Here is a 288,358-nt window from a genome sequence, read left to right on the forward strand (position 1 = left end):
CTTGGCTTGCGGACTTGCCCAGCTCCCGGCTCTGGGCATGGGGGAGAGAGGGAGAAATGCCCTTCTGGGGTCTTCCCCCCACTCCCCCTCCTCTCCTTCCTTTGAGCTGAGGAGACCCCAGCTGGGGGTCTGTTGCCATGAGGTTAGAGGGATTCCCCCATGACCACTCCGCCCCTGGCTGGAGGCTGAGGAGAGTGCTTGGCTGGGGGAATTGCCAGGCTCCAGGCTCTCTGCAGTGGCCTGCAGGCTGCGAGGCTTGCTCTAATGCCCCCTGGCTACTGGTATGGGCCAATGCAGGGGTCTGGCTGCCTTTCTGGCTTGAAAAGTGAATGTCAGTTCACTTGCTTATCAGTCCAATCTACTCAGTTTTAAGAAACCTGCAAAGACTGAATCAACTCAGCCTCGGGCTTTTTGACTATCTGTACTTAGCCTCTGAGTTCAGCTGGACTGCATAACCACTATCAAGTTTGGCCCTTTCAAGCACGTTGTCAATTCTGGATCTTGTTTGTACTAGTTGGCATAAATGGAAACAAAGTTGGCTTTTACTTGTTACTCAGAAATATGTGGATGTGTTGGACAAAAAAGCCAGGATCCTCTTAACGTGGAGTTTCCACTCCATTTTAGAGAGGTTTACAACTCAGTTCTTTCTGATTGTAGGAGCATCAGTAACCATCTAGATAGAGCTCTGTTTGAAATGTTGTCTGAAGAATCTGAAATCCCAGTAATCTGATTTGGCAAAACAAGAAGCTGATTTGAAACTGTTGTTCTTAATCATAAGCTACATCAGTCATACTAGTATTTGTCATGGCACAGTTGGTAGCATTTCCCTCTCCATGCCAGAAAGAGAGATAACCAAGACATAGGCTTCTGTATCTCCTTGAGAGAGCAGTACAATATAAATCTTAAGACATATTATAGTGTGTCATAGGTGCCATCCTTCAAATGAGATGTTTAACTGAGGCTCTTTTGCCTACTGTGGATGTTTAGGTGCACCTTAAAGGACACATTGCACATTTGAAACAGAAATAACTGAAGAATCGATGTTTAGTTAACACTGAAGAATCAGATCTATCAAATGAGAATAGACTATATTTTTATTAAAGGCGTTACAACCATTTGTAACAATTGAGTCTCCTTAGGCTTCTGAAAATATCTAGTGTTTATTAAGTGTTGAGACTTAATATATTGCTAGCCTCCTGTAATCGTTTTATTATGGTCATTCTCATGCATATATCATGATGACATTTTCTTTCAGGGCACATCTACATGAGACGCTGGCTGCACGATACCCGAAAAATACTGCACAGTAGTGCATCACAGCACGGGCCATGCTAATATGCTACTATGCAGTATTATTAGGCTACTATGCAGTAGCATCACCTAAAAAACATCCTGGACTCCCAAACAGAAGTTTGCACTCCAAACATTCCACTACTGCACAGTACCTCCGGTTACTGCACATCACAGAATCATACAGTCATAGAATAGAAGAACTGGAAGGGACCTGGAAGATCATCAAGTCCAGTCCCCTGCCATGGGCAGGAGGTAATTGGGCTCAAATGAGCTCAATGAGGTGCTTATCCAGGATACTCTTGAACACCTCTAGGGATGGTGACTACACCACCTCTGCTGGGAGTGTGTTCCAGATTCTAGATACCCTTATGGAAAATAAGTTTTTCCTCATGTCCAGCCTAAATTTCTCCTCAACTAACTTGTGCCCATTGGTCCTTGTCCTCCCAAGGGGTGCCTTTCTGAAGAGTTGCTCCCCTAGATCTTGGTATTCAACTCTGACATATTTATAGAAGGCTATCAAGTCACCTCTCAGTCATCTCTTACTCAGACTGAACAAACCCTGTTCCCAGAGTCTCTCCTCATAGGGCCCTATCACTGGCTAGCACTACGGAAGAAAGTAACTTGGGGGTCATCATTGACACAAGATGAACATGAACCTGCAATGCGATGCTGCGGCTAGTAAAGCGACCAGAACACTGGCTTGCATTCATAGATGCTTCTCAAGCAAATCCCGGGACGTCATTCTCCCCTTGTACTCAGCCTTGGTGAGGGTGCAGCTGGATTACTGCGTCCAGGTTTGGGCTCCACAATTCAAAAAGGATGTGGAGAAGCTTGAGAGAGTGCACAGGAGAGCCACACTCATGATCAGAGGTCAGGAAAACAGACCTTACGACAACAGGCTGAGAGCTATGGGGCTCTTTAGCCTGGAAAAGAGCAGGCTCAGGGGTGATCTGATGGCCACCTATAAGTTTATCAGGGGTGACCACCAGTATCTGGGGGAACGTTTGTTCACCAGAGCGCCCCAAGGGATGATGAGGTCAAATGGTTATAAACTCCTGCAAGACCGTTTCAGGCTGGACATAAGGAAGAATTTCTTTACTGATAAGAAAAGCCTGCCATCAGAGGAGGTTCAAGCACCTACATTGAACACCGTCAAGAAAAAATTAGATGCTTATCTTGCTGGGATCCTATGACCCCAGCTGACTTCCTGCCCTTTGGGCGGGGGGCTGGACTCGATGATCTTCCGAGGTCCCTTCCAGCCTTAACGTCTATAAATCTATGAAATCTATAAAATCATATGGGTAGCCCTTCTCTGTACCCTATTGAGCTTATCCACATCCTTCTTGAAGTGTGGTGCCCAGAACTGGACACAGTACTCCAGCTGTGGCATTGCCAATGCTGAATAGAGAGGGAGAAGCACCTTTCTTGATCTACTGGCAACTCATCGGCTGATCCATGCCAGAATTCTATTTGCCCTCTTGGTGACTTCATCGCACTGTTGGCTCATGTTCATCTTAGGGTCGATTGTCACCCCCAGGTCCCTTTCAGATGCAAATACAAGTACAAAATAAATGTGCAGTAAGGACTGTGCAGTAGTGTCTCATGTAGAGATGCCAACAGTGTCCTAATATACATTTGTTCTCTCAGTAAAATATCTGCTTTTACTAAGACATTTCTCAGAGAAGATTCTACATGGTTACTGCTGCTGCTACAAATATCCGAATTAACTTTGTAATAATGTAATTAGGAAACATGCCATGCAAGAAACTCAGGTGCTTTGTGCGTATCATGTTTAAGCAACCTACTGTACTTGAAAAACTACTAGCTTTCTAATGTCACTGTCTGATACATATTTGTTACAGAAAGCTTTTGCTCATAGTTCTTATCTGCAAGGGAATGATGTAAAGTTTTTGGATATGATCTTAAGTGAACCATAGAACAGAAACCAGATAATTGGAGGACATACCCCTGATTTTTGTTAAAAACAGTCTTTTAATTTAGATTTTCTACTGTCTTTCTCTTTGATTTTTCATGGTAGTATTAAAATGGAACTGTGCTGTCAGAAAGCCAGTTTCTAAACTGCACCAACTAACTAGGACTTTCTTTTTCATTAGGGCTAGGTACAGATTTTACACAAAAACCAGTGTAAGTGATCAGAAACCAGTCTAAACCTGTAACAGAACAGAAGCTTAGTGCACATAGGCCTGTTTAAAAATGGCAGAACCTGGTCTAAGACCTGGATGGATGTAGTATCAGATTTAATTAGTTTAGGTTAAATTGGTCTATCTATCTTCTGTGCCAGGTCCCTTCTGGATTCAAGTTAGGCCAAAGTCCCCTGGCATCCCAGGTTGCTTTGTGGGCCTGCACTACCCCTCCCTCTTGCAAGGTGGGCAGGCTAGCCTTGGTGCACGCTCATCCGCTCCGGCTGAGTGCCAGGGCAAGCCAGCCCCACCCCTCTCCTAAGGCTGTCACAGCTGAAGCAGCAAAGCATCTGCTACTCAGCTCTGCATCCTGCCTGCACCTGCCAGGCAGCCGGGTAGAGTGGGGGACAGAGGCTCCTGCTCCAGCCCCCTTCCCCTGCTCCTTGGCCCATCTGGCCCTCATGACTTCTCACTCCCCAACAGCTGCCAGGGGAAGGGGGATGTGGAGGCCCTTACCCTCTGCTTGCTTCCTTAAGTCTGGGGGGGCAGGGGGCAGGGCCACGCCTGTTGGGCAGAGGCCTCCACTCCCTCTTGGTCCCCCACCACTGCCCAGGCCAGCTGACAGCTGTGCCTAGCTCAGCCCCAGCTCCTGTCTGCCCTTGTGAGCCAAGCTGGGCAGTGCTAAGGGGGTGGGGGACTGGAGGCCCCTGCTGCATGGGCCCAGCCCCAGCCCTGCCAGGCCAAGCAAGCACATTTGGGGGCAAGGGGCACACAGTAGGGGCCTCTGCTCACCCCCTACCACTGCACAGCTTGGCTGACAGGGGCAGGCAGGAGCCAGGTTTGAGAACCATGCAGCACCAGGTGGGGGTGGGGAAGTGGAAATGCCCAGCACCAGCTCCCCCAGACCTGAGCAAGCACAGCTAGAGGGGGTCCTCTGTTGTCCCCCTTCCCTCCCCCCACTGCTGCTCTGCACAGCTCTCAGCCTGTCAGCCAAGCCAGCAGCACTGGGGTAGGGGGAGGAGTGGAGGACCCCCACTGCACCCCCCACAAGCTGTGCTTGGTGGGGGCTGGGACAGAGGCCTCTACTCTCCCAAACACTGTGTGGCTCTCAGCCTTGGCTCCTACCTGCATCTATCAGCTGAGTCATGATAGGTGCAGGAGGGGGACGGTGAAACGGAAGCTCCCACTGTGTGGGCCCAGCTCCCCAGCCCCAAGCAAGTACATCTGGAGGGAGCCACTCCCCGTGCTGATGTTGACAGCTGGCTGGGGGGGGGGGGGAGGGGTTAGGCGTGGAGAGAGAGGCCAAACTAGGAGATTTGTGGGTGCACCTTCACCTTCTGGCCTCAGGCAGTGCAGGCATCTGTATACCCCACTGCCCAAACTGAAGGGCAAACACGTGTTCCCTTCATTCCCAATACAGTCTCCCTTCATTCCCAATACAGTGCAGCTTAGAAAAACCCATGAAGGTTTAACTGATTCTGCCTCAGGCTTTTTGAATGTCTGCACCTAGCCTAAATGTTAATTTCATGTTCATCTGAAGTCTCAGCCCCAGCTGTGTTATCACTCTACACATATGTGTATAATACAATATGTGCAAGTAGTTAGTATTCATATTCTGAATCATCTTTAAACTTGTATAGTTGTGTCACTTGCTAGGTCTTCAGAAGTGATCTGGTTATCAAACATACAACTCAAATCCTCTCATATTGCTGTTAGAGCAGGAAGCAGCATGACTAATGGAACCTGATATGAGACTGTATAGTGAAATCAGTACTCTCCACTTGGGATAGTTAAACTGTGGGAGTTTTTACATACAGTCTAGAGAAAATTCCTTAATATTTATTTTTCTTCTTTTTCTTTTTTTTTTTTATGCTGGAATCTTTGTCTAGGATTTATTCATATACAGCATGTACTTTTCCCAAACTGATGTGAAAAAAATAGGCAAATATCTGTTAGCAGAGAAAGAATTGTTTCCCCTTAAAAATCCCTTCTCTGTTTTGGCAAGAAGGTAGTAATAGGGAAATGACTTCTAGCTAGCAGACCATGAAAAGTTTTTCTCTCTAGTTTCCTTAAAGGCCTACTGTTGAATACCTTGGGGCAGATCTCCCACTGGTATAAATTGTTACAACCCCTTTGAAGTCAAGCTTGCTTAATTTTCAACCAGCAGATGTGTAACAAATAATAAGAATGTACAATGAAGACATCAACCTAGGCTCTGTTTTGTGTGCACCTGCAAATGTCACCTTACAACTGAAAAATATGCTGTTTATATTTTATATATATAAAATTGGCCTGGACAGAAACAAATTTTAGGCTTTAAGATATTTCAGTAATAACAGTCTAATATATAATCTATTAATAAATTTAGAAATAATTAAAATAGATTTTATTGCCAGCAGTACTATTTAGAGGCTGTTGTGAAAATAAATCTAAAATCTAAAAGAGATATAATATTTCATTATAGTTCCTGCAAGGTGTGAGGACCAAGACATTCTTATTTATTAAATAAAATGTATGCAGAGCAGACAGAGCCCAGATATAGATCCATTCTATTGGACTGAAATTAAGCCAATTCTCAAAGATGTAAATTTTGACCCAAAAAAGGAAATTCATAAAGAAGAAAGTTAGTGGGAACAGCTCCTTTACATATGTGACACATTCTTATCAATCAAACTTGAGTTAGAGGACTACTACCTACAGTATGCTCAAATTACTCAAGAATAACATGTCATCTGCGCTCCTCAGAAAACCTGTCACTACACTGAAAAATGTGGATGGTATAGCACTGACAGTCGGACGAAAGAAAAGCTTTTTAGAGAGAAACTGAAACCCTGCTGCAATATGTTGTATGCATGGTGGTGTAAGCTATCCCACTGGCAGTCTGATGCAGAAAAGTGAATGCCAGAAATGCATCCCAGATTTCTAAGTCTGTGTTATGTGGCATATGGTAATGGCTCTATATTAGAAGGAATGAAGTTAAGTATAACAAAATGCAAAAGTTAGGAAGGTTAGAATCTGTTTGCAAATGGAATCAGGCTGCATTTGAACTCTCAGTAAAGACAATAATGTTAGGTCTCAGGGCTAGGATTTCCATCTCTATGGTTGGGACTCCATACTACTGCCAGGTGGTTTCCACTCCCTAATCCAACTTCATATGAGCTGTGTTCTTGTCTAACCTAACAAGTAGAGTGTGTTCGTGAGTCATTATTGAACCTTTTCTTCATGTTGGTATGAGGACGTGGAGATGTTGCCTAGCAAATAAATTTAAAGCTGAAATTTTAATCACTTGTATCCTAAGTTCTTTTTGGGGAAATACATTCTGTCCATCTTGTTGCTTTCTCAGATTAACCCAATAGTTTTCACTGGGTGCCTACAGATGTTTAGGGGCCATGCTCTAACTCATGGTGCTTTACAGAAAGCAGCATGGTTTAGAACCCCCTCCTCTCCCCTGACCCGACAGTTGTTTGTCTGGTGGGTTGGTGGGCCTCAAGCCTGCCTGAATCGGCCCTGGCCAGCTGGTGGAGGCACTCTATCAGGAGACTGCCGACCTGCCCCTCTCCCCAGCCTGGCCCCTCTCCCCTTTTGGGTGAAAAATGTAACTTGTGTAAGCGCCCTCTTTGTGTCATGTTTGTATTTTAGAATAGTGGAGGAAATAATGCCTATATGTTGCTTAATTTTGCAAAGCATTTAAGCAATGTTGGGAATAAAAGAATCTTTATAAATATAAACATGGTATTAATAAATAGGCTTTTAAGTACTATATTGGGGTCAAGATAATCTAAAAACTCTTATGGTGCCTTATTTTCTGTCCCTTTTCTTCTGTATTAGGGCATCAATTTAGGCAGAAATTTGCAAGTGGCTGAGTTGCAAACAGAACAAATCAAACAGCAAGAAAGCTGGCCTTTCTTTTTCTCCCCTATCAGCTTCTAGCATGCAAGTTTTATACACTGTGGTTAATAAATATCACATGAGATACATCTGTAAATCTTGCAACATTTCCCACCATGATGTCTTAGTAATGAGAGACCATTAATCCAATAGAACGTACCAGTTGAAACAATGCAATAATACATTCATCATCATCCTTTCTTCTTCGACAGGAAATTCCACAATGTACAAAAACTCTCCATTTTTGCAGTCCTGTATATTCAAAGTTTAGAATTATTAATCTGGTCTATTTTAAGTTCTCTCATTGCTGGCTTCAAATACATTATTTTCTTGAACAAGTTCAATGATAAGAAAATCACATCCTTCTTTCTAATGAGTCCTCCACTTTAACACTTCCATTCAACTCCAGAAACTCTGGTCCCAAAGGTAGCAGATTTATTACAGCCAGAGACATAACAGCTTCCTGAAAGACTTCCAATCTGCAATTAGCTTTTCACTGGAACAATCAAACTTTTCTAACATACTTTGACAGCCTGAGTTATTTGAAGGAGGTCCTTCAGGGGGAGAGTTAGGAAGTCTTGGAACATCATAAAAGAGGAAGACTGCTTCAAAACAACCTTACCTTTTCTATCATTAAACTTTGACTTCCCACTGGAAAAATATTAAACATAAAAACTGAATTCTCATCACATTTAAAAAGAGAATGCAGCAAATTGATGTCAGATATGAAACTGAGAGAGTTTAACATCATCATGTGTGCCCCCCTCTAGATATATATGAGTCTTCCTTCCTTTTGTAGAATACCATCATTGGATTGGCTGAATCAGTTTATTTCTTAGGGTGCCTATACATGAGCAGCAAGGCTGCTCAGATGCACTGTAATTGCAGTGCATCAGAGCAGACTAGATTAATCAAATCTGCTGGAGCATGGTAATTACCATGCTCCAGCACCCTCCAGGATCTCATGTGTCAGCATCCCTGCATTTCAAAATGGCGGTGCAGGGCTTTATCTAAAGCTCATTCAAGTTTTAAAGTATCCCTGTCGCCATGTTGAAGTGTGGGGCAATGATACACGAGATGCTCCAGGTGCTTTAATTACAGCCCCTCCCCCCACTCCCAGAGCACATGTATAAATTCCCTTATATTCCAATCCTTTGGTGCAATGTCTTCTACCCATTTCCATTTCTACATTTGGGACTGCTGCTTCATCAAGAACAAATAAGATGAAAAGGGATATATGCAAAGGGGTGATTTAATAGTACAGATACCAGCAAATTTAAGATTTCTATTCCATTTTCATTAGTTAAATCAGTGGTGCCCAACCTTAAGGGCCTGTGGGCTGGATGAGTGGATTGTGGTTTGTCCATGGGCCAGACCCTGGGTTGGCATGTGAAGTTGGTCAGTGGGCCAGATCCTAAATGGCTGGACCCACCTGTGCACTGTCCCAATCTGGCTGTGTGCTGCTCCTGTCTCATGCTGGCCTGATCTAGTCACACACTGAACTGATTCAACTGCATGCTGCCCCCGTTCTATATGTTGAAATCTGGCAACGTGCTGGCTCAATCTGGCATGCAGTGCTTTTTCATGTGGCACACAGGGCTGTCCACAGGTTTGGAAATTTGGCAGCAGGGAAGTGGCAATTAATTCTGCTACTGCTTCCATGCCAACAAATTTCCAGACTTTTGGGGAATGCTTTTGGGGAACACTAAGGAGTTTCTGTGGGCATCATTGGCAATACCTCTCCAGGCTCTCAAGATGATGATGGTAGGTTACACATATTTCACATCCATAGAGGAGAGTAGGGATGATGACTGTAGACATGGATCATGTTGTCTTTCTATAGATCATAATAAATAAAGACATACCATAAGCAATTTCCTGAAGGAGGCACTTGAACACCAGATCCTGTGGTGGATGTCCTCCTCAGTGTTCATTCTCAATGTGTGCAAGGAAGGCACAGTTATTGGTGTATTGAAGGTCAAGGCAATTGGTCAGTTGGTTTTTAATCATATGCTTAATTTTAAGTGTGTGCTTACTTTTTTTTCTTTTTTGAATAAGGACATGGTTCTGACTTAGGCACATGGTTAAATGTTTTCTTTAATCAGGATCCTAGTTCCTAAAAAATATAGGCTGAATCCTGAAGTTGTAACTAGTTTTTATGCAGTCCCTACACAGGCAAAATTTCCATTTAAGTGAATGAAACTTTGTCTGTATAAACGTTTATATGTTTGACTTAGGTGACTGGTAGGGGAGGCATGGGGGCAGGAGGGGCATGTGCCCTCACCCTTGACAGGGCCATCCCCACAGCTGATGCCGCCAGTGGTTTCTGTGGGTGCTCACGAGCCCTGTCCCTGCCGCCACCACTGGCTTCTATGGGTGCTTGCCAGCACCGTCCCCACCACTGCCACTGGTTTCTGCGGGTCCCCCCCCAGACTCAAGAAGCACCAGTCATCCATGCTTAGGGCTTCAAATTTTGCAGCTGATTTGATGCCTGAAGGCATTAAAGTTAAGGATGAATTCCTGGCTCCATCTAAATTAATGGAAGTTGGCTTTAGTAGGGTCAGGATTTCACCTTTGGAGTTTCTGTGAAAGGAAAGGAAAGATGAGTGTTATAATTATAGAGGTTGAAGGAGTTTATATTTAGGAAGACAAATATTCTGCTACTGCAAGAAGTTCTTCTCAGCTACAGTGGCATCAATGTAGGTAGGTATATTATCGACTCCATTATGCAGTTACTAATTATGTAGAGTATTTTCTCCCCCCCAAAAAGTAACATGATGATACATGTATTAATCTGCCTTTAAGAGTATAAAAACTCAAAAGCTTGGGACAGTAAATGAATGCTTGCATAGATCCATATCCAGCCTTGTCAGCCAAGGTTATTGCCCATTAACTGGTTCAACAATGATAGGTGAGAAATATGCAAGGAAAACCAAGGATGCTTCTTGGTTGGCAGTACTCAGGTAAGTCATTGGCTATGTAGTTAGTGAAAGTATGGAGCTTAATCCACCTATGAAACTGGATGAGGTCATCAAGAAACAACTGTTAATGTAAGTAGTTGTACAAAAAATGGAGGAACTTGAGCCAGAAAAATGCATATTATAGTGATAACATTAACATTGTAGAACCACAGTCATGACAGTTATACAGGTATTGCAGTAGTCTTGTTCAAGGAAGATAGAAATAAAGCTAGTACACTTATTGTCCTGTTTCAGTGAAGTCATAGACGAAGGAATTAAGAAAGGATAGCACAGAAGAAACAATCTGGGTCAGGATCAGTTTGGGGAGGATCCTAAATCACTTTGGATATGCACAGCTATGCTTATAAATTTATAAATTTAGTAGAGAGAGGGAATATTATCAAGAACTGTGTCAGTGTGGGATACTTTACTTCCTAGATATGGACTGGAGAACAAATAATCATAGGGTTCAGTTATTCCTGGATGTGCTAGCCAATAAAATTCTCCACCAAGTAGTGATTAAATCAGTAAAAGGAGACATTACTTTACTCTTGATTTTGATAAGTAATCAGGACATTACTGAGATAGTTGTAGAAGAGCTCATTGTAGCAAATTACCATACTTTGGCTTGAATGATCATGAGCAGGGATCCTGGTTTTCTCTAATAAAAAATTGTAAATTATCTGATTAGAACTGAAAATTCTCTGATTAAAGTCCCAAAATCTTTGATCACTGACCACTCTGTATACCCCATGGAATTATGAGCAGAAAAATTCAAAATTATGTGTAGGAAAACTAAAAAATATGCTAAATTAATTTTGGAGGATTTTTACAAATTAAATATAACACTTTTTCAACCTTCTTTAGAAATATATACAGGTACTCTGTATGGTTAGGGGATGGGTATAGGGGGATTTGTGATGGTGTGGGTGTGTGTGGGAGATTTGTGGGAGGCGTTGTGAAGGGTTGTGGAGGGTGTAGGGTTTGTGGGTGGGTGGGGGAGTGTAGGTATGGGAGTATATGGGGTTTGCGGGCAATTGTTGGGTTTGTGGTGCAGCAGCAGGCAGCAGACCCTCAAGGGGCTTGTGGCCATGGCAGGCAGAGCCACCGGTAGCATGTGCTTCTGGCTGAGTCCCAGGGTCTGTATGTGCTGGCACAGAGTTGGCTCAGTCCACTGGAATGCACCTTCAAACCATAGCAGGTTGGATCTTTGCCAGCATGTGTGGATTGCGGCACTGCAGGCGGGAGCTGTGCACCATTGGTCCAGGTGGGCTCCATGACTCCATGGGCAGCTTTCCACTGGAGTGCTGGAAGCCTGCCACAGCCTTCCAGCTCTCCCCAGGAGAGGCTCCAAGCTCTCCCAGCCCCCTGCAAGCCCCACTTACCTCAAAGGCTCCAGGAGGGAAAGTGATCCTGAGCCAAGCCCTGGCTAACTGAGAGTCTCAAGCCCTGTCCCTTTCCCCTCTCCCTTCCCCTTGGGACAGGGCTTAGGGTTTGCCACCCTTTTTGGAAGAACTTCTTGTAGGCTGGAACTCTGCCAGCCTGAAGATCGCTCTTTGCAAAAGTGGAAAATCCACTGGTATCTCCGTTAAAATGAAAACTCCACTTTTTTCTCTGTTAAAAGGGGAAATTTATGGGTTTTTTCTGTTTTTCCATGGGAAACAGAAAACCTTTATCCCTGATCAAGTATTACTTCTGTTTAATTCTGAGCAGAAGAATGAACATAAACAGATTTCTTTCTAATGCTTTTCTGTCAAAGAGGCAGATTGAGAAATAAAGGAACCTAGTCTGTAAAGTCAGCTGAACTGAAAAGCTTTGGAGTTGACTGTGGAAAAGGCTTGGAATCTCTTTCAATTAAAGATGCAAAGCTAGCTGGAATTTGTGTTAAAAGCAATGGGCGTAAAACTTGTGGGGAAAGCCTCCAGACTTTAAATGAATACGCATTTCAAAAAGAATATTAGATATAATCAGAGAGGCTACAAGAAATGAGAGAATGGATTGATCACAAAAAAGAGGTCTTGTAGAGATGAAGAAAGAATGGCCAGAAGTCAACCTTAGTTCATCTTTGCAAAGGAAATTAAAACAAAAAGAAAAGGGATTTTTACTACATAATACAAAGGAGAGGCAGTGGGTTCCTCACAGCAAGTGAAAAAAAAGAAAGACTCCATTACAGGGTGAAAAACCTGGTGCACAAAATAGTAAGTCCTACAGCAGGGTTTATAGTAAATCTATCAGGTCAGTATTGATATTGACCAAGGATCCTGATCTTCTCTGTTTAAAAATTGCAGATACTCTGCTAAAAAATTGCAAATTCTCTGATTAAAGCCCCCCAAATCCATGTTTTTCTGGGATTAATATATAACATCACTATATATATATATATATATATATATATATAGGTATCAGTTAAATACAATATTTTATTGATATATTTACAAATTTAAAGCAGTTTGGAAGCTTACCAGTGCCTCAATCACTATAATAAAATAAATTCTAAATACCTATACATTTTGGCATTTGATTTGGGGTTTTTTATCATGAAAAATAAGAGCTCCCCCTGCCTGCTTTGCTCACCAGGATGTGGATCCAGCTGTGGCTGTCGTCCCCATCCCCCAACTGTTTTGTGGTGCTGAGCAGCCCTGGTATGCCAGTCCCCTGCCTATGACATTGCCCCTCACTCCCCACCCACAGCCCCGCTAACCCTGCTGATGCCTCTCACTCCTCACCCACAGCCCCCCCCCCGCACCTCTGCTGTTACTCTTCACTCCCCAACCACGGCCTCCTCAGCCCTGCTGGTGTCCCTCTCTTCAAAACCACAGCCCCCCAGCCCTGCCAGTGCCCTTCACTCCACATCCACAGTCCCCTACCTGCCTGCAGCAGCGGCTGAGCCCCAGCTGCTGCCCACAGGAAGCAAAGGCAGTTGCAGCAGAGCGGAGTGTTGAACCCAGCTCCCCCTCCTCCATGGATGGCATAGCTAGAGCACAGCTCAATGTGGGGAGGGGAGTGCAGGCTGCCCACTGTGGACACAGGCTCCCTGCCCTGCTGCTCTCCCCCTGGGCAGCCAGCATCTGCCCCATGCACAAATCTAGGGGACACATGCCCCCCCAGGAGCCCTTATTGCGGTGGGCAGCCAGCCTTCTGCCTCCCTTCCCCCCCGCCACCTGCTGGGCCACCCGCACTCCTGTCCCACTGCCAGCCCAGGCCCTACAGCCCCCACATTCCAGCCCCAGGCCCCATGCACCAATCAACCCAGCTAGGCAGCAGCCCCAGCCCTGCCCAACTCCCTCCCTCACTCACTATGGAAGCCTCAAGTCCCCCCACCAAAACTTACCTGTGGGGAGTTGATCTCATGCTGCCTGGCTGTCAAATGCATGTATATGTGTGCATATGCACATGGCACCCCCCTGCCTGATTGCCCTCTTCCTGTTCCCCACAGTCCCTTGCAAGCTGGAACTCTGCCAGCATGCAAGGGGGAACCCACCATTTCCTGCATGTTTCTCCTTTAAAGGAGACAATCTGTGTTTTTATCCTTAAAATGAAAAAATCCGGGTTTTACCACCTTTTTCCATGGTGAATGGAAAACCTGGATCCCTGGTATTGACTAAATGGAGGATAGCAAGTGTAGTACATGTATTTAAGAAAGGAGGAGGGAGGAATGATCTGAACATTGACAGGCCTGTTAATGTAGCACTGGTAACACACATATCTTTAGAAAGAATTTTGAATGAAGATATGGAAGAAAATGAAAAATTAGATAATATGCATATTGGGTTTACCAGAGAGAGAGTGTCAGAATAACCTCAAATTATTTATCTTTGATAAGAGAACTAATTTTTCTAGGCATAGTCTTCAGTAAAGCACTTGATATGGTTCCCTGTGGAAAATTATTAGTGAAATTGAAATAAATGGGGATTAATACAAGAACTCCAATGCTGGAAAGGAACTGGCTAAGGGAAAGTCAGCAAATGATTGTGCTGAAAGTAAAACTGTCACTGGAAGGAGCTGATGAGTGAGGTTTCCCAAGGACCAGTTTTCCTTAATGATCATTAATGTTTTCATTAATGATCTTGGCACAAAAAGTAGAAGTATAGTAATGGAACATGCTAATGGCCAAAAGTTGGGAGGCAGTTTTCTATAAAGAATAGGACTAGGATATCAGAAAGGAAGAAATAGATAATCTTCACGACTGACACAGTAGAAATGGTGAAAAAATAATATGCTTATTTTAAATTGAGACCTGATTCCACTTAGAGCTCAGCAAGTTTCATTGTAACGCTTGTGGTCGCCATCGCAGGTCATTAAAAACACTTGTAGTTGCCATCTTGGATTGTTGAATAGTTTCAGTTTACTTAATGCTCATTCCACTTAACGCTCGTTTTTTCAGGAACCAATTAGGGGTGCTAAACAGGGGTTGCCTGTACTACAAAATGCAAGATTGTGCATATAGTGACTAATAATATGACCTTCTGGTATGAAGTGGGAGTTGATCAATTTGAAATGATGGAGGAAGAGAAAGACATAGAGATACATTAATTATTCACAGGTATGATGTATCTGTGAAAAAGGCAATGTAATTATAGGGTGTATCCGGAGACATATATCCAATAGAGAGGAAAATGTTCATGTCATTGTACACCACTGGTAAAACCTACTCTGTAATGCTGTATACAGTTCTAGTCACTCATGTTCAAGGACGATGCAAAGTAAGGTTTCTAGGATGATTAGGAGTGTGGAGAGCTCATCTCTTATCATGGAGATTAACAGAGGTTGATTTAGGAACATAGGAATGGAAGAGGCCTCCCAGTTTTGTTTAGCATAGCAAACCAAAGCTGAGCGGGGCTCTGAATGACTTCTCTAAATACCTCATGGAGATAAAAATAATGCAGAGAAAAGATTTATAAGCTAAATTACAAACTTTCTGCCACATCCAGAGTTTGAAGGCTAGGTCTAAGAATCAAAAGAGCATAGCGGGAACAGTAACATGCTCTATCCAGCTACATAGCTAGTGGACTGCATAGATTAGAGCAGGGGGGTCAGACATATTGCCTACAGGCTGGATGCAGCCTGCAGAGGTGGGTCATCTGGCCTGCAGTGCTTCCCTCTAGTCAGATAACTCACCTCCAGATCAGGCCAGCAGGGCTTCTTACAGTGGCTCCCAGAGTCACTGCGCCAGTGCGACCAGGCGATTAATGCTGCGCCACCCCTTACCCATCACTGATTTTCTGGGTTTTGATCACTGGTTAGCATGCAAGTTGGCAATGGGGCAGCTCAGGGTGGTTATGTTAACCCCCACATGCTGTCCACACTGACGTGCCATCTCTGGCAGGCATAATAAGAAACCCTAAAGGCCATATCTAGAAGTAGGTGATCTGGCCTGCTAGAAGCCCTGTGGTCCAGATGTGACCTGTGAGAAGCCTCGTGGTCCAGATTTGGCCTGTTAACTCATTGGAGTTTGACCCCTCTGGGTTAGAGCAACGCTGTAGCTATTCTGATTTACCCTTGGGTTGGGATAAAAAAATAGATCTAGTATCAGAAAACTCTAACCAGTTTCTTATCAGGAATTCTGTTCTCCTATGAGTCTCTTCAGTTTCACTGGCTGGAATACTGGCCAAATTCTCGTGTGTTCTTATTTTTTTTTTCACTTTTGTCATATATCATTCTTCATTATTAAGCACTGTCTGCATTCTACTACAGAGATGTCTATATTTTAATGACCAGCTAAATGATTGCTAATACAAACTGAATAAAGCACACTGGACTGAATTGCAGCTATGTAAATTGATATTTCTTATTGCTTTTAGTAAATTAAAAAATATATAAAACCATGAATTCAATGATGGTCAAACAAAATGCTGCAGTTTCAAAAAGTACATGAAAATAAAGTAGCACAGAACAAGCTGCATTCTTTTAACCTTTGGCCAGTACGCCTGACCACTTATTTTTAAAGAGGTAGAATATTAATAATGAGAATTGGATCTGTATTAGGATTTGTGGAATAGAATAAGGATTGAATATTGCCTTCAAAGTAAATCAAACACAGCTGGAGTGTTTACCAACCTATCTTTTCAAGAAATCTTTAAAATAAGGTACCTATCTACAGGAAGATCTTTTTATTTTCCTTTCTACTAAATTGTCTTGAAGCTTTGACTTCAGATAAAGGGACTATAATGAAATAAAGGAAACATTGTTTAGTTGTCAAAATGAATTTGACATGTGACATGTGTGGGAAGAAAGAAACTGAATGAGATTGGATACTGGCTCTCTGAAATTTACGTAAGTAATGTGATGACTGTGCACTATCTAAGAGGAAAGCTAGCCATTTGTGCTTGGCAGAATCAACTATTTTCTTGTGTTCTTGATTTTAAATAAATAAAAAGGGGTGTGATTAAAGGCAATTAGATATAGAAAATAATGCAAAAATGTCCTGTGATTTTTCTATTTATTTGAGGGGTTTTACAAAAAAATACATGGCTCTGTATGTGCCTCTCACACTTGAATTCCACAAATACTAATTTTTTTACAAGGATGGTCATGGAAACAGTGCATTTGAAGCATAGATAGCAAATTGAACAAAAAAACCCCTAGTTTTTGAATTTGTAAAGGGCAAATTAAGTTTGCTAAGCAGATACAACTACTGTCATCCAGCTAGGAGTGTGAGTCCAATCAGAATACCTGCAGTTGCTAATATTTCATGTTTTGGGACTAAGGATGATGAAAGACTTTTCTTTTAATTTCTGCTTAATGTCCCACACAAAACTGGATTGCCCAATGTGTGTACAGGGCCAGCATAACACATAGGCAAACTAGGCACATGCCTAGGGCCCTGAGCTGTGGGTACGGGGGAGGGAGGTGGTCCTTCCCTCCACAGCAGCAATGTGAATGGCCCCATCCGCCTCCCTTCCCTTCCCTTTGCCTCCCTTCTGCCAGCCTTGCTGCAGCTGCAGCTGCTTCCTAGGGGTGGCCCCAAGCCCCACTCTCTGCAGGCAGCAGTGCTGGGGATAGGGAGGGGAGTCTCTACTGGCTCAGGGCCCACAAGTTTGTCTGCCTAGGGCCCACTAAAGGGCCAGCCCACATCCAGCCCTGTGTGTGTAGACAGGAGTATATTTCTCCCTGCATTTTGTGTACTGTGTATGCACATAGAAGTAAGCTGAAAAAATGATGAATGAGTATATTTTAAAATAAAGACCTGGGTTTAAGATATTTGATTGTCTTGTAACAGCTAAGCAGTGTAAGGAACTGTGGTTCCATCAACTTCATAAGGGACATCCAGAATCCTAAAACCAAACTTGGGCAGCTACCTAAAAGAGTTGATGTTCAAATATCTATTTTTAATGTCTGTTTGTATTTAAAAAAATCCTAGAACATTTGATAATGATAAATCAATAGGAAGCTGTAAAATATCCTGTTTTTTGATTAAAGCTATGACTTTCCCTGGACTTTTTAAAATAGAAGTTTATAATTTTCTTTTAAATTTTTACAGGCTTTTTCCAAAAGGTGTCATGCAAATTCATTTAATATACCTAAATTGTCTATGTCCATATTATGTTAATGATAATAGCAGTTGCACCACAGCTTTCTTTTTAATAAAAGCTTCGCAAACCACCTTTGTGGGGATTAAACTGAAAGGTTAGAGAGTTAACATGGGAAATCTGAATTTAGCGCTAAAGACTAACTGCAGATGCCTCCTCTCTTATTTACTTATTCCTGTTCAATGTACTGTTTTCAGAAGTTCACATATTTTACTATTTCTGCAAGGGGTACTGCATGCCTGACTCCTATTACTGTTAACAAATTAGTGTTCCTTCAGCATAATGCTAAAAATGTTCCTTAATAGGTTACATCTTTGTCATACATTTTCCTTTTTCAAGTGCTACTATAGCTCTTGTTAGAAAATAGGAAATGCTCTATTAAAGGGTAAGGCCTTTTTTTCTTCAATTAAGTTGACCAGTATATCTGAGTGTGCAAAATAAATAGTTTTAATGCACTGTGCTACATAAACAAAGTGGGCCCAGTTTTTGTTCTCCCCCTTTGCAAAAAGCCTGAAAGCAGCCCTAACAAGGTAGCTTGGGATTTCCTTTGGCACAGAAGAATCGCTGTTTGGGTGAAAATAATTTCATAAATTGCTCTCCTTTTTTTGCTCCATGCTCTCATTCATAGCAGGTATGTCACAGGTTATTATTGAAACCATGGTAGGTAGTACCTTCCTCCTGAGAATATAATATTTATTCTGTTTGGTAAAGAAAAACTTAACTTTTAACAACTGTAGAGCAGACAAACTTAACAACAAGAGGCAATCAGTATTTTCTGGTTATGGGGGTGTGGATAGTTCAAGTGATAGGTAATATACTACTAGCTAGAATTTGCCAGGGTTGATATTGACTGAAAGTTGTTACCATCTAACAGCTGTTTGATAGTCAAGGTAAACCAAGCTGGTGTCAGAGTCTATTCCTCTTTGACAAGTGTCCTGAATTTCAGAAACTACTACAGTGATCGTCACTAGCTTCCATGTTTTTTTGGCAGTTGTTGCAGCAAAATTAAAAAATGAATGAAGTACAGATACTTAATGCCACTCTCATACCACAGCTGAAGTGGTGTCTCTTTCAACAATTAAAAGGATTAATATTGAATTATAAAGCCTTATGCTACATCAGAACTTCCCACTCTTCCTCCATGCTCTGAAATGACAACTGAGCTGACTTAACAGTCCTTAATGTAAAGATGTATCTATATAGTGTATACTGTGCTTATGCAGAGAGAGGGAGCTACCTCAAAACGAAGTAGTTTGGATCCTGGAAACAATATGGTCGGCTGGACTGAGCTGAAAGGCTAATTAGCCCAGGCAGCATCCTACATTACACTTATTTTCATATTGCTAGTCTCTAGGAGCAGATGATGAATCCTCCCATCTTTCCATGCCAGCTCAGTTTCTCTGGCTGGAGCAATGAGGGTGGAGCTAAAGCTTGGCTTCTCTCAAACCACTTCATGAGCTGGAAGAGTGGGGAAATCGATGTGCGGTTCCTGTGCTCCCCCACTGTGCATCCATGTGAAGTGAAAAGAGGGTATACTAGTGAGTGGACACTTCCTCTCATGCTTCTATGTGACTTAGTAAGAAATGTGGGGAACAGATTAAAGCAACAAAAAATGGCAGAACACTTGTACTAAAACTTAGGTGCTCCTAGACTTCCAAACTCATCTTAAAAATTCAAAATTCAGGAAACAGAGGTCCTCTGTTTGCAAGCTGTTACATATTCGGGGCCACATGTTTTCAGACTATGGAAACTGATTCAGAACAGAGTATGTTTTCAGTGAATGGTGTCTGTGCACTGGGAGTGTGTAACAGGGAGCCAGGGGCTCCTGTTACCTTGAAGGATGCTGCAGCAGGGTCACCTGGCTGTGTGGGGGCCGGCAGCTAGGAAGCAGACTAACAGCCAGAAAGCAAACAGACCCATAACAACAGGACAGGGGCTATCCCTGGGAGGGTGACTACTCCTTACCATACTCCTTTGCAAGAGTTGGTAAGGAGCTGTTTTGCATTTAGCACTAAGTAAAAAGGTAGAAGGTCAGATTCTGACTTCTACACCCATATAAAGCTTAAGTAACTCCTTATACTTTGATGGAATGACTCCAGATGTACAGTAACACAACTGAGCCAAGACTCTGGCCCTTAGAAATATGTTGAGGGAAGCTTGAGAGCTCCTTGGGTAAAAGTGGGGGTGCAGTCTGTTGGGGAACAAGGAAGATTTTTATTTTTACTCTTTAAGTGGTAGATCTTTCTCAGCTTCAGCTTTTTTATCACCCTGCAATAAAACTTCAATTCATTCATAGAAGCTAATTTCAAACCATTTGCTATTTAAATCACTGAAACACATAGTATTTGGTAGCCTTTGAACATTTCAGAACATTTCCAAAGCCTACATTTGTGAGAGAATCATTATATTTTATTAGCAGGAAGTCACAGGATTTGGCACTATAACAGAAAACTCCCAATTTGCATCCATTAGATTTTAGCGATGAGGCATTGCCCAGTCTTGGTATAGAATCCAATCTGGATACTGTTTTTCCACCAAGACATGCACAATTTAGTGTATGGTATTATTAGAATTTGTTTTGCCTTGGTGAAAGACATTTTAAGTGGTCAGTATTTCGAAACAATTTTTTCTTATGTAACTGGTCGTTATGTGTACAATATGTAAGAAAATCTTATCTATTAATGAGAATGTGAAAGGAAAGGAATCTTTTTTTCTGATCAGTGCTAACCGAACTCTAGGAATAAGGAGGAAAAAAAGATGTGCAGAAAGGTTCAAAATACAGAACTGCATTGTTTGCAAAAAGCCTGCTGTTTCCTTTATGTCTAACTGATCTGTGCCAGAAGCCCTCTTGAATTTCTACAAGAATAGAGCTTCAGATCATCTGCATTCAGTGCCAGAGTCATGGCCCTGGAACCGATAATTGCCTCTGACAGGATTTAATTACCTTCTCCAGGACCTTTTCTCTGTTTGATTGGAGACCACCCCCTGCCTCCGATCAAATCAGACAGTAATAACACACTGAAGCACAGCAGCCAATCACGAGTCAAGTCTGAACAGTGACCTTGCTGAGTAGAAGCTGATTGGTGGTGTCAGCATTGTCAACTGTGTCAGTGAACCATCAGACAAGAAAGAGAGAGAGAGAGAGAGAGAGAGAGAGAGAGAGAGAGCAGGAGATAAGAGAACAGCATTAATGCTAATGGAGTCTGTCAGCATGTAGGGCTTGAGGTTGCATTTCAAGCATGGCAATGCACAAAAACAAAAATATTATAAAACCAGTGCTAGCTTGAAACGTTCAGAATTGTACCTTTTGCAGGAGGCTAGCTGTGAGAACATATCAAAGCTATAATCCCCTGACAGCTCAGATGAGGTAACAGATACATGCATATGACGTGACAGAATCATTTTCAGGAAATACTCTCCCTGCATCTTCCTCCCCAAATAAATATCTGTTTGAAATGAACTTCGTTTCATTAGATAGCGGTGGAATATTAGTGCTTGGTATGCACCAAGCAGCCTGTGTTTTTTAATATTAACCTGACGCATGCAGTCACTATATTATTTATGGTCATTTTAGTATAGACTCTAAATGTACCTGTGGTTTTAGCAAAGAAGAGAGTATTCCTTTAGGAGCCAGATTTTAGGGTCTTAACATTATTGAGACAAAGCAACAGCAGAATTTTGACTGTGGTAGTTTTTGCCAAATATTTTCTCAGTAGGGCATGGAAAATGTGACAAGCTCTTCTGCCCCTACCCCACTTTCTAAACCAAATGTGCTCAGCCTACTGGCTCTGAAAGTGCTAATGCATTCCAGTTGAATTGGCAGGGCTTGGAGGGGAAATAGAGCTTTAAAATGTTGGTAACAAACAAGAACCAACAGGTTTTCTGTCGGTTTTTTTGCTTTATTAAAGTGAGAGACCTGTCTCTGCTCCCACAATAATCCATGGCAAACGTGGTGAAGTGGGGATGGATCCGAGCTTTTTTAGTCTGTATTGATTACTGCACCTGCTCCACCTAGGAGAAACATGAAAACGTTCTGGTAAATGGAGACAGAGATTCTAATTTCACAATAGCTTCTCCAGGCACCTCTGCATCTTTAGATGAAATACTGTATTTTGGTTTATAGCAGTGCTTCCCAAGGAATCACAGCACCTCTTACAGCAACCGAACACTAGGGGGACTATTCTTCTATGTCTCCACCAAGGGGAAAAGCTCCAGTCCTAACAGGCTGGGGCACTAGCCGGTCTGGTGTAAGAGGTCCCATTCTCAGGGTGTGATTACAAAAACAGAAAGATAAAACTGAATGCCAGAACTGCTGGAGCAGGGATAAGAATGGTAGAAGCAATAATGTGGAAAGGGCTCAGGTATTTTTAAACCTGTATCAGCTAATCCAGTTTAGCATATGGATGTTGCCATTGTAGAGTCACACTTAGCACTGCATCTTCCATGATACTGACACCAGAGATGCCAAGGATGGGTCTTACTTTGTTCCTGAATAATATGATGAAAGACTTGATGGCTTTCTAAATACTGAACAGCAATGTATGCAGGAGCAGGACTTCTGCATTAAAGTCACTAGTCTTCCATATGTCAGCACAGTGCAAATGAAAAGAAGTGGTTTTACTACAGGGAAGCAAAGGATCATATTTTTTTCTGTCCTAACACTGGTTTGACTGGAGGGCAATTCAGATAATGGCTATTTCAGGGTTGTCTGCTGTGCAGCAGTTGCCTGGGATGAAGAAATTCTAGAGAAAGGGGACTGAACACTTTTCACTCCTCTACTAGGGAATATAGTATATAGCAGTAAATATAAGTCAATCAAGAGTATTCACATGAATTTAGGACACCCATTAAAAACACTTTACCAGCCTGTAGCAGATATAATCCAGCTTTTGTTTTTTTCTCTGTACAAGGTACCCAATCATGAAATATACTAAAATGAGCACCTCTCACTCAGAATAAATTATTTTAAGATACAGAAAAAGTGCACTAGGCATCACTGTCTAAAATGCAGATTTTCAAAGTGCACAAAGAGCTACCACATTTTCTTTATAATATTTTGTGATTTTTCCAGCTGTGAGAGAACATAGACCAGAGTAGAAATTGCTTAATGCAAAATGTGGGAGGGATATACAGCATTTTCCTTTTGTGTATCAAAATTCTGCTTTTGCTTTGTCTCAATATTGTTAAGACCCTAAAATCTGGCTGCTAAAGGAATGCTCTCTTCTTTGCTAAAACCACAGGTAGTTTCCTCAGCATAAAACTAGTGTTTCAATGTATCATTGGTGGAGAATCACTATGTGTTTGCTACCCACTTCTGAACTGCCACTTGCCAGCCATATGTCTCAAAAGGAAAATACACAGGCCTACCCTATGTAAGAAATGTGGTATGAGTCAAATTGTTAGCCAGATGCAGTACTTATGTTTGTGTAAAGAATTTAACAGAGAAGTTACATGTAAAAAACACTTAAAAACACTTAAAAAAATAAAAATAAACCAGAAATTGCATCCACTTCCAAAATATGTTATGTATCTACTGCTTTTGGAAAAATATTATTTTTTAAATTTTCATTGGTTAACTTCAATAGTGATAGTCAAATCACCGGTTTATTTTCTATGACCTTTAAGGACAACTACATCCCTTGTATAATTTTCTGGGCTTTGATGGAGCTCTGTCACAGATGAGTGTGGTCCACTCTGTTTGACACTGGTTGTATAACTAGAAAATTCTTTCACTAGTAGAATGTCCTGTGTAGTATTAACTGAATGCTCTAATGGTTAGGTCTACTCTGATATCACTATAATGAAAAGAGAAAAGGAAAAGGAGAAATTCACAGACTGAGTCACATAACTTTTTAAGATACTGATCTGTTTGGCTGGACCACATCCTTCTCCTCCCTTTCTTCCTCCTTTTTAATCTCTTTTCACTTTGCTTACCACCTTTCCTTACTCCCTTACACTTTGCCTGATCAGCAGTCCCCTTGCATGGTTTTCTGTACTTTGCAAGCTGTTGTGAGGATCTGTTGTTTCAATATTTGAAAAGTGCTACAAAAACTTAAGGCAACATCTTTCATTAGACTAACTGTGTACTTGCGATAAAGTTACACGATAGGGCTTTGCGAAGCTTCGGGTGATGATTCGATTCAGAGGAAATTTGGCCCGATTCGGTGGCTGAATCTCTGAATCCGGGTAGAAATATATGAATCTGAGTTGAATCAGGGGACCAGTTTAAAGGTTCAAAGCTCTCCGAATCTTCGGAAAAGATTCAGAAAGCTTTGATGATTCAGGCAGTCCCCGGTGGCTGTAGCAGGGAGCTACAGCTGACTCCAAGCTGGTAAGTATGAGGGGCGGGGGAGTGGGGGATGCTCCCCCAGCCCCCCCCCCAACCTCCATGGCTGCCTCCACCCGCCCCAGATCCCGGTACTTTAACAAAAAGCCCCGATGCTCACCAGGTGCTGCCGGGCAGGGGGGCAATCCCCGCTGCCCCCCACTGCCCCACACTGCATGGGTGCAAAAGAAACACTTTTAAAAGGTTAAATCAGAAATGAAACATTTAAACAAAACTGATCTAATTTTCCCCCCAAATTATCACTCCGAAAATTTCACAGATTTGATTTGATTATCCCAATTCAGGATGGGAAAAGAAATTGAGATCATGAAATTTTACAAGATGGGAAGACTCATTTCCTAGTCAGCTCTAATTTTGATTCTACATTAAACAAAACTGGTAGTCTGCAAGTTTTAGTTGCGAACCAAAGCAATCGTGGTCGTTTTGAAGGAATATGACTGAAACAATAAGATGCACCACCAGGATTACCAACCCAAGAATTTTTTTTTACTGACAATCTGGAAACTTGATAGTGGCAACCATACTTTTTACTGACAAATATAAATGTAACTCTTTGGCTAGACACTTAATGGCAATAAGAAGGGATCAAATTTAGGGCTTTAACACTGACTTCCTAAATCCGGCTCGAGCCCCTACCCAGACTAAAGTCCTGCTTGACTTCAATAATGGATTTATACCATGCTGCCCCCTCCCTAGGGGTTCCCTATTCACTCCTACACCCTAATGCCCCTGACTGCACCGCACACCATGCTGGCCCCAGCCTATCCCCCAACCTCACCCCTGCTCGCACTACTCCTGCGCTGAAGCATGAACTCCCATTTGTCACCTCTCCCCCATCTCAGCCCTGCAGCTATGTCCTGGCTATGCTTCCCTGACTATGCTGTCCCCTCCTTGTCTCACCCTGTGCCTCAGACTACCCAGGGCCATGCAGCCCTGCTCACCTTCACAGTGAGAAGCAGCTGAAGACAGATGATAACCAAAGAGATTCAGCAACAGCACAGGACTGCAGTAGGAGAAAGGGGTTATGGAGCTCTTCTGAATCACAAAGCCCTTATGGAGAGCTCCCTTCAGGGTGTTGAGCTGCACTTCCACTCAGACACAAGGTGGTGCTGTTCTGCTCTGTCTGTCCATCAGTACCTTGCATTCAGCCTCATTCCTCTCAGTCCTACAACGGATCTTCAATCCAGCTCATGGTTTCTTAGTTTTTTTACAGACATCTCATTTTTTATGGACTTTACAGACAAGGGTTTTTAGCTTTTTTGTGTGGTCTGTCCATAACTTTACAGACAGCTGGCAACCATGTAGCACAGGCCATTTGTAAAGCAAGTCCAAAAGTGAACAATCTAGGCAGAGGAGTTTCACTGAGTACTGTTGAATGGAGGTTTTGTTTTATGTGTATGAATGTAATATAGGGAGAGAAGGTCCCAGGTACAGCACAGAAGAAGACAGAGAAGGCAGAAAATAGCCATGGAGAGCCAAAGCAGCAATCCTGAGGGACAGCTAAGAGAGCTTTTTGGGTAGTTCTGGTTGGAAAAGAGGCTTAGGCTATTGAGCAAGGAATCTTCATCTTGTTTTTTTTTGTTTGGCTGGTTGGTTTTTGCATGCATGCATGCAGGGAAACAGGATGTTGTTGGTACATAGGATCGAATCAAAGAAATACCTGACTTTTCATAATCAGTTTCTTCTAATGGAAATAACTGGAAAAATCACAAATATTTGACCATTGTTTGGATTAACATTGGTAACTGTAGATAATGAAACATACTTTACTTTATTCTGAGCTGTCTTGCCTATTTGGATTGTTTCATTTATTCCAAAACAGCACAAAGCATTTTGTGTAGTAGTAATGTATAAACTGCTGTGGTTGTGTATAGTGTTTAGCTGGCATAGGGTTTCTGCCCAAAGCATTTTATAATTTAGTTAATCTTTATAGCACTCACAGAACTTGAGATATGTGCTGATTATCCAAAAGAAAAATACATTTCCTTTAGAAAGAAAGAATGGAAATTACTTTAATTCTCAGCTATGCAGTACTATAAGCCTCGTATCAGAACAGAATAGTATCAAAATTCATAAAAGTCCATTTGTGATTAAATAGTTAATGGCAACAAACTGGCTTTAAGACTATGAATCTAATGCTGTTCATGATCCTTAGTTCCAAACCCCTGATATAAGCATTACCACTGAGAGCATGACCAGGGGAAATTAATGTAAAAGGAGTTGCTTATAAAATACCAGTGAATGTCTTTGTTTGTGTATGCATTTGGGGAGGGGATTGTTTCTAAAGTGACCCCATCTGCTTAAGTGCACTGCATATTTATTTTAAAACCCTCATAAAAAAGATAAAATCCTGAATGCAAAAAGCCTAAAAATGCATCTAAATTGAGAAACTGCAGCCAATTGATTATTCAGCTGGCAAAATGGAAATTTCAAGTTGCATAGACAGCTAATTGTGGCCTGCCTATGGAATGACAGGTCTATAATTTTTAGTTTTGTGTGCATTCAAAGCCAGTCACCTTGACACTTAGCAGTCCATTATCTGCCGGCCACCGACCATATGATGATATTCAAAGAGTGACAGGTCTTTTCCATTATAGAATGATAAAATGCACCGTGCTTTATTTGGATAAAGCTGTCTTCACAGACAGAACAAACCAGGTGCTTATCTGATCCCTGCATGTGACAGTGACATTGGGGCAACTTTTGCTGAACCTGTTTAACCTATTTTTTGTTCTTTTGGAATAAAGATGAGTGAAATTGGCATCCTTGGCATTGCTTTCTAAGTGAATAGGTAACTGGTTATTTGCTGCTTTGGATTTTTCAGTATTAAACTAGAGAGAATGCAGAAAACACTAGACTCCAGGTCACAACACTAAATGATTTAAAAGTTGATGAGCAATGTCTTGTTTGTTTGTTTATATATATAGATACATAATATAATATATCTATATCTATATACATTTTTGTTTGTCTTTTATGTGTTGTGTGGATACAGAACAAGGTCATAAAATATCCCCCAGGAGACTCATTATCAAACAGTAAAAATCAACAAACCACAACAAATCAACAACAAATCAGGTCAGGACCTAGCATTTAACTCATGCTTAAACAAACAAACAGAGGACCAGATTCACTCTGGGTTTCTGCCAGTCTCGGCTACACACACCAGGCTGTAGTGCCAGTGTAAGTCTGTTAGTGACATGTGGTAACAGTATAAGATGGCTGCAGTTTTCTCCCTATACTGCAGGAGAAGAAAAAGAGTCTGAAGGGTAGACGGGGATGGTGATAGTGGTGTGGCTAGTTTGACTAAGGGATTCTCTGATTTCGGCATATCCTTTAAAAAACCATGGAGGAAAGTAAAGGTGCTCATCCTTAGCAAAGCCCGGGAACAATAGTGGAAGAGGAAATGCTACTTGCCTAATGAATTTCCCAAGAGCTGAATACACCATGAAGCACAGGTTATGTGATTACAGGCATGTGCAAATGGCAAAGTCCCAATTAGGAATGGGCCCGAGCTGAAATTCTACACTGCAAAAAGTTCAGTTCTGTCTCCAGACTTTCTGTCTGCACCCCAAGTTTCAGAAGAGAACCAAATCTAAACCACCAGTTCTAACGCATTTTGATTTGAGAATTTGCTATCTACTTCATTCTGTAGCAAAACTATTTTAGAAATGTTTGGCAACTTTTTACAAGACCCTGGTACAGTTGTGTGAATGTCTTTGTAATACCTCTAACTACAAGGCTGCCTTTTGCTCTCTGGGCCTTATCCAGCAGCCATTGAAATCTGTGGAAAGATTTTCACTGATTTCCATGGACAGTAGCTGAGGTAAGCCCCATCCATACATAGTTCTGAAGGAGTGAAAACTGATCAATTGCACATTTTAGAAATCTCTAAATTCCCTAAAATACCACTGTATGTAATGAAATTCCAGTTTTCAAAACCAATATCCTTTGACTAACAAGTAGAAACAATAGGATTACATACAGGAAAGGAGGCTTTATAGCTTTTTTGGAAAAAAATGATCACATCTTTCATTCTGATACATGATTTTGCACTTTAAACTCCTCCCTCATACAAGACTGAATACATCAGGCCAGGGCTCTCCGACTAGTGGCCTGCAGGCCACATTTGATCTCTGCAGGGTTAACATGGAGCCTGAACGCCACTTCCACCATTGCTTCATCTCTTACAGCAGCCAGGGTGTCTGGGTTACCACTCTCCTGGCTTCAGGTTTCTGCCCTGCTCCTGGAGGCAGGGCAGCACAGTGGGAGCAGGGTTTGGGAGGGGTCTGTCTTGCCTGTGCTCTGCATGCAAGGTGGGGTGGGAGAAGAAGAGCCCTGCTGTACTAGCAGCAAGAGGTCTGCAACCTGCGCAGGGCATGTGGTGCCCTATCACCCAGAACTTAAATAGCCCTGCCTCGGGCCAATGTAATTTGGGGAGAAATTTCACATCCCTGAAACATTTTTCTTGTGATTTTTTTCCCCCCCTCTCTTTAAGATCCATCCAAATAAAATATAACCTAAATGCCCACAAACACACCTTTTAGATCCATATATATATGTGTGTGTATGTGTGTGTGTGTGTGTGTGTGTGTACAGTGCAGAGCACTTAACTCTGAAGAACAGACTAATGGAGAAAGACTGCTCTGAAGTGAACATTCTGAGATTTCATCTAGTCCCTATGTGCTGTAATAACACTAACACACCTTTTACTCCACAGGACAGCTTGTACTTGGGGAATTGTGTTTCATCCAATTTTCTTACAAATAATGAACAAGTTCTGTCAGGTTTATTGGCACTATCTTGTGCACACTTTTTGGTGTAAATTATTTATTCTACTAATTTAACTGCAAACAGTCCTGGACAGTGAGCTTACTGAAGCAATTTCATACATATTGGTTGCAAGTTAATTATTTAGGAATTGAGATATCTCTGGTAATGCCAAATAAGTACAGATCTCATCAGTGAAAGCAATTGAATGCTTCTAGGTTTTCCAAACCTCAGATCATGCAACCATTATATGATGCCCATTAAGTGCTGTGTGTTATCACAAAAGAACACAAATGTGTTTGGAGATAGTCTAGGAGTTAACCCTTTTAGTTCCCATTATTTCCTAGGCAAACACAGGCCTTTGATTCCTATGAGCCAACTAACCAAAGTATGCAAATCTGCAAATTATATCTACTAATCTACAATCTACAAACTGGTGAAAGATGTGAAGTCCGATGCCACTTTACATATATTTTATGACCTGTTTCAGCCTTAAAGGGCTATTTGGGGATAGTGAAATTTGGACAGCTGTAAAGTTACACGCCAAAATCCATATTTAAATAATTTAAATCCAAATATAAATAACCGCAGCCTGATTTTCAAATGCCCCATCTCCAATACAACACCATTTTATGTCAATGTCTAAATATGAATTTGGTTACTTATAGTTTGACAAAAATGTTTTTTGATTGTAGTTGGATTGATAATCAGTATCAGTTTGCTAGAAAAATTGCAAGATATTCCTTTCCTATGTAGCTCATAAAATAACAGCTTTTCTCAGCATGTGTAATTTAGTCTGCAACAGTAAACTTGGATGATTCACTTGAGGCAAGTGTGAGTGTTCAATAGCATGGGCAGGGAAGGAGCAAAGAGAGATGAGGAATGAAAGGAGAGAAAGTTGATGTTTAAAGCAAAGCTGCTTCCTTCCTGTAACCTTTTTTCTGCAGTAAAAATACTGCAGTGCACTGCATTGTACAGTACTTGACTCCTCACAGTGCATTGAAACCAGGCTTTCAAAAGGGCTGTAACACTTCTGGCTTGCAGTATATTTTATGTCTGTATTTCTGCAACTCAAAATTCGATGTATTTTCTAAAGCCATAGTTATAGTCTGTGCTGTAGGATTCAGAGTTTTATTTAGCATCAGACCTAAGTCTGTAGACCACCACTGATGGAAAGCCACCTGGAGAGTGCTAACCACCTTCAGCCATCATTCTGCCCTGGGGTCTAATGCCACTTGTCCACAGCCCCACGGGTGGGTAGGCTCAGGCCAGCCAGGAGATTTGCTGAGTTAGTGCATCTCCTTGGTCACTCCATTAGTGGATTTCTTATGTAGCAGTACTAGAACATGTGTCTGATTTAACTGCAAATGATTATACCTTCTAACTGGGTCTTTATTGGAGTGTCTGGCATCAGCACATGTTTCAGGAGTGTTAATTGTAGCCATGTTGGTCTAAGGACATAGGCAGACAAGGTTCTTCGGCTAAATCTGGTCTCTTTTATTAGACCAACTAAAATAGTTGGAAAAATTCTTCTTTGCAAGCTTTTGGTACAAACACCCTTTTTCAGGCAGAGGGAGTATCTGTTGTTTTGTGCTTTCCTGGTTGGGATAGGAGCCAGTATGCTTCTATCCCATCCAGGAGAGCACAAAGCAAATGCAGAAGAAGGGGGTCTCCCTCTACCTGAAGAAGGGGGTTTCCCTCTGCCTGAAGAAGGGGGTTTGTACCAAAAGCTTGCAAAAAAGAATTTTTCCAACTATTCTAGTTGGTCTTATAAAATATATCAGATTTACCCAAAGAACCTTGTCTGGCATCAGTAATGCTTTCTACCTTTCTCTAAAAATGTATTCATTCTTCAGCACAGCTGCTTAATGGTTGGAGAGGAATGACGTTTGCACCTACTAATACCACAAGAGCAATACACTGAAAGAATATAATGAGGATGTTCTACTCCATCTCTGGGTCTGCTAGTGGATGGTCATTGAGACCTTTATTTCACAGAGCTGCAATAGCTGGTGAACTAGTTTAGTTTAGTTATTCCAGAATTTCAATTTTTGAAGGGTTCATATTCATAAATGTTGGTTCATTAATAAGTTTGGAAGTTCCATTTAGTTAAGAGAAACATCACAAAGTTTTGACTTATCCTGAAAGTAAAAACACCTCTGAACCTGTTCCTCAACCACATCTATTCACGCCATTTGATCCTACCTTTCTTCTTTCTTTTCCTCATTAGCCTTTAGCAACATCCCTTCTCCTTTGGCAAGCTCCATTCTTTGGAACTCTGAAAACCTAAATCTTAAAAGATGTCGACGAAAGACTATAATGTTCTGGAAGAACATCTGAAGAGTCCTAGCTTAAGAAAGCATATCCATATGTATTAAAGAAAATACCTTATTATGTTATAAGCACCTTAAGTCATTAGAATGTGTTTAAGAAAAAAAAAGATAGCAAATTGTTTGGGGTTCCTAGCAGGGATGGATAAGGAAGAGGAAAGCCTCAGCAACTATCTGCAACTTGCTTAAACTATTATAGAAAGTGAACCTTGATGTATATTTATGTCTAGGGCATGTGTGTACATCCTTTTACCATAAGGCCCAGAAACTACTTATGGAAATAGAAAACAGACAAAGTCTTTTAAATTATATTTTGACAAAAAAAATTAGGAGCTGAGAGAAGTGAAATGGAAGATATGGAGCAGCAACAGAAATGTATACCATAGCTTTACCTCTCTTTAGTTGTCTTCTATTAAGCACTGATTAAGCCGGTAAGAAGTATAAAGATTCCCCCCCCCCCAAAAAATTTAAGAACATACATTTTCCTAACCTAGCAGACTCAGATGAAAGAAAAATATGTCTTGAAATTTGACCTGTGGGGACTAGTATGCAATACATATGATTTGATTTATCCTGCAAAGTTTAGAAAAGTATTTAAAAATAAAGCACTTATAATCTAATTATGATTAATTCACATATTATTTATGCTTACCTGGAATGTAAGTTAGAGCATGAAATGTAAGAGAACTCTTTATAACCCAAAATAGTTTATGAATAAATCAATCCACAGCTTGTACACGGGAGAAACTACTTACACCATGTTAGAAAGCGATGAGAAGATAAAACTGCCTTACTGGATCAGACCTATGGTTCATCTCCCCCAGTATCCTGTCTTCTAATCATTGGTTTAGAGAAACCACGACCATTTGTGCTCTCTCTCTCTCTCTCATTACACATTCTATGTATGTGTATATATATATATATACATACGTTGTTTAGTCTACAAGGTAAAAATCTACCCTGCTTCTACATTAGAGATGCCAGAGGAAACACCTCCAACTGTTCTGTTTAATGCATGTTAATACAGGGGTGGGCAAAATGCGGCCTGTGGGCCAAATGCGGGGTCCCTAAATTAAAAAAAATATATATATTTATCTGCCCCTGGCTACCTGTCATGTGGCCCTCGATGGCTTGCCAAAACTCAGTAAGTGGCCCTCCACCCAAAATAAGTGCTCGCCCCTGTATTAATAGATCTATCACCCATCCATGAGTTTATATAATCCCTTTTTGAACCTGGTTATACTACCTGCCTCTGCAACCTCCTGTGGTAATAAGTTCCACAAATTAATTTACATGCTGCATAAAAACGTACTTTCTCTTGTTAGTTTAAAACTTGTCTCCTGCTAATTTTAGTGGGTGCCCCCCTTCCCCAGTTCTAGTATTTTGGGACTTGGGGAATAACAGTTTCCAGTTCGCTTGGTCCATACCCTTCATGTTTTTAAAGCCCTTATCATGTCCCCCCCCTCAGTCTTCTTTCCAAAGTGAAGAACCCTACCCTTTTTAATGTCCCCTGGTATGGTAACTGTTCCATATGCCTCATCATTTTGGTTGCCCTTCTCTGGTCTGTTTGAGTTCTTCTACATCATTTTTTGAGATGTGGAGACTAGAACTGCCCACAGTATTCGAGATGTGGGTGCACCCTGGATTTTTATAGTGGCATGATGATGTTTTCTGTTTTGTTTTCAAATCCCTTCTTGATGATGCCCACCATTTTATCAGTCATTTTTTTTTGTTTTTTGGACACTGCTACACACTGATCTGATGTTTTTAGAGAACTAAAATTCTTATAGTGACTTATGAGGGTTTCCTGAGTTGCAACAGCTAGTTCAGAACCCAGCACTGTATAACTGGGTTTATTTTTCCCTATGTGCATTACCTTGCATGTGTCGACAATGAAGTTTATTTGTCATTCTTTTGCCCATTCACTTAACTTGATGAGATCTTTCTGCAGCTCCTCTCCATCAGCTTGGATTTAACTACTCAGAATATTTGATATATTTTAGGACATTAATATTGTCAGGAATTTTTAATTTTAAAATATTTATTTTACTGACTCAGATATGGGAAACTTGGCTAATCCCGTGCTTAACTAAAGATATGCTTACGTTGCAGACTGCAGTGCAGCATAACAATACCTGAACAAGCAGCAAATGAGCTAGCTCAGGTACAAGAAACAACTTAGCAAGAACTAGTTACCCTAATAAAAAAAAAAACTGGGTTAATTCCTGTACAATCTTTTGTTTCTTCTCTGCAGTTTAAAACATTTTAAAACGTTTACATTTTTAACTTTGCCTAATAACACATGATGGTACTAACGGACTGTAGGGTAGCACAGTTCCAATGCAGTCATGCTGTAGGTTATACCTTAAGCTATGGCACTGTAGCGATACACTGGGTTCATCTAGTTTCTCCTTTGTTAAATCTTGTTGATAGAAGCTTGCCATTGATAAGGCATGAAACAACCTTTTAGTCTAGGGTCTCTCCCTTGCCTGTTAGAAGAGCCCCAAGGTAGCTCCACTATTAGAGTGCTATCTAAACCTCTAATCTTTCTCAAAGATGGTGTGTTTAATTCTGTCTGGGGGGAGAATGATGTAGTGTTGTATGCAACACTACAGTTCTTTAGTTTACTTTGTTTGGTACACAACAAAACTCATGGAAGTCTCAAAAAAAACTTCCACATGCCTAACAAGTTGGAGTTGTTTTGTTTCCATTGAGAACATCCCACTTATGCAATGGGCAAAGATCTGAATAAAGGCTGAAAAAATCTATTTTACTCAGCATTCCAGGATCTAAGAGGCACAGCCCCTTGACTATAATGTAAACCTTAAAGCTAACAAGGGAAAAGGACTGTACTTTGTTCTAAAGTGTATAATGGCCTCCAACATATTATTAAACTGTTTTTCAGTTTCCCTCTTAGTGCTGCTGGTAGCACAAAGCTGAAGCAGTGCTGTAGGAAAACTTAGCCTTATCCTAGTGGTGCTTGAGTTTCAGATCTAAAGCATTCATTCATCTAAATTGTCTCCCTTAACTTTGGTCAGAGAGCTGTTAGTCCAGCCAAATGAAAATGAGGGCACATACCTGATTTGGATAGACCAAACTGCCTGGAGACGTTTGAAATTAAAGGAGTTGACAGATTTGGGGGGTTATGGTTAGAATATAACCTTTAAAAGTCTCTCTTGAGACTAACATTTTGTCTTTCATTGGAACTGAGACCTCTCATTTTCACCCAAGGAAGTGTTATTCTTTGGTATGAAATGTTAAACTGAGATTCCATCTGCCTGTTTCAGAAGTAGGTCAACATTTGATAACTGCATTAGAACTAGCCTTTGCTAGAATCCCTCTTTCTTTTACTAATATGCTTGCCATCCCTCTCAATTTTCTTAAGTGAACATGTTTGAGTCTCTTTTGTTTTCAAATGGTCACCCATGACAAAGCTGTCCCTCCCATCCTTCATCACTTACAACAATAGTTTATAAATGCCAAACTGGTATAACCCCACACAATTCCCACTGAAATCAATGGGAATCTCGCTCACTTGTATAAGGAATAAATTTTGTGCCTTTCTCCATTGTTCTGAGATATACAATTTACAGGCATGTAGAAAGCTCTGAGTAAATGCTTAAAGACTATATTCAGAATATTTAAATATATTTGGTGGTTTTATTCTCAAGCCTCGCATCCAGCTCATTTTCAATGTGGCCCATCACTTCTGGTGTGACATTACTGAAAACCTTCTGATTAAAGCCAGCTCTCTTATGCATACTTTACCTCTGTGACCTATGCGTAGCATGAAACCATTTGAACTCTGTCTAAATTGGATCCCCCTGGTTGTAAGTGTTACTGCATGTCAGTTCTATGTCAGTTGGATGGAAATCTTGCTGCAGAGGATGAAAGTTCATGGCTCAGTATTAATCTACCGGGCAAACTACATCTATTGCTTTCAGTTTTCTTGAAATATATTTTCTGATGACCTCTGACAGGTAAAACACAATGTAGAATTTTCTAATATGCATTTTAGTAGGGATATTTAAAATGTATCATGCATCATACCTATATGCCAAAGAAATGCTATGACAGACAATGCTAAGAATTGGTTTATTAAAAATGAAGGCTGTATTAATAAAATATGCCTAGGATCATTTTTACCTTATTGTTCTGTTCTCCATATAAAAAAAAAAAATATTGCTTTTTCTTAGTAAAGGAGATGCCCTGCCAAGGGCCCAAATGTAGTTCTCTTGATATCATTTGGAGCAGGATTGGACAAAAAAATATGAAGATGATTCACAAAATTACCTGGACCAGTGCAACATCCAAAGAAAGCACAAAGGTGTTTATGCAATGTATCCTTAACATGCAAACGGGAACATATCATCTAGCGTCAACAAATCCTTATAGGGGAATCTGTATAATTAGACCAAATGACACAAGGGGGGCAAACACATAGGCTGTGTCCCAACAAGCAGGAACGTGCGCTTTTCAGTGCTTCAAAGGTTTTTGAGGTGCTGCAAAATGCACACAGCACACATGAATTGGCTCGCTGTGCTGCATATTTGCAGTGCAATAGCAAAATTAGATACCGGGAAATCCTGGTATCTAAAAAAACACAGAGAAAAAAAGCATGAGGCACTCGAAACCAGAGCCTAGCCAGCCAGAGCCTCGGCTCCGCACACCCAGATCACTGCTGCTGCAGCCCCAGGAGGCCCTCAGGACCACAGATAAGACTGTTGGGGGCAGCCCAGGTGCTGGCCGCAGCCTCCCCTACCCTACCCGGGGCAATTTGCCGTGTGCCAGTGGGGCTGCTCCCATAGGGGCCTGATTCTCTTTTAAAATGAGGGTGCATTCTTGTCCTACTCCACTAGGGTAAAAGAAACTTCAACTATTAGTAAATCACATTTATGCCCACTTTACATTAGTGGAAAGGGGCCTTGGATTCTGTGGGCTTGAATTTCATTTACATGATTAAGTGTAGATTTATAAATCTCTAAATAAGTCCTAAATCTATGGTAAAAGTCCTTCTGGCTTCAGTGAAGTAGGACCAGATCCTTTATTCCCTGAAATATGGAAAGTTGATTTGACCCCAAACTGCATTTGACATCAGTGGAGTTTGAAATGAAGGAAGAATTATTTCCTGGATTGAGCCCTTGTTTCTTACGTCAAAATATTTGTAATAAAATACAAATTATATTTTTCATCAGAAGTGTAACAGAGAATCTGGGTGTCCAGGGCAGTGGCAATGCACGGGGTTGATGGCAACATTGGCCTCGTGGTACTGCCGGCATGTCTGTGACATTTACTTTCTCTCCTTGCAAGTCAGCTCCTGGGGCTGCTGCCAAGGTTATGCCACCTTAGGTACACTGCTGTTTTTTATGTACAGAGCATGGATCTAACTCATACCTGGCATAGTAGGGTTAAGTCCCAATGAAGTCCACTAGTAGAAGTGACACTTATGCCATGGCTGAATAGAGCCCTCTGCACTTACAGAACCCTTGACACCATCACCATGTAACTATCCCACAAAGTTTAAGGTGAATGTCTTATTAACTTTATATTGAACTGCTTGTGCACTTTGCCAGGCATACAGTACCTTTATAAGCTAAGTGAGCTCTTTTTCTCACTGTGCTTACAAAGCTTTTCATTTTAAAATCTAACAGCTTTGATAAACCAGATGAAATACTACATTAGTCAAAACAAAAATTTAAAATGAGCTATAATGTGGATATAAATAAGAGCTGGAGTAATTCCTGATGGACAAAAGCATATTTTCCCATGATTCTAAGAGCTAAATCCAGACTGCATTGATGGGCTCGAATGAGTCTGTTTTCGTCTTCAAGTCATAAGAAAAAGTGAAGGTACAAACTCAGTAACAAGTATAGATGGATTCCAGTCCACAACAGCAGTATTCCTTCCTCCAGTCCCCTGAACCTGCAGCCAAATCTTGGCCAATGTAGCTCCTCATCAGTGTAGATTCATTTGTGCAGATCTAATTAAGAGACTGAGGCCTTACTTATGAAGTTAAAGGAGTTGCCAGTTCTTGTGATTTTAGTATGTGTCTCGTGCTAGTTAGGTGGAGTTTTTTTGTTTGTTTGTTTTATAGGTTTTTTTTCTTTTAAATCCTCATTTACTGGAACCATAATTTATATTGCAATCTGAAAGAATGAGGCCTGTAACACCAGAAGACAAATAAGCCCCATTTATTATTTTTAAAAACTCATGATTTGTAGAATAGTCTCATGATTTTGGGGTCTGACTTGTGATTTTTTTTTATGTTAGAGTTTGGCAATAAAGAGCCAGTTAACTTCTATGTTCTAAACTAACAAGCTAAAACAAAAGAAAGTGATACAGAAGATAAGAGAATAGATAAACATTTCAGAGCATCCTCTACTGTTTCTGGCATGTATAGAGGTGGTCCAAACTCTGAATCAAAAATACTAATATGGACATTGGGATGACAGTGGTGACTTTGTCCTTTATTTATTTTGGTTTTAGTTTTGACTTGAGATAGATAAATTGTTTCCTTCCATAACAAATGCCACATATTCTTATAATGCCCAGATGCCTGCATAGTTCTTGAAACAATTACTTGTTATGCTACTTAAAAGAAGAGAAATTAGTTACATAAGTTGGATGAAAATATAGAGAGAATAGTAGGTCTTAATGTTTTTGTAGCATATCCAGCATCTGGCCAAGAATAACATGTGTTTAAGAAAAAGAAGTTTTCAACACAAAGTGTATCTACACCTACATCTACATCTACGTCCTAAATAGAAGGTCTCATCTTTGGAGGCCCACAGCATCTGTAATTTTCAATTAGGTCAGCACTTCTTAGAGGTTAAAATCCATGAGGCAATGCATAGGTGCAATTTGCAGATATAAATAGGATGAAGGTGACTCCTATAGAAGTTGCTGTCTAGCCTGATAATGTGAAACATGGTCCTAGCCAGGCTGGGGCATGAGCAAAGACTTATGTGCAGGTTCCCACAGGTTCTTCTTAATTTGATCTTAAAATTTATGAAGGTTAGCTGCTAGTTCACACTGGGCCCATCTACACATACAATTAACGTGCAAGAATTTTCTCTGCAGAAAATTAAGGCTCATTAAAGCATTCCAGGGTACATATCTACATGTGCACCTGTGTCCTGAGTGCAACAAATTATGGGAGCAAATTATACTCAACAGGGAGCAAATTACACCCAACAAGAACAGCCTAGTCCAGGGATGTTCCTGCTCTGCTCAGCCCCCCCCCAACCCTGTCCCACCCACCCCGCAGCAGCCAGAGGGAGCTCCAGGCTCATCCCGGTACCAACTCCTAGCTGTACAGGCTCTGGGAGCAGTCCCAATCTGCATAGGGTGGCAGGGGAGGGAGCTCTCCCATCTCAGCAGGCAGTTAGTTGCCTGCCACCCCACGCTGATCAGGACTCATCCCAGTCTTCATGGGCCAGGGAGAGCTGTCCTGGCTGCTGGGCAGCTGCCTCCCAGCCATGTGGAGATCGGGATGGGTCTTGATGCCTGGCAGCTGGGACACCTCTCCCAGCCCTGTAGATATCAGGACATGTCCCAATCTCCACATGGTTGGGAAGCAGCGTCCTGCTGAGCTGGAACAGCTCTCCCTGCCATCTGTGGTCCCCTGCTGCCTAGGCTGCCTAGGCTGACTGGGAACAATTTGCTTCCAGTCAGCATCTATACGTGCACTTTGATTTCTAGTACCTGTATCTACAGGTGCTAGAAAACAGTGCATTAAACTAATCTGTTGCACAGTAATTGCTGTGCACGTGTAGACAGTAATGTCTAATTTTCAGTAAAGTAACTTGTGTAGATTAGGGTTTCCAATCCCCCTGGATTGAAAGCAATCCAGGAGTATGTGACTACTGAAAGCAATCCGGGAGCAAGTGCTATGTCATCAAGGTGTGGTGCGAGCAGGGCCGGGGGCAGGGCTGCCTCCCTATCTTGCAAGGAGTATCTTCAGTAATAACTTCTGTCAGAGTTTGCAACCCTAGTGTAGATGCATCCACTGGTTGAGTAATTACCCAGGCCACTGATATGTATATAAGATGTCTTATATACCTCTACTACCTCTAGAGGGAGGCTTTGATTAGAACCTGAATACCAGTTCTTATCCCAACCCTGGGATAGTTCAGGTCTGGATTTGGTTACAAATATTGCAGCTCAACCTCTTTGTAAAGTGGCCCCAACTGGACCCCAAGATCCAAAGTTCATATCAGATTTTGGATCCAAACAATGCTGTTCAGGGCCACTTTTGTTTTCTTTTCTTTCTTTTTTTCTTTGCCACCTCCTTTTTCATTTTCATTAGGGTTTTTTACTCCTTATTTTATTCTTCCCCTCCTATCTTTTTTTCTGTAGGTGAGAGGCTTTCCAGACCACTGTGTTCAGTGACAGACATCTCAATGGACAGTTCATTGTGACTACTGGGGTGTTACAAAGATACACCGTGGTTCTGCTACTCTGTCACTGTCAAAGACTATGGCATGTTTAAGTTTGAAAGCAAAACTGGAATCAACGTGAATCCTAGATAGACTCAAAGGTACTTTGGCTAAATTCTAAATGATTTTGATTTTTATAGACTGCTTTTGCTTTTGAAGGCCTACTTTACAATGAGAGCATGATTTGGAATTCTGAGTAATAATGCTATGAAAGATGGCTTTGGGGTCAACATGACTGAAAAACAAAATGTATTTTAAAAAGCTCCAACAATGCAGAGTTTGAGCTGAACCATGAGCTGAGAAAGAAAATGACTTTTAACACCTGGGTTTTGAGGGCATCTCTAATATAAAGATGACCTCAAAACCCATGGTAATCATGCCTGGATTGCTTTTAGAAAGGCAAATGTATTAACAGGAAATCCTATCAGAATTGCACTTCCTTTTTCTGCTAAGCCTCATATTTTTCCCCTTTCTCAAAAAAAAGATTGTCAAGCTGTTTACCATAGATGGAGGGAAAAAATTTGGGGTGGGGGAGAGGCTGAGCACATGCATGCATGTGCACACATGTGCTCCCCCCCACCAATGGGAAAGTCTGCAGGGAAAAGGGCCATGCAGGGGGAGAGTGGGGCTGGGGCTAGGATTGGGCAGGGATTGGAGAAGAGCCGGGTCCGGGCTTGGGGCCTGCTGCACCCATGTGGCTGCCCCTTCTCCTGTGGCTGGGGTCATTGCCCGACTCTGGCAGCCCCTGTGAATTTGCTGTGCCCCAGCCCTGCATTGGCCCCAGCTGCCTCCCTGCACTGGTTCTACACTGCCTGGGGGGCCTGGAGCTGGGGGCCAGAACAGGGCCAGCCTTGGCTGCACAACTAGGCCAGAGGGGACGGTGCACATGGGACCCCTCTGCCTGCCCCTTCCTTTGTTGTCCCTGGGAGGAACCCGGCCCAGCCTGGTGGCTCCTCCAGAGGTGTGGCACTGGGGAACCAAGGTGGGGGGCACATGGTCCCCCGATCTTTGCACAGGACAAGGGTGGGCTTCAGCTGCGATCTGGACTCAGCCTCTGCTCCCTCCCTCCACACCTCACTGCTGCTGCTTTGAAAGCAGCATGGCACAGCACTGTGTGCCCTGCTGCCTGGCCCACCCAGCAGTGGGATGCACCTGGTGCTACACTACTTTCAAAGCCATGTGCCCTCCCCCCTTTGGCTCTCCAACGCCATGCCTCTGGAGGAGCCACCAGGCTCTGATTGCCCCATGAGCCGGCCCAGCAATTCCCACAATACAGCAGGGAGCGGGGCAGGAGCAAAAGATTCATCCCTGCCCCTATCCCGCTACCTCCTGCACTGTGGGGGTCTCAATCTGCCCTCCCCACCCCACAAGCCCAAGCAGCCATAAATAAAGGAGACAAAGAAACTTACCTGCCTGCTGAACCGGCTGCGATCCGCAGGGTATGCGAGTGTGTGAGCCCCTCCCCACCCCCGCTGCAGCAGCCTGCTGCCAGGAGGCCCTCCAGCCATGCCGGCTACCCTGCATTTGGGGGGGGTTGAGCCCCTTTAGCCCCCACCTTCTGCTGCCTATGCTGTTTACTAACATGAGTTGTACTCAGGCCTATTTACAATTAGCTATATAAAATTGTGTGTTGAAAGTTCTCAACTGTTACTTTAAAAAACAATGGAAGCTGGTTGGAAAATTTGTTTAGCTACTTAGGAATTGCCTTTATTAATATTCTCTGCTACCTATATCCAGCATTGACGTCAAGACCTGTAATTAATGTTTGTACGGTGACTTGAGAATATAATGAAAAGAAATAAATACTAAATATCTTAAATTGCTATTAAAATTATTTTATTTTTCCTTTCTGTACAAATAAAGAAAATGGACAGTTTTAATCAAAATCTTGATATAAATTTTTTAACCTATTTTAGTTCATTTCCCTCCATTTCAGTTTTTCCTGTTTTTTTCTGATTATTGTTCAGCTCTGTGAGTATGCTGGTAAATGGCAGAAGGAATGACATACATAGCTTGCAGTCTATCATCTGCATTCCCTTTGCATTAGGTGTAACACTGGCATGAAAATCAGAGCTCCAGCTCCAATTTTTCCAGCTGTCTCTGTCTCCCTGTGATCTTTTGGTACAAATTTTCTGGCATGTCTTTGAATATACAGGCTCTCCCCGCTTCCTTGATTATACCTAGGCATGTTGCCAACTCAAAACATGTATAATTCTGAATAGAATCATTGATGTTTTTGAACATGGGTAATTTTAGTTACATGATATGCTTAAGGGCTTAAAGCACAGTATATTTTTTTATTTTTTTCAAATTTATATATAGTTTAGGCCTATGTTTATTCCATTCAAATGTAAGAATGAAGCTGTATCAGGATCTCCTCTTCCAAGTCTTGAAGTTGTCTTTATGAAGCCCATTAACAGCTTCATGAATTGCTAACTTTTAGACAATTTGTGTCATTGCGGTTACAGTCTTTCTTTCTTAGCAATACTATTTCTTCAAGTCCTATATGTTCTATTTTAATCTCTTTGTTTTGCCATGGGGGATTTGAGTTATAGCCAGGATTTGTGTTGGCCACTGAAAGTTTTCTTATTAGGCACATGGTTATGTGTAGACAGGCTTCTGCACCAGCGCCAAACATGGCATTCTTTATGAACAGTCTGTGCCAAGGTTAAGGCTGAACAATTTAGAGGAGACATGATGTCATTGTCTACCTAAGTGAATTTTGACAGGAATTTTCTGTTGTATTTTTGGGTATCAATTTAAAAAATAACAGTAATAAAAAGGTCTCTTGCATTTCCTTAATTTTTGAATTTGCTATGTGGTTTCACAGTCTACACCCTGCATTTCTCATTCACTACTAGTATTTCTGTTTCATTATTTTTCAAGCACAGTTTGATGACACTGATTTAGCAGTTTCTCACAGTTCACTGCTTCAGTTTTCATCAAATTATATTTCTAGTTACACTAGACACTTTCATCATCAATTTCCATATGCCTCAAAGACATGTAGGGACCAGTTTGCCAACATTGAACTCAAATGCTAGACAATAACTGTAGTAGAAGAGGGCTTATTTTCCCTAGAATATCAGTGAGAGAGAGAGAGAGATCGTAGAATTTTTCAGTTCTTCCTGTTGGCAGGTGGTTCTGCCTGTATGTGCCCAAAATCAAGATTATAAAGTTTTCTGCTTTCAGAATCCAGGCGAGTTGAAGCTTCAGATCAATCATGTAATTGGCAAAATCCAGAAACACCCAAAGCAAAGAAATATAGGACAATGAAAAATGATTGTGAAAACCTTTTCTCTCCATTATAGCTTAGTAATTTTATGTTATGGCTGTTGTTAAGATCAATAGCAGGATGGAGACCGAACAGAAGATATTTCTTTTAGGAAACTTCATGTGATTTGTATGAAGAGCCCTGATCATAATCCAAGGGCAGAATTTGGTAGAACACATAGAAATGCTACAAAGTGTTGTCTTGTATCCATGAAAATCACACTTAATTTATGCAAAGCACAAAATGAAGTGATGATGCCCACATATCTGAACATAAGAAAGGTTCACCCTGAATAATTGCTGATAAAGTTGTCAGTAATGAGCCTGTTTACTTGTGTAGACAGAATTTAAATCTGCTAGGAAACATCCCTTAAAATAATCTTCAGGATTTTTAGAAAGCAAGAACAAAATTACCCGCAATCCATTATGAAGTTCTTTTAATGGTGCTGAGTGAATCTTTATGACTGTTTTAGCACTTGTTCCCTGTGTGAGGGGCTTCTACTGGTGTCAGGTAAGCACCAATAATGCAATAAGCACTTTCATTAAAAATGGAGATGTTCTTTGCCCTAACCAGGAATAATGGTTCACAGAATCTTTTACTTAGTGCATACAGACTCTTCATCTGAATCTTATTATTCTATGATCTGAAGAGTGAACCTGATTGCTTGTATCTCCTCAAAAGTTATGGAGAGGTGAATATTCCATTCTTTAGGACCCCTGTCCAGTACTGCTTCTGGTTAGAATAAGCTGCATGATGAAGAGAGAAGGGAGCTGTTGTATAGGTCAAATGTTGAGCAGAATAGATGTTCATGGTAATACCTTGCTGCATTATAGTGTGCCTGTTTTCTATCAAAGTTGGAGTTTTAGTTAGCTGGGCAAATGGCTGGGCTATAGCCGAATAACTCTGCCGAAATCTCCGTTATGAATCATCGGCTCTGTTACCCGAATTGTGGCATGACCAACTAGTCATTTGAGACTACTGTGAACAGGGTGTGCCTGTTACCTCCTCAGTGGATAATTGATACACAAGAAAACAAAAAGTCTGGACACCTAAGGCAGTCCTTTCAGCTGGACTTGGACTCAAAGGCAAAAAGATGGAGGGGGATCTGTGACAGCTTACTGACTTAGAGAGGACCTCTAAACAACTTTTCTCCAACTGTGTCTTAGTTCCCTCTTTTTCTGTGCTTCAGTGTCTGGGTGTAAGCTTAAGTTCTCCTGATGATCCATGCAGCAACTACAGTATCTGAAATAATGTTAGCATTTTTATGTAGGTATACAAATTAAGTAACTGTGTACCCCATTTGCCAAGGAATTTTAAATCACTCTGATGTTCTTTGAAATTTTTAGAAGTGCTCAACACAATGTTCAAAAGAATAAAAGAATTAGCTGTAACCATTTCTTATCTAGGTGCCCAGATTACTAAATACACTTCTGAAAATTCCAAATGTGATTCAACTACAGTGTTTTGCATCACTTTTTATTTCTACCGAGAGCAACTGGGAATGTTCCAATCAACTATTTAATTTAATTTAATAGGGGCAAGGCGGCAGACGACCATTATCCAGTGACAATGTTCTGGTCCACTGAATATAAAAAGAATGCCCAGAGGACAACTGGTGATATTTCCTTCAGTAGTCTTACTTGATGCTCTATCAGCATTACAATGATGTGTTCTTCCCTGACTGAGGATTCTGACAGCATATGTAAAAGTCACATCCTTTGGAGAATCATCCCCTTCTCAGAGATCTGGAGCACTTAAATGGAGTGTGTGGAAGATAGATTTTGAGTTTCTTCCTAATGTACAGTATTTGCTATGAGGTCCTGTTTGTGAGGGGGGAAATCAAATGAAACTACATACAAGAAGAAATTACAGAGGAATGAGATTAAAAAATCAAAAGCTTTTGACATTGGCCATAGCATGCATTCATTTTCTGAGTTCAATTAGCTGCCATTTCTTTTTTTTTTCTATTATTTTTCTTAATGTAAAGCAATTCTACAGTGCTCAAGAGAGCTCTCTAGCTGGCCTGCACAGCTTGCAGTTGAAATCCTCTGACTTCTTTACCTTATTCTATATGCACATCCTGTATTCATACTGGGTGGGTCCATATGACATACTGACTGTGCAGTAGCTGAAAAATACTGTGCAGTAGCACATCACAGCATGGGCAGTGCTAATACACTACTGAGCATTATTATTAGGCTACTGCACAATAGCATCATCTAAACGACATTTGCCAGCACTTCTGTGTGATAACCCTGGTTTACTATGCATTTATTTTTAGTACTTGCTAATACAAGTACTAAGTAAGTGTGTAGTAACGACTGCGTAGTAGCGTCTTGTGTAGACATGCCAACTGTTAACTAAAATACCTACCTAATACACATAGTTTTCCAGGCTATGCACGGTAATAGAGAACACTACAGATCTTCAGAGGTTCAACCTGACTTTTCAGATTTGGAACATCAGATTTACTCTCATGTGATGACTGATTCATTATGTTAGTCATTTTTTTACTTGCTCACATATAAATATCTTATTCTAAGTCTTTCATCAAGGAAGTGAGCCTGCTTCATAGTAAAATCCCACTGACCTCTGCTGGAATACAATTGGGCCCTAGATCTCTGGTGGAAATTAGAGTTCTACCTGCATATATTGCTACCAGTTAATGTCCACTGGATGATCAGAGTCCTCAACTATAAAATGTTTTCATTCTGATACTACTCTTTAAAAAAATAATTCAATTCTCTAATCTGAAGATGCAAGAACATTGTAACTAGCAAAGCAAATAGCCACAGAATTCAAAATATATGAAGGATCTTTTCGGTGGTGTACCTAAGCCAGAAGAGTTTCAAACATACTTAGGGCCAGATTCTGCTTTTACTCTTGGAGCAGTACTCTTGAAACTAGTGAGGCTAATCAAAGACTGAGCTTCTACTAAATGTGATTTAGGGTGATGGAATCTGGTTGTATGGTCTCTGGGGCAGGATTTGTATTTTCCTGTAAGTTTCTGCAGTATAACCTTCACATATCAATATCAAAAAATACATTTCTTTCCTTCCACATGGAAGGTGCTTAAAACTTTCTATTTAGAAAAAATGCTTCCTAAGGATAATCTTTAAAGATGCTTTTCCAGTAGTTTCATAGACACTTTGAGGCAAATTTTACAAAGCGACTCATGGAGTCAGGAGAAAAGTCTCACTGATTTTCACTGGAATTTATATTCTTCCTGATTTCCCTGGAGTTTTTAAATTTTTGAAAATTCTACTCCTCTTTCTTGCATTTGGAAGAGATAAGCCAGTGATACTAATACTAGAGATGGTAATTGGAGATCGCATCGAAGGTATGTGCTTAATAAAATAATGAAATGTCTTGAAACTTTTAACATGTTTCCACTCAGTCTATAGCTTTCTATTTCACTATAAATTAATAAATGTGAAAAAAAATGTGTCTAGGGTTTCAAACATGTAGAACTTTTTTCTTGCCTTTAGAATTAGGAAGTATTAAAGTAAACAAAAGCTGTGTGTTGTGGAAGAAACAAGCTTCACTTTGTTGTTTGGTTTTGAAGTTGTCAGAGACTCTTTATTATACCTGCAGCTGCAGGGGAGGACACTGAGCCTCTCACACAGACAGTTAAAGCAAGCTTTTATATGTTTCAATTCAGGTCACATGACGCAAGATATAACAAGTCAAATAGAAAACTGGTTTGAACCAGAAAGCTACAAGAGGGCATAGACTGTGGTTTGACCTATTGACCTCATAGGCCTACTCAGCATTATGGAAAATTTTACAATGCACTTCTTAAACAGAAATTAAGGCCTGGGGTTCTCTTCTTCCACATTCCCCCCTTTTGTACTTATACTACAATCAATGAAATTTTGTAACCGTGTGTTGGGCAACAGACTGCAAATAAGCCAATAGGAGAACAGTCTGACTTATGCATCCTTTGAGGCACAGTGAGACTTGTTCTTAGGTAGAGTATCTTCCAATGCTCCCTTCGGAATAATTGTGAGACTAATCTCAATTGACCCAGCATCACCTTAGTCATATCTGTTGCATCTTTTGCAGGATACACTAAAGTTACAATTATGTAGCAACAAAAGGAGTACTTGTAGAAAGAGAATAAACCCAAAGAACATGATTGCGATATAAAATAATTTGGCCCCAAGTCCGCCAAACCAGTCCCAAAGACTCCATTGATCAGTTTGGTGTAGTTTAGCAGCTTCTTTCTCAATAATTTCGGCCTGGTTCTCAATAGCATTAGAAGCATCTGGTATATAAACACAGCATTCTGATTTTATTAAAGCGCACACACCTCCTTTGCTAGCTAATATATAATCTAAGGCGAGTCTGTTTTGTAGAGTCATTTGTCTCATTTCTTTCATTTCTTTACTTATTTCACGGAAACCAATGGCAGCAGCATTAGCTATTTTCTCTAGGGATGCTGCAACTTTCTTTATTTTGGACATAGCTAAGCCTGCGCCATAGTTAGGGAACATTATATCCCCAAACCTTTGATTTTCTGTGATTTCGTGAACATTGCGAATTCTTCCTTTATGAGATCTAATAGTAAAGGCAGGATATGCTGCAGAGACATAGCATGTTCCTTCCCAACTGAAAGATTTTTATAGGCCTTATCTCCACATACAAAATAGTGACCAGCTAGTACAGTAAATGAAAAGTTACAAACTGGTTTTAACATCCATGCTGAATAATAACCTAAATATCCAGCCAAAATGAGAGAATAACCGGGTATCCAAGAACCGTTAGAGAGCCAAGCACCATTTACCTTAAATTCTGCTTCACACTTACTGACTCCTACTGCAACACGAGATCCATTACAAGTCCAACAAAACTTTCCAGGGGTGGCATACACTAGTCATACATAGTCAGCTCGGTTACAATTTATATCTTGCCAAGTTTCGTTCCCATGAAATGGGGGAATAATAAGGAGCTGGCATTTGGGTTGCATTCGAGGGTACTGGTATCATGGGTATCTCTCCGGTAGAATGGATAGGGACGTGACTACATATCCAACAACTAGAGACATTTAAGTCTATCCTAATTTGGTTAACTAAAGACAAAAACACATTTCCATAGGCCAGGTTTAGAAGTCCAATACAAATAGTCAATAGGAGGGACTCCATGTTCGATTATTAATGGGCTCTTTTCTTGGAGTCTTAATCTTTAATCCTTGGTTTCGTCAGGAGGAATGTTCTTTTTGCAGTGCGATGCGTGGATCCAAGTAGATAGTCCTTGACACTTTACTGCAGTGTTAGTGGTGAGAAGAACTTGGAACGGACCTTTCCAGCGAGGTCCTAAAGCTGATTTCCTTTGGTGGATTTTTACATGAACCCAATTTCCTGGCTGCAAGTAATGGCAGGCTTCTTCACGCTCTCTGGGTAAAGCTTCTTGGACCTATGAATGAAAGGCCTTAACACATTTCATTAATGCTTGACAATATTGTGATACAAGATCATCAGCTAAGTGGATATTAATCTGAGCAGGTGGTAAGGGTGGGGAGGATGGAAGTCGCATAGGTCTCCCCATCAGGACTTCATGTGGGCTGAGTCCAGTCTTCTGATTAGGGGTGAATCTCATGCTCATTAATGCTAATGGTAGAGCATCTGGCCATTTTAAACCAGTTTCAGCATAGATTTTTGATAGTTTATTTTTCAGTATCCCATTTTGTCTCTCTACAGCACCTGCTGACTGTGGGTGATAAGGGCAGTGAAAGTTCTGTTGAATCTGCAGGGCTTTGCACATTTCTTGCATAATTTGCCCAGTAAAGTGAGATCCCCTGTCACTATTAATGGTAAATGGGATTCCAAATCGCGGGATAAGGTCCTTTAAAAGGATTTTAGTGACAGCTTTAGTATCGGCCCTTGCCACAGGATAGGCTTCAATCCAACTTGAAAACATACAAACTATAACAAGTACATATTGATGTTTACAACATTTTGGCATTTGTATAAAGTCAATCTGAATATTTACAAATGGTCCCCAAGGTGGGGGATGTATGGCTTTCTTAGTTTTAACAGGTTTGCCTACATTATGGGCTTGACACACAGGCAAGTCTAGCAGTAGTGCTGAGCGATGGAAGGAAAATTTGGAGCATACCAATCAGGTTGAATAGCTGCGATCATCCCCCCTTTGCTCACATGGGCCACTCCGTGGTACACGCGAGCAAGGTAGGGAAGTACGATCTTGGGCTCAACCAGGCGGCTGTCCGGGGAGCGCCAAAGGTGGTCAGGGTGTAACATGCACCCATGCAGCCTCCAGGTATCTTTTTCAGAATCTGCGGCCTGATCTTGGAGGAGTGCAACATCATGAAGAGTTGCAATAGAAGACTGTTCACAGGTATGAGAAAAGAACAATTGCTCAGCCTGCGGGAGTGAAAGGGCCGCAGCTCTGGCTGCAGTCAGCCAGGGTATTTCCACACGTAACTTCATCCTGGGAAGATTGGTGAGCAGCACATTTAATAATAGCAACAGCAACAGGTAATTGAAGGGCATCTAATAAGGCAGCTACATAAGAACCATTACAAATGGGTGTGCCATTTGAGGTAAGAAACCCACGTTGTTTCCATAATTGCCCATAATCATGGACAACACCAAAGGCATAATGTGAATCTGTATATATATTAACAGTTTTACCTTTAGCAAGGGTACAGGCACAAGTGAGGGCAACAAGTTCAGCAATTTGGGCAGAATAGATAAAAGGTAAAAAATTACTTTTGAGTACCTCGTGCTGGGAACATACAATGTAACCTGCAACAAGAGAGCCTTTAGAGTTTCTTAGGCATGACCCATCAACATACAAGACTAGATCAGCATTTGGAATGGGAATGTCCTTAAGATCAACCCGGGGTAAAGTTAAATGAGTGGTAACAGCGAGGTAGTCATGAGGCTCGCCATCCGAAGGTGCAGGTAACAAGGAAGCAGAATTAAGTACAGGGCACTGAACTAAAGTAATGTGGGCCGCAGAAAGTAGCAGAATTTCATATTTAGTTAAACGAGCATTTGAAAGGTGCTGGGTTTTGGTTTTTAAAAGTAGTGCAGTCACTGAGTGGGGTACAGCAACAGTTAAGGGCAAAGCTAGAACAATATTTTCAGATGATTCTACAAGAATGGCGGCAGCAGCAACTGCCCGAAGGCATGGTGGAAACCCGGTTGCTACAGGATCTAAGGCTGTACTATAGTAGGCGATAGGACGATGTTTATCTCCATGGGATTGAGTAAGTACCCCCCCCCCCAAGCAAAGCCATCTTTTTCATGACAAAAGAGTGTAAAAGGCTCTAAATAATCAGGAAGTCCCAGTTCAGGTGCCTGCGAAAGAGTAACTTTAATGACAAAAAAGGTGTTTTCGGCTTCTGGAGACCACTGCAAGGGTTCAGGGGTGTCCTTTAAGGTAAGATTTTGCAAGGGTTTTACAATTGAGGCATAGACCAAAATCCATTGGTGGCAATATCTGGCCATGCCTAAGAAGGTGTGCATTTGAGAGACAGTTGTGGGCCGAGGGATTTTAAGAATTGTTTCAACTCGTGCAGTTGAAAGGTGACATTCGCTGGCAGAAATATCATGGCCTAAATAATGAATCTTTGGTAAGCAGAGCTGAAGTTTTTCTTTAGAAGCTTTACGGCCTTTTAGAGCAAGACAGGTCAAAAGGTGCAGAGAATCGATTTTACAGGCTTCAAAGGAAGGTGAGGCAAGCAAAAGCTCATCGACATACTGGATAAGGACAGAACAGTTTTTGAACTGAATGTTGTCTAAGTCTTTCTTCAAAATTTGTGAAAAGATAGAAGGGGACTCTGTATACCCTTGTGGAAGTCTAGTCCAAGTATATTGTAAGCCTTTATAAGTAAATACAAACAAAAACTGACTATCTGGATGAATAGGAATTGAAAAAAAAGCAGAGCACAAAGTCTACAACAGTAAAGAAACAAGCTTTCGGTGGAATGCAAGAAAGAATGGTAGCTGGGTTAGGTACTACAGGAAAAATAAGTAAAACAACAGAATTAACGGCTTGCAGGTCTTGCACAAAGCGATAGGTAGTTTTGCCTGGTTTCTTAACTGGCAGAATTGGAGTATTACAAGGACTAGAGTGGGGACCAAGATACCTTGTTGAAGGAGGGAAGAAATGACCGGCATGATTCCTTGCTCAGCCTACTTGCTGAGAGGATACTGGGAAATGCGCGGGAGCTGCTTTTGCGGATCAAGACGAATTTTAACAGGTTCAGCGGTATCTACCCTACTTCATTAGCATGCTGAGACCATAGGACAGGGGGTACCTGTTTAAGTATTTCTTATTTGAAATCAGTGTTTGTTGTAGAAATAGGTGGGATTGCTGGTTCAATCATAGCAGCAAGAACTGCACATTCGTTTTCTGATGGTACTTCAAAGAAAACTCCATCCGCTGTACAATAAATAGTACAACCCAGTTTACAAAGTAGGTCGCGACCTAAAAGATTAACGGGGGTAAAAGGGCTTAAAAGGAAGGCATGGTGGTCAGAGATAGGACCAAGAGTAATGGACAAGGGTTGAGTTACAGGATGAGAAATTACTTGGTTAGAAATGCCGACAGCATTAACAACAGCATCGGAAAGAGGTGGATTGGGAAGATCAAAAAGACACAAAGCAGAACAGCTTGCCCCTGTGTCAACAAGGCAAGTTACCCTTTTCCCCACTATGGTACATTCTACAAAGGGTCCAGACTGATCAACGGGTAAGAGTGGTGAAAGGATGAAGTTACTATCCCTCAGGCGGTCCTAATATTGAGAAAAGAATTTTGGGGAAGAGGCAGGGAAAATAGATGATGTTGTTGATTTGCAGAGTTTCCCATTGAAGGGGTAGAGGTAGGCTTTCTGTTGGTACATTCTCCTTTCCAATGACCGGTTTGACCACAGTAAAAACAGGAGGAATGGTCAATGGAGGAAACATTCATCTGCCAGCACCCACGTCCCCTTCCTCGGCCTCGTGAATTCCCTTTTCCATGACATTGTCCTCTCGGGTGATAGGTTTGAAGTTGCAAAGCCATTAACTTGGCTTCATTATTTTCTTTCTTTCTTTCCTGACACGCTAAACAATGGTTGGCAACCGTAACTAGTTCGTTTAATGGTTTTGTTTGCCAGTCCACACAGATGTTACACAATTGGTCTCCTAATTTAGGCTGTAGGCCTTGGACAAATGCGGCTGCAATTGCTTCCTGAGCGTTTTGGGTAGCTTCATCTATTCCTGAGTGTCTTTCAAAGACTTCTTTGAGTCAGTCTAAATAGTCTACTGGCTACTTTCCTTTATTCTGTTTACAATTATTAATTTTAGCCCAGTCAGTTTTCTTAGGACATACGACAGATATGGCTTCTAGTAAATGGCATCGGGCGGTTGCAAGATCTGTCCCATGACCAGGGCCTCGCTGTGGCCAGTCTGCCTCAGGTGTCAGGACTTCAGAAGGAAGTATGGCATGCAAAAGTTGATTCATATCAGACCATGTAGGGTTGTAACAGTTAATAACGGTTTGGAGCTCGTCTTTAAACTTCTGGGGATTTTCTCTGATGTTAGGAAATTCTTTAACTTGATTTCTCAAATCTCCAGGTGTCCAAGGGGCGTGTACCGCTACCCAACCTTGTGCGCCTGGTAATTGACGCAATGGTACTTGAATAATAGGGCCCTTTTTATGGCATTTGTTATTTAAACCCACAGGGGAATATGAACCTGCAGAAGCGCCCTCCGGACTACAAGGTGGAGTTTCTAATTCAGGTGGAAGGTGTTCGGGGTAAGGTGGTGGTTGGGTCAAACAAGAAGTACTTTCTAAAATATCTTCTATAGACTCGTTCTCAGTCTCAGTCTCATGAGTTAGTTGGGGATATAAAGGGGTTGGAGGTGCTGAGGGATGATTAGCCTGGCCAGGTCTGTATCCATGTTTCAATTGCCTAATTTCAGCTTTTAGTTTTTCTTGGGAGTCCTTTAGACTCCTTACCCGGGATTCTTGTTGCCTCTTACTACCTTCTTCATACCAATCAAAATAGACATCCCATTGAGTTTGAGGGCCCTTGCTACCTCGGGACTCTAGAACTTTTTGGAGGTGGATCAGTTTATCAAGATCAAAAGTTCCTTCTGAAGTGTGGGGGCCGAGGGGGGATCGAGGATCAGGAGTCCTCGGGAACACTAGCTGGGGTTGCGGCTGCGATCCTGTGACGGGTAGATGGGTACTCTCTATCACCAGAGCAGAATTAGGCACAAACGAGACACGTATCAATTGGAAAAACAGAGGTAGCTTTACTTACACTGTAGAGTCGTATACAGCGCAGGCAATCGTAGTTGCAACAATTCTATTCTCTAATTGGTAATCGAGGAGCTCTTGTAGACCGGGTAGCTCAGGTCTAACTCAGGCATGCAACACGTAGGATACGTCGCAAGGCTTCGCCGACGGGGAGTCATTGGCAGGTGATCGAGCTGCCGGAGTTCCACTTCAGGGGGGATCGCGGAGTTCTCCAACTAGGGCGAAAACGCCCCTAACCTTTTATACAGCTAGCGAGCCAATTGCCAGCCACCATGTGGGAATAATTTAACATCAGCCAATCGTATTATGCAAATCTGCATTTCCTCGGTGGGAACTCTATCCACACTGGAACTCTTCACCATGCCGAGACTTCCCCTGCCTTACCGTGTCTTGTGCTAGAAAGTTCCACTGTGTCGAGGCACTGATCCAAATCAGCTCTGGCATGCCCCCTTGCCGAAGACACAGTTGGGACTTGAAGCATGTGCACGCCATTCATGTTATCGCTCCTTTTTAAAGATAACTGACTATGTACAAAAGTATACAACGACAGTAGTTCGTCCTCTACGGATCGAACCAAATAGTAACCAACACACATACACACACACATCAATATATTGGTCACAAAAAGTTCAATCATGAGGAGTTCAATAGGTGTCATAGCGGAGTCACGCGTTAGATGACCTCTGCGTCTCTCTTTCTCTCTCTGGATCCGCTTCTGACACGTATTTCGAACCTCGGGTAAACCTGTATAAAAAAGAATTCTTAGACACTGTTAATCAACTTATATAACACTATCCATTTGGAGAGGTAATCAGATCTCTTCTCTCAGTTCCCCACTCTCCTTCAAGCACGTGACACAGGTGCTTGAACTCAACTCAGCTCCGGATGGCTCTTGCACGCCCCCAAATGCACCGTCACGAATGACGATACACACACGGACACTGTGTTGTCTTGTCCTAACACGATGAGGACGCTCCGTAGTCGCCGTCTAGATCCTTCGGACACTGGAAACCCAACTCACGGGCCAACTGCCATTGACCCTCATCTCCCAGGATCCGCAGCTGTCGTTTCGTGAGTCTGGAGTGGTGCAACAGGAAACCAAACATAATCCTCTCCTCTTTCGTCCTCTGCGGCGGTTGCCACACTCGCCCTGGGTCATTCGAAGTCCCTGTGTCTGACTTCATGAGCGCTTGGACTCGCGGAAGCTGTCGCAAAAGGCTGCAGGCCAGTTGGCCGGCTAACGGGTTGAAGAGGGCTTGAAGGACAGTGGACCAACACACATCGTTCCTCCCTCCATACACCTCAACACAAGCCTCTATGCTGTCAAAAGTTACTGGAACAGTTCCAGGGTTTCACAGGTGGCGATGCGGCCATGGTCTCCGCTGCTGGGTCGGTGTCAATCCCAGTGCGTGCTCCCTGGGGTTTCAGGAACCGTATGAGCTTCCTATCACCACCAGTAGGATCTGCTCTGCACTGATCCTCGCCGGACGACCCTCGTGCCAGACGTGGGGCTTGTGATCCACTTGACCCGCGACGAGTGCTGGGAGAGAAACAGGCCAGTGAGTGTTATACGTTAGCCACTCTATATCGGTGGCGTGTCCTCCACTCCACGAGGCTTGTTGAGTGAAGAAACTAGCCTCTTCTAGATCAAGCAGGTCGGATCCAAACTCCATGACCAGACGTCCCAACCATACAGCCAAGGTCTCATCGGGCCTAATCTTCGACTCTTTATACAGTTCCTGTAGCTCAGTCCAGGTTCTAGTGTGCTGGGTAGTGTGGATTGTCTCCCACACTTGGCTGCTTGCTGCTGCAGAACATGTAGCCACTGTCGAGGCTGCTGCTGCATCTGTGGAGAAGGGCGGATGTCCTCCGCTCACTGCCCCCTCCCTGTGGAAAGGAAGCGGGACTGCCAGAAGTGACATCGTGTCGGTGGGCGGGGTTGCTGGACGGGTTCCTGCCGATTCTCCCGAAGCTCCTTCCTTCTCTTCCTGTTCCAGGCAGCTCGCTCCTTCCTCAGCACCATCTTCAAGTGGCGTCGACTCGGGGCTTCTCTCCTCTGCCGCTTCTCGTGCCGCCGGAACAGCCGCGAGCAGTCGGGCTTCCAGGTCTGCATTCCTCCGCAGCAAAGTTGTCACAGCGCGAAGCAACACATCCAATACTCTCTCTCTCTTATCCCTCGGGGCTACACTCATATGGCCTCTCAACCCGAGCACCAGCGGGGGGCTAAACCAGTCAGCCGTCGTCGGCTCTTCACCCTCCTGTGCGAGCTGCACGCAGCGAGTGAACTCCTGGCTGAGAGCCGGGTTCACATCGCCCGATTCCCATCTGGCGAGGGGTGCAGTGTTCCCTCTCTCCCGGGGCCTGAACTGGACTCTCTCGCTGCCCATCACATACCCGAACGCCTTGGGGTGCAGATGTGCCTCTCATACTTCTGATACCTCTTCTCCTTTTTCCTTCAGTGAAAGGTAACCATTGATAAACCTTTCACCCACTCCGCCCGCCTGGTGATACGCGATGTGGGCGCCTAGTTCCTCAGAGCTGGCCACGTGGCGTCTCCCGCTACGCCAGGGGCAACTTCTCACTAGCTCCTGCTCCATTAGATCTTCCCCAAATACTGACTCCGATCCTGTTGATCCTAATCCCAATCCCGCTGATCCTGTTCGTGACGCCATGTGGGGGCCGAGGGGGGATTGAGGATCAGGAGTCCTCGGGAATGCTAGCTGGGGTTGCAGCTGCGATCCCGTGATGGGTAGATGGGTACTCTCTATCACCGCAACGGAATTAGGCACAAACGAGACACGTATCAATTGGAAAAACAGAGGTAGCTTTACTTACACTGTAGAGTCATATACAGCACAGGCAATCGTAGTTGCAACAATTCTATTCTCTAATCGGTAATCGAGGAGCTCTTGTAGACCGGGTAGCTCGGGTCTAACTCGGGCATGCAACACGGAGGATACATCGCAAGGCTTCGCCGACGGGGAGTTGTTGGCAGGTGATCGAGCTGCCGGAGTTCCACTCCAGGGGGGATCGCGGAGTTCTCCAACTAAGGCAGAAACGCCCCTAACCTTTTATACGGCTAGCGAGCCAATTGCCAGCCGCCACGTGGGAATAATTTAACATCGGCCAATCGTATTATGCAAATCTGCATTTCCTCAGCGGGAACTCTATCCACGCCGGAACTCTTCACCATGCCGAGACTTCCCCTGCCTTACCGTGCCTTGTGCTGGAAAGTTTCACTGTGTCGAGGCACTGATCCAAATCAGTTCTGACACTGAAGGAAATTGTTTTGGAGGGTTATCCCTGGTATACCAATTCCATTTATCTAAAAACTTATACGATTTTTTACCATAATGCGCATACATATTACCTGCTGGGGTTCCTTTTGGCGGGGTTGGGACATCCTTTGACCCAGAGCTCCCCATTTCTCAATTCACAAAGGGCACTCACACAGGGAAGAGGGTAAGGGACTTGATGTGCCAATTCTGAACCGAGGGCAGTGCACAAAGCGGCGTCCTAATAGTTATTTGGTCACATCAACCGCCGGTTACCCAGACAGTTTCTGTGGATGGGGAAGGGATAAACCTGTCCGCTGGGCCATGAGGTTCCAGTTGGGCCCCCTTACTTTCAAGTCTGCCTTTCTAGACAGCCTTGGGACAGCTAGACCCAACCTTGGTCTCAGACCTGGTCAGCGACTTACATTCTTTCACACAAGGGAACTTCTGCGCTGAAGCACGAGGTTCAAGAATATTTCTTTAGTCCCAGCCTTGGTCAGTGACACCGTGGAAAACACTCACACTATTCCCCAGGTTTCTATATTCCTTAGTTTAGACTTTTCCTTTTACTCTTTTAATTGTAAACCAGTTTCATGCAAACCCTTTAGAGTGTCTGACAAGTTCGTATTTCAAAAGTTCGGATGGCGTAAGCTCGAACTGGTTTCCTGACCCGCACAGACAGTCCTCCACTGATAGCCCCTTTAGAGATTTCAAAAGGTCTCTTACCTTGATTTGGCACCTGGGATTTCAGGGGGGAATGGTCCACAAGCCTGTCGGTACTCTCAGCCAGGCGTTGCCATCCGAGTCATGGCACCAAGGATTGTGGAAGAAACAAGCTTCACTTTGTTGTTTGGTTTTGAAGTTGTCAGAGACTCTTTATTATACCTGCAGCTGCAGGGGAGGACACTGAGCCTCTCCCACAGACAGTTAAAGCAAGCTTTTATATGTTTCAATTCAGGTCACATGACGCAAGATATAACAAGTCAAACAGAAAACGGGTTTGAACCAGAAAGCTGCAAGAGGGCATAGACTGTGGTTTGACCTATTGATCTCATAGGCCTACTTAACATTATGGAAAATTTTCCAATGCACTTCTTAAACAGAAATTAAGGCCTGGGGTTCTCTTCTTCCACAGTGTTAGAACCTGAAGAATATTTTGAATTTCAACTAACCAGGAAATCAGTCCTGTGGCATTCACACCAATTATTTTTTTTTAAATTGCAGAACTATCCCTGAGATAGTCTTGTCAACATTTGTATTAATATATGAAATCCCAGTCCAAATAAAAACATTTGCCACAATTTGTCTGCCTTTCTACCCCATTCTTTTTTATCTTGTGTTTTTCTGTTTTATTTTTCAGGGATTTTTACCACCTTGTATCAGTGAAGAAGCCCCAAAACAAAATAAAAACTTGCTTTCCAAAAATTGCTTTAATCAACCTGTGAGGAATTATTCTGATGTAATAGTTTCAGGGATATCCATTTCCTTTAACTTTTTTCAAAGTAGTTATTAACCACAGGTCATTTCAGAACATTTTAATTCACATTCCTCTATTCTTTCTTGCATTCTCATCTTGACTAATGATAACTCAAAAAATCTTGCCACCTGTAGCTGCAAGAGAATTGTCCAACGGACAGAAAAGTATGAGCAAAATGGACAAAAAATAGTTTGTTTATTAAATGACTTAGACTTTGTGGCTCCAGTGGCTTTCCAGTTTCTCTGAAAAGGCTGTGTTTGTCCAGGGATGGTTTGCAAACAGTGATGTAGATCAGCAGTGGACAACATTTTCTAGCAGTGGGCTGGAATGGCCCAATTTGGGTTCAGGGGAGCTGGTGCCAGGAACTGGCTGCTTCTCTCTGCCGCTGCTTCTTCACCCCACCTGGCAGCAGTGCACACATCCAGCTGCAGCACAATTCTCCATGGGCAAAGCCCTCCACCATGAAAGCCCCAACATTGTGGGTAGGGTCAAATGGCTCTGGAGCTCAGATATGCCCCATGGGTTGCTGCCCCAGTTCTAGATGATGATAAATGACTTAGTATTTGTATATCACTTTTCAGCCACACATATCAAAATGGTCTTTAAATTAGGGAAAATGTTAGAGCCAGATATAGAGTCTGCCTTACATTTCCCAGTCCTGTGACATCCAAGCAACCCAGGCTAATTCTTCCAGTGAACAGAAAGTTCAGGTTCCATTTAAGCACTAAGGATATTCAAGGGGCAAGTCCTTTTTAAAGGCAACTTGCATCTGGTGAGGAGGAGGACGTTTTTGATTTGAAACAAGAGGAATCTCTTTTGTGCCTTAGCAAGATGACCCTAAAAAAATTGTAGAAAGGCCTGAAGATAAGTCTTGAAAAAAAACCTGCTGCAGATAAATATTAGTTCAGGCTGTTTAGCTGAATGCTGTTAATTTGTCATACAACTAAACTGTTTCTTTTGTTCTCAGAATTTCTGTCTAATGAGAATCCAGATCAGTGATTCTCAGTGAGGATGCTGTAGCACCCTGGGGTGCTGTGAAATCCCCTTCAGCATGCCATGGGGTACCGCACAATATTATTGCTGCTTGGTGTGCAGACACCTACACGTGATTCACAAGATTTCAGATAGGAATTCACAGTATCAAGAGTATTCTGATCGGTTGTGGTCCTTTTGAGTCCTTTGCTAAAGAACTGACTGCTCTGTTAGTTTCCCCTAGTCAAAAAAAAAGTGAACACTAAGGACTGGCATTTTCCAAGGAGTGCCTTGAATCTAAAAAGGTTGAGAACCACTGATCTAGATCCTTCAGAGATTTGTGGAAGAATATCTGGTTGGTGCGCACATCCTAAGACTGACCGGAGGCGGCATTTGTTTTAAATGTGTTGAAGTAAGCCCTTTGCTTACAAAAAGCTTTCCAGTCCAGTGGAAAAAGTTAGTCCAGTGTTTCCCAACCTTTTCTAGCCCAAGGCACACTTATATTAATAAAAATTTTCTGTGGCACACCTGTTAAGGCATTCCCCATCCTCATACCTATCGTAGCTCTTTGCTTGACAAAATTCTGCGGCATACCTGTTCATTTCGGATGGTGCACTTTTGTGTCATGGCACACCGGTTGGGAAACATCGAGCTAGTCTATAAGGTGCAAAAATCTACCCTGTCTTCTTCCTGACTTCAGCCTAGCACTGCCGACTATATCTCTTGGGCCTTGATAGGCATCATTCCTCAAATTCAGCTAGCCGCCAAGTTTTATCCCCCCGACTCCCTAATTTTCCAGGTTTCCTTGAGCATTTCTTTCTCTCTCCACTTCTTGTGCCCCACTTGAAGGGATTTGGAAATCCTCCCTTGTATCTGTTATCTTAAAGATATGATTTGGACATTTGCATCGTTTCTGATGCGACTGTCCACCGCAATTTCTAATAAAAAGGTATTATCACCTCTGAACCCAGAGTTCTAGATGTTTGCATTGCTTTTTGTCTCAGACCACCACGGGCACGAAATACAGGTTTCCCTCACCAACCATGGTTTGGAGTATCCACGCTTAATACTCTGTATACCATTTTGGCTACCACGGCATGGTTTTGAGTAACCACGGTTTTCCATGGCCATGCATCAGCCCGCCACCTGCCATTTTCCCCGTAAGCCTTTTGTCTTGCCAACCATGGTTTTGCTGACCACGGGAACTTTCAGGAACCTAACCCCAGCGATTGGCGAGGGAAACCCGTACCCCACTGTCCATGGGTGACTGGTGCCTCTCAAGTCTGGGGGGGCTCCAGATGGCCGATGAGGGGCAGTGGGGTCGATTGCTAAGCCTGGACCCACCACTGCCAAAATTGGCAGTGCACTTCGGCCGGTACTTCTGGGTTTGTGGCCGGCGCTTCCAGGGGGGGTGCGGCCCATCTCAGCCGTGTGCACCCCCTACGCCTCGCCAATGCCCCTGTCCACACAATGGCTTTCTTAAGAGGAAAATAAAAACGAAAAGAAACGTCCAAAGGACTGCAAAAAAAAAAAGGGAAAAGAAGAAAAAAGGTTTATTATTATCCTCCGTTTTGTGCTACTCACAGAAGTTCAGTTCTGCTCTAGACCCCCCCCCCACAAAAAAAAAAAAAAAGCTTTGTGCCTCCTGTCTTTCCGAGGTGCAAGAAACCTGCACCCTTCCCTTTGTCAGAAAGTGCCCGGCGTGCCCAGGCCCCCGGCGGGGCGCAAGGCAGGTCCTGTCGGGAAGCCGGGCTCTCCCTCCCGTTTCCTGCCGTGATTCGGGCTCTTTGCCCGCCGGCTCCCGGCTCTGACCTCCGTGGCGCAGAGCGGCTCCTTCTCCCCCAGTCCCCGGGAGGGGAAGGCATTGCAGCAGCCGGGGAAGGGGGGGGGGATCCCCCAGCCCTGCTCGGGGAGGGCAGCGGGAGGAGCCGGCTGCGTGTGCGGAGCTCCCGGCCGCCCTGTTTCCTGGTGCTCTGCTCCCTGACCCCAGTGGCAGCGCCTCTCACTGCACCGCTCCGCGCTGCCCGGCTTCCCTGCTCTCCCTCCCGCATCCAGCCTGCTCTCCTTTTCTTTCTTCCTTTTTTTTTTTCCCACCCCCTCTCCTTTCCACTCCAGCCAGCCGGGAGGGGGGGCGGGGGACACCCGCGGGGTCGAAGGTTTTGCCCTGCCTGCACCGCCCTCCACCTCCCAGCCTTTCTCTCTCGCTTTAAGCACCCCCGCCCCCCCCATGGATCGGCTCCTCTCCCAGCACTGAAGGCATCCCTAGGACACACATCATCACCAGCCCGAAAGAGCAAGGTAAATCCAGCCCGATGACAGAGCGAGGGGGAAGAAATCCAAAGGCACAAAAAAAAAAAAAAAAAAAGAAGAAAAAAGCGTCATAACCAAACACAAAGCCCCGGGTTAGAGGCGCCTTGTCACATCCAAGTGCAAGGGGAGCGGGCAGGGCGCCGCGCAGCAATGCTCGGGATCAGCCCGGCTGCCTCCCCCCGCGCCCGGGTTTTGTTTGCTGTGGGGTTGTGGCGGAGGGGGAGCTGCCCCCCCGCTGCCTCCTGCTTGCCGGGGAGGGGGGGGCGGCAGGGATTTGGCAGGCGAGGAGGCGGCAGGGGATGCATTTTGCTGCCTGTTTACTAGGAGGTCTCGGGCGCTCGGGGTTATGATGTTAGAGCACGACCGGGGGAGGGTAGGCCAGGGAGCATTGTGCTGGCTGGAGACACCGAGGAAGCGGCAGCTCCAGCGGGCGAGACGCAAAGTACAGTCGCAGCCAGCCTGAAATATAGCGTTTGTTACCATTTTCTGCATGGGAAAAGAGGGTGGTTTTTTGTGAGGGGGGTGGGGTTTTTTTTGGGGGGGGGTTGGTGGGTTTTTTCCCTCCCCCCTCGCCGCACACAAGTCGGGAAGGGGCGCTCCAAGAAAAGTAGCGATTGCAAATCGGTTCTTTTTCTGTTCCCAGCCGGAGTTCCCGTCTCTATTTCTCGTGCATTTGCAAGCGTGCTTTGAAATCCCGAGCCCCGAGGCCTCGGCCACTCGGAAATCTTTTGGAAAGGGGAGATTTTTTGGGTGGGGGGGAGCAACTGGGGAATTGACAGCGACAGTCAAAGCGATCGTGGGGGGGTTTCGCCCCCTTGATTAGGCAGCTAGGTTTTCTTCTCATCACCCCCCCCCAAATAATTTCTGTTTTCATTGCAAAGGGGGGAGGGAACAAAACGGAGCTTTATTTCACGGAGCGGGGAGACGAGAGGATGTAAACTTTATGCACGCAATTTTTTTTTCTTTTTTGCAGAAATGCTCCCCCCATGGCAATCATAAACACAAGAGCAGTTGCATCAGGAGCTCTCAGGGCGAGTTTGTGCTTCCCCAGGGTCCCTGGGGTGGTGCGTGTGTGTTGGATCTGGGTGTGTATGTGTGTGTGCATGTGTTTGATTGATGTGTGTGGGGGGCTAGTGTGTGTGTTGGATCTGGGTTTGTGTGTGTGCGTGTTGGATCTGGGAGGTGTGTGACTTGGATCAGGGTGTGGGGGGAGTGTGTATTTGATCCATGTGTGGGGTGTGTGTGTGTGCTGGATCTGGGTGTGTTTTTGTGTGTGTGTTTGATTTGGGAGGTGTTGGATCTGTGTGTATGTGAGTTCAGGGTGTGTGTGTGTGGGGGTGCGTTTGATCTGTGTGTGTTTTTGATGCATGTGTGTGGGTCTAGGTGTGTGTGTGATCAGGGTGTGTATTGGGAGTGTGTGTGTGTTCTGGGGGTATATGTGGGAGTGTGCCTGTGCGTTTGATCTCTGTGTGTGCGTGATCTGGGTGTATGTATGGGGGTGTCTGTGCGTTTGATCTGTGTGTGTGTTTAATCTGAGTGTGTGTGTGTGACTGTGTTGGATCTGGGGATGTGTGTGTACAGGTTTGATCTGGGTTGCAGTGCCAGCAGCTGTAGTAGAAGGGGAAGATCAGATGGGATGAATGACGTGGGGGGAAAGGGGGATGTTATACAAAAGCCAGGATGGTGCGGTGTCAGAGCCATTGGCCACTGATTGTGATCAATCAATCTGAGCCTGGGAAAAGGGGGGGGGGGGGAGGTGGAGGGAGAGAAGAGGCAGAAGGGGAGAGAAAGAGCGAAGCACTCAACCCAGCCTGGACTCAGAGCAGCCAGCACAGGGGGTGCCCAGAGGGAGCCCAAACCAGCAGCCGGGCATGGACTGACTGAGAAAGGAGGTAGTGTGTGCACACTGGTACCACTCAGATGCCTCTGTCGCCTGCTCTGAGTGCCACACAACTAACTGTTTTGGCAACTGGATGATTTAAACTGAGGGATCCACTTGCCATGGCGTTTCAGGCATGAAATGTGGGGAGTCGATAGTGTGTGCTGTGGGGAAGGAGGGGAGAACAAGGTGGTATTTAGGACTTTTTCAGCGTGGGTTGTGACTGGGGGCTCTATGGGGCCAAGCCTTGTGTGCACATCACTGATGTGTTGGTTGTTGGTTGTAGCTGTGTTGGTCTAAGGACATAGGCAGACAAGGTTCTTTGGGTAGATGTGATATCTTTTATTCAACTAACTAAATACTTGAGAAAATAGTTTTTTGCAAGCTTTTAGGCACAAACACCCTTCTTCAGGCATAGGGAGAGTGCTAACTTTTCATGCCTCTGGCTCACCACATTTGGGAAAGCTTCCTTGGGAGTGTGTAGAGAATGGGGAGGATGCCTGGTTTTGGGGGGACGGAGGGGGAAAGAATTGCAAAGGCACACTTACACATCAGACTGGATGCCATCCACCAGACTGGGTGCCAAGGCTGAACTTGGAAGTGCATGAAAAGTATAGCAGGGATTTTAGCTAGTTGTTAAATAATCACCAGTATGCTGTTATAAACTAGAAGAGACCAGATAGGCATCTGATTTCCTCCTAGGTTATTTCTGAGGCCAATGCTTGCGTTTGTATTTACTTAATGTGTTGTTTGCTCTGTCAGTGTGGGTATATAACAGATACGGAATGCCTACTTGAATAAAGATTGGCACTAAACCTCTTTATTTAACCCTTCAATCATAAAAGACTTCCGAATCTACATAAGCCAAGTACCAGTCAAAGGAGGAAGTGTTGATTTTTCCCGTTGAGGATCCAGATGTGTTTATGTTTGAGGGGGATATATTTTTCATACCCTTCCCTGGAAAGTGCCTTTGTGTGTAATTTTATTTCCGTTATATTCCAAATGGAATTTTAAACGCTGCTCAGTCTGAACTACCCCTCCATGCGTTGATCTCTTGACACTGTTCAATTTTGTTATGTTAGATGAAAAACCAAAATGGGCTGTGGGGCAGAATGTATATTACGGTCCATTGCTTTAAAAACGGTCAGTCTTGTTGTATGTTTTATCAGTTTTAAAATTAAGCAGGTCTGTACAGTAGCGTATGTCTTTGTAACATGCTAAATCCTAAACACACCCTGAAAGATGATTATTGTTATTTCCTGAATAACCTCTGACATGTCATTAGCAAAGCACAATATACTAAAATACTTTGCTTAATAGTTTTATGATCCTCTTTTTCGCCTAAAAATTATATGGTTAGAAATGGCTAAGAGTGCAAACACCATGTTGCACTTGACAGCAGTGAAAAAAAATGCAACTGTTCTTTTGTGCTCATCTTTTGTATGTAATCTCAGTGAGTGCTCACTGTTAGAGGGGTGAGAAGAAGAGTAGTGATGAAAAAAAAAGCCTTTTTTCTTGGGCCTCATAAATTTGTTTAAGGAAGTTTTAAAGCACCGTGCATCTGTTTGACAATGTCTTCAAACAACTTCATATTAAAGAAGAGACTAATCAAACACCTGGTAGGTGAGCTGTATTGCTATACAAAACCATTAAAGTGGGAAAATGGAATTGAAGAAGTTGGGAGCCCAGTCACCTATTTGACTTTTTTCAAGTTTTATGTTTGTTAATGTCCTTCTGTTTAAAAGGATGCCTTATTTATAGACAAAAGATTAAATGCTATAGGAGGCCAACTTTTGTTTTTACTTTTAAAATAAACTCAGCTTAAAAGTATTTTATGTCTATCCAGTGTTCTCTTAACATTTGTTTTATGCCAGTGTGCAAAAATTGTATTTTTGTAATAAATAGATTGAAAAAAGAGATACTTAAGAAAGACTTATTTTTATATGTAATTCATTGTAATGAGCAAATCAATTTTTTTTCTGAGTTAACAGCAATATGAAATTTAATGTCCTGACCTTTGCTTATACTAGACTAGTAAAATCACAATGGCTTAGCTTTTCTAAAGAACTAAGCACATTTTTTGTGGTTGCTTTTATGTTCTTGTTTTACACAGTGGATTTTGATTGCAAAAATAAGATTGGACATGTAATTTCCACGTTACTTCCTAATTTATGCAAACGCTGAAATTCTTGCTGTATAAAAATGCGTATTTTTTTTCCTCATAAGCCTTGATGGCTAGCATTCTTTTTAATGACAGTCATTTTTCTAACAGGAAGATGTTTTCATTTGTATTTACTTTTCAGTGCAGTGCAATTATGCAGTTCTACGCTGCACACTCTTCATAGTCTGCATCTCAGAAGAATTACAGTACTTAGAACAGGACTGCAATTTGAAGCAGGTGTTGTGTTTTACTGTTATGCAAAATAACAGTAAAATATAATTGTGAGGGAAATTAAGGAAACAGCTGCAAACTTAGTATGGAAACCACTACATTATGATTAGTAAGCAGTTGTTACACATATCTTACATCACACTAGCAGAGTTGTAAACCTTACCTTGCTGATTTTCTCCTGCCATTTCTACTATACTTGTGAGGGCAGTTTAGTACAAAGAAATACAGTGCCTTACAGACACATACTAAGTCACAAGTGTGTCTTTCTCTCTCGATGGGAACTTTATGGTTTGGTTTCATCTCGGCTGCCTTTTACTGATACAGGAGATGGAGGAGAAAACCCAATTACTCCAGTGAAGGTTGTGAAATTTCTTAACCCAACTAACATATGGAAACCTACATAGGCCTGAGGTTGTAAAATAATAAAATAAATTGCCTATAGCAGGCCATCTGCCATTTTTGTAGACTTTTATGCCAAACTGGAAACAAATCTTGGTATTAAAATATATTTTGAATACAAATAGAAGATTTTAAATGTGTGATGTGACACATAACAAACATACTTCTGTTTAGAAGCTAGGAGGAGTCCAATAATCTCACCACGGGAAAGACATTGTATAGCTTGATGCCTAAGGCTTAGATCAGCTTCTTATCTATTTCATGCTTTCTTTCCCATCCAGTGGAGATTTACTTTTGTAACTTACACAGAAATGCAAAAATCTAATCTTGTGTCTAATAATTAAGAGAACAGATCCTCAGCTGGCATAGACCTCATAATTTCTTTAAAGTCAATGAAGCTGGAATGGTTTCCCACAGCAGAAGATGTCTCATAATTAGCACTTTCATACACCTTTGCATCATGAAAGCACTTTGAACACCTTAACTGAACAATTTCATAAAGTCCTCATGACAGGGGGTAGACTTGTCTCCTCATTTAATAGGCTGGGGGGAAATGAGTATGTGGGAGGTGGGATTTAGATACTGTAGGAGTTCCTGGCTCAGATGCCTGTTCTCACACAATAGAGCATTCCCAAACTGAATGCTAAAACTTTAAGACTGCTTTGAAGTAGGTAAAGAAAAAAATTTGAATTGGAGGTAAAGAAAAGAATTTGACAGACTGCTGTTGCTACAATTACATGACATTGGATGCACCAACAAACCTCCTGGTGCTTTAGTGATTGGCAGATTGTGAAGCTGGAGCTCAGGTATGAGAATGTGGACAGAGGGGCTCATTTTTCTTTTCTCCTATGTGTAGAATTCTCATAATAGAAATTATATAAATGTCTAGAAAGGAATATCTACTAACAGCAGCAGATAAATCCCAAGTGTTGGTTTATGTATAGAAAGCTCAGTTTTGTTGGTGGAATGTAGCACATGAGCATTTCAGTAATGTTGCTCAATTACAAGTTTTTCTTCGCAAATATAAATACTTTGATCCAAAGCGTTCTGAATTTACCCTTTGTTACAACATTGTAAGATACCCTGCCTTGTATTCAACTTCCAGAAGATCTGTCAAAATGTAACTGTAAAACTATAAAACACCACTTCAAAAGGGTTGAGTGCATTTGTGGAAAGCCATTTGGACTTTAGACTAAAGTTAGGCCAGTTATTAATTTTCTTAAGATGTAATTAGTACAAGGTGTTTGAAATAAAGAAGAATAGTAAATATGAAGCATTTAGCTAGGTCTTCCCATACAGATTTTTTTGTATTGGTGTATTCCATAAAACCTTATTTTCAGTACTGAAACTGTGCAAAATGAGGAAACCTTAAAGAAAAGACTCAGGAATAATTAACTTTTAGTGATTGGGTGCCATGGTAATGGGTGCATTGTATGGGTAGATACAGATTTCCAAAGGGCCAAATTGAGGTTTAGCAACAGTTTCATCCTTTTATGGGCCTGGGTCTTTAAGCAGTGTCTCTTTGGTTTTTTTTTCCTTTGTAGAGGTCCACAGTGTTGATGAGGAGATCCTTGGGTTCAGAAGTTGGCTGGAACACGATGCCCTCCCCCATACTTGGCTCTGGAAAGTTGTAAGTTGCTCATGTCTATAAGGAGGAAGGATGGCTCATGGAATTCCTTCACAAGGCAAAGTTACCATAACAGTGGATGAATACAGTTCAAATCCAACCCAAGCATTTACACACTACAACATTAACCAGAGCAGGTTCCAGCCTCCACATGTACACATGTAAGTTTTTTGAATTTTGCTTCTTAAGGTTATTTAAAGTGAGGACTGCTAAGAGAACATTGAGTTTTGGTTGAAAACCTGGAACGATTGTCAAGTAAAGTACTTGACAACGCCTGTGGCATAATGTATTTTGACAAATACTGCATCAGCTCTAAATGCGAATCACTTTGCTCTCTGACGAGTAATGGCAGAACTTTGCAAAGCTCATCAGAGTGTGTGAGGTGCAGGTTCTGAAACCAAATCAAAGCATTCCTGATTTCACTAGAACTCACCCAGGGACAATTTATTTAAAAATGTAAGCCTCCTTCCCCCCCCCCCCCCCCTTTACAATCAGCTGCGAAATAGGCCTAATTGGAACTAATTGTCCCCCCATCACTGAATCCTTTGTCCTTCTTGTTATGAGTGGAACATGTGCCGCATGCTGCATTCCACTCACAACAGGAGGACAAAGGAATCAGGGATAGAAGAACAATTAGTCCCAAGAAATACAAATACTGTGTTAAAATAACGTTCATGGCCTGAACTTAAACCAACAAAAGCATGGGAAATTCAGACCTATGTCTCTTTACTTCACCTTGTTAGTCCTTGGTATTGTATGTCTTGTAAGATCATTCTACAGTGTGGTACCTAGGCACAATGGGGTGCCTTAAGGACTAAGTGGTAGCTTTAACTTTGAATTTCCTTCCTATTGTTTGGTTAAGCCTGATCCTTATCAGTTATTTAAGTTTTTCTTTTTTTCCCTCTTTTTTTGTACTAATAGTCTCAAAAGTATGTTAAACTGTAAAACAAAAGGGACATCTCTTGACCTCACAGGGGCCACTGTTAAACTGAAGTTTGCATGTTATCTGGCTGTTGCATTTGATAGGACTTTTGCATAATAAAAGTGCTAAAGTAGGATGCCGCTTTATAGCATTCTTGTTATGCAAAATTCTGCCAAGAGTTTGACAATGTAACAGTTCTGCACCTTCCTCTGGGATTTTCTATGGTAAAAATATTCATAAACTCGTAATGCATTGGTAGACTTCCTAGGAGGAAGGGTTTTCAGGAGCAGCATTTGTAGAGTAGCAACTTTCCAGACTTGGAAAAGTTGACCTTAATTAAATTAAGTTATTGTGGTTGCAAAGATCATATTACTCTGCTTTCAAGCCAAAACTCTCCTTACTGCTCCACAGCACAGATCTCTTATCAGCAGTGCAGATCTGTTTCACATGCTGCACTCCAGATTGCCTTTCTGACTCTCATCAATAGCAATACAAGTTTTATGTACAGAATAAGCAGTCAAGAGTCATGCTGGTTTAAACGGCCCATTCCAAACCCCATTGAATCCAGCTGGAATTTGCTGTTGACATCAGTAGGAATTGAATCAGGCCGGAAGACTAGAAACGCTATATAACTTATATTTTTTTTAAATTTAGTTGATTCTTGTTCTAGGAGAATGTAGTAACAGTAAGAATGTTTGATCTTGATAGGCTCATTGGTTGTAGCCGTGTTGGTCTAAGGACATAGGCAGGCAAGGTTTTTTGGGTAGATGTGGTATCTTTTATTAGACCAACTAAAATATTTTATTTCTAATAAAAGATATCACATCTACCCAAAGAACCTTACCTGCCTATGATCTTGATAATATTTTTGTGCCTCTATAAACTAAAATAGTTTGGCGCAAGTTTTAAAGGAAAATTTCATTTAAGTTTTATTGAATTAGTGAAAAAATCTAACTGAAAATGAAATAGCAAAGTGATTATTAGCAACACAATGAAAGAAATGAGGTTGTTAGCTGTAGTGGCATTGCTTTTATGTCAACAGTTTAAAAGAAGGGTGTAACTAAATGACTAAGAAGATGGAGTGGTGTGCAAGGGAAATGACTTTTCAACCGAAAATTAAAAGAACTGGATGGGAGTATGGTAAATTACAAGACATACGGAGGGAGAAAGGCTGAGTTTTAGCAGTAGGTCTGGATAACAGATGACAAACTTTAGTGAACTGGTAGAGGAAGAAAAAGCAGGATTTGTGAAAAGTGTAGAAGGGGGGGGCATTTAGAGAAGAGTAAAGAAATGCGTATGACACCGTGGCATCAAGTCTGGTTGATCACAATAAGGGAGTCAGTTCTGGGGCTGGAGGAAAGAGAGAAGGGCTTCCGAGGAGGATGATCATTTGCCCTCTCGGGGTGTTTACAACAGAGCCTGCATAGGTAAATGAGAGAGAAGACATCACCAGACCAAGACCTTGTGTAGAAAATAGGGAAAGGAATGTTAACAAAGACACACTGCTTTTATTACATTGCTGCATGTTCTGTATTGCCACAGAATCAGTATTTATGCAGTACTTTCTTGTTTGTGCTTAATGCCTCTTTCTCCCCCGTCCTCCTTAATGGCAAGTTACAAAGCAGACTGAGTGATAACATGATATTAGTCAGTTAGTGAACAAAACGGTATACTTGAGGTAAGCATTGTGTAGCACAGGTAACTTGTGCTAAGGGCCTAGTATGTTGCTTTGTTTTGTGCAGCATATTGCGGAGGTAGAACACAATTTGAGGACCAAGTTATCAGGGAAGATCCCTAGTTTTTTTTCTCAAAAGAATTTTCATAATGACATGTCCATAAGGCATCTTTGTGGGTTTTTTTGTCTTTGTGAGTGGAGGTAAGGGCTTATGAGTCAGATAAAAAGAGGCTGCTTAATACAGTTTATTCTGGAATGACTGAGCTACATGCATTCTTGTATATGCCACATGCATTCTCACAATGGTATAACATTGTAAATCAGTGGAACTTCAGCATGGAACTGCAGCGGAAATGTTATTAGACTCATGCCTATTGTTTTATGTGAGACCCTCTTTCCCCTTTTCCATTTGATGTCTCTTTCTAGGACAGAGATACATAGTGTAATTAGCACAGAAAAGAGACAATTTCTCTTGTGTTCTAATCCTGGTTCCTACCCTGACATGTTCTGTACAATGAGTGAATCAATTTAACAGGGCCTGTCAGGAAAAAAGTCTTTTATTAAAAGCCCATTTGCTTACTCTAGGTACTAATGGCGGTTTAAATTTTTTTACAAATGTAATGGAGATTTTCCACAATTAGATTATTTTTCTTTTCCCACTTCCCTTCCCTAGACAAGGTGAAACAAGGCCAGTTTTGCTTTTTGCACTGTCTTGATTCTGCTCTGTGAGCATATTGATGGCACGCTTCGTTTGGAGAGACCTTGTGACAAAAAAATCCTGTTTTCATTAATATTAAAAAAATTACAATATTTCTATGGGATTTTGTGAAACCCATCTGTTTTACATTTTCAGGCTCAGTTATCAGATAGCAATCTGCTTATGAGAGAGGAACAAAACTGGCATTTATGCCCTTTTTGCTTAATGATATCTAAAGAAGATATGAGTGTCTTTCCTCAAAAGATTTTTACTCGTTTTTATATTAGAAATCTCAAGAATATGATTTCTTTTTTTTCCTCCTGAGTCTGCTGAAGGTCTCCTGGAGGATTCGAGAAATAGGATAAGATCTTTCACATTTTTTATTGGAGGAATTGAATCTTTAACAATGAGAATTTTTTCCAACTGCTTGCAGACAATTGGTTAAATTGGACTTGAAACAAAAATAATTACAAACAAGAGAGTTATGAACAATCTGAATAGCAATCTCAATTGAGTTTCACTTCTTAGGTAACAATTTCAGCCTAACAGTTCTCCAATTATCCCTAGTCTAAATCAGGAAGAAGAACATGAAAAAAAATCTGTAATACAATAAACAAGAAGGTGGAAAACAACTTTAAAAATAAACAGATTATCAGGACTTTTAAATAAATTGAGTACATGTATCATTTATTCAGAATATGAGCTCTTTGGCACAGACCTTTTTTCTCCTGTATGCTTATGTAGCACCCATCCTAATGGGGTTCTAATTATGACTAAAAGTGTATGGGTAATATTATTGCTATAATAATATAGGGGGAAAGACTTTTTTCTTTTAAGGATTCTTTAGTTTCCTATTTTAGTGTATGCAAAATATTATTCAGTGGAGATGGTTAAAATTGGTTCACAAAAAGAGGCTTTTCCAAGTATAAGTAATGTTTTACATCTTATCAAAATGAAACAATTATTTTATTTTCATTTGAATTGAAACAAATGTTTCAGCTTTCTGAGTTTTCACCCCATACTCTTTTTGAGAGGAAAACTGGGGAAAAAAGAAACATGAAGCAGGCAGGAGACCAAACTAAAGAGCATTATATATGTAGTTTTTAATAAAATGGTATTTTTCTTTTTGTTTTCACACCAAATAAATAAAAATCACATGCTTCCAGGGATACTGGGTGACGGGGGGAATTCTAAAAGCATTCTTTAATATTTTTCATGAAAAATACTTAACTATTTTGTGACCAGTCCCCTTGTTTACTCCATAAGAGCATTTGTAGGCTTTTTTAGCTGTAAACCCCCACTCCTTCACACTGCTCCATTTAGATAGATGTTCATTGACTTCAGTGAGACTCTGCCCTGGTGTCAGAGTCTGACTGTGCAGAATGGTTTGTTGGGATGGGTTCATTGCTTTTAATATACTTTGAAGATGAACAGTGTAAACGTTAATATTATTATATTAAATATATACTTTAAGGATGTTTTGTCACTGGTTGGAATAAGGAAAGTGGAGATTTCAGTACAGAAGCAATGGGACACACTGAGGGGCTAGATTATATGATTACATTATGCTGTTACATCTCCCTTTGGGCACATCTACACAAGATGCTTCTGTGTAGTCATTACTGCGCATTTATTTAGTACTTGAATTAGCAAGTAGTAACCAGAATTACCACAGTAGTGCTGGCGAATGTCTTTTAGGCGATGCTACTGTGCAGTAGCTTAATAGTACTGGACAGTAACGTATTAGTACTGTCAGTTAGGGGTGCACGAAATGGGCCGCATTCAATTTGGATATGGATTTGGCCGGAATTGGGGACAGTGATTTGATTAATTGATTCGGATCACCATCCCTGATTCGATTCAGCCGAATCTGAATCTGAAGGTTCGATGCTGATTCGGAGAATCAGTGATTTGGCCACAGACACAGCTTTAAATGTTTTTTCTACATACCTCTAGGTACCAGGCGGCTCATGAATGCTGCAATGCTGGGGTGGATGGAGCGTCCCACAGGAGTGTGGGATGGGGGGCCCCTATGTGTTCGGTGGTGAACCCGGAAGTGGAGTGGAGGTACTTCTGGCCCACTTCTGGGTCCACCAGGGAGTGCGTGGGAGGCCCCACCCCCCTGGCTCAGTGATCAGCTGCGGGGGGACTCCAGATGCCACCCCCCAGACCTAGGAGGCACCAGCTGCTGAGCCAGAGGTGGAGGAGGGGGCTCCCTTGCACACTCCCTGGCGGACCTGGAAGTGGACCGGAAGTGCTTCTGGTCCACTTCCAGGTCTGCTGCCAAGCGTGCTGGGGAGCCCCCGCACTCTTGTGGGACGTTCCATCCGCCCCAGCATTGCAGCATTCACGACCCGCCTGGTACCTTGAGGTATATAGAAAAAACATTTAAAGCTGTGTCTATGTCTGAATCTCCAAATCTTTGTGAATCTCTCTGAATCAATTTGGAGGGTTCCAATTCAGATTTGGAGATTAAAGGGTCTTCTGACTCTATTCGGATTTGGAGATTTGGGCACCGAATCAGACCAAATCTCTGCCGACCGAAACTTCGCACAGCTCTACTGTCTGTGCTGAAACCCTTATTCCAGAATAGAATATGTTAGCATAACTACTGGAATATAAGGATAATTATGCTGACAAAAATTCAATATGAAGTTTTACAGTAATGTAATTTACCTGGGGAAGACATATGTGATATATTTTTCTTCCTGTGTTAGTCCAGTTCTGTATTCACTCAGTCTTTAAAATTCCCACTGAAGTCAGTATGAGTTCCACTCGTATTCTTATGATCAAGGTTTTAGTTTCTAATTAAGGCTGATATTATTTATTTATAGTTTATAGTACTTAGGGTCGGAAGGGACCTAAACAGATCATCAGGTCCGACCCTCTGCCCTGGGCAGGAACAGGTGCCGGGGTCATATCACCTCAGCCAAATATCTGTCCAGCCTCCTCTTAAAGACCCCCCAAGGTAGGGGAGAACACCACCTCCCTTGGGAGCCCATTCCAGAGCATGGCAACCCTAACTGTAAAGTAATGGCTCCTGATGTCCAGCCTGAACCTTCTCTCTAACAATTTGTTTTCTTGACATTTTGTTTTATCAGGACATTCTGAGATCATGATAATGTATGATGGTGTGGGTGAAGGAAATTGAATATATAATTTAGGTTGTTAAAATCCTAACAGTTGAGTTTTGTTTCTCCACAGATATTTTGTATGACTGTAGGCAGATCACGTAAGGGATTCTAACATCTTAAAAAGTCATAATTTTTTTAAAACCAGCATTTCCTTTGCCTGTGTTACTAGTAACACCTTTATTGATAACATCTAAAAGTTCAATTTACTTCATAGTGCATCCTCTTTTAGAAGAAATAAAGCAAGCAGACTGGACAAACAAACACCATGGCTCAGACTGAGCAAGGTCCTAAACCTGCAAACATGTATATGATGAAACATATGTAAGCAAGATCCGGGTCTTGCTTTGGGTAGTGACAACAGAATAGTCACGTCTGTTTTAATTGGTGTATTGTTCTGGTTCCTAGGCTGCAGGACAGTGGGAGCTGAGCTGCGAACTTGGTAATTACTGTTTAAAAAAATGTTTCATTGAATTTTTTTAAAGATGATGGGAATATTTCTAATAGTCATAATTTAAAAAAAAACAATTATTTTACAAAATGTAAATCTGAGATCATATTTCACTGGCCTGTGTCCCTTCAGCTTTCCATTGTGCCTAAAATTCTTCATGTGTTTAATAAGAATAATAATACTTACCTATCTGACAAAGACAGTCATTTAATTCTTTGTATTAATATCACTTAAAAATTCTTAAGTAGAAAGTGTTGTGAAAGTGAAAGTAAATCTGATTGCTGCTTTTGGATTATCAAAATTTTACTTTAGGCTCCAGTGATGTAAATACTTTTGTCTAAGTGTTCAAGTTTAAAAATCTGAATGAAGTAATTGGAATTATAAGTATGTAACATTAAACCTGGCTATAAGTATTTAGAGGATTGGGGCCTATAAATTAAATTTTGGCCACAGTGAAGTCAATGGAGTTTGAGTGGGGCCAGGATTACATCCTTTCTGTCACATTTTATAATCTGTGGTCATATTGTTTCTAGGCTCTTTTTTACTGAAAAGTATTTCATCTCTCTTCAATTTGTAAGACATTTAACTTCATTTTTATCATTACAGCTTTATCAATACACCCTACATTAGGATGACCTTTTCCATTGTTTAATTCTATTAATTTTACTCAGTTTCTCATTCATTGGAAAAATTTAATGCAGAGCGTTAATTTGACCTTGGACCATTCACTAACCTTTCTATACCTCAGGGTTGTCATCTATAAAACAGAGCATATAAGACTGACCTACCTTTTCAGAAGTGTTTTGATGTCCTTGAAAGAAAGGAGCCATAAAAGTGCTAGTATTATTGATGTAAATATAGGAGATATATTTGAGGGCTTGATTCTGTTTCCATGTACTCCAGGGACAAACTCTCTCTGATTTGTAGCATTAGCAGGAGTGGGCCATAAGAAAAAATTATATCATTGTTAAAAATTACCATATAAATACCAGTGACTTAACTGGGTATTGGATCAGATCCTAGTCCTGGGCCAAATTATCATGTGTGGGATTATTTGTGGAAATTCAGGGTCAGATTAAGCTTTCCTGTCCTAAACCCTGTGGGCGGGGGTATAAGAGGGAGGAAGTCCCTGTGCATCTATTTCTGATTTACATTAGGTTCCCTTTGTATTGTACCCACAGTGTAAAGAGACCTGTAGGTTGGGGTAAATCTATCTTCAGACCTCCTCTATCCCACTGTTATCCACTGTGCTCTCAGACTGGCACGAAGGGACCTTACTGTGAATGAGAACAAGATGCTGTGAATCTTCCTGATAGTCCCTCTGCATTTTACATCTGGGCTGGCATTTAACTCTTGATATGCCCCAGAGCTTGCGCTGATCTGTTGTGATCTGTGTGGATCCCAGACAATCTACAGGAGACAAGAATTGCACAAGTAGAGATCTTGCACAAGTCTGAATCCTGGTGCCACCACCCAGGTTCTTGGCAGCACACAATCAGTAAGGGTGTGTTTTTGCTGAAAAAAGTCTACACTGTGAAGAAGTTTGACAGAAAATGGTTGAAGAACACTGTTGGACCAGAAGGGAACTGATGTGTGTCCTTCTGAACCCCACCCAGCATGGTATTCTTAATCTCTTTCCCCAGTGCAGAACCCAGAGTACTGGAATGGCAGGAATGGTGATAAAGAGGCAGCAGAGCTGAGCTCTCTTTTCATGCATGAAGAATGGGATCAATGGAGTCTAGTCTGACCTTCTGTGACTGAACTATCAAGGCTTTCTGCCTGATTGTTTTCTGAGAGTGGTAGGGAGGAGATGATACTCTTTACAGAACTGAGCAAGGAATTTGGCTCTGCCAACCCACAATTTTCCGAGTTTGGCAGAGACTCTGTACCTTTGCAGCCCTATTCTAGACGCATAGACTAAAAGGCTGTGTATGAATATCATAATTCAAAAATCTGACTAAAATAAGGCTCTTAAGGGAAGTCCCAGAAATGTGATGATGGTTCCTTGTGTATAACTACACAGGGCATATCCCCACAGCGGTGTGCAGCTGACATGGCAAAAATAGCAGTGGCACAAATTTGTGCCACTGCTTTTTGCCATTGTACATGGCCCTGCATGTGGGGTCGATGCAGGGCAAATTGTCCCAGGTAGAGTAGGGAAGAGGTGCTAGCCTCAGCAGCCTTACCTGAGGTCCTGGGGGCCACCCAGGGCAGCAGCAGCAGCAGTGATCCAGCCACTTGGATATCTTGGATATCTTTCCAAAGCGTTGTAAACTCACCTATTTGGAGGTGTACTAAAGTTTGGTCAGAGAGTTACCCACGTTGTGTCAAATGACAAACTACCATATCAGCTGAAAAAAGGAACACTGGGGTGAGGCAGACAATGCCCTGAGTCTCGTAAAGTGAATTCATTCACTTGCAAACCTCAAACCAGGTTTTCCTAAGTTCCTAGAAAGGAGTCCACTATGTACTGGTGCTTTGAAGCATTGGTTTCTGGTGTGGGAAGCCAACAACATTGGCTTCTATGGGCCAAATTCAGATTTGGGTTATTTATGTGCTTGCTTCTGATTTTGATGCTCTGATTTTTTTATATCTGGCATTTCTTACATGCAGAGGTGTGAAAAACAGAGACAAAGGAACTTTACATGCTCACATGCATGTGTATGTGCATATATGTGCACCCACAAATGCTCACACCCCTTCCCCCCCAAAAAAAGCTTTCATTCCAACAAGATCCTAAAGGCTAGGTACTAGGTACAGACATTTAAAAAGCCCGAGCCTGAACTGATTCAATCTCTGCAGGTTAGTCTAACCTGTGTAGATTGAACTGACAAGCAAATGAATAGACATTCACTTCTGATTCCGGAAATGCAGCCCATTGCCTACAGTGATCAGGTTAGAAGCTGGGAGGTGTTAGAGCGAGCCCTCCCTTCTCTTCAGGCTGGAGAGAAGCTGAGCTGAGGGGGGGCATGGCCAGGCCCCGGCAGGCTGAATATAATTGAAGAGGGGTTTAAACCCCCACCCTGGCCTGCAAGGACCCACAGCCAGGGTCTGCCCAGCTTTTGTCCCCTGCTTGTGGCTTAGAATGGCCTGGGACCCCCCAGAACCCCCTTCCCAGCCATGGGGCAATCCCACTGTGCCTTCCTAGGCCCCAAGCCCAGGTGGGGACACACAGGGGGACTGCAGCGGTGGCTCCAACCTGGACGTGAGCCCTGCTGAGCAGAGGGACCTAGGCTGGCAGGGGCGGGGAAGGGGCTTGAGTGTGTCTACACTAGTCCAAGACAGAGCCGAGCTGAGCATGCAGCTGGGGGGTGCAGCTCCTGCATGTTGGCCATGTCTTACCACTGGAGAGTGGCGCCCGGGTTGTCCCCTGCAGTGGCACATATGGCACGGGCTCTCCCCCTCAGCCCTGACTACTGTTACCTGTGTTCCTCAGGCCACAACATGTTGAGCTGGGCATGCACTGCAGATACTTCCCCTACTGGGTGGCAGTGACAGCAGCCCATGGCTCCCTGTGCCAGGTGCAGAGTGCTACCCCTCCATCTTCCCTGCTGCCACTGCCATCAGGAGGGCCCTCCCTGCCTGTACTGGTAGGCACCGCCCATGCTGCTGAGATGCAGTTTGCCACCACGCAAGCAAATGGCAGCTGTAGGGAAGTTGCAGGGGTAATGCCCTGCACTTGGTGCCTGCTACACGGGGCTCTGTTGCACCGCTGCTGCTGGGTAGGGGAAGAGTGAGCACAGTGTGCCCAGAGGATGCAGGTAATAACGCTTGAGGATGAGGGTCCAGCCCATGCTGTGCATGCCACTGTGCAGGCCAGGGCTGGCCCGGGCACCACTCTCCAGGAGTTAGAAGGGGCCCCAGGCAGGAGCTGCTCCTCCGGCTGCACGTTCAGCTTGGCTCAGCTCAGCTTAGCTCGGCTCTGCCCTGGGCTGGCGCGGACATATTTGAGCCCCTTTCTTGCCCCTCCCACCCCCAGCCTGGGTCCCTCTGCTCGGCAGGGCTCACATCCAGGATGCAGCTGGCATGTCCCCACCTGGGCTTGGAGGTGTTTCACTGCCTTCCCTCCCTCCAGTCTGGCATTTGCACCTGGCCTGCCCCAAGTGAAACCCCAGCTCTGGTGGCTAGGAAGGTGCAGCGAGATCATCCCATGGTTGGGAGGGGGGCCTTTGGGGTCCTGGGCCATGCTGAGCTATGAGCAGGGGAAAAGTGGGGCAGACCTCAGCAGAGGGCCTTGCCAGTGGGAGAGAGGAGGCGGGGGGGGGGGTTTAATTCTCATCTGCTCTCCCACCCCCCCACCCCCGCCCCCTCCACTCCAGTGCAGGGGTCTTGGGAGACTCTGATTTAACTTGAACCAGGAAGGGGTCTGGGGAAGAAGTTCCAAAAACTAGTTTGACCTAAATCAGTTAAGTCTGATAACTGCACTCAACCAGTATTATCTTAAACTAGTTTTGGCCATTTTGAAACTGGTTTATGTGTACTGAATGTTCTGTTACAGGTTTAAACCAGTTTCCAATCACTTAAGCAGGTTTATGTTCTGTCCCTAGCCAAAAAATTTCATGAAGTAGAAAAAACATAGCGCAACCAGTGTTGGAACATGGCCTCCGACATGTGCACAGCTTGCAGATTGTTAGATGAAGAAGATACATTTTGGCTAAGGACACCAGGACCCTATTATTGCCACGTGACTTATATTTTTGTATGCAGAGCAGAAAGGTCTTGGTATTTATTGAAGGTCTCATCTGCTGCAAATAAGAAATATAAAGGCAATCTGTGCTGTTACTGTATTTTGTTGCTTTTTTTAATGGCATACAGAAATTTTACCAAACAAAAGTTGACCTTATTAGTTTGTAACATAACTAATGCAACAAATCCATTGTTACAAGGAGTACTATTGTGTAGTAAATAAGACTAGACCCATTTAAAAGATTTTATTTCCATGGAAATGCCCAAAGAAGACAAGAGAATCTAATGCACATTAACATGCACATGTAGACATACTCTAAATGTATATGGGTGAGGCATTGCTTATGCTTTGGCTATTCTTTGTTGCTGAAACCTTGATTTTAGCAGGGGGGAGGATCAGGTTAACCAGTGGCTGGCCTCAAAATAGAGAGAGCACCAAACAGTGGAGGTCAGCTGGCCCTGACAATCCAGGCTCTTCTACCTATCCCATACTGCCACTGATATATTAACACTAGATTAGTCCAGAACAAGCATTATGTCTGTTCTTTTACCCATCTCGAAAATGAGGATGATATCACCTTATTTCACTGGGAATATAGTGTTGTATGGCTTATTTATTAGTGTTTGTAAAGGACTTAAAAGTTTCTTAGATAACAGCTTTTTTGCAATGGGAGGGGAAGAATTTTACTTCATGGATTTGCCTCTTGTATAAAATTTTAGCTATCGTGGAACAGGTGTCAGCCAACGCTGTTTAAAATGTATACTTTTCACTGACTGAGATCATGTCTGTCCCTTCTATGTTGTGGTCATTTGTAAAACATGTGTTTTTATATTTATGGAAGAAATGAGTAACAACAAAATCAGAAACCAATCCTGTTTTACTAAGAGATTATTTACACTGGTATACTGTGGTGTCTTGTAGGATTTATTTTTGTCCCAGATTTTGGATTTCTTATTCCAAGCCCTTTCTTCCCTGCATGCTGCTTGACATTAGGGCTACAAAGACTCCAATAGATGTTGACAAGAAGAGACAGTACTTGAGGCTTCCTCACAGCAGACATCCTACTTATTGTACTGGGCATTACCTTATATCCAGCATATTAGATTTAAAAGCACACAACCATTCAGCTTAGCACAGTGCAGCTTTCTCCCTTCTCAGGAGGGCAGCAGATGGGGAGGGAATGTAAAGGGGTGGGAGGTGGAGGGATGAGAGAGAAAGCAAGAGAGAGAGGAAGAGAGGAACCTTATCTGATATATTTTTATGCCAGGAACCTGTTTACCACATTTACAGTTTCTGTGGCATAAGGAATGGAGCGTAGTGACTGAGAGCAGCAGGGTCAGCACATCACTCTTGAATGTTTAGCTACTGCATCAGTTTGTCGGGAGCGAAAAGTACCATTACTGGATATTTTCCCTCATTCTCATTTTACAGGGGGCACAAAGCAAAAGTCACCTGTTATTAATTAATATAGAAATCTAGCTTTTGAATTCAATGTTTGCTTTTGATCAACAGTTGGAAAGCCAAGAATCCTTACGTGAATTTCTGCAATAAATGGTGAGACTTCAGGAAAAGCATCTGACAAAATAGGCTGTTGCCTACAAAAGCTTATGCATTTCTGAATAAGTTGGTCTCTAAGCTGCCATTCTGCCCTGGCTCTTGCGGAAGTGAGAGACTGCTTGAAATTCTAATTTCCCATGGTTCCGCATCTCTAATAACCAGGGATCCTGGTTTTCTCTGTTTAAAAATCTCAAATTCTCTGATAAAAACCCAGATTTCTCAGATTTAAACCCCCAAAATACGTGTTTTTCTGCAATTAAAATGAAACACCACTATGTATATAGGTATTAGTTGAACACAGCGTTTTACTGATAAATTTACAATTTTAAGGCAGTTTGAAAGCCTACCAATGCCTCAATCATTATAATAAAATACATTCTAAATACCTATATATTTTGACATTTGATTTTAGTTTTTTGTTATCATGGAAAATCAGATCTCCCCCCGCCCCCTCTGCTCAACAGGATGCGGGCCCAACTGAGGCAGTTCCTCCCGCTCCCGCTGCTTTGTGGTACTGAGCAGCCCTGATATGCTGGTGCCCTGTCCATGCTGTTGCCCCTCACTCCCAACCCACAGCCCCCCGTCCCCAGTCCTACTAGTGACCCTCTTTTCCGGCCAGCAGTCCCCTGGCTCTGTTAGTGCCCCTCACTCCTAACCCACAGCCCTCCACCCCCACAGCCCTGCCGGGGCCCCTCACTCCTGACCCGTGACCTCCTGCCCCCCGAGCCCTGCCAGAGGGGGGCTCCAGCTGCCAGGGCTATGGGACCCAGTGGCTACAGCTGGCCAGCCCAGCTGCGGTGGCTGGAGCAGAGCATGGAGCCTGGACTCCCCCTTCCCCTCCCCCACGGGTGGCACAGCTCGAGTGGAGCTAAGTGAAGCCTGTGGACATCGTGGGAGGATGTGGGCTGCCCGCTGCATGGCTCAGGGTTCTCTGCTGTGCTGCCCTCTCCCTGGGGACCTCCAAAGCCCAGTGGGTGGGACATAGTGCAGGAAGGTGGAGCAGGGAGATGTGGTGCTGCCATTGCCAGGACCCCCATGCCTGCCATGCCACTAGGGGCAGTGGTGGTAGGGAGTTATGCCCCCCCACTACTGCTGGGTAGGCAGGGGGTGCCTCACCTTGGCAGTGTGGCTGGCATGGGGTTCCCGGTGGTGATGGTGGCAGCAGCAGCACCAGGCCTCCCCACCCCACTCTGCCCTCCTATGCTGGGTCCTACCCGCTGGGCTACGGAGGCCCCTGAGGGGAGGGCAGTAGGGTGGGGAGCCCAAAGTCCTGCAGCGGGCAGCCTGCGTCCTCCCCTACCCTGAGCAATCTGGCAGGGTACATGTCGTCCCCCTGCCCCCTCTTCCCCCAGTCCCCTGGATGAGTCACCTGTGGCTCCATCCTGCTCCTCCAACTGGGCCGTGTGGCTGCATATTCTTGCCTTGGCCCCGGGCCCTGGGCACTGCCCCGGCTGGGTAGTGCCCCAGCCTTAGCCCCAGCTGCCAACCCTGCCCCACCCCCATCCTCACCATGGCTACCAGGGCCTCAATATATCCTTGACCCCCACGTTGCCTATTGCGCCCTCTTCCCACACGTCCCCTATGCCCTCCCATAGACTTACCTGCAGGCAGCTGATTATTGCTGGCCATGTGCACGTGTATGTGCACACATACATGTGATGCCTCCTGCTTCCCACTCCCCACAGCCCCAAGCAGCCTCTTGCAGGCTGGAACTCTGCCAGCCTGCAAGGGGAAACCTGCAGTTTCTGGTGTTTTTCTCCTTGAAAGGAGAAAATTGGTGTTTTTCTGCATTTCTCCACCACGGATGGAAAACCCAGATCCCTGCTCATAGCTAAGGGCCCTACCCTGTTCCCATTAAAGTCAGTGAAAACACTCTCATGGGCTTCAGATGGGCATGGCTGGCCTCTAAAAGGCACTGCAGCGAAGTCCCTGCTTTAAAGAGTCTCATTTATAAGCCACGCTTCTTTCAGGAATGTTTACCTGTATTTGTTAAAAATTGCACTTAGGGTTGCCATAATTAACAGTTACTGCAAAGCTTGAAGGAGAGTCAGCCTTTTCGGTTTGTTTTCTTTGTGCATTTGAAGTGATCCAGTCATTTTCTTCAATTGTTACTGTGACATGCTCACCCACAGCAGAGAGAGAGAATCAATCTGGAAAAAAATAAAATCTAAAACTGCATGTAGTGGGGGTAAGGAATTCAAAGACCAGTGTAGTCTCTGAAACTACTCAAACTCATTTAAAAATCTATTTCAAGTTGATGCTAACCCCTTAGATGTTAACTTGATTTTCCTTTCTTCTTTGTTTTAAAGAAGAGACACTCAGTTTTGAACGAGGGGGGCATTGTATACGTAGAACCTGTTTAATTATCCTGTCACTAGATCTCTGGAGCTTGAATACAAGAATATTTTTATTTAGAACAAACTCTTTGAAGACAGAGATCCTTACTGTACCTTCTTGAATCCTTTGGAGCTTGTTTTAATTGTTCATGCTAAGTTTCTAGACTATTTTGTCTATTAGGAATGTTATGATAATGCGGCAGCATGGATCAAGTACTGTAATAGTTTTAGACATTCCATGAGAATTGAAAAGATTCCTCTATGGGTATGTGTATTTTTTTTTTTTTTGCACTGTGACCTTTGATGGTCTTTTGCTAGATTTCTTTGCTGTGCAGCATCATGATGCTATCACAATATTGAAGAAAGAAAGAATGTGCTTTGTTTACCTCAGAATTTGATACATCTTCTTGGCAACAAAACTAAGACCTTTAGCTTTCACATTTTCACCATTTGTTGTTAATTATCTGTTATCATAAATCCTAGGCCTTGGAGAAAATGGGGTGTTTTGAAAATGTACTGAAGTAGACTAGAGCATTCATTTTATCTGGGCAAAAGGGAATAAGGAGTCCTACTGGTAGTGGTTTAAAGGAAATTGAATGCTCTGGCTTTTTTCAGTCTGATTCAGCCTAGATCGCATTAAAACAGAGGATTTTCCTGAAATGAGCTTTTACAATTCAGCTATGGTCTAGATCAGTGGTGCCCAACCTTTTGGCCCCATGGACCAGATGAATGGTGCAGGGTTGGTTTGTGGGCCCAGTCCAGACTGTAAGCTTAATCTGATGCGTGTCCCATCCCTATCCTCAGCCCTGGCCCTGAACCTGACTCTAACATGTGTGCCAGATTGGGTCCATCATCCTCAGCCTGGCCTTGCCTCTGACCCTGTGCCGGTCTGTGTCCTGATCCCACACACGGTGGTTTGGAGCTGCCACCCTTGGCGCAGCTCTGACCTCAGATGCGCAGGATTGGGCTCTGCTGTCCCAGCCCCAGCCATGGCCCTATGCATGCTCAGCTGGATTTATCCCCTCGGCAGGATCTGGTGCATGAGGCCATGTCATCTGGCCCAGGGCATTTGAAAATTTGGTGGTAGGGGAGTGGTGGCAGGGTAAAATGCCATTGCTGAATTTCCCACTGCCAAATATCCCAACCCTTGGGGAGCCCTGCAGGCTGGATCACACAAGTCTGTGGACTGGATCTGTCCTGTGAGCCAGGGGTTGAGCACCCTTGGTCTACATTCGGGAGAGGAACTGCCAAATTGAGTGAAAAAATAACTTTGTATCATATTGCTTTTTTGGTGGTCTGTTCATACCATAATTATGTATTGTATATGTAAAAGTCATTGCTTTAGTCCAGGGCTTGGCAACCTATGTATGGCCCATGGACACACATAGGGCTTCTATGGCATGTGGTGGCAGGGGGCTTTGGCAATAGTTGCTTTCTTATGCTGTTGGGGGCAGAAGTGCTGGCTGTGGGCATTTTCCCCATGCCGCCATGGGGAAAAGTGGTGGTGGTGGCTGGGTCCTAGTGTCTGCCTATCCACCTATCTCTGACCCAAACTGGGTCACTCCGACCTGGAGCCTGAAAGGATTGGCGACTTCTACCTTAGTTGACTCTTCCCTGAGAAGGTTGGTAAGGCAGCAAGCTGTAGACAGCAAAGAGTGTTAGCTACATGCTTTTTTGAGATGTTTGTTTTCTCCAGTGTAGTAGTCAAAGGTCTGATCTGAAACCCACTGAAGTCAGGGGAAGTTTTCTGAGTTAAAAAGGTTTTGAGTTGAGCCCAGACTAAACTAGGAGCCCTCCACAGTGCAAGAAACAGCAGTTTGCAGGGTGTCAGATTATAAAGCTTGCAGTTTCATTCAGTGTATTGTAAAGGGTCACTACACCTCCTTGCTAACAAAACGAAGGTGCAGTGCTAGAAAATAGCAGGTAAAAAACACAATGCGGTTAACCAGGAAACAGAGTAAATGAAAAATGAAAGATGGGCACCTTACCCAAAATAAATGGGGAGAAAATGTTGGTATTAAATTTAGGTCTCTAACCTGTACCTGCAGCTGTACTAACTGTGTCAGGATGTTACTGTCTGCTTAAAAGTCTGAAGACAATCCTGCTTCTAGCATGGCATATAATGATGGCACATGGCATACATTTACTGCAGCATTAGTATCAGAGTTTGTCTTTGGTTTTGTATGTTTTATGATTTCCTTAACAGAGGCATTTTTCAGCTCTTAAGCCTCTAGTCTTGTGCCTTGTTGTTCACAAGGGAATCTTGCCAAGCTGACCAAGAGCTTGTATGTTAACACATTGAGGCAAGGTCATTCGAACCTTTTTGTGTCATGCCCAGAGCCTAATAGCTTTAAAGACGCACATTATTTTTTAATTTTTTTTAATTTTTATTCTGTTAAGCTTGTGAGACGTCCCAGACAGCCTGTACTGGGAACAAAATCGACTCTTTAGCTATATAGGCACATATAGCTATTGTAGTTGCTTCCTTCACAGGGCTCCAAAAGAGGGCAGCTAGTTTAGTCTTTGTGCCCATTCAGCCTGGTATGTTTTCTTCAGAGCATGCCAATGACGGCAGTGACTTTCGTTAAGTGGACACCTCTCCATCGGGAGCTAGATTGAGGTCACTAACTTGTTCCAGATAGATAGGGACCTATTAAATTCATGGTGGAAGTGGGTTGTGTGGCAGCTTCTTTAATGTTGCGGGTTCCCCTTTGCACCACCCCCTTCCCATTGCTGATTGACTGAGGAGCCCCGGTGGCCCTGATGTTTGTTACTGACCTGCCCGAAGGCTAAAACAGCACCATATTTAAAACGGTGGTTTTTGCCTCCTTGCCGATATAGAGTGAGCAGTGGGGCCATCTGGCAGTCGGGAGGGGTGTGTGTGAGGGAACCTGCATAGTCCACTTTCGCCGTGAATTTGGTAGGTCCCTACATATAGGCCACTACATCCATCTGATTATAGGGTCTTTGTTTAAAGTCATATTATAAGCAGCGACTTGTCAATGAAGTCACATAACTCCTTACCAATTTCTCAAGCTGGGTAGTGCTAAACAGTATACTTGAGTTCATAGGCATAATATCTCAGGTAGACTGAGTAAATTTGGGTATTTCTTTATTTTGAGAATCCAAGGTGAAATGGGGCCAACATAGCTGTGACTATGGGTATACTTGTTAATTGTGGGTTTTTTTCTTTTTCACAAACACCCACGGTTTTTCTGGGCCACATGCTACAGAAAGAGGTTGCCCTCAAAATGTGCTAATTTTCCTTGTATGAATGGATTAAGAACTATGAATAGGTTAAGAACTGCAATGCAAGGAGGGTTATCCAAGTTATACAGAATATTTAGAATATAGAGTTATAGAGTTATAAAGTTATAAATCAGGGGTTGTCAACTGGGGGTACACATACCTCTGGGGGTACTTGGGAAGGCCCTAGGGGGGATGCGTGGGTGGGTGGGGATGGAGCGCCACCACCTCGCGCTGCTGCCTCCCAGCAGCAGGGCTGGGGGGGAGGAGAAGCGAGGGTAGTGGCGCTCCTCTGCGGGCTGCACAGGTGCTGCCTGGCCGGATGGCCATGAGGCATGGGAAAGGGGGAAAGCTTGCATTAGGTGGCTGCCGCTGCCACCCACCACCCCGTGCTGTAGACACTCTGCGTCTGCTCGTGTGCCTTTCCCACCCCCCCTGCATCCGGCTGCTGGGGGCACACTTAATAAAAAAGGTTGAAAACCCCTGTTATAAGCTATAGAGAATATTTACAGTGCCTACAGAGGCTATATTTTTACTAAAGGCAAATTTTAAGAGTAACTGTGCTTTTCCAAAAAAAAAAAAGGTCTTGGTTTGTTACTCTATGAAAGTTTTGTCATTATATATAAAGGGATGCTTTAGGATTTTGGCACTGAGAATATATGATGAACTTAGCTCTATGCACACTTTGACAATTATAGTGAGTATTGTAAAAACTAACCCTTTGCTATGCTGCAGTGGCTGTGATATCACAATGTCTTCTAAATATAGGAAGGTGTTGTGTTTACTGCACCAGTTGTTACTGTTGAGGATTTAAATGTGTTTGCTGAGTGGTCCTGGGAAAGTTATAATTTCAAAAACTATGACAGCAGAAAATTTGAAAGAGTGTTTACAATACACAAAAGGTAATTTATTTTTCCATTAGTTTTGTGCTTCTTCTGCTATTGTTATTTGTGTTTGAATGAGAGTTTTCTGCTTCATGATGTAACTTCACCTCTTCTGGACCCTGTGGTATTAAGGAGTACATGAGTTTCTTATTGTGTAAAACTGGGATCTCACAGCCAAGTCAACTTAGAAGTTAGTTGAACTATGAGAGAAGGAAATCCTGTTTGGTAAACCCCACATATCTGTTGATGATTAACAAACACAGTAGAAACAATTATTAAAAACACTTGAAAGGTAAAGTAAAATATAATAGTGAGTCTTCCCCCATGTGTGAGAATCCCTCTTCCAAATGGGGTGAGGGGAGACATACCAATCCACATGTGCAATTTAAATGAGTCTGTATTTTGCTTTATAAATATGCACCGGATGCAGGGGAGAAAACCGGCACACTCTCTCAGGATGCTGTTAGGGCCAAGCAGAATCTCATTAGGGACAACTTCAAAGATCAGTTCCTCATGTCCATAAAAAAAAGTGTAAATTATCTTGTGTGAGCCTGCTGTTAGCAGTTGCACTGTTACATTATGCATGATTCTAGACTGCACGTGGTATGAACAAACTGCACTATGTTCCATTAGTGTTTTTCATTTTTATGCTAAGCCTTGCAACTTAGCAATTTATTGGTATTATTTTGGCTAATATATTATTTGACTTATAATTTCCTACAGCATTATCTTGTGAGAGTGACGCAATATCTAGAGAGTGCATATAAGGTTTGACAGTGGTTACATTATTACAAAGGAATAGGTCATACAGTCCATCCCATTTTATTGACTTTTTCACCTACTTTCTCACTGTAGCGCTCCCCCAGCTGTGAGTCTAGATTTTGGAGGTTACACCTTTTGAATGATTAACTGTGTTTGAAGTGAATCTAGAAGGACTTTGTGGAATAGTGCACTGGGGCACTTGGCCTAAATATTTGTGAACATTAAATAATAATATGTTGGAAGCGTATGAACTTGCACTACATCCACACACCTCATAATACATGCTCAGAAGCCAACCTCTTAGTATTATTCAGGAGAAACCTTGAAGCAGAAAGGATATAAAGTAGTTCCTACATGCCACGGAGTTTTGCTGTTTATTGTTAGCCTCAGTAGCACTGGTGTTTAGTCCTAAGACTTTGTTATCTGGCAAAAGTAGTTACAGGTATACTATGGGATATTGTCTTAAATGCCACCATATTGTTAAACAGAGTGAAGTACATTTGATTATGCACTTCTTTTTGCTTCTTTTATTCTGTTTGCTCCTTTGCAACCCATCTCCATCTCCCAGTGAAGTCAAGAGAGATTCTGTCCTGTTAGTTCTATGTGGAGCTAGAGTGGGCCCTTAATTGTTAATTTCTGAACTGCTAAAGGCTCCTCCAGTCATCCCTGTCAATTAGTAGAGGTCTTGTATATACAGTAGTCTACTACTGTTAACATTACAGATATTTACTAAGACATCATTTGATATGTCTAAGAAGATGTGATTTATCTGTTTTGTCATGGTAATGTGTGGGCCAAAGGAGCTCAAAATTCAACATGTAGGTGAACTGCAAAATGAAAAATAACTCGTGTAAATCTTTGGTAAAATTAAAACAAGGAAAAAGGATTTTCCACCATTTTTAAAGCTCAGTGAATCATGCAAGGTTATTACTACATTCACAAGGCTTTACTGGGTGCCTATTGAAATCAATGTCTGTTTTGATACTGGCTGCTGTGGGCATAGGATATTGCCAGAAGGCTGAGGGAGATCTAAATGGCAGAAACCCTCTTTTTTTCTGACACAATGAATGACATCACAAGCCATCAATTAAAAGGTTGGAAAGAAACATCCATTTTCAAATAGAAAGATGAGACAGCCCAGGCAGTAATACTTTTTCTACTAGGTGCTTTGTATATTAAGAGCTCTTAGAGAGCTGCAGGCTGTCAGCATGGTCCACTGAAGCTGAGCTGGGTAGATGTGTTGGGGGAAGAGGAATGGCACTAGTGGCATGTGGCCTGGAAACAGATGCCCTCACCACCTACTGAACTTGTTGAGAAACTCATCATAATTTCTTCTTCTTTGTCACCCTCCTCCAGTTTTCCTGTGGGAGAGGATGTTCAGGCTGAACATAGATCTTGTATGCATTAGAACAGATTTGCTGGTATAACTGTAAAGATATAACCATATAAAAAAAACCTTCCTCCTGAAGACATAGTTTATACTGGCCAAAAATTGCTTTGCTGATATGTTTATACCAGTACAGTGAGCCTTAGTGGCTCACTTATATACTAATATCACTATATCTACCTTGGAGCTTTTGCCATTATAGAAGTATTGCACAAAACAAAAAATATTGTATACCTTGTAATCAACATTCCTACATCAGCAACAAGTTTCTGGTCTGGGCTTGTTCATATTTTAACAAAATCATCAAAGTCAAAAACTCCCAATAACTTCAATTATGTTAATTTACAGAAAGCTTGCTCATCTCATAACTTGTTACCAGGGACCTGGGTTTTCTGTTCATCACAGAAAAACATGGTAAAACCTGAATTTTCTCATTTTAAGGAGAAAAACACAGGGGGCAGCTCTCCCCTTGCAGGCTGAGGGAGTTCCAGCCTGCAAGGGGCTGGGGGGAGCGGGAGAAGGGCGATCAGGCAGGGGGCGCCATGTGCATGCGTGCATGCACACATGCATGTGGCAGCCAGGCAGCATGAGAGCAGCTTTCCAACTCCCTGCAGGTAAGTCTGGGTTGGGTGGGTGATTGAGACCCCCCATAGTGAGGGAGGGAGGGAGTTGGCAGGGCTGGGACTGGGGGCACTGCCTAGCCAGGGCGGTGTGTGTGGGGCCTGGGCCTGGTTCAGGAATGCATGGTCATGGACCCAAGTGAGAAGCAGGACAGAGCTGGGGAGGGTGGGGGAGCTGAATCCCCACCATTGTGCTCACTCCCAGGAGGGGCATGTGCCTCCCCCCCCCCCCCCCCAGCAACTTGTGCATTGGGCGGGAGCAGCTGCAGGCTGGCCGCTGTGGGCTTGGGCTCCCCACCCTGCTTCCTTCCTGCCAGACTTCTGCAGCCCAGTAAGTGGGACTGGGCATGGCAAGGCAGAGCAGGGTCGGGAGGCTTGGTGCCTCCACTAGGGGCCCTGCATCACCATAGTGAGGTGTCCCCTGCCTGCTTGGCAGCAGAAGTGGGCATGACTCCATGCTGCCACCCCTGCTGCTGCCAGGTGGGCGGGGGGCACCTTGTCATGGTGGTGTGGGACTCCCAGTGGTAGCACCAAGCCTCCACCTGGCTCTGCCCTGCTGCACCGGGTTCTGCCCCCTGGGCTTCAGAGGCCCTGAGGGCAGGGCAGCAGGGTGGGGAGCCCCACCCTGCAGTGGGCAGCCTGCATCTGTCCACCCCAGCAAAGGGCTCTGCTCCAGCTGTGTGATCCATGAGGGAGGAGGAGCAGGGCTCCACACTCCACTCCAGTGCAATAGCCACCTGCTTCCATGGGCGGCAGCCAATGCTAGGGCACTGTTGGGTGGGGCAGGGGTCTGCAGACCCAGGTCCTTGGCCCCACAGCCCTGGCAGCTGGGGGAGTATGGTGGGCTGTGGTTGGGGAGTGAGGGGCACCAGCAGTGTCAAGTGACTTGAGTTGGGAGTGAGGGGTACCAGAAGGGCCAGGGAGCTGTGGGTCAGGAGTGAAGAGCACCAGCAGTGGTAGGGGGCTGTGGGTCCTTAGGGGCACTGGCTGGACAAGGGGTTTGTGGGTTTGGAGTGAGGGGCACTGGCAGAGCCAGGGGGGTTGTGTGGCTTGGGAGTGAGGGACAATGGCATGAGCAGGGCACCAGCATATCAGGGCTGCTTAGTGCCACAAGCAGTGGTGGGGGGCAGCTGCAGCTGGACACACATCCTGGTGAGCGAAGGAGGCAGGGAGACTCTGACTTTCCATGATAAAAAACCCAAAGTCAAATGCCAAAATGTATAGATATTTAAAAATTATTTTATTATAGCGATTGAGGCACTGGTAGGCTTCCAAATTGCTTTAACATTGTAAATATATCAGTAAAATACAGTGTTCAACTGATACCTGTATATATAGTGGTATTTCATTTTATTCACAAACAAACGGATTTGGGGGTTTTAAATTAGAGAATTTGCATGATTTTTTAGAGAAGTTGCTATTTTTATGCAGAGAAAAACAGAATACCTGCTTATCACTCCATATACAATGGTGTAATTGAGAATAGAATTAGGCTCATGTTTATTTCTGATGCTAAAAAATGGAATAAAAAGTCACTGGGTATCTTCCAATTAATTCTTACCTGTTGCATGCAACAGATGGTTACACCCAGGGATGTCTTTGTGATTATATGGTAGTTTGCCACTTTCTGGTAGTTTTATTTGTAACTTCCTTTATTTAATTAAGCAGAAAACCAGCAATCTCTAAATTATCTGACCTTAGAGTGATCATTGCATTAGGAGTTTAGTGAAAATGACGGAGGAAGAAATATTTCCGTAATATCTTATTCTAGCCTGACTTTTTTTTGTCTGACCATGGCAGAAGATGTTCCAGATGGCGATAAGATAAGAAGTAGCAGCGATAGTCATGCTGTAGGGTTACTAGCAGGGCATGAAATAACATCTGGCCATCGGACATTGGAGGTCTGATTCTTAGTTGTATTAGTTGATTGAAATGTTCCTTTCCTAGGTTTGGCAGTTCATGTGGCATTCATGTCACAAGAGTCCTTCGGGAAAAAAATCAAGCAATTGTGAAAAAAATCTTATGAACGAAGGCTGAAAAAGTAACACTGCAGAGCTCCACTTTTCATGTACAATATGGTTGCATACTGCTTTAAAGTGAAAAAAGGATTGAGTGATGTGGCAGTTGCAGTCTTTGCTCAAGAAAGACAGCCCTAGAATAGCAAAATAGTGCCATAGGTGAGGATCTAGAGGCATTGGGAGAAATGGGTGAAGAAGGTTGCATAGTAAGTAGCTGGTCCAAATCAATGCTCCTGTTGCCTCAATTTCATCAGTGCTAAATTCACTCATTTTTTCGTGAGCTAGGAAGAAAAGAGCAAATTACAGGAGAAAAACTTTTTTGACTCTCTGATTGGAAAGTCTGTTTTTGATTCTAGACACAAACCTTTCTCCATCCCTAATATAATGGTTTTTTGGAAGGTTCAAATCTATGATGCAAGATCAAATTGTTTGGAATTTATAGAGGATTTAGTCTAATAAATTTGACAAGCCAAAAATATTTATGCTCTCTCCTTTGTACATAATAGCACAATAAAAACACTGAGAGAGGATACAATGAGAATTTTAAAGCTTTTTGGTGATATAGATAACCTTTTTTCATTTGTGGCCCCCTAAATTTTTTTGAATGGAGATGCAGATCCCTTTGGAAATTTCAAATGTAGGTGTGGACCCCTTTGAATTGTAAGTGTGGGTATTCATATATTCAATTGGGTATCAATCAATTCACTTTGATTGATCAAAATCATCTGTTGTGGACTACTTAGACATAGCCTGTGGACCCCCAGGTGTCAGTGGACTACAGGTTGAAAACCAGTGGTATATACCGTATCTTAATAGAGAGTTAGGGTATAGAAAAACAAACAAATCACAGCAAGTTAAAAGGGATTGGAGGCTTGCCATACATCCGCTGCTCATTGGTATATGTACAGCCACTGTGACCTTACGGTAAATGAAAGTTAACCTGTGATAATTTAGCTCTGAATGAAAGGAGGTTAACTTTCTTTTGACCTAGAGTAAAAGAATACATACAAATGGTATGCGGAGCAGCTGTACAATATATCTCTTCCCTTTTAGTTCATTGTAACTTTTTGTTTGTCCATACCTTTACTTGTCTGGGCACCTCCACATCTTACCTGCAATTGCTCACTTGGAAAGACAACATTTTAATTTTTTGTTCTATTATTATATGTTGCTTCATTTTATTTATTTTTATGTATTATATATTATATTTGATTTTCCTTCTGTTTCAATGAGTAGAATGTGTAATTTTACCAATAATTACATATCAAGTAATGTTATTTTTATATCATTTATAGGGTGTTTTTTTTAATTCTACTGTATCGTTTTAGCGAAAGCTGTAAATAAATTGCTGTTGCTATTACTGCCAGATTGAGAGCTGAAAAGTGAGTGGCAGATGCCAGAAGTCAGATATCTTGTTAAATTCCTGTAAGGTTAGATGTCCACTAAATAGTTGGCTTGAATGATCTGAGTGTGGCTAAATAAACCTATATTTGCTAAGGTCTTAGGCCTGCTGCTACAGCTGGCAGGTCTCTTTGGACTGAGGAATAACTGAATGGCAAGTCTGTGATTCATGTTATGCTATGGTCATGGTTATTTAGCAAAGGTCAAGGGCAAAGTAACTTACTGGATCATATTATGTGTGTGTATGTGTGTGTGTGTGTGTGTGTGCGCGCGCGCTCATCTGCAAGTGTGTGTGTGTGTGAGAGAGAGAGAGAAAGAGAGTTGCAGTTGCTAGCATCAAAAAGTAATATTAAGTATACACATACACATCACCAGCTTTTCTAATGGTGGCTGTCAGATCTACTATAAACTGTCACATTTTAGGTAGTTGGCCTATAAAGGATGCACTGATTCTTGTTTAGCTAAGTTGCATGTAGATCTATCCTTGGTGAGAAAATGAAGGCAGTGTAGTCACAGAGTCATTAGAGCAATGGCTAAGTTACCTCTACTGGTGAGAAATTCACAGTGGTCATTGATTTTGCACCTGAGAGAGGCGCTCATATTGCAGAGAAAATCAAAGGAATTGTACATTATTTTCTTCACAAGGAAAAACTGTTCATTGTGTGAGAGGTGAATAACCTTGTCAGCAAAGAGATAGGGCTTCTAGCTCCGAGAGAAGGTGTAGAAGTTAGATACAGTTCTTTATGAGATAGCAGCAGCTGCTGGGGAGTCATTTTAAGTAGCCCTGTCTCCTGCCATGGGTACATTGGGATAGTACCACTGTTGAATCAAAGTTTGGTGCAACAGCCATATTGTGAAGCAGACTCAACAATTTAACTGTCGCTGGAAGTTTAAGAAGAAAGGGCTAACTGCTGAAAACCTCTTTTAGGTTTGTAGGTACCTTATTGTCTTTGGGAAATTGGGTGTGTTTAGCAACAGAGCTCATAGCAAGGAACTATGGTACATTGTAATAAATAATCAACTGCTGAGAGGATTTCTGGATCAGGCTGAATTATTCATTGCAAATAAAATATCTTGCCAGTTTAGCCTTTTGTTCTGATGGGGTGATTACCAACCAGCCATTGGGTATGAGTATTGTCCATAGTGGCTGAATACTTTGAGGAAAAATATCAGTTATGGATGATTATGAGCTTGTTTTTCATAGGGTCTGTTTGGTCACTTAAATTTCAGAACTGAATGTCTCATTTTCTACTAATTTAAGGTAAGCAAGTGCTGGTTTATTGAGATGAACAACATGAAGTCACTTTGCAGCATGATCCTGCAGTGTTAAAGTCAAGGCATCAGGCCCTTAATGCCGTTCTATTAATGACACTAGTAACATAGCCAGGTTACATACAGTTGGTTGCAGAAATGTAGAGAAGACAACCAAAGAAAATCATTTCTTACACAGGTAATGCTGCATTTAGAGGAAATGATGATGTAAGAACAGCTGTTTCTTGCTCTTTGGAGGACTTCCTGTGTCTCTCCCAACAACTCACTTATTTTCTGCCTCATCTGTAAAATGGCAATAGAACTCCAGTGTCCCAGGAGTGTTAGTCATTTAATGTTTTCAGAATGCTTAGTAACCCTTTTGCAAGAAAGTCTGAGAGAAATGTAATGAATCGTTATTGCGGCCTGGCCCAGCTGTCATGAAACTTTACCAGCCCATGTACAAAATGTGTTCTACCCTTGTTGTGATGGAGATAATGTAAAAAAGCTGAAAGCGTCTTATTTACACATTGAAGAAAAATGTTTTGGATGTGTAAATGAGTACCAGGTTTCATTAGGCAGAATAATAAAAAAATAGCCCAGCCATCATCAAAAAATAAAATAAAAGTAAAGCCCAAACACCCTGTTAGATTTGATTACATGAGAATCTTGTAGCCATCAGAAAGTCAGTTTCTAGCCTTTGTCACTGCAGAGGAAATCTTGTCCCAAAAACTAGTTCCAAGACTAAGGGCTTATGTACTTGGGCTAAGTACAGACGGTCAAAAAGCCTGAAGCTGAATTGATTCAGTCTTTGCAGGTTAGCCTAGGCTGTAGAGTTTTAATGAATAAGCAAATGAACACACATTCACTTTTGATTCAGGAAATGAAGTCACGTGCCTGCGGTGGCTCAGGCCAGAAGCTGTAGGGTGCTGGAGCATGCCTGCCAACCACTCCAAGGCTTTTCCCCCATCCCTGCTGGAGCAGTGTGGGGTGGCCAGGCCCCAGCCCATGCTTTGCCTGGGGGGAGGTAGTAATATTGAATTCAGAAACGTCTGAACAAGAATAATTCTTTCTCTGAAAAACTAATAACTGAAAATTACAAACACAACCTGGGAGGTGTGTTCGCTTACTCTTCCTGCTGCCCCTGAGGTCTGTGGGATTTGCAGTCCAGCATCTGAACAGCAGGACTCCACAAGGTTGCTTGTCACTCCCTCTTCCTGCTTCCAGGTGCCGTTGGGATTGGTAATTCAGCACTAAGTAAGCCGACAGGGCAGGGCAGGGCGGGGCAGCTCTGTACTCTGGGGAAGGTGATTTTAACCCCACTTCCTGGCCCCCAGACCCCAGCCGGGGTTTGCCTGGGGGAGCCAGTGAACCAACCCTCACTGCTCCAGCTAGGGAGCAGAGGGCCAGGGCCAGCCCTGCTCTCTGGAGAAGACAGCACAGCTCAGCCCAGCTCAGGGCTGGAAAGCATGCTGGGATGCTGGAGGACTCTGATTTAATTTGAACCAGGAAGAGGTTTGGGACAGAAGTTTCATAAACCCGTTTGGCCTAAATCAGTTAAGTCTGTTACTACATTCAACCGGGTTTATCTCAGCCATTTTGCAACTGGTTTATGTGCAATGAACTTCTGTTCTGTTACAGGTTTAAACCAGTTTCTGATTGCTTAAACTGGTTTATGTGTAACTTCTGTCCCTAGCCCTGGGGAAATTGACTAAATAAGCCATTCTGCAAGCATTGTTCTACAACCAGGGTAGTCAATATCCAGCCCATGGAACCATGACATTTGTCCTGCAGGGCTCCCCCATGGCTCAGGATATCTGGTAGTCAGGAGTGGTGGCCACCCCACTGCCAAATTTCCAAGTCCCATGTATCACATTGCCAAGCAGTGGGGGCTGTACCATGCCACTGCTACCCAGATGTTGCCAGGCGGCCAGGCTGGGCTGTGCAGTTACCATGCAGGAAAGCCAGGCCAAAGGTGTTGCCACATGGCTGGGCCAGGCCAAGGCTGTTTCTGGGCAGCTAGGTCATTGACATGCAGCTGTTGCTGGGGGGGCCAAGTCAGGTCCTGGCTGTACCTGCTTCATGCACTGGGTAGAGTCCCTGCTGCACCCACCCCATGCACTGGATTGGTCCTCCACTGCACCCTCTCCCCACACACCAGATCCAGTCTGTGAGGTAGAAAGGTCTTTAGTTGCTGCTGGCAACACAAATTGGCAGCAGGGGAAAAGAAACTAGAAGGCAAATTAAAAAAAAAAGAAGCAACAATTCATTCCTTGTAAGCCACATGATCTTTATTCCAGTCTCATGATTTCTGGGATTTCTGAAGCATGATTTTTGAATATTTGGCCTTGTTGAAATTCACCTTCGTGCAGAGAGCCTACACAAAGCCCTGTACACCATTAACAGCCAGAGTGGATATTAAATTACGGTTACTCCATGAGTTGCGTCTGCCCACTGTAATGGGCTGAATTTTTACTTATTGAGATTAATTCCAAATACATCTAAAGATAAAAAGCATTGTACTAGTGGTTTCTGTTTGTTCTACTGCAAGTAGGGTGTGTAATGATTTTCACATGTCTAATGCACTAGTCTAAATAAGCAAATTCAGTCTTTTGTTTTAAAATGTAATCAGCAAGATTGCATTTGCATTGCTTGAACTGAATCACGTAAGTAAAATTACATTGTCTGCATCTCATTTTCTATCATAAAATGTTATGTGATGCAGTTTGTTTCCATGCCTCCTAGAGCTTCTCATGGTGATATTCTTTTCCTGAATTTCAAAGCTAGAAAGCATCCACTTCCTTTGTTTGGCATAGGAATAGTTATTCTTCAATGCATAGCAACATCTGCCACGCAAACCAAGATTTTGATTCTGTAAAAAGTGTGATTTAGAAAGCAGTTGGCTTTCAAAGTTTTCAGGGTCTCATGTTCTGTATAGCAAGTGATTGCTAATTGGGTTCATATAATTAGTGAAAACTTCTGTTTAATGCACTGTAATGGCCTAACACTATTTCCATTCATGAATATATAAAAGTAGCATACTGATGATATTCAGCATGTTTGACTATAGAATTGACTTGTGTAATATAATTGCAAACAGAATCACCCAGTCTTTTTTTTTTTTTACCAGCATAAAAGTGAAGGTAAATGTATTTTTAAATTGAGTTTTCTAGAAAGTATCCCTAAGGCAGATTTTTATCTTGACTATAATTCATTTTAGGGTTTATTTGCTTTTTTTTGGTACCTCTTTGAAAATAAATGATTTAACGCAGTAAGAATAATTGTTGATTGCAGAAGTCAGTAACATTTGTGATAAATGTGAGTGTCCCAGATATTCCCACTGAGGATTTCTTAATTCATTAATTTTTAAGATGGAAGTATAAGCAAAAGCAAGATGGTCTTAGATAACCTGTAACATACTGTGGTTGCCCACAAAACCTCTGCTTATTAACTACATTATTGATAAAACCTCCTGATGCTGAATGTAGCAATGCTTCTCATAATGCTGTTTGCCTAAATGTGATGTGTGTGTCAAATAAATGCCATAGACAAGTTATGGTAATGATGCAACAAAAATATTCATTGCATTTTTTTATTCATAGAGAAAATAGCTTTTTATGGAGGCTTTTGTTCTAAAAGCATTCAGGAGCCTGTGGCATAAAAATAATCCTTGCTTAGGAGAAGCTACATGACCTCATCAAATGAATAAAGAAAAGGGAAAAGAAAGAGAACAGGTTAAAAATGGGTATGTGATTACAAGGTGGGAGGGACTGTAACTCCATCTGGGGTAGCACTATGCAGTATTTTAGTAAAATGTGTGTTGGAATTTCTTTTTCTTAGGTAGCTTTGTCTCAATTGTTAACCCAAACCAGTGTTTGCATCTTGAGAGGTCATGGGCTGCACACTAATTGACCTGTATTTTTTTTTTGTCACAAACTGTTTAATACCACGGAGAGGAAGAAAGGAAAGGGCATGTGAAAGTACCTTGTACTTTCTTTTTCTTGGGTGGTGTTTTTAGCTTCCTTTGTTCCTTTACATGACCCTTTACAAATAAGGGAGAGGTTTTATAAAATGTTAGTTTTATGAGTCTGTTTTAGATATTCACAGTGCACTAGAGGCCCCAAAAATGTAGTCATCAATTCATGACGTTTTCTTGGATTTGGAACAGTTATTTCTTGGGAGATAGGACAGGCTTCAGTTGTTTACCATGTCTTATCTAAAAGCAGATGTTATCCCTATGAAGTGTCAGAGCAATAGATCTCCAAAAAAGGTAAGGGGTTGAGTAGACAACATAGACTTGATAAAGCTTAATAGCCAAATTCTTCAATGCATTTTGTGACCCTATTGAAGTGGTTGTGAGCTTAGAGTGATATAACAGAGAGCAGAATTTGTCTCTAACTTTGTCTTCTCACTTTAAAATATCATATATGGAATAAATATTTTTGTGAGGTTACAGGACTATAACAGCAGAATTTCTCTTACCTTTTCTTTTTGCTTTAAAATATTGCATATGGAATAAATACCTTTTTTTTTTTTTTTTTTTTTTTTTTTTTAACTGAAGTCTTGAGCCTGGTTCTGATTTCCCAGAAATCTAATCCTATTGGCTTGGATGGAATTCATTCAGGTTTAGGCTGCTGAAGGGACATAGGAAGCCACACCAGTGAAATTTGGAGTAGTTGAGATGACCTGTGTGACTACAGGGCATGTGAAAGTTTTTGACTGTCAGTCAGCAGCTTGTTTGGCAATTGGGACACTACATAGAAACCTTTTTTTCATGTAGCTTAAAATCTGGTAGGAGTCAGTAACTGTGGATTATATAGCAGAGGTGATAATAGGAGAAAGGACACAACTGTGAAAAGAGAGTTGAGTTGCTCTATATAGAGCTCTACATTAAATATGTTCCTTTCCCACTGAAAGCCTCTTGATAATGTTGTTTACTCAGAAGAGAGGGTCCGAGGTAGCAACATATGAGTCTGAAGTACATCTGAAATATGAAATGGAGTGGTAAAACTTAAAAGTGAAAGTCTTTTAACATTGCTTGTCTACTTTAAAAGCTTTCATTTGGCAGAAGCTCAGCCTAGATTTGCAGTGCCATAGAGTTACATTTGAAGGTTCTAAAAAGCCCAAGTTACAGTTTAGATGTAGAAGAAACCTCGTATCCCAGTCAAGACAGGTTTCCACCTGGTATCACTTCCCACACACCAAATCTGATCAGGAAGACATGTTCCGTTTTGAATGTTTATCTTTGCAATGCTTTAGGTACTGGCTCAGATCCATAAAATTAAATCTGTTGATAAGAGATAGTTTATATTCACTTAATGCTACACAAAGCAATAGTTCATGCTGCATGAATAGGAACCTGTTTATTCAGGTTATATACTCTGTCTGATCATAGATTTTCCACTAACATCTGTGGGGATTTTGCATGCATGTCATGGGCAATGTATGGGCCTTTGTAAGTAAAAACAGGACCTAGTAATGTCTGCCCAGCATGGGTTGTCCTTGCTTTGAACAGGTTTTGTGGCCTCAGCTCAGTCCCCAGTGGAAGAAGCCTAAATCATAAAGCATAGCAGCACACACATTCACATGATTAGCAGTCTGCTTAGGAGAGGGCTAGCACTTATGCTTGCAGGGGAAGCAGGGGGATTGAATTGCATCTCATCCCTAGAGAGGGTGATGCCTTCGGGTCAAAAAGTGAAATCATTGAGAAGACTGTGCGCAGAGGTTCTCACTTACATTGTATATTTAACTTGTGGATGAAAGGTTGCGGAGGGAACACTTATGTTTTCTCTACTGCAAGTCAGTGAAATTTCAAGTACAGCTATTGCCTTTCTGATCAAGTATGCATTGAAATAAAAATATCTGAATGATCCTCAGGTGTGTTCTGTAAACACTCAGGGCTTGATCCTTCAGTTTGCTACGCCCTTGGCACTTTGTTCTGCCTATGTAAAGACAGACTTCAGCATAGGGTTCAATTCGAGGAGCTGGTGAGATCTTCCTGCGTGGGGATCAGCATCCTCAGTTCCATTTGCCTTGGTTTCCTTGGTTCTGTATTTAGGATCTCAAACACTTGAGTAATGAAAATCCCGAGTTATGCCCATGACATCAGAACATTTTAAAGACATCACATACTTGGCTCTTAATATAAAAGTGTATCACAATAAATTGAGGAGATGCTGCAGTAATTTCTCTTGTATTGATTTTTGTTGGTATCTTTTCTTGGTTCTGAATTCTCTCAGTTGTGATCTTCACCTACCATTTTTCCAAATAGTCTTAATTCTGGGAAAATAAGTAACTTAAAATGTCATGGCAGCGCTAAACATGTTAAGTTTACTTCATCCATGAGATCTGACTTTTTGTTGTTTATTTGCTTTGCATCTTAATGTCTTTTTCAATCCTCAATTACCTTCAGTTGTGACTAAAATTATATCAGCATTACAAGCCTCCAAGTAAGCTAAACACTTGGTAGTATTTGTGTATTCAGTTAAAATAATTGGAGTTACCACAAGGTTGAATTTGCACCTCTTCTTTTAGGGGATTTCAAATCTCTGTGCCCTAAAATGATGTCTAAATTGTAGTCATCTGTAAAGATGTAAGTGTAGCATTCCAGAACAAAACACTTTTAAGAAGGAAGTGTTTCTTGTTATTATGGTAAAGGATAAGGGACTTTTCAGCATTCAAAAGGGTTTGCTAGTGGTGGTATATCTATATCAGCAAGAGTATTTTTAGTGGAAGTTAAAAATATGCATAAAGATTTCAGGATGTGAAATTGTGTTTTAAACATTCTGTGATAATCTAGTTTTTGATATGCATATAAATTTAGGTTAAAATAATCTGGAAAGAGTTGTTCTGCTGGTATGCTCTGGTTGCTAGCTAGGGAGGAGAATGAGTGTGTCTCTGGCACTTTACACTGGGAGATAAAATCAAGTTGTTATACATGTTAATCAATCTGATATTTATCATTTGTTAGTGTGGAGTTATTGGGTTGGCAATGCATTTGTAAAATGTGATGGTCCTTGTATAAACTGAGTGTAAACAAGCATTAGACATCATGTCAGTTAGCACATGTTATAACACCATGTCATTTCCCAGGCCAGATGAACCCTTAGAATATTATTTTCTGGCTGGAAATGTCAGGATATATGTTGTGATGCTTTGAGTTAATGTAGTAAGAAGTTGCTAACTGCCCTTCCTTTTGGGAAAGAATACAATTAGAGAGGCTATGTTGAAATGAGGCAGCTTGCCTGTCCATTTACCAAAGTGCTTTTAGTTCCCACTGCAAGGTCAGGAACAAGAATTTTAAATATTGAAAAGTTTAATCCATTGTCAAGTCACTTAATTAAATAGGATATATTTTGTAAAATCTACAGGAAGTTTGTTAGGAAATGTAGGTTTTAACTTAGGTGGTGAAATAACATTATTGTTGAGGTTTTCGGAATCAATTCGGAGGCACAGATTCTTAAGCAGCAGGGTCAGGATTGTATGTAGTACAATGTAGCATCAACTTCTTGCTCTCCTGCAGATTTGGTATCCAGGAGATTGGAATCTATTAATTCAGCAATTTTTTTTTTCTCCCTCACCATTCATAGCTGCCCAAAATGACCTTACCTTGTCTCCAAGAATTAAAATTACCAATATGTTTTCTGATACATTCCCGTTATACAACTCCTAGGCCAGGTATAGATATTACACTTTTACCAGTATAAGTAGTTGGAAACCATACACCCATCGTAATAGAACAGAAGTTTGCACACATGGACTGGTTTGAAAATGGCAGAACCCGGTCTAAGATTTGCCCCCCCCGCACCAAAAGGTGAAATGTATTTTGTTTGCTACTGATCTAGACCACACTGCTTACAGAAAACCTTGCAACTTAAATCAATTCTGCCTTGGCCTCTTGGAAGGTCTGTACCTAGTCTTAGTAACTTGCCAGTTTACAAACACACAGGATGCTAATTATACTGTTTTAAACAAATGGAAAAACATGTCTGGACACTTTGGGTTTGCTTGCTGAAAACTTCATCCCCAAATGTACATGTGTATTCTGCTGGAGGTATTTACACAAGTCTCTCAACCACATGCAGTATTGGCAACTCAAAGGATAAAAAAAAAAAAAATATGTGGGACCTATGACTTCCTAAATCATGAGATTTTAAAAAGAAAAGTGGGTATTTTTTTCACTTCACTTCTGATTGCTGAATGTTAGAATACACTTGAAATATACTCTGTAGTCAAGAGAGCTGTAGACCTTTTTTTAATTGCATCTGCAATTCTCACTTGATCACTTGACTTCAGAGTTGGAACTTAAATAACAAATATTGTGATATTTATGACAGTCACAAGAGCTGCTGGTGTTCCATCAACATTTTAACAAGGACCTTTCACAGATATATCTACCCTTCACTTCTAATAAACAGCACTGAAGTGTGTATGAATCTATGTATAATATGCACATGCAGGCACGCATACTCCTGGGGAAAAAACCATGATGAATCAATTGTTTTTGTTTTCCGATTTAAACATAATGACCTTTTATAGCCATAGCTGAGAAGGAGGTTAGAAGTACTTAGAAACAAACTTATTTTAAGACCATCTGATGAAAATATTTGTTTTTAATTCTAAAACAAAAAATAGTGAGCATATTTATTCTATAGAACCATGTTCAGGTAACAGAATTTGAAATGGGGATTGTAGAGAGAAGATGGAGGAATTGCAGAAGGAAAGATAAATATAAAAACAAATGAGAAACACCAGTATCAATGGTGATTAAGTATGAATGAAAATATAAATCAAAAGATTTTAGTTCTAACAACACAGATACATTGTAATGTACTCTTTTAACCTGATATTGCCTGTCTAAATGAGCCACAAAAACAACAATTAAAGTGCAGTAATACATGTGATTTTTACTTTTGCATACCAACATACTTTGAACTATTTGGACTTTACCAAATGATAATTAGGGAAGATTTGCTAAAATGATTGTAAGTTGTAATGAAGACAGACGCCACACCAGTATTTGTTCCAGGACATAAACATGTTCAGGTATTTGCGAGATGTTTCTTTATTGCTGCTTGTGATTAAATGTGACTGGTGGCAAACAGTCTTGTATCATCTGTAAAGAATTTACAGTTGGCTTAGTTAAGGTGTAAAAAATGCAGCTAAACATTTACCCCAGCAGAGGAGAAACTCACCCAGAAAGAAAAGATGAAAAAACAATGTTCATGTTATTACCATACTGACATCACCATATAGCTGACAGGTCTGGAAAAGGGTACATTTATAAGGTCCTTTGTGGTGGTCTCTACTAGACTGATCTCCTGTAGCAAACCCAATAAAGATGTTTAAGAAAAGTTGGCTGTAAACAGACATCACTTGGAATCCAGGGGCAGTTTGCCCAAAGGCTGCAAGGAGGGTAGGGGCAGATGTGGAGCACTTGGTTGGAGGAGTGAGTGCTTACCTCCTTGCATAGAGCCCGAGAACAGCATCACCCTTAAAAGGATCTTGGGGAACCCCAGGGTGCTACAGCACCTCAGTTGAGACTTACTAGTTTAGACATACCCTTAATGAGCCAGATTGCCCCATGACCACAGGTTGTCACATACAATATACATAGCCAAAATAAGGGGAGAAAGGGGCCATTATACTAATTTACTTTTCTGTGTTGCACTTCATGGCTAGTGATAATTTAACTCTCTCTAACTTAGTAGAAAACCTTAGTGTCCTAGAGTGCCATGGTAACCACCGTATTTGAAAAAAGATGAAATTAATCTTGACTGATGAGTCAGTATTTATCGTTAGTTGCTGTTTCAGATTAATACTGTCAGGTGACTGAGCTGTAGGATTTTGTAAGGAATTGTGAACCTGAAGTACCTGTTTGTGTAATGGGGAGACAAGACCTATTCTAAATTTGGATTATCTGAAAAGCTGATGATAAAGGTACCTTATTTTAAACTAAGCAGTTGTGTGAGGAGCAGTGCTTGTGTGTAAGTAAACAAATAACCCAGTGCTTCTGATTCTTTAATTTGTTTTATAGAGTTTATTCAAGATGCAGGTTACTCTAGAGAGGGCAGAATTTTATATTTTAATATTTTATAGCAACAGTATACAAAATATCAAATATGATTTATATTGCTTTATAATTATAAATACAGTTCACGTTATTTTATATTGTAATAAACTTTTAATAATAATTGTAATGATCTTAATCTTTACAAAGCATCAGTGGTCAGCTGTTTTATAACAGTGGCCAGCAACCTTTCCAAGTGGTGTGCAAGAACAACCCAGCTCCGGGCCAGTGTGGGCAAGGGGCTATCAGTGTCAGCTCCAGAGCAGTGGGCTTTGCCTGCACCCATGCTGGGGCTCAGTAACTGGAACCTGAACCCATGTCGTAGCTGTGGGATGGGAAGAAGCAGGTGGCAGCTTATACGTGCAGCTCCCAAATGCCCAGTCCCAGTGCAGTTCTTTATCACCTGGCCAGGGTGCAGGCACCGGGGTGAGGAAAGCCCCCCACTGGCAGAATACTGCTAAAGCTCCCAAGCTCTGCAGCCCAGATCCAGTGGCTCATCTGGCTAGATCTGGCCTGCAGCTTGGATGTTGCCAAGCCCTGTCTTATTTTTGGCAGGATGCTTTTGGTTATTCCATAGGATGCTCTTACAAGTCTAAGGATAAACTTTAAGAAGTACCCTATATGACTGAGATTCTTAAAAGTCAGAGTTCGTATGGTATTTTTAAGCACCTAACATAAGTTTCAATGCAAGGCATCCAAATACTTTTAAGTGTCAGTCCCTAAAGTACCTAAGTCATTTTGGAAACTGAGATTTAGTCTCCTAAGTCATGTTAGTGCTTTTCAGTACTAATGCTTTTCATTGCTGTATCAACCAAACAATGGAGGCAAACGGGAATTTTGTCGTGCATGTCCATCTGATATATGTATAGTAAAGTTTTATTTATGTATTTTTATTGCAAAAAAGATAGGGATCTACAGCTGGCTGCCCAGAACAATCGTTCTGTCAGGTCACCCTTCTCACTGGTTGGAAACAAATATGTTTGCCATCAGACAGTGCCACCTCACACACATTTTTCCAAGCATGATGGCAGAGTCAGTTGTGTTCATTCTGCCAGCCTTGAAACCTTTTGTTTTTCAAAGTGCTGCATCTCACAATGTGGCGGGGAGCTGGGTACACTGAGTGCATTAGGGAATTGGTGAAAGAAAATGGAGTGTTTCTTCCCTGTGTCAGTGGTTCTACTTTGGTAGTGACGAGGCTGAAGGAGTCGGGTGCCCTTTTCTGTTGGACTTCAGTGAGAGGTCAGATACCTGGGAGCATTTGAACTTTGCAGCTTCTGGCCATTGACAGTTCATGAATAAGTGGCCTAAGTCCAGTTTTTAATGGACAGGTATTCACTTTACAAATAGCTTACTTGCCAGCCATCTTAAGGGACAGACTAGGAGCTGACTGAATGTGGAGCTGACTAGCATCTGCTCAAAGAGGTGGTTGTACAAGCTTAGGGGTGGGTCCCATTCGTGCAGTAGTATGTGAAAAGCTTGCATTGCTAGTAGCTGTGCTTTTACTCTGGATAAAGAGAGAACTTGAGCCTCCTGGGATGGCAAGACAACTACCTCTCTATCTGTTTTGAAGGAATGTTTAGAATAAGGGGAGTTGATGGGCTGGGAATAATTACCTACAGGAGTTTTGTTTTTAATATTTTCTAAGCCAGCACTGCTGAACAAGGAAAGAAATTAAGCTAGAAACATACAGTGCAACATCATAGCTTTCACAAAGGGAAGAAAAAGAGACATCAGGATCTTAATGAATTTGAATTTTGTTATGTTCTTCAGGTTAGTTATTGAATGCATAGAAAATAACTCTAAGCCAGACTTCAGTATCACACTGACGGGATTGCCTATAGCAGAACAAGAGCTTGGAACAGTAAAAAATGTGTTTGGGAATGAGCTGGAGGGAGTCGGGAAAGCATGGTGAATGTTTGTTTACAAGCAAAAATAGGTGCCACAAGGTCCAATGATGCTATTCATCCCTAATGCAGACAGACATATCTGAACAAGGTACAGTACAGCAATGAAAGCAGACGTTCATTTTTTTTTATTGCCTGGAGGAAGCATTGTTGGAAGTGAGGAGATGTTGATAAGATTGTAGCCGCAGAGACCCACATGTTTACTTTGTAATATATTTCTCAAAAATTTCAATTTACCCTCAGTAATGGGAAGAAAGACACCAAATAAGAAAGCACGACTGCCTATAATCACAGTTCTGCCCAGGTTGCCAGTGTGATCTCAGTGGATTAGTGAGTTTTCTCTGTGGTAACAGCCTTATTAATTTCAAAACCTTGTGGGAAAAATCCATTAATTGTATGTTGGAGTTCAGATTTCTTTTTGGGTTTTCAGCTAAACCCATAGTAATAACCAATTATATGGGCCATCTAATCGTACAGTCTGCTGATTAGTTTTAAAAAATTCTGTCCATTACTAAAAGAAATGGTGGAATATGTGCAAATTACATATCAAAATGTCCTTCCTAACCTTCTCCCCCTGAAGAAAATGCATATGCTGTACAAAATCCCCCTAAAAATGATGCAGAATATCACTAATTTGCATAAGTGTCCAGGCCATGCTTTGGTTGAGTACATTTTGCAACTCAGCAAGTCAATGAACAAAAACCACAAAAAACTTGGTTCAATTGTCTGGCCCATGCACTGTGGTTTAGGTCTAGTTATTATGATCAGGTTTCCTAGGATACTAATATTTAATCAATGTATTCTATCAATTTCTCATGCATTGTAATGCTTCAGCAATATCTTGTTAATTTTTTTTTCAGTATATGAGCTAGAAGTAAATAAAGTCTGGGTAGTCAGAAAACTAATTAGACTACTCTTCCATTAGAACTCTATTTATACAAGGGTTTGCACTGAAATATTTATTTCAGTGTAAATCCCTGCTATGTGTTAGTGTTTGGAGCTTTGCACAGGTGCTGTTTGCCCTCATTGGCTGCATCCAGACAAGTATGGCCACATTTTATGTGGTGCAGCATGCAACTTACAGCATGTTCAGCTGTTGCAGTATGGGGGCAGCACGTCTTGCCTGAAACCAGAGCCTGACCAGCCGGAGCCATGTTCTGGCCACCGACTAGGGTCCGAGTGGCAGGACTGCTGCTGCTGCAGCCCTAGGAGGCCCCCAGGACCCCAGGTAAGGCCCTTGGGGCCAACCCAGTGCTGGCCCTAGCCTCCCCTACCATACCCGGGATAACGTGCCGTGCACGAGAAGACGCATGGAACAGGCATTCCCTCTGGACAAGTTGCAGTGGCACAAGTTATACCACTGCTCCTTGTCCCCAGGGAAACAAACATCTATGCTTGTGTGGATGCAGTCATAGGTTTCACTAGTACATGTCACATTTTGCGTTGGTACAATTTGTTGACAATTGAGCAAAAAGGGATGGTCCTGTAGTTAAAACTTGCAGACCTTGCAAGACGCAGGATTAGTTTCTTACTCTGGCACAGGTATCTTATACCTCAGTTTCCTATCTGTAAAATGCAAATAATACGTGTCAGAGGTGTTGCTAAATATTCTCAGGCACTATGGTGAGGGGCTATATAATACTGAAGATAGAAATTTACCACACTGTTGATTCACGTATGTAACTTTCTCTAGTTTACAAGTCTGTGGGTACATCTACAGGAGACATTTACTGCAGTTGACTAATTAGCTCCACGGTAAAACGTTAGCATCTACACATGTGGTGCTATTAGAATGGAGTAAACTAATTAACTCCATTGTAGGATAGTACTGTCAGACAAAAGTACCATTCTACAGCAGTTATTTACTTCGCCACAGTGCATGTATAGACGCTGATGGGGCTGGCTGGGGCCTGCAGTGCAGGGATTGCCTGCTGGCTAGCTCTACACTGAAGTACCGTCATGCCCCAGCCAGCCCCTCTGCAGCATGTTGAGCTGAGTTGGAGCAGCCCCGGGCTAGCAGGCGCAACCCCTGGGGTCCACCCTGCCAGCTGGGGCTGCACCACCCTGGCTCAATGTGCTCCAGTTCTAGGTGTGCCCTGCATATGGTGTGCCTGGGAGCAATAGACTCTGGCGCAAACTGCCTCGGAGTTTATTTGGGCGCGTTAATTGCATGTGCAGAGCGCTCTGTTAGTCTCAATTGAGGCAGAACAGGTGATCAACACTTACTTCCAGCAACTCATCTAAGGCTGGACCGGGAAATGCCATTAAGAATAGCAATTGTTAGAGCTACATAGTACGCCATTTGCCTCCCTGTAGTATGTTAATCAGGGCAATATTCTGTTACCCAGTTTCTGGATATGATCTCATTTGGTATGGTTCCATATATCTGCTTTTACAGCACACAGTTCTCTCATGTTTATCTCTTCTTTTTTGTAATGTAATTTCTAATGTATGGTCCAAACTTTCTGCTTTAGAAACCAGCTTGACCTCATATCCTGTGATTGATGCTACTCTAATTTACACCAGCAGAAAATATGGCCCTATGCAGCTCAGGAGATAAATAGGAAAAATAGAAGGGAACACTTCCATCCTCTATGTTTTCCTTTGACTTTTGTTTATCTCTCTTATGGGAAAACACTGCACTGTTAAAACGATAATATTTTTTTTAAAGCAAATCATTTTATTGTTTTCCATTTATGCCGACTGTTTGCCTGTCTCTTTTAACTCAGCTTGGGTTGTGCAACTCATTTGCTCTGTTTTGCTTTCTTTTTGCTTTCAGTTAGTGGTTCTCAGACATTTATTTTTGTGCCTGTGAGAACCCCGTTGTACAAGGTCCTGTAAAAACATCCAGGGCTTGTCTTCACTGCTGGATTTGCTCTACATATCATTTGAAAATTACCCCTCACCCAACTCTCGTCCACACATCAAAATCCATCTTGAATGAAGTGGTACTTAAAGTCTAGTTAACTTACATGTGGGCTTGTGGTTTGAAGTCCAAATGCCACTGATGCTAGAGGTAATCATGCATCATGCATACATGCTCTATGCAACTCAAGTGGTGATTTGCAGTGGGGCTGCTCTCATGTGAGGCAGACTAACTGGCGAGGAATTTGCTCAAGTATAGATAACTCAAACTGCCACCATAGTAAATACCCAAAATCAGAAGCTATAAGTACACCAAAGTCTTGCAGCACAATAAAGAAATGTTAATTTATTCTAAGTTATTATAAATTAAATTAAAGAACTCCATGAAATTATTTATTTCTCTAAATGTCAATAAGATTCGAGCTCTTCAACACCTTTTTTAAAGGCAGGACTTATATTTGGATTGCTATCATAGTTGACAAGGTCACTTTAATGTCTCTGTTGCTAAGGAATAGCTGGTTGAGCTAAAATTATTAGCATTACTAACTGAAGACAACAGAAATGTTTTTATCCATAGTTGCTAATGTTTGACCTCACCTTCTGGTGGTATAGACATTGGAAGATGAGGTCTGGGGTTGGTGTGAGAGGAACTGAGGGATTGTTGCTGGGCCCCACTTAACTGATTTTTATGCATGCGTGTGCTTCTGCTGAAGTCAGTGGAAATGTTCCCATGCTTAAATATAGACATCTGTGATAGTGCTTAGCTTTAACTTGGCTGAGATCCTATTGCTCAGCACCAAGCAGGAGACAGTTTTGGCCCATCTGAATAATCTGGTATTTAACAGCCCATGTATTGGTTCATGTAATAAGGTACCTCTTGATTGGATGAAAAAGGTCTGACCAAATTAGACATAGTTTATTTATGAATGTTTGTATCAGGCCTGGGTGTGGAGCAGACCACAATGCATATAATTTTTCACTTCCTACTTTTACTGCCAGGTAAGCGTTTACAAATGTGACTGTGCTTTTTGGGCTGTCGATGCTGGTGCGTTATGGATTTTTTGATCGGAGGACGTTTCTCATGTCTTATTATTTCATTCCCTTATGACTTTTTGTGTCTTTAGATTTGTGTTCATATTTAACATAATACATGCAAAAGTTGGTAACCCATGTAACTGTTATGGGATTTGTTATGTGTCTGCTTCAGGGTCGACCCTATCCCATATGACACTCCAAAACCAGCGGGCCACACGCGATTTGTCTGCATCTCAGACACACACTCCAGAACAGATGGCATCCAGATGCCTTATGGGGACATCCTTCTCCACACAGGCGATTTCACCGAGCTGGGACTGCCCTCAGAGGTTAAGAAGTTTAATGACTGGTTAGGTAAGGAATTATTGCGTTTTGCTGACCCCAATTAACCTTTCCTGTCCAAGTGTCACTCACTGCCTCCTAATTGAATTCGCGAGCTTGGAAATCCCTCTACCCTTGGTTCAGTTGTTTTTATACGATGTGCTCTCTCTAGTTTGGGTATGATTCTGTTAATTAAAGATGAATTGAGATATTTTGCTGCATGTCTGAGGTATCGTGGGGCAGGGGCCTCTGTCATTCAAAGGCAAAGGGGCAAGAGCTCATGTGTCATCTCTGGGAGTTCCTGATGTTTAACATTTTTAGATGTTAGATGTGGGTGGAAGTAATGTAACCAGACATGGGGAAGTCCCTTCTCCCGGCACCAAGAAAGAGCAGCATCAAAGGCATTGTTGAAGAGAAAGTATGTCTTTGTGTTATTCAGTTGACTTCCAGTTAAAGAAGTGCTGTCATTTTTAACCCTTTGAATGCTGACGTCTACTATTATGATGTTCAGTCTCCCAGGTTAACTGCAGCTAATATTACACATTGCCAGGTGTATCCTAATAGTTCATTGGATAGGATGAGGGCAGCTCCACAGGGAAAGTGAAGGAGAGCAGCGAAGTGATGCATGTTTGTCACTTCATTATTCTTCGGCTGAGAACCTGAAGCCAGCCATGTGGTGCATATCACCATTTATATTAGGGTTACTAAAGAGGCTAAGGTGGCCCAAGACAGCAAGCTTGCCTTCCAGATATTTTTTCCTGCTTGAAAAGAATCTGCAATGTTATATAAGAACCTTTTAAAGCACGGATCTGTGATTTTACTGTGCCTCAGTCACTGTACTGTTTTAGCTGCTGTGATGACCATGTCTCTAAAGGCCTTTAATAGCTTCATTAAATCCATGGGATTCTCTTGGCCGGCCCTTTGGGAGATCAGAGGGGGTGTTTCTTGGTTCATAACATGATTTTTTTTAAACCAAAAAGGCTCCCAAATCCTTGGTTTTTCTCATTTTCCTTGCTTTTTCTCTCTGTTTTGTGCATTCCATTCTTTCTTTTCCTGTACTCTCCTTTGATTTCCCAGAATTTGTCAAATTTTAAGATTATATGCCCCTGTTTTTATGGCTGGGTATCGGGAACAGGGCTTTCAGTATCCCTCATGATCATAATCACACCAACGTGCTGTAATTATGCCTTTCAAGCCCTTGTCTTGAGAAAGTGCTACCCTTTCTTATTGGTTTAGAACAACCATTTCTGCAATAGCTAGAAAGTGAGAGGTGCTTATATGGGTATGTGGAATGGAAAGGAGCACACAGGGAGCCTCCTTACATACTGTGCTCATTGTTTATCCCATACTGGGACCTCTCACTAATGGGAACTCTATCACATATGATACTCCACAACCAGCAAGCCATGTATGATTTGTTTGCATCTTAGGCGCACACTTCAAAACAGATGGCATCCAGATGCCTTATGGCGATATCCTATTTGGTGGGACTGTTGGGCAGGCACCTATAGGGGTTGAGTATGGCTGTACCTGCATAAATCAGCCGCGCTAGGAAAGTTAGCCAGCACTGTTAAAGATGGTTGCTGGCCCCAGGCATGCCAGGTTCCAAGAAGGATTTACTTTCTTAAGACACTAGACTTCCGATGTCCACTGGGACTGGAACTCATGATAGTGTTTAAATATTATAGTTTGGGGCTTTGGGTCACTGTTTCATTATTGTGTTGATAAGGAGAGGGTGTACATTTAGACATGTGTGACTGAAAATGTACAGTTAGGTTCTGTGGTGTTTTGTTTCCTATGGAATTTTATGGGATTAGAAACAGGCAACATTCTGCGGAATGAAAATGTGTCTGTTATGATATTTTATCATAAAAGCCATTGGTTAACATTTACTACATAAGAAGTATAACTCACTGAATGGATTTTGTTTCCAGCTCATAATTTTATTGAATGATTTGTCTTTTGTGTGTGCACATACAACACATGGAGTGCTGGCTAGGTCAGGGTGTATTAATCCCTTCTTGCGTTTTTGGCTAAGATGCAACATTCTCTTGTTAAAGTTTTTATACCTGACCTCAAATTTGCATCTAGCAAGCCAAATTTTGTGACCTCAAGCAATCAATGTCCTACTGAAACTGACAGAAGCTTTTACTGTGAAAGTACCACAGAATTTTCCCTAACACTTCTATATTTCCTTCTCATATATTAAGGAGATTTCTGTTGCATTTCATTTCATAGTCCATAGAGCCTACCATCATCTTCATACACAAAACAATACTTACTCTTCAGTTTTCATATTAGAATATGGAGATGAAAATTGATTTTCATCCCTCCGTTTATCGGCTGCAGTTATTCTTGGCGTTCTTTCATCTACTTTGTTCTCTTGATTTTTTTCTCACCTCATATTGGTAAATTCCTCTTTCCTTCTTTGAGGCATAGGGGTAAGTCTGTATGCATTCCCTTATATTTACGTACTAGAAAAGGGAAATGAATAGCTCTGTGAAGGAGAGGGGGATTCCAATATATCCTTCTTTCCACGTTTGTAGGCTCCTCTCCCTCTGTGAAAAATACTATGTCCATTGAGAAAGACCATAGCCCCCAGCACTGCGTGTCATGTATTTCCAGCTCTATGAAGGGCTTCTGTAAAATCAGGGGCATCGTGGTATACCATAAAGCTGGCCCTGCTTATTCCAGGCCCTGCTTATCTCAATGCATCCTCCTCTCTTGGAAGCGTAGCAGTGTGACTTTGGGCCTTGGTCTCTCTCTGCACTGCAGTCCTTAATCTGTAGAATAGGGACAGGAGTTATCCCCTACTTCACAGAAGTGTTGTGAGGATAAATATATTCATGATGAGATGGTAAAAGACTGTGGTAACAGGGTACAGAAGTACCAAAGGCAGAAATGTTTCTCCTTTTGCCCAATGGCTTTATGACACTCTTCTGTTTTATCTTTATATTCATTCCACCCTGTTTAATAAGGCCTTATCCTGAAGCCCTACTTGCTCACAGTACACAGAAATCCAATCAAAGGCATCGGGTTCTTTTGCAGTGGGGATTTACTGTGCCTAGCGCCTAGCTATTCTGCTGCAGAATCATGGCAATTGATGTAGTTTATACCATGAGGTAGTTAGGGTAGGTTAACAATGGGCTCCCATCCATAGTTCTCCTTGCCTACTTCATGGTAAATCAACACATCCTTGCTTCTACTAGGATTTTACAGTAGTATAGCTAACCTACATTAGTTATCTCTTGGTTAGAGCACCCACTTTTTGGCAGCAAAGACAAAGCCAAAGTTAAGATATGAACATCCTAACCTCACATCCCAAGTTTATTTCACTAGATGTTTTCATGAAAAGACCTGAGCACCTGAGAGTGAGAGCTTCCTTTGCCTTATTACTTCATTTTTGTGTGGCTGAAAAACCCACGACATTCAATAGGTATTGTAGCTGTGCAAAATATTCAGGATTGGATCCTGTCTCGTTGTTTCATTAATGTCACCTTTTTCCCCCTCAGCCTCTCTATCTCAGTTGCCAAACCCTCTTACACATTGCATCTTTTACTCCTAATAGTTCTATATCTGATCATGTAACTTTTGCTAATTCTAATGCTTTTTCCCTTGACTGATAAATTTTCATTATTGGTTTTGCATGAAAGTCTTCTGGGCTTGTACACTGAATAACCTCTGTGGTCACTTAGTGATTACACACGCTGGCTGAGGTAATTTATTCACTTTGTTTTGGTGTGAACATGTCCCATGGGTCTTGTAACTGCTGTAATCACTTGACCTTAGTGACTGTTAAATGCTTTAAACACAGTTATTTTAAATTTATAATTGTTTTCATTAAAAATCTGTTATAGTAACTTAACTGACCTTGCAGTAAACACAGCATTATATGCTGGGGAAGAATTAAAATGTTATGCTATGGCTAATATATTTCTTCCAAATAAACTCAGCACATTACTATGCACATTTCTCTCTTTCCTTCTGATTCAGTCATATATGGAAAAAGAAACAGAAGAATATGTAATTATGGCACTGTGGACAATAATACAGTATTTCCCTTCCTGTGTACTGAGAAGTGACTGAATAACTGATAAGAGCAAAAGTGAGGTAAAAAGAAAAATTAACACAATATGTATCTTTAATAAGGGAAGAAAAATATTTTGTGTCGCATTAGTTTGGGCCTGATCTGACAAACTCTTATTCACATGAGTAATCTGCATCAATTTCAGTGGCACTTCTCATGTCTGAGATACAAGGTGCAAGACTGGTTCCTAGTTTTGCTTCCATTATTTGTTAAAAATATTTGCTGCTAATTATAGCCTGAAATCCTTGTTTTATTCCTTCACAGGCAAAAAATCCAATGGGTGGAGCTCAGGCCAAATAGGGCTGAATTCTGTTTTGTGTTACTCTAATGGTTTAAGCCAGGGGTATCTCCAATGAGTAAATAAAGTTTACGTCAATGAAACTGAAAATAGAATTCAGCTTATTGTCTCTGAGCTGCTTGGGACTGGCAAGGTGATTCTTCTGTGTTCTCTCATCTCTTTAATTCTTTCTCCATTAATATGTTTCTCTTTAGGTTTTCTCTTTATGCTGCTGGTGCATTTCTGAGTAGTGGCAAACTGAGAAGGGTTGAGAATAGCATGACATGCCAGTCATTGAGCAAGTCTGATTACCTTGAGCTACTCTGGTGAAAAGGTTATTTATTTCAGTAGGATGTACTTGTGTACATGAAAGAAAAAATTGGCTTTCTATATGCAGTGTATTTAGTTTGTCCGGTCTGCTAATAAAAGAAACAAGAAACTGAATGGGTCTACTGGAATTTGGCACTGGCTAATTGTGCTGGATTTATTTGGATGCGGACTCTAATGTCATTGGCAGCTCTGTTACGGCTTGTTTTTATCTGTTAAGGCTAAGTAGAATGAAGTTACTGTGGGTCATGTTGGTGTGTGACATTTGATTAGGTTAATGAAATCAGAAGTCTCCACTGAAATTGATTACTGTAATGTGAAGTAGATGATAAAGTTAGAAGAGCAATGATAACGTGGTATTACTGTAGGAAGTATGAACAGATGACCTGTTTTAATCCGCACGTGGCTTGTCTCTATTAGCCCTTGTGGAAACCTGAAAGTATATCCAATTTTCAGACTAGATCAGAAGTTCTCAAACTGTGGTCCACGTGCTCCATTCAGGTGGTCCGCAGAAAGGTTGCAGAACAATCGAGAATATCTGTACTTATAAGGTAAGACTACTGATGTTAAAATGTGAGTTGTGTGCTTTGATTTGTAAAACAAAAAAAAAAGGTTATTAGTTGTCCGCCAAGACCCTCAGCAATTTTCAAGTGGTCCGCGAAAAAAAAGTTTGAGAACCACTGGGCTAGATACTTGCCATAGTAATGTTTGCTTCATAAAAACTGAGTTTATTTTAAAAAAGATAAATTGGAGCAAAACAATATAATGAGATTTGGGGCCTTCCTTATCACTGTGCAAAAACGCAGGGTCACATTCCTAAGTTGTTCCTTGTGTTCGCTTTGGGGTTTTGGGGGTTTTAGTTGCTTTTTTTGTCTGATTCTATTACTTTTCTTTCCATCTGTATATTATTTTTCTTTTTGTTCCTTTTTTGGTTTAGATTTGTCTTTTTTTCCCCCCTCATTCTTGTCTCACTTGTTTTTTCTCGATAAGTTGCATACTCATATCTTCTCTGGACCTAACCCTTCACTTAAGGAGGAATATTCAATGAGACTTTTGTGTGAGTGAGGCATGCAGTACACTGAAGAAAGTAAGTTCACTGTGATCAAATATTTGACCTTTCAGAATTTTTATTAATTTCATTGTCCTTCTTTTAAAATATTATTTTTCGTGATCTGAATTATTTCAGCCCCTGGTTTGTAACTAATACAAGTACCGTTCCTGATTTATAAAAATAACCTAATACACTCTGAAGTGCCTAAAATTCAGAAGAATATTAATAAATAATGCTCAGAGCCAATTTAAAACCAAAAGGTTTTCCCTAGAAAAGTTTGTTAATCTAGTTTTTGAAAATGCTTTGGATTCAGTGATTGCTTTTTTCCTTTTTTTAAGATTAGGGAAGGGTAGAGCCAGTACCATTAAGGTCAGTAGAAGCATTTGGTGGGAGCAGGCTTCCAGTGGGTCCTACCCATTATAATGAGAGTTCCTGTTGATGAAGAATTGCAGGATCGGGCCCAAATGGCTGACTGCTTTGGAGAAGTTTATAGACTTGACTCCTTTAGAGAAGCTCCAGCTTTTGTACAGCCTACCTCCTCAGAGGTTATCAGAAAGTATTGGATGGATTAAACTTAAGCCAACAAAAGTCCATGCCTTTGAACGAGTTCATCTATAAGGTGCCACCTTGCCTTACCTTTTGCCTGATTTTGGACTAACATGGCTAGCTACCTTTCTGTGCTTTACAGAAGTTCAGGAGTCAAAGAGGATTATAGGGGCCTTGAGGCTTATTGGCTGAACTGTCTAGGCAAACTTGCAGTGCCTGCCTGCATGTCAATCCACCTGAAAATAATTGTTCCATTTTATGAACATTGACTTCAACAGTGCAAATTAACAAAAAAAAAATTAAGGTGCAATATAAATTTCATGATTTTTTAATTCTCTTGCGTACTTACTAAACCTTTTCTGTTGGTACTTGCTGTGTTTGTTTTGTTTGACTTTTAGCTTTCTTGTAAATGCAGTTATGTTTCATTGGGGCGTTGTTTAAGAATTCAGTCTTTCTTTGATTGTGTCTGTGCCCTAACCTGTAGTATGTTTAACATTGATACAAAGTCCCCAAGGAGAGCACTTGATCAGGACCTCCAGCCTTGTCTGATCTCTCTGAGTAACCCCTTAAGACAATCTAGGCAAGGCTTCTACAGTGGAGGGAAGCCCTGGGTTCTTCCAACAAACCCTGGCATTTCAGTCTGTGACTCCCCTTGGCTGTCTGTGGCCCTGCCTTTCAGTCCAGCTCCTGAGGGAGAGACTTTACCTCTTGATAGGAAGAAGGTAACCCTGAAGTTCCAAGCAGCAAACACAGTTTTTCCTCAATAAAGGCATTTATTGGCACAAAATTAGCTCAGGTGCTCTGTGTCTAGTCTGCACTACCCCAACTTTTTATAGTGGAGTGATTAGAATACAGTAGGTGGGTAGCAGGAGGGAGGGGGATGGGGAGGGAGAGTGCTGTGAGGAATACAAGCAAAGAACCCAGAGGAACAAAGGGTCACAAAAGTTAATTCACATAATGAGATAAGAATTCACAGTCTCTGTTTAAATACAGAGATCCACACAACACACTTAACACCAACATCCAGTTGGCGGATGATGTCTTGTTCCCCAATTTCCTGTTCAAATTAATTTTAAAAAAATTTCTGCCTGAGAACAACAATCCTGGGGCCAGCAATGGAGTGTCCAGTAGGGCTATGTGAAGCCCCAGTCCCTGATTTGATTTGGTGGAGATTCAGCCCAATTCAATGGCCGAATTACTGAATCCAAATCAAATCAGGATACACTTGAATCTCTTCAAATTGAATCAGAACCTTCTGAATCAATTCAGAGAGATTCGAAAAGATTCAACAATTCAGACATAGACACAGCTTTAAATGTTTTTTCTACACACCTCAAGGTACCAGGTGGCTTGTGAATGCTGCGATGGTGGAGTAGATGGAGCATCCCATGGGAGCGCGGGGGGCAAAGTAGATCAGAAGCACTTCTGGTCCACTTCCGGGTCCACTGGGAAGCGTGCTGGGGGTTCCCCCCACACACCCCCGGCTCAGCAACTGATGCCTTCTGGGTCTGGGGGGGCAACTGGGGTCCCCCCATGGCCGATCGCCAAGCCAGGGAGGGGCAGGGCCCCCCCCACTGCGCTCGGCTGTGGACCCAGAAGTGGACCGAAAGTTTGCTGGGTTTGCTGCTGAGCACATGGGGGCCCCCCCAGTGCTCCTGTGGGACGCTCCATCTGCCCCAGCTTTGCAGTGTTCATGAGCCGCACCTGGTACCTTGAGTTATGTAGAAAAAACATTTAAAGCTGTGGCTATGGCCGAATTGCTGATTCTCTGAATCAGCATCAAATCATCAGATTTGGATTCGGCTGAATTGAACTGAAAACATTGATCCGAATCAACAAATCGAATCACTGTCTCCAGTTTGGGCTGAATCTGAATAGAATATGGCCTGTTTCGTATACCCCTAATGTCTAGGGAGGGTGAAGTGTTTTGTAGCTCATGTCAGAATAGGGTTTGTTCATTCTTAATTGTAGATAGCAGCCGATCATTGTAAGCAGGTGGCTGCATATATGACATTGGTAGAATTGCAGATGAATAAACCTTGAAAGTTGTACTCCATGTTATTTGGTCCAATGATGATGTAGTCTGTATTGTTGTATGGGCACAGTAGGCATTTGGGTCCACTGCAAGGCCTGGTGCTTCGGTGAGAATGGGAGTTAGTTAGCGTTTTGCTTAAGAGACACCATTTGCGGTGGGAAGGCTGCCTGTAAGCCAGTATAGGTTTGTCCCCAAAGACTGCCTAGAGATGGTCATCCTTTTCCAGGAGGGGTTGGAGGTCGGTAATGCTGTGTCTAAGGCAGTGTTGCTCAACAATTTGGTCTGGTGGGCCAGGCAGGCAGTGCATGGTCCATCTGTGGGCAGGATGCCATAGCTTTGTGGGCCGGATTTGGCCTGTGGGCCAGAGGTTGAGCACCCCATTCTTATATTCTTATATAATTAAGGGCTAACTCTGTCTGTCTGTCTGTCTGTAATGTTCTTGGAGCACGCTGATTGGTTAGTGAAATAACCAATCAGAGTGTGGAGCACTGCCATGATGGCGGGGATGGAGTGGGGGAGAGGTGGGGCAGCTAGCACCGCTCCTTGGAGAAGGCAGAGTGCCGCCATGGCAGAAGGGATGGAACAGAGAGGCAAGGCCAGCGGCATTGGTGGCATGGGGTGCTGGCGGAAGGGGACAGAGGAGATGGTGGGGCAAGCTTCCCCCCCCCATCTACTCCTGGGAGGTGGCGGTGGTGTGGGGTGGTGGGTAGCTGCACTCCATTCCTGCCCACCTGCCCGCCCGTCCACCTGTCATTCTTGACGGGCTGTTGGCTAGTATGCATAATATTTGGTTTAGCTCTGGACCCTAAGCAGGGATTTTTTAACCCATCTTTTCCTGGACATAAGCTAGTCAGGGAAACTGAGGCATGCAACATTATTATGACATGAACATATTTAAAACAGAAATATTATAATTAAACCTTTAGTCTGTCACAAACATCACCATTAAATTCTTACATTTATTTACCTTTTTGATCCCTTTGTAACTCACCCAAATAGGTCATTGGTCTTTAGGTTTTATTTGTATGCAAGTGTTCTGGAGTAAGCTCTTTTTCTATTTCTTTTCTTTCCAAAGAATACAGAGAACAAGTACGAACTTTGCATCTCAGCATATTTTTAAAGTTTGGGTAAATATGATGGCACGCTTGCAATAGAAAAAATAAAGAATTATATTTTTCTTAACCTGATCTAGCAATATATAAAGAAATATAAAAACCCCCCATACATTTCTTCTTTCATACCATGCTCATTCCAATTGCTTCCCAATATTTTAGTCTATTACAATTGTGTCAGCTGAAATTCTTTCTATTTGCTATGTAGAAAATAGCACCCTAAGAATACAACTTTGAAGGTATAGCAGAAGGGATTGTTTTCCCTGATACTGATTTTTATAATAAAAATGTCAGTGCAGATATTGCATGTGGAGCCAAGCGAATTTTATACACATATGTACAATTGTTTATCTTTCTTTTCCTGGCAATTTTTCCTAAAGAAATATCATCATATTAAGCTGTGTGTATTTTTCCAAAGCTCTATACCCATGGGATGTAAAGAAAACTCTCTACACTGCAGTCATTGTAAGTTATTGGAGATATATATTGCAGTGGTGCCTGCCTAACCTTTGTACTACTGGAAAGTGGTATGGAAATGAATAATAAAACAAATCAATGCAAATATTAGGATGTTATCTGAAGTCATTATAGTACTTGGCTAATAACCCAATCTTTGTTTCAAAGTTTAACTCTCCAGATAGACTTAGACTTAAACATAGGAACCATTCCAATAGGTTAATTTCAAATTTGATTCAAAGAAAAGAGACAGGGAGCACTTGACAAGTATTTTACAATTTTTGAACCTGACTTTCCACCGCTGTAGTTGCTCTGATGCAGTTTGTTCAATAAAAGGTATCACCCCCCAAAAATCCTTGCCTTTCATGTAATTCCTGGACCATCACAGCCAACGCTAGAATAATTGCTCTGTCATTTCATAGATCTGGAGCTACTCTTGTTTAAAGCTGGGGTAGTTAGATTTCGGTCAATTTGCAACCAATAGAAATGTACAAAATCATCATGGTAATAGTGCTTAAAAAAATTCCCTCTCTAACAAAAAGAACAGTGCTGCCATGAGAAAAATCTGTTACTTAGACACAAAGATAAGTTTTATAAACGTCCGTTTTTTCCAAGCATTGCTGCTGCATGTGATTACACATGCTGTGAACGATTTCAGGACAAAGCAGTCCCCAGACCATGAACTCTCATACTTATTTTTATATAGCTAAATTAATATTGCATCAAAAAATACAAAGTATATAGTTGCATATCTCTCTACTGCCTCTTTCATTGCACACATCATATTAACAATACCTAATTTTAAAAGTCTTTCAGTTGGTAGAGCATTACATTTCTGCTTAGTAAGAACAATGGTGTCAGGGGTGGAGGAGTTGTTTGGAACAGAGAAGGGTTGGGGCTGCGAGCGAGAAAGAAAGCACTGCAGATTTTAGTATAATGTGTAGTGTTCAAAGAAATTTTATCTCATCATAAAGATTAGCAGGCTGTGTAATTCAATTTAAAACTGGTCGGCAGTGTCCTGTCTATTACAGAGCCCTTTTTTATCACCACTCTGTTATTTTATGTTGTATGCGACTATAGAACTCCGCTTATGCAGCAGAGACAGTATGAATGCTCTTAGGTTTTTTTTTTCTCCTTTCCAGTTCTGTGCATTGAAAGAATTGTTGGTGAATGTGAGATAATATCTTAAGATGAGTTACAAAAATGCTTACTCAACCGAATGTCTCCTTGGTTATTTTGTTGTTGTTGTTATTGCTGTTGTTTGTTCCTACAAAATGAATTTCTTGCGGTCAAGAAGCTATTGATAGTGAAGGTTTGCTGAAAGGATTTGTTTGGATACAGAGCTTGTGTCTCAAAACTCTAATGTTAGCATTTATTCACAGTATCATGGGCATTACTATGCCACTGAAAAGCAACATGCAGCAACTTATGTTAATGCAAGGTTGGCAGACCTTAATCTTATGGTAATTACCCATACTGGGGGTTAATAAATGTTCTAAGAATCACTGTCTTTATTTTCTTTATTGCAAGACAAATGGGCAGCTTTCCGAGCTATGCTTCCTACTGGCTATAACCAGCTTGGGTAACTTGTTAATTAACCCTCTGGTTCTAATGGGCTGGAAGCCAGAATCTGAGCCTTGACAAAATTTGCTTTGGCTTTTCATATTGGGAACACATGATTCTTGGTACGAAAGGATTAGAAATGAAAAATTCCATGGAAGTTATTCTCAGGTACTGTGAAAAGAGGCAACAGAAGATTTATGGTTGATATTTATTTGGATTTTTTAGTAAGAGAGCTTGAAATTTCCAGTGGTGTTTGTGAGAAGATATATAAATTTCATAGTTTGGCCATTTACCTACTTGCTACCTGGTGCTAATTGTAGTAAGAGAGGAAACAGCACAGTGTATTTTTTTTGCAAAAAGTAAATTTGCTTTCTTTAATGTCCCTGTTCAAATTCCAGCGTAAATAATTATAGTCATTTTGGAAACTTCATATATGGGCCACTTTGGACATCTGTTCACATCTGCTCTCACTCACTTCCTCCAATATATCTCTGGAATAATTTTATTGATGTGAAGGAATTAAATAGAATTAGTGTATTTGAGCAGAAATGATTCACAATATCTATCTGTTGAACTGTCCCGGGGGGTTCTTAGATTTGTGATATGGATCTGGAAACTCATGGACCTCATGTCCAAAGATTTAGGAACTTCAAATTTTTCACGTCAAGTCACTCACTCCTTCACTCCACCCACTTACCTTGCTGTCAGCTCTGCTGGTCTTTATGTTGCCACTCCGCACACTAGCTGTGAATTGAATGTTACTACAGCCTCACTTACTACTGACAGCATGGGTAGTAAAGGAGGAACAAAGCAGTACAACAGGAGACAGTAACTAAGGAGAGCAGCTAGGAGATGGAAAGCCAACGTGAAATAAGGACAAGATAATATCAAACTAGGGGAAGGGACAGACAGAGACTACAAAGAACACAGGCACTGATGAAATAAAAAGGGAACAAAAATAAAAAAGAGATGCACCTGGTCTTCTCAGGGCGGAGTGTGATTTCTGTTTAATAAAAACAACATTAGAGCCTAGTAACTTTCTGTACCCCCTGAACTGCATATTATCTATGACAAGTGAGCCTCAGAAGATCCACCAGACCTGTTTTGGATGAGACCTTACAAGTGCTGATCTACATCTTTTCTCATGTAGCTAAGGCTCTTGAATTTTCTAAACTGGGCTAGGCTACAGGGCTAGACTAGATTAGACTACTGCTTTTCTCTTGCCACTTTGGCATTTAATCTCTTAGGGTTGTATGTAGCCAGGGACAGAAAAAAAGGAATACTTACAATTAAAAAACAACCACCATATAAGTTACTATTTTGTGAGATCCCTAACAAAAGAGTCAATTTAGGTATTTTTATCTGAATTGCTCCACTCGTCCCTACAGTTTATTTTGGGTTGCTGGCATTTACCTAAATCTCACAGTCCCAGAAAAGCAGTGTATGGACCCGTCAAGGCTTAGAGCTGAGAGCCTACAGAAAAGCTTCCAGGGACCAATAAGTTTTGTATTTGGGTATGTGGTGAAGGAGACTCATTCCTCTTCCTTTACTTTCCCCTTAGTGCAGGGGTGACCAACCCATACCATGGGTGCTGTAAGTGGCACGGGCAGCCTCTGTGTGTGGCACACGGCAGATCAGGGAGAGGACAGGCAGTGTAGTAGTAGATAGTGCAGAAAGCAGAAAGCAAACCTGCAAAATGAACAGGGAGCATAGGGAAGGAATCAGAAAGCAGAGGCACAGGCACATTGTGCCCCACTCCACTCCTATGGTTACCAGTACTCAGTAGCATTGCTCCCCCTCATCTCCACCACACAAATGCTGAAGTAAACTTACTAGTTAGACTCTGGAATAATCCTATGCTGCCAGTGTACTGGGACATATTCCACCTACCAGTAGCTCAAGGCACCCAATATGGTCCACCCTTTCCAAATCCTCTGGCTTTTCCTTACTTAATCAGTGGCACAAAGAGTGGTCTGCACAAGCACCAATCAATCACCACATGGTTTCTGACCCTACAGTCAGCCAGGATTCCACTGGCCATTCTGTTATTGGGCACTTCTCAACCCTTTTCAAACTAGATGGGGTCACTGTGCCTCAAACCTATACCAATGGGGCTTTCACAATGACAACAAATGCCTTTGTGGACAAGTTCAAACCATGTCCCACATTGTTAACTTGTGTCCATTTACAATGCTACCTGGTGGCCTTCAGGTTCTTCACGCTGGTGATGATATCACCTTAAGATGGCTGAAACAATATGCTGAAACTGCATACACCTAAATAAGAAAGCAGGGCAGTTGGTCAGGCAGGGAGCACAGGGCAGGGAGCAGAAAATAAGGCAGCAGCTTGGGCAAAGGAAAGAGATAAGAGTAGCACTTAGGGAGCTAATTTTTGGCATGCCTACAAAAAAGGTTGGCCCACACTTCTTTAGTGGGCCGTTTAGTGCTGCTCAGTGTAAAGTACCCTTGTTTTGGTGATGGTCTCAGTCCTAAGAATAATTTTACTAGTTCTGCAACTTTTTATAATTATTAGCTATGTAACTTTTAGAATAGCATTCGTATCTGCTCTAGGAATAGCCATTCACCTGTTCTCTTGGCAGTAAATGACAGTACCATGTGGTTGCTGAATACTGAAGAGAAGGAACAGTAGGGAGCAACGGTTGTAAGGGAGATAAAATACTAAAACTAGTCTTCTGGACTGTTCCAGCGGGGTTGCACTGGGAGCAAGGAGAAGGAAGAGCCATTGCTTTGGTGACTGACAATTCTGCCTAGGTAGGTTAAAATGAATTCTGGCATCTGACTGAAAGACCAGAGAGAACACACATACAGTTATAGTGGAAGCAATAGAGCCATTCATGAACAAGTGCTTCTGTGAGGCCAGCTGTAAAAACACTGATAGTTGCTTTCTAGGTGAAGGGGCAAAAATCTTGGCAAAATGAGGTATAAATAAGAAACAAAATGTTACGATTTCTTAAATGACTGGATTATATTAGCTTTCATTTTTAATTACCAGCTCTGATTAAATGTGCTTGTTTCCTTATTCTGCGGTGCTTAAGATTTGCAAATCATCTCTTTCTGTAGGAGCTTTTTTTTTTTTAACTAACAAAACACTAGAAACAAAGACTAAAAGGATAAGTGAATAGGGTCAATGGAGAGTAATTGAAGAAGACACAGTAAGCAAGAAATTCAAAATGTTGCTTATCCAACACACTGTCACAAATGGCATTCAGGTGCAAAAGTCTGTTTTGCAGCAAGAATTTGGACATCCAAGGAATCTTCATGTAGGCATGTACAGAATCATGTGTCTACTTCATAACCTCAAGAAATTAAACATAATTGAAAGTGGAGGTGTGTCGATATAATCACAGCACTTAGCACAGGGATGGGCAAAATGGCAGATCCGGCCAGCAGCTGGAGTCCATTTCCTAGCAGCTCCTGCCCTCATGGCTCAGGCCAGTCTTCATGGAGACCCCAGCCGCACCTGCGCTGTGATAGCGCAAGGCTGGGGTTGCCATGGAGATGAGCCCCAGCAGCGCTGGCAGGGCGCACGGCAGGGCAGGGGGCTGCTCTGGAGTTGCTGGAATCTTGTGGCGGGGTGAATTTGGTCCAGGGACAGGGCAGAGCCGCTATCTGCAGCCTGCACACTCGGGGCAGGGGCACGCAGGCAGTGGATCATGGCTCTGCCCTGGCTCAGGACCAGGCTGTCACCACTGAAAGAAGCCAGGGCAAAGCCATGATCCGCTGCCTGCGCAGCCCCGCCCCAACCGTGCAGGCTGCATATCGTGGCTCTGTCCTGGCCCTGGATCAAGCTGCCCCCACCGCAAGATCCCAATGGCTCTGGAGCTGCCTCCTGCCCTGCCAGTGTGGCTGGGGCTAGCCTCTACGGCAACCCCAACCTTGCTGTATCATAGCACAGGCGCAGCTGGGGTCTCTATGGAAACTGACCCCAGATATGTGAGCAGCGGCTGCTGGGGAATGGGGTCCACTGCCAGCCTGCAGGCTGAACTTGCCCCACCCGAGCTTAGCACTTTTCACTTTCAAAGCTCTGTGAAGACATTAATTAACACAGTAAGTGAGGTAACATGAGCCCGCCTTTAATAAGGAAAGCACAAGAAAGTTTGTCTTCTGAACACAGTAGACAGGGACACAAGAGATCTAGTTTTAATTCCAACTCTGCTGCAGAAATTCTCTGTAGTCTTGGGGAAAAAATGACTGCCTTGGTTACCCATCTATACAGTGGAGATTATAATATTTATGGTATCCTGATCTGTAGTTATTTAGGCCCTTATCTTGCATCTGCATATATGCTGACTGGAGCTGACTGCATTGGACAGTACTGTGCAGACATTTGTATGGTTATCCTCCTAGCAGTCAAGGGTCCAGGCATGAGAGTCTACCCACCTTATGGCAGGGGCAGTCTCTTATCATGTGTTTTATTGACACTGGCATTCTGACCTCTGTGGATGCTTCTAGGCATCTTTATAATATATGTAATAACCGAAGTGGGTTGGCCAAGGCCATACAGAGTGATGGTCACAAGAACCAGCTGAAATCCAAAGTTATTGCTTTAGACTGTCCTACTGCATCCCTCCTTTTGTACAAATTTTCTTGTGGGTGTCAAACAGGAAGATTTGTTGAGGGTTACTATATGCCCCTCAATTTTCCAGGAAACCATCTAGGGACAGGTGGTGTTCTGCCTAGAAATTTGTAGATAACTAGAAATAAAAAATAAAAAAAATCCTGCATAAAAATAATTAGATTTTTTTAAATAATAGGATACAGCTGGGGTGATTTGGTTGCCTCATGTTAGCGGCTAAGAAGGCTCTCAGTGGGCTGGATTATTAAAAGGAATTTCCTTACAAGGCTCAGGAGATTAATGGTATCCAGGTTCATCTTGAGAAACTGGAATATTTAGGGATATTAAATAACAGGTTGAGCCTGGGCTATAAAAATAGGCGGTCGCTAACAGATACCAATATTTCACAAACACCTTGCACCTGAATATTTAAAAAAATTTTACTGTAAACATTGATAGCATCCTCACAGCAACTAGTCATTTGTTTCCATCCCGTATAGAAGAACCTGGAATGAACCATGAGGTTTATTGTGAGAGAGGTAGTTTATTGTGAGATACGTTAAGCAGGGCTATCAGGCAGTACCGTCAGGCCTGTATTGATCAAGTGCTGGAAGTGGACTTAGTTCAGGTCTTTACTTAACTACAAAATCAGAGTAAATTCAAGTAAGAGTTTTATTTTTAACAAACATATTTTAAACTGCTTCTTTTAACAAACAAATTAATTGCAGAAATGTTAACAATAAAAAAAAATTACAATTGGGAAAGAAATACCCAGGGCAATATTTAAAAAAATATCCATAAATCCTGTTTGCAGATGCGATTTAGAAGCTTAAGTTCCATTGAAAGTCAATGGGACTTATGCTCTTAATTCTTTTCAACGTTCTGACTGTTTTACCATGTTCCTTTTCCTTCTCTTTGTATGTGTTTTTCTTGTGCTGATTATTACTTTTTGTTATATCTTATCACTTACTGGTTATTATTTGTATTTGTTTATAATCTTGATATTGTGGTAGTGTCTAGTAGGTTTGCTCCCCATTCTCTCTCTATATTAGGCTGAGAAACAAACAATATTCCCTGCTCCAAATAAGCTTATTATTTCTTGAAAAAACATCATTCTGGTGCATAAATCTAAATAATTGCCTCAATCACCAAGTATAACAAAAAAATCCATTAGAAAGCTTGTTTTAGCTTTAGATTTTTTTTCCTGTGAAAGTTCTTCTTAATCATCTTTGTAGGCTACGGAACAATCAAAGCACGTTTTTGGGATTTTTAAGTACAAATGTTGTTTTCTCAGAATTACTGAACATAGCAATGTCTGATGCATGTACCCTATTGGATATGATTTACAGACTACAGCTTGTGTCTGATTTTAGAAACAAGCAGTGAAACAAATAGAACAAATTAAATGGGCAAAAGAAACAAAAGGGAGAGATTTTGTTATTTGGATGAGATGCTTGATTTCTTTCTTTTAGATATTTTGGCAAATATTAGAATAACGGGTCCATAGACATCAGTGAATCAGGTCTTTATAATGCAAAATGTGAAAATACTCTTGTGCAGCTTGTCAATCTGGATTTTATGTTTTTTATTTCAAGGAAACTCCTGATTTAAATACAGATTTTTGTCTGAGCAAGAGGTGAAGAATCAGGTTCCTGTCTTGTTTCTTTATTTTAAACAAAGGCTTTCTTTTGACATGGAGGTCTCAATAATAGCATTCATTGGCCTTTCGAAGTGTAGAAATATATACACATGAAAATACCAGGCCTTTGTCCATGATAATGATGATTAGTTTAATTATATTCAGTATCATTCTTTTTCAAGATGACCTCATTTTTATAGCTTCTTTTCCCATTTTCTTTAAAAAGTAAACCAAAAAGCTTAATTTCAATTGTAAATTACAGAAACAGAAAGGGGACATTTGTTAAAAGTAGGTCCAGAGCTGTGTGTCAGCCAGTGATTGTTGATTTTGGTATTTAGATTCAAAGAGAAAATGATTAAAATTGATACAGTGTATGTGTGCACAAGGTAATAGCCACTTCCAAAGAATTATTTCAAAATCTGAACATTTTTTTATGGTGGATTAGGTTATACAGTGAGTAGGGACTCTGAAAAGAAAATAGAATTGTGTATTGATGCCTTTAGAAATATTATTTGATGGCAATAAAATGTTCCCTGAAATTCCCTTCTGAGTGGAGAAAATGGAGTTTGTTTGCAGTAATTGCATTTTCTAGCATTTGCTTTTGCACTTTCCAATATGAGTTAAGCCAATTGGAACCTGTGATTTGGTTTTGCTTATTGGCAAAAGTACCATGTAAATTGATCTGTGATGCATTTATAGAGAATGCTTTGAAAGTTTTGAAATTAAGATGGTTTTTTTCATATTAGATTTAGATAGTATTAGGGTTCATTTCTATATTTTAGCCTAATGTAATATTAAACAAAAATGTTGTTTTTCAATTTAGTCTTAATGAAGTTCTGGAAAAAGTATTTCCATTTAGTTCCATTGGTATTGAGAAGCCTGCCTTTATGTTTCTATTGCCATCCTCAGCAGTCAGAGTTCAATATCTGAGCCATTTGAAACCGCATAGACCTGAAATTGGCCTAGAAGTTGTCAGTACTAATGTATTGTATCTTAATAGATAATTATTTTATGTTCTTGGTTCAAAGAGACAATGTTTAGTAGTTTTTAAGACAAAAGAATAATATCCCTTTACATGTTTATATTCATGAAAACGATATGGGACAGATGCTGATCTACCTTACATTTATGTAATTGTGAGATAATTCTTAAATCAGGGAACCTACAATTTCGGCAGACTAAATGTGGGACAAGCCTGATGCATAACTCCTTATGTTACACTAATGCTATTCTATTTAAATTCTTCCTTTCAAAAGTATGTACACAACACTAAACTTATTGTGTTAGGCCTGCCCTTTGTATGCTGTTGTGTTTGTATGATAAAGCATAGGATAACTGGCATATTTTAAAAAAATCTGTATAGATTAATATTATAATGAATGAAAAAAGTCTTTGACGTTGTACCTCTGGTGTCTTCACAATATATAAAAGGTGAGCTTTGGCTCAGTGTTACCATCTTTTAGGCTATTTGTTATTTTTCTTAAACCCCTGTCTCCTGGATTATGTGCTTACATGAAAATGCTTACTTTTTAGAAAGTAAATTTCCAGAATTTCTAGCTTCCCAGTTGTTCCAAGGGGAAAGCTTGGAAATGTGAACCTTAAGGGCAAGACTTAACTCAGTGTTTATTTTAACCCCTGGGTGTGTGTTCTGTAAGTGACTGAAACCTATAAATTGTTCATGTAAACTTTTTTTTTCTTTTTTTTTTCTTTTTTTTTGGCACGTAGACCCACTACAAGCCTATTTTGGATTCCGAAGCAAAAAAAAAAAAAAAAATGTTGGAGCAGCTGTAATAAGATTATCATGTACTGTGGTGCTACATAGATGCTACATATTTTGTCTTTTAAGAAAGGGAAAAAAGAATATTAATCACAAACAGTTACATTAGAATAATGTTATGGTTGAGACATAAATTCATAAAAGCAAGGAATAAGGTACCCTTGTCACTGCATCCTTAAATCAGCCCCGTTGTAACTAGGTCCTGATGTGTTCATGGCCATGTGTCAGGGGTCTTACTGTACCCAGTGATGTTATGTGTCACTGTTATACAATTCATTATATTTGCATAAAGGCTGCATGTTTCAATAGTAAGACTTGCTGTTAGGCACTGCTGGTTTTGCGGCATCTGACTGCTAGTCATAGGCCATACAGCTCAAGTAACATCTCCTAGTTCTGTGGACTCTGGTGGAGGGTCCTATGTTGCATCACACAGCAGGGCTTAAGTTTTGGGTGCTGAGACAAGAGTCCCTCAGCTTTTCCTTGCTTTCATGGGTTTATAGCTCAACCTTGGCATTATTGTAACGTAGTTTTTTGTGTTTAATGTTTCTTAGACTTGGTTTTCCATTGCCAGCATGGAAGAAATCCTAATGCATGAGTTTCAGAGGAGAAGGTAGCAGTCTGAACCTGCTGTGTGGCTCGATCAGCAAGTGTGAGTATTAACGCTAGAGCTGTCAGGCCTTGTGAAAATTAATGAAGCCTGACGGTTACAGAGTGAAAGGTCAGAGGCAGAGCTTGCACTTACGTAACATTTCTGTTTTGTTGTGTCTAACAGCGTTTTTTGACAAAAGGGGGCTTTTATGTATGAGCTTTAGATTTATCACTGGAATGCAAGGGTCTCAGCCTTTACTTTTCCCTATGCTGTGGTACTGTTTTCTTTGCGTAAAGGCAAAACAGTTCAACTTTTTTCTGTTCCACCCATCTTGATGTATTTTCCATGTGTTTTTAGCACTCCCTTCACTGTCCTTCAAAACCAAATGGTGTTTAGAAAAAAGCATCTGTGAATTGAAAAAAATCATCATGAAGGCTTCTGAATTTTAGGACTTTGGCTGCCATCGCTATTCTTGAATTATGCATAGATTTTGTTTGTTTTTCCACACATGTCTTTTGTCCTGTTTTTGCTCTTTTGCTCTACAAGAGGGGTGCTTGTGTGCGTGTGTGAATAGCTGGAAAAGTATGTATCAAACCACTGGCTTGTTTATTCAGCCTAGTTGTTGGTTTCATAAGAACATCAGAAGTGTCATACAGGATCAGACTAATGGTCCATCTAGCCAAGTACTCTGTCTCTGAGTGCACCAGATTGCAGCCCCTTTTCCAGCTCCTCCAGAACCATTTGCTGAGATGCTCACTGCACAGCTCCCCATATATCTTCTTTTACGCATTCCCAGTACGTGGCCCCAGGTCCCATGACCGCATGGTCAACCTCCTCCTGGCTCTGGCCAGGCTGGCCATCTACCAGACCAGGGTGGAGGCTCTGGCCAGGGAGGAACCTTTGCTATTCAGAGGTTGCGTTTTGCACTAAACTCCAGTTGCATACTTACATTCGGTAGCATTGATGGCTCAAGGGCTATATTTTTTACATACTAAATAGGCTTTTTAGTTATGAAGGATGGAGATATTTAAGCATCAGTGCTGAACTTCCTATATTCATCATTTGTTGCTCCAATGGGCCATACTTTCTTTTGATCCTTATTTCCAAGAGTGGTTTTCATATATACCGTATATTCCAGCAACTGGATGTATGGGCCTGTAGCCTCATCTGGAAAGCAGTTAAATGATTGAAAATGAGACCTTCCTGTCAGAGGATTGTCATCTTTGAAATGGTCACCCTAACAACTCATCAAGCATTTTCACAGGCTTGGGGATGGATCCAGCAGTTTCATGGAATAATTTGGAATAAATAACATTGCTGTTATTTTAGGATAAATGCAGTGGTTTAGGCAGTATGGCATAAAAATGGGGAAATGCCCATCAAAGCTTGTACTGTTCTACATCTTTTTGTACCCTGTTTGCTACCAAGTGACTTGAGGATTAATCTAGTCAAGAGGAAAGCTAAAATAGCATTGAGTAGGAGATTTGTGTGTGGCTGTGCTTATGCTTCCATGTAAAACATAAAAGGTCAGCAGATTATAGACAAAGGGCACCACTGCCAAAAGAAAACATGCCAGAATATTTCATAAATTGTGTCACAGAGATTGAATGTTCTGCACTATCAGGGCTCTTTATTTATTTTTTTTTTTGGGGGGTGGGGAGGGCAGGAATGGGTTGAGAGAACCTGAATACTGTATGCTGTGCCAATACCCTGATCTGATTGGATGCAATTTATTACCGTGATTAGTACTATGTGGGGGAAGAGGAAAGCAATAGAAGAAACCTACCCTTTATACTTTGCTTATAATGAGCCTGTGTTGTCTTTAGATACTTAGTTTTTTTAGTGTTTGTGTTTGCAGGGGGAGAGCGAGTGTGGGGGGTTAAGAGCAACAGTCTCCCTGTCCCCATCCCCCAAGGCCCCTTCGGTGACTTTCAGCTACAGTAAAGGGATTAAAATGGCAGAATCTAAACCCAGGAGAATGTGAAATGAGGTCAGATCATCCTGCCAGTCCTCTGCAAAATAGTGAAAGTACTTAAGTATTTACAGAAGGTACAGACCTATGAATTATTAAAGTTGAATAAAGCACAATAATTGTGATCTGTAAGAAAAAATGAATACTCAAGGACTGAAAACGAATAGAGGCATGCCCATAATTAATTACTGTTCAAGTTAGCACACTGTGGGCACACTCACCCCACACAAAGTACTTACAGTATGCTTGCTTCGTTGGCAGATGTTGATGGTTTCAGGGCCCTTGCTGTCACATGATTCTGAATTTGTAGTCTCCTTTTTGATACTTTTATCCTTCATAAAGGACGTATGGCAGCAGCAATGGCATAAAGGATGTATGGCAGGAGCTATTGTTGGCATGCCTTTGTAGTGGCCATGAGCCCATCACAGAACAGTTGCAACCTGCAAACTAACTTGCTCTGCCTTCATGTTGCTTAAGCAACTGTTCATTGACTACTTGTTAATTTCTCTTGGCTATATCAGGCACATATAGTAAGTGTTCATTACCGTTCATAGTCTTTGATCAGTTTGAGGTTTATCTCTGCTGATTTCTATGTGATTCCAATGTGAACCATCCAGTTTTGGCTTAAAAATAATTGCCTGCAAGTAAAATTTCCAGGTTTAATTTGGCAAGATCTTGGTAATATATGTTAATTTTGAAGTACCCTGTTAAAATCAGTGTGTGAAATTGAAGACTTGATCATTTATCCATTGTGGCTACAAGTTTTCTCCACTGAAACTGGCATATGTTGATAACTTGACAGAATCCTGATTTTAACTTGTCCCTCCAACTTTCATCAACTCTAGCTTGTTTTTTGGAATTGATAGTTATGACAAGTATATCACATTTCAAGCCAGTGGGATCTTTTATGTTTCCTGAGAGAGAAGAAAATAGCAATTTTGCTGTGTGCCCAAGAGTCACAGAGAGCAGGAATTGTAGGTACCTGTCATTTCTAGTTTTTAAGTAAAATGAATTGCAGAGCAGCATGTGGCAGAGATGGGGAAGAAGAAGTGGGAGGGGGGAATGAAGTGTGGGACATAAGCTGCAGAGGAGTGACAAATGCCCACTAGCATCTCCCTCAGCTTTTAGTTTAATGCCATACCATGGAGGGTTATTAATATGTATGATCTGCATTTTGTTCAGACATTAGAACCTCTGAAGATGTCTGGCATTTTGGGGGGGTTGTATAGCATTTTATTTTCTGTGCAGTATTAACTAATTTTGATCAGGAAATGTTTGCATTAAAATGCTGCCGAAACTCCATTACCATTACATAAATATTGAAAGGGAGAGAATTCTGACTATTTCCCCATTAGCCTCAAGGGAGTAAAGTTGGGCTTGTTATCACAAACATTTATTTCCCAATTGTTTTACATTTGTGCTTTTTAAACATTTAATTATATTTACAAATCAAACTAAAAATAGGATGGGGAATTTTGTATGGGCATGAATATATAAAGCCCAACTGTGCATTTCTTTAGTGAGAGTTCTAAGGTATGCAGGAACTGCAGACTTTGGCTTCTCGGACACCTTTTTAATCTCCATGATCTGTACCTAACAGTCACCTAGCTAAATACCTTTTGAGGGAAGTTGAGCCTTAGTGACTTCACCGAAACACCAACAACAGTAGTTCAGTTCTTCACATTTTTGTTATAAATAACTAAGAATAATAAGAAAAGGCAAATATCTATTGAGATTTAGCGAATCCATGGTATTTGTCAAACACCCTTTACCCTTGTGAAATCATTCTCTTGCTAAGTTTATGGAACAATTTGTTTTGGGTGGGGTAGTAACAGCCCATGCACATGTTCTTATCCCATGGAAAGAAAAGGTAAAACACGGCAGCTTAAACCTTCTTCTGTTGAAAGGGTAAACTAGCACAGTTGAATTCGCTATCACTGCAAAATAACTGTTTGTACCTGAGCAGATAATGTGAAGCTCCACTCCCTTTCCCCTGCAGCAAATAATTTTGTGTGTTCTTGCCCTTAATGAGCATGCAGTACATTTGTATAAATTCATACAGATTATCTAGTGGAAAAAGCATTGGATTTGAACTCAACTCTGATAGGTGTTTGGTGTGATTTTTCACTAACTCAGGGCTAGATTCCTTTAAATAACCAGCTTTTGTTAAAGCACCAAATGTGGCCATATTTTTAAAAGATGTAACCACCCATCAGATTTATATTTATGCCAACCACTTAAAACCTCTGAATTCTGCAAATATGGCTTCATTAGCCTGATCCAAAGTGCATTCAAGTCCATGGAAATACCCAAACTAACTTTAAGTAGGCTTTGGATGAGGTCTTTAATCTCTCTGTGTCTTAGTTTCCCATCTTTAAAACAAAGATAATGGACTTTATTTTAGCTCACCCTTTATCTGCCTTACCAATTTAGGTCTTATATCCTTTAATGTTAAGATTATATATAGTCTAACTATGTGCCACTCCTAGCACAGGACGAGACCCTAGTCTAGGGTAAGTATTATCATGAGTCAATTTCCTTTGCAATGTACCTGAACTGGATAAAGCAAGGGTAGCTGTAGGACTAAAAGCTACTTAATGAGGATTCTGAGATCCCTAAAACACTCAGGTTACACATTTGTTCCAGTATAAATTGTAAAGAAGTTCACAGGATAAGAAGCACTAACAGTTTATTTTGGGACATCACAAAGTGCCTCTGAATGGTCATTCTGGTATTGCATCTTTGAATCAATGGCTGAAAAGAAACAGAATCAGAACTTGTGATAAAGATGATATCTTTTATTAAACCAACTAGATCTTTGAGCACAAACACCCTTCTTCAGGCATAGGAGAAAAGATTGTAAAAGTTTTCCCAGGTAGACATGAAAGTTCATATTTCATAGGAGAATTAAAGGTATGGCAAAATCTCCTGTTTGGCACAGTTCATTTTATGCAGGTTTGGCTTAGAGAAAAGTTGGAATAGTCTGTTTACCTCAAAGTTGATTGGTGGCAAGCAGGATGTAGTCATAGTTGTTATGGTTATGATGTTTCATATTTCACAAAAGAGTAAAAGGATGGAGCGCTCTTCTGGGCAGGAATTTCTTGTGTGGTGAGGTGTCTCTGGGCTCTGTGATGATGCAAATTATCTCGAACAAAGGCAGGAGCAGGGTTTCAGGTGGTAAAACTTGCTTTTAGATGTAAGAGTATGAAGATTTAATTTCAAAATTGAACTGTGCCAAACAGGAGATTTTACCACACCTTTAACTCTTCTATGAAATATGAACTTTCATTTCTACCTGGGAGAAATGTTACAATATTTTCTCCTATGCCTGAAGAAGTGTGCTTGTGCCTGAAAGCTGCAATTAAAGAATTTTTTTTTGCAAAAATCTAGGTGGTCTAATAAAAGATATCACGTCTACCACAAGTTCTGATTCCTTTTGTCTCTAGACCAATACGGCTACAACCTGGAAACCTGAAAAGAAGCAGTGCACTGAGCTACTAAACCCTGACTAGAAGGGTGATGTGTATTCATGCTAGTCCCAGGACATGGGTCAAAACACAGGCACAACTTTTCCAGGGACAAATGCAACGCCTGTTTCTTGCTTTATACAATAATATATATGTAGAAGTGTATCACCATCTGATGCATAATGCAGTATCATGTAAGCGTGTTACACAGATTCATTTATTACATTTCACAATATACTTAAGAAGCAGACTAATGTTATCTCCATGTTACACAAGCTGGAGGTGTGTGATGTGAAGTGTCTTGCTGTAGATCACTTCACAGTTGGGATTGGAGTCCAGGTCTGCAGACTCACGTGCCAATCCTATGCATTAGCTAATTAGACTCAATGCAAAGTCGTCAGCTGGTGTAAATCAGCATACTGCTATTGAGGGGAGTGGAGCCATTCCAGTTTGTGCAGCTGAGAATCTGGCTTAATGCCTGCCAGTTTGTTATCTTTAATTTTGCTGTACATGCCTTTAATTGTGACATTTCTTTGTTTGACATTACTTTGCATTTTAGCAGAATTTCATTCAGAAAGGAGCAGCGTTGATAATTTTTGCTCCATGTGGAGATATGCATGGATCCTGGGCATTTTTCTCTGTCAGTGTTATCTGTCTACATGTTGTGCTGGCTATGCTGGTGTGGGAAGCAAATGTGCTAATTAAGTGTTCTTTTTGTTATTTCAGGAAACCTGCCATATGAATATAAAATAGTGATTGCTGGGAATCATGAACTGACATTTGATAAGGAATTCATGGCAGACCTCGTTAAACAGGATTACTACCGCTTTCCCTCTGTGTCCAAATTGAAACCAGAGGACTTTGACAATGTTCAGTCACTCCTAACAAATAGTATTTACTTGCAAGACTCAGAGGTAACAGTTAAAGGATTCCGAATATACGGTGCTCCTTGGTAAGTCTCATTTTAAACATTATGTTTCTATTTATGTCTTTAGCCACAGAAAGAGATACTGCCACTGCAAATGTATTGAGCCTTGCCCTGTTGTACTATGTAGCAAAACTACTGTGTTTTTAAAGTAAGCTTTGTATTGCATGGACCTATGCAAATATAGCCACATTGTTTTCTGTGAGGTTGCTCGTGATTTGCCCTAGTATAAGTGAGATTACAATTGACCAATATATGCTGAGCACACTTAGCAAGATGCTGTGCTGTCCACTGAATGCTGCTTCAGTTTTGTATTGAAGATTTCTGAAGTTGGTTTTCAAATACAACACATCCATCCTTTTTTATCTAACTCTTATTTGTTCCATATGTTGTCACAACATATACTCCTGTTATTTAGGTTTAAGATAATGGTATTACTTGCCTTGAGTTTGTGCTATAAGAAAAACTGATGGTGTCAGCATTAGAAAACTGATCCACATTGGCGATGTCAGTTGTTAAGTGCATTGCAATTATAATTGTGAAATGTTTTCCACCCTCTGTTAACAAGCTTACTGTCAGTACATAACTGAATTTGGTAATGCCATACTCATTTTAAATGAGGAGCTGAAGCTCCTCTTATATCAAAGAATATGATAGCTGTTTATGTGCTTTAAGAAGATCCCTTCACTCCCACCCCCAGCTGGTTATCTGCTTACACTGCCTAGCTATTCACAGGTAGCATGTTTGCTCAGTTACTACCGGTGGTGATGCTTCTGGCAAGTCCCCTTGCACACTGTGCATAAAACCTGAACAGGAATGGAGAACCGTACAGACAAATGGTGGACACTGACAGATGTACAGGCCCTCCTGCTCTAACTCATGGTACTTTACATAAAGTGCCATGAGTTAAAGTGTTCCCCCCCCCCAACCCAACAGACAATGAGGTGGGGGGATTGAGCCTGCCTGCAGGAGCCCAAGGAGCCGGTCTGAATCTGAAAAGCCACCCCTCTCCCTCAGGCCTGTTCCCCTTACCCCCCGCCTCAGCTCTGGGGCTGTCAGCAGGAAAGGGTTGGGGTGGGGGGAAAGCAAGCTGCTGGCTGGGGTTTTGCCCCAAGCCGAGCTGGAGTGGGGGATGGGGACTGGGGAGGGCCATGAGGTGGGGGGGGCCTCTGATCCACCTGCCCTCACAAACCACCCGTAACCACCCTGCAAACCACTCCACAAACCCCAGCTGGCAGTCTGTGCATGAGCCCATCCCCTAGCCCTAGGGAACATAACTTCCCTAAGGTGCTCTAAAGTGGAGCACCTTCATCGGATCCTTTATTTGACGAGGGTTAATTTGTCGCGCAATCGGCCATTTTAACAGTGCTCTGTTGCCATGCACGTGTGTCACAGCATAGCTGTAGAGTGCTTTCAGGGTGCCGGTCTCATGAAAAACGTAACTTCTGTCTGCACCCTCTATGTCCAACTTTCCTGGCACGAGCCACTGATTTTTTATTTATGCATTTAAAAGTTAGAGGCCTGAAGGTTAAATAAACTTGATATTACCTAGTAGAGGTAAAAAATCTCTTAAGTCCCACACTCTCTACTAATTGGTAGAGATTGTTTTAATTCAGGTGAAGAACATTTCTTAAAGACATTTCAAAGTCATTTTTTTAAAAATTGACTTATAGTTAATTAAAGAAGATAAGGGCACATAAAGGCCTTGGTAATGTAACATGCTTTTGAGGCTTCTGGTTGAGGGTTAAAAGATCTTTGAGCTTTCTGTAATGTTAGCTGCTCAGATTATGACAATGAGCAGCAGCTTCCTTTATCAGCTCTAGGCAGAGAACTTACAATTTACAGGCAACCTCTCATGTTTGCAGTTTGGCAAGCAACTTTCAAATTAACGTAGGGAAGGTTTTACTTAAACTCAGTAAAGATAATTTTTACTGGCCAGACCGGATGTAATATGTAATATGGGTCTTGAGGAATGTATTCCTTTGAGGCTTGCAACTTGTTGCTTTAAAACAAAGAATCAAATTATATACTCTGCGTGTGCATTTAAACGCCAATACTGTGAAACGGAATAAATTTTTACTTTTGTTTCTCAAATCCATAATGATGACCTGTATCCCCCCTCTCTCCAACTGCTTCCAGAAGGCCTTATATTCTGCATATCAGATGCATGAAGTTGAGATGTTTGTTATGAAGTATTAAGCAACAGCAGATCAAGGGACAGACATTGTCCTAACCAGAGGCTACAAACGGCACAGCTGGCCCCATGACCTTCCCCATGCAACACAACCATTGAACTCTTAACTCTTCCTCATAATGATTTGGCTCTTTAACCCATTGCACAGCCCTTGGCTAACAGTGGACACACTGCCAGCAAGGAAACTTTTGCTCCAGCCTAGTTGGGTTCTCTAAACTGTCTTGAATGAAGTCGGTAATCTGTGTCAAACTATGACAGATTTTTGTAAATGTTACTTGGGCAACTGGTGATGCGGAAGTAGAGATGAGACAATTATTTTAAATTCAACTGGCTTTAAATCAAGCAGTCTAGTCATCTTGGTTTAGTGGTGACCTGATGCTAAAATGGCAGCTTTCATTTGCTGCACTTGGCTCAACTAATGGGAAAACGTGAAATCCAATTAACTATCTGCATTTTGGGTTGCTACTTCAGAAGAGATAAAGGTGCATCAGATGCAGGAAGAGTCTTCAAAATTTTGGAAAGGGAAGGCCATGCTATCATGATGGGAAAAGTCTTTTCACTCTTCCTGTACATTTCTTTCTCCCCACATTTTACTCTTATCCTAATCTACTATCATAAATCTTCAAATACAAATCACCCCAAAGGGAGAGAACTTGTGGGATTTTGTGTATACTCATGGCCTGCTTTTCTCAATTAGGATTTTTCTTTTCAGAATTCTGTATCAGAGGTAGAACGCAGGTCATTAACCCAAAAGACACTCCAACCCTAAAATGAGATAAGTTGGCAAGTTCAATTTATACGCATTTTGTTAGGTAATTCCAGAGGGAAAATTCCTCATTTGCTGATACAGCTACTGGTTTTAATTTAAAAAGAGGGATCAAACCAAGAATAACAGCTCTGATTCTGAGAGTTTCAGCCTGTCAGAGGTTTCTAAGAAGTAATTGCCATCAGACTGGGAAAACTAGCTATAACTCATCTATCTATTTAGAAAATGTAAATTGCCAAGTCTGTGTAGCTACAGAAAAGGAGTATCAGTCCACATTCATTACATGTTATTACTCATGGTATGTCTGAAAGCTTTCTAAAGACCTAAGAGAATTCAAGTAGTGCCTCCTAACTTACAATTTAGTAGAATTTGTACGTAGAAAATAACTTGCAATACACAGGAGCATTCATGTGTATTTGCAATTGGAGTGTGCAGTGGTGCATATCAACAGTCTCTGAGGTGCAGAAAATTTGACTTTAGTCTGATGGGTCTGGGAGCATTAAATAGCATTAGCTGCAGCAAGGTTGAAAGTGGAATGACAGCCATGAAAAGTAGAAGATTCCCAAAAAACAAGGGTGGGAGATAACTTGCTCATTGAACATCTCATGTTCAGAGGTGCACACCCTAATGAGGAGATTCTCTGATGCTCCTTGAAGAAAGAACATGGGTGAAAACGTTCTATGTAATCTGTAAATTAGCTGTTCTCAAAATTTTTTAGATTCAAGACGCTACTCAGACAACAACTCTTCTTTTTTACTCATCTTTGACTGCAGAAAACTAATAGAGCAATCTGTTGCAAAGAACTCAGAAAGACCACAGCAGATCAGAATGTTTTTAATACTGTGGACTCCGATTTTAAATCTCTGGATTTATTTTGTGAATCATGTTTGTACACCTAGCATTATTTGGCACTCTCCAGCACCCTTGAAGGGCTCTCAAGGTAGCCCAGGGTGATGCACTACCCTGGTTGAGAATCACTGCTGTAGATACATCCCCAGAAACATCCTCTTGTTCCTGTCTTATGGAGCTGAGTCATTTGGTAGTGAAATACCTGCTGATATACAGGAATATACCAGTAGGTATAAGACTTGTGCAGGCCAAAGTCTTATTGACTTCAGTATAAACTTCTGTTTCAAGAGTAGAAGTTTGGGACCCTTAATACTTACCCAGTACAAAGAATTCTTTTAAATAGATAGCTCGTCAAACTCTTGTAGCAGGCTCACTTTTCAGAGCTTGGGTTGAGTCCCAGGCTAGAGATCCTGCTGTTTTGATTGGTGGAGCTCATCCACCAATCAGGAGGCAGCAAGAGAAATAATATCACACCCCTTTCCTGAGGAGAGGGGGAGAAGAGCTCCCCTGGACCTGATTGAAGACTGCAAACTGTCAGGTCTGGAAGACTTCAGGGGTGGAGCCGTGGAGCGTATAAAAGGAACTGCGTGCCCAGCACAAGGGGCAGATGCATCAGGGACAGAGAAGAGAGAAGAGCGGGACTTAGAAGAGCTGAGGAGAGCTGCTCAGCAGGGCAAAGCAGTAGCCCAGGAAGAGCTCCTGAAGACTTCTATCAGCAGGGAGCGTGGCATGGCTCCAACAGTTAGGCTCTTGGTGCACAGCACGGTGCACAGTGTCCAGACCCTGGGAGCTGCATGAGGTGGCTTGGGTCTGCAACCTCTGGTGTGTGGCCAGAGACACGGTGCGCAGGCCAGTGCATGGAGCAGGATCTTTGGAGCCCCTGGGGTGGCTCAGGTCCTCAGCCCCCAGAACGAGGCTGGGAGCTCGGTGCAGGAGGCGCTGTACAGAGGGTGAGAGACCCTGGGAGCTGCTTGAGGTGGCTCAGGTCTACAGCTGATGACATGGGGTAGCAGCGCAGATGACGTTCAGTGCTGACGACGCTGGCCAGAGGGTCTGGGAACAGACCAAGCCCCGGGGCTGCACAAGGCTGTCCAGGCCTCCAACCCCTAGCACAAGGCGAAGTGCCCACTACACACAGCTGTGCCTGTGGCTCTAAGCCAGGATAGCAGCAGCAGAGTCAGGCAGCAGGAAAACCTGGCAGGGAACAGAGCTTGACTTGGAGAACAAAAGGCAACCCTCCGGGACTGTGGAGTAGTAAGTTACCCTGGAGAGAGTGTACCCACAGGGGAGGGACCCCCCCGAGGGTTGCAAAGGGGCACCACGTGGGCTGTTCCTGGGTGATAGTGGAGGACCATAGGAGTCTTTGGGGTCTTCCGCTCCTTTATCCTTCCCCCCACCTCCTTTCCTATAGTGGTACCTTGGGAGTGGGGGCCCCTGCCCTGGAGGGCACCCAGGTAGTCTAAGGACTGCTGATTATATTTGTGGACTGGGCCTTACAGATATACACACAACCAGATATACACACACCCAGTTATCATTTAAAATACAGATGAACAATAGAACAAACCAGACCAAAGGATATTGATTGGGCATCCTTATAACTCTATTCATATACAAACCATTACTTCAAATAATTCACATAAACTGTAAGGCACTACCTGGGTGCCCTCCAGGGCAGGGGCCCCACTCCCAAGGTACCACTATAGAAAAGGAGTTGGGGGGGGGGGAAAGAAATATATATATAAAATAGGGTTTATTGTTTTGTAGATTATATATATAAATGTACAAATTTATGTCCTTACCCTTTAATGGTTTTCTTGTATAATAAATATGTATATAGTTAAGTAATTGATTGACTGGACCTGACTCTATAGGGGACAGAGGTGGCGGCTGGGCTGTTGTGTCCCTCTACAGCACACTGCCCTGCCAATAATTCCCTCAAGTGGAGAGGGAAGTACAAACCCATGTATACCTGGGCTACACTCTTTTTATTAAAACTTTTTTTTTAAGTTTTCATAATCAGAACCTACAGATACTGATGTGTTTAGTAAAGCATGGGAAGTGAGAATTTGATTTTTATGGATCTCTAGTATCTGTGTCAGAGTGGATTTAAAAAAACAAACAACCCTCAGATTTTTAAATGTTATTTTTATTTAAATTAAGTTCTTATCTTTAAATTAATTTAAATTTTATTTGAAATTATGTCTGACTTCATTATGCTATAATTTACTGTAATCTCTTGAAATCATTTAAATGAAATTAAATTCATATTTCCGCAGTTCATATTTTCTTCAGAGAAATTTTAAAGTTACACTACTGAATTGGTGGAAGTTACTGGCTAAGCCTCTGGAACCAGAGTTTCCTGAAGTCCTACAACAGCTTTTCACAGTAGTACTCTTGCTTTGTTTGTGCAAAGAGAATATTTTTTTTCATATTAGTTTATTCACCTAGTTCATTTAAATAGTGAATGTTGGATATTCAGAGTTGAGAAACAGATAGGGAATCAAGGAAAGCTTGTTTCTTTCCTCTAATTAATGAATAAAAATGAGGCACAAGAGGATGAGATCTTCTGGTTCTAAAGGATAAGGACAAAAGTTGCACATAAACCAGTTTATCATCATCAGAAAGTGGTTACAGCTGTAACAGAACAGAAGCTCAGTGCACATAAACCAGTTTCAAAATGGCTGAAACTGGTTTAAGATAAACGTGGTTGAATGTAGTATCAGATGTAACTGCTTTGGGTCAAACTAGTTTATGAAACTTCTGTCCCAGACCCCTTCTTGATTTAAGTTAAATCACAGTCCCCCAGCATCCCAGCATGCCTTCCAACCCTGGGCTGGGCTGGGCTGGGCTGGGCTGTCTGCTCCAACAGAGAAGGGTTGGGGGGAGGCAGGGACTGCCCCTGCCACGCAAACTCCAGCCGAGGCCTGGGGCCAGGGATGGGGGTTAAACCCCCTTTGCCCTGAGTACAGAGCTGCCCTGCCATACTATCTTACTTCTGGCTGTGACTGTGGGCTACAAATCCCAGAGGCACCTGGATGCAGGAAGAGGAATTGATGAGCAACCTTGCAGAGTCCTGCTGTTGTGATTGTGGACTGCAAATCCCAGAGACTTTCAAGGGCAGCAGGCAGAGAAAGCGAACACACAGCCCATGCTGGCTATGTGGCAGAGAGCCGTGCTGTAGTGTCCCCTGGCATATGGTTGCAAAAAGTAAATGTCTGTTTACTTGTTAGTCAGTTTAATCTCTGCAGTTTAGACTAATCTGCAAAGGCTGAATCGATTCAGCTTCAGGCTTTTGGACTGTCTGTACTTAGCCAAAATGTCTGTCGGATAATTGGTCCATTTCATTAACTGCAGAGAGTACTTCATTTGTTTAATAAATTGGTAAGTTTTGAATGTAAAAAGTGCTTTGATAAACTTACTTCTTTTCCACTTAAGGTTGTTAAATGAACCATTAAAACAGTTTGCTTTTTGTGGTTTATTTTTTTAAATTGAGTTCCAATATCTATTTAAAGCAGCTTTAAACAGATCATAAGTAAAATATAACCATTCAGTAATAAAAAAGAAATGCAGCATTTAACATTTAATAACATAAAATAAATGAATAAAAATTAAACAGCTGAATAAATATACGTATTTGTTCACATAATAGCCACATTTTTATTTCCAAAATTTTGCCATGAAAAACTAGGGTGCAGGGATTAGGTACACCCTAAAGCACAATGAGGAAGTATCAGTACTATACAATAGTTGGAATTTTGTATTAAAGCATGGATCGGTACTTCCCCATCTTGTAAAATCTTACAGTCAAGACTGAACGTGAGGCAGAGCTAATGTATGGTGTAGTGTGGGTTTCTGATGTTGATGAGTTCTGTTCTTCAACAAAGTACATCTTTTCAGAGAAACATCTTTTGAATCTATTTCTTTAGGATTTTTGGTGCCACCATTACACCAAAGCAGATAATTTATTTTTCAAAATGTTGAGAGCCTACCCTATTATGTGGGTACATATGGTAACTGGTTAGATATATCAGGAAGTGCCAAATGTAACATAAAGTTTTAGCTGAAAATCCATCATGTTTTAACCAATTAGAATCAATCTTTCTTTAGGAAAAATAACTAAAAAATACAAATGCAACACAAGATTAAAATGGATTATTTAAATCAAGATTTCTTGTTTGCTGATTTTAAATCATGATTAAAATTGGTGATTTAAATTATTGAGATTAAAATCAACCCACCCTTGTCAGAGCTGGGAAAATCCTCTGCTCTCTCGTCCCCCCCCCCAACAGGAACAGCGGTATTGTTCAGCAATATCCTGCACCTTTGTCAAGTTTTAGCTTGTTCAGGTCTCAAGAACAGAAACACAAAGCTGGCCTCCCAGTTGCTTTTAATGAATGCTGGTGGGTTTTTCCTAGGTCCGGGAATTTGATCTATAGGGTGATCCAGAGGTCAGGAACAAACAGCTTAGTATAGCTCACCTCTGAGGAGGCAAGGCTTTCATTTGCTTTTTTTAGTAACTCTGGAGGAAGTGCCTTACCTCCTTTTCAGAAGCAAAATTTTAATTGGCATAGATAATGTGACCTTAAAAAGTCCAAGAGAGTTGGAAAACACTGCCACATACTTCAGTCATCTTTAAAAAAAAGATTTTTTTCTTTTTTCTTTCTTTTTGTGGTATAAAATTACTTGGTTCGCTCTCTCACTTGGCATGATTTTGTGCATATTTCTGTAATAGGAATTTAAACTGAACAAGTTGCTTTCACTGCTGCCTTTACAATTATGCTTTAATACGAATAGCGATAAGGTTATTACAGCTTCCTTATTCTGATCAGTGCTTTCATACTATGTGTTTACCCTGTCAGAAAAGCATCAGATTTTTTTTTTCCAATTATAAGTTTTGTAATGCATCATGGATTTTGCTGACAGTCTTCAAGTTCTTGAAATAGCGAGCAAATTAACAGCAGATATTGAGTGTGAGGATTAGAAAACCAATTGGCAACTCACATGATAGGATTCAGATATACTAATGGGTAGAATGGGTCTCATTTCTTTTATTTTCATAGTCTTACTTGGTAATTAACTTGTGCCTAAGAAAAAAGAGAAAAAAGAACAGAAATCACTAGGCTCAGCAATAAAGTTCCTTATTGCTATGAGCACTGAGGAAGGCAGAGGGTGAGTAGAAAATACTACTGATTCTGTGCAAGGTTTTCAGAAAATCCAGCATTTATTCAGTAGAAGCCAACAGCTGAGAAAAGTATTGGTAAAGAATAAGGTCTTCTGTCTGTGTGTTAAACAAATACACACGCTGTAACGTGGTTGTGTTTAAAGGCACAGGCTCCTATTTCATTTTCTTGGCATTTGTCCTTCAGCTCTCTCATTGTAAAACAGAAGAATGTATTCTCCCAGGTCTAGAATTACAGAGGTTTGTTTACATTTTTGCCTCTTTGGGAATGTTACTGATTTCTTTTCAGTCTTTTTGAGATCAGGCTCCCTTCTAAGTTAACAAGTTTCCCGTTTACTTAAAAAGAGAGAGAGAGAAACCGTGATGCTGATATTTTTAAAATGCATTATCCTCTTAAAAGGGTTTTAATGAGAATGTAGCCAGCACAAAGCTAACAGTATCAGAAAGTTAAGAAAGCTAAGCCTGGAAGCCCTTAATTTGCTTTCACTTGGACTTGACTTCAATGAAAGTATGTCTGAGTAAGGAGTAAGTAAGAACTTGCAGAGAATTCATTACCAGATCCGATTTTACATATTGTCTGTCTGCTTGTAGATGATATGCGTGGCTGAATTAAAAAAAATCAGTATCATTTTATATTTCTTTGTTGTTGTTGTGGGAATTCTTAATCCTTTCACTACCCCTTGGGTGTTCAGAGCATGATCAAACAAATGATGAAGGTAGCAAGCTGTCTGTCTCAGACTGCTATAGCATTTTCGTGCAGGACATGTGTAGGTGCTATGTAAAATTTTGTAACTCCACAATGTGCCTTAAATGCTCAAGGGGTTAACTGATCAAGGTGGCCTTGTGTTTATAAGTCTATGTATGATCTATTCAAGAACAAAGTCATTCTAAAAGTAATGAGTTTCACTTACACACACCTGCACATACCACACACACACACAATTTGTGGTTTTTGTACAGACTTTTCTTTCATTTGGCAACTGTCCAAAAATGAAAAGTTCCTTTTCCTCTTGTAGAGGGTTGCAGTAGCTACATTCCAGGGAATCACTCAATTATGCGCCTGCGTAATTTTGCGCGTTGAACATATGGCTGCGCATAATCACATCATAGCTCATAATTCCCAGGGATGTAGCTGGTGAGTGGGAAGGGGACCTCCTGCCTGCAGGAGATGGGGTGGCCATGGGTGTGTGTGTGTGTGTGTGTGTGTGTGATTTGTGGGTGGGTGTGGGCCACCCTGCCACATGCCCCCCATGGTGCACAGCCCCCACTGCTGGCAGCAGCAGCTGGTGACAGGCCCTTGGGGTGCTCCTGGCCAAGGCAGGCAGAGCCCCCTGTGGTATGCAGCTGTAGCTGAATGCTTGGGGCTGCACGTGGTTCCTGCCTGCAGTACTGTGAGCCCCACATGTTGGCACAGAGCCAGCCCAGTCTGGTCTGAATGTGCCCCCCAGCAGGCTGAACTGGCCCAGCTCCATGCCGCTACGTGTAGCCCCCAGGATTTGCTGGAGCCACACGCTGCTAGGGACTCTGCCTGCTGTGGCCAAGAGTACCACTAGGGCCTGCCGGCGGTAGGGACTGTGCTGGGGGGCGGGTGCTGTATTAGGGGGCTGTGCACGAGGGGGGCGTGTGAGGGGGTGTGTGGCAGGGGAGCCCACACCCACCCACAAATCCCACACCCTCCCCCATAAACCCCATACACTCCCATACCCACCCCCCCACAAACCACACCCCCATACTCCCTATACCCCTTCACAACCTCCCAATAAACCCCACACTGCCCAATACCTTCACTAATCCCCCCACACACACCTGACACCCCCCCAACCACCTCCTCACCCCTCCACACACACAAGTACCTGCATTTATTTCTAAGGAAGGTTTTGAATTTTCTGCACATAATTTTAATTTTTTCTGTGCATAATTCCCTGAGGTGTAAGTAGTATATGAGTCTGTGGCGTTTGTATCTTATTGTGCAGCTGGGATCATGTACACCCAGCAAGAAGTTCAAGAAGGGCAGGGATTACTTCCAACAACGTTATAATGACCCTTACCCTGACATTTTTACCCAAACCTCTATGGACTTGATGCCACAAATTGTTGAGGCTACTTACATCAGTCAGGAGGTGCTTGTCTCCTCATAGGATTAGAACCCTGTAAGGAGGTGTGCTTGGTTGAATAATATTTCTATGTAGCTTCAGCAGTTGTGGTCATTATTTTTCCTTTTTCGTAATTGTTGTGATTACAAGAACAATTTTTATTGATTGACCCCATCGTTCATAGGGATCTGAGATGTTGGCAAAAGAAGAGATTGGAGATGGCATGCTGTTGATGTGTTGAGAAAATATTTCACTTAGGACCAGTAGTCTTAAAAATTAACTTACAAACTCATTCAGAGGGACTATTAAAATCGGGGGGGGGGGGGGAACCGCTTGTGCTCTGCTCAGACTTCCTCGAGTGCAGTTTTTCAAGTGCTACTTCTTATATTAGGTTGTGCTCTTCAAGCTCCCCTGCTTATCTTTTCCCTCTGCTCTGTGTGTGATTGTGTAAGCTGGAAAGAGGATTCACAGAGAGGTAGGAATCCTCTGAGTGCAGAGGCATGGGGTGCTAAGCAGAGGAGAGAACTAGTGCAACAGAGCTAGGATCAAGTTGACGAGCATGCAGCAGTGCACTTCTAAAATAAAGGATCTAAGTGAGGCATAGACTGGCATGGGAAACTGGGATTCAAGGGACTGGAAAAAACAGTTGGTGGAAGGAGCAAGACTGTTCATAAGGGTGAATCTGTCTCTTGCTGTAAGACCCAGGCAGCAGGATACCAGGACCATTGAGCCAAATGTGTACACAAGGACCCAGCCATTGGGGGTACTGGAAAGTTAGTGGCCTAGAAACAGACAAACCCAGTCAATGGGAAAGCTGAGGTTCTCCTGACTTAGAGGACTTGAGATTTTCAGACCTAAGTTCCAGAAAGTCAATGTAGGGGAGAACCAGATAAACACTATAGCCTTAAATCTAACTCTGTAACTATAACAAAACATTTTTTTAAATGATCTATAATTGACCTAATTGGTTTGTGGAAATTTTTCTTCTTGTAGCTGTACAAAAACAACAAGGAAGCAACTTGTCAGTTTATCACCCTTGTTGTTTCTGCACAGCTACAAGAAGAAAAATTTCCACAAACCAATTAGGTCAATTATAGATCATTTTTAAAAAAATGTTTCGTTATAGTTACAGAGTTAGATTTAGGGCACCAGAGATTGTAGACCTCCCAGAACAGACAATGATCTAAAAAGTGGCTGAGTTCTCAAGTATCTGCCACTAAGCATACACAATTCCACTGCTGAGAAGATACTTGAAATGTTAGCTGTCTACAGCTTCTGTCTTTCAGTTATTTCTGTGACCATATAAAACTCTAGATTTGGACAGTATAAAGACAGTCATGGTATGGGTTTGATGTCTTTTGTGAGGTGCAGTTATCTGGTTTAGTTCCATGAGTAATGAAAATATGCCTATTTAAATCGCTATTAAAATTGCAGTTATTTAGACAGATTAGTGTAGGAAACTGAGATGAATGTAATTGGTCAGGCCTCTAAGATAGCTGGTCAAGAAGAGATTTCCTACACACATAGGTACAAAAGCAATTTCACTGGAAAATAAAACATTTTCACTTATGTTGAATTTTTTATGTTAAAAGGCTTAGATTTTAAGTCAAAGTCTGAAACCAAATATTTTATCTTAAAGACCTAAATTATTTTTTCACCAAAACAGAAGGTTTTGAATTATATTTCCATGTAATCTGAAATTCATTTTCAGCATTTAAGCATGTGTTGAAATTTGTACACATGAATAGTTTCACTAAGTCTTTAGAACTACTCACAAACTCTAAGTTAAACATAGTTTAAGTGCTTTGCTGAATTGAGTCTTGAGTGAAGATATAAGGGACATTTTAGGTGAATTTAAGAGAGTTTAATTATTTAATTATCCTTAATTATTTAAGGATAATTCTTTTATAATAAAAGGAGTAGCACTCATCATGTGTGCAGTTTGAAGGGAGTAAAAGCCATAAATGTGGAATGACTATACAAGTAAATTAAACTTGTGCGGGTGGGGAGCGGTCCCAGGTTCTCGGGGGCGCGTGGTGGGCTGTGGCCAGCAGCCCTGACACGCGGGTCGGGGAATGCAGGCCGGCGGGCTAGAATTAGGCACAGACGCTTAGCGGTTGATTAAAGATTATTTTACTTACACCGAAGATGGTCGCGGTGCAGGCAGGAAAACTTGCTTGAGTTGCGGTTACAGACAGAAAAGAAGAGAGGCGGACAAGAGTTCCTTCCACGCGAACCTCTAGCCCAGTCCGGTTGAAAGCTCTAAACACGCGAGCCCGTCGCGTCAACCGAAGAAAATAACTCGAAGCAGAGAACTCTGGATACACTCACATGAAGTTTGCTAGGCTCCGTGGAACTTGCGCTCAGGGAAAAGGGGTTCGTCGAAGGATTGTGCTCAGCGACGGGGAGAGGCCAGAGGTTGATCAGACCCCTATAGCCTTCTCAAGGTATACGCTGGGTCCAATAGGCTCTGCAGCGCTTAGAGATCTTCACGAGACGTGAAGTTCTCCTCCTCCAGATGGTTGTGGAGTCCTCCAACTTGGGCAGAAACCGCTCAAGCCTCTTATACAGCTAGCAAGCCAATCGCTAGCCGCCACGTGGGAATAATTTAGAACTGGCCAATAGTGGGACACAAATTTGCATGCGAATGGCGGGAACGCCTTTGCACCCTGCATTTCTCCTTTTGCAACTAAGAAATGCACCCTGCAAAGAAAGCTTCTAGTGGCGGGAAATAATTTAGCAGTGCTGAAGCACACACAAACAAAATCACACCCTTGGGTTGTGACAAAACTAAGAGAAAGAAAATAGTTTTGAAAGAGGATGGTTGAAGTTTACATTAGTTACACCTCAGATCTGCAGTGTTGTGAATGGAGGTGATGTACAGTTTGAATATAAGAGATGATATAATCAGAAAAGGCATTTTTTGAAATGAAAAGAAATGAAGTTTTTTAAAAAGTTCATGCAAGCTAATACTAGCAAGTGGCTAAATATAGGTTTCAGTGTCATTAAAATAAGGATGTAATGCTGGTTCCTTCACCACTCTGAAGGTAAGATTTCTCAAGATCCTCTCTCCAAGGATGTGGGTAATATTTTTCTACAGCTTATTGATTCAGATACTTTCTAAATTGACATCTATACATAATATGTAATGCGATCCATATAAAGTCAAGCAAAAATTGAATTTGTGCTTGATATAAGTCAACTCTGATGCTAAATATGAGTATGAAAATAAAATGACATTAATGTTCTTAATATTTTGACAAGGGATCCTTCAGTGCAATTTGTGTAGGATTTTCAAGGTGCTCAGCACCCAGTACTCCAATTTAAGTTAATGAGATCTATGAGTATTTAGGTCCTTCAAAATCATGCCCACATAGTGAATTGTTTGCATACACTTAATAAAACTTGTCTTTTGATATATGTGCTTTGAATCATTTGCATTTAATGGGAGAATTTCAGATACTAAGATAGAATTTTGCCCACATTCGTCTGACTGTCCCCTGGGTAATACGGGGTGTAAATAAGTATCTTTCACAAAACAGAAGGCAGGGCAGAGTAGTACCTTCATAGACTCACTCATTCAGAGAGGCATGAGTTATTTAGGCTGCAGCCTATTTCTTCAGGTGCTATGAATGGAATAGCTTTCATAGCATCTGACAAAGCAGCCTATGAAAGTTCATGCCTCTCTGAACATGTTAGCCTATGAGGTACCATTCTGCCCTGTCTTCCGCCTAACTTCAGGCTGATGTGGCTAACTAACTCACTCTTTTCATATACCAGTACAACCAAGAAAAAGGTTCAGATTATGCATAAAGGCACTGTTATTTTGTTCTAGGAATAGTGCATATAGCAGGCATAGAAGTAGTGTTAGTAGCCCCAGATCCCACTGACATACACTTCTCTTTTTTTCCTGTAACTGGTGAAGTAAATGCCAAGATTGGAATACCCATGCACAAGTTGCTTAAGAAGAACGGGATAATGTTTCCTAACAAATCAGCCATCAACAGGATTGGGAAAGAGGAATATTTATCCAGATCTGTAACTGGCAGTTCTTCGCCCTGGGTGGCAGTGGAGCATTGGGATGCAGCCATAGCTGGTGGCAGCAACAGTGGCCTAGCCAGCAGCATGGTGGGTGCTATCATTGCACGCTACCCCCCTTCAAGTCAGTGCCTTAATTGCACCTCCCTTAGTTATGCTGTTGCATTTATCTTCCCACCCTTTCACTAGAGGGGCTATATAAACAACAGTTCTCATACCTTCATGAAGTTGTGTGTATGCTAAGTTAGAGGAATTGGATGTCCTGTCAGCACCTGCAATATCTTATGACTGATGGTCGGCTGTCTCTGTTGTCAGGTGTTTTTTAGGCACTTTTGTGTATGTTCTGCTAACACACCCTGTGCATACCTGACAGCTTACCTATTTGTTTGATTCTGGGCGCTGTCTTTCCATGATTAGTTGCTCCAGTGGTGCTTACTGGAACCCTGGGACTCCTGATTAGAAGAAAGAAAGAATTTTTATAGTCTGGTTCCTCGGGAAGGATGTGCACGTCTCTCCATTGTGAGTCAGTGCATCTTCTTGACCCAAAACGATAGCACTTTTGCTACCATATTGAAATGGGATTTTAAGTTTGTTCCAGTGGGCTATGTCCCTCATCAGCTGTAGGTTTTATATTAAAAGGAAGGATGAGTATTTCATTCTCTTTTCCTTACATTTTTTAATGCATCTTATTTTCAAACCTGAGATAATGAAGCATATAATAAAAAAACAAGGAAAAAGTATTTTTTTAACCTCTCTCTTGGTATTCTGTCTTGATGGTTTGGTATTCAGAGTGTAGGAAAAAAATAGCATTTGTGCTACTCTGAAAGCTCTAGTTCTAAATGGCATTCCTTATCCAACACAGGCTGTCCCACTATTGGGTATGTCTGGATGATGTACATTTGCATTTAAATTTCAGGTTTCTATCTAGTAAGCGTGTCTCAATCTTGTCATCTCTTATATAGCCTTACAATTCATTTTAATAATAATAAAAATGCATCTTATCGGGGAGATCAATTTTTCCTTTTCATAAGCTACTACTCTATTTTCAGTAAACTTTTCTACTACGTATGTAAAGGTCATGAAAGATGTTTTTGGTTCTTTCTTTGCATAATTTAGAAAAGGGATGAGCTCTGGGTGGCAGAGGAGCAGCAGCAAATTAACGTTGCCACTGCTCTCCTGCCACCAAATTTCTGAACTTGTTGGGAGCAACAAGGATGCTCCCCCCGGATGACACGACCCCATGGGCTGGATCAAGCTGGTGTGTGGCATCAGTCCTCAGTCAGATCTAGCATGTCCCTGACCTGGCACAGATGTAGCATTCCAGATTGGCCTGGTACATGGCACCAATCCTGCCCACCAAATTGAACCCAGGTCATGGCCCCAGCCCTCCTGTGTATGATCAGACCTGGTATATGGCCCAGATCTAGTGTGCTGAATCAGTCTACAGCCCCAGACCCAGAGTGCCACATTGGGATGGCTTGTGGGGTTGGCTGTCTAGTTGCTGTTGCTTAGATACTTAACCAGGGTAAGCTCTATTGTTTCTTCATGCTACCTTTTCGAAAACAGGGTGCTTATTAGGTTCAGGGGCAGGTTATATGCAAGAACAGGCTTGTCCAAAATACGGCCCACGGGCCGCCATGCGTCCTGCCAAGCCATTTTCTGCGGCCCACAGTGCTGCGATGGGAAACGAAAATAAACACTATTTACTTTCGTTCCCACCCCTTGTCCCTCCCCCAGCCCCTCAGCAGCTTCCTAATGGCGGTTGAAGGGCTGAGGAAGGGACAAGGTTCCCACATGCACCGTGTCGGCTTGATGTTGCCGACGTGGTGCGTGTGGGAAGAGGAGTAGTAGCCATGTGCCTTTCGGGACAGGATGAGTGCAGCCGGAGCAGCAGGGGCTCAGCTGCACTTTCCCCCTACCTGTGCCGGTCAGTCCCGAGCAGCACATGGCTCCGCCGCCGCCTCTGCTGGCTGGTGTCAACCCAGGCGGGTCTGTCCCATCCAGAGCAGCATGCAGCTGAAGCCGCATTCCCACATGCTGCTGGGGACAGGAGGAGCCCGGCCAGAACGGCACCGGCCAGCAGAAGCAGCAGCAGAGCCATGTGCTGCTCCTGTGAGATCCGCATCCACCTGTGCCATGCTTGGTCAGCCCAATGGTCCATCTAGCTCAGTATCCTGATCCGCTTCTACTGTCCTTGGACCACCCTAGAAGGGCCCTTACTGCCTCATTTCCAGTTCAGAGCAGGTAAAGTGTAAGTGGGTAGGAGGGGCTTATTTTTTGGCAGCAGATTTGAGTGGCTTGAAGCTAGTGAAGATGTACCCACAATTAGTCACTGACCAGAGTGGGAACATAGTTGTCCTCACTTATTAACATGGCTCCAGGCCCTGCACTGTCTCTGCCTCCATGTTGCTCTCATGTCCTCTTGCTTTCCTAAATCTCATGAGAGTAGAGGATTCCCATCATGCCTCCTGGAATGCCGTCACCAGATAGCTGTCCTGGTTCTAAGGTTGTGCTCCTGACTCTCTCATGGCCTCTTTTAGGGTGCACACTTAGAACTCCGGCTTTTCCTTCCCACCCATTTTGCTGAATTGTGATTATTCCCACGGGGCATGAATTTAGTTCAGTGGCTATGATTCTGCTTTCTCATACAGAGACTCTTACAAAGTATGGCATAGTTTAGTAGGATAACAACATTTTGAAGGCCACATAGAAAGCAATAAGCAGTCTTTATTCACATGAGCTTACCAGGTATCAACCACCTGCTTCTTGGGTTCCTGGCAGGTATAGACACAAGTTTATTAGCACGTTGTTCCAGAGTGAGTCTCTGTGCCATAGCCTACATCAGATCTCATCTAGGGAGCCTGACCCCTCCCCAGCCATAGGCTTGTCATGTTATACCAATCTGCTGGCCGGTGCAGACCCAGCTGGGCTCCTCCCAGCAGCGTGTGGGAATCCGGCTTCAGCTGCATGCTGCTTCGGATGGGACAGACCCACCCGGTTCGGCACCAGCCAGCAGAGGCAGCGGCGGAGCTGTGTGCCACTCGGGACTGACCAGCGCAGGTAGGGGTAAAGTGGAGCTGAGCCCCTGCTGCTCCGGCTGCGCTCATCCTGTCCTGAGCGGCACATGGCTACTCCTCTTCCCACGCTTCCCGCGTCGTCAACATCAAGCTGATGCGGTGCGTGTGGGAACCTTGTCCCTTCCCCAGCCCTTCAGCAGCCATTAGGAAGCTGCTGAGGGGCTGGGGGAGGGACAAGGGGTGGGAACGAAAGTAAACAGTATTTACTTTCATTTCCCGTCGCAGCACCACGGGCCACAGCAAATGGCTTGGCAGGCCGCATGGCGGCCCGCAGACCGTATGTTGGACAAGCCTGCTATAGAGGGAGAGTTTTGAACTGGTTAGACCCGTTTCATTGTCACTTCCTGCAACTTCATTTGTGTCAAAGGTTACATGACATAACTTCCTGATGTGACACCGCTTCCTGTGAGGTCTTTGAATGTGGCTTGCCAGCCCACTGGGTGATAAAAAGTTCATGATCTGGCCCCACATTCAAAAGGGTTGGACACCCCTGTGCAAGAACATAGTTTGGCTTCATTTGCAAATCAGTAACTACAACAAAACGAAGAATTTAGCCTAAATTTTGTCATCATGCTTTAAAAGTATGTAAGGTTTTACCTGTAGAACAATTTCTGTACAAGCCCTTAATTCCTTCTACCTGTTAGAATAATGGGAGCCAACCTTTTTGGCAGGTGTGCCACAGATTAGCTCCTCATGTGTCACTCTGATCCCCTTTCTCTACCCAATTTGTTGATCTATTTTTTTCTCCCTCTCTGCGCTGCCAGCCCAATTTCCTCTGCTTTCTGCTTCCTGCCCTGTGCTCCCTGCCTGATCTCCTCTCCTGTTTCCCATCTGCTGCTGTGCTGCCTGTTCCCTCCCTGATTTGCCGTGTGCCACACATAGAAGCTGCCCATGCCACGAGCGGCATTTGTGCGGCAGATTGGCCACCCCTGCATTAGAACACTTCATATTTTCACATATCCTCGATGGAATCAGCAAAATCAGCCTACCACTTTGACTCAGTAGTAAATATCCTTCATTCAGGGTTTAAATCCCTGATGTCGGAATGAATCAAGATAGGAGTCCTGAGTTGGGTCTTAGGATCTGCTATTGTGTTTTGATAACATATTGAGTAATATTAATTCATTTCAAACATTTATCACATGTAGTCCTCAGCTCATGGATGTATAACTGAAGAAAATATTGCATTTGAAACTTCTGTTGTAATCAGTAAGTGACAAGGGAAACAGAAATTCCTAAAAATAGAACTAGTGATGCATCATCCCACTGAAAGATTTTGTTTCTATGTTTTTAACCTTGGACTTAAAGTATAAATTGATCATCCTGAGATGAGACTCCTCAGCCTTTTAGAACCAGCTGCTTCAGCACAGAATTATGATTCATCTGTACAAGTGAAACAGTGAGACTTGGCCCTAAAGATTTGCCTTTGGTTGATGAACATTAACAGTCAAGCTAAGCATAGTGTCCACTTTTCCTTATTTATATTCCAGTGCTGTAACCTATATTCTCTTGTGCCTTTGTTCTATTAATCTACAAAACAGGGCTCGACTTGTGATTAGTCCTTAGAGCTTGTTTCTATTAATCAGTCTGCAAAACAGGTCTAGTTGGATGCTTTGTTATAAGTGCTTAATGTGCTCTCCTCATCAGTCTATAGTGCAGCCTGGCTAGGGTTGTGTTAAATGGGACTAACACCATCACGTGCAGTGATGCATCCACTGCATTTTCTTTTTTTGTACATGTTAATTGTATTTCTGTAGGATAATAGAAGAAGAAAAAGAATTTTAAAAAATTGTTGAAGATCGTTTACATTGCTTCAGGAATGTGTAAGTGGCCACATGGTACTTATAAATTTACACAAGCTTTATATCAACCAAAAGACCATCCCTATTATGGCAGAATGATTTGCTAGGTGTATCTTGAAAAAGCAGATATTTTTAAATGCAAGAATCAGAATTTAAGTTTTGAGTGAAAAAGGATTAGGTTTGAAAATCTGTAAGTGCTCATATGTTTTTTTTAAATGGTAGTTGTTCTTTAAAAATGAAAATACTATGTGCTCTTGTAATTGTAGTAAGTGGATAGCTTATAGCAGCAAAAATACTGGTATCTAGGAACTTGGAAGTCAAATAGATTATGAACAAAAAGCAAAGCTGCTCCTTGTTTTAAAATTGAATGACATGCACACAATAAACAAGCAGCATAAGTGGTGAGAAGTAAATAAACTATTACTTTTAGTAGATAAATCATACAAATCAAATTAAATAAGATACAAATTTTATCGTTACAGTGGCATTTGAGGATTTTTTAAACAAACATTTTTTATTCAGCAAAGTTCTTTTTCAGTTTTAATCAGTTTAATTATCCTACTTAAATACTGCTCTTACTCTATTAGGAAGGAAGCATGTGTTTTAAAATATCTGTCAGAAGGAACAAATCAAACTGCATGTAGCTTGTTTATAAATTGGCTATTTGTGGTTGATTTATAGTATTTTATCTTTTCTTCTTGTTGTATTCTATATTCATTTGTGTCTTAATACAGTCCCTCACTGAACAAAATAACTGAGCGTTATATAACTGCATTTACTGTTTGGGAGGAGAATCAGCCATGATACAACAGGGTTTGTTTCACTGAAGTGACTGACCTCTCACCATTTATATACTTTGGCTTTCGTTTATTTTCACGGCAGATACAAATTTAATTGGTAGGTAAGCTTAAATTTTGCATGTCCGAGAAAAAGGGTTCTGCTCTTATTTGCAGTTAAGTCAGCATCTGAACTCTCATTGGCTGCAACGGGGATAGGAATGAGTCTGTTATCACTCCATGTCATGATTCAACTGCTAATTTGAAAGGCTTTGTGCCTCCTTACCCCTAAGTACAAGCTGCTTCATTAGGCGCTGTTTTGTCCAGCTTGACCTTTCATGGCCTACGGAGCACAGTTAAACACCAACATTATAACTACCCTCCCTGTTTGACACAGCCCAGACATAATTCTTTCAGTGCATATCTTATCAGGATCTGCTACTGACATGAATGGTTGAGAAGCTTCTGTGCACCCAGTAGCCTATTTCTTAGCAATTAGGAGAATTGGGTTCCAAAACCTATCACTCTTTAAACATGTCACTCACAGTATTTATTTTGTTCTATCAGTTAAGGAGAAGTTAGTAGAGTTCACCACAAGCAGTGTTTGCATCTTACTGTTATGAATCTGATGTGGTTAGTAGGGAAGACAGACAATTGGGAAGACTGGATATCATATAGGAGACCATTCTTCATAGGCTTGAAAGACAATAATAGTAATTACCCAACAACAAAGAAAAAGAAAAAATCTTTGCCAATGGTATGTAATGTATTGAATATTTTTCCTTTCCAAGTATAGCTTGTTTGGATCAATTTTTTTTAGGCAAGCTGCTGTATGGAGCTTTTCATTTATTGTACTTATTAGGAATTCAGAAGAAATAAAACCCTAAACATCATTTTCCATTTTTTTTCATCATTTCATTTTCACTAGCTTTATCTACAGATATTTTTTTCTTTTTTTATTGTTTCTAGTTATCAGAGAAATCACTCTTCTTGCATTGATTCATTTCGACCTGTGTCTGGAAGGCAGAGAGAATCAAATTAACTAATATTTTACTTTTGCATGTGATTAATGCTAATGCTTACAAAGAAGAAAATACTTTCCTGTGATTTAATTTTCTTTCTCCAGTTGATTCTCAGTGATTTAATTTTGTAGAGGGTTGTCTCTCTGCTTATTGTCTTTAGAGCTTATATCATGGAATCACAGAAATTAGAGATGGAAAAGACCCACTAAGTCATCTTGCTAGTTCACGGTTGTTCTCTGTACTATATTCTGGAGTACTTTGTCCATTTTATATAACTCAAGCAAAGAGGCTTTAACCATTTCCTATAGAAGACTGTCCTTTATTTATTAGAAGTTACTGACTGGAACTGATAATCAAACTATGCTTTTCCCACTTCCATTATTTCATTCTTTTAACTGAAACCATATCTTACTTGGCTATCCTAAATAACTCCTTTCGCATATCTTGCCCTACCTCAGTTGCTATATACCTTTAAGTCTTAATTTTTCAGCACATTTTGGCTCAACTGTTATACATTTTTAACATTTGTAATCCTTATAAATTAATATCTTCTACCTTGACTGGATTCTATTGCTCTTCTACATATTCCCTTTATGTTTGTCATCTTTACTGAGGAGTTCATAACTGAAGCACAGTATTGCAGGTGTGATCTCACCCACGTACTCTTTTGGTGGGAGAAGATACTTGGCTAGATGGAGCACTGGTTTGATGGGGCATGGCAACTCCTATGTCTGTCTGCTACTGTAGAAAAGGACAGACTTGCATCTCACTGTTCGCTAATGTCAACAGCTTCTGTAGGTCCTAATCATTGTGCCTTTTTCTTCCTTCTTCCAATGTCATGACAATGGAGGTTCATGCACAGTTTGCTGTCAGCTATCACTCATAGGTATTTTTTTTGCTTTCCAGGTTTCTTCCTACAAAATATCTTACATATGCATTTTTATGTCCTTTTTTTTCTCACGTGCATCAGCTTGTATTGTTTTCAGGATAAATTCCATTTTGTTGTTTCCCTCTATTTTTCTGTGCCTTTTGCATGACTTCTCTCTGTCGTTGTGTTCATAACGCCTCTCATTGTATTACAATCTCTGAATGTAATTAATGTTCTGTTTACCCTTTCTTCCAGATCATTAATAAAGATGTTAAGTAAAACTGAGCCTAATACCAATCCCCACAGAAATCCAGGGAGCCCCTCCCCCCCCTCACAGCCATCCCTTTGTTTATGGCCCTTCAGCCACTGTTCGGTTCATATGACAGCACTCATCTCAAAGCCAATTTGAGTTCATTTTTCAAGAATGGAATATATCAAATATTTTCCGGAAATACAGATAGGTTCAATCTTTTACATTCGTTCCATGATTTTGCAATTTGTTTGCAAAAATAAAGCATGATTAAATTTGGTTACAATCCATGAAGCCTTCCTAATTCTATGTTGTATGCATATTATTCTGCTATTTGATGATTTAGCACCTTTTTTTCTTTCAATAGTGCTATTGTTTTATTTAGTATTGAATTTAGAGTGACTTGGATGGTAATTGCCAGAATCACTCCATAAGTCTCTATTGGAAGAATGGTATCACATTTTTTTCTTGCTTCTTCAGTCCTCTGTGACTTCAAAATAATTGCTTGGAATCAGGATTTTTCCAGCTAATTCATTAGAACTTTGAGATGCAGATCATCCGGCCCCAGTATATTGACTTTCCCCAAGGACTCCCATAGCTGCTAATCAACGGCTATAGTCACCCAGTCTTTGTTATTTTACAATTGTACCTATCCGCTTTCCCCTGTTTTCATTTGCCAATTTGAAAAACCAGCTGTATAATTTAGATGGTTTAGCATCTATTATGATTTTTTTTACATAACTAATAATAGGACAGATTTTTTGGTGAATACTAAATTTGCCAACGATACAATTCTGGGTTTCTCAATCTGTAGCTGGATTTGGGTCAATTTTTCTAAATATTTTCTGACAAAATAACATTTTGAAGATGGAATCATAAAAGATAAGTATGTTCCTATTCAGGAAAACCCCCTATACGTTTGCCTTAATTTTAAGCACACATTTATGTCTCATTGAAAATATGTCTGATTTAAAAACATACCTACAAATTGCACTTGTTTTAAGAGTCTTTGCTAAACTGGAGCCGAGGGCATAATTTGGCTGTTAATCCTTTGAGTTTATACTATATTCACATTTAAAGATACTTTAAATTGCAGTAGCAAAAGCATTTTGCTTGATGACTTTGACCATCATATTGTGAGGCTCTACTTTTGTGATTCTCAACTTTTTAAGACTCAGGGCACTTCTTGGAAAATACTAGCTCTTAGCTTTTCCTTGTTTCCTGACTACAGAAAAATAATAGACCAGTTTTTTGTTGCAAATAATGCAGAAAGACTATACACCAGGTCAGAATGTTTTTGACCCTGTAAATTCCTGTTTGAAATCTTTGGGTTTATCTTGTGAACTGTGTCAGTGTTTGCACACTGTGACACCCTTAAAAGGATCTCACAGTATTGGGGCAATTGGATCTCACAGCCGTGTGCGCCACACTGCCTTGTGCAGCCTATCTAATGCAAAATTGAGGAATCACTGATTGACAGAAGATAGAATTGTGCAGCATTCAGTGTCATCAGCAGTTGAATAAAAGCTGCCTTGGGAAATTTTGGCTTCTCTTTATGTATTTTCAGTTTGATAATTACATGCACAATGCAAAAAATGACTTTACGTTGAAAGAGCTGGAATGTTTGTTTGATGTCGCAATATCATTCAGCATGGATCACAACTGAATGATAATAACTTAGGGGGAAAAGTATGTTACTACATGGATTGTGAGCCTGATTCATTGCTTTGTTCCTCCAGAACTAAACTGATATGGAATTGATTCTGGGATGGTTAGGTCAGTTGAGTCCTATAATCTGTAAGTCATCAGTGTCCTACTGTAGAAAATTAGGGATGGAAAGGACCTCAGGAGGTCATCTAGTCCAACCCCCAGCTCAATGCAGGACCATCCCTCAACTCTATCATCCCAGCCACAGCTTTGTCTAGCTGGGTCTTAAAACCTCCAAGGATGGAGATTCCACAACCTTTATGGATAGCCTGTTCCAGTGTTTTACTACCGTCCTTGTGAAAGAGTTTTTTCCTAATATCTAACCTAAACTTCCCTTGCAGCACCTTGAGACCATTGCTCCTTGTTCTGCCACCACTGAGAACAGTCTAGCTCCATCCTCTTTGGAACCAGTGTTCAGGTAGTTAAAGGCTGCTGTTAAATCCCCCCACAGTCTTCTCTTCTTTTCCAGGCTAAATAAGCCCAGTTCTTCTCATAAGTCATGTGCCCCAGCCCCCTAAGCATTTTCGTGGCCCTCTGCTGGACTCTTCAATTAGTCCACATCATTTTGATAGTGGGGGGCCCAAAATTTGACACAGTGGCCTTGCCGGTATAGAATAAAGGGAAAGAATCCTTGACTTTCCTTGACTTGTTGACAACACTCCTAGTAATGTAGCCTAGTATGCCGTTAGCCTTCTTCACAATAAGGGCACACTGTTGGCTCATATTTAGCTTATTGTCCACTGTAACCCCCAGGTCCTTAGCCAGTCAATCCCCAGCCTGTACCTATGCATGGGACAGTGAGGACTCAGGTGCCTCTTTCTTAAACAAAGAAATTCTGCCCTCTCTTTGTAAACTTGCAGCTCCAAGCAAAATCACTGGGAACTCTCAGGAAAACATGGTGCGGAGCAGAATTGGATACACAATGATTGTTACTAGCACTAAGAGGCATTATTGGTGTGGGTTTATTTAGTTCTGCATACTTGAGGTAGTTCCATTTTAATACCGAGCACTTTGTATATGCAACATCATTAATATTTTCCTGTGGTACATTTTTAATGTCATAGTGGTATTTAGCTCAGCAGAGGATTACATAGACTTCTGAACTGCTTCAGGTCTTAGAACCAGATCCCTTAGGTGTGCACAACCACACAGTGCAAACCAGGCAGTCTGTACTTATTTACCCAAGGACCAGTTTTATTCCCTCTATAGCATGAAAATGAGATTGCGTAAACAAGGAAAAGTGACCTGCGGGAGTAGTGCTCAGTCTTTTGGCCCCCATGGGCCAAATGAGTGTCAGGGGCCAGTCTGAAGGCTGGATTGGGCCCCATGTGCCAGGTTAAGACCCTGTGCTGCTGTTGCCCAGCCCCACATACCCAAATCGGCCATGTGCAGCCTTGACTGCCCCCTCCCACCTTTCTGTGCAGTGGGATTAGGCCCTGGGGCCCTGTACTGTTTCTGCCTAGTCACCTGCTGTGCTGGGATTGGGCCCTGTGCTGCCCTCGCCCACCCCCACATGCCAGGAGTGAAGCCCATGCTCTAGGATCAGGCCATGGACCCTGCATACCAGGATTGGGCTTCATGTGCTGGGATGAGGCTCTGCACACTGAGATTGGGCTCTGTTCTGGCCTGGCCCGGTGTGTTGGGATCATCCCCACACTACCTGCATGTACTGGACTTAGGCACTGGGGCCCTGTGTCACCCCTGCCCGGCCCATGCACCAGAATCATGCCCACGCTGTCCCTATCTGGCCCTGTGTGCTGGGCTGGGCTGGGGCTGTGTTGCCCATGCCTGGCCATGTGCACCATGCTACCCTGTACAGTTTATCTAGTGCAGAATTAGGTCTCTGTCTGGTGCATTAGGCTCCAAATGGGTCCAGAAATTTGGCAGAAGGGGAGCAGTGCCAGCACTCCTACACTGCCAGATTTTTGGCTTTTGACGACAGCCCATAGGCCAGATTACACAATGCTGGGGGCCTGATCTGGTCTGCAGGCCAGGAGTTGAGCACTCTTGCCCTTTGAGGGTTAATATGATGTGGTTATTAATCATACTAAAAACATTATATCACAAAATGTCATAAAAGGAGGCTTGATCCTCCAAATCCTTTTTTGTTAGGAAAAGTAAGGTGTAAGTGTGATGCTTTATAAGATTTGTCTACCAGTGAGATAAAAAATAGAAAACTAAATAGGTCAAGGGAACCCAAATCTGTATGTGACCTAAACTAGCAATACCAGGTGCCTGCAATCAATAGCCTTAATTTTTTTTTTTTATTAACTGCCGCAAACAATATAAAATAAATTCCTGCTTTACTAGTCAGATGCTCTATGTTGACTGTGCCTTACTCTAGTGTTGTTTAGCTGACTGGAGGATTGAGTCTGCAGACAAGAGTAGGATGTTCAGTGTTCAAAGCCCAGCTCTGGCCTAACCTACCTGTTGTATGATAATGTGCATGTAACTTTCTTTCTTTGCCTCCCTGCTCAGTCGGCGCAGACAGTTTGAATCTGGAGGGGATCTGGGACAGAAGTTCAATAAACTGATTTAGCCAAATCACTTAAGTCTGATACTACATCCGTCCAGGTTTATCTTAAACTCAGTCATTTTGAAAACAGCTTATGTGCACTGAATTTCTGTTGTGTTACAGATTTGAACCAGTTTCTGATCACTTATACCAGCTTATGTGTAATTTTTGTTCCCAGCCTTGAAGGGCAGTCAGGGACTAAAATTCCCAAGGAATTCATCCAAACAATTATCAAATCAACAGCCACCCTTTTCTATTTGTCCTCCTCTCTGAAAACAAAAAATAAAACAAATCTGGACCTAAACTCCAAATCGGAAACCCCACACACTTTATAGAATACTTCAGCTGTTTCTTATCTAGGAAGCCAAATCATAAAACTAAACACTCCCTGAACCTTAATGGAATTTTGATCTTTGTTCAAACCCAGTGGCTTGGGTGCATCTAAAGGAAAAAATGCTCTCTACAAAATAATAATCAACCTCTGTTGTTTAAAATGAATAAGCAAGATATAGTAATGCACCAAATAATTTAGAGGCTTCCATTGCAGACGGGTTCTTTCCAAATGTTTCATTGAGGAAGGAACACTGCAGTCCAGGCAGTGAAAACCGACACTTCTTTTCACCTTTTGTCAAAAGCTGTGTTGAAATGTAGGGTCTACTATTGTATATTTACTCAGGCATCAATCACAATCAGGCCTCTTGCTAGTTCATCTGTAAGGGCATTGTAATCCTATTTTTATCAGTTCCTTCCTGTACAGCAGACAGTTAAAATAGCATGAGTAAGGGTCAGAAATATCTTAATGGATTTGGTTCCCAGAGATATCAGTGACCGGAGGAAGAGTTTTGCCGAAATTTCTTCCTGAGCTGATAAGGTAGATAAGCAGTGGCAAGGTGTAGAAAGAGGGCAGGGAGTGCAGTCCAGAGCATTGGATGGCAACTGTAAATGCATTGTAGAGAGCAGAAATTAAGTGGAATGCAGCAGTTATATAAAAAGCCCCGAGAGCATATGAAAAATGCACTCGACCATTTGCAAATTAACACTTTATGAAAGGAAAACTGTTAAATTTATTCCAGAGTGGATTGATTTAAATCAAGGTGATCTAAATCACTGAGCAGGAAACCTGCTTTTAAATAATCAATTTTATCTTGTTTTGCTTTTGTACTTCTCAGTAATGCTTCTTCACACTAATGTACTTCACGGTTAAATAAATAAAAAAGATTTTAAAGAAAGGTTGGTTCTTGTCAGTTGCCATTGCTTCATACTTTTTTGCTAATCAAACTGGTATCTGATATCAATATATGTTTATTCAGTCAGCTATATGGATGAACTCACATTTATTCTAATTGTTATTTTTAACAGCTAAAAATTGTGAATTATGCATTTCTTAGTAACTAGGTGACTGTTAAATTTTTTACTGGTGATATGTGTCCAGCTGCATTTGAATACAAACTAGAATTCTGTTTAAATACACAAAATAACTATTTAAACATTTTTATTATTTATATAAAGTAGCTTAAATGTCCTGGAGATAGACAGGAAAAAAGTAAGCTTATCAAAGTATGTTTTGCATTTTAAAATAACTGATTTAGTAACTAATTACTGTATATATTTAATGAATGGAACAGATTAATTGTGGTCACTGTCTTTCAAGATTTTAGAACTTGTCCTTTCAATTTTATTCAGACACTAGAAAGGAAAAAAACAATGTTTTTCTATTATCTGTCAAGTCCCCAACTATTGCTTACTTTGAATGGACTAATTGTTGCACTACAGCTACTTACTGTTATTGTGCAGAAGAGATGATAGCACTGGTTTAGTTTTTTAGCAAACTGGTTCCAAGTGCTTATCCAGTGACTTCTTCCAGGTCAGTGGTTTGCCTTTCTTTTAAACATCTGCAGCAAACATGCACTGCTTGTATTTTTTATTTAATTAAATAATTTAAGTAGCTTAGATTTTAGCAAGTTTGGGTCTTTCTTTAAGTAGTCAACTTCAAAGTTAATTTTAAATGCATTTCTTTTAAATAGGAATAACGGATTTTTATAAAGTTACCCAATTTAAATACATTCCAAATTAAAATAACTTTTTAAATTAAAAGGGATTTGTCTCTGGTAACTATAGCATTTCATGTTGAAACTGTGAGAGAAACTTGCTGTCACACATATAGACAGCCTACCTGTCTGTGGCTAAAACAGATGTTGAATTTCTCCTGGGACAAAGCCTTTTATCCTGGGATCCTACATAGGGTCAGCCCTATTGTGAAATATCTGAATTAAGCTGCCTGTTTTGATGTGAACCAGAGGCTGGGGCTATCAGTCCTGGACTAAACCCTACCAATCCTATCAGCTGTTTTTGTCTATATCTTTGTGTCTCTTCTGTCAGCTCCCTGCTGTCAGCAATCTTGGGCTCATGGCTGCTTTAGATAGAATTCAGAGGTTAGAGATTTCACTTTAGCTGTAGCAGGGTTTGGCAGCCTATGACCTGTGGGCTAGATCTGGCATGCAGAGCTTCTGGATTCGACCCATAAAGCTGTGGCTTTGGCAGTATTCAGTGAGAAGTGCTCTCCTTGCCTCTGTTGGATACCCCAGGCTTTAGTGGAGAGGGGGCTTTCCTTGTACTACGTTGCTCTTGGATTGTCAGGGCTCTGACATAGGGGGCTTTCATAACAGTCTGGTAGTCAGGGCTTCAACAGAGCGGGAACTGTACCCCACACCATGCTGCAGTCGGGTGGCATTGGCTGTGCTGAGGGGTGTTCTCCATCAGAAGAATGAGAAGGAGTGGAGGGGGCTGAGTCCTAGTGCCCATGCACCTCAGACCCAAGCTGGATCATTTCAGCGCCCTGCCGGAAAATGTTGCTGACCCCTGAGCTATAGACTAGAAATATGAAAATGCTTCTTTATGCTAATAACGTCCTATAGAATAAATGGCTCTTGCTGCACCATACTGCTCTTTAATTTTTTAATTATTTAAAGCCATGCATTTCAAGATATTCTTCCACACTAAAATGAATTAAAAATAACCCGAACGCACAAAACAATGACCAGACAAAAAAGCCATGATTTCTTTGAAGGCTCACAGGCTTTTGTGTATGATAAAGTAATGAAAGTATCAGCATTTTGGCATGATGAATAGTGAAATGATAGCAAAAAACAGAACTCTTGGAAAAAAGGTTCTTTCTATATGTAAACGACACACAGGGTGCATCCAGATGAGCCCGCACATGCCTCTTGCTGCATCTCAAAGTGGTTTGAGACACAGCAAGAGACACAGTAGAAACAAAAAAACCTTTCCCATGCTGCATATTTGCAGTGGGGACTCAAAATTTGATACCTGGATATTTAAGCATCAAAAAGAAAAAAAACCTGCAGAAAAAAAAATGGGGCAGGAAAAAAACCAGCAGAAAAAAAGCAATTGGAGGCTCGGGTCCTCCAAAGAGATGCTCTGGTAGCTGCCCAGAGCATCTCTATGGCTGCCTCTTGCCCCAGTGCTGAAGTATGCTGCCTCCATGTGTGGGGCAGCCTGGACCAGTGCAGGCTGCATGGACCCTGGCTTCGTCAGAGATACGTAAGGGACTGGGGATGGGGAGGACTGAGGGGGGAAAGGGGGGCTGTGGGGGTGCGGGGCACTGTGTGTCCAGGGGAGGGGTGGGTCTTCCGCCTGCCCCCCCCACAGCCCCCGCAGCAGCAGCCCATCGGGGCGCTCGGAGCTCTCCTGGCAAAGCCCCCTGCGGTGTAGGGCAGCACAGCTCAGTCCCAGCCTCCTAGCACCCGGCGCTGCTTGTGGCAAATTGTGCAGGCCCAGCTCAGCTTGGCTGAGTGCCATGTGCCTTCGGGTAGCTCTGGGCCGCTCGAGCTGTCACCTGGGGCCCCACGCTGCTCGTGGAGACCACCTATCGTGTCGGTCTGGGCCATGTGGAGGGACTGGGGCTCTGCAGGGGGGCATGTGGGCCCTGTGGTGAGCTTGCAAAGGGGGGCTGGGCTGCACAGGTGCTGGCCCCAGGCTCTAGGTCTTCTTGGCTGTAGATCCAGGAGGAGCTGGGCAGGGTTATTTTGCCCCAAGTGGCACAGTTTGCCCTGCATGTCTGGGTATGTGCGCCGAGGCAAAAATCCCTGGCTCAAATTTGTGCCGCTCCTATTTGAGCTGCTGCAAGTGCACGTGCCAGCATGTGAGGATGTGCCCTCAGAGTCCTTCCTTACTTTTGGTGCAAGTGTGACAGCACAGCACTGTTGTGTTGGAGGTTTTCAGAACCAACCCTAGCACGGGACAGGTAGAGGCATGTAAGGGCATGTGCTTCTGCAACTTTAAAGAACTGTTCTGATCACTGCAATATTTGTAGTATGTTGGTTATGGTCTGTCTATACTTCCAGCTGGCAGACCATTATCCTTTGCTCTCTTGAGAAATTGACAGGTATCTTACCTGTGATTCTGGAAGAGACACTTCACATACTTCTTCAGTGCACCTGTTCAAAGCATGGCAGGCATTTTTTTCTGAGATTTTGCTGAAGGTTAAAAGGTTATACAATTTTTTGGATGAAAAATGATTTAAATAATTCATATCAAAATAAAAATAATTAAATTTCATCCTTCAGATGATAGCCAAAAAAGTGAGGAAGATTTTTTTCACACTTACTATGAGTCCTAGCTTTGAAGAATCCTTTGAAGTTATGCTAATGACTGGAGGCCTGATACCCAAATTCTTCTACTTGGTGCGACTCATGATGACAAAAAGCTATTGTCACTATCTAAGTGCCACCAAGTAGTTACAAGCCAGCATATTTGACATTATTTTTGTAGTTTTTGGTTTATTTCCTGGCTTTTGTCACTTCCACATCACAACCTTCAAGTAATGCAGTATAACTTTGGTATGTAATTATATCGCAGCAGTTCTTTTCCAGGTGGTAACATTTCAGGTGAATAGTTTTTAATACATTACTGCAAATTCTGACAAGGAAGGGTAGTCCCAGTAATTTATAGAAAGTGTTGATTCTCAATATTATTTTCCAGGGACTGAGTTTTTGATTTAGCACAGTGATTCTTCAAAACAACAGCCCTTAAGGTAGCTACGTAACTTAGTCTTGTCATTTAGCTTTCAGCAGCAAATCTAATCTTACTATTCCATGGCTCCCATTGGATATACTCAGCTGTTAACTGTTCAAGATTGAAGAACTGCTGCTTAAAGTTGCATGACTTCCTGGACTTTACATTTTGAGGACCACAATTCCCCAACTTGACATCCTGACATGCAGTAAAAGAGTTCAGTTGCAAAAGGAGTGGAGCCACCATTGCCTGCAGTGCTGGAGTCAAGACATTTCTGGTGAGGACACACAAATCCCAGGATTTTGTGCTTTCCTGTTGTGTTCTTTTTATTGCTGTAACAGAGCTGAGGAAGTTTCACCAATTCCTGCTGCTTTCAAAAGTATTGCTCTAGTAAAGGGTACTGTTTAATACAGACTTGAATAAATGAGATCAATATCATATGAGAAATAGATACTAAAAGACATGTATGTATCTGTAGAAGAGGGGGGGGATTGTTACAGTCTGAATCAAAATTGTCCATTTCCTTTTTACTATTATTGCATACTAACATAGGGTCTGTTCTTGCAAATTTCTGTGTATGTGATTGACTCTTTGTAGAACAGCATATTCAGTTCGTGTTACTAGTGTGTAAAAATGTTTCCAGATCAATTTCTTTTTTCTGTTCCTGCTTCTGTACTCTGTGTTCAGTGCTGATATGTTTCCACTTCTCATTTTATTTTTTTCTTCAATAATTTTATGTAGATAATTAGTTAGCTTACCTAACTTGGGTTGGATTTTTTGTTCTTTTAATGTAAAAAAATGCTGGTTTTACAGAAGCTGAATCTTTAGACTCAAGTCATAACCTAGATCTCACTGAAGTCAATAGAAATCTTCCCACTGATTTCCTTGGGCATCAGGTTGAGCTCTTGTAAGTGCCTTTCTCTGGAGTTCAACATATTTTACTATCATTATAAATTAATCTTTGCAATATTCCTGAGACAGAGAGGTTCTATTGTGTCTGGTTTACAGATGTATAAGTGAAAGAACAAGAGATGGAAAGCCTTGCCAGTAGTACAGTTGTCCCATGGACTTTAAGGGGGCCAAGATTTCACTCCCAGTGAATCAGACTGCAACCCACATGACATCATCTCTACCATTCTGATTTATGTGGTGTATCAAAGTTATTACAAATATCTGTTTTGCACTGTATGCTTAGTACTTCTCAATTAACACAGGCGATCGTGCTTAAACGAATATTGGGTTTTTTATTTTTGAGGGGTCAATGAAAGGCAGACTATAAAGAATACAAAAAGGCAAATGAGATTTACATTATAAACAGTTGTACATAATGGGCCTAATCCAGCATTCTTTTAAGTCAGCAGACAGACTTCAGTGAAATTTGAATAAGGACCATTAAGAGTAATGGCTGTGAAGTATTATTGTATCAAAGAAAATTATGTCTATTTTTAGTTATACATCTGTAAGACCAGACTTCCAGAAGTTGTTAAAGTGATTTTTAACCTGCCAGCATCAAAGGAGCTCTTACTGTCAATGGAGAAAAATCTGTGTGCAAGTTTATTACCAGATCTTGAAAAACCCTGTATGTAAAAAAAAAACAACAAAAAAAAACCCAAAAGAAAAGAAAAAAAAGATGAAAAAGCCTTCTATTGCTATCACAGTCTACAATAAGGCTTATGTACTAGGACAACACCATATAATAATTTATTCTAGTTATCCTATAGAACAATTCCTTAATAAGGGAATACCATTGGGAGTCTCACTTATGGTCTAAAAGAATCTCATTTGATGAGTGGTGAGATTAAAAATAATTCACTCTCTGATAATTCAGTCCATCCCCTCTTCAAGAGGAATAGAATTTTGGAATACTGATTTGTAAAGGAAATGCTGCTGAAATTGGATTGTGAAATGACTCTAGTTTGGAATCATCATTTCCTACAGCTTGAGTTTGAGCCCACGTAAATTAGAGATCCATGTAATATAAGTCAAAGTTATTCTGTTAAAGTTATTTTACTTATATTTTACTATGAAGGTCTATTGCTAATAAGAGGACTCTTAAAAGTATTAGAAAGAAAAGAAAAGAGAAAGGGGACCAGAGCAGAAGTACAGGATATCCAAGGAAATAGAGATCTGGAGGGGAAAGACTGAAGTCAATCAGAAATAGAAGCAAGTTAAAAAGGAAACTAAGATGACTGAAAAATAACCATGATGGGGCTGGTTGTATACTCGTGTTAAATTGGAAGCGCTTAACTGAAAATCTGGCCCCAAGTCCTTATTAAGGACCCAGCCCTAGATTTATGAAGTTACTTTGGCACCTACTTATGCAGATAAACTGCTTAGGCACTTTCACAAATCCCGCTGTTTGCCTGCTTAGGTAGGTGCCTTTGTAAATCCAAATACATTTGGCCTAATTCAAAACCCATTGGTCAACAGGAGTCTTTCCACTGATCATGGTGTTGGCTGACAGACATGGAGGGGGAGGAAAGTGGCACTTTACTTTCAGCTTGGTGTGCGCCCATGCCAAGCACAGCACATGCCCAGAAGAGGAGCCATGTCAGTTTGACCCAGCTCTCCCAATGTCTGTATAGATCACGCACTTCAGTAAGGCTTTTTGGTGCTTTTATCTAATAGCTGATTCAGTCAACAAGCCCCACTGATGCATGCGGTCTATACAGACGTTGGGCAAGCCAGGTCAAACTGATGAGGGCTTCCTTTCTGGTAAAGTGCTCCTTCCCCCTCCCCCTGCTGCCCCATTTGTCAGTGACCGGTGAGTTTTAAAATTACCCTCAATCCTGAATATCGTAACCATAGGCAAAACTCTCGAGAATAATAGGAATATTTTATTAAGTCAGTTGGAACTCTGCCTGATTGGGAACTGGGGGTTTAGTCCTGAGATACTGCAGTCAAGCTTAGCCACTTTTTTCGTGACTTCAGTTTGGCTGTAATATATGAATGGTTTAGATAAATTTCTCTATTAAGGCTCTAAACCTGCAAAGACTTATACACATCATTACCTTCAAGTGACATTGGTGTCATTGCAGCCACATATATGAGTAAACTTATGCATATGCTAAAGTATTTGCAGGAATGAAGTCTGAGACAGTTTTATTTTAAAAACTGGTTATTCCTTTTGCATTGAGTAAATATCAGTTCATTAGCTCATTTTGACAGTGGCAAGAGAAAAACCCTCTACGGGTGAAATCTGGGCACCACTAAAGTGAACGACAAAGCTCCTACCAACTGCCGGAGCCACAATACCACATCGTGTTGTCTTTGTTAAGGTTCCAGCCTTCTGAGTGAAGACCAGTGCAGCACAATCTCAAGAGGACAGCTTAATCAGCTTTACCCTTTTTTGATTTTATGCTGTTCAATTGTAAAGAAAGAGACATAGCTGTTTAAAACAGGGTTCATTAATGCACTGTAGTTACTGCACATTAAGTTTAATACTTGGATAACCAAATACTAAATTAATGCACAATAACTGGCACTGGTGCGCAGTAGCGCCACTCAGTGGGTTTTTACAGATGCTAACTGTGCAGTAGCCTACACTACTGTGCATTGTTATTTGGCTACTGTGCAGTTAGCGTCTTGTGTAACCCACAGTTAACTAAATAAGCCACTCTTCTGACAGTTTTTCTTACAAAGGGGCACAGCTTTTACTAAGGAATTCTAATTCTAAACATAACAGAACTTACATTTAGATCTGCATGATGCAATTTTACCTCATTGCAGAATGGCAAGGAAGGAGGCCTGGGGATTGCATGTGACCCATATGCAACCTTTATGTTATCCCTGTCTAAAGCGCAGGGCTATATTGAAGACTGAGAGGTTTCTAAGTTAAACTTTGTGGACTTGAAAGCAACAGTGTTGAATATTTTATGAGAAGGTTGTCTAGGGTCTTTACTAAAATGTGACCTAAAAGCAGTATCATAGTTGCTTTTGTATAAGCACTGCATACTTTCAATGGAAAACAAGCTGAACATTTTGTAGCAGTTCTTGAAGTTGGTACAAAATGTTGCTGTAGGTCTCAAATATATATAAACGCCTTTCTCACAATTGTTCTTCAAAGGTTTCAGTTTGAGTACATATACTGTCACTTAACTATCAAGATATTTATAGTACCAAATAGTAAGAATGCTGTGATATTCATCCCTAACTCCACTGAAGTCAGTGAAGTTACAGCAGGGATAAAATGGGCTGAGTTTGTGCTTAAGAGTTGAATGGAGCTGTGCAATGTGGGATCTCATTCATGGTGACAGTCATTAATAGCTTTTATTTTAATCTGCTCACTAAACAGAGGTTTAATTTAATCCATCCATCTTCACTCAGGACGTGTAAAAAGCTATATATGTTAATTTATTTTTAACATACAAAGTCATATTCATCCCTGGTGTATTTGTTTCTACTGCAGTATTTATATTACCATCCTTGTAGTGTATGCCCTGCAAGAGTTAATGTAGGTTATTTAATATTTGTGTCTGATGTTAAGAATATACTTGCATCTCTTCAGGGATCCAGAAAAAAAAATCTTTGTTCTTATATAGCACCTTCCATCAGGGGATCTGAAAGTGTTCTGCAAATTAATTAGGCCATTAAACACTTCTCTGTGGTAACGAACTAATACTTATTTTGTTGTTGCTATTATTGTTAATAATATTCCCATTTCATAGATGAGTAAAACATGAAAAAAGATACTAAGTGGCTTCCCTAACGTCGTATGAATGAAAGTACAAACCGGTAGCTTCCAGTTGCAGAAGGATCATGTCTGCCCTTCAGAGCAGGTATTCCATATTTCAGCATCAGGAGAAAATTTGACTTCCAGAATGCTTTTGCTTCTATTCTGCCAGAGAGAGAGATCAAACAAATATCAGCTTCCCCTTCTGTGAGGACATTGCTGGCGTCCCTGGGTTCTGTTGGTATGGTTTCAGGAGGCCCAGGCACAGAAAATAAGAAACTGTGATCGCTTGCAGATGATATGCTATGGTATGGAATCCTTTCTGTATAATTGTTTCCCCTATGTCCACATCATGAGGAAAGAGGACAAGGATGCTAACCATTTTCCTTTTAACAGAAATAGAATCTCTGATTCCAGTGCCAAGCTCCAAATGCAAACACATTAAGGATGATAGCTCTTACAAACTGAGAGCATCCATTTTTTCTTACTGGGGCAGATTTAAATCCCTTAGTGCAAATAATTGTAGTACCATTCAAGACAATAGAACTGAGCAGATTTGTATCAGCTGAGGATCTGGCCCAGGATGTGTTTTATGAAGAGGGTGCCATGACAGTCAAGATGATTTAGAGTAGGGCTAAAAGCAAGTGACAGGCAAAGAGCAGCTTCCATCAGAGAATGAATGGCAGCAGAGCCTTATAAGGAGGGTAAAATATAAGCATTTAAAGAGGATGATGCTAATAGAAATGCAGCTCTTCAGATCTTCTGTATGCTCAGAAGCAAAGCAATATAAAAGAGTAGAGCAGAAAGTGATGACTTACTGAAAAACAGATCACGAGTGAACTCCTGAACTCAGCTATAAGGAGGCCAGCATTTCACTCTATGTTGATACTTGTACTAGGTAGAGGCTTTCACATTAAAATGTCTCGCTGGCTCATTCTGATGTTGTTGAGATCAAGAAATGTTACTATTGTGAGGGAGTCCACAGACCTCATAACAGGAAGTTGGATTGATGTTAGGAGGTGTTTCTTCTGAATGAGTAGGCAGGCAGTCTTCATGCGATTACACCTGATAAAGTTTATCTCACAGAGTCTGGTAACTCTGAACATGTGGGCAAGCCTGTAAAGTAAGGGTGATAATTATAGGCAAAAGATAGTGCTTTTGGAAATATCTATAAATGGTAAGTTAGGATGGGGAGAGAGAGCTTATGAGAGAAAAATAAAGATTCAAAGCCTGATCCTGCAGACCTGGCTCAAGATAAGCCATTGTAGTCTATGCAAACAGTCACTTAAGTGAGAACTGAAGAATTGAGCCTTTTTCGGTGATGAATGCTAAATATTGTATTATCAAAATCGCGGGTTTATCCTGTTGCCAGAGAAGGTCAAATTTTGCATGTACTTTGGTGCACCAGGATCAAGTCCTAATGCATTTGTCTTCTAAACAGAAGTTTTTAAAGGGAACTTCTTTTATTTTCCTTTTTTTTTGGTCCATATCTGATTACCCAATCTGTTAATCTGTTAATCAGTTTAAAATAGGTAGTGTAGCTGTTATGGTTCAATCCTATAAACTCTAACTAATGATGTGATGTTTTGCAGTACTGAATGTACTCATTGACTATAATCAGATTCATCCTAGTTGTTAAGTATAAAGTAGTGGCAGGATCTGTCCTTAAGTGCATTTATATTTTCTGATGATTCCTAACTATAGATTTATAAAACCTGTCTACATGGAACCAAATCCAACTACTTGCCTCAATTACATTTAATATTTGGGTGTGCTTCACAAGCCAGTATGCAAAATTGTCACATTTACTAGGCTTGGCTTACTGAAGAAACCAGTGAGGTTGCTTTCTTTTGCTTTTGCTCATCTGTCATTGTGGCAATATGTAGTGACATTTCAAACTTCTAGCATGGAAACAAGATAAAAAGTGTTTGGGACAACTGGGAAATTTCATTTAGACAGAATGTCAGACCTTAGTCTCCAGTGTACATACTTTAGCGTTACCATGTCCAGCTTTACAATATCATTTTATGTGAAATTAAATCAGAGGCCAGCCATGAGCAGGAAAGCAGTTGAGCTTGTTAAATAAACTTTAGTTTGTAGTATAATTGTGGAACTCCTGACCTCCCTCCCCTCTGACAGTATGTTATAATGCATAACAAATTGGAAAGGTGCTCAGCATTTTGAAAGCACAATCCCCAAAGAAATGTCCTTCACATTACACTGAAGTTTGGAAAGTTTATTAAGCCTCCCTAAAAACCTTTCGTTCTGGCCCGCATTGTCCCAGTGGATCAAGTTCAGGCTGGCTAACCGTTATTTTGATTTGCACAGTAACCTAACACTGATATTTCAGGACAAATAGGCACCAGTGTGGCTCCTGAATGGGTGAGTTGCATGTATTCATAAGCCATTCCATTCATTTCTCTGGCATGGAAAATAAAGGGTAGGGCTGCTTTCATCCTGCTACCAACCCTTTTATCTTTAAAGAATCAAATTTCAGGAAACCTTTCTGTTTGGGTCAAGATTTCAAAGGCCTCCTGTACTGTTTAGAAACTTTAACTTTTTAATTCTCATAATTTTCTGGTGAATGTTTCTTTTCCCAACCCAAAAAGAGGGGAGGGGGTTAGTAAAAATGTTTGTGTTCTGTGTTACTTCACTTCCTACTATTCAGGACTCAGCATTGTTAAAACTGATGCAGTGTTTATACACATTGTGGTTATGGCTATGGCCATGGCTATTGTTGAAGGATGTTATACAGCCATTTATCACAGTATGTCAGTAAACCCATTGTAAAAATGTCCTACTAGTTAAATGAGGCTTAGATTTAATGAGGCTGTAAGAAAGGAATGGTTTTTTATCATACTGTAAATAAGGTTCCTATAGCAATGTCATTGGGATTAAGGTGCAGATTCCCTTTGTTTCAAAACAACAATGCTATCCCTGTAAAGGTAAGAAAGCAATTAGAAGAAGGCACTTGTACAAAGCCTTTGAAGAAACTTTGGTGTTTGGTTGCACTTAGGCTAGACAAATATATTAAAGTGTGATGTTGTAAGCAGGCAGAAAATGCTTTTTTCCCCCCAAGAGATGAAACTCTTGGTAACTTTAGGCAGTAAAATGGCTACCTATTATATTCTCAGCAATAATTTACACAGTCTTGGAGACATTTTGGGGGGCGGTATTTTTGGCCAAATCACCAAACCCTCCGTTCTTTTCACAAAATGCCAAATTCTTAAATTTGTAGACCTAATTTATGCCCTTAATTTTGGTTAGACAACCCCAATTCAATTTAGGCTCGTGGAATTTGCATGGAGTTATGCAGATTTACGTTAGCTGAGAACGTGGCCCAGTAGATTTCCCAGCATCTTCTCAGGGCAAAATTTGGCCCATATTGTCACCAGAGTCTTAGTTTAATAATAGACTGGTTAGTTCATATTAATTTAATGAGATTACAGAGTAATAACACTAAGCTTTCAAGAAGAGGAAAAGAACCTCTTCAGTGCACTTTAAAAGGACACTGTCAGTTAATGTAGTTTCACATTTTTGACCTACCTTACAGCTCTAATAAGCCAGTGGAGAACATCTTTTGGAGTTAAAATACATTTATTTTTAATCACACTGCTCTGCCACAAAGAAATGTGAAAATGAAACCCACAGCTACTCTTAATGCCTTCCACAGCAATATTTACTTTTCTTAGCCCTGCGGAGGCAGCTATCAAGAGGGGCACAAGGTAATTTTTTTAACCTATTCCCAGAACTCTTCTGGTATCATAGCCAAATTGCTCTGGATGTCATAAAATAAAAAAGGGGGTTGGGAGTTTCATGTTTGTTAGATTAAGAAACATGAAACTATTAGGAATAAAAGGGGGGAAATGTTTTAACAATTACAAAAGGACATTAATAGCAGTAGAAGGTTAAGAGGTGACCACATCCTTTCAATTTATTACTAATATGCTTCCTTTAAAGTATGGGTTGATTCTTCACCAACTTAAGTCCAACCCAGATCATTAGTGCACAAAAGCTGCCACCATCTGATGGCTTTTTGGCTTCAGTAAACTGTTTTGTTGTTCAGTCCACTTAACAAGGGACACGTACCCACATCATAAAAGCCACTGTTACACAAGATAAGTGGTTCTCAACCCTTCAGACTCCAGGCATCCTTGCATAACTTTGTGAATTGAGCAGGACCCCATTTAAAAAACTTTTTTAATAGGGCTTCACACAGAGGCTGGGCAGTAGGGGTAGAGAGGCTGGGAGAGGAAAAGCAGCTGGGCAGGAGTGAGAGTGTGCTTGCCTTCTAGTGCAGGAGCTGGTAAGTATGGGGTGGTGGGGAAGGGGAGGGGGAAATGGGAGGAGGAGTGGCTGGGAAGGGAGGAACCTGCACTTCACCTTCTCATACCCCATGGCACACTGACTTACGTCACAGTCTTAATAGTCTAAAGGACTGAAGTCACATTCTTTCAAGGCTTAGTTATGACAGTTGAAGTCCACAGAACAGCGATTCTCAGCCAGGGTGCCCGGTCTCCCTGGGGTACTGCCAGATCTTTTGAAGGGTGCTGTAAGCTGTTAGGAGATAAGCAGCTAAACTAAGCAGATGATAGGCTCAGGGTTGTCTCTTTCTAGCTGATCCCCTATGTGAGGGTCCTGTGCAAGGAGATAAACACTGTAATCTATAAATAAGTTTTTTAGACTGGTGCCACTCAATTCAAGAAAGTTATGGAGGGGTGCCTTGAGTCCAATGACGGAGGTTCTTTGAGTCTAAAAAGTTTGAGAACCGCTGCCATAGAACTTGATTCTGAATTCAAATTTTAATTGCTGGTTTAGGTAAGGATAATCAGACAATAGAGTGTTCACTAGGGTTTACCATATGTCCGGGTTTTTCCGGATGTGTCCTCTTTTTTGGACCCCTGTGCTGCATCCGGGTGGATTTCTAAAATAAAAGCATATGTCTAGGTTTTCTGTTCTCCTGGTCTGGCTGCTTGGAGCTGGGAGCAGCGGGCAAGGTGATTGGCTGCTGGGGGTCACATACTCCTTGCGTGGGCTCTGCCAACTAGGTAGAGAACGAGCGAGAGAGAGAGAGAGAGAGTGTGTGTGTGTGTGTGTGTGTGTGTGAGATAGATTGAGAGCTGGCACACACGCAGGGTGGGAGCTGCTTGGGCAGCAGGGCTGGTGGGGCAGGGGTCTGCAGGTCAGGAGTGAGGGGCACCAGCAGACCTGGGGGGCAGGACAGAAGGCTGCAGGTTGAGACTGAGGGGCACTGCCAGGGCTGGGAGGGGCGCAGGGGCCTGCAGGTTGGGAGCGAGGTGCATGGGGGACAGGATAGCTGACCATGGGTTGGGTGTGCAGGGCTCTGGCAGCACCAGGGGGATGTGGATCAGGAGTGAGGGGCCACAAGCAAGGGGTGGAGGGCAGGGTACTGCGGTTTGAGAGTGAGGAGCACTGGCAAGACTGGGGTCAGTGGGTCCAGAGCGAAGGGCAGCAGTAGGGCTGGTGGGGGGCGGGGGGGCTGTGGCTTGTCAGTGAGGGACAACAGAATGGGCAGGGGCAGGGCACCGGCATGTCACTGCTTCCCCCCCCTCCCCCCCCATCATATTCCCCCTGTCCCCGTCCTGGTGACAGGTGTCCTCTTTTTTGAACCTGGAACTATGGTAACCCTATCTCTTAGAAGGAAAAAAAGTGATGAGATAGTTCAGGATGAGGATATCTGGATCCATGGTATCAGTCATAAACATTAGGGCTTTCCTCCCCTGGCACAAAATGATTTCACTTCACCTCCCTTTTCCAATCTGTTTTTTTCATATTCCAAAAGTGTTTAAGGTTTGCTCTTTGGAGCACATTCCTTTGCTGGTGCTAGGCACTTCTGCTTAAACCTTGTCAAGGGATGTTACCAAAGGCAAGATTCTGACTGCATTATCCAACATAAAAGTAGAGCCACATGGCTTTCTGTTTAGAAAGCTATTTAATGCTCTCTCTCTTCATTTGGAAATAATGGTCTTGTAAAAAAAATTAAAAAGGCTTCAGAAAGTAGTTAATTATAAAAACTACCATGGCCTGAAGTATAAAATACACTGTGGATTGAGGAATCATGTAGGAGTGCATTACTAAAATAATTAATTTCAAATTTTACATATATCACCGACACAGCAAATGCCACTGCTGCTGCCAACATGAGTCCAGTGCCCTTCAAAAGACAGTGCACATCTCTTGTCTCACATCCAGTCCCTTTCAGATGTGTCTTTATTCTTTTTTGATTGTGAGCGCATGGCTAATAAAAAAATAGGCAGTGTTACATAGGGGTTGAAAACAGGCCTATTGAAGTCAATGACATTCTTATATTGACTACGCAGTGGCCAGGATTTCACTCAAGGGAAACAAATCAGCTTATGTTGTATGTCATCATGTTTTTCTGATCCATGGCTGCCTGTGCACTGACCTGGGTCCACAATTTACACCATTATGTTAGAACTGCCTAAGGGCTGCTCTGACTCATGCCAGTTACCAGTGGCCTGATACGATACCGGGGATCTCCAAAGTATAAGGAACATGCAGCCACTCCCTTTTATCCCCTTGTCATTTTTGTGATAGGTGGGATGGTGTTACCTAAGGGTGGAAACAAATGTTGCCTTTGTGCCATTTCTACAGAGGCACAACGGCCAAGCAAACAGACATCCATAAAAAGCTCTCTCTTCTTAAACAGAGAAGTATCTCAGGGAATTTCTGAGGCACATCTCTGCACACAGGGAACCCATCACCCATTGTCTTGCAGGATCAGGCCTGCTACAGGACAATGGGAGACATATGTTTTGCCCAGTGAAGTGAATTAGCTGTGGCAGAACACATCCCATCACAGCTGATCTGCTTCATTTGGCAACATCTGTTTATACCCTAAGTTCTGCTATACTGCTCCATACCACCAGAGGACCTGACATTAGGCAATGCTTCCAGTGCTGTCACACTTCAGGGCCATTATATAGCAGCAGCTTGTCAGGACGATCTTAATGCAACACCACATCTGGGGTACTTAATTTATAGTACAAATAACTCATATTTTGGTATTGATGAAATAGCCTTCTGTGCAAGCCATTATATGAGAGAAAGGGGATGCATAGGGGGCAATATTTTTTTTCACCTTTCTTGTACATAATATGCACATGGCACCTAGAAGCTTGCAGTATGCTCCAGTTCGTGTCTATAGCCATACCTTTTCTTCTTTTTATCAACTATCAGTATTCTGAGAGTCTTGCCTCTTGTCAGTCTAATTTCTAGTTGCTGCTGGTTCTTGACATCCAGCACTTTATCAAACATAAGCTGCTTGGCTCCTATTACCACTGATCTCAGCATTGCTAATAAACAGCAACACCAAGGCCATATTTTCTGGTTCCTGTCAGACCGCTGCTTTCCTGGGTGAAATAAAAGTCCTATTAACATGCTCCTCCTCATTGGCTCTGACAGCTTGATTAATTAGGCCCCCTCTTTAGATGACCTCTGCACTGACACGACAAGGAGGTGAATATAAAATGAATAGTTTGCCCATATAATGGCCTACTGTAAGTTTCAGATTTTTATCAGATTATACTGTCAGAATTTGGGGACCTGTTTTAAAATCTGTAGTGTACAGCAGTATATGACTATGGGTTATGAACTGCAAAGCTTTATAACATGGTTAAAGAATTAAAAATGAAACAAACCCAGACACTTGACAGATCAACTATTCCTCCAAGAATTATTTTTTGCTTATACTGTCCTGACCATGCAATACAAATCTAATTCCTTTTTACATTATCAAATAAAATGACCTTTTGTTTTCAACAGATTTTTTATTGCAAGAAAATACAGTATGTTAACTTGTGGTTATTCAGACTCCCATAAAATAGTAATGCAAAGCCGTTATGAGAGTGCCACTCTAGTTAAATGTCAGTCTGTCTTTCTGTTATAAACCACTCGTTCTGGGGCTTATAACTTGTCTGTAAAAATTTTCTTGAGGATGAAGCTTGGAATATGAGGCTGCAAACATTTTTTGTTAGGAAAGGTGTCTATTTTGAAATACAAGTGCAAAATCCCAGAGTATGGATATTCTGATGTCATCTACTTTTTTGCAGTCTTAGAGGGTTTGTTCATTTAAGTCGTGGAAGTAGGAGAAATTACAGGAGAAATTGCAGTCCAAACTTGCATTCCTCAAATGACTGCATAACATTAACATGGTATAGGGCCAGATCCTGCGTTCATTGAAGTCTGTGGCAATCTGCCACAACTAGGCTGACGCTTAATGTCTCCAAAGAACAAAGCAGCTTAATACGACTGAAAAAGATGGCTTGTTTGGTCAAGCAAGTACAGACTTTGAATATTACCCAAACATGATGATCTGCAATATACTCCATCTAGGAAAAGCTCTTAGACACTTCATGAGATTTGGAGCTTTGGTTTGATTATTGCCACAAGAGATGTCTCCCCCATTCTTGTTCTTTGGTGTACTCCTGCTTCTGAATTTGCTGTTTTATTAAGACAGGATCTCTCATGGGCTTGCATTCAACAGGTGACATTACTGTTCTTGTTAAAGGAAGACACATGTGACATGCTGCCTTGGGGGTCATACTCACCTGACAGTCACAGTGAAAATTGGCAGGTGTGTGAGTGGCATTTTGTCAATCAGGAAGACATTGGTTCTGTGGTAGAAATCCTACTACAGTGTTTCCTAATAACTATTGTTAAAGTTTTTCTGTATGTTCCCTTCGCCAGCTGGGTCAAATAGGTTTTGTCAATCCTGTGGAAACCTCTGTCTGACAGGAACCTCTTTGAAAGAACACTACTAAGGCAGGTGTGCATTTAAAATTAAATGCTGTTTAAGTTGACCCACATATAATCCAACCCCCTTCATTTAACAATTTTGAAGGCAGCAAAAAGGAGTGACCCATATTTAAACCGATCTTTTTCAGTTAAAAAAAAAAAATCTCTCCTCTCAACTCAGTGATGCAGCAGGCCTCTCCAGACTTTTCTTTAGCCCCAAAAGGCTTTATGAACCTCACACATTTTTTCCCAGTTCCTTCTGTCATCTGTTTCTTTCCTGCTTATCTATTGATGAAGTAACTGCATTACTTTAATTGATCTGCTAAACTGGCTCATATATAAGCCACCTTTTCCAATTAATAACCTGAAAATGTTAGCATACATTACTGTGCTCATACACAAGTGCTGTATACACTGTAATGTACTTTGGTTTGATTTGGTTAGGGAGTACATGTCACTGCTTTGAGTTGTTTACATCACTCCGGTTTACAGGGAGAGCGAGAAAAAATATATGTATGCAGCACAAGATTCATGTCAACCCCTGCCTGCTTACAAGGACAGAGCCAAACAGGACCCTGAGTGAAGAGAGAGTGTGATATGTACATGAAGATATGTACAAAAACAAGGTGTCTGTGTGTGCGGGGGGCAGGGAGTGGGGGGTGTACACAACAATTCATTTTACTTTTTATATTGCAAACCATTTAGCTGACCAGATTGAATTTGAGCAATTAAGTGGCAGTGTTTTGAAGGATGAAGGACTGATAACTATTTATTTCTCTTCCTCTGGCCCTGTTACAGGACCATATTTTTTTTTAGCAAAAGTGATATTCTTAACAGGCCTAATGTTCAGCTTCAACATTCCCATTAAAATGAATTATATTTTTAAATCCTGTAACAAACTTTTAAGACACCACTAAGGTATTTAGTCACCAGGGACCTGGGGTATTAAGCAAATCACCAAATATTGTGAAACTCATGTCTCTCAGTTGTGAAAGTTTAAATCACTGGCATGAGATGGTGATTTTCATTCTTGGCTGCAAATTAGAGTGTTAGACACCTTTGAAATTAATTCATTGAACTGGAATATTATGGTCCAATTGTGCATGAATACCATTCATTATACGGCATATTGGAAGATCTCAGTTTCTTTTACGTTTAGGTTGCCAAAAGGAATTTCTCTTTCTAGGAATCAATGTCAGCAAATCACTTAAGACCAAATGCTGCCATACTTACTCATTCATGGTCAACTCAGTGAGACTCTTTGTATAGTTGGGTTTTAAACTCTGAACATCTCTGTAATGCTAATAACTAACCAGAGTAGGCTGCTAATTCTTTCCAAATTTACTTTCTGAAAGTTAGGTAAATTTAAGACAGGCTATTCAAAATCACTAGTCAGTTTTGAAAATCTTGACCTACATATTTAAGTATACCCTTAAGTCTAAGTGGTACAAAAGAGATATGGGCTGTTTTGAAAAGATACCTATAAGTGGGCATGTCTACACGTGCCCCCCACAGCATAGTTATTACTGTGCCATCATTTAGTACCTGCTTTAGGAAGTACTAAGACAGCACATGGTTATTTTTAGCAGCTACATTGCCATAGTGACACGCTATAGTGAGGTAGCTTGTCACTATGGCAACATAGCATCGATGTCACAGTTTGTGCCCATCAACGCTATGTTGCCCTAACGTCTTGTGTACACGTGCCCAGTATATCCAAAAACCACATGACAAAGCATAAAGCCAAAAGTATTTATATGTAGACTGAATTTTGCCTGGCATCCTTTGCAGAGTAATGTAGTAGTATATAGGGAGGAATATTACTTAGGTCTTTAAAAAAATTGGCAATTTCAATTTAAGTTTAAAAAATAAATTAGTTTAAATATGAGACCTGTACCCCTCATACTGAGTTTTAAGCTTATGATACTGCATATGCAGTAAGTAGGTAATAGTCATAGTTAAAAGCATAGTAAGCAGAATGTGGCAAGTGTGCTCCTTTCTCAGAGGATTATTTTCAGAGTTACAGCAGATGGGGAGAAGTGATATTTTTCCTTGTTAGTAGCCAAGCTACTGCATGCCTTCCCCTTCCAGCATTCTGGGCTTGACTTTGCATCCTAATTCGGCAGTGCCACCTCTTGTGTTTCCTGTTAGCAATGCTAGTCCTCATTTCTTAGATCCAAAAAAGATAATTTTTTTACCTTCATAGAGTTGATTGTGCTTGGCAGTTTGTCTGTTTGAAGCTGTGATTACTTAAATATATGACAGGGACCATAAGTGCTTATTTTGGTAACTGCAGAGATATTGCGGTTTATGTTGGCACCTCTTGAAAAAAAGAATTGGAGATGATAGCCCTTACTTAGCTTGAGCAGTGTTGGGGTGTATATCAAAGTTTTAGAAGACAGTGAAGGAATCTGATTAGGTATGTCTGTTTACACTGTCTCTTGCTACAATGAAATTCAAAGATGGCATAGTCAAACTAGGTAAATGAAAACGCTTTTTCACACAATATAATGCAAACTAGTGAAACTCATTATATCAATGCATATTTGCAGCACGGGGCACATTTTAATCTTCCATGCAAATAGTTAGTGGGACTGCAAAGAGGTTTGTGGTGCCACATACTGCACGTACCTGCATGTCTAGATGCAGGTTTAGAGGGCAGTTTATCTTGTTACTCAGAATGAATGTCACCCCTAAAGGCTTTTCTGTTAGCAGAAAAGGACATGCATATGAACGCTTCTGAGTAAAGGAGTTGAAGCAGTTGTGTAAAAATAAGTGTCCAACATTCCATTTATTTATTATATCCAGTATTGAATACTGAATTAGCAGTCTTGATGTTTCATGGCTGCTTGTTCTTTCAGTAACAGGAAGACTACAGAGGCTGTGATAAACCTGTTTTAAGCAGGATTCAAAAGCAGAAGTTTCTAGAGCCTTAGAAACAAAAGGGTCAAATTCACTGCTGACTCAAATAGGCAAACCTATTATAATTTCAGTGGAGTTGAATGTTATACCAGTTCCGATTTGGGCCATATTTATTTTATAATAATCAGCTGCCTCGCAAACTTATTTTATAAACAATGTTTTTGCTTGTAATATTCTTTTAGAAGCTCTTATAGTTTATTTCCATGCAGATTTTCCCTTTTACAATTGCCAATATTGAATCTTCTTCACATCCTTCTCTCTCTTCCTGTTCCTGTTCCTTGATTCCTTCTAATCTACATAACTATGTTGGTCAGTAATTCTCAACCAGAGTGCTGCAGCATCCTGGGCTGCCTTGAGATCCTTCCAAGGGTGTTGTAGGGTGTGTTAGCACTGTTAGCTGTGTAAACATGATTCACAAGATAAACCCCTTTATTTCAAAGAGGAATTCATGGTATTAAAAGCATACTGATCTGTTGTGGTCTTTCTGAGTTCTTTGTAACGGAAAAATCGGTGTTATTTTTCTGTAATCAAAAAATGAGTAAAAACTAAGAGCTGGCATTGTCTGAGTGTTGCCTTGAGTCTCATGATTCATGAGGGGTGTTATGAGTCTCATGAGGGGTGCCTTGAGTCTAAAAAGGTTGAGAACCATTGATCTAGGTTAATTTAATCTACATTTTTATATTTTGCTTCTTACTGGTATCAGAGCAAACTGAAGCCAAAGCAAACATGTTTTCTTGTGTACAACCCTGCTTCACCCTTCCATCGTCAATGATGTTATCACTCCTGAGATAAAGTTATGTTGGTTAAACTTCAGTTGTAGATCTAACATGGCAGGGGGGAAAAAGGGGAGCACCAATATTTTTATGAGTTGCATCTATATGGGTATGAATAATAGAAGGTAGGTAGGACTCATTTATTTGAAATTTAATGATCGGGACTAGTTAAAGACTATCTTTCACATTTTTATATTACATGTGCACAATTATTGCACTCTTGAACAAAGTGACCCAAACCCAAGTTCCCTATTAATATTATTTTGCAGTCCGCATCCAGGACATGGATTCAGCCCCACTTTTTTTCAAAGTTTTTTTTTAGATTACCTTTAAAATGTAGGCCATCCTAACTATTGTGAGCATGAGCGTTGCAATGGTATACAACATAGAGAATTAAGGATTTGGTCATGCTTGCTTTTACAGGCCTTTGTAGGTCTATTTTTTAAGTAGAGTAAAATTAGCCCTAGAGTCAAGTTAGAAATTATTTTCATAATTTGGGAATATTAAAATACTTCCCAGATCTCATTAAGTAAAGCCCTAAATAAAATAATTGCAATATAATTAGGGATTGGGAAACCTCAAAGGGTTTGATAGATATTTTCTTTTCAGATGAGCAAGGAAATGTTCGATTGCTTAAGCAAAGTTTATATGACTCTCAAACTTCAGAAACTGTTCCTCTCTTCTACTTCTTACTTCCCTTTTCTCTCCCCATCTGATTTTTCACTCTGTGATTCCTATTCCCAATAGACTATATGCTCTCTACCTGTCTCTACAGCCCTCCTACCTACCATCTTTATTTCTCCTCTAGTATCTTCCATCCAGGCTATTGTAAATACCTGTGTCTGCCTTTTTACTCCTTGCCCCCAAATCTTCCTAATATGTGTGATCCTCTGTGTAACTTCCTGTCATTGTCTTCCTATGGATCTTTCTTTAATATCACTAAAAATCATTGTAAGGTTTAGTTCAGGGGTGTCTAAGTCCTCCTTGCAATTTCTTGATTTATACAGACCAGATGCCATAAATAAACGAACTAGTATGGAACTATGTTTTCTTCATGCCTGACATATGTGTCAGTCTGCAAGCAGGATTGGGCCCACAGACCAGGCCTGCATGATGAATCCACTGCACATCTCAGAGTGGCTGGAGCAGGCACTGCGAGCATTGTGGCACTAAAAAGGCTGGAGTGGGTGCTTGCTGCATGCAGCCCAGTCCTGGAGTGCTGTTGTAGGACTGTGCTGCATACAGCACCTGTTCTGGCCACTCCGGGATGATGCCACATGTAATGCTGACTCTAGCACATGTCTGCTGGATCTAATGCATATCCTGGAGTGGGTGTTGCATGTCTTGCATGCCCTGGAGAGGTCAAGCTGAGACCGTGGTGCACAGAGTGCCCACTCTGGCCACTCCAAGGCCATGCTGTATGTGCCACCTGCTCTGGCCTCTCTAGGACATGCTCTGGATCTGGCATGGTGTGGGCAAAGCACTGGAGCAGGCACTGCATGTGGCATTGTCCCAGAGTAACTGAAGGAGGTGCAACATGCAGCTCATGGAGCCATCCAGAAGAGTTGTCATGCTGCTTCTATGTCCATTTGAGATCTATGATGCTGCACTGGGGGGCCAGATGATAGGATTCTTAGGCCAGATCCAGCCTACGAGCTGTATCTCTGACATCTCTGGTTTAGTTATTTCCTATAAGGCTCTGGTACAGTTTATCCAGTGAGATACTGCTGAAGAACAGAGAATGAGAGAACTAGAGGTGCACTGATACATTGGTCCGATATCAGATCGATACTGATGTGAAGAAAATTGTCTATATTGGATATCAGCCTGATGGGACCAATAATTTAGCTGATAAATGCTGCAGAGCAGCGCAGAGCAGAGCCAGCAGCGTGGAGAGCTGCTTCTAGCTGGTAAGTAAGAAGGGGAGTGGTGAGGGAGGGGGCAGGGGCAGGCACTGCCCAGCCAGGGCACGGGACAGAGCTGCGGCATGTGGGGTGGGGGCAGCTCCCACCGCTGCTTGCACCCCAGGAGGATGGGGTGGGGGCAGGGGCGCCTGGATCTGTGCAGCATGTGGAGTGGAGCTGCGGCAAAATTTGGGGTGGCTGCAGCCTCTTCCCATCACTGCTGGAGCTCGCTCCAAGCCTGGCCCCCAACAAGAAAAGCCCCACACAGCCCAGCTCTGGCTCCATCCCACCGCTGCTACCCTCCCCCTCACCGTGCAGATCCAGGGGCACAAGCAGCGGTGGAAGCTGCCCCCACCCCACAAGCTGTGGCTCTGTCCCGTGCTCACCTCCTGCCCCAGCTGGGCAGAGCCTGCCCCTGCCCCCTCCCTCACCACGGGGGCGTTGAGCTGCCCGCCCCCCATGTCCCTTCCCTCCTCCCTCCTCCATCCCGTTCCACCACACCAGACTTACCACCTAGAGGCAGCTGTATTGGATATTGGATCAGTATCGGCCGATATGCCTCCTTAAATATCGGCTATCGGTATCATCCCCCAAAATCTCTATCAGTACACCCTGTGAGAGAACTGATGTTCAGAGTTATCCAGTCTATTAGAGAAAAGGGCTTCATCCTGAAATAGATCTTCAGAAGACAGAAACTGAAATTAACAGGTTTTGGTTGTTGAACCTTGGCAACAGGCTTAAGAAAGTGGGGGCTGCAAGACGGGAGGAAACAGAGGGTCTTTTGAGAGGTGAGAGAGAGGGAAAATAGCTTGTTTGAGGATGCATAGATGAATTCACTTCAGACAAATATTATCTACTTATAGTAGGGGTTGAAAGGTTCCTTCTGTGTCTATAATCTGTTTCCTGAGCCAGATCTTCAAACCAACATCTTGGAAATTGTCAAATAGCTTCAGTGGACTTGAAGATGAAGTGCTCTTTCTTAACTCAGGGTTTGCAAATTTAAGCAGAGGACTCAAGCTGAAATAACCTTATGTTGAATTTTCCATTACCCATTATGCTGAATCACCATCTCAGTAATTTAGTCAGTAAATTTGAAATGAGAAACACCATATTTCAAACAGACTTAATAGTGGTAGGTGCAACAATATAGGCCTGTGATTCTCCAGCTTTTCATTAGGCAAATCACTTGACAAGAAAAAGATGTTCTTGTGTCCAAGTCCAACAATTATGTATGGTTTGTTTCTCTAAATGTTCCAATCTTTGGACTACCAGCAAGTGGTCCACTAACCACAGCCTGAACCACTGACATACAGCAATCTGCGTGGCCTTCTTTAGGGAAGCATCTAGTTTGTCATTTACATAATTATGATTCTTCATGTAATTGTACATGTCAATTATGCCCACATGAGCATCCATTTTTTAAAAACTTGGTATAATGAAAAATACACAATACAAATGTCTGGCACTGAAGAAACTAACCAGCACATGTTCACGGTGCTTGTCATTCTGAGCTAGATATGTTTGAATCAGTTACATAAAAAAAAGGAAAGGCAATGAGAAATCAACAACAAACCTTTAGCCAGATCCTTGGTCCTCTTAATTCTGCCAGGCACCGCTCAGGTAGAAGAGAGGGGAAATGCACCTGGCTTAATTGGCTGTTTGAGGGTTTTCCAGCATGAAGAAATCCCCAGTTAGTGTAGAGCCAGGGTAGGCTGCTTTATTTTGCTTCAGGGACTAGGATCTGTTCCTGTCTGCCACAAGATCAAGAACAGGAAGCACTGTCATTGTTCCTCATCCCTTTTCTAGATTTGTGCAGCTTAGCTGGATGGGAGGAAGTAGGGCAAAGTTTGCCAGGACATAGCAGCATCTCTGGAGAAAAAAATGACCAAATACACCCACATTCTTCTACTTAGTTCTCCCTAAATCAAAACACAAGGCCTAGCTGACTTGCTTTGATAAGAAAAAAGTATTTGGCTTGTGTGGCACAAGGCACTTCCGCTCTACCCAGAGGAAGAGATCCAGGGAATGAAGTCTCATTCATGCTTTTTAATTAGATATTTTCATTTTACAGATTGGAATGCTTAAGCTACTCATTTAAACTTGTGCAGCAACTCTAAAGCCAATAGACTCAGGTTTGCCTCATTCTCCATCCTGTGGTTGTACCGCAAGGCTGTCCTTGTACACACGAAGATTTGAGAAGTACACTATATTTAGCTTTCAAGACTTCCACTCTGACCCTTCCTTGCTGCCTGTTTTCAGTATGCATTCTGGAATAATATTTTGATATTTGCAATAAGAAAGGGTGTAATCAAAATGGGGTTCTATGGAGCTGACATTCCTAGTTTTTAAAAATCTTTATAGCAGTGCTTACCTTATGACATATCCTTATTCAACATATGCCCCAAACACACACACTTTATCATAATTCCCCCCTCATTCTTTGCTACAACAATTTTTGGTGTCTTCCTACTATGCACTTTCTGTTCATTTTATTAAATAGAGAAAGCACGCACACCTTTCCTCCATAGCAAACATTTGTGCACAGTACATTTTTCAAGTTGTTTTTATTGAAAGGCTCTTCTTTTATTGTGCACAAAGGTCATGTCTTGCCTTTGCAGTGTTTTCAGTTCAGGATCTCTTCACTATTACATTTTAAATGTAAAACTGAAATAGATACTTTCAGGATATGTTTATAGGGCAGTCCCATAATTGACAATTCTGGGAATGCATATTTAGTGCCCTGTCCTATCATTTTTGTTCTGTTAATGGAACTGTCTCTTTCCTTAGCAATCTTGGAGGTTTGTGTGTTTGCTTTAAGTGCTGCCTGAAATAAGGAGCCCTTCATTATTGTTATTGCTTGTGTGTAAGTGTTTCCTTTTGAGATGGATTTTGAGACACTCCCCCACAACTGGCCTGTGAAAAGAAAACAGAATGAAATTTTTGCTCCTTGAGCTATTTACTTATTGAATTAAAGTTGCTGTTTGCTGGGGGACTAAAAATGTTTCTAATGTACATTAAAAACCAAAGGAGACTACTGGTTCTGCTCTGGTTTGCATCTGTATTATAAATTTAAAGTAACTCTGTTGGAATCACTAGATTGAAATGGGGGCTGGGGTGGTGCAGGTGCTAAGGCACACAGTTGGTAGCCTAGAGCAGGGTTTCCCAACCTTTTTATGCTGCCGACCAGCAAACCACGGACCAGAAGTGATCATGGACCGGAAGTGAGTGGACTGGCAAACCGCGGACCAGACGTGGTTGTGGACCGGCAAACTGTGGACCGGCAGTGACCGACATACTATGGGCAGGGAGCCAACCCTTTTTTGTACTCTGTAGTATAAAACAGCAGTATGCCGATCACTTCTGGACTTCTGGTCCAGCAGCCAACCCTCCTGCAGACCAGCAGCCAACCCTTCGCGGCCTTGGGGTTGGGAACCCATGGCCTAGAGGTTGCAAGTGCAAGGCCATAACAAAAGCACTAACTGCACAGCCCTGTCAGAAATTTAACAGATCTTTGAATTCTGCTAAATCTCTTGCCACACAAGGACACAAAAAAATAAAGGACTGGATTGAAATCAAGCCACTACTGTGTAAAACTTGTGTGTGTGAAAGACTAGAACCCAGATCAACACATTTTATGTTTATTTTTTGATTTGCCTGAAGCTGGAGAATTGTATAATAGACATCAGTGAGTTTCTAGTCAGAAAGGAGCTGAAGGCAAATTGGCCATAGATGTCATCTTTAAAAATTTCAAGGCTGTAATATGCTGTGAAATTCTTATATCCATTTGTAATGATCCTTACTGTTGGCTTGTGATTCTGTCCTTTGAATTTTGAGGCACCCAAACATTTTGCATTACTGCATTATTTCGTATATACTTGGCAACAATAAACATACACCAAAATAGTGACTTAAGAAAATGGAGATCTAGTCAATGGGTGAGAAATGAGTCCCTTCCTGCTTTTTGAGGTAGATGGAATTGTTTTTTCTCATTAGGCAGCTCTTGCAAATATGCACCTGCAAGAAGATGTAAGTCTTGTTGTGAAGCCTTAATTTCTCCTCCCTGTTGCTATTATGTCAAGTGGGGTGCGCATCTCCAGCACCACAAGGTGTGAAGATGTTTTGTGGCTTATTGCAAATCATCTTTCTAATTGCAGAAAGAGTAACTTCCAGATTGCCAGGTGGGGAGGAATCTTTGGGGAGACTGCTGACCTTCTTGCATTAGAAATCAACAATTGAGGAGGGAGAAAAAAAATTGGTCAGGTGTCTGCCTTTAATCTGGATATTCTGTGCAACACATCTGGTGCCAGTATAACTGCTATTCCTAAATGATAAGGATGCTTTGCAATCAGGGGAGGGTTGAACTGTCATGTGAGCCAGAGATCAAGAATTATCATGACAATTCCATGGCGTTTGAAAGATGTTGTGAAGTGCAGTGTGATTCTAACCAGCAGTGGTTAAATTAGGTTCTTTCAGACTTAGTCTGATGTGTAGGACTGGATGGACCTATGTCACTCCATGCACCATATATAAAGAAGTTATGTTTGGTGAGGCCTAAGATGTAAACAGAGATGAAATCCTTATTATCATTCGCTCTATTTTGGTCTGGACCTCAGCGATGGTATTAGTTTATTGTGGAACCTTTTAAAAATCAGTGGGCATGCCTACACAAGATACTAACTGTGCAGTAGTTGAATAATACTGTGCAGTAGCACATCACAGCACATACAGTGCTAATACACTACTGCACAGTATTATTAGGGTACTGTGCAGTAGTATCACTAAAAAAGTGTTCACCAGTGCTGCTGTGCATTTATTTAGTACTTGATTATACAAGTTTCATGTAGATGCACCGAGTGATACCATTAATATTTCTAGGTGACAGCTAATCTCTTTCACTTTGTTACCAACTCAGCATTTGGCAGATTCTAGCCATGTGTATTGCAGCAGCCTTAACAAACAGCTCTGCATTGGTCTACAGCTAGGGTTCACATCTTATGGCCCATTGGCTGGATCTGGCCTGCAGAGCCACAGAATATGAATGTGGGACTTTGGCAGTGTTCAGAGATGGGGATTTTACCCATGCTACAGCAGGGTGAAACAGTGGTGGCAGGTGCTTTCCCTATGCCACAGCAGAAAGAACTGGCGATGGTGGCCAGGTCCTAGCACCTGCCTACTTTGCACCCAAGCTGACTCATATCAGTTCACAGCCTGAATAGGTTGCTGACTGCTGGTCTACAGGATAGCACAGACTTATTTAAGTAAAATCAATTAAAAACTCCTTTAAAACAAAAAATCCTTCCCAACCACAGCTGAGGACTTTGTTTTTAGTAATCCACCCAGGAAAACCACTGCAGATGTTTGTAGCTACCGCTACAAATTAATTTTCTTAAGTAATTGTAAAGTAAAGTAACAGTTGTTAGAAATAAACTCTATCTGTTTGGAACAGCATTCATCTACACATGCAGTTAATGCAAAGCAATAAATTCTGGTGCATATTGCGCTGGTGTTTATTGCACCCAGGTGCCACATTTACATGTACACCCAGAACTGTAGAATGTTGCGCCAGGTCAGAACAGCCCCAGCTGGCAAAGGGCTTGGGGGGTCAGCTGCCAGCCTAGGGCTGCTCTGACCTAGCTCAGTGTGCCTTGGAGGGGCTGGCCCAGGCACAAGGGTGTTTCAGTGCAGGGCTAGCCAGCAGGTAGCCTCTGCACTGAAGCACCATTGTGCCTCAGCCAGCCCCATCAGCATATACACACGTGTTGCTGCGCAGTAAATAATGCTGCCACAGGATAGCATTTGTATTTTCAAGTACTAACCTATGGTGACATTTATTAGTTTACTGCAGCGTAATTGGGCCACACATGTAGATATGGAGACTACTGCAGAGCTAATTAGGCAGCTCCACAGTAAACATCCATAGAATGGGGAACCAAATGTTATGCTGCTCCTGCTCTAGCCTTTGCCACTTATTTGCCATATACATTTAGGCTAAGTACAGATAGTCAAAAAGCCTGAGGCTGAATCAATTCAATCTTCACAGGTTAGTCAATGCTGTGTAGATTGAACTGATAAGCAAGTGAACAGACATTCACTTCTGATTTTGGAAATGCCTGCAGTGGCTCAGGCTAGAAGCTGGGGGGGTGCTAGAGCACACCTTCCTTCTTGGCTGAAGCAGACAGCTTGGGCCAAGCCTTGCCCGCCCACCCTGTGAGCTAACTTGAATCTGGAGGGGATCTGGGATAGGGTTACCATACGTCTTGGTTTTCCCTGATGTGTCCTCTTTTTGGGTCCTCCCATCTCTGTCCGGGCTGTTTTTAAAATATCAGCAGATGTCTGGGATTTTGCTTTGGCTCTGCTTTCCCGTGACTTACTGGCTTGCCCCAGCAAGGAGTTACTTGGGACTGGGGGCAGCAGGGAAGATGATTGGAAGCCAGGGCATCACATGGTCTGTACATGGGCCCCAACAGCTGCAGGCAGGTAAGTGTGGGAGTGGGGGCAAGGGGCTATGACTTGGCAGTGAGGCACACCAGCAGGACCGGGGGGGGGGTGGGTTGGGAGTCAGGGGCATGTGAAGGGCATGGGGGGCAGCAGGATGCGGGTTAGGAGTGAGGGGTATCAGCATGGTCTGGGGAATGGGGTACTGTAGGTCAGGAGTGAGGGACAGCAGCAGGGTAGCAGGGGCTGTGGCTTGGGAGTGAGGGACAGGGGCAGGGCACGGGAATATCACTGCCCTGGCCACAAGCATATACCCCCACTCCCTTCCCCCCCTCTCCCCCCCCCCCCACAAGTGTCCTCTTTTTTTAAACTGGAAATATGGTAACCCTGCATCTGGGACAGCGGTTCAATAAACCAATTTAACCTAAATCAGTGAAGTCTGATCCTACTCCATCCAGGTTTATCTTAAACTGGTTTTTAGCAATTTTGAAAGTGGTTTAAGTGCACTGAACTTCTGTTGTGTTACAGATTTGAACTGGTTTCCTATCCCTTTTATTGGTTTATGTATAACTTCTTTCCCTAGCCTTAAAGTCTGTTGGCAATAAACAGTCATTCATTTGTCCACTCGAGGGATTCACAGTACATCAGCTCCATTCTGCCTGCACCACAACACAAAATAGTACAAATGTGGGGTGACCTTTTTGTGATCTCATTTAAACTTGAATCTGTATCATAAGCCTGTGGTTTTACTGGCATTGTTCTGAACAAGTGCTCTCTCGTGTTGCCTTTTTAACAAGTTTCTGTCATCCCTCAAAACTTGAGGCTGCATAAGTGACTCTCCTTGGTCAGGGCACAATACTTTACTGAATACATGGGTGACTGGTGCCTCCTGAGTTGGAGGTGGGGGCACTTGCCCCCCCTCGCCCCCCAGTGGCCAGTCAGTGACCAAAGCAGGGGGCTTCCCCCATGGCTGATCACGCCAATGGGGGTGGTCCCTCTGTAGCTGATAGTGCTGACCCAGAAGTGTCATGCTGACCTGGAAGTGCTTGGCACGATTGGCTATGGGGGGACCTCAGAGATCACTTCTCCTGGCCAGCACTCTCGGGGGGGTACCAGCAGTCTCGCCTGCCCCCACTGCCCATCGCCTAAGCAGGGAATGCTGGCTGTCAAGGGGTGCATCAGCGCTCTCCGGAGGTGCACATGCACCCCATGCACCCCCTATGCATCGCCATTGGCTGAATATACAGAATTTAGTAGATTCAAGCTGAAATAGTTACAATAGAAATGACTATTTAAATCACAGGGGCTGCTGTGGGGAAAGCATGTGTGTGTGTATGAATAAAGATTGGAAGAATTTGAGTTATTTATTTTAAAGAAGAGAAGGGAAGATTTGATAACAGTCTGCAAACAGAAAAAAAAAAAGTTGTTATAAGTTCTATGGCCTCTTGGGCCTCCAGCTTCACCACCTCTGGTCCCACTTGGCCAACCAGGACTGGTGGCTACACATCATCCAGCAGACCTGAGATGATGAGCAATGGTTGGAGGTGTTAGAATGACCTGGGCCACCTTCCTGGACCTCCTGGAGCAGCTCTGCCTGTATGTGGAGTGGCAGGACACCGCCATGTGGCTTTCCCTACTGTGACCCACTTAGTTCTTGCCCTGCTGAAGCTAGCCATGCTTGTCAGCCTCTGTTATGTGGACCAACACTTTGGTGTGGGCAAGGCTACTGCTAGGGAGGCTGTCCTGGAGGTGTGCAGCACGCTCCAGGACATGCTGGGGCACACTTTGCTCTGGGTGCATGATCCCCTGGTAGTGGTGGCGGGCTTCCCCTGCCCTGGGATTCCCCCAGTGCATCGGGGCTCTGGACAGGACCAACATCCCCATCACCTGCCCACCCCATGACAACCACCCCAATCACAGCTAGAGGAGCTTTCACTCTTGTGCTCTAGGCTGTCATCAGCCACTGCAGTGCCTTCAGCAGTGAGCACTGGCCGAGTGGGCAGTTCCCACAGTGCCCACATTTCAGAACTCCACCCTGCCAGCCCTGCTGCAGAGTGGGTGCTTTGTGCCATGGGTGTTGGACCTGCACCTGGGTGCTGTGGTGGTCCTTCCCCTCCTCATCGGGGACTCCACCTACCCAGTTCATGGTGAGTGGAGGATGCCTCCCAGTGGGAGCACCAGCTGTAGTGGCAGCGAGAGCAGCAGGGCCCCCTTGCCAAGGCCCTGGGTGAGCTGCACATCTGCCAGCAGGTACCAGGGCACCAGGTGCAAGAGGTGCTGGCTGACCACCTCCTTCTGCACTCCCCACAGTAGCCCAGCTGGACAGCTGCCCCTGGACCCCACCCAGCACCACGCTTACTGCAGACAGGTCTCAGAACAATAGTTTTTATTCCCCTCACATCAAACAGGCCACCCCTCCCTCTTCTGTCCCCAACAAACAGAGCCCCTCCACCAACCACCTTTGAATAATAATTTCAGAGGAAAAGTAGCAGCTTAATTTTGGTCCAGATTGAGATGAGACATAGTAGTAAACAGTTCTTACAGGACAGGCATATATTACATATAATGATTTCATTATGAACTGACAAAGTAAACATTTCCTTGAAGTTTTTTCCCATGTAGATGGCCCGTTTCAGAATAATGATACTAAAAGACTGGAGGATGGGAGAAGAGGAGCTAAAATGTAGAGAAAAGCCCAAAGTCTAGACAATAAGCCATGATTTGCTAGGCTGTTTAGACTTGAGGTTTTACTCTGGGAGTCTTCGTAATATAAAGTAAAACTCACATGTCTAATTTCATTGTTTGTTCTTTGTGAAATGCAGAAACAGGGAAATACAAGTGAAACTTTTTAAATTCTTTGACTTCTAATGATAACCTAAAACATTGTTAGTAATGGATGTGAGAATATAATTACTTTTATCTTGATGGTGTCACTGCAGAACTGTTTCTTTCTGGACTTCTCATATTACAAGCATTTTATTTTTTGAGCAGTTTTGCTGTAATTTGCTTTCACTTTTTCAATACCAGAGCTTGTGCCTATACAGAGTGTCAGATGGCTTCTATAACAGTGAACCATGATCACTTCTATGGCAGGGGAAACTCAAGGCCTAAGTTTTTCCCCCAAATTATACCTGTATTGATTTTTTACAATTTTTGTGATATCTTTTAAAGGTTCTTACAGGTGTGAGAGCAATGCCGGCTTTGAAATATTCAGGGGTGCACAGTAAAATAATTTCATCGTGCTCTGGTGTTGCAGAAAATAAACATAAGTAGGACAGAGTGATGTGGAATTTACCATGGCACAGTCAGGGTAGAAATAGTGTCTATGATACTTAGATCAATGTCTCTGATATTTGTACATAGGGAAAGCACAACTTTTCTATGGGCTTATCACCTCCACTACTGGGGTCCTCTTAAACCTCCCCTTCTCACAAATAATTTTGTTTGTAGAGATGGGCTCAAACACAAATATTTGAAGTGAACATCCTCTCATTTTGAAGAAGTTTGGTTCCAGAAGTGATTGTGTTGACTGTCTCCTTTCTATGTAATGGATAGACCCAAGCCATAGGGTCCAACCTATAGTGTAGGGCCCATGTAAACACTTTTAGGACAGACCCTTCCAAAAATAAATGCTGTGCTACCTACAGGTAATCTTAAAAAGACATGACACATGCCTGACAGAGTACAGAAAAAAATTAAATTCAATATTCTGAAAAAAAGGAATGATTCTTGTATCAGACTGATTTAGTTTGTCTTATTTTCCTCCAAAGGACACCATGGTTTAATGGATGGGGATTTAACCTACCCAGAGGTCAGTCTTTGCTAGACAAGTGGAACCTTATACCTGAGGGCATTGATATACTAATGACTCATGGACCTCCCCTTGGTAAGTGAAGCTAAAGTCATGTGTGGTTTTCTATGTAGAATGTACTTCTAATATACATAGAATTATAATGCTTTACGGGACAGAATAATTTTATCCTAACACAAAAGTAGGAATATAAGTTTTTAACATGATTAAGAGTATGCAGTGTTCATCCAGTTAATTTGATCAACAGTATGATTATTTAACTACTCTCTTTTTAACTACTCTCTTTCCTTAAAAATATTTCCTCTTAAATTTCATATTAAAAATACCAAAATCATTTAAAGTTGCTTTTTAAAAAATGAAATTAGCTGTTGGTGTATTAAAAAAGAACAATGTTCTTCTCTCAGATATTTGTTCTCTGCTCCCATTGATTCCAAATGACAGATAAATGCATGTATCTGAAGGCAAAATATATGTGAAGGACAATTAGGTCTTTCACGAATGGCACCTTTAGTCAAATCATGCCTGCACTACTCATATGAATAGCTTTATTGATCAGTTGCATTACATTATGATAAGAGTTTTCTTTTGGGTTATGCTCTATTTGTCAAAAAAACTGGCTAAATTGAGCACTCCACACATACGCAATTTTAAAAAGAGAGTAGGATTTTCCAACTCAGTTTGGTCCAAAACTGATCCCACTGAAATCAGTTATCTCAACTGAAGGAAAGTTATGTTCACTCTGAGCACTTCTGAAAATCTTACCTGTAACTTTTTTTTATTCTCTGTCCCATAAAATCACATGTTGGGTCCTGCTTTGTAAAACACACACAGAGGGCGCATCCAGACGAACCTGCACATGCCTCTTGCAGAGTCTCAAACCCGTTTGAGGCACTGCAAGAGGCACGTACAGGAATGAGAAAATGTTCCCCGTGCTGCACATTTGCCCTGAGACAACTGGAGGCTAGGTCCTCCACAGAGACGCTCTGGCTGCCAGAGTGTCTCTATGGTTAGCCCTCACCCTGGTGCTGAAGCACACTGCCTGCTCATGCAGGGCAGGCAGTGTGCCAGCAGCAGGGAGCTGGATTCAGGCTCCACTGCTGTTAAGTAAGAGGTTGGGGGGAGGGGACCATGGGGGGAACCCCTGCCAGCCCTGCCCGCTCCCCCAGCCCCCCTGATCCCTGCCCCACCTGACCCCATCCCCTCCAGCCCCCTGAGCCCCCCATATCCCTTCCTTGACTGGCCCCACCCCCCACCTGCCCCCTGAGCCCCCCCGATCCCTGCCCTGCCTGGCCCTATCCCCCACCTGAGCCCCCGGAGCCCTTTCCTGCCCAGCCTTACTTGCCCCCTGAGCCCCCCCATCCCTTCACCCAGCCCCCGGGGCCCCCCCCCCATTTCTGGCCCCCCCAACCCAGCATCTGGGGGGGAAAACACCAACCCCCCTGGCACTTACCAGCAGTTCCAGCTGCTGTTGGGGTTACTCAGGTCCCCACACACAATGCAGAGCCAGGTGACAGCCCTAGCAGCCCCACCCTGGGCCCTGCTGCCCCCTGCTGCCATGGGGGTCTGGGGGTGCAAGTGGGGGATGGGGCCAGGCGAGCAGCCATTGGGGAGGTCTGAGGGAGTGGGGGTAGGCTGGGGGGCAGCCATTGGGAGGGACTGCAAGAGCTGGTGGGGGATGGGGCCAGGCGGGGCAGTAATCCAGGGGCTGGAGGAGCAAGCTTGGGTGGGGAGGGGCATGTGGGCCCTGTAGCGGGGGTAGCCCACATGGGGGCCGTAACCCCTGTGAGGGGGCCAAGGCCCCTGTTGGGGATCTATAGCCTTGTGGGGGGGGGGGGCCGTGGCCCCTGTGGGAAGGCTGTAGCCCATGTGGGGGGCTGTAACCCCTGGGGGGGGCGTAGTGCCTGTTGGGGGCTGTAGTCCCTGGGGGGGCAGCAAAACATATATTCATACATTCATGAATTCATGAAACGTATTTAGAATTAACTTTATTATGATAGAGACCCTGTCTCCACATTGCTTCCACATTGCTTTAACACTGTAGATATATCAGTAAAACATTGCCCAACTGATCACTGTCTCTCTCTCTCTATAGTCGTCTTTTGTTTTAATTGTGGAGAAACATGGATTTTGGGGTTTTTTACAGAGTGACTTTGGAATTTTTTTATCAGGGATTTTTCAGTTTTCCAATAGGGAACACCAGAATTCCTGCTAGGGAGGCCAGTGGCAGGACCCTGTCTGCTCAGAGCTGGCACCTTGGGCCCAGCTGGCTGTGGCTGACCTCCTGGCCAATTGGGGCCAGGAGGACACGCTTTGACAGTTCAAATCAGGCCACCACACCCAGAACATCTTCTGGGCGATAGCTGCCGAGATGGCCGAGCAGGGGGCACACATGGCAGTAGTGCCACACACTCTGTGCAACCACAGCCCACTGGCAGCTGTCCAGAGGGGCAGATGCCTCATCCGGGTCTGGCAGGTACACAGCAGGTCACAGCCAGGCAGCAGCCCCCACCCCACTTCCAGACTGCTGCAGTGGGTACAGGGTGTGGGGAAGTCTCAGGCCTGCTTCAGCAGTCCAGCTGGCACAGGGGGTAGTGTCCCCATGCACCAATTGGCTGGGCCCCAGAAGCTCCTGAGAGTGAGTAGCCCTGAGTTACTTGACAGGGCAGCTTTTTGTACTGATGGGGCAGGACAGGGCAGCTTTTTATACTGCTGGGGCAGCATATGTGCTGGCCCTAGGCTCTAGCTCCCCCTGGCTGCAGATCCAGGAGGAGCCAGGCAGGGTTATTTCGTTAAGTGGCACAATTTGTCACACAACAAAGGCAAAAAGCCCCAGCTCAAATTTGCACCACTTCTATATGAGCTGCTGCAAGCCATATGCTTGCTTGTGTGGACGTGCCCATAAAGTCTAGAGCTCTATTGACATAAATTGTAACAGCTCTGTTGACTCCAGGGGATTCAATTTACTTAAGTAACAATTTATAATATAAATGAAGGATCTGCTTCCTATAATGTTGGCTTACTGAGGTGAGAAAGTTCATGTAAGTACTTTTTAGTTTTAACAGACTGTGTAGTTCTGCCAAGTTTCTAGTATTCTTTTTGAATTCCAAGGGCCAGACCCTATGCTTATGTAAATCAAAATACTTACACTAATTTGAATGTTATATTGACTTGAGTAGAACTAGGAAGTTTTACACCAGATGAGAATCTGAGCCAATACATATAAAGAACTATTTTCAAACTGCATGAAGTGCTGAGAAAAGGCATTTAAATGCATCAAGGCAACTCAGCATTCCAGCAGAGTTTCAAGATAGCTGTGATCTCAGGACTTCAATATGTGTTAGGGTAGATGCTGCCAGCCTGTAGCATGAATGTCACAAGTGGCGCAGACAGCCTGTGTATAAGCCACGTGGTAGATCACAGAAGGGACAGGCAATTAAGCAGTAGCTAGAGCAGGAAGCAGAAAGTAGAGCAGAAGATCAGACAGGGGATACAAGGCAGGAAGCAAAAAGCAGAGGAGATCTGGCCGGGACCAGAGAGTAGGCACCAGAAGGCAGAGCAGCAGATTGGATGGAGGAAGGGGATCATAGTGCCATTTGGAGATAGTGGCACACCTGCGAAAAAGGTTGGTTCCCACTGTGCTAAGGCATCAGAGCTAGCTGAAGAGACCCATAGGTGCCACGGCATCCAGCCTGGTTGGACTGAATTGCAGCAACAGAGACAATAATATGCTCAGTGCTTACCTGAGCTTAGTTAAAAGTGGCATTCAGCACATACCACTATCAGGGGAATACTATAAAAAGATGTGCAGGTTACCTTTACGTCCACCAGAGCCAGCTTCTGTCTTCAGCAGATCAGTGATGTAATACCTACTCTAGTGGAATGAACTGTGCATTGAAAAGCAGCAACTTGATCAGAATGAATATTTTTTTACATGTAATCTGTTTTTTATTTGCCACAAGAAGCATAAAAGTATGAGCATGTTTATAACTTTTCGTGGCTACTAGATTTCAGTGGGTTGCCAATCTGTCTGCTGTATATTGGGTCAGAAACATCACAATATTTTTTAAATTAAATTCTTTCAACAATACTTACGTTTTCATTTTTTAAGAGGTAATGAACTAAGGTTCAGATGCATTGCTGTCATCTTGTAAATGCAGTGTGCTCCCATGTTTAAAGTGCCAGCACAGATCAGGGAGTCAGAGATTCAAGTTCTTACTATAGTGCCTGCAAATGGAGATACTGGGCATGTCTACACAAGATGTTTTCTGAGGAGTAGGCTAATTAGCTCTGCAGTAAATGTCTCCATGTCTACATGTGCAGGGCTATTAGGCTGGAGTAAACTAATACACTTCACAAATACAAGTACTACCCTGCTGCGCAGTTTTTTATTCTGAAGCAGTGTACGTGTAGATACTGCCTTGACTGGCTGGGGCACAAGGGTGCTTCAGTGTGGGGGCTGCTTGCTGGCTAGCCCCAACCGGAGCACCCTTCTGTGTCCCAGCCAGCACCTCCGCAGCACATTGAGCTGGGTTGGAGTAGCCCCAGGTTGGCAAGGTGACCCCTTGGCCCCCTGCCAGCTGGGGCTGCTCTGACTTGGCTCAGCGTCCTGTGATCCCATGTGTACATGCAAATGTACTCTTCATGATAAGCACCAGAGTTTACGTCACATTAATATACACGTGTAGGCATGCCCATTGAGTCTGAAATCTCCATATACCCGAAGTAGTGCTGGTACCCGAAGTACAGACATACCCAAAAGTCATGTTTGTAGAGTTGTGATATCATGTGCATCAGCTGTTGGTCTACAAATAGTCTTCAAAGATAGTTACATTTATGTTCCACCACATTTAATTAGCCTGTGCCAAATTCTTCCCTGTTGTAACTACTTTGAAGTCAGAAGAGTAATTCCAAGGGCAAATATGCTTCCTTCTTTCAGACATAATTTATCTTTTATTCCCCACAGTTCTTCTCACCCCTTATGAATGCATGTCTATGCTGTAATAGTCCAGACAGCAGACTTTTGTAATAATTGATGTTAAGTTTTATGGATTTTTCTTATTATCTATTGAACTAAGTGGCTTTTACTTTAGAAGTAGTCAATTAGCACCAGCTTACTGGGAGCCGTTTCACTATTGCTCTGTGCAGCCTATTGTCAGTGACTGGGGCTCAGTAGTAACCCAATACTAACAGACCCTGCTCCTGTAAAAGTTGTGGCAGAAGATGTCATTTAGAGCTCTAGAGGCTTTTTTACACACGTTGTGGGATGCGGCGCCAGACTTTAATTAGCAAGCCACGCTAATTAAAAGTGCCCTTGCATCATGTGTATCATCATCCCTGCGCTGAAAAAATGGTAGCAGGTACTTTGAACTAAAGCTCATGGAACGTGTTTTATTTCAAGGTGCCCCGCCACCATTTTTTCAGTGTGGAGATGTGCAGGGATGCTAATACATGTGCTGCGGAAAAATGCCAGAGTCTGTTAATTTCTGTGCTCCAGCAGACTCAGTCAAGTCTGGTCCAATGCGCTGGATTTCCAGGCTCCACACATGTGTATAGGAGCCCTAAGGTGGCAGTGATGCTAGGAAGAAGACACATGATCCTTGCAGTGTGCTCTCTCTAGAGTGAACTGGAACCTTAGGTTGACTGCTGCAACAGCAGCCAACAGCAGAAGAGTGGAAATAAGAGAAATGGAAGGGGAAAATTGTGACACTGCTAGGAACAAATGTCACAGGGCCTCAACTCATGAAGAAGAGGGTCAACTTGTAGTTTAATAGATGAGCTCACATAAAGAGAAACATTATTTCAGGGAGCGAGCAGGGAAGAGGAAAGGGTGGGGGGGTGGAATCTCAGGAACCTAAGGAAGACAAAGTGACTGTGAAAAGTTTCTTAAAAGCCATTGTATGCTTTAATGGAGAGGTTAGGATTACAGGTAATGTAATAAACGTTCAGTAAATTATGGCTTCCTGAAAGACTAAATGAAACCTTACCTGAATAGAGAAAATTAAGTGTATTGATTGCATTTTGCCCTCAGGTTTTCGAGACTGGGTTCCAAAGGAACTGCAGAGAGTTGGCTGTGTGGAACTGTTAAACACAGTGCAGCGGCGAGTACGGCCCAAGCTCCATGTCTTTGGTGGAATTCATGAAGGTAAGCAAAAGTAAGGCTCCCCAACATGCAGTATGAGGAGCGTGACAGATCTCTGTGGCACTTCAGGCCAGCTGTGGATTTTTGATTCATTATAAGTTGCTATAATAAAATTGAAAATGCTGAATGCTCAACACTGAAAACTCAGGCCTTGGATGCTAAAACAAAGGTTTAGGAGCCATTTAGATACTTATATTTTAAAATCTTAGGCGCTCACATGATTCCAACATACCCACAGCTGTTGCTCTACAAAATCTGCCCTGCATGAAGTTATTTGCTAGCAGTTCCAATTGCAACAGATTTGAAAGCATCTGAGGTTCCCTCCACATGCAAGGGATTCAGAGCCAAGTGAGAACTATCCTGTCGTAACACTGGAAAGTCTCAATTAATCCAAGTAGAGGAGCCATCAAAGGAGGCTAGAAAAGAGAGGGCAGTCTGGAAAATGCTTGCTTCAGTGAGGCAGCTACAGTATCTGCAAGAAGAGAAAAAGGAGCCCTTCATGGTGAAGGGAGTGGGACAGGGAGAGCAGAAAGCACTGTGATTTGTTCAAGTACATTTCAGAAGCCATTCTAGAATGCCCTTCATGTTGTGCGGTTTCCTTTAGCCTCAACAAAACTTACTTTGGAACAGTGGGGGCCAGCCGTTTTGGCAGGCATGCCACAAATTAAGCCCTGTGCCATCCCTGAGTGCCACTCTGATCCCATTCCTCTGCCTAATCTGCTGCTCTGCTTTCTGTCTTATATACTGCTGTGCTATCTGTTCCTTCCCTGATCTGCCATGTGCCACACACGGAGGCTGCCTGTGCCACTTGTACCATGCATGCTGCAGGTTGGCCACCCCTGTTTTGGAAGATCTCTTTCTCCATTTTGATTTTCATATCAAGCAGGTCAAGTGGGAAACTTCAGAAACAAGAAGAACCCTTAGTGGAAGTGGAAGGGAATGAAAGATTGTTAAATACATTTTGGAAGGTTTCAGTATTTAATAAATTTGTTTTTGCGGCTTTCATGTTCCAGTGAGGGAAAGACTAGGAATCCTGCCTAAGCAGAGATCATGAGACTCTGTGACCCTAGAACTAAAAATTACACATTAAATGCTTTTATTTCCCCCCCTGGAGTTTTGTCTGTTGACTCTAATTAAGCTTTGCACGCATACAGAGTTGGAGAACTTTGTAGAAGAAAAGAGAGAGCTTACTTGCTTGGCATTGTTGATTTTTCCAAAGCCCTTATGACTTTATGTGGTGAATTTTTATTTCTGGTTATAAAGAACTGTAAATAAGGAGTTTATAATGGAAATACTGATGCAACCTTAACTATATTGGCATGAATAGCAGCACTCTAATGCATTCAGTAAAAGATTGGACATTTTGTATAAATATTAATGCTCAGATATTAATGATGAGTGAATACAAGAAGACTTCCAACCAGAACATGCAAATTACCTTCATACTATGTAGGTGCATTGTAAGCTTAAAGTAATCAAACTTCCAGCAGTAATAGCTTTCAGCTCATGGAGAGGAAAGGTCTCTTGGGGTGCAAGATCAGTATGAGAAAACATTGTGGCTTCATGTACAACATCTTGCATTTAAACCTCACAAGTAGGGATGGTGACCCACACTCCAGAAAAAGGGGGGAGTTTCATTCCAAAGTTCCAAACCCTGCTTATCTGACTAAAGTGAAGATCTACATTGTACTGAGGTTAAAAGTTGATGTAAGGTTCAATTAATTCAACCAAATTCTGCTCTCAAATACATACACCCATTATCCATTCAAAACAGAAGAGATTTAGCACAGATTATTTGGATCACAAATTTGCTCCAAGTCAGTTGATTATTTTTTAACCTCTATTTCTTCCCACTGATCTAAATCAAAACTTAAATACATGTAAATAATTTAAATAAATAAAATGATATAGACAGACCACACAGTAGTGGTGTAGTAATTATTCTGATAGACACTTTGATAGTGCACATCTTGCCTTACATGTTATGCAACAATGCTCAATACTGTAAAAACTAAATTATTTATCAGTAGCATACCTTACCAGAACAAACAATGAAAGTTCCCTCTCATATATGAAGGTCTAATCAGGAGCAAGAAACTGGTGGTGTCCCTCTCCTTCATTTTTCCTTGCCTCTCAGTGAGAAAAGTATCAAATGTCTGTTCCTGGGGCATTGTCTTTGGACCCCAGGCACAGTACCACAACAGACAGGAAAGGCAAACTGTACCACACAGAAGTAAGTGATGAAGGAGCCCCGAGTGCACCATGCAATCCTTTATCACAGCAGCAAACTATTGGAAAGTCCAGCCAAGCAAGGACCAAGCAAATCTACCAATAGGAGACGTTCATGTTATTTAATCCCCTACTTGAGGTAGATCTGAGGAATTATCCCAGGACACCTGAGAAAAGGAGGTTGGAGGAGGCCCTTTAAAATGCATCCTCTCCTTTCTCGAATGGGCTCTTGGAATTTATTCCATCTGTCCAAAATTACAGGAGCACAAGGCATTCTAACCACATCTCATCATGGCTCACACCAGGCCAGCCAAGAATGGGTGGAATAGAGCTGACTTACACTGACTTTACAACATCCCTATATAAGGGAATTACCAGCCAGCTCCTTATGCCGGACACCTGGATCCTTTGCATGGAGCAAAATAGAAAACTTGGAGATAAACTCCTAGGCTGTGTCCAGATGAGTGTGGGTGTGTGTTATGTGGCACTGCAGACCTGTCTGTGGTGCCATATACCACACATGCTGGTGCTCCCTGTGCTGCTACCTTGAAGCACTGGGGTGTTTTTTTGACCCCGGGAGATCTGGAAAAAAAGCAGGGCAGCACATGAGACCCAAAACCGGAGCCTGGCCAGACCCCAGGACCACAGGTTAGGCTGCTATGGTGAGCACACTTCTGGCTGCAGCCTCCCCTACCCCACCCAGGGTAACCTGCTGCATGCCAGAGTGCCTTTTCAAGGACCCTCTGTGTAAAGGCTCGTTGACAGCCCTCCCCTGCCTGAATCCATTCCTAGATCTGTCCCATCTGTGCCCGATCTAATTTAAGTCCATTCTGTGATAACTTGAACTTGGGATGTGGCCAGCCTGGAGAGAGTTCAGAAGAGGGCCACCTGCTTGGTGAGAGGGCAGCAGGACAGGCCCTACGAGGAGAGACTGAAGGACCTGAACCTGTTCAGCCTCAGCAAGAGGAGGCTGAGGGGGGACCTGGTGGCTGCCTACAAGCTCATCAGGGGGGATCAACAGCAAATTGGCAGAGCTCTTTTCTCCCCAGCACCACCTGGGGTGACAAGGAACAATGGTCATAAGCTGATGGAGAATAGGTTTAGGTTGGAGATCAGGAGGCAATATTTTATAGTTAGGGTGGCCAAAATCTGGAACCAACTTCCCAGGGAAGTGGTCCTCGCCCTTACCTTGGGCAAATTCAAGAGGAGGTTGGATGATCACCTGTCTAGGGTCTTGTGAACCCAGCATTCATTCCTGCCTGTGGCAGGGGGTCAGGCTAGATGATCTGTTCAGGTCCCTCCTGACCCTAGCTACTGTGAAACTGTGAAACCTCCTCTTGGGTGAAGAGGGAAGAGGCCAGTCCCTGGGGACAAGCTCTGAAGAGCAGCCACCTGGAGCACCAGGTAAACCTACATATTACACTGTCATTTAGATCCCTTTCTATTGATAGTGGTAATGTTCACAATTTTCCAAGCAAGTGCTCAACAGCAGCTTTAGGAATTGTTTTATTTTTTTCCATGGGAGGATTTGAAGCCAATGTCCTATCAACAATATGAAATTATCCATTGCCGCAAGTCCCTAGGTCCCTTTCTTAAGTCACTTTAGCCCATCTAGCTAGGCTTTCATTTCCTATGTCTTTGGGTTAGAACCACTAGTCACATCCATTGCCTACATTAGTGAGCCAACCTATAGAAAACACATTTTCTTACCTCCTGTTTGGTTTTCTGAGGCTTAGCAAGCCAGTGGGAACACCAGTGCAGGCAGCCTCCAAACCAAGATCTTTCATGATAGCTAGTGCAAGGTTGGCTAGCTGTCATGAAAGCACAGTGGGTGCTTTCATGGCTTGTCTGAACTTGGAGAGCACACAATGGGTTCATCAAAGTGCCTGAAAAAAACTGGAGCATGTATCAGATTTCTTGTTCCTGACTGGTCCTTTTTCTAGCTGGCTAGAGGTATGCAAAACTATAGGAAAGAAGGAAAATGTGTTGTGTCCTGTACAGTTTTGGAAACATATCTACAGCTGATCAGAAAGCTGTGTTCATCCCCACCCATCCACCCACAGAGTTGTTCTTATATCAGATACAACAAGATGCATTTTTTTTCCAATTGAAACTTTAATTAGTAGCTTTCAGAAGTTTCTAACATTTTGAAAAACAAAACATTTTAGTTTGATTTCAAAGCAGTGCCCTCACAAGAAGCTTTTATTTCTTCTGCCTGTGGGCACTGCATTAGGTCAATATTTACGTTACAGTAAGTGTGACACATTCTCCCTACAGGTTATGGCATTATGACGGACGGTTACACAACGTATATCAATGCCTCAACGTGTACAGTCAGCTTTCAACCAACCAATCCTCCAATTATATTTGACCTTCCGACCCCTCAAGGATCATGAAGCACTACTGCACACCTGGAACTGGGGAAGGTCTATAAACTGCCATTTTCTAATTATAAAACTTACATTCTCTTACATGTTTATTTCCAAATTACGTGGGGGTTTTTGTAAATTGCTGGTACAAAAAAAGAAAAAGATAGAGGTTGTGCTTTTTGGAAATGCAGCATCCATTTTAAATTGATCAAGCATTGTGAATTTGTAAAATGACCTTTTTTGTTGTTTTGGGGTTTTTTTAGTAAACTTGCCATTGTAAATTGTAATAGTGTTCTCAAAAGGACAGCCAAGCTTTCTTTTAATAAGTAAGAGACCTTATTTTAATATTATATTATAAGCTAAAAAGGAAGCATTTTAAAAACACCCAAATTTGCACAACTTATGTTATTGTTTGAATTTGTTTTATAATGTAATTTTTTTCTAGTCCTAAACATATGCTTCTTCTCTCTCTCCCCCACATTTATAGCACACCTTTTTTAGTAATGTAAACATGATGAGGGGATCTATTTTGCCCCTTGGTGTGTGTGCATGTACTGTAACTCCCTCCTATTAACAGTAATGTGCAACAAGGGGAGAATAGACTTCATACTTGTTTGTCTGCCTACTTTATATCCTAAAGACTGATAATAGATAGCTGCAGCCCGTATGTAAGTATCTACCTTTTTATTGTTTTGTTTGTTTTTTTAAATTATTTTAGCTTTAAAAATATGGGAATGAAAGCTGCAAAGAGCAGGTGTTTCATGCAGTAAAAAAATGTAAATGCGGACTCCTTTTAAATATGAATTTATATATATATGTATTTTTTGTGCATTATAACTAAGCTAGGAATTTAATATTGCCAGTATAGCATCTGCAAAATTATACTGTACAGAACATCTAAATTATGAAGGATGTGACACATTTTCCAAGTGCTCAAGGCCTTCAAGAGCTTGAGTTAAATCTTTGTGCAGTTTCAGGCATGTATAGAATCAAATGGATACAATCAAGCCTCACTAAAATAAGGCTTAGTTGTCCTTTATATTTAAATATTCTTGAATTGTCTTTCAAATTTTCTTTTTTTTTTCTTATTTTGCACTGTGTGTAAATGCAATCTTGCTAGCACAAAATATTGTTGCAGATAGTTATTTCTGTTCTACCACTGTAAATGCTATTGAGCTTTGTTCTGTTTTATGTTACCTTGTTAATGGAATTTAGAAAAGCAGTTGTTTCTTTAAATTTATTGTGATATAATATCTAGCAGCCTTTATATGCAAATAAAATTGCAAGATTTTTAAAATGCGCAGTGTTAAGGAGTCTTTGGCCTTGTCTGTGGTGTTAACATTCCCATGGGGGTTGATTAGAACAAGTAACAACTTTTTCTAATTTTTCAATAAATTTTTATTGCACCCCATTCATGGAATGGCAGCTAGGTCGATAAAGCACTCACTGGACTTTTCCTTCCGTCCACCTACCATCTATCTTTCCATAGCTTTTAGGCAGAGGTGGTTTCATCTTCAGATGCTGTAATTCAATGTGATCTGAGTTTATGTGCTGTTAAGACTCATAGGATACTATGCCAGACAGCATGGGGAAAAATTGATTATGTAGTAACCTTTGTACTTCCTCATTTGTTCCTAAGTACTGTAACTGCTCTGGGTGTTTTACATTGTTCATTCCTCACAAGTTAAAAAAATGAATAGAGGTGAAATGCTCTGCAGATTTTTTTTCCTGTTTTGCTTCCATTTTTGGTACTAACAGCATAACTGTTCTCCAGTATTGTGGCAACAAAATTTGCAGGACATCCACCCCTTGCAAGAGAAACTGCTCAAGACTTTTGAGGTACAACACAACCCAACAGGGTCCAAACCTGGTTGGCCTGTCAACACTACTGCAAGTTAATCATTAAATAATACAGCATCTTAGATTTTTTTAAAATTATATTTCCAGCCCTCTTGGTTGCAAAAGTAAAGTTCCAGATGTGAAGATTTGTAAAATTCCAGTGCTGTTTTCATGAATTAGCTGCAGCCTAAAACAGTAGCTTCAGAGAACCATGAACTAAACCCGTTTACCTCCATGTGCTGGTACCTTTTAAACTTACTGATGATATTTGAAATATCATCCTCCCCAGCTAGTTCACCATTGAAACATCCTGATGTTGAAGAAAATTTTAAAGGGTACAAATGCAGTTCAGCACCCAACCGTCCGTTTTTCATTGTGCTTAGTCATCATTACTAACCTATACCACAGAATGTCCTCCAAGTCAAACTCCAAGTCCAGCTTCCAGAACCCCAAACTCCCTCTGAGAAGATATACAACTCCAATACAGAAATCTACGACACATCGACTCCTGAAAAACTTAGGGGCTTCTTAAAGTAAATTGATTGTATAATCAATGCAAAAAACAATGGGGATGCTGTGCTGATAGCTTCTGAAAATGTATGAATATTGTCCATGTCCAAACTCTGCTTAGTAAACTCAAAGTTTGCAAGATACTACAGCAGAGTACTACAGAAACTGAGAGGGGTTGGCTTTTGCAAGGTTAGCTTTTGCTACATGTGTAAGTATTAAAGGTAATGAGAGAGGGGTTTAAAAATCTCAGCTTTAAGACAAAGATGATGCTTCTGTATCTCTTGACAGTGTTTGAAATAGAAACCACAGTAGATAAGCTTATTGCTTGTTTTATATCTCAAAGTTTCATTCTCGATATCTTCGTGGAACGGGCACTTTATTAAGTAGCATGACTTGGTGGATCCTAGAGTAAAGGCTTTGTGCTTGCTTTGGTATATCAGGCTGCATTTGGTTCCTTTAGTGTAAAGACCTTAATTTCTGGTATGTGTTCATAATCTTTTTTTAGATTGATTTTTTAAAATCTTTTTGAAATAGAAGCCTTTTAGGGAACTGCACACATTTCAAGTTACAGACTAAGCAGACAGTTTTACCTGGCTGTGACAGTAGCGGTCAAATCCTGACAGGGTCTGGTGCATCCAGGGAAACATTGCTCTGAGGTGAGATGTGCATATGGGAAAGCAGATCCAGTTGTATCTGGGACTTTTCTCAGCCCTGCAAAGGAGGTGGAGAGAACCAGGATGGAAGGTTCTTTGTGTTGTTTTCCATGCCCACGTGTGTAAAAAAATTAGGCACAGTTCCTTGCTCCAGCCTGTCATTCTCCAATTCAGTTATGTATCTGCAGAAAAGACTGGGCTGCTCCAAATACTACACCAGAACAGACAGCTTAATTCTTGAGTTTGGATTGACTTGTGCCAGAAATTGCTGTTTTTTTCTTTTTCCCTATGAACAACCAACAGGTTGGCCAGTGGCAATTGCAAGAGGACATGGAAAAGATCTACAGATAGAGTTTGGCATCTTTTTCTCTTACCTGCACTCTTACAGACTTTTGCATATGTAGCTGCCTCTTGTTTTCTGTCACAGGCAAGTAATTTTTCTTTGCTAGATGTCAGCCCTATCGAACAAAGCATATCTGGGGCATGTTTCTTTTTGGAGAACTTAGGTTTCACAGGGTGTTACACCTATGAAGAGTCAGCTTCTTTTCAAGGGTCCCTTACTTGCAAACAGCTCAATATCAGCACACAGAATGAACCTCTGGTAATAATTCTTTCTCTGGGCTCTGATCCAAGCTCCAAGAACTCATTGGGAGTCTTTCCACTGACTTCAACTGGCTTTGCATCAGACACCTGGCATCTATCTGGAATGTGTTTCTATTACTCTTCAAGCTGGAAAGGAAGGTCCCTGGTTAACATGAAAGAACCTTTTGGCAGGAAGAGGGCCCTACCTATTGTAAGTGCTGAATCTTTCCAAGTGATTGATTAACAGTACTGTAGTCGATTAACCTTTCCTCTTTTGAGAGCAGCTTTCATCTAGTCATCTCGATAAGGCTGAAAGCAGTCAAGGCCTTTGTCAAGGGAGGGCTGCAGAACAGGAAGTTCCCCAGAGGTGATTGGTTCCCAATTCTCTGTGCATAGTGAATTCAGCTAACCTCAAGGTCAAGCATTTATTAGGCTAAGAGACTGTCAAATCAATCTGGCCTACTCCAGGCAAAATCTACCAGGAGAATGGATTTTGCCAGGACCATCTCTAGGAAGTAGATTGATGGACTAATTCCTGGTTGCAGCTGCTTGTTTTTCATTTTCTGTCCATCAGAGGGTTTTTTTTCCCTCTCATTGACACACATTTTCCCCTTAGGAGTTTTAATAAGGAAAGCTATAGTCTCCACAGTGTAATTTAAGTTACAGGGGGACGCATCTACATGTTCATTAACACACTTTAGGTAATGCACATTAAATCTAGTACCTCCACGAGGGTGGGGGCTGCTCCGATGCACTTGAATTCCAGTGTGTTGGAGGAAACATGATTAATTGAGTCTTCTGGAGCGTGGCAGTTTCTGCGCTCCAGCAGCCTGTTGCATCTCATCTGTCAGCTTCCGCACGCTTGAAAAAGGTGGTGGGGGCACTTAACTAAAGTTCATCAAATGAGCTGATCAAGTGCTTCCCCCACCCCCACCCCATTTTTAAGTGCAAGGACACTGATACACGAGACATGGCAGCACTTTAATTAGACTGCTATAATGAAAGCGTCACCCTCCCCCCAGATTTCCGGAGCATGGGTAAAAGTGCCCTCCACTGTGAGGAGGCACTAGAAAAATGCTCATTAGCCTATTTTAATGCACATTAGTGAAAGCATTTTTTTCTGAGGCTTTAATGCACATTAAAATAGGCTAATGCTCATTAAAGTGCATGTGCAGACAAACCCAGGGAGACTTCCAAGTAGTGCAGCCTTCCATATTGGTGCTAAAGACACCTTGAACATTACCTGAGACCGTGCTTCTGATTGCACTTGGCTGAACTAGGCTTTTAGCATTTTTTTCTTTGACCCTTCAGGTCTTTCTGAACTAAAGTGTACTTTCAGTCACAGCACAGAACCATTAAGAAAGCTTGCTGACTTTAAAAAGATTTCTTCCATTTTGTAAGTGGATTTTATCTTGCCTTTATTTGATCCTGATCTCAGCAGTGGCACAGACCCTGCATCTGTTGAAATCCCTCTCTCGTGCATCATTGCTGCTCCTTATTTATGATCGCCTGCTACTCAATTAAAATCCCATTACAATTCAGTCTGAAAACAACGGCTGTAGCCGCTAGCCTTAGTATTAAGCCCCATGTGTACAGGTTTGCATTTTCTCTTATATAAACTAATGGAAATCAGCAACTAACAATGTTAGACCTTACCTTGAAGAATCCTCATTTCACCTGGTCTAAGCACTGCTGCCTTGCCGAGTCCTACTGAGTCCTTATTTTTGGGCCTCTTCAGGTTGAATTAGTGCCTTGATAGCTAAGACTTTCAGTGAGGTTTAATACACTAAAGCTGCTTCTTGCTTTTAGTCATCCCTACATAATTATTTTTCCCAAGCTAGGTCTCATTTTCCAAGCAAGCATCCTTTTGGAGTCAAGCTGCTATGTCCCAACAGAAGTCTGAATTATGTTGTAAACCCATTGACAAAATAGGTATTGGGACTTAATCAACTTACTTCCCTCCCCTTCCCCCGCAAAACATCTTCTTGATTTTGTAGTTTTCTTTAAGTTCCAAGTATTTCCTGTTGATTAGAACATAACTCAGATTTTACTTCCTTAACCTTTTACACGTGGTGTTTCCTTGCATCCTCAACAGTATAGGAATATGCAATTATCAGCATAGTGACTTTCATTCCTACGGGTGGTGTGACATTGTACCCATGATGGTCCAGGAAAAATTCAGGAGGCAAAGATTTTCAGTGGATCCATATCTGAATTCCTATCAGACCAAAATCTAGGTATCCCTTCGCGTCTTTTGTTTTGGTCTCTGTGATGGTTGAAAGAACTTTGCATGTGTTTTCTCTTTTCTCAAGCTGCAAGAAGTATCAGCTAAGTGACGTGGTGGAATTAACAAATTGCTTTTGTTTTAAATACTAGGTTAGGAACCTAGGAATAGAAGGGACCTTCTGACCCACTGAGTCTAGTCCTCATAATTCACAAGTATTCACTATCAAAGTGATCCCTCAAATTGCAGCTTCAAACTATTACCTATAAAACTGTAAGGAAAAAAAGCTTGAAACACCAAAACTGCCCTATCAAATGTTGTAGATAAAACGCAGGGGTGAAAAGTGCACTGCCTATACTTGCTACCAACACAGTGGGGAACTAGTTGCTTAACATATGCTCTGGGTAACCTGAGAAAAGGACTATGCCCCACCCAACAAAGGCAATCAATAAACTCTACAATCCATACCAGTCTGATTTAGAAAAAAATATCTTCCTAAAACCCCACTTGGTCATCAACATGGCCACGAGTGGAAGAATAGGACCCTCTAGCCAAGAAGCTCCTGGTCTTCTAGTACCGGCAGAAGCGTAAGCACACCCTGATGTCAAAATTAAATAAAAGCCAGAACTATGGACAATGGTTTAATGCTTCAGATGAAGCTGATCCCCTAGCCACCCTTCTCTACCCCCTCCCCCCAACAAGAAGCCAGTAGCTTTTGGGTGGGGGGGGGATTCCTTTTTGGCCCCAGATGGTGACCAGTAAAAGCCCTGAGGCAAGCAATTACTGGATGCCCTCCACACTACAAGAGCTACCTTTATATTTCAAAGTGGGGACTGTAAACATACGACTCCACACTGCCAGAAATCCTTGTCCTATTTTACCACTCCTTTGATAAACTTACTCAGTTGACTCATAAAACAATGCAGACTCCTTTCCCCTACTACTTTGCTTGGAAGACCATTCCAAAATTTCAGTTCTTTGGTGGTTAGAAATCTTCTGAGTTTAACCATAGGCGATTTGTAGCCATTTGACCTCGTTCCGGTATGCTTCTTCAAGCTAGAAAAGCTCTTTACCTTTCTGAGTTTTCTCCACATGTATGTACTTTTAAAGCGTAATCATATCCCCTTTCAATCTCCATTTTGTTAAAGTAAACAAGCCAGACTCTTTTCATCTACTTTCATAGGAAGGGGGATCCATTCACAACCGTTTGAGTGGCTTTTCTTTGAACTTGTTCCAATTTTAGTTCATCTTTTTTTTTAACACAGCTGATCAAAACTAACACAGGTTAGTTAGCTGTACTGTAGGATCTAAGTTACTGAGAGTCTTTTATTTATGATGAGAATCTAAATTACCAAAATTGCAGTCTTATAATTCATAAGCTGTTACAATCTACAGCATTTCAAAGTTACCAGATGCCTAATGTCAACATAAAATGCCGTTATTACTACTAATGTGACACCTTATGTCAGTCTGTTGGCAGGAGCTCTTACTGATGAGATACAGATGGTTTACAATAAATATTTAACTTTCTAGCATTCTATCTGAAAGCATTTTAAATTTATTTTAGTTTAATTTTCATTCTTTACAGTTAGAAACGTTAATGTATATGCTGTTCCAGTGAGTTACCATTATGACCTACACAGGTAAAAACATAATTGCTTAATCACTTATTTGCCTGCTCCCCCCTGCTGTGAAGTGCAAAGTCATTGCTTTATCCATTTATTTTTTGTATCACAATAGTACCTAGAGGTACCTACAGCCCTATTCATTTCAGTGCTGTACATACATGCATTGAGCCAATTTGTATCTTTCAGAGATGCCAATTTAAATAGACAAAGATGAGAGAAAAAGTGTCATCCAGAGGTTTAATGATTTGTCCAAAATCACGCAGGAAGTCTATGGTACAGGTGGGAATTGAACCTTTGCCTTCTGAGCACCATTCAAGTACTTAAACCACAAACCCACCTTCCTATTGTAACTATCATTGTGTCTTGGAAATACAAAGTGAAGAAGCAGTCTCTTTATGAGGCTTAGCTGGACTATAAGTAGTGCTTAGGCCTTAAGCCAGGCCTTTGTAGAGAAGTGAATTCCACGCACAATAACTTAGGGCCAAATCCTGAAGTTCCTATTCAGGTTTAAGTATAGTTATTGGGAGTGTTTCTTCAATATGGCCTTAACCAAGTGATCTTTGGAGCTCTGTTATTGGCACTAACATTATCTGCTAACTGCACATCATTAGTTACCTCAACATTTTCAGTCAATCATGTAGGCAGATAGGAGGGCTGATTTAGCTTGATTTCAGTCTCATTGTAGACTACTACTTGTACAGTTTCTTTATTTAAGGGATCTCATCTGGACACCAAGTCTTTACGTATGATTACTGAGTAGGATTCAGTTAGAAACTCATGCTCTATCATCCTTTGGCAGTAGAGCAATATTATGTTACTGACTTTGGCCCAAATCCAGCTTCCTGTTAGTAGGTGAGTAACACTCATATGGCTGAAGTTAGCTCTAGAAGTGTTATTTTGGGCCACTTATAAAGATTTTAGCTCCTACTCTTCCTGTGCAACTAGCCTGCCTATGTGGGCATGTTCATAAGAGATCTGCTCAGGTTAATTCATAGATTTCATAGACATTAGGGCTGGAAGGGACCTCGGAAGATCATCGAGTCTAGCCCCCTGCCCAAAGGGCAGGAAGTCAGCCGGGTTCATAGGATCCCAGCAAGATGAGCATCCAGTTTGCTCTTGAAGGTGTTCAATGTGGGCGCTTGAACCACCTCCGGTGGCAGGCTGTTCCAGACCTTGGGGGCTCGGGCAGTAAAGAAATTATTCCTTATGTCCAGCCTGAAACGGTCTTGTAGTAGTTTATGACCATTCGACCTAGTCGCCATCCCTTGGGGTGCTCTGGTGAACAAACGTTCCCCCAGATACTGGTGGTCACCCCTGATAAACTTGTAGGTGGCCATCACATCACCCCTGAGCCTGCGCTTTTCCAGGCTAAAGAGCCCCAGGGCTCTCAGCCTGTCATCGTAGGGTCTGCTTCCCTGACCTCTGATCATGCGCATGGCTCTTCTCTGGAGTCTCTCAAGCTTCTCCACATCCTTTTTTAATTGTGGAGCCCAAAACTGGACGCAGTACTCCAGCTGCGGCCTCACTAAGGCCGAGTACAAGGGGAGAATGACGTCCCGGGATTTGCTTGAGAAGCATCTATGGATGCAAGCCAGTGTTTTGGTCGCTTTACTAGCCACAGCATCGCACTGCAGGCTCATGTTCATCTTGTGGTCAATGATGACACCCAAGTCTCTTTCTTCCATAGTGCTAGCCAACACAGCACTGCCGAGCCTATAAGGATACTGCGGATTTTTCTTCCCAAGGTGGAGAACCTTGCATTTATCGGCGTTGAACACCATCAGATTCTCGTCCGCCCACTTGCTGAGCCTATCCAGGTCAGCCTGGATCACCCGCCTGTCTTCTGGTGTGGATGTTTTTCCCCAAAGTTTGGTGTCATCAGCGAACTTGGCCAGTCCACTTCTGACTCCAGTGTCCACATCATTAATGAAGATGTTGAACAGTATGGGTCCAAGGACAGAGCCTTGGGGGACACCACTGGTCACAGGACACCACGATGAGTGACTTCCATCAATTATTACCCTCTGGGTCCGACTCCGGAGCCAGTTTTCCAGCTAGTGGAGTTTTCCAGCTAGTGGATCGTGGAGGACCCAAGGTGACAATTGGCCAGTTTCTCTAAGAGGTGATTATGGGAAACCAGGTCAAAGGCTTTTTTGAAGTCAAGATATATGACATCAATCTCAATACTTACACTCTATAACAGTGGTTCTCAACCTTTTTTGTAACGGGGCCCATCTGTAAACATCAATGGCCAGTCCTGACCCACTGTCCCTCAGTCCTGACCCACTGCCGCCAGTCCCCAGGGTGTGGGATGGGGGTGGGCATGGGGGGCTTCAAGCATCCCCTTGCAGGCTGGAATTCTGCAAGCCTGCAAGGGAAAAACCAGTTTCCCACATCTTTCTCCTTTAAAGGAGAATCCATTTTTCAAGTTTGATGTATTTTTAAAGTTTGTTCATGACCCTTTCATACATTCTTTCAATACAGTTTTGGGTCACGACCCACAGGTTGAGAAACTCTGCTCTATAACATGATCCTACTCCCACGGGAAGGTGTGTAAAATCCAAGTCAGTCTCCAAAATATTAGTGGCAGGAAAACTGAAACTAGAAACTCAGGGATGGGGAAGGGAAGAGAAGACTGTCTTACCCTTTAGCCCAATAGCTTAATAGTTAGAACACTTAGCCAAGGTATTAGGCTCCCTCACCCAGAGGAAGTCTGAACTTCTGTCCCTCACTTCCCAACAATGCTTTGTAACAATCAGACCACAGGCTGGGTGCTACCAATAACACCCTTCATTCTTTCTGTTGAAACTGATGCATTAAACAGCCAAGAGGGGGAGATATGTGGGGGCAGCAAAACCAGTAAGCCAAAAGGAGTGTCACTTAATGAGACAGGCATTGTCCTGGGAAGACAAGAGCCTGAGGTATGTCTGAACTGAGGCATAGAAAAATTAAGTAACTTGCCAGAGGGAGTCTGTGGCAGAGCTGGGAACTGACTCCTACTCTCCATCTACTATACAATCACATAACCGTCCTTTTACCCCACATGCTACAGTTCCTGCCTTTTGGTACTCTCTTGATACCCAAAGTGACAATGAGTTATTTCCAAGAATCTGAAATTTTCCTTAGTTGGTCTTTCTAGTTTTTAGCTCCAAGCATTGACAACTTTTTTTCTAAATTTGTTTCACACTAAAAATATATTAAAATCAATTTTCTAACTATCAGAAAGGACATTCTAAAGACACACTTGATTTCCATACCTAAATATGTGTACAGTAACTCTACTACGATGCTGTTTCAATTACACCAAACTGCCAGTTGAAATTTTATGGAAACAATCCATGCCAGGTGCAATAATAAAGCTGGTAGATAATTTTTTTGTATTACCATTTTTTACCTAGGATGAGCAGTATCCACTTGTTTGAGATAGTGAATGTGGTGTATATTAGCTTGATTCTACAACTAATATTTTTTGTTTGGATGTATTTGCTCTTTGAAAGCCTTTCTCTTTCTGCTGGAGCATGGAGGACTCTGGAGGGGCATGCTGAAATGCCAAGTGGAGGAAGGGTAAAAAGTGCTTCGCATCTCTAAAAGATTTTTGCTGAGTGGTTCATCAAGTAATATTTCCTTGTGATGGAAATGTTTTGGGTTGAGAGCATAATCCTACTTTTAATTTTTTTTTCAGGCCAGTTGGAAGGGCTTTTGTACAAAGTGTAATAAATTCCATTCTTAAGTGTTTTGATAGATTTAGTTCCCCCACTAAAGACACGCTCGAATGAGGAGGGCAGGTAAGCAGCATGGTTGCACTGATGATTTAGAGCTTGCTGGCTTTTATATGGAACAAGGAGAAAGCTGGACTAGTGTCAGCAGTCATTACAATCTGTCTGTGATGTGCTTTCTCAACACAGTGGCACTTGAGAGATTGCTTTGTAACTATGTTACTATTAAAACAGACTTTTCCAGAGGAATGAATTATGTATCTCAAGTTCAGAAAACATACGCAGGCAACCTCAGCTGTAGCTGTGGATTCAGCAATATCATGTTTACAGATATGAATATTTATATCAGTGCCAGTTAAGCTGTGGTAGCATTATTTGCAATGGAAAGCTTGGTTATAAATTGGAAATATCTCTCCCTGTCTCTGAACAGCTTTTTGTCTTCCTCTTAAAGTGACTTCAAAACATGAAGGAAAACTTAAAAAACAAAAAGACTATTCACTGAAAATCCTGTCCTACTGACTTCATCACATCTCTGCAAACCTAGTTTATTGCATAGCCTTGCAAATGATCCCATTCCTAATATAGAGGGGTAACACTGGATCCAGAATTTCTGTCACTGTAGTAAATTACGGAGTAAGTAAGATTGCTTTTGAGTTCAGTTCTTAGGTCTAGATCCTATATGGCCGCATCCAGACCAGCACAGCTGCGTGGTATGTAGCGGCACAGACATGTCTGCAGTGCCACATACCACATGTTCAGTTGTTCTCTGTGTTGCAAGGGAGCAGTGTAGGGGGTTTTTTTGACCCCTGGATATCCTGCAGGGGAAAAAAAAGCACAGCGGCTCATGTAGGGGCAGCACACGCCTCTCAAAAGTGGAGCTGGGCCACCCAGAGGTGCACTGTGGCTGCCGGCCAGGCTCCACGCAGCAGAATTGCTACTGCTGCAGCCTGCAGCGGCCCCCAGGACCCCAGATAAGGCTGCAGGGGCCAGCCCAGTGCTAGCCTCAGTCTCCCCTACCCCACCTGGGGTAACTTGCTGTGCAGCAGAGCGCATGTGACACGAGTGTTCCCCAAGGGCAACTAGTAGTGGCACAAGGTGCACCACCACCAGTTGTCCCCAGGGAACCAAATAGCCACATGTGGAGGCACATGCACTTGCAGTAGCTTAAGCAGCTGTGGCACAAATTTGTGCTCGAGATTTGTGCCTCAACACATGTGCCTAAACATATAATTGGTGTGGGACAAATTGTGCCACTTGGGGTAAGCTGACCCTGCCCAGATCTTCAGTCTGGGGCAGCTAGAGGCAATATAAGAAGCTGCCCTGGCCAGCAACTCAGGGCTACTTGCCCTCAGGAGCTTCTGAGGCCCAGCCAGTTGGTATTTGAGAACACTAGCCCCTTCTGCCAGCTGAACTGCTGAAGTAGCCCTAACCTAGAGTGGCCTCTGCACCCTGTACCCCAGGGGTGGGCAAAATGGCAGATCCGGCCGGCAGCCAGACTCCTATTTCCCACCAGACCCTGCCCGCATGGAGACCCCAGCCACAGCTGTGATGTGATAGCACATGGCTGGAGTTGCCATGGAGACTGGCCCCAGCCATGCTGCCAGGGTGTGCGGCAGGGCAGGGCAGGGCAGGGCAGGGGGCTGCTCCAGAGCCCTAGGGTCTTGAGGCGGGAGGGAGCTTGGTCTGGGGCCAGGGCAGAGCTGCAATCTGCAGCCTGCACGCTTGGGGCAGGGGCACACAGGCAGCGGATTGTGGTTCTGCCCTGCCTCAGGACCACACTGTCACCACTGCAAGGAGCCAGGGCAGAGCTGCGATATGCGGCCTGCACACCCCGGGCAGAGATATGCAAGCAGTGGATTGCAGCTCTGCCCCTGCTCTGGACCCAGGCTGTCACCACTATAAGGAGCCAGAGCTCTGAGTGGGGGCTTCCTGCTATGGGGGCATTGTCCCCATGCAGGCTCTGGTGGTGGAGCCAACCCTAGCAGCAGGTAGCGCCTGGGAGCAGCAGACAGCTATTTTCTGTCCCCATGCTCCCTGCCAGCCTAGAGCTCCTCTTGGCTGCTGCAGGGGCCGGTGCAGGGCCGACGGGAGAGGAGCAGACTTCTGCCATGAGCAGCAAATCTGCTCCTGCTTCCCCGCATGTACCGTCACCTGCCCAAGATGGGTTTACTCTAGAGTAAATTACTATATAGTAAACCCACCCTGGAGCATTTGAACATGTTGACGTGCCCAAGGAGTACTTATGGCATAAATACCACAACACACAACAAATAAACCAGAAGAAAAGATACTGAAAATGTGTGAAGTGATTCAAATTGAGCTAAAAGAAATATATAAATAGCAATTTACTGTTTCTGCTGACACTAGAAACTGGTAAATAATTTCTTGGTTTAATATTGCAGCCAGAGAAGGAAACTGGTTAGATGCAGCACTGCTATGGGTTTGGAAATGTGTATAAAACATCACATGTCAAGTCGGCATAACTGATCATTTGAACGGTCTTTAGCATACTTAGGGCCCAAAGAATCAATATCATATGGCTGCATTACTTTTACTAGTTATTATATCTGTTAGTCAACACTGTAGGGGCATTTTGGTATGTCCGTCATAAGTGAGGTTAGCTTGGGTAGGTCAGAGGCCTGCATTGGCTCTCCTAGGTCAGAGGCAGGGGAATGGGAGTGGGGTGGGCGTAGAATTTGTAGGTTTTGGAGTATTGTTTGGGCACCTTGTTTTGTTATATCCTGTCTTATTTTGATATTTTATCTGTTTTTATTAGTTACTTTATCTTTTATTGTAAACTGCCTGAGCCTTCTTTTGGGGAGGACAGCATATATATCTAATAAATAAATACATTGATAATAAATAGTATATAATCTTTCATCTAGGTCAACTATTTATTTTTTTCCTGAGACAGAATGGTAGCTCTTCACAGCAAATGAAGCCTTTCTAATCTTTATCCATTGTCCATTTACACATGAACAAATAGGTTAAACTCATAAAATGATACTGAAGACTAATACAAAATGACATTAGCAAATCTGAGAAACAGTGTATTATATTCTGGTCCACATAATGTCTGCCAATATGGAGCTAAAGCCAAGCAGTGCTTGACAAAAGATTGACTTAAGGGATTGGAAGGAAAAAGAGACCTCAGAAAAGAGCCCCAACTTGTAGAAATGACCAATCTTCACCAGAGAATTACTTTAACAATTCTGAGGAAGCAACAAGAATGGATACAACAAAACTAAACAAATATGACCGAGGGAAAGAAAGGCTCGTGATATTTTTTCTTTAAATCAGCTCAGTTTTCGGTTTTTTTAGTTTTCAGTTCATCAGATCATGTCGCCCTCTTTAGCCTCCTTCCAATCCCCGCAAAATTGTGTGGAAAATACACAGGAGGATAAAAGTTGAGATATGAATGCTCTGCACAGAACCGCCCTGGCACGTATGTCATTCTCTTTCAGGACTAGCATGCACCCCGATAGCACTGAGAGGAGGGTTCAGGTTGAAGAAGCCAATAGAAAAAACAAGCACTACAAAGTAACTGCCTTCAGGTTGCACTGCTTTGACCCAAGGAAATCACAAGCACAGTTTAGAGGTGTAGTCTGGATAATCCTGGTTCCTGGTACATCCTTAAAGATTTAAATAGATCTCAAGGGGAGGGAGAGAGGGGGGATCTGTGGAGTTTTGCAGCTATACTTCAAAGACAGATCGATCCATATATTCATACATTTTAAGTCAGAAGAAATAATTAGGCTAATCAGGCCACAGAACTTGGGATCACAGGAAAGTAAGGCTAGAAAGCACCTTACCAGGTCATCTAGTCCAGCCCTATGCTTAAGGCAGCAGCATCCCTGTGTAAGCGATCCCAGCCAGGTGTCTGTTTAACCTGCTCCTGAAAACTCCTTCACCCAGGAGTTCCTGCCCTGAGCCCCCAACTTCCAGAGGGAAGTGTGTGAGGGTACATCTACGCGTGAAATTAATGTGATTAAATAAACTGGCGCATACTGAGCTGGACTTTATTGCTCCTGGGTGCCACATTTACACATGTGCCCAGGACTGCAGCACATTGAGCAGGGTTGGAGCAGCCCCAGCTGACAGGGAGTTCAGGGGGTCAGCCTGCCAGCTTGGACTGCCCTCCCCAGCTAGCCAGCAGGCTGCCCCCACACTGAAGCACCCTTTTATCACAGCCAAGCCCATTAGCATTTACACGTGCATTGCTGTGCACTAAAGAACTAACCTATGGCAGAATTTGTTAGTTTACTGTGGCCTAAAAGGGCCACACGTAGATGTTGAGGCTTTTCTGTGGAGCTAATTAGGCAGCTCCACAGTAAATGTCTCATGTAGATATACCCTGAGAGGCCCTTGGCAAAGTTTCCCGTCCTCTATGTAGATTTTTCCCTGCATCGGAGGTGATGTGGGCCAGTACTATGTTATAGCAATGCACCTTTTTATTCACATACACAGGCATTGCAGAGGTGCATTCCTCCAATAACAGCTCTAAACAAAAAGCAGTTAAATACCAGCATCGTTTTGTCAGGCTGGAATGATGAATTGACTTAGGCATTTTCCCAATACTATCTTTGTCCCTTTCCTGCTCTTATAATAATCACTAGATGTTATCCTTTCCATTTGGGCAGTTTGTCCAACATGATTCAGCCAAGACTTACAGCTCATGCTTACAATAATAGGTCACCATATGTTTCACATCTGGTCCTATGGAAAAACTGTACTATGTAGATGCACATAAAGAGCTATTTTAGGCGAAATTCTCAAGAGAACCGTAAGTGTGACTTACAGTGCTGACAGTTTACTAATTTCATTAATCACCATTAAAACCCCATTCTGGTACTAAGCAATCCCAGTACATGTGGCTACAAACTACAATCATATTACAACTGCTATTGTTATTCAACAACCTGACCTAAACAAAGGGTGCCTCTCCCTTCCTTTGAAAAGAAGGACTTTTATGTAGGATTACTAGTGGTTCCAATTCATAAGATGGTCAATAGTCACAGGGAAAAATTGACTTGAATTCTGTAGAGATGGTAGGTGTTTTTAATCAAAAAGCAATAGAAGAGTGTAGCCTTTATTGTATTTATGTTTCTTGGCCTTAAACTATCTCAGATCTGGAGCTTAAGGAAGTGCTGCATTGCAACTGCATGTAATACCTAAGAAAGCTGCCAACTGAGTTTGCAAAATAGCTTATATCTGATTGGAAAAAGCTTTCTCAGAAGAATGTGAGGAGTGAGCACCTCCACTCCCACACCTACAAAGTTAGTCCTACCTACTCTGCTCCAAGATGGAGGCCAAAGTCATTTAAAACTAGAAACATTTTTATTTTCTGCAAATTCAGTTTTAAAGTAATAACTTTAAATGCAAATATTTAGTGTCAAAGTGCCCCTTTGAAAGAGAGGTATAAATGGCCAGGCTACAATAAAATGTGTTGGAAACTAAATTGTGCTCACTGGGCAGATCTACACAAAACATTGACTGCACAGTAGTCAGAAAATATTGCGCAGTAGCGCATCACAGCACAGACACTGCTAAGATGCTACTGTGCAATATTATTAGGCTACTGCACGGTAGCATCTCCTAAAAGACATTTGCTAGCACTACTGCACCGTAACTCTGGTAACTGCATGCCCACTGATTGCAGAAACCTATGTTGATTTCTCAAGATACCTAGTCAATGTCTTGATGCCTCTCTTTTAACAGTTCTAGAAAAGTTACATTCTTTAAAGTGGACTTACCATGTCAAAAGGAGAGTGAGCAAGGCTCAAGTACATTATAGATCAGAAATTTCAGACTGAGGAAGTTGCCTTGGAGACAAGGCAAAGCTGAGCAAAGCTGGATTATTGAAAATCATCCAGATAGGATGGTCAGATATAACCAAAATAAAACTATTTTGGGTTTCTCTATATTATTAATCATCTCAAAATGTATACCATGGCCCAAAGACTACTTGGATTCCTTTTTAGACAATGACCTTGCATACCAGCAAGGAAAGAAGTGGGGAAATTGGACTCCATCTTTTGTGAGTAAAGTAAAAAGTAAAACACTTGAGTCTGCTCTATTTACTTCAGTCTTCATCTAGAACAGTTTCCTCCCATCAAAATTAAGAAAGACTTGGAAGCTGTAGAGACCAAAGTACAAGTGTTACTGGCCAGTACTGTGCCCTGGGTGGCTGAAGCATATACTGCCGTGGTTGGAGGTTTGCTGCTGCTGGGGAAGATATCACCTCCTTTTTTGCCACCACCCGGCATGTCACACTACCCAAAAATCCACCATTTTTTAGTGGTGAAAAGGTGACATTTTCCCTAGCAGCAGCAGCAAACCTCTGACCATGTAACACTGCTGCTTTTATGCCCACCCCAGCCCAAGAACCAGAACCAGAGCCAGTGTGGGGAAGGTGGCAGGGCAGAGGGTTGGACAGTTATTTTAAAGAAAAAGAGACCTTTGGGTCTGGTCCTGTCACTAGTGTGAAACTGGACTTAATCCATTTCCTTCAAGGGGAATATGGAAAGAAGGGCATATTCTGGATAAGAAACATTGAAGTTAAGTCATTTTAAGAGCCATACAGTTTTAGTGGCTGGCTGGCTCCCTGCCAGTTGAGAAACTGGATCATGAGACATTTCAAAACCTTTAGAAAACTGCAATTTTTCCAACTGCCCAGGACTATGTTATTAAGCAAGAAACAATGCTGAAGATGGAGTCTATTCTTTACGTGGATAAGTCTCAAGAGTTAAAATGTATTTTAAGCTTGTGCTTATTTTTAGAGAATGTCTTGCTGTTGTTGTCAAACCTATGCTAAAGCAATTATTGTCTAGGAGGGTCACCAGGAGTTCAGTATTACTGAAAAAACTTCCAGTACATGGTATTAATGGCATGAACTGCTGAGCAGTCTGGACAGTCTTTCACTTAAAGAGACCGAACAGCATTTTTCTCAATATATATTCGTTTTTGAGAAGCAGGTTTGTTTTCTCGTGGTCATACTTCAAAGAAACATTACTAATATAATAGCACTATTGTGCATTTCTCTGCTGCCTTTTCCCCTATGGATCTCAGCAGGTTTTATGAACAATCAAATTATAAGTCTCTCAGACCCAGATAGGCAGGCAAGTTTTATTATTACAGTAGACCCTTGCTTATCTGACCCTTTTTATAGGAAACACTAGGATTTTATGAACTCCCAACCTGGTCACAGGAATTGCCAAAAGACAAATACCTGTATATGTACAATTCCTTTGTACTAGGTTTTGTAGTAATAGTATTATAATGTGTCTAGACTGTTAGCCATGGTTTTACTTTTTATAGTCCTCTTTCTTTTTTTGGTGCCATTATACATATATACATTTTATATATATATATATATACACACACACACACATACACCCCCCCCCCCAAAAAAAAAGTATGTGTGTGTGTATATATAAGACATTTATCTGAATAGTTTGCATTTAGGATAAGGGACCCAATCCTGCAGGGTTCAAATAAGTAAGGGAGTGCTGTATATCCATCTCAGATATGGGGAAACCAGGCACAGAAATGTAGAAATATTTGTCCTAGTGTACACAGCAAACCAGGGACAGATCCAGGAATGGAAACAGGAAATCATAAGCCCCAGTTTCACATTAGATACCCCTTTGAACACTTGACAAGCTGCCAGTTTCAAGTAGCTCCATTCTTTTTTGGCTAAAACAGTAAGTGAATCAAGGCATAAAGTAATGTTGCTAGAGTGCACATAAATATGAAGTTAAATACCATCATAAATAAAAGATCACACTGTTTGCATGCAGCTCTAGTTTTAATATTTGATTTCCCTAACTGAGCTACAAAGTCTTTATTTTAAATAACTTTATTTTTGCTTTACTTTTAGGCACACTAGGAAATTAGTTTCCCCATGCAAATTATGACTAGGGATTACCAGGCAAGTGTAATGAGAGGCAGCTATTCCTGCATTTTAAAGCAGCACAAGAAAGTCTGTAAACTTCAGCAAAAAGAGTTGCCTGCAGCAGGAGATGGAAAAACTGTCAGCCACAGTATAATTCCATACAAACTGCTCAGTGGAAGAAAACACAAGGAATGAAATCATTTCATATGTAGCAAAGCAGAATAGCCTTACTCCCTCCTAATGGAAAGAAGAGTATCAGTGATGGACCATGTGCGGGCCAGGCCCCGATCCCGCCGCCATGTGCGGGCCGGGGGCGAGCCGGGCCCGTCTTCGCACACGCGGGCTGTGGCCAGCAGCCCAGGCACGCGGGGTTGGAGAGAACCGGCGGCGCGGTTTGCTACGCGCGAGCTAGAATTAGTTACGGAGGCGTAATGGTTGATTGAAAAGATTATTTACTTACACCCAAAGATGGTATTGGTGTAGGCTGGACAGGTTTCCAGGCACAGCTCCCGCTCAGATCCTTGCTAGAGGAACACGACAAATTCGATTGCTCCCACGGAGTTGTTCAGACTCCGCGGGTCCAGTTCAAGGTTCGAAAGGTTCCCCGGAGTTGCTTAGGCTCCGCGGGTCCAAAGTTACAGGAAAGGGATACGTCTGGGATTGTGATCGGCGACGGGGAGAGGCTAGAGGCGAAAGGTCCATAGGTTCGGTTCTATTGCCTCTATTGCCTGCTTAGGAGAGGTGCGTTGGGTCCGCGAGGGTCTGCAGCGCTTGGAGATCTTCACACAGAATCTCTCTTTTCCTCCCTCCTCCAGCTTGGGCGGAAACTACCCAAGCCTTTTGTATGGCTAGCAAGCCAATTGCTAGCCGCCACGTGTGCCTATATTAGGAATTGGCCAATAATATGGCGCGAATCCGAATACAAATGGCGGGAACTCCTTTGCAGCGTGTATCACTCATATGCAAAAGAAATGCACCCTGCAAAGAAGCTGTAATTTGGTGGGAAATCCCCCGTTGCACCAGAGTTCTGTCTCGCAGCAGAGAACTCTACCGTGCAAAGAAAGCGACAAATAGCGGGAAAATAATTTAGCGGTGCCGAAGCACACACACAAACAAAAACCACAACTTTGGGTTGTGACAGACCAGTCATGCCTTCACAACACACACCTTCTTTCCCAACTTCCCCGTTAATACCTATTTCCTGTCTCAAAGCCACATCCATGCTTCTTCTCTGAAGTATGGCAGAGCATTCTAGGTTACAGCAGGCAAGTCTACGTGAAACATTTACTGCAGAGCTGCCTAATTAGCTCTGCAGAAAAGTCTTTGTGTCTACGTATGTGGCCGTATTACAGGGGTGGGCAATTATTTCTGCTGGAGGGCTGCTTAATAAGTTTTGGTGAGCTATCGAGGCCTGTAAAGGTAGCCCTGCCCCCTTGACAGGTGCCCTACCCCCTGGTTGCCATCTTGGGGCCAGAAGTCCCACCCTTAACCCCTGACTTTTGCCACCAAAAGTCCCCCGCTTTGGCCCCCGCTTTTGGGAGGGAAGGGTTGCTGTCTTGGAACCAAAACAAAACCAAATCATATACTAAAAGTCAAACACCTACTATAACACATATTAATTTTATTACAAAAAATATTTTTGTCATGATTTGTGTTTGTGTAGTATATATAGAGATGATTGCATAATAACTCAAAAATAAAGTTGTGTATATTGTTTGTGGGGTGTGGTTGGGTTGGGTGTGTGTGTGTATGGTGGGGTGTGGGGTTTGTGAGGGGATGTGGCTGTATGTGTAGGGGCATAAGGTATGTTGGGGGTGTATAAGTGTGGGGGTGTGAGGTCAGGGTGTGGGGTTTGTGGGGTGTGAGGGAGGGTGGGGGAGTGTGGGGACCCCCAGACATTCCCCTCATGGCACACAGCTCCCACCTCTGGCTGCAGCAGCAGGCGGCAGGCACTTGAAGCACTTGTGGGCCACACAGGCACTGCTACCTGGCAGCGTATGGCTCCAGCATGCACTGCACATGGCGGCAAGGAACGCAGACAAACTGGCCCACCTCTATCATGCAGGTTTCTCCGCAGTGCACATATAGCTCCCGGCACTCGCGCGCCACCAGGGGAAGCCCTACGTGATGGAGCCAGCTGCCTTCCCCATCCTCTGCTAACTGACAAAGTCCCAGGACCTGCACAGTAGGAGGCAGCTAGCTCCATTATGTGGGGCTTCCCCCAGTGGAGCACAAGTGCCAGGAGCTGCATGTGTGCCATGGGCAGCCTCACATGATAGAGGCAGGCCAGCCTGGCTGCGCTGTTTGCCACTACATGCAGCACTGGCCAGAGCCACTTGCCACTGGGCAGTAGCACCTGGGAGGGCCATGAGCACCCCTAGTGTGTGCCACCAGCTGCTGCTGCTGGTGACAGGGGCTGTGTGCCATGGGGGGAGTGTATGGTGGGTACATCTCCCACCCTCCCTCACACGCATGCCCTGCCCACCTGAGCTCCACACTCCCCCTGCTCCCTTGGGCGCAGGCTCTGCACTCCCACCAGCCCTAGCTCCATACTCCGTGCTCCCACCCAGATGCAGCTCCCCCTTTCCCTGACCCTGCCACTTCTGTACCTGCTGCCCGGAGTAAGCACTGAAGCAAAGAGATGAGGAGGAACTACTGGATGCCAGAGAAGCCAAGCAGGTCTCCCAGCAGCTGCAGCAGTGGCAGCAGCAGCTCTGCCCAGCGCAGGCTAGGCTAGGCTCTTCTGCGCACAAAGGAGGGAGTGAGGCATATGGGCTGGGTGGGGTACAATTAGTTGTTGGGCACCCATGGGCCAGATGAAATTGCCTGGCAGGCCAAATCCATCCCGTGGGCTGTCTTTTGCCTGCCCTTGCCCTATTAGGTTGCAGTAAACTAATACACGATGCTGTAGGATAGTAAATACAAGTACTATCCTGTGGCAGCATTATTTGCTGTGCAGCAATGCATGTGTAGACATTGATGGAGCTGGGTGAGGCACAAGGGTGCTTCAGTGCCAGAGCTACCTACTGGCTAGCCCCACGCTGGATCACCCTCATGCCCCAGCCAGCCCCTCTACAGCATGATGAGCTGGGTTGGAGCAGCCCCAGGCTGGCAGGCTGACCCCCCAGAACTTTTGCCAGCCAGGGGTTCTCCGACCTGGCTCAATGTGCTGTAGTCCTGGGCACACATGTAAATGCAGCACCTGGGAGCAGTAAACTCTGTCATGATATGCTTTGCACTAATTGCACATATAGATGCACCAGCTTTCCCAGAATGCTTTCTGCTCTGACAAAAACATTTCCAAGAAGCAGGATTGATGGAATTGCTACTTCGAGGGAAAATTTGAGTTGTCTAGAAAAAAAATGCATCCTACAGTGTAATAGCCCTGCCTCAACACTTTGCAGCAAATGATAGCAAACAGTTGCCATAGCAATGTCCTAACTATAGGAAAAAAACCTCCATTACTACAATTTGGTAATGGCTGGCAAACAGGTTTTTATTTGTTTTTTAAATAAATGGTGGTCAAAGTGACTATTCATACCCATTTTCTTTATACTTTGCACTTCATAGTTTCATAGTAGCTAGGGTCAGGAGGGACCTGATCAGATCATCTAGCCTGACCCCCTGCCACAGGCAGGAATGAATGCTGGGTTCACAAGATCCCAGGCAGGTGTTCATCTAACCTCTTTTTGAATTTGCCCAAGGTAGGGGCGAGGACCACTTCCCTGGGAAGCTGGTTCCAGATTCTGGCCACCCTAACTGTAAAATATTGCCTCTGGATCTCTAACCTAAACCTATTCTCCATCAGCTGATTACCATTGTTCCTTGTCACCCCAGGTGGTGCTGGGGAGAAAAGGGCTCTTCCTATTTGCTAATGATCTCCCCTGATGAGTTTGTAGGCAGCCACCAGGTCCCCCCTCAGCCTCCTCTTGCTGAGGCTGAGCAGCTTCAGGTCCCTCAGTCTCTCCTCATAGGGCCTGCCCTGCTGCCCTCTCACCAAGCAGGTGGCCCTCCTCTGAACTCTCTCCAGACTGGCCACATGCTTTTTAAAGTGCGGCACCCAGTACTGGACGCAGTACTCCAGTTGCAGCCTGACCAGTGTCGCATAGAGGGGGAGTATCACCTCTCTGGACCAGCATGAGATGCATTTTTGGATGCTTGACAAGGTATGGCTGACTTTGCTGGCTGAGGTCTGGCATTGGCGGCTCAGGTTCATCTTGGAGTCAATAATGACTCCAAGATCCCTTTCTGCCTCTGTGCTTTCAAGAGGGGAACTCCCCAGCCTGTATGTATGCTGTGGATTCCTTCTCCAAGGTGCAGCACCCTGCATTTGTCTATGTTGAACCCCATCCTATTCTCATCTGCCCACGTTTGTAGTCTGTCTAAATCTAGTTGCAGCCTCTCTCTCCCTTCAAGTGTGTCCACCTTACCCCACATCTTAGTGTCATCAGCAAACTTGGACAGCGTGCTTTCCACCCCCTCGTCAAAGTCACTGATGAAGATGTTAAACAGTGCGGGCCTGAGGACTGAGCCCTGGGGTACCCCACTGCTCACATCTCACCAGGTTGAGTACGACCCATCCACCACTACTCTCTGGGTGCACCCCATCAGCCAATTTTTTACCCATCCAACTGTGTAGGCATCAATGCCACAGTTCCTTATTTATTGATGAGAATGGGGTGAGAGACAGTGTCAAAGGCCTTGTTAAAGTCTAGAAAGACTACGTCCACAGTGACACCATCATCCAAAGATTTAGTTACTTGGTCATAAAAGACAATCAGGTTGGTCAGGCAGGACCTGCCTTTGATGAACCCATGCTGATTGCCCCTGAGCATGATCTCCCCTGCAGGCCCCCCACAGATGTGCTCTTTGATGATTCTCTCCAAGATCTTCCCGAGCACCGAGGTGAGGCTTATGGGCCTATAGTTACTTGGGTCCTCCTTCCTCCCTGTCTTAAAAATTTGGGACCACATTAGCTAGTTTCCAATCCTTCGGCACCTGGCCTGATGACCACGAATGCTCATATAGCCGGGCCAAGGGCTCTGCAATGACCCCTGCCAGCTCCCTCAACACCCTTGGGTGGAAGGCTTCTGGACCTGCAGATCTAAAAACGTCCAGCCCTTCCAGAAGATCCCTAACTACATCTGCGCTGACCAAAGGCCTGACAGAGCTATCCCTGAGATTGTCCCTACATCTGGTAGGAGGGATGTCCCAGTCCCTGTTCAAGAAAACAGAGGCAAAGAAACTGTTAAAAATATCAACTTTCTCATCTGGCGTAGCCACAAGATTGCCATTTGAGTCTTGCAGGGGTCCTACATTCCCTGGTGCCTTTTTCTTGCTCCCAATGTACTTGAAAAAGGACTTTTTGTTGTCTTTAATCCTAGACGCTAGCCTGAGTTCCATCTCTGACTTGGCCTTCCTAATAGCCCTCCTACACTCCCGGGCAGAGGAGGAGTACTCCTCCTTGGTGATAGCTCCTCCGTTCCACTGGTTGTATGCCACCTTTTTAGTCCTCAGGCATTCCTGAATGCCCTTGCTGAACCAAGGGGTTTCTGAGCACTCTTACCCTCCTTGTGTCTCTCAGCGACTGTTACCCTTTGGGCCTGGAGGATCGTCTCCTTAAGGTACGACCATCCCTCGTGGGCTCCCATCTCCTCTACCTTCTGGGCCCTCAGTGCCTCCCCCACTAATCTCCAAAGCTCATTGAAGTTGGCCCTTCTGAAGCCAAAGGCTTTAGTCTTGGTGTAAGCCCTTGACGCCCTGTGTTGGATAGTGAATTCCAGCAGGTGATGATCGCTATTGCCCAGGTGGTCCAGGACCTGCATTCCCCTCATAACCATATTTCAGCCAGGGGTCTCATAGCATTTACAAACATTAGCTGAAAACGTCTCACAACCCTGATGCCTTAGGCCATATCTGCATATCTATCTTTGCCATGCTCGATTACTTAATCCACCTTTAAATTCAGATTATTGACTGGTATAAACTGGCATTGCCTTACTGAAATGAAAAGAACTATACGGATTTTTTAGAATATGAAAATATGCTGATATTGTATATGTACAACCATTTACAGGAATGAAATCTCCATGGTTTTAAGGGATTTTTTTCCCAGCCCCCAACTCCTAAAGTTACACAGGTTTATATTTACTTACTTGTCTTCCACTAATCAGATGGTACCTGCTTACATATTAAATTAGTGAAATAACACAAGAGTTGTGATAAGAGGATTATATTAATAAGGAAACTTCCATGTATATTCTCAGAACAAACCAGAAGGCTGCAAGTTAGATTACAGATGGATGATTACTATGGGTCTAAAACACAACAGTTAAGGTACAGCTGGACTCATTTACATGGGATGTTTACTTCGCATTAGCGTGGTGGGCAAAGCCCATGCTAATGCGCTAACATGCAGTAGATTTAGGCTAATGTGCAGTAGCGTAACTAAAATACCATTCATCTGTGATAATGCACAGTAGTGCTGATTACGACACATTAAGTTTTGTACCTGTCATTACAGGTACTAAATTTAATGCACCGTAATTACAGCACATTAATGAATGTGTAGATGTGCCCACTGAGGCCTTTAGCCATGTAAGATAAGGAGATAACACCAAACTGCTATTTAGTCATTTTATTTGCTCCAGGATGGAAAGGGAATGGAATCAAATTATCAAAACTTTAATATTTAGGTTTTCAGAACAATACAAATATACTTTGTCACATGCTCATGTTCTGCAGATTTAATTAGCAGAGATATATGCAGTAATATAGATGCATCAGAATTAAACCTGTTCTCTTTCAAAGTAGCTGGTGCTTCCAGAAGAGAGTCAGCCTTTATTGCCTGAAAGTGCTGTCAGTGTAAATAATTATCATGAACTTCAACTAAAAACAGTCAAACTTCATAGTATTGAAGGAGTCCTATTAAAAGCTTAAATTGTTCTTAATTTGATCTAGTGCAGTCGACTCCTTAGGGAAACAGAGGCTGAAAAAAATCAATATTCCATAGCAAAGGAAGCTGAGGAATTTTGGTCATGTCTACCAGAGGAAGTGGAACCGCCTGAAGAAGGAGACTTTATATCACTCAGTGTGAAACAAAATGCTGATAAAGCTAGGTGAAAATGAAACCTTCTAATCAGACGCCGTGGAACTACCAGGAACAGATGACAAATTTCTAGAGGCAAGTCAGACAAGATTAATCATACTTGAAACAGAGTTTCTTTTAAAGTTCCACAGTGATAGTATTAAGCTCCTGTTTTAGGTTTCCTCCTGGTTCTTAATTGTTCTAATCTGGCTAGTTTTGCATGACGTCGTCCAGTCTGCCAGCCTGATACTTTTACACTTCTCACTGTGTGCAGCTGGCATGCAGCTGCACAAAAGCTTGGCTATCGCAGCTTTCCAGCTTCAGGTTTAACTTCTTACATCTTTGGAGCAAGACATAACAAAGGAAGTCTAAATACACCCTCTGCTTCGCTTTCCCAGTGAAATCATTTAAAGTCCTATAACCTTGCAAGTCCAAATACGCTGTCAGGCTATTTTTTTACTCTTTGAGTCATCACTCATTCTTTGGAAGAGATACTTCAGTAACATTAAACATTTAAAGGGTGAAATCTTGACTCCAATAAAGTCAAAGGCTAAGCTTCCATTGACTTCAATGGGACCAAGATTTTACCCAATGGGTGTATATGTTTAACAGAATCATAATTAAGCCTATTTTACTGTTCTGCATAAGATATGCAGGTAGCCCTACTGATGGACTTGTGGACCTGTCTTCAAAATCTTACACTGAAATTGTGAAGAGAGCTGGTTAAAAAATGAAAAAAGCAAAACCAAAAATGAAAACAAAGAAAAAACAAAACAAAAACAGTAAAAATGCCAATGTTGTTTTGATTTCAACTGGTTTAAGTAGCACCAATTTTCTGCTTTTTATTATTTTTCCCCCAAAATTTTTATCAAGTGGTTACTGAAACATTTTAACCAAAGGCCCAACTTTTGGTAAAAGAAACAGTTTGATAAATATTATATAAAAATATTGGAATACATTTCACTAAAAACAAAAATAGATAATGTTCACAGTTTTTTAGAATAAAAACATTGGTTTTGAGCGGGGAAAGGATCATTTTCCCATTAAGAAAGCAAAATAAAGCAAACAAAACACAACTTTTTATTAAAACAGATCTCAACTAGTAGTAACCACTTGCATGTGTTAGGGTCACTCACACAAATATGGCATACAGCATCAGGCCTGTTATTCCCTAGTAGTTGATATATCAGATGTCCATGGATGCCTTTAGTTGAATTGTGCCTGAGATGACTACAGGCTAATTTTAAGGTGGAAAGGCAATCAGTGGTATAAATGGAAGACAGACAGAAAGAACAAATAATTTTCCTTTCCCTTCTTTGCAGCACTATTGAAAGGACCTCATTTAGAAAATGGAATAAGAGGCCCTGAACCTTTCAAGCCAGTTTTGCAGTATAAAAGTTGCCCTAGTCATCTTTTTATAAGATAAAGAAAGAAAGCTTTTAGGCCATTTCAGCCTCTCTCCTAAAGTGAGCTCTTAAAACTCTGAAGTGAGGACATCCAGACTTCCTTTGCCTTACAGACTATTAGCGTGAGCATTTAAAATGGCCCCCTTTTGTGTAGGAGGAGATATGCCTCTGAATGACTGACATGGCAGGTGCCTCAGGAGCTGAGACAATTCTGTATTTGAACTGACTGTTGTTGCTCCCAAAGCCTATTATCTAGAGCAATAAAGTTTAAGATTAAGGGGATTCTGGATGTTTGTGTTTTTCTCCACAAAGCTTATCTTTTAATAGACCAGCTGCTTTATTATACTTTACCCGCTCTGTCTCATTGTATAGAGAAGTCTCATATAGAAATGGGAATGTACTGAGGCAGGCCTTGACTGCCAGCTGGGAGTATCATATCATCCTCAGTTTCCATCTGGGAGTATTAAATTACCATCAGTCTCCAGCTGGGAATATCACATCTTCCACCTTGCCCAACAAAGCACATCTTATTATTCTCAGACTTCTGTCAGGAACATAACCCAGTCTCCCTTTACTCCTCCTTTCTGTGGGTTGGGAGCACCATACTCTAAGGCTTTGGCTAAAATGTCGCACAATGAATGTCTTGTTTTATATTAGACATATAACTGCTAATATGAAAAAGTTCTCTCTCACTCTCTTCTCTGATGTATGTCCTTGAAAAAAGTATTTAATTTCTGCAGTAGGTAGTACTCAAATGAAACTGCTGGCCATTCATCATCATGAAAATTTATGGATCTATTTTCCTCAGGACAGTCTTAAAATTCTTTTGGGAGGCCACCACATTTTGCCACGAATCATAGTCCAAGTGGGGAACTAATTAACCTCCATGGAATGAAATGATACAAAAACAGATGAGAAATAGACATGGCCTAGAAAATATCCTAGTTATGTTATAAAAAATCAAGACCTGAAAGTGTACCAGTTAGCCTATCAGGTAGAGCAGTATTTACCGTATTTACTTGAATACAAGACGAGGTTTTTTCCTCTCAATTGCATGGGGAAAAAGCCCCTCCTCTTATAATCATATACAAGGACATCTCACTAAATACATTCTCCATTATTAAACTGCTGCCAAAAGCAGCATGTGCTCAATAATGGAAACCAACTATTAAGTTGATTAAATGCAGCCAGCACTGAGCATAGCTATAAAACACATGGCCCACATTGGGCAAACATACTGATGGGAACCTACCATCATTTTTTTTTAAGTAAAATTTTTTGTGTTCCAAGCCAAATCAGTCAAATCAATTCCAAATCTGTGAGTCATTCAAGAACCATATGTGGCCCTACTACCAGCAAACATCCTTCACCCCCATCTGGGGCTTCAGAAGTTTCCAAATCATTTGGCAGGCATCCTACATTCAGGCCCAAGCCCACTGGGGTTCAGATGCCCCTGAGTTTTGCTCACCCTCAGCTGTACAGCCACAGTTGCAAGCTACAAAGGAGTCTCCCACTTCCATGAAGTGGGCATAAAGCCAATATCTTCCCACGGGAAATGTATGTGGGAGGTTAACTATACAGTACTTCCATGGGTACTACTTCATGCCAGAAAAGCAGTTATCCCCAGCTACTAGGAAAACCACCCTAGTGGTCATGGTGTTTCCCCTGCCAGGTAAGTGATTGGAATCTACCACAAGGATAAGTTAATGCAGCCTATCTGAATAAGACATATGGTAGAGCCTAGTAAGTGCAGCCCCCCTCACCACCAATCCTTTTTAAAGTCATGGTGAGTCACTGCATCCATTTTGACTTCCTCTGCATTCCTACAGCTGGGCTGCACTTTTCTTTCCCATTTCCACTTATGCCTGTTTCTTCACCAGCCTTAAATGCCTGGCCAACATCCCAAAACAGGGCCCTAAACAATTCACCCAGAATCCCTCTCTCACATGCTCTCTCATCCTGGTACATATGATTAGTGTGGTCTTGCCATCCATACAGTGAAGCCAGACTAGGTTGCCCCGCACCTCATCTGCACATAAATTTCTGGAGCATCACAGGACTTGTGACAAGAACACCCAGTTCCAGTCATGAGTTGGAGCTAATTAGCACATGGATACTTTGTGAAAGATATCTGTAGTACACACATATACTGAGCAGTGCTGAGCTGTGTGGTCACTATGGCTTGAAATGCTGTGGCTACTGGGGCCCAGCCCAATTAACTATGTGATAAATTGCAAACCTTTGACTTTGGACTAATATCATGCTTCGTGGGAGCGCATTGATCACAAGGACTTGTGGAAAGATCACAAGGACCTGAACTGGCTAATAGCCCACCAGGTCCTGCCAGTGAGGGCCCAGATGCATAAAGCAGGTCAGCTGGGGAAACCCAGCTGCCCGTGGCCCAACTGCCACAGAGCCACCGAGATGATCGACCACCTCCTCTGGCTCTGCACCTATGCCAAGGAGGTATGGAAAAGGGTGGAACAGCTCTGCGAAGCACAGAGCAGCATCAACCAGCTAACCAGAGAAGTGGTGCTGTACGGGCATCTTGCCAAACACAGGGGAACCTGTTGGCCTGTTTCAACCAGTTTGTATCCTCCGTCAGGATAGCCCTGTGGAAGGCCAGGAACCTCCTGTTGTACAGACGCACAGACGTAGAGGTAGTAGGCTGTGTGAAAATGATGCTGAGTGGACTCCAGACCTACTACCAGAAATCGGTAGTGGAGGATGGAGAAGATGCGGCCCAAGCCACCTGTCACAAAGACACTTGGCACAGGATCTTCCAACTTCCAACCCTTCCTCAGTGAGCAAGAGGAAGAGACAAATGGAACCGAGGACAGTGACAGCAGCAGCAGCAGCGAGTCCTCCAGCGGAAGCTGGAGTGACAGTGACATGGACAGATGAACTGAGTATGTGACCCCACAAGCAGGGTGGGGATGAATGGAAGGGGTTGCTTGGTCTGAGAGACCAGAGGTTGTTTGTGTGTGTAGCATGCAAGGTGGATATTGTAATGGGTCCGAGGGCCAGCTGGCCTTTGTACGGGTGCATGGGCACAATTTTTGTAACAGGTTAAGGTTTTCTTTGTGGAGTGATACTCAAAGTGTAGATATATATAACCTTATATAGTCATATATTTTTACCAAAAAGAAAAGAAGAAAAAAATGTTTGTACTACATATAAGTAGGTGTCAAGATGCTACTCAAAAGTGTGTTTATGGACTACCTTTGCTAGAACTTGCAGCAGTTTAAAAAAAAAAGGTAATATGCATCAATTCTGGATAAACTAAGTACATGGATACTACATACAAATTGCTATAGCCATGTTTAGTTTCAAGGTTATTGTTTTTAAATTTGCTCCTCACTTCCATATGCTCAGGGAGAGCAGTGTCTGACAGTAAGGAGAAGTGGAAGAGGCTGCCAAGGGATAAGATGAAGAGAAGCAGAGAGCAAAAGGGCTACCTGACCCCTCAGATTTATTTTCCCTGCTGTAGCTATGGAATGGGGACAAAGTCAAGGCAAACATCCAATAATTAGATTCTATACCTGAAAAATTATAAATGTATAAATTTCCCATATATAAAATCTAATTATTGGGGGATCATCTTCTAATCAGAGCCATCTTCTATTCAAGTATGTATGGTATATTGCATTTCCCTGTCACCTTCAGTCTAACCTCAACTAAAATAGATTTGTTTAGCTTCTCACTGAAGAATAAAATTAAACCTCAAATTTTCTAAAACGCCCTTCAATTCAGGTTGCTAAGTTTATGACACTTCAGGCCTTGTTTTCTATAAGTGCAGAGAAGTCATTGCTCTCATTGAAGCTGGGTGTTCAACAGCTGTGGGGAAAAAATCAGCTAAGTCCATTTAGGGGAAGGCTAGACTACTATAATCTTGCCACTTAGTCAGTAGAAGCAATTAATTTACTGAGGAAGGGGGGTGACTGTTTTTAGTCATTCTGAAAGAGGCATTCACTCCTTGCATGGCGCAGTGCTCAGAGAATATCCATGTGCAAGAGATTGGAGACAGTAGGAGAAAGGACAAAGATTTCACGATTTCCAGGCCTGAACCTTGAAGTTCTTGTTTTAAATTAACAGTCATCATGCATAAATGATATCTCAAGATTCCACACTTAGGGCCTTTCTATGTCCTGCTAAGGAATCCACTTAGTTTTGGGGTGGGGGGATAGAAAATAGGATCGTAGTGAAGAAGATCTGAAAGGGACCTCACAAGGTCATCTAGTCCAGTGTTCCTCAACCCATGGATTGTGACCCATAAATGGGTCACAAGAGTATGTGAAAGGGTCATGAACCAGCATTAAAAATGGATTCTCCTTTAAAGGAGAAAAATGTGGGAAACTCTGACTTTTCCCTTGCTGGCTGGCAGAGTTCCAGCCTGTAAAGAGCAGAGTGGCCCACCCCACCCCTCACACACTGGGGGGCTCAGGCCTGGGGGCAGGGGGCAGCAGGTCAGGAGCGAGGGGAACTGGGTCAGTACTGGCCATTGCTGTTTACAAATGGGTCCTAGTACAAAGAAGGTTGAGAACCACTGATCTAGTCCAGGCTCCTGTTCAAGACAAAATTATCCCTAAGGGCATTTATACATGTACTAGGCGAGGGGTGTGTGTGTGTGGGGGGGTGCTTTAGTTAAAGTGGAGCTCTTGGAGCCGCTCTAATTAAAGTGCCCAGAGGGTCACATGTATTAGCATCCCCGCACTGAAAAATGATGGTGGAGGTGCTTTAACTAAAGCTCATCAAACAAGCTTTTGTTAAAGTGGCCCTGCTGCCATTGTTCAGCACGGGGACGCTGATACATGTGACACTGGAGTCTGCTGAAGCACAGTAATTACCATGCTCCAGCAGACTCAATTAATCTGGATACACTAAATGCATGGATACTACATGCAAATTGCTATAGCCATGTTTAATCAAGTCTGCTCTGACGTGCTGTAATTACAGTATGTCACAGCAGCTTCGATGCACATGCATAGGTGCCCTAAACCATCTGAGCCGAGTGTCTAACTTTCTCTTCTAAACTTCTAAGGATGGAAATTCCACAATTTCTCTGGGTAGCCTGCTCCAATGCTTGGTCACCTTCATAGTCAGAAAGTCCCTTCTAATCTACAATCTCAATTTCCTCTGGTGCAGCTTGAGATCATCGCTCTCAGTCCCATCCCTTATGGCCACAGAGAAAAGCCCATCTCCATCCTCTCTATAATCATCCTTTGGGTATCTGAAGACTGTTACTAAAGTCCCTCTCAGTGTTCTCTTCTCCAGACGGCATAAACCAAGTTCTTTCAGCCTTTCTTCATAAGTCTTGTTTCTCAGGCCCATAATCATTTTCATTGCTCTGTGCTGGACTCTCTCCACCCTACCCACATGCTTCTTGAAGTGCGGGCAGGGCCAAATTAATGCATAGGCAAACTAGGCACATGCCTAGGACCCTGAATGGCCCTATCTGCCTCCCTTACCTTTCCCTCCCCTCCACAAGCCTCACCACCACTGCAGCTGCTTCCTAGCAATGGCTCCAAGCCCTGCAGACATCAGCACTGGGGTGAGGAAGGGGGTCTTGACTGGCCCAGGGCCCATATGTTTGTTTGCCTAGGGCTCACTAAAAGGTTAATCCAGCCCTGAGTGTGAAGCCCTCCAGGTGAGGCCTCAATAGTGCTGAACAGAGTGGAAGAACCCCTTCCCTTGATTTGCAAGTGACACTCCTGTTAATAAAACTCAGTGTGCTGTTGGCTTTTTTGTAACAAGAGCACACTGTTGGTTCATATTCAGTTTATGGTCCACTGTAACCCCCAGGTCCTTCTCTGAAGTACTGCAGCCTAGCAGCCTAGCCATTCATTCCCCGGTTTGTAATTGTGCATTCAAGCAATTATTCCATCCCAAGTGCAGGACTTTGCACTTGTCCTTGTTGAATCTCACTGATTGATTGAGGACCATTTCTCCAGTCTATCCAGGTCATTCTGGATCCTAGAGCTGCCCTCCAGAGTGTCCACAACTCTACCCAACTTGCTGTCATCTACAGATTTACTAAGCATGCACCCAATCCCATTATCCAAATCATTATTGAAAATGTTCAACAATACCAGGCCCAAGACAGAGCCATAGGGAACCTCACTTTATACCTCTTCCTAACTAGACATTGAGTCAGTGATGACTAAATAAATAAAGCCATCCTGTTACTTACATGCTAGGTCTGACATCTCAGATCCTGGAATCTGAAAGTTACAATGGATTCTAACATATGCATTACCACCAGATTGTGAAGATTCATGTGAAGGGCTAGAATATAGCAAATTCAAGGTCTCTGTCTTTAACTTAAAGATGCTAACTGTTCTGCGTCCAAGATAGCTGGTAGCTTTAGGATGAAGACTACTATACTTCTTGCAGTTTGGCTCCTCAGACACAATGCCATTGTCTAGCAGCAGGATAAGATTCTTTGGTGGTGGAATAGAGCTGTTTTAGAGGTTGACAAGGGTTGTCCTAGAAGGGAAATTGTCATGGGATCTAAAAAATGCCTCAAAGATCGCTATTTTCCATTCCAGGACATTCCCCTAACATTTGGCTATAATTATGTACTAGGAATGCATATGCTGAATAGAGAAAAGACATTTTATTAAGCCACCTTTTAGAGTAGAACTGATCTTTAACCACAAAGCCTTCATTTTTCCCATAGGTCCTACTGTGAGAGTTAGTGAAGCCAGTGGAGACTGGATTCTCAGTGTCTTTCAGGATGAGATCCATCACTGTGTGATATGCTATTAGAGTGACATAATCATGCATCTTGATAGATGGTCTCTGAGAGCATGCCACAACACTGAGATATATATGTTAGTAACTGGTTTTGACTGGCCATTTAACCTGTAAAGGCTCTTCTGTTTTCAGCATGGGTAATAGCCTAATGAGAAATACATCAAGATGGATTTGGAAATGGTTCTTCCTTTTGCACAGAACACAGAAATGTCAATTGATGGAATCAATGTCCACGCAGAACAACTGAACTCCAAATCAAAACCACTTCAGCTGGCAAAATTCATAATACCATTCCCAGACGACAGCCCTAAAAACAGCTATTGTTTAGTAATAAAACATAGGAGAAGGCAGCCCTATCCAAAGTATTGTGTACTGGGTTGAGAGACTTGGCTTCTAACTCTTGCCCTGGCACTGACTCACTGGAGAACAATTTACAAATTGTTGATACTCTCTGTGCCTCAGTTTCCCCATTTGTACCCAAATAAGGATAAGTCATACCCAGTTCTCACTTGGAACTCTTTGAAATCCACAGATAAGCAGCTCCAGGTAAAATGGTAAGTGCAACAATACCTAAAATATTAAGAATGATTAATATGCAAATAAGTAAAAAACAAGAGTATCAAAAATGAGATCTGCTCCATTTAGAAATTCACTATTGGAAAGGGATCTATCATTCTCAAGCTGGATGTGTACATGAGGTCTATGATGCATCTGAAGGTGCTCAGGGAATTGGCCAATGTGATTACAATGTGGCCATCATTTTTGAAAACTTGTGGTGACTGGGAGAGGACCCAGATGATTGAAAAATGGCAAATATAGTGCCTTTCTTTAAGAAGGGGAAGAAAGAGGATCCAGGGAACTAGGCTGGTCACCCTCACCTCAGTCCATGGAAAAATCTTGGAGCAGGTCCTCAAACAATCCATTTCTAAGCACTTGGGGGATTAGAAACAGTCAGCATAGATTCACCAAGGGCAAGCCATGCCTAACCAACCTGATTGCCTTCTATGATGAGATGACTTGTCTGTGGATGTGGGAAGAGCAGTGGATGTGATGTACCTTGACTTTAGCAAGGGTTTTGATATTGCTTCCCACAACATTCTTGCAAGCAAGCTAAGGAAGTATGGGCCAGATGAAATGACTGTAAAGTAGATAGAAAACTGGCTGGACCATCAGGCTCAAAGGGCAGTAATCAGTGGCTCAATGTCTAGTTGGCAGCCAGTATCAAGTGGAATGCCCCAATGTCTGGAAGAAAGGATAAAGTGCACTCTCAGAAAGTTTGAAGATGGCTATAAGCTGTGGGGAGTAGTAGATACACTGGAGGGTAGGGCTATTTGGGGATTGGACCAAAAGAAATCTCATGTGGTTCAATAAGGACAAGTCAAAAGTCCTGCACTCAGGATGGAACAATCCCATACACTGGTACAGGCTGGGGACCATCTGGCTAAGCAGCAACTCTGCAGAAAAGGACCTGGAGGTTACAGTGGACAATAAGCTGAACACAAGCCAGCAGGGTGCCCTTGTTGCCAAGAAGGCTAATGGCATACTGGGTTGCATCAGTAGGTCAAGGGAAATGATTCTTCCCCTCTATTTGGTGAGGCCACATCTGGAGTACTGTGTCCAGTTTTGGGCCCCCCACTACAGTAAGGATATGGACAAATTGGAGTCCAGTGAAGGGCAATGAAAATGGTTAGGAGGCTGGGGCACATGACTTCTAAAGAGAGGCTGAGGGAACTGGGCTTATTTAGTTTGGAGAAGAGAAGACTGAGGGGGGATTTAAATAGCAGCTTTCAAGTACCTGAAGGGAGGTTCCAAAGAGGATAGAGCTAGACTATTCTCAGTGGTGGCAGATGACAGAACGAAGAGTAATGGTCTCAAGTTGCAGCAAGGGAGGTTTAAGTTAGATATTAGGAAGAACTTTCTCATTAGGACGGTAGTAAAATACTGGAATAAGTTACTAGAGAGGCTATAGAATTTCCATCCTTGGAGATTTTTAAGAGCTGGGTAGACAAACCCTTGGTTGGGGTGATCTAGTTGCAAATGGTTCTGTTTTGAGCAGGGGTTTGGACTAGATGATCTCCTGAGGCTCCTTCCAACCCTAATATTCTGTGACTCTGTGACTCTCAACAGAAATACAGAATGGGGACTAAAGTGTACATTCACAATGCTACAATTCACTCTCCTTTAGACTTCTTTATCATAAGGCAACTGCACTTAATTTAGCTCTTAATAAAAAATGTCAGAAGATTAAGACCAAGTTGAAAAGTTCTACTGCTCTCTAGAGAGTTAGAGGTTATGTTGAAATCATTAATACAACCACTATTTGAACCCTTTTGATCACTGAGTATTAAATTAATCCATAAGTACATAAATCCTAGCAAGCTGAAAAGCAGAGCTACCATCACATACAGCCTCTTTTTCACTAGCCTTTCTTGTCATTGCCAGTGGTTGTAATATTCCCCAATTATTTCTTGAACTCAATGAGTCACTAATATTATTGCCCCCCTCCATGAAATATTAGCTTAAGTCTCTTTATAACCTCAGTCCTACTTTGGAACCTCCTGGAACATGTTTTCTGGCTGGGGCACTTGATGGCTTCACATTTGATTCATTGGGCTTTATGTCTACTATGCTTAAGTCCAAATAGCTGCAACAGGCCTGAATTTGCCCTTCTGTTCTTTATGTGAACAGGTGTTTCTGAATCTTTTTGTTGAAATGACACTGATGATGCAAGGTGCATATAGCATCAAATCTATATGCATCCTTGAAGTTGTGTATGTCCACAAGAAAGAGAACCAGTGAAGTTTATTGAGGAAGGAAAGGGCCTGAATTCCAGGACCCAGGCAGGGATGGGCAACCTCAGCACAGCACAGAGTTCAGTGTCACAGTATCTCCAGCTGCTCTTTAATATATTCAAGGGGCTGAGGTAGGGGTTAAATTCTCCTATTATCTCTCCTTCCTCATCCAGTGGGGTCACATTATGGATGCAACAGTCTATTTTAGATGTGTGATAGATACAATTCCCATATAACATAGCATCTGATCTGCTCCACAAGCTTGGGGGAGTGATATTTAGCCTTCATTCTTCATGTGATTGCTTCAGCTACATGTTGTCTTTGCCTCCCTGAGGAGGTGTTCATGTGCTGTATGTAATTCTTACAGCACTGTAATACAATATTACTGTACCAAAATGCAGAGCAGAGAGAATGAGCACGTCCATACTCAACTCAGTGGTGGACTGGGAATTCATTGAATGCAGCAAATAGATACGTTGCTAAAATAATGTGTAAATCAATGTGAACTGCAACAAAGGTGGGTGTAATTTGAGGTCTAAGATACTTGCCTACATACTTCTAAAAAGGAGACACGATTTGCCTTTTATAAGGGAGTAATATGAAATCACCAGGTAAGAAGCACAAACCAAAACTCTTTGGGCGCGTCCAGTTTGAGATGCCGCAAGAGGCACTCTGAGAATTAAAAAATGTTCCCTGCACTGTATATTTGCAATACGGACTCAAAATTTGATACCTGGATTTCCAGGTATCAAATAAAAATACCCCTGAAAAAAGTGGCACAGGGCACGGTTCTCTTGGACCTCCAGAGACACTTTGGCATCCAACCAGAGAATCTCTATGGTGCCCCCTGCTGCCCTAGCATGTGCAGAGACCACTCACAGGGACCGCGTGTCATGCCAGGCCAGGTCCTGCCTCCATGGAACCGGCCTAGCCTGATGGCGTGCAGAGCCTGTGGAGGCAGGACCCGGTCCAGTGCAACATGCGGTTCCTGCGAGCGAGGCTGGGCCCTGGGTGACAGCCCAAGCGGCCCCAATGCTGCCTGAAGCCATATGGCCCCATGATAAGCAGCACAGGCAGCACTGGCTCAGAAGTGATTGGGATTGCGCCATGCTACAGGAGGCTGTACCATGCCATGGGCCCTGAGCTCCCCATGACCACTGCTGCTGCAGGGTTGAGCTGTAGGACCTGTGGGGGGGGGGGTTGGGGCCCTGCGGGGGGGGGGCACATGTGTGCTGTGCAGGGGAGCAGCACCCTGTGGGGGGCAAGGGACCCACCCCTCCTGAGCAGCCCCCTCTGACACTGCCCCCCCACACAGTCCCCCTGCAATCCACCCACAATACCCACCACCCCCCACAAACCCCTCACCCACATACCCCAAACCCCCACACAAGCCCCATGCCCCCCCAACCTCACCCCCTCAAACCCTACGCCCAAACTCCCCCAACCTCCCCTCCAAATTGCTTTACAATTGTAAATATATCAATAAAACATTGCCCAACTGCTCTCTCTCTAGATAGTGGTGTTTCATTTTAATAGTGGAGGAACACTATTTTGGGTATTTTAATGTGAGAATTTGGGTTCCTTATCAGAGTATTTGCAATTCATAAACAGGGAACACCAGGATATCTGCTGGTGAGACAAATGGCAAGACCCAGGCAGAGGAGCCTGTCCAGGTGCAGCCCCCACTGCCAGGCTGCTGCAGTGGGTAGAAGGTGCAGGAAACTCTTGGTCAGGGCCGCTTCAGCAGTCCAGCTGGCACAAGGGGTGGCATCCCCAGATATCAATTGGCCGGGCCCCAGAAGCTCCTGTCTATTTGTGTCATCCAAGTATTGTGGGCCCTAAGGCCCACCTGGCTAACTAGTAGCTCCTACTGTATGAGGCTAATAGATGAATTAGGTACACAGGTGCCGGCCCCAGGCTCTAGCTCTCCCTGGCTGCAGATCTGGGAGGAAATGGGCAGAGTTATTTTGCCCCAAGTGGCACAACATGCCCCACACCAAAGTATATGTCCGAGCACATGCACCGAGGCAAAAATCCCCAGCTGAAATGTGTGCTGCTCCTATTTGAGCTGCTGCAAGTGCATATCCCTGCATGTGCGGACACGCCCTTTAAGTCCAAAAAACCTGTGTGTTGGTTCATATAGAAGGCCATCCTGAGAATAGACTGGATGGCACAGAAGTCAAAGCGAATTTTTTTTCCTACAAAGCTAATACCCTATGCTTGAAGAAATGCTTACAAAAAAAATAGGCAGGTGTCTTTAAAATATATGTTTGAATCAAGTAAAGAAAACAGCTAAGGGGGAGAAGGGTAAGAGATGGAAGGAAGGGTTGCTTGAGATCATCTTCCAGCAGCTATTAGCCAATAACCATGTTACCCCTCATCAAAATGCAGACTTTAATCCTTGCAGTGAAATGTTTAATTCTTAAATAACTTTCTATTTCACTTTTAAAAATTGTGTATTTAGTTCTTACTAAACTACTAGGTGATTAACCACTTGCTCCATTTTATTTCTTTTTCCAGCCTTCCAAACTGCCCTCTGCCTCCAAATATCTATACAAAACCTTTATTTAACATTGCAAAAAATTCTGATTATTCTGCTGCAATGACAGCTCAGGTTACATTATGAAATCTGTTAGGAGGTGAAATGGTCTTAGTAATGCTTTTGACTTTCATTACTCAGCCAGATTGTGGAGTCTATCAATTATACCGACATTGACAGTCTGGTGAATTAATTGGTGCATTTGACAAGGACAGCTATTACCCTGTGTTGTTCTGACAGCTGGGTTTGATATCAGAAATTTGTCAACCTTCCCCTTCACATGAGCTGCTGGATGAATGGTTGAGTGGATCAGGCTAGGATATTTCAAGATTTTTTTTCCCTCTACAATCTCAACATCTGGTGATAACCTAAACCCTAAAAAAAATCATAGACATTCATAACATCAGTAAGCCAACAGCATGCCAGACTCGGACTATAAAACAATCTACTGTCTGGGCTGACAAAGTGCTCAAGGAGTCAGAAAACTAATTTATTACAAGAAAAGTTAGCACCTTTCAGTAATGACTTTCTATGTGTCCTTCAAGTGCCAGTTATACTATTTTGTGCAAGTATTTTAAGTTCATCTGAAGTTTAGTGGACTTATCTTTGTGGTTATGAGGCAAATAATAATTTTAACTCGATCATATTAAGGTAAATAGTAAGATATGATTGGGTGCTGATTCACTATAAATTGCTCTAGACACAAAACAGAATAACTTGCTGCAAAACTATATAGCTTTCTAATCAGCATTTGCATATCCACCCCCCCAGAAGCTCGATTATTAAGACATTAAATTTTTCCAAACAAATATTACAGGAAAATGAACAACTAGCCTATTTTTTTCATGTAGCTGCTCATATGATTTTTTTTCTTCATCACTTAGAACTAGATTGTGCAGTTACTATGAGTCCTAAGGGGTAGATATTGCTGGGCTATGCTAGGAAGCCCAGAGATTGAAATGCATTCACAGTTTGGTCCCCACTCTCCACTTGCTCCAAGGGGAGGTAATAACCAGTACCAGCTTTATCCCAATAAAGAGGACATCCCCTTTTGTGCTGTCTAGTGTGCTGTAGAAGTAAAGCCAAGGCTTTGCCTACTCCTCTGCCCTACCTGCCCATCTGTTATGGAAGGGCAGAAATGTCCCTGCAGCAACTGTGCACTTGATGCTGTCTACAAAGACTGACACCCTTATTCCTCTGAGTAGCTGTGTAAGGTAGCTCAAAAATGCCGTAGTTAGTGGAGAAATGCCTATGTTAACCAATAGTTCCAAGGAGGGGGATCCAGAACAAATTCACAAAATACCAGGTGCTTAATTTTACTTGGAATTTATAGCTATAAACCCTCTCTTAAAGTTAGGTAGTTTGATGTTCCCCTTCTCACAAAGCACACACTAGAAGAACATGTACTCCCCTTCCTTTTACTCAATTATGCAGCAGTTAAAACTCTCGCCCTGAATGTGGACTAGGCAGAGGAATGCCTAGTTTGTGAATCCCTGCAGAACTCAGATATGAGACGGACACCAAGCTACTCAGTGCTGTCAAGAATTTTATTTGTGGAAGCTTAGGCACCTAGGGATCTTTCAGAGTTAAAGAGCAAAAGACCAAGGAGTACTGAGGTCTGAGTTTTGGACCCAGTCACATACAGTGGCAGCTAAATGTCTAAGCCCCTTGGAGATCTAGCCCTCAGTGATAATTTGGGAAGTGAGACATATAAAGTCAGTCTTAATTTTTTAATGAAGACTGTATTCAATATCCAAGGGAGCATGAGAGGGCTTTATCCTTCAAGACTGTGATGAAAAGTTTTTCTGCATCACGTCATGCCTTGAGTTGGCTTAATCATCAAAATACTAAATAAATATTACAAGTCCCATAATTCTTTGGTTCTTTTTATGGGCTTCATTACTGTATGAAAACAAGACTATCATGGTCTCTCTTTTTACATGCATCATTATTTTTATACTGACATATTAAGTAAGAAAAAAAACAGACATCAAGGGGCCTGGCAAAAATAAGATAATTCATTTGCCTTTATTGCAGTGCATATGACCTGTTAAGTGGAATTTGCATAACACATTCTCTCCCTGCCCCTCCACCCCTAACTATTTACATACTCAACTCAGTGGTGGACTGGGAATTCATTGAATGCAGCAAATAGATACATTGCTAAAATAATTCTTTTCTTTTGCAGCAGCACACCAAGGTCAGAGAGTAAACTTTTGGGGGGCGGGGGGGGGTGAGCTATTCAATGTATTATTGACATCATGAAGTTGACTTGGTGGACTTGGCCCTCTAAATTTTTACTAGTATAGATGCTATATGAAAAGTTAACTGTTCTGCTCAGTATTTTCATGAGTACAGGTTTTGCAGGTTTCTAAATTGATGCTATTTAAAAAAAAATTTGGAAGAGAAATTACCAGTATGTGTACTGAATCTTTTTTATACCACCAAAGTCAGAGAAGCCTTCTGGTGAATCCTGTACCACAGAAGAGAAATGGACTCCCTGACTATTCTAAGCCCTTGAATAAAACAAAGAATAAGACAAGATAATAGGTAAGGAAAATAGAGAGGAAGCTCCATTCCTCCTTTACCAAATGTGCAGGTTATACAAAATATGATCACATTGTTTTAAGATATAGGTGGATTGCAGTTGATAACACACAGAGCAGTTGACTGCAAGTATTTAAACTGCAAGTTTTGTGAAGCTGCTATAGAATTAAACAGATGATTTAATCAGGGAGCAGAGAAGGTTTTAAAAACTAAATACAATTTAATAGTGGAACATTTCAATTTTGAGGCACCACATTAAATTATGCAGCCGTACATCAAACCAACTTTTAAGTCAAAGTGACCTTTGGTTAAGGTAGATTGGAACTGCATAATCTGGTTTTATGAAATATTTGTTATACTGTCAAGAAAATTGTAACATCATATGTAAGGCAAAGATTTTGTCATTTTAAAAAAGCCCAAACTAAAAAGGAAGATTAACTTTTGTCCACAGTGGGGATATATCATGATTCTTAGCCAATCTACATACAAGCAGAAACGGAAAAGAAAATCCCAACTATGTATAATTAAATACATCCTTTTAAAAACTAGCCATAGCAATGTTGGTTAGTAATAAAAATAGCATAATATAATCAAAATCAATATACATATTCTTGAAGTGGTAAATTAGCAGAGTCAGAACTACAGAAGTAGATTTCCTTTATACCAAAGATGGTAAAATATACATATACTGCAAAATTACCTTTTAACATTTTACTGTAGACTTAAAATAGCTTCACAGCTTTTTTCTTTAAAAGAAAGAGAGAGAACGTAATTTCAAAACACTTAGCTTATTTTTAATTTATAGTCCTTGAAAAAAAAAAAAAAGTGGATAGCCCAATCATTTATATGCCTGGGCAAAAGCAATACATCTATATAAAAGTACAGTGATATATTTCTGTTGCTAGTTTAATGTGCTGCTCTGTGCCCTGTGTGTTCTGATTCATTGGAGAGCAGCAATCATGTCGACAGGAGCTGTTCTTCAGTTCCCATCAGCGACAACTAAAGGCCAATTCAAGGTTGTGGTGGGGTCATGAATCTAACATAGTCACTGATAGAACAATTTCCCTTCCACATGACACTGTCAGTGGGACACAGTGGGAATATACAGTGAGAACTGCTATAGGTATCTTTGCCTACTTGGTATTTTCTTTTTTTAGCACTGGACTATGGTCAGTAGTGTGGTCAAAGACTGACTGGGGAATACAGTCAGACAATGGAAAATAGTTTAGGGGAAGTTTTAACCCTTTAAGAAACCGGGATAATCTTGGCCTCTGCACAAACAGGCCCAGCATCTTAAACCTAGCTCAAGATTTTGGCAAGACCATTAGAAGATGGATTCAAATCCATCAGTGGTGTCCATAGAAAAAGATATTTAACAAAATTCTGCAGTGACTCAAGGCCTAGTCCATAACTTCCTTGACCTCAGCAGAAAGGCATTTGTAACCATACATACTCCTGAAGATATGCAAACAGAGCATCAGTCCATAATTACTCCTCATTTTTTGAGTTACCCTGAGGCAAAGTGACTTGCATTGGCAATGTGTAGGGAGTACACAGGGATGCGCGTGCACCCCCCGAGATCGGCCATGCACCCCCTAGAAGCGCCAGCCACGAAATTGGAAATGCACTTCCAGTTTTGCCACTGGCTCGGCGATCAGGCGCTGGGGGACCCTGCCCCCCTGCTGGCAATCTGGTGCCCCCACCACAGACTCGGGAGGCACCAGTCGCCCATGGTGACTCGTAACATATGTCCTCCCTACTTTTACTATGGAGCGAACTCAACTGACCCCTTGCTAAACATGTCATGTGTCAGCACACTAAGTGAAGGCAGATTTGGGACTGGATACCTATTAATTCCCATAATGAGACTGCTGTAAGAAGTTACTAGAACATTCTGGCTTTTATTGTTACTACTGGAGGAGTCAAAGTGGCAAATGCCAAGTACCAGGCTTAGAACTTACAATTGGGAGCCTTTGCATTTTAGGTGACGGAATTACAGTACAAAGCTTTACACTTGGTAAGAAATGTTAGTAGGGTCTTCACCACATTAATATGCTGTATACTCTAGCATCTTCTGTCATTTTTGCAGATTACATTCTTATAAAAGTTTCCTATATACATGTAACCCAAGTGGTGGCCCAATAGTTGCCACCCCTGCCCAAATACAGGGATGGTGTGATGAGAGTGGGGCAGGGCTTCCAGCCAGCACCAATTTACTTTCTAGCTGGCCCCTGCTCCCCATAGAACAGCCGTGGTCCCAAGAAGGTCTAACACGTAACTGATTTAACTATTTACACTTTATTTACAAAACAAGAATAACAGGAAAGGTTATTTACAAGTGAACTTAAATGACAAAACAAACCAGAATGCATTAGTCAACCCTTGACTCAAGAACCATAGGTCGGTTAACTGGCAGCTTTCAGCCACTGCTGAGATGCTACAGCAAGGAAGCCGAGTGCTCGTTTCCAGCAGCTCCAACAGGCTTCCCAATAAGCGACAGACTGCAACAGTGTAAGCTCTTCTGGTCTGCAGCAATCAAATTGTATCAAACCCCAACCTGGCAAAGAGGCTGAAGGGTGACCCTCTGTGGCAACCAAAAAGGCAAGCAACAAAGTAGGCTCCTGCAGCAATCGGCATGACCCAAGCACAAAGCTCAGGGACTCCATCCGATGACAATCAGCTGCAGAATAAGGGACAGGGCTGAGTCCCCCCCTGGGGCAGTCAGTGGCAGAGGGTCAGCAGCACAGGCAACTCCCAGGGGTCACTGCTCTAAACCCCTGCTCCAGATGACTGGCCAGGCACCCCACATGCCTCATGGCTCGCCAATCCTGCTCTGAGCACTGGCCTGTACCCCGAGCTCCCGGGGACTCTCGTCCTGGCGCTCTGCCGCTCCTCAGGATCCCAGTGCCTTGCCTGCTGCTGTCCCACTTCCCTGGGAAAGGGAAGGGGTTTCCTTAACTCACCGGCCCAGCTCCCTGCTCCAGATAAGGATGCCGCCTACGCTCCTGGCTGCTGCTTCTTCTCTGCAGTGGAGTGGAGGGCTGACTGCCACCCCTAGCCTCCGGGACACCCAACATCTCCAGCACACTGTGATGGGGCCTTGGGGCACCAGCTCTCTGCTCCAAGCCCTGGCCACAGGTCCCTTTCTGCTGCCTTCTTCTCCCAGAGCCTTTGAGGCTCTTCAGAGGGGTCTCTCTGCTCCCTCTGCTGGGTCAGCTCACTCCAGCTCCTCTTAGGCCTCCTGTAGCGTTCCCCAGAGTCACTGTCAGCAGCCCTCCCACACGCTGCTGCTTTTATCCCCTCAGGAAGTCCCTCCCTGGCTTGCAAACTGGCCAACCAAGGCTCAGGGTGGCTGGCCCACAATCCCAGCCATCCCCCTTCCATGTGAATGAGGGAATTGAAAACCCCTTCTTTCGATTGGCTTCTCCTTTTCCACAGGGCAGGGCTCCCCTGCTCCACCCATGGGGTCTCTCAGAGTTCACCGGCACTGTTTCTAGCCCAGGGTAAATATCTCAAGCCAATATGGTGAGCCCACATTGGTAGTCTGTTACATACACTTTTAAGGAGTAGCATGTAGTGTTAAATCTTACTGGCTCATAGGACTTGCAGCAGGGGTATCAAATATACAGCCTGCAGGCTGAATCTAGCTCACACGGGTGGGTCATCTGACAGCAGGAGAATTAACACTGACACCACCCACTGCACTACTGCTGCTGTATCAGTACAGCCAGCATCCAGGGGGTGAATGCTGCTGCCAAAATTAGTGCTTTGGATTGCCACAGGTGACAAAAGTTAGCAGCACTTGGTGACAACCCCTGTGGTGGTGTTGAGTGGTGGCAGAGTGTTGTTAACTCCCTGGCTGCTGTCCATACCAACAACATGGTGCTGCTGCTGCTGTTGACACCAGTTCTGGCAGCCACAGCCAGAAGTCCTGGAAGAGAAACTCTGACCCATGAGACACCTCACAGTCTGGATCTGGCCCACCAACTCATTTAAGTTTGACAGTCCTGCCTTACAGCATAGAAGGTACTATATAAAAAACTAGAAAACCAGTAGGTAAGATTTGAGGAAGGAGGGTTTAAACATAGTACATGGCAAGCAGCACACCTATGCATACTTGCTATATCTTTCAAATTCCCAGAGAGCCATGATGATGTCAAAGCCTTATGGGCTTGCTTGCACTACAGAGCTATTTCCACAATACCTGTACTGGCATAGCTATACCAGAGACGTCCCCCTAATAGAGACACAGAAAAGGCTAGGAGAAGAGACTTTATTGACGCATAGAGTTACACTACCTCTCCAAACTCTTCAGTCAATGTAGCCGTGTCCAGAGTGGAGGTTTGACTAGCACAGCCTTGTTGGCTGGGGTTGTGATTTTTTTCTATACCTGGTATAGGTATTCCTGCAAAAGTCTGTAGTGGCGGGGTAACATCTGAGATTGAGGTGTAGTCTGTAGTGCTGGGGTAGAGTGGGACTGAGGTATAGAATGGCCAGCACTACACAGCTAAGTTCAAAGGAAGTCCAAGCCATCCCCAGTTTCATAGTTTCATAGTAGGTAGGGTCGGAAGGGACCTGAGCAGATCATGAAGTTTGACCCCCTGCCATGGGCAGGAAAGAATGCTGTGGTCAAACAACCCTGACAAGGTGTCTATCTAGCCTCCTTTTGAAGACCCCCAGGGTCGGAGCGAGCACCACTTCCCTTGGAAGTTGGTTCCAGATCCTAGCTGCCCTGACTGTGAAGTAGTGCCTCCTGAGATCTAGCCTGAATCTACTTTCCATCAACTTATGGACGTTATTCCTTGTTACTCCTAGTAGTGCTCGGGGGACCAGGGACTTTCCCATTGCCTGCTGGTCTCCCTTGGCCAGTTTATAGATGGCCACCAGATCCCCTACCAGCCTTTTCTTGTGGAGGCTGAACAGGTTCAGGTCCCTTAGCCTCTCCTCGTAGGGCCTGCCCTGCTGACCCCAGATCATGCGAGTGGCCCTCCTCTGGACCCTCTCCATGTTGTCCACATCCCTCCTGAAGTGTGGCGCCCAGAACTGGATGCAGTACTCCAACTGCAGCCTGACCAATGTCATACAGATCGGGAGGATCACCTCCTTGGATCTGCTTGTGATGCATTTGTGGATGCATGGCAAGGTGCAGGTAGTCTTCCTGACTGTGTCCCCACATTGGTGGCCCATGTTCATCTTGGAGTCTATAATGACTCCAAGATCCTTTTCTGCCTCTGGGCTGATGAGAAGGGAGTTCCCCAGCCTGTAGGTATGCTGCTGGCTCTTCTTCCCTAGGTGCAGTACCCTGCACTTGTCAGTATTCAATTCCATCTTATTCTCATCAGCCCACCCCTGTAACCTGTCCAGATCCAATTGCAGCCTGTCCCTCCCTTCTAGCATGCCCACTTCTCCCCACATCTTAGTGTCATCTGTGAATTTGAACAAGGTGCTTTTCACCCCCTCGTCCAAGTCACTGATGAAGATGTTGAACGGCATGTGCCCGAGGGCAGAGCCGTGGGGTACCCCACTGCCCACATCCCTTCACGTTGAAAATGACCCATCCACCACCACTCTCTGGGTATGGCCCTCCAGCCAGTTGGCAAACCAACTGACTGTGTAGGCATCGACACAACAATCTCCTAATTTTTTAATGAGAATGGGATGAGAGACAGTGTCGAAGGCCCTTCTAAATTCCAGAAAGACTACGTCCACCGCAACATCTGCATCCAAGGATTTTGTGACCTGGTCATAGAAGGCCACCAGGTTGGTCTGACAGGACCTGCCTCGAATGAACCCATGTTGGTTGCCCCTAAGCATATACTCCCCTGCTTGGCCCTCGCAGATATGCACCTGGATAATTTTCTCAAAGAGCTTCCCCAGGATCGAGGTAAGACTAACAGGCCTATAATTTCCTGGGTCCTCCTTCCTCCCTTTTTTAAAATGGGCACCACATTGGCCCTTTCCCAGTCCTCTGGCACCTTGCCAGAGCACAACGAGTGCTTGTAAAGCTGTGCCAGGGGTCCTGCAATGACCTCTGCTAATTCCCTCAGCACTCTGGGGTGGAGATTGTCAGGACCTGCTGATTTGAACACGTCCATTCCCACCAGAAGTTCCCTGACTAGGTCCTCGCTGACCCTGGGCCTGGCTGTGCCTCCCCTGGGACCACTGAGGATCCTCATGGGGGGGATGACCTGGTCCCTGCTCAGAAAAATGGAGGCAAAGAAATTGTTAAATAGGTTAGCTTTGTCGTCTGGTGAGACCACCAGATTTCCAAGCATGTCCTTCTAGGGTTTCCAAGGAATATAAACCACAGGAGAAGCTGCTACCCTTTGATGATGTGGAGCAGACACTCCTCTCTCCCTGTGGCCGGCCAGCTCTAATAACATTCATTTTGTGCCCCCAAACTTGTCTATGACCCGTCACAACTATAGAGTTGGTCCAATAAAAGAAGCTATCAATCAAGTCTTGCTTGTGACAACTTCAGCAATTTGTTTACATGAAAAATTACTATAAGGAAAGAGTATAAAATGCCTATGAGCTATATTAATGAAATTTAGCCAATGGAGACAAGAACTTCAGAGGACCTGCAAGTTCTTTGCAGTCTGTTGGTGATTTGGAAGTGGAAATCAAACTCAGGATGCAAAGTTAGCACCAATATCTTTGAATCTGGGACTGTTTTATGCTTTAGTGTAGCACAAAGATTCAATCTTAATTGGGGGTTTTTGCATGAAAATTATCATTATATAATAATAATATCCTAATGTCACTTCAGTGGCCTGTGCAAAATCAGCTTGTGAGTCAGTAGCTGCTGTCACAACCCGAGGGTGTGATTTTTGTTTGTGTGTGCTTTGGCACTGCTAAATTATTTCCCACCACTTGTAGCTTTCTTTGCAGGGTGCATTTCTTCGTTGCAACATAGAAATGCACGTTGCAAGGAGTTCCCGCCATTTGTATTCAGATTCGTGCCCCACTATTGGTCAGTACTAAATTATTCCTATGTGGCAGCTAGCAATTGGCTTGCTAGCCATATAAGAGGCTTGAGTGGTTTCCGCCCAAGTTGGAGATCTCTGGAGGATAACCCTGCAAGGGGGGACTCCGTAAACACCTTGAGGAGAACTCTAGGCTCTCTGCGGAGCCTATCGGACCCAACGCGTGTGCCTTAGAGCTGGCTATAGAGGTCTGATCAACCTCTGGCCTCTTCCCGTCGCCAAACAATCCCTCAACGAACCCCTTCCCTGCGCGCAAGTTCCACGGAGCCTAGCAAACTTCATGTGAGTGAATCCAGAGCTCTACCCGGGTCCGAGTCCTTGAAACTGGGACTTAAGCGAAGCTTTTCCTGGAAGTCTTTCCAGCCTACACCGCGACCATCTACGGTGTAAGTAAACAATCTTAAACAACCACTAAGCGTCCGTGCCTAATTCTAGCGTGCTGCCTGTCTTCCCCGACCCGGCGTGTCCGGGCTGCTGGCCACAGCCCGCCGCGTGAAAAAACCCCCGAGGGCCTCAGACAGCTCCCAGCCCGCACAGCTGCCTCAGTCATACTGACCGGCATCTTTGTCACAATCTCAGCAGAGGCCAGAAAAGAGGGTCTCATGCAAAGACCCTTGAAATAGCAAAGATTTGGGGAGAAGTAGCTTTAAAAGGCTGTGACGTGAGACAATTCAAGCCATCCATTTTGTTAGGCAGAAGCTCATGTTCTACTATGTGGATTCTTTAGAGCTTAGATACTGAATGTCTGACTTCTTGGCTCTAAATGATTCCTGAATACCACAAAAGACTGCCTTTGTTTTCACCTGGCTTTGGATTAAGCCTTATAAGCACATGAAATACTGAACAACTGTTTCGCTCCTAGTGGTAGTCCTTGTAGGTCTGGGTTGAGTGAGGGAAGCCTGCAAAACTGTTGGTGTTCTGTGACTGTTTTTGTGGCTAAGCAGAAGGCATCACAATCCAGGGATGTCAAACTTGTATCAATCAGGAGCATTAAAATAAAATAATTTAAAGGAAATGCGGAGACTAAATTAATAAAAATCTCAACTCAAAAATGCAAGTGTCATTTATAAGTCCCTTTAATAGGCGCTTGTTCCTGTAGTTGTTACATATAAATGTATTTATAGATTTGGAAATGGAGTTGGTTTGTGCTTATGAGTAATAAGTAACTTCTGTAAATGGAAAAGAGAGCTTGCATAATGTGTGTGCTGAAAAGCAGACTTCCCTATACTGCTCCACTATTGTGCTGTTGTTCAGTGTCTCTTCATTCTGGCTCAGATACTGTCAGCTGTACCCAAGCTGTGTCAGAGTGTATGATGTATTTTTATTTTTGTTTACACTGTTAAAGCTGATACTAATCAAACTCATTTCAGATCAGATCACAGCATGCACTTGAACTCAAAGGTGAAAGCACCTTCCTTTATCCTCTTATTGAGCAACTTCATAGTAGCACACACACATATCAGAGTAAGAAAACTGAGGGACTGAAATCTATTGTCCTTTGCTTTCCTTCTGACAGAATATTTGATGCTTTGCTACGCTGCTTTAGCCACTGTAAAGTTGGTTCTTTGGAAATAAGAGAGAAACTTAGAAGCTGTTCATGTTATTTTAGATCTGAGCTTGTTTCAGATTTAACATAATTTAAATGTACAAGAACCCCTCCCACCCCAATACACACACACACACACACACACACACACACACACACACACACACACACTCAAAAGCAGTCAAAAAATTAAAATAAAATGTTTACCTAATAAATGGCGTGCTTCAAGTAGTCAGTATTTGAAAGTCAATTGCTTGATTCAGTATTTGAAAGTAACACTGCTTAATTAGTTGCAATTGGTTAACAAAATCACATGGCAAAGTTTCTGTCCTTCATTTGGATCCATGCATATAAGGTCGGGGCAAATGTCCCTACATGGATTTTAAATCAAGATTTTGCAAATATTTCTCCATAAGGCTTTGAAGTTTAGTGTCGAGGAACAATGGGTGCCTGTAGGCATGCTTGGGGGTAGGGAAAGTTTAATTAGAGCGGTTCCTGGAGAGCTTCTCTAATTAAAACGCCTCACTGCCATGTGTATTAAGCATCATTTGTTACAAATTGCCCGCAGAAATGGTTTAATTAAAGCTCATTTGATGAGTTTGTTTCATGCTTATAACAAAACTCATCTGATGAGTTATAGTTAAAGTGCTCCACAGCCATTTTGAAATGCAGGACACTTAATACATGTGACGTTGAGGCATGCTGGAGCATTCTAATTAGAATGCTCCAGAAGACTTAATTAATTAAGTTGACTCTAACACATTCTAATTAGAATGCACTGGAGCATATCTATAGGTACCCATTCATGCTAATGCTAACATTGCTCAAATGTTTGGAGAAAGGCCACAGACATGGCCAAAGCAAATTCTTTCCAAACATTGAGTACTATTTTACAGAAGAAAACCTATGAACTCACCTTCATCTAAAATAAGCAACTTAGGTGATTAAAAATTGAAGAATATTTTAAATAAACTTTAAAAATTATATTTATACAGTTTGTTTCCATTCTAATTTCTTTTACCCAGCACTTGTTTTCATTTTATTTTTTTTATTTTAGCATTACTTTCTAATCAGTATCACTTTTAGGTTGTTACACAGCATTATAAAGGAAAATTTTTCAAAGACTCCAAGAGCACTTGGGTATTTGTTTTCATTGACTTTCAATGGAATTGGGTATTTAGCTGTTCTCTGCACCTTCAAATATCTCCATCATAATGTTTGGGCTGGAAATTATTCTAGTATAATAGGACAAGGCACAGAAATATTTCTGTCATTTGTAGGATTTGTAAATGCCTATTATTACGAAAATTAAATATGATTTGATTAGACAGAATTGGCCAGAATAAAATAGAGAATTTTTTTTTTTGTCTCTTATCTCCTCATTCCAGCATTTTTCATTTGGGAAAAGAAAAAAGGATCAGGCGATATCTTCTTATCATCTCTGAACATGGATCCAGATTCCTGGCCCCCTTATAGATACCTCTCACCTATAGCCACCAGTACAGGAAAATACAGTCAGATGCAAGGGAGCTCCTGGTTGGGGCCCAGCACAGCTGAAAGTAATCTAGACTGTTCCTCAGACTCTTCTAAATCAGTTCGTGGGCAAAACCAGCTCAAGAATCAGCACAAAGCAAAAGTTGGCGAAAAAGCCTGCAGTGAACAGAGCTGAAGTGGATTCAAGAATCAGAGCCAAAGACTTGACAAATATAAAACAGGCAGAAAACTTCTAAAATGCTTGTGTAACTTTTTTTGCCAGGGGTCTGTCAGCAAGAAGCAGGTTCAATGTCTAGGATTTGTTTGTAAAATTACAAAAAAAGTGAGCTCAAGTACCCACCCAGAAACCTGGAAAACCAAATACCTGCCACAAGCACCCATGAAAGGCAGTACGTTTTTCACTTTCAAGCACTTATCTGATGATAGAACATTGTGTATCAAGAGGAGAGGAAACAGTTTTAATTTGGGAAACCAGAAAAACAGTCAGTCAAGAGTAAAACATTATTCCTACACGCCCAGCGGTCCTCTGCCAGCTATCCTGGTTGTAGTCTTTTGCCTCGGTTTCCCCACCAGCCAATACAAGCCCCCAGTGAATGTATGCCTCTGCGACACTTCACTTTTCTCTCTTTCCCCCTGAAAACAACCCACTTACAGTTGGCTGCCAGGGACTACTGAAGTCCTACAGTCCAGAGATGCATTTGGGAAGGTCCATATAGAGCCTTGGCTGTCCTTCAGCAAATGGACATCTTGGTGCCTTTGTCCACAATCAAAACTGTTCTGGAAGAAGGTTGGAGATATGGGGAGGGAAATAACAGGACATCAGTTTTCAGATAACCACTCTGTGTTCTTACTGAACCTTCCCAAGAACTCTGGAACATGTGAGGGTCAGAAGTCTAGTCACTGCGAAAATTATAATTGTAAAAACCTGCAAGAGAAGTGACACCTCCTAAAATCACTGACTGGTTTACAAAAAATTGGAAAGTTTTAGTAATGGAAAAATTGTCCTATTGAGTCAGTGTTCTAGTCAAAAGAAGAAAAAAAATGCCTATTTAGAAATTTGATGGAAATTCTTGAAATTTGCTAAAAGTTATATATATATATAAATAATTTTTCCCCCTTCTCCTGCCCCCAGACCTGAAAGTTTGAGAAACTTTTTTGAATATTAAGGGAAGTGCAAATTTTTTTAGTTTACACTTAAGAAAAAATTTAGAATATATTTAAAATATAAAGCACAGATAAATAAAATAGCGAGATTTGTATTATGCCGAGTTCTGAGGACGAGGAGTATGGTGAATCAATATATACAGATGAAGAAACAAAAGCTTAACATTGACTGAAACAAAGGAACCATCAGAGACTGAAAGGAAGAGAAGTAAGAACATTATTCTTGTGGACATTGTTTCATAGATTTCATAGACATTAGGGCTGGAAGGGACCTCGGAAGATCATCGAGTCCAGCCCCCCGTCCAAAGGGCAGGAAGTCAGCTGGGTTCATAGGATCCCAGCAAGATGAGCATCCAATTTGCTCTTGAAGGTGTTCAATGTAGGCGCTTGAACCACCTCCGGTGGCAGGCTGTTCCAGACCTTGGGGGCTCGGACAGAAAAGAAATTCTTCCTTATGTCCAGCCTGAAATGGTCTTGTAGTAGTTTATGACCATTCGACCTAGTCGTCATCCCTTGGGGTACTCTGGTAAACAAACGTTCCCCCAGATACTGGTGGTCACCCCTGATAAACTTATAGGTGGCCATCAGATCACCCCTGAGCCTGCGCTTTTCCAGGCTAAAGAGCCCCAGGGCTCTCAGCCTGTCATCATAGGGTCTGCTTCCCTGACCTCTGATCATGCACGTGGCTCTTCTCTGGACTCTCTCAAGCTTCTCCACATCCTTTTTTAATTGTGGAGCCCAAAACTGGATGAAGTACTCCAGCTGCAGCCTCGCTAAGGCTGAGTACAAGGGGAGAATGATGTCCCGGGATTTGCTTGAGAAGCATCTATGGATGCAAGCCAGCGTTTTGGTCGCTTTACTAGCCACAGCATCGCACTGCAGGCTCATGTTCATCTTGTGGTCAATGATGACCCCCAAGTCTCTTTCTTCCTTAGTGCTAGCCAACATAGCACTGCCGAGCCTATAAGGATGCTGCGGGTTTTTCTTCCCAAGGTGGAGAACCTTGCATTTATCAGCATTGAACACCATCAGATTCTCGTCCGCCCACTTGCTGAGCCTGTCCAGGTCAGCCTGGATCACCTGCCTGTCTTCTGGTGTGGATGCTTTTCCCCAAAGTTTGGTGTCATCAGCGAACTTGGCCAGTCCGCTTCTGACTCCAGTGTCCACATCATTAATGAAGATGTTGAACAGTATGGGTCCAAGGACAGAGCCTTGGGGGACCCCACTGGTCACAGGACACCACGATGAGTGACTTCCATCAATTACTACCCTCTGGGTCCGACCCCGGAGCCAGTTTTCCAGCCAGTGGATTGTGGAGGACCCAAGGCGACAACTGGCCAGTTTCTCTAAGAGGTGATTATGGGAAACCAGGTGAAAGGCTTTTTTGAAGTCAAGATATATGACATCAATCTCTTCTCCCTTGTCCAGGTGATAGGTCACCTGGTCGTAGAAGGAAATGAGATTGGTCAAGCAAGACCTACCCGCAACAAACCCGTGCTGGCTATCCCTTAAGATGTTGGCATCAGCCAGTCCATTAAGGATGGCCTCTTTAATAAACTTTTCTAAGATCTTCCCTGGGATAGAAGTCAGGCTGATGGGCCTATAGTTAGCCGGATCCACTTTCCTCCCTTTCTTGAAGATAGGCACCACATTGGCCTTCTTCCAGTCTTCGGGCACTACACCAGAGCACCAAGAGTTTTCAAAGATCCGTGCTAGAGGCTGGGCTATGATGCTCGCCAGCTCCTTGAGTACACTGGGGTGAAGATTGTCAGGGCCGGCTGACTTGAAGGTATCCAGCTTCTCAAGATGTTCCTTCACGAAGTCAGCATCAATGGAGGGCAGGGTATCACCCTCACCCGGACTTCCCTGTCCTGTAGCAGGCATGGGTGTCCCATGGGACTGATGAAAGACCGACGCAAAGTACCTATTTAATAGGTTGGCTTTTTCCTGGGCATCAGTTGTCAGTTGTCCCATCTGGTTCAGCAGGGGTCCAACGTTGCCCCTGCTTTTCCCCCGGCTCCGCACATATCTGAAAAAGGACTTTTTATTGTCCTTGATGCTCAAAGCTAGTTGGAGTTCAGTTGCAGCCTTGGCTTTTCTGGTCTGCTCCCTACAGGACCGGACCAGTGCAGAATAATCCTCCTTGGATGAGACTCCCATCCTCCATCCTTTGTAGGCCTTTCTTTTTAGCCTCAGGAGATCTGCTAGGTCCCTGGAGAGCCAGGGGGCTGCTGTGCCCTCTTGCTGCCTTTCCTCCGAGATGGAATAGACTTAGTTTGTGCATTGAGGATCGCTCCCTTGAGGAGCAACCACTCTTCTTGAACTCCCCTTTCTCTGTGGTCACGGTCCCTTAGGGCCTCACTGACAAGCCTCCTGAGCTTGTCAAAGTCGGCTTTCCTGAAGTCAAGGACTTGCGTGTTGCTGACTGACTTGCCAGCTTTTCGGCGGATGGTGAAGGTGATCAGCTCGTGGTCGCTGTCACCTAGCTTCCCATCAATCACTAGGTCGCCGACTAGGTCATCCCCAGTAGCCAGTACTAGGTCGAGCAGCGCTTTGCCTCTCGTTGGCCCATAGACTTCTTGAGTCAGGTAGAGGTCATCCACGCACGAGAGGAAGCTTTGCGACAGCTCAGATTTTGCTGAGCGATCCTCCCACGAGATGTCCGGGTAATTGAAGTCACCCATGACAACCAGGGTCCTGGAGCATGCGGCCTCAGCCAGTTCCCGGGCAAACTCCTGGTCAAGCTCAGGACTTTGGGTGGGAGGTCTGTAGTAGACTCCCACCATTGTGTCCCCTGTGCCGTGTTCCCCACGGATTTTAACCCAGAGGGTCTCCAGCCATCCACCCTGGTCACCAATATTGGCTTGCAGGGACGTGTAGCTTTCCTTAACATAGAGAGCTATACCCCCGCCGCTTTTCTCTACACGATCCCTCCTGTACAGGGTATAGCCATCTATACCCGTGGTCCAGTCATGGGTGGAGTCCTACCAGGTCTCCGTTATCCCTATGACATCATAATTATTTGCATTGAGCAGGAGGATGAGTTCCTCCTGCTTATTCCCCAAGCTCCTGGCATTTGTGTACAGGCAAGCAAGGATGTGTACAGGCATTTGTGTACAGGCAAGCAAGGATCCAGGTTTCTGGATGCTGACTTGAGTTAAGGGAGCACAACTGATTAAATATCTCTAAATGTTACAGTTGTTATTTGATAAATCGGATTTGTTAATAAAGTTAAACACAAAGATAGCAATATGTTATTACATCTACACTCAATTTTGAATTTTAAACCCACATATCATTTTGAATTTTAACTGAAATTTTTGGTTTGGCATAGAATAATTTGCCCATACAAATTAAGTTAATTCTGTCTCCAGTTCATCAGGAGGTGGCAGAGAGCACCTTCATGTATTATTTTCAGACTAGAGGACTGCACCTGGAAAAAGCAAGACTTCATCAGGCTCTCTCACTATAAATAATCTAGTAAATCCCAGGAGAGCAATCCTGCCTCCTTTTAGAATAACAGCACTGGCCAACAACTCTGGCTGAATTATTTAGCATGTAGCAACTTTCCTTTTTTCTGGGATCCTAGACAAAGTTTCTGATCTGCCAGTTAAGTCCATCAGGGCCCCAAGAAAGTCCCTCGCACAGTTGCACCAGATTTATAGGAATAAAACTAATGGGGATTTCATAGTAGTCTACTGATATTTTAACTGACAACCTATACCTTTAAATGAGAAGAAAAACATATGTACAAGGATAAAAGCTTCTCTACAGTCCAGTAATACAAAAGCCTACTTAAAAACAGAAGCATCTCTTTACCATTCCTGCATTATGATAGCAAGTCCAAATTTCAGCTGTCTAATACAGCAATCACCACTGAGCATGATCAAATTGGGTATGAAATTTGCAGACTCTTCTGTTAAATACTATAGGAATTACATGCGCATGTCATTCTGGCAGCTGTCACTCCAGCAGATACACAGTAAGATGTGCAATGGGAAGCAGCTTTACTGAATAGTAAACAACATCACTTGTGGAGTTAACATAACAGATCCCTGTCACTAGTTGGGACCCATCTGGGGCCAAAGGCATTGTTCAAACCTGGGAACCCTCAGTGCCTGAAGCATTAGCTTCTATCTCTTGACTTGAAGGATGAAGGCCAGGAATGCTGAATTGATTTGGTCGCCTTATCTCATTGATTTCAACAGGTGTTAGACACCGAAATACCTTGAAAAATCTAGGTTTAACTCTTCAAATCCACAAGGACTGTTCATGTGGACCAGTCATTTCAGGGGCACAAAAAAACATAGCCTAGAGACATGATGCATTCATTCAGATGATAAACCCACAGGAAATTAGGTACATCTAACAACCTGAATACAAATTCTGCTTTTACTTTCAATTTGGTTTTGTCATGTGTTATTATAGCACCAATTAGGATCAGGGCTCCAGTTTGCCAAGTGCTTTATATAGTCCTTGCTTAGAGTCTGAAGAGATAAGACTGACAAAGACATGGAGAAAAAGTATACATTGTGCAAACAGAAACTAGCTGGGCAAGGTGGTTTCACATTTTTCTTTAATAGATATATTGGGTAAGTGAAAGGAAATAGCAGGAGAGGGTGAGTACACAGGAGTAAAGGAGCAGGTAAAATGAAGAAAAAGTTGAAGAAATGAGAGAGGGGAAAGGCAACATGCAACCTTGTGAAGGAAAAAGTGGAGAGGAACTAGAGCCAGGCAAGATTTTTCCATAGCAATGTTTTTTTGGCAGAGGATGTCTTTTGGATGTAATGGATGCTTTTAAAAAAAAAATCTGGTTTTGCTAACTGTTGGGATTTTTTATTATACAGGCAAAGCCCTCAAATTGTGTAGCTTTCATTCAATGAATATTTTCAGTGAAGTTCCCTCAACTATGTAAAAAAAGAAATCAGTAAAAACAAAACTACATTTTTTTTTTTTTAGTTGAATTTTTTTGCAGGGAAAACATCATTTCCTGGGTAAAATTCAAAGGTCACTTTTACATCAGCTAGTTTTGAATCCAATCCAGTTCAATTGTGACCAAAAATTATCTGATGGCTGTATGACAGCATCCACAGTATGGTTTATGGAATGAAAGCTTCATCTGAGAGGTGATCAAAATCTATGCAAAGGTGCCCATAGATTTTAATGGATTTGGGCTAAAGCTTTTTATTCTGTTTCCAAACAGGAAATATATAAGTTGCATTAACTAAACAAGAAGACTAATCAGAGATGTCACAAGGACTGCATGGGCATGGACCCTATAGTCAGGCTTGAAGCACGTTGGTGGTAGATTGCAGTTAAACTGGTATTTCTAGCACCTGTGTTTGCACCTATTCCTGCATAATTAGAAGGCTTAATTCTGATTTCAGCTGATGTGGCCCTTATGATTGACATGAAACTAACACAAATTGGTTAACAAAAATGTGCAAATTCAGAGCTTTTAGACCCAAGTAAACTTTTTTGATGAATAACTGAAATTTTGAAGGAGCCAGGAAGTTATTCAGAAGCATGTGAGAACACAGCTTTTTTGGCAGACATGTAGGCTTTAAAAGGGTACTGTTTCTCTCTGCATTTTAGGAGAAGACAGAATAGATTTAAAATGTAGCTGCTTATTGATTTATACTCTTTATACTGGACATAGCTTTTTATTAAAGAAAGCAGATATTCAATAGTGTTAACTAGTAATGGGAATTGACTTTTCACTAATTCCACAGACCTGGCATTAATACACCTTAACAGAAAATGGGCCCTGTGTTCACCAGATCAATTCTGAAATTTTTCTGTACCTCACTATGGCCAACAGACTCCAACAACAGTGTGACTAAATGAGAAATTCTTGCCTTTTTAAAAAATTCATCCAATTAGCAGGATAAGGATTTTTCCCCAAAGGAACAAGAAAGGATACAGGGTAACTCTCCTTCTTAGTCTTGGTTCCAGAGGGATCATTATTCCCTAATGTTCTTTCCTGCCCTTCCATTTTTGTACGTGGAAATACTGTATGCTCCTTGATGCAATGAGATTTCTTCCCCCCTGAATTAGTGGGGGCTGTCTTGGGGCAATGCCAACATTAATCATTATCATCTGATTATACTTGTTGATGATGTGTCTGAGTAATGGTTGTTTACTTGTATCTTAGTTTTATGTGCTGATTTAAAGAGGCACAGTTGGGTTAAAAGTCATATAATAAAAAGAAAATCTCTAGCCAGGTTACTAAACATACTATATTTTATTCTGTAATGCAAGCTGCCTGTTTACTTTCTGCATTTCTGCAGTTTAGTGATGAAACTAGTCAATATTACTTTTACATTTATCAGTTTCATGTTCTATTTCCCAAGCAGAAGCACTAGAGTTTTTACAAACTTGCAGTATAAGAACATACCTTAAAAGAAAGACTGTGTTCTGAACACCTTCTTCCACATTAGGGAGTGCAAAGACCAGCCCCCAACTTGTATCTATGTGGACGAAGACTGTCCTCTGAACCCCCTGCTTCAGTTGTTCAGACTTCTGACTTCCAGCTCCTTTGCTGCCAACTTTCCCTCACTTGACTCTCACATGCAAGATATGTATGTTATTTTGCCACCCACAAAACCTAAAGTCACCCTGGGAAAGGACAGCTGAAGCACTGGAAAGATCTGATTCCTAACAAGGCTTCTTACATAAGAGAGCTAGAGACTGGGGAGCAGAATGCTTCACTTCCGGAAAACCATCTCATCCTAGACGAGACCTGATAAGCCCAACTTAAGTCTCGTTGATGTTACTGTAAATCTTGGGCCACTTTATTAACTTCAGCAAATCATTTGGATTTCTAGTGGTACAGTAGCTGAAATCAGAACTGGGCCACTGTATCCAAGAATAAAATGACCTGCATTTTCCAGGTAGCGATGCAATATTCTCCTTTGCAGTCAGATTACCATATTGATTCACTTTCATTAGTTACGCAACATCCTTTTATTGCTGTGTTTCACTAGACTAGTATAATAATAAAAACATTTAGTTAAGAATGTAGAATAAACTATTATAGGGAGCTTTGTAAATTCCCTACTAATTGGTTTTCCTCAGTGTTTTGTTGCTGATACTTTATCTGGACAAATGAGAAATCAAACTACAGCTCAGTATATAGAAAATAATGTGTCAGCATTTTAGTATAACTACTATTTCAAAGCTTGTTATGTTACTGGTAATAAAATGCGACTAATATACTGTTAATTAATATTGTGTCTTAAAGCTAATTTATCACATTATTAATCAGAGTAATAAAGCCAAGGAAAACCAACCTCACCTATAATCATTCATCTACTCTAAATACAGTGGTTTATACACAAATCTGTAGTTCCACTGCCTGTGCCAATCATTTGCTTGCTTCTGGATATGTGTATTGCATTTGCTAGCACGGTAACTTGCCCCACAGGAATATTTTATTTAGCAAGACAGGACTTAAAGTGAAAGGGTAACCATTTCTGATCATAACCTTGGCTTTGCACTTCTAGTAATTATCCTTTAATTGCATTACCCTATTTGAAATAGAGTTGTAATTGGAAAAAAAACAATTTGACATTCCCCGATGCTTACTCTGACATGCACTATTTGCTTTTTATTCAAATGTAAATTTTCTCTATAATACTATAAAAGAAAGAGGAAAAATATAACAAAATTGAAATGTCAGTAGCAATTTCTGACATCCAGGGAGAATCATCAACTAGTACTGGATGATAGCAAGGCTTTGAGTTTAGTTAAAAAAAAAATCAAAGTGAAATTAGCATGGTCAGAGGAAAGGGAGGGAGAGATGCAAGGTGAAAGAATCGCAGCCTCATTCCTTAGGGATGAGTGTTCGTTTCACGCTGTAGTATCAAAATATCAAACAAGCTACCAGCTGTAATTGCATGATGAATGAGCCTTTCAGATTACATTGAAGGAAAAGACAGAGAAAGATAATTTTCCAACAGTAAAGCATCCTGACCTTATAGCTAACTATTGAATAATTGTTAGGGTTATTGAAAGTCAACGAAACATGGGATTCCCTTTTCTCACACCATACATAACAGAACGTGCACATATGTAGAAAAGATGCAGTGCATTTTTTGTGTCAACTCCATGCATCAGGAAACCTGCCTCTCAGCAGTACTGAAACAAACCGAATCTAATTATTGCCAGCTTATCCCATGTAATGTGTTTTGCACTTGTGAGGGGTGCACTTCAAAAGGTGGGTTAGATAAAACCCATCTGAGGCTCAGCTCTATAAGTACTTATATATTACATTCATAATACACATAAATTACAGCATGGAGTCCAATGCCTGAATCTTTTTCCGGATGTTGGAAACCATGGAGATTAAAATTAAATTACTCAAAATGCAAAGTGAGTGAGTTAGAGTCAAGCTCACTGGCACAAGGGGATTCACCAACAATGGAGTGTTTACAGGAACCCATGACTAAGTGTTGCCATGAGGTTGCACCACATGCTGAATCTGTGTATTCCAGCCTCTTTGGATTCACAGAAGTTTACAGATTCACAGAAGTTTAGGGCTAGAAGGGATGTTGCTGGGTCCAGCTCTTCTGCTCTGGGAAGGAAAGACTACTGGGGTCAAATAACCCCAGCAGGGTATGCATCTAGTCTCCTTTTGAAGATCTTCAGGGTAGATACTACTCATTGTAAGTAGAGGTGGGTGCAGTTGAATTGGGTGTTTTCAACTCTCAAACATCTTCCACTGCTACAATCTTGTCCATGTTATTTTTTCCATTTTTAGGGACTCTGCACACAAGTTTATTCCAAAATAGATCTAGCCCTATGTTTTACTTTACGGAATCAGCAGCCCAGTATACAAGCATTGAAAAGGGAAACAAAGTAGAGATAAATAGAGCAGAACAAGCAGGATAAGTTGTGACTTTCCAGATCCATTTAATAGTCTGAGGCAGGAAAGAGGACAGGAAAAACAAAGGAAGCCCTCACACAAAGAAAAATGTTTCAGGTATCCTTACCTGTACTCCTCAGCTCTCATTCTTGCCAGTCAATTGCCCTCTTCTATTGTGCACTGCCAGACTGACTGTATTCAATATTAGGGAGCTGGAAACTAATTTTGTTAGTCAAGATGTTTTGGTTCAGATTCTCAAAGATATTTAGGCACCTAACTCCTTTTGGTTTTAATGAGAATTAGGAGATTAAATACTTTTGAGATTGGGCCTGCAGGCTAACACTCAAAGGTTTGCCAAAAGCTTTACTTTGAATTTTCAGTATGCCAAGAGATTTTCTTTTAGTAGCACGCAAATGTCTGCTGAGTAGGTGCCTACCATAGAAGCTAAGTGGGTTATTATCGTAAGATTACAGGCACAATCTCTGCTGATTTGTCAGTGCTGAAGCATACATACCAGCTGAAAGTGAGCTTTGTGTGGGGATAGCATTGTCAGCATTAGAATGTCAGCAGTTCAAACTTCCTATCTTTTTTGTATAGATCTGAACTATACGCATGGAGCTGTGTGCCCCCAAGTTTGTAAGCACTCTAGCAAATGCTTACCACAATGAGTAGTTCCACTTAAGTCAAGGGGACTGTTCATATGAGCTCACTCAGCTTGCTTTACTCAATGAAAAAGAGACAAGCAGCATGAGACTTGGGGTTTCTCTCTGATCATTTGAGGAATTGGTACTATTTAAGATTCCTGTCTGAGGAGTGTACGTAAGTACCTTTAATGAGCTGCCAACTCCAATTCTGACAGGCAAATTTTGCCTCCTCACTTTTCTTTTCACCTCTATTTTGGACTGAAATATTGAATGGTGGGAATACAGACCAAACAACAGGCAATTGCATTAAAGTCATACCACTGAAATGTAATGTAATCAAGCTAAATTAGCTAGCTCCCAGTGAGAGACCTGGTCTATCACGAGGAATTCACCTTGGTAATGAAAGTCATCTGGCAGGATTCTGATCACTTCATAGGAGGCTGATCAGGACATCACTTGAAAGAGAGAACAAAAAATTAGAACGGAGCAGGTATTGACTTGCTCTTTTTGACTATTTAACTGCTCAGACTGAGGGGAAATCCTGCCTTCCTGAATACCTCTGGCCCCGAAGGGCTCCCAAGGGAAGGGTGATTTACATTAAGGGCTATTGCATTTAGAAAGTTTGCTGTGTTTTTTTCTTTGCCTATAAGGCTACAAACTTAGGTGCCTTATCTTTAAATAAGGTTAGTAGTATAATCACAAAGTGTACAAAGCTTTTCTGTCTCTACATCTATTAAGTTGAGGTTCTCAACTTAGTTTGAAAAGTTTCACATAGCTATTTGAGTTAAACTGAAAATCATCTGAGTGCATTACAGATTATCCACCAGTTAAGCAAGTGCTGTGCTAAACAGGGGGCATGCCTACATGAGATGTTTACTGAGGAGTTGCCTAATTAGCTCTGGAGCAAATGTCTCCGTGTCTACATGTGCAGTGCTATTAGGATGGAGTAAGCTAATTAACACCACAGCAGCACACATGTAGACACTGACTGGGCTGGCTGGATCACAAGGGTGCTTCAGTGTTGGGGCTGCCTGCTGCACTGAAGCACCCTTGTGTCCCAGCCAGCTCCTCTGCAGCATGTTGAGCCAGGTGGGAGCAGCCCCGTGCTGGTAGGCTGACCCCTTGGACCTCCTGCCAGCAGGGGCTGCTCCAACCAAGCTCAACATGCAGTGATCCTGGGCACACGTTCAAACATTTTCCAACATGATCAATGGTGCCTGGGAGCAATAAACTCCAGCATGATATGTGCCAGAGTTTATTGCTGTGCATTAATAGCACATATAGATGTGCCCAGTATTTCTTAAAAGTTTGGAATGCAAGCAATAGGAGACAGAGTCCTCATTATACAGACTTCATTCACCTCTTCAGTGCCTATAGGGAACACCAAAGAACACTATGGAAAATTGAAAGACAAAAACAAGTAGAGATGACAATGAAATCCAAGTACAACATGAACAGTGGGCTGTGTGTTTGGGGCTTCCTGTTTGGACAGTATCACTGCTGCAACTTTGAGAGGTGGCCTGTTTATTGTAGAGCAGGAGGTGGCGATCTACAGCCTTTGGGCTTGATCCATCAGGCCTTGGTTGCAGGGGGCTTTGCCTAAGCCACAGTTGAGTGGCAGGGAGACGTGCTAGCAGTGGGGCCCTAGTGCGTAGCCCTCTTCAACCTAAGCTTGGTCATTTTGGCGTACTCCCTGCAAATATTGTCAATGGGGACAATGGCCAGTGAATCTGCACATTATTTTGAAATTTGAAAATAAAACCTCCTCAATTCCCCAGGAAGGCATTAAGGATGATTAAAAACATCTCAAAAGAGAGGTATTTGTCTTGGAGAAACAGGCAGATTCTTAGCCATAACAGCATGGAACCACATCCAATGTATATGTCAGGGTGTTTTGCTGCAATAACAACTTCAGGATTGAGCTGGGAAATGTAAAATGACCTAGAAGAAATATAAACCTCTCTGCCATCATTTTTAGAGGGAACTTTCTAGTTACCCTGAAAGTTTTTGACCATAATTTAATAGCAAACTTCAAAGACCTTGTAAATCACTTCTTCAAAAAAAAAAGAAGCTACTTTGAGTTTGACTTAAAGGGCTACAGTTTCATCAGTAAGTGGATTGGAAAATAGGTAATAAGGCAATGTATGCAAAGCAAGGGTAAAAAGATTTTCACTTAAAAAACCTATTAACTTTACATTTAACATTGTTTCAATATAATGAACCTGATCCTGCAGCTTCATTGACAAGTGTCATTCTCCCCACGTGCTTGAATCCTGTGTGGGATGGAATTCTGTTCATGGAGGCAAGGTTGGATAGATATGTGGCTGGGATGGTTTACTTGGGTTGATCCTGCCTTGAGCAGGACTAGATGGGCTGGACTAGATGATCTCATGAGGTCCCTTTCAGCCCTACTTTTCTATGATCTGCGATCCTATTGTACACTGTCCCTGTTGCATGTACTCATATGATTTGAGACTAGGACCGTAACCATTCATGTTTGTAGTAAAACAATGCCCTCTGCTGGATTCAAGATAAGGCCTTCCACTCTACAGTAAAATTTATGAGCTGATCCGTTTAAAAGGATATTGGTTAGGTATAAACAATTAAAAATAGTCAACTGTGTGTAATTTAGTTAAGCATATTGTTACAGTCTACACTTCTTTTCACAGTGTAAGCATCACATGTATGTTTAAAGGAGGGCTGCCAACTTAGTCAATTTAGAAAACGAGTAAGTAGCAGTTCAGGTGTTCATGTCTCCACGGTCAAATTCTGTGGTGTTACCATAATGTGTTTCTATCTGTAAGTTGTTTTCCTCTTCTCTTCCCTGTTGCTGTGTGCAAGACCTTCATAAATTGCACCTGAAACTGACTGACTGGCAGAATCACCATAATGAGAAGGAATGATGTTGACTGTACACAATGCTGTCACATATAAGGAGAAAATAAACCAAAATAAACATTTGTTGTTTCAGTTTCCCAGTTTTTTCCATTAGTGTCACTTAATAACACAGTAGGTAAAAGATGCTCAAGCAGAAATGTGTTTACTAACAGTGACACTTTAATGTTAATATAGTTTTTCTATCATACATTTATAGATATCATACATTATTCCTAAACCCTTGTTCCAAATACAGGCTTGTGTTGAGATAGTTATCATTCATATCATGCTAATTAATTTAATTTCCCAACATGATCAGTTTGGAAGGTGGTCAAAACTTCTATCTGATTAAGTAGGGGAAGTTATGTACCTGGATTGGGGCAAAACTTGACTTAAACTCCCTGCTGTGAGTGCAACAGGAGTTTTGTCAGGTTTATGCTTCATAAATGTCCTTGAAAAAGCAGCTGGAAAATGCTTTAAAAGTGGCAGACGTAATAACCTGGAAAAGAACCTAGGACATATATAAACAGAAAAATTTAAAGGAGCTCTGAAACCAGATGAGAACAGTGAAATGTGTGTGTATGTGCACACGTGCTCACTGGCATCCATGTGTATAGCTGGTTTCAAGTCACTTAAGATCTGCATACACCACCTCCTTGCTGATTCTGGGAGTAGTCATGAAACATCCCACTCCCTCCTGCCTTTACACATGCCAAATCCCAGAAATTAATCACCTTGGAATGACTTCAAGGACATACTCCAGCTCTTCTCAGACTCTGGCCATGAACAGACATTACATTACAGTCTTTCTCCCAGCAAAGAACAACCTTGTCTGCAAGAAGTTTGAGAGGATACCTGCAAGGAAGATCTTCCTTCTTATCCAACTTGAAAGGCTGTATAGACTTCTTTTGGATGTGGAGGAACTCCATTCCCCTCCTCTGCTCTGCCAGGGACAGGGAGGGAAAGCACTGGCTCCGTGATAGCCTATCTAGGGCTGAGCCGTCAAGAAGCTCTGTGGGGACCCTGCCCTGAAAAATTCCCCCATTCCCACCACTGGTATGAGGGTGGAATTCTGTTGCAAGGAGACTTCCCAGATTAGGTTGCCCCAGTGGGAGAATGGCACCTTCTCTTGCCAATCAGTTGCCAACTGATAGCTGGCCCCCTTCCCAAGCAAGCTGCCAATTAATGGGTTCCCCTGGGTGGGGGAAAAGGGGTGAAGAGAGGATGGCAAATGGCCCACAGAGCGCCCCCTGGCTGGAGAGCTCTCTTGTGAAGCTCTCTAGCCAGGTGCTTGAACGCATGTATGCTCCAGCAGTGATATGTTAGTATGATTTTTTTGTGCTCACCCGTGCAGACTTATTTACATTATAAAAACTGCAAACTCGAGCTAACCTAAAATCCTTGCTTTTTCCATTCCTAGACTTCTCTTTTCCAGAAATCTAAGTAGAGCTTGAGGTATCTGTAGGTAGTAACCAGTTCAACCTATCTTGCATGTCTAGGTCTAGACAATATCTTCTACTTCTTGGGCATGTCTAGACTTGCTTTTACACATGACTAAACTTAATGACCATTTGCCTAATGCACATTAAGGCAATTTAGGCATACGTCTACATGTTCATGTGCTAAGGTGCATTAATACAGTATGCGGACCAACTTGGGATAAAAGCTTTTGCAGGTATCAAATTTAGGTGCGAATAGCCTAAACTTGCCATTTTTAAGGCTCTTTAAGGGTGGGCATGTGGAGGGCCACGCCCTTAATGCGCCTGAAAAATGGGTAAAGCACATTAAATCAGCACGTGTAGACACACCCCTTGAGACTGAAATGGCAAATAATTAAAAACAGTATCTTGGGAGGGGCAGGGGGCAAGTAGAGGGAAAAAAAATTATAAAAATCCAATGGGCAGTTATTTAACATCAGTTATTAAAGTAAATCTTTGGCACAAAAGGTAAAAAGGAATATTTTCCTTTAGTTGGTGTCAGCATAATTCATTTGTGCCCCAACTAGATTTCCAAAAACATATGCATATGTTATTTATTAGGCCTTTTAGTATCATAGGTGTTGTCAAGATGTTAATGGAATCCCTTCTCAGAAATTAATTACCTGAAGCTGCTATACCCAAGATAGAAGCATTAGCTCCTGAATCAATTAACAGACACAGCATCCCAGGAAATGTTTTATCACCATGCACAACCTTCAACTCCACTAGGAAAAATAGGGCACAGAATACCTCAGCTATAAGGACCATGATGCAATTCTTACATCAGTAAAGAAAACCTTCCACTAACTTTGTAAGTTAGATGAGTCCCAAAGTGAAATTCATGTTGCTATACAGGTGAGAGAAATCCAGAAGTTTCTCTAAATACTATGTTACACACTGACATGAATCAGGACGTCCAGTTGTTTAATAACAACTTCATTGATATGCATGGCTTGTTTTATTCATAAATGAAAGTTTGCTCTTTCATTGCAAGTGCTGATCTCCCAAATACTTAAAACTTGTGTATCAACTGTGTGTATTTTTTGCTGAATTCAAGTTTGTGGACAATTTTATGCCCCAAGCTTTAAAACAAGGATTTGTGTACGTACCATTTTATTTTTTAACGCATATGGAATTTAAGGTTGTTACTTGATTTAGAAACCTTTAATTGAATTGCTTATAAAAGGAGTTGGTAGATATTTGGCCACATCATAACATGCTGCAAGAACCTAATTTTGAAGATTTAGGGCAGGTCTCTTCAGCTGGCAGCCCACAGGGGCCACAAGAGGTTAAGTTTTGGTGCCCGGCCCCTGCCTGGCTGCTATTTCCCCTATTGCTCCAGACCTCACTCCCTCCTCTGGATTCTGTTATGTGCCTGTCTTGGGGAGTGGTGGTATAGCATGGTCCAGTGTAGGAAGTTCAGGGTGAGACTAGAGCCGCAGTATCCATATGGGGTTGTTGCATTGGGAAGGAGAGGATGATAGCATCCATGCAGGCATATCCTGCAAAGGGATGGTGGGGGTCCATGGAGCATGTAGTCTAGGGACCAGTGAGTCCTACTAGTACAGCCCACAGGTAATGCAGGTCGTGGCCACTTAGAAGTTGAACAGCCTTAATTTAGGGTATGATGTAGCAAAAAAATCTTTAATCTTGTTTCATTTGGGTTAAATTTACAGTGACTTAGCTCACTTATAACTAAAGTAATTTTCAAACATGTTATAAGGGTAGAGGAACTTGCAGTGGAATAAGTGAGCTAAATTAAGGTAACTTTAACTGTTTCCATTCAAGATTTAAGTTACAGCAGTTTTGCTACACTTGGCTTGCTACAGAAGCACGCAAACATAAGATACTTCATAAAAACTGCCGCAACCTCCTAAACTGGAATTCCCTCACCCCTTTTCAAGCAGTGCAAAGTTCCCTTATGGACTACTACTTAACAACACGTAGTTCATTTCAACTGAGAATGGGAAGAAATAATCTTTCAATTACCATACATTTCTGCTGTTGGGAAAAAACATTATATATCTTTTAAGTTTATAGAAGGCAAAGCTTTAAACTTGCTCAGGGCCCAATGTGGGGTGCATTGTTTGACCAAGATTGCAATAAGGAATGCAAAGCCATTATGGATTTAAGAAACATATAATGAGCATTTTTTAATAAAAAGGACCATTTCTACAAATCTTGCTTTCATTAATTTCTGATGTATTTTTCAACAATAAAACATAGATGTTAGGGAACCTTGGGAATGAAAAGGGAACATATGAGAGGTAACAAGTTCATCTGTCAGTTCTTTACTAGAATATTATCTGAATGCTCGATGGAAAGGGAAGGAACATGGATACACTCATGAAAAACGAAGGGAAGCAGGGAGGAGATCCATTTTTATTGCGTATACCTTTAGTTTTGTTTCATGTCCAGTGATTGCTTGGCATGATATTTAGATATTTAACAGTATTTCTCTGTCTTCACAATAGATCTGATGAGACAAAACAACATATTGAATTTACTTAGAAGTATTTAATACCCTTTCCAGTCTATATGAACTGGTGCTACAAAAAGCATTAAAAATACAGATTGCACATACAATAATTGTGCCACTCTTGCTGAAAGATTTTCAGTGTCCTTTCAGCACCAGAGCAACCTGAAGCAGGATCTTGATCACTTCAATACCTACATTTTAGATGCCTTGTATCAGTGGAATCCAAATACTAGAATTTAGCATATAGGCTCTTCTGGGAGGTAGGTTTGTTTCCTCCAGTTGTGAAAGAGGATATCCAGCTCTACCACTTTGCAAATATCCTAACCACTAGTTTTATAAAAGATGCCTTGGAAGTAGCAATGATGCCAAAGCCTAAGTCAAGTCAAAGATCCTCCTGAACCTAAGAACCTATTGGATTAGTATGCCTAATGCATAACACTTCCTATAGCCAACAACACACAAGAAAGATGTGGCTAGCATTACATCTGAAGTGGAAGTCCGAAACAGAGCTTGAATTTAAGGTATTAACTACCCTGCCGCTGCACTCCTCCCTCCCCTGGAGGTCATGTATTCAGGATAAAGCAACTGCATTTTACAAGGTATGCAAATTCAAATGGGATGTGAATACCAATTTTTAGAACTAAGATAACATGAGGAAGTCATGTTGCTAACATTGTATCCAGCTGTTAACTCTCCAGGCAAATAAGCAGATTCATATTTAAAGCTAGCCAGTAACAGGCAGCTAGGCTGAAATTCACTTGAGCAAAATGAAACACCTTCACTTTCTTGCCACTGTGCACCAAACCTATGCATCAAAAGGCCCTTAATCTCTGCAAATCAATCTTTACGTGCTCATGTTGGGGTGAATAGTCAGGCTCCGAGAAGTTAAAACTCACTATCCATAGCAAATCTTCTGAGAACAACCAAATCAGTAACTAAAGCTTGTATTTTAAGTTATGATTATATTTTAAGCACTTAATATCATCTTTGTTCTAAAAACTATGCCATAAGCCACAGCTAGACTTTTTTTTTGATTTATGAAACAGGAGAAAGCTACAGGAGCAGAGCCCCTTTAAAGAGCAGATATTATAACCTTTACACTTTAATTAGGAGAGGGATGAAACTGAACAGAGAAATAAAATCCTTTGGGACCACCTGGTAGAAGGAAGAGTGAATTGGATATATGAACAGAGTTCTGAGGAATATTATATTACACTACAATAAAACCAAGCTTTAAAAAAACCCCCCAAAAAACAAAACCCTTCTAGCTAAAGCAACTTGGCAAAAGCCACTAAAATATCCAGCGTTTTTGGAAAACTGTTAATCTAAAAACAGTTCTATTTTGATTGGACAGGGCTTAAGACAGTTTTACCCTCAATTTACTTAGTAACTTGACAACTTTCCTACTGAAGTAGGAAACTGAAAGATTAAGTATATTTTACCAAGTTGATGAGACTGTGCTTTAATGTTGTGATGCTACACAGAAGTTACAAAACACTTAAACTACTAACATATACACTTTTTACATACTATATAAGAAAATTATAGTTACTAGTCAGTGAACACAAAATCTAATAAAAAGACTATCCCAGTAAGTGAACAGATTAAAAAATGCACCGAGTTTGAATTGCTGCTTAGTATTTCATCAGTACCAGCAGATGTCAGTGTAAGTTAAAGAGATAAGGTTAGTAAAAATAATTTCATATCCAGCTATGCACAATTTAAAAATTAGTTCTATAGCTGCAAATCTATTGAAATGAAAGTTATGTACTAAATAATAAAATAGCAGAATGATGAAATCTGCCATTAGTAAATTTTATCAAGAAGGCAACTATCTCCTTGAGCACCACTGATGTGAATAATTCCATAAATACAAATTTGACACACCAAAACTCCCAGTAAGATTTTTTTTATATCATCCAAAAGGTTGAGACTGCTTAACAGTACAAATGCTACTCTTTAAAAGTTTGTTAGAACTTCTACCATAAAAAGAAATCTACTTTCCATGAATTTTTCTATGACATGGGTATAAAACATTCATTTGGTGTGAAGTCAGGGATACAATTTCAATCAAAGGAATAACATTCAAATCCAACTGATTTGTTTGTCTATATTTAGTCTGAATATTAATGGAAGGAAGACTTTTGGGTGATTTTCAGCTACTAAGTAAACAAATTGAAATAGTCATCAGTCTAACATGGACTAATAACTACATCCAACTTTTGCGTACAAAACACTATCTCTAATCCCAAGTAATTTCAATAAGGCTATACAAAATTCAGCTAAAAGCAGTTGCCTGAATAATAAAACAGGACACCACATTCTTTACTGGACTGACATCCCCCCCAAAATATCCAGCTCAATATTTCCAGTGCACTGGACATGCTGTTGATCCTTTTTAAGTTTGATGGAAGGCAGGTCCACATCTCACTTTAGAAGACAGTGTGTTTACGATTATGCAACACATAATACTGGACATGACTGCCAATGAATTAAGTTTAAAATGTGTAGTAGTTTAAATTAAAGACACATTAAATATAAGCAGAAACACTGAGTCTTTAAAGGTAGAGATTGATCAAGAAGAGATGCATGAAAATAGTATTCTCTATAGAGAGGGACTATGAAGTAGCTAATTCCAGATTTCTTTTAGCATTTTCCCCCTGCACTTCGATACAATATTTCATTAACAACTAGTGCACTGCAACATTTCAGTCATGTTGCTGATTTGCGTAAGTTGAATATAAGGTGGTATGAAGTGTGACAATACACCAACATGATAAAAAGCCTTTCTAAAAATCAGATCAACATGGATATGGAACTGTAAACACTTAATGTATGTGTGATGATGGATTCCACTCATTTTCAACAGGCTAAGTTCCGTATTTAGATGCAATACATCAATCAATATATATTTGTACATTAACCAGCGTGTTTATTGCGAATAATTTCTCCTCCTTCTATTTCAATTTGTTCATATAACCACTTGCGGTCACAGCGGCATTCAGCTCCACATTTATTGGAACTACACTTGGGACAAGCATAGAAACATCCCAGGCAATCTTCATCAAGACAGTCACAGAGGTCCATCCCACTGACAATCAGAAGTCCCTGGCTATCATAGACTTTACTCTTTGCTGGTATAATTTGCCTGTATAATAAAAAAGAGTTATTATGAATTGCTGGAAATAACAGGAGAGATGCAACTAATTTCTTTTGTGAATTTTGGTTTCAAGCATTTCATCAGTTTTCTTGTTTAGCACCAAGCCATTTTAAAAATCTGTACCTAGGATACACCTTGTTTTCTCCCTTCATAAAAACTAGTGCCTTACATTTTTTTAGCCCTTTAACACAGATAGTTCACAGGAATGTTCTCACTTGTCATATCCTTACCACAATCCCATATTCAGTTAACTGTAACTCAGTTTACATTTTACTCGTTGCTTACTCCCCACCTCCTAATTCTATTCAATCTAAGGAATGGATTACTAACAAACAGGGGGAAAAAATCATATCAGATAAAGAAGCTGTAGTTCAATTGTGGAGTCCTGCCAAATTTGATGTGGCATTATTCTTTCCTAACAAAGTTTATTTACATACACTCCTAAAATTTGTTTAGCTTGCCTTTAAAACAAGAATACTCTGATTTAGGGGGCTTTTGCACTTCAAAAGTGCAACAAGAACTATTATATTTAGCATGGTGACTCCCTGAACATCTCTCTCTCATAAAGCTTACATTACCTTTGGTTATTCTAACACAAAGGCAACTGATTAAACAAAATATTGCATTAAAATATTATTACGAGACTTGGATATATAAGGACAATTTATCCTAGTCCTAACTCCAACCTTTAAAAAGATGGAAACAAGCACCCCAAATTATGGAGAAATCTGAAATAGAGTTCATAAAACAGAGACGTTTCCCTCTCCTCATGAGACACATGAAAGGAAATTATACTCGAGTTAATACAGGAAACAGCTCACCTGTCAGAAATAGTTGATATACTTTTTGTTTGTAGCCTTCTCTTTTCTCTTTTACTGGTTTCTGGAGTAAACTCAGTCTGTCGTCCTGGATTAGCAAACTGCAAGGACTTCAAAGCTTTAGCTGTTCGTCCCTGAACAAAGATAGAAATTCTCATTTTAAATATTAATACTAAACCAATTCCATAGGAAAATTAACCGTCAAGCCTTAGGTAAATTGTTGAAGTCAATTTGTGCACGAGCGCTGCATTTCCCAGCAGGGAACAAGATGAATCTTAAAAGAAGAGTGTTACAACAAGTAATTGTGCCACTTAATGGTGCAAGTTAAATGAATAAACAAAAATACAACTCTTACTTGAATAACTGGAATGGATTCTCATTTTCTGATTCTCACTCTAAACTCTTATACTTTCCTCATCAGGCTTTAATGTGTTAGCAAAAATACAGTTTTAGCTTCCTGGGCTAGATGGGCAAGTGTTTCTAAAGTACAAAGCTATTTTTTCTGAGAGAGAGTTTATGGCTTTTATTAGTTTCACACGTTAATGTATACACAACCTTTTTCACAGACTGCATAATGCTAATTAGCAACCCGAGAAAAATCCTACATACGTGCATAAAAAGCAAAAAAATTCACAACATCTTCTCTCACAAGGGCTCTTGTAGAATTTTAAAGATAAGTAAGTAAAAAAATTTGCCAGTCTCTTTTAAAAGGACACAGAGCTTCCAACAAAAGGCATATAAACAATATGAGTTACCAGAGACTTAAACGACTAAATGCTTTCAGATTTTCAGGAAAAGACTTAAGAATGTTCTTTACGTAGGACTCAAATGAAGCCAGCCCCACCCCATTAGTGTGGGGAATTAGAGGGGTGAAAAATTATCCATATACATACGTCTGAATCAAGTTTCCTTCTTTGGCGATCTTCAGAATCAACTTCCACACGTCCATAGATTATCTGCATACACTTTGGACAAAGCTTCCAGCCAGGTACAAACTGTCTTCCAAACTTGGCACTTAGAAAAGTTGCATCATGTAAGTCAATTGCACGTAAATTTTTCTTTGATAATTTTCTGTGCTCATTAAATGGGTCACAACATGATCTTTGCATGTCTTCAAATCTGTCAATGTAAATTGTGGCGTGATGGAAGCAGATTGTATTGTTCTCAGAAAGAGACATTCCAGTCCTAAGCTGAAGTAACATCAGATCTGATGATGGTATTTCTTGTTTAGTCTTGAAGCCAATGTAACGGGTATAGTAGGTCTTATGACACTCATTGGCAACTTGAAGTTGAATTCCAACTGAACATGGATCCATCTTACTTGATCAGTACAATCTATTTCACTGTTATTTTGCCTAGAATCAATTCTTTGTAGTCTTTAGTAGTTTCTATGAGGATCACCCTGGAGAAAGCATTAAAGTCAATCAGATTTATGCTGCAAACCTTTATCTGAAAGCTTTACAGACTAGGCTCAAATATTAAAAACCCTAAAATTAATTTCATAAGGAGCCCTAGTGTACTACTTCCTTTTATTAAGCAGTATAAGGCTGAAATTACATTTTATTTTATTCAAGAATTAATTATTTTATACTCTCTTCAGAGGCAGTTTTATATTCAACCCAAGTTAAAGACTGATTCTTAATGTAAGACCTACACACAAGAGTACAGATCTCAGAAAGTACACTTATATACATGGTTGTCTGATACAATATCCACTTGAAACTAGCTGCAAACCCAACATGAGCGTGAAAGCATCAAAACATCTGCTACAAGACTTGGGGTACTTCTAGCACAACACAATTGCATTTGCTTGAAGCCAAAGGGTTAAGAAGCTTTCATATAAGCGTTAATTTGCTTTTTTAAACAAACACTCATGAGCAACCTTAAACTAAGATGAATATAAACCTAACTTAATTATACAAGTCAACTACACACAATTTTGCATATATAAAAGGATTAGAAAAATTAATAATTGTACATATTTGTCCTAAAACACTGTACTATCAATTTATTGAAGTATTGGCCACTTGTACCCTAGAAGAAAGAACTCTAGAACTATTGGGGCTGTCACATCAGACAAAAAGATAACCACCCCAAAATTATAATCTTTCAGGAAGAGGAAAACTGAATATTTCATGAAACATCTAGACCAATATAAAAGAAAATGACACCAACTGTCTAAGACTCAATGATTTCCTGATATGAAACAGATAAGTTAATAGGTTCTCTTTTTTTTCTTTTTTTTTTACAAAAGGCTGTGTAAAGCCATTGTTTGGAGCTTTTGCAGCAGAAATCCCCTTGATTGTAATGCTTTAGAGTTTTCCTAAAAAAATAAGTGCATTTGAAATTTAGTTTCATAATTAGAATGTAATTATGACTATGCATGGCTGTTATAATTATGTCTTTTTATATACACAATAGCTTAGTGGTCTTTTGCATGACAGATGTTTCCAAAATCAAATTATTTGTGGGGGCACCATTTTTAGCGAGCATGAAAGCCATTTCCAGTGCAAAACTTCTAGCCAGTTCTGTACATAATTCCCTACTAGTTTCAAGACAGATTTATCCTATAGAGCAACAGCTTTTACTATTGTTTATTATTATATTCTATTATTCCTAACTCCTTATTTATTTAAATTCCATGAGATGTGCAGGATCCCCAGCAATAGTTTTGGATAGCATGGAAACAGTGACGAATATTACACCATACAGTACTGGTTCTCAGCCTTTTTGCATTCAGGGCACCCCTCTATAACATTTCTGAATTTGGTACCACCCTGGTTGAGAACCACTGTTCCACAGCCTAAGTTTATTTCAGTGGTTCTCAACGGGGGCTTTGCAACAGCAGCTGCAGCCATGGCCAAGTGGAACTGCCCAGATCAGAAAGTGGCTGTGGTAGGTGCATGAGCTCCTGCCTGCGTTAGGGTTATCTGGTGGACTTCATACAGACAGGAATGCCCACTTCTGCTGCAGTCCTTTCTGACATGACCACCCATGCTCCTCCCAGAAACAGAAGCACATGGGTAAGCCCCACCTGGCGTCTGGCAGCCTGGAGATTTATCCATGTGTTTTCTACGTTTCTCTCCAAGTTGCCATCACCAGGTGCAACTGCCTCATGCAGAGTAGAAAGGGAAGCAGAAGAAATGGATGTTCCCGCCTGCATTAGGTTTAAAATTCTCATCATTAAAGACCTTTGAATTAGGATTATCTGATAAACATAAGGCAAGCAGGAGAGTCTGCTCCTTCCCCAACCTCCTTCCCATCTGGCTCTCAGGCAGGATTTATTGACTACACTGGAGGAAACAGTCTACATGCAGAGAAATAACTGTTAAATGTCTGGAGTAAACTATATGTTGCCTCCCTTATATGTTAAGAATTTTAGCTTTTGAGCGAAAGCAAATGACATTCATGCTTACGGTGGTGCCGCTTTAAAGTGACCATAAACTCTTGGTTGTTTCTAGAACAGATATACAAAGGATACAAAAACTGTTCTTTTTTCTGTCTAATATTTTTACCACTAATATTTTTACTAACATTTGTCCACCATTTTGGTCTTCATTCCTTGATAGAGAGTGTATGCTACACTAATTATTTCCTTGAGTATTTTAAACTTCCTAATAACCGTTTGAGCTGCTTTATTATTATTTTTTTTTTTTTTTTTTTTTTTTTACCCCTAGGGGAACCTCTTTTCCAAATTCCTTTGGAGATTTCATATTACAAATTACATTTAAAGAAGAGACGGATAAATACCACACACTGAATCAAATCATTATGCAAATGTCCAATACTTATGCAGTAACTTTGACATTCACAAAAATATAACTTCAGGCTAGATATAACAAGCAGTATGTGGCTAAGATAACAGCACAGGCTTCGTACTAGGGGTGCTTTTGTTTCTTGTCTCCTTTCCAAATAAGTGAAATATTTCTGAATAACTCTTACTCCCCATACAGCACGTGAGCTGGGCAAAACAGAGAACTGAGATAATTTAAACAACTTTTCAAGCGTGCAGGTTTGTCAAAGGCTTGAATGCTCGGAAGGTGCACTCGAAATAAACGATTAAAACCACTCGCTATTCCCCTAAGCCAAGTTTACTTTGAGAAACTGTCAGCTTGTCAACTGCTGTCCTTGGCAGGCATCCATACTGGCGGCCGAGGGCATCACTTGCAGCGCCAGCTGCACTCATACTTTGAGGAAGCGCCTTCACTGCGCCCTTCCACAATCACACGTTTACAGGAAGCACGTTACAGTCCTCGCTCAACTGATTTATAGGCGCATCCTTGGCACAAACGCAGAAGCAGATGGCTTTTCAAGCTGGAGAGGGAAGAAATAGACACGGTTCTCTTTTTTTCCTCTTAGAGCAGCTTTCAGCTCAAACGGAGCGAATCGCAGGATTTCCCAGAGCGGAGTAGATGTGGGCTCCTCTTTTTTATTATAATTTTTTTTCTTTTTAAGATTTGCATTCGCAGGTGCGGCAGCTCCTAGTCGGCCCTGAGAAGCGTGAACAGACAGAGCGAGGCGCGGGCCCACGCGGGTGCTCGGCGAAGCGCTGGTGAGAGGCAAGGCTGGAGGCAGCGTTACTGGGGGGCGAGCACGCAGCTGCTGAAGAGGGACAGGAGGCGGCAGGGCATGGAGCAACAGCTCAGCGGGGCAGGCACAAGCGACAGCGGGCGAGCAGGCGAGACGTGACCCCGCCCGCTCCCCCCCCTCCCTCCGCCTTGACGTCACAGGGGACGCAGAGGGGGGAGGGGGAAGGGAGCTCCCAACCGCCACCCCTCCCCCACTCCCACCCTGCGCCGTACCTTGCCGTAGGCTTTCTTCCGCCCCTGCCCCGCGGCCCCGGAGCCGGACTCGCGCGTCCCCCCCACGACAGCCGCGGTGCTTGAAGCCGCCATTAAAACTTCGTCCCCCTTCCGGCTGCGGCCCACTGGCGAAGCATAGAGAGAGCGGAACCGCCAGCAGGGCTAGAGCATCGTTTCCGTTCCAGGGGGTGGAGCCAGAGCCGCGCTGACGTCACCAGTTGCCCGTGGGCTCCCTCCTGGGGGAAGCTGCGCGCGCAGCCCCCCTCTGCAATGAGGGTGGAGCCTACCGGGGCGGAGGGAAAGCTAGTCCGCTGCGCCTCGCCGTGGGCAGCGGTGGGAGGGGTGAAGGGTAGAGACTGTCCTACAGTTACATTCGATGCATGGAAAAACAAAACAAGTTTATATATTTTTCCATGTGTAAAACTGTAGTATTGGGGGAAGTCGTATTAAATGGAGGGTTGTCTTAGTTTTGAGTAA

General features: G+C 42.1%; 2 protein-coding genes across 7 annotated transcripts; one reads left to right on the forward strand and one right to left on the reverse strand.

Moving 5' to 3' along the window:
* Window positions 1-60,927: 60,927 nt before the first annotated feature.
* On the forward strand, window positions 60,928-210,693 carry MPPED2 (metallophosphoesterase domain containing 2). Of its 5 annotated transcripts, none has more exons than XM_014602170.3 (7): window positions 60,928-61,266; window positions 67,493-67,736; window positions 110,643-110,824; window positions 136,991-137,216; window positions 198,617-198,732; window positions 204,686-204,799; window positions 209,303-210,693. In XM_014602170.3, the coding sequence occupies exons 2-7, from the start codon at window positions 67,609-67,611 to the stop codon at window positions 209,419-209,421; spliced, it is 885 nt and encodes a 294-aa protein (XP_014457656.1). In that variant the 5' UTR covers window positions 60,928-61,266; window positions 67,493-67,608; the 3' UTR covers window positions 209,422-210,693. The 5 variants fall into 5 exon arrangements, with proteins under 5 accessions (XP_014457656.1, XP_019332646.1, XP_019332643.1 ...); XM_019477101.2 differs by lacking the exon at window positions 60,928-61,266 and adding an exon at window positions 61,559-61,749; XM_019477098.2 differs by lacking the exon at window positions 60,928-61,266 and adding an exon at window positions 61,559-61,720.
* Window positions 210,694-278,742: 68,049 nt separating this feature from the next.
* Window positions 278,743-288,062, reverse strand: ARL14EP (ADP ribosylation factor like GTPase 14 effector protein). Of its 2 annotated transcripts, XM_019477001.2 has the most exons (5): window positions 287,882-288,062; window positions 287,175-287,393; window positions 283,973-284,481; window positions 283,083-283,213; window positions 278,743-282,249 (listed from the first exon to the last, which is right to left on the reverse strand). In XM_019477001.2, exons 3-5 carry the CDS (start codon window positions 284,393-284,395, stop codon window positions 282,021-282,023), a joined length of 783 nt encoding a protein of 260 aa, XP_019332546.1. In that variant the 5' UTR covers window positions 284,396-284,481; window positions 287,175-287,393; window positions 287,882-288,062; the 3' UTR covers window positions 278,743-282,020. The 2 variants fall into 2 exon arrangements, with proteins under 2 accessions (XP_019332546.1, XP_006259546.1); XM_006259484.4 differs by lacking the exon at window positions 287,175-287,393.
* Window positions 288,063-288,358: the final 296 nt, after the last annotated feature.

The sequence above is a fragment of the Alligator mississippiensis genome, chromosome 2, assembly GCF_030867095.1.
Source record: "Alligator mississippiensis isolate rAllMis1 chromosome 2, rAllMis1, whole genome shotgun sequence".
Lineage (NCBI taxonomy): Eukaryota > Metazoa > Chordata > Crocodylia > Alligatoridae > Alligator > Alligator mississippiensis.

What these genes read in the sequence shown, in the direction of transcription:
- MPPED2 (XM_014602170.3), top strand. Translation starts at nt 67,609, where the DNA reads ATGGCTCATGGAATTCCTTCACAAGGCAAAGTTACCATAACAGTGGAT. An exon ending in CAGCCTCCACATGTACACAT is followed by an intron (nt 67,737 to 110,642) that starts GTAAGTTTTTTG and finishes TGTCTGCTTCAG; the next exon opens with GGTCGACCCTATCCCATATG. An exon ending in CTTTGGTGGAATTCATGAAG is followed by an intron (nt 204,800 to 209,302) that starts GTAAGCAAAAGT and finishes TTCTCCCTACAG; the next exon opens with GTTATGGCATTATGACGGAC.
- ARL14EP (XM_006259484.4), bottom strand. Translation starts at nt 284,395, where the DNA reads ATGGATCCATGTTCAGTTGGAATTCAACTTCAAGTTGCCAATGAGTGT. An exon ending in GAAGGAAACTTGATTCAGAC is followed by an intron (nt 283,214 to 283,972) that starts GTATGTATATGG and finishes ATCTTTGTTCAG; the next exon opens with GGACGAACAGCTAAAGCTTT. An exon ending in ATATCAACTATTTCTGACAG is followed by an intron (nt 282,250 to 283,082) that starts GTGAGCTGTTTC and finishes TTTATTATACAG; the next exon opens with GCAAATTATACCAGCAAAGA.